Raw genomic sequence first — 288,358 nt, 5'->3', positions numbered from 1 at the left:
CAATATCTTTCCCCTGGAATGGGTAAGGAATTGAGATTTTGCAACATCCTTCCCCCGGAGTGGCAAGGAAATGGAGATTTTGCAGTATCCTTCCCCTGGAGTGGCGAGGGAATGGAGATTTTACAGCATCTCCATTACTGGAGTGGGTAAGGAATTGAGATTTTGCAATATCCTTCCCCTGGAGTGGGGAGGGAATGGAGATTTTGCAGTATCCTTCCCCTGCCATGCCCACAAAACTGGTAGTAAAAAAAAATGAATTTCACCACTGGACATGTTGCTTTCCCTCTGTGCCAGGCTTCACCAGATCACTACTCAGATTTAAAGGTAGATTCCAAGATGCAGCTTTTTAGTGCGCTGCTTTTATTACTGCTGCTAGAAATGCCACCACAGAGCAGCAAATGAGCCATGCTGAACAATAATCCTCAACCCATGCTTAGAGAAGCTAGTTAACTTACATCTATAGGAGGACCAACCTAATTTTCAAGAGCACCTGAGGGTAAGACAAGAAGCAATGGATGGAATCTTATCAAGTTGAGAAGCAACCTAGAACTAAGGAGAAACTTCCTAACAGTCACAACAATTAACCAGTGGAGCAGCTTGCCTTCAGAAGTTGTGAGTGCTCCATCACTGGAGGTTTTAAAGAAGAAATTGGAAACCTGAAATTGTATAGCAATAGCAATAGCAGTTAGACTTATATACCGCTTCATAGGGCTTTCAGCCCTCTCTAAGCGGTTTACAGAGTCAGCATATTGCCCCACAGTCTGGGTCCTCAGTTCACTCACCTCGGAAGGATGGAAGGCTGAGTCAACCTTGAGCCGGTGAGATTTGAACAGCCGAACTGCAGAACTGCAGTCAGCTGAAGTAGACTGCAGTGCTGCATTTAACCACTGCGCCACCTCGGCCGTATAAGGCGGGTGATGGCAAACCTACGGAATGCACGCCAGAGGTGGCACACAGAGCCCTCTATAGGGCACATGTGCTGTTGCCAGCTGCTCTTCTGGTTCCAAGTGTGGCCTTTCCAAGGCCTTATAAAGTGGTATTAACAATTCACGTGATCTTGATTCTCTCCCTCTGTTTATGCAGCCTAGAACTGTGTTGGCTTTTTTGGCAGCTGCTGCCCATGGCTGGCTCAATATTTAAATGATTGTCCACTAGGACTCCAAGATCCAAGATATGGGTTGTTTCACTCTGAAAGCCGGCGCAAGATGCCCTGGGGAACTCGGTTTATCTAAGTTCTCAGGACGACCGTTACAACCACATCTTCACACCTGTCACTTGGCTGAATCCACATCAGACTGGAGGGAAGCCTTTCTAATGCCTTATTTCTAAGTGTATTGCCTGCGGGGATTTAGAGTCTGCTTGCTTTTGTTCTGCTATCACTTCTGCTCAATAAAAAGTTTCTTTGGAAATATTTGGTTTCGAGAGTTTTACTTTTTTGAGCAGGAAAGAGAGGCAGGACCTATAGTTGGGTGAGGTTAAGGATCTTATTTATGCAGAAGGTCAGGGTCCCTGGGAATGAGATAGAAGAGCAGAATCCCCCTTTTTCAGGGGAAATAAATTTCATGACATCGCACTGCAGATTTCAACCCTGCAGGAATTTCTGAATGCCTTCTGGACAGGGAAAAATCAAGGTCCGGGAGAGAGTTACTGGCATTTGCTTTTTCCAATCAATAGTTCCATTCTGCACATGTGTCCTGCATTTTTGATGCCGTTCCGCAGGAAGAAAATGGCTTATGCCACATCTGAAATCAAGTGAAGGCTGATGGGTCTGTGACAATTCGCCACAGCCAACTTGCCAGAGGATAACTCTCTGCGGGGCAAGTGTTACACCAATATCAAAGAAATGGTTGGACTAGGATAATTAAAGAAAGGATGCAAAGGAGGACAGAAGGAAATGTGAATGGCAAAAATTAAAATACTCTTTTTATTTTATTTTAAAGAATTAAATAGAATTGTTAAATTATCCCACAGCAAGTTGTCCCATAGCAAGTTGGCCATGGCGAGTTGGCTGCAACGAATGGCTGTGGCAAGTTGTCCCATTCCGGACAGTGATAGTATAGTTAGAGCTACCCTAAGCAACTCTGTAAAGAAGAAGAAACAAAAATTAAACTCGAACTATAAACGCTAAAAAGGACTGCCATAAACTATAGGTTATATTGCTCTTCAGGCATTCTTCCTTATCAGCTTCACCACAAAATATCATTCCCATATATCTGAGACAGGACAGGTACATCATTAAATTTATTCCGACTGTACAGACATTGAACTGAGCATATTTCAAGTGAAGTTATTCATTTTATTATCTCAAAATTTTTATATGTATCTGCCTGCGTAATTAAATAGATGGGGGCAGATAAAGAAGAAGCTACTCAGCTGATGCAAGGCTGAATTAGCGATCAAGATTCCATCTTATGCATTTCTGGATTCGCCTCTTAATGATACATAACCCCTGCAGAGAGGCCATGAATTTGCTTGGTGCTCTCCTTGACTTACCCAGAGGTCAATGTCAAAGTGAGGTAATCTTGGACACAGATCTAAGATGCCTGATTGGTTGTCTACACGTATCTTATCTGTAGAATTTTCAATAACAGTTTCCTGGTGCTTACAATGATTACATGCCCAAAAACACCAGATGAGAAGGAAACAAGGACTGCATTCAAGATCTGTAATCTCTTTCATTAGTATTTTTTGTTTTGCATGTGCAACTGGCACATTGAATTGTGGGCAGAGCAAGTTGGGATGAGTTGACGCAAAGGATGGAGAGAAAATTGTAACTTGAATACAAAAGCACTTAATTATGCATAGTTACGCGGAGACATAAACTGAAATGTTCCCATTTGAAATTCACTTCCCCCCCAAAAAAATTTTGCAATGCAGATGCTAAATGTTTAAAACAATGTAAAACAAACTTTCCAAGAAGTAATGAATGGAAATGGATCAAGGAGAGATCCAAAATCCAGAACAGTGATGGCGAACCTTTTCGGCACCAATTGCCTAAAGCAGAACATGGTGCGCACCAGAGCCCTAAAAACTCGAAGATTAGCTGGCCGGCACACATGTGCACAGTTTTTGGTTTTCCAGCACATGCATGCATGCCAGCCAGCTGGTATTTGCATGCGCTGAGCCCCGGTACCCAAAGACCAGGGGCTCCGGCACCATGAAGATCAGCTGGGTGACATGCATGCGTGCGCCGGAAACAAGAAGAACTGCTGGCGATGGCGTGCCGGCCCACAGAGAGGGCTCGCCATCAGGAACCTATAACTAAGGATAAATTTTCTAACAGTCAGAATAATTAATCAGTGGAACGACTTGTCTCCAGAAGTTGGGGATGCTCCATCACTGGAGGTTTTTAAGAAGAGATTGGACAATGATCTGTCTGAAATGGTAGAGGATCTCCTGCTTGAGCAGAGGGTTGGACCGGAAGACCTCCAAGGTCCCTTCTAACTCTGTTATTCTGTCAATGTTGTGTAGGCTTCCCTGACCTGGTTATTTCATGTCCTTGAAGGTAAGCTTCATTGTAAGTGGGTGTATCAGGGGTGAAATCCAGCAGGTTCTGACCAGTTCTGGAGAACCGGTAGCGGAAGTTTTGTAGTAGTTCCACCTCTGGCTGGCCCCGTCCCCATCTGTTCTCTGCCTCCCAAGTCCCAGCTGATCAGGAGGGAATGGAGATTTTGCAATATCCTTTCTCCAAGAGTGGGGGGGGGAACTGAGATTTTGTAGTATCCTTCCTCTGCCATGCCCACCAAGCCACGCCCACAGAACCGGTACTAAATAAAATTTGAATTTTACCACTAGGTTGTATGACTGGGCCAATGGAATTTCCTGGTTGAGCAAGAATTAACAGAACTTTCTTCAAACTTGATTTGATATTCTAACCACTCCATACAATGGCATATTAGCAGGCACATTGAATGCCAGTTCAGTCACTTTTCTTCCCTGTCTGACACACTTTGCATGTCTGATGTAAGAGGAACTTTTCCATTAGGATGGGAAAAAAATTGGTCTCTTCTGTATTCTTGAGTATTGTACAGTTGAATAAGAGTTTCAACATAATCAACCTTCGTTCACTTTGTTCTCCACCATTCCCAAGCTGTTTCTCATTGTTTGATTCCTTGTTTTCTGATGCCGCCTGGCTCAAGAGGGTTACTTCATTCTTTGAGAAGTGATTTGCCAAGGTCGGCCCCTGTGGCAGGAAGAGTTTTGCTATTCACGTCCCACATATAGAGACAATAAGTGCACTTAATTAGAAGGAGGAAGAACTGCAATAGAATAGCATATAAACTCTAAAACATGCCTTAGAGATGAGCTTTGGCAAAGCTCATTTCAGAAATGGCTCTATATGGTAGCTACAATATGCTGGAGAACCATTCCTTTCACCTTCAAAAGGATAAGGTAAAGGTAAAGGTTCCTCCTCGCACATATGTGCTAGTCGTTTCCCGACTCTAGTGTCGCTACTCATCTCCATTCAAAGCTGAAGAGTCAGCGCTGTCACACAAGATTTCTCTGTGGTCATGTGGCTGGCATGACTAAACACTGAAAGCACACGAACTGTGTTACCTTCCCACCAAGTGGTCCCCAATTTTTCTACTTGCATTTTTACATGCTTTCGAACTGCTATGTTGGCAGAAGCTGGGACAAGTAACGGGGAGCTCACTCCATTACGAGGCGATAGGGACTTGAACCGCTGAACTGCTGCCCTTCTGATCACAAGCTCAGTATCTTAGCCACTGAGACCACTGTGTCCCCCTTCAAAAGGATAAAACTCCCCAAAGTTGTTCTGCAGTACTCCTTTATTGAAATCTGCTTCTTCTGTGAATGTTTCCACCCGCTATCTTACTAAGTTGTTATTTTCTTGTTTTGCTCTTCTCAATTAATCCTTTGCCTTCAGAAGTTATGCATGTTCCATTACTGGAGGCTTTAAAAAAGAGACTGGACAACTATTTGTCTGAAATGCTATAGAGTCACCTTCTCAAGCAGGGGATTGGACTAGAAGACCTCCAAGGTCCCTTCCAACTCAATTGTTTTATGTTCTATGTGCTTTCTACTTCTACTTCATCTGTCTGTTCATGGTCTTGTTCTTCAGATCCATAAAACATCTGCCCACAATTGAACTGTGGCAAAATAGTAGGCACTGAGGTCTATAGACTAATTTTATTCTGGTAGCTTTGGTGGCACATAACAAGATGCATCACCCTTCACAGAAGCTACCTGCTTTTGTCAAAGTAATGCAACCTGCATCATGATGGGGCACCTACTAAGCTTCACTACTTTTGGGGTTGCTGGATGAGATCAAGACATCAAAGGGTAGGGTTGTGGCAACACAAGGCTGCTCTTGTCATCCTGCCCCTTTGACCTTCTCCTCTACCAATGCTGCAAGCAAGATGACCTGTGGTCTGGTTGTGGCTTGAAGTTCAAATCCTCCCTCCTTTGTCTTGCAGAATTGCATGCATTGGATCCTTCTGTGTCCCTGGGGAAGAATTGGCATGTTCCTAGATTCTGAGCCTTCCAAACACAAATGGGATGTTTGCATTTAAGATGGGATCGATTGACACACTGATATCTGAACATCCTGACAGTTGCCCTGAAGTTGTAGGAGATGATATGGCTGAGCCCAGGAGGGGATCAAATGCATCATTAGTTTGGAGTCTCTACACCACCATAAGAGACCTAAGTCTAGCCCCTATTGAAGTCCATTGACTCTTATCTGTTGCCAATTGTCTTGATCTATTATTATTTATCTTGTACTATATTTTTGGAGTTATAAGATGAACCTTTTTCCCCAAAAAAGAGGGCGAAAATCTGGGTGCATTTTATACACTGAATACAGCATTTTGGCCTCCTGAAATCCCGCCCTGCACATCCGGTTTTTCACAAAAATGGACACACAGAGGGTTTGGGAGGCCTGCAAATGCTCCTGGGGGCTGGGGAGGCAAAAATTGGCCCCGTTTTCATAAAAACGGGGCTATTTTTGCCCTCCCAGCCCTCAGGAGCACTCTACAGGCCTCCCATATCTTCTGCACGCCCCTGTTTTTGTGAAAAACGGGTTCATTTTTCATCTCCCCCCCCCCATATCACATTTTTGCCCTCGCTGGCCCCCAGGAGCACTTTTCAGGCCTCTCAACTCTCTGCATGCCCCATTTTCACAAAAACGGAGTCGTGCAGAGCGTTTGGGGACCTGTAGAGTGCTCCTGGGGGGCAGGGAGGGCAAAACCTTTTTTTAAAATTTACCTCTTCAAATCTTGGTGCGTCTTTACTTCGATGCGTCAGTATACTCCGAAAATATGGTAGATCAAATTCTTGTATATAGGTAGCATGAAATAAGCTAGTAATACTTTTGAACTCAATCCTGACTTCTTTCACCCGAGAGAAGCTATCCTTTGTAAGCCCTTTTTGTGGGATTTATAATACAACGGCCTCATTTTTAAATCAGATTGTCTTATGAATATGGAAAATGTTACATACAGATGTAATGTCAAAATACTGGCTATATACCTTCAAACACCACAAATAATTCAGCACCATTCTTAACAATGTCATTTGTTCCTTTTGGTACTTGAGTCTGATATTTGTACTCTACAGCCTACCAAAACTCAGGGTTGGTAATCAAAAATGTGTGGAATTTCTCTTCAGTGATTCATCAGAGCTATTCCTGAGGACTTTGACAATTGAACAGTAATTTGTCCTTGCCTCTTTCATTCACTTGGGCCTTCAGCTCACTGAATTGGCAAAAAGACAATTCTTTTTCATTTTCTCATCATGCCCTGTTCCATCATCAAAAGCTGACCCAGATATAACCAGATCTACTGAAAGTCCCAAAATCAGTTTTCAATGCTATCCAGATCAATATCCTATCATTCAACATGATTGTCAATGGTTCATTGATCCTCAATGCCTCTTTTGAATTTGAGATGCTTTTTATCCTCCCCAAAAAGTATCTGTAAAGCATTATTGTCAGAACCAAATAACATCCCTGCTGGATAAGACCAAAATCCTTTTAGATGAGGGGGGAAATTCATCCACCAAGCCTTGAGGAATTAACTGGGACTATAAAGATTAATCTGCTTATGTCATTTTCTCCTTCTTGTGTACAGATTTTAAGCTGTTTCATAACATAGTGCCTATGCATACCTATTCAGGAAAAGGGGATAAAGAATGCAATTAGATATGGTTTCTAAGAAAGCCAGAGCTAGTTAGCCAGATAGGTAGATAACTTGATAGATGATCAAGAGAGAGAGACAGAGAGACAGACAGAGGGAGAGAATGAGATAGGTAGGTGGGGTGGGTGGGTTGGTGGGTGGGTGGTTGATGGGTCGTGGGTGGGTGGATGATGGAGGGTGGGTGGATGGATGGAGGGTGGAGGTTGGGATGGAGGGTGGAGGGATGGATGGAGGGTGGAGGATGGATGGATGGAATGGACAGATAGATAGGTAGGTAGGTAGGTTAGGTAGTAGGTGGGTGGTGGTGGTTAGGTAGGTAGGTAGGTAGGTAGGTAGGTAGGTAGATATATAGATAGATAGATAGATAGATAGATAGATAGATAGACAGACAGACAGACAGACATACAGACAGACAGACAGACAGACAGACATACAGACAGACATACAGACAGATAGATAAGGGGTGGGTTGCTGCCAGCATTACTGTCGGTTCAGTGTGCAAACAATTTTGTGTACGGGTGCTCACTTCGTCTCCTGTTGTGGTCCAAGCTCACTGTCAGCAAAACGGCTCCCGATCTCCGTTTTCACTGGCAGACGGTTGTGGGAGGCCATGGCAGCCAAAAATGGAGCTTGGGAGCCCGTTTTGCTCACAGAGCACTCGGCTACACAGGAGCCCCCGACAGGAGTGATGTCATCTGGCCACGCCCACCCAGCTCCCCAGGGTCAAACACAAACCATGATCTGGCCCTCAATGAAATTGAGTTTGACACCCCTGGATTAGACTACTAGATCCTTATAGAAATGACTTGTTCAGATGATTATGGAAAAAAAGCAAAAAAGCTGTGATTTAATGCTAATGCCTTATTCTACTGCAACAGAGAGAGTTAGAAGTCAATGCTTCTTTTTCTTTTCTTTTTCCTATCTTCCTCACCTCTCTTTCCCCTCTCTCCTCACGGCTCTTTATTTACTTTTGTATTTTATATTTTATAATACTTAATAACTTAATTTTAAAAAATGTCTTTTTTAAAAAAAAAAAAAAAGGAATTGGAGTGAGATTAGGGAGGGAGGATGGTTCTACCAAGCATTAGATTTCTTTTTTCTTTCAGAGATATCTGCTCAGCGAGGTACCACCATTTATGAGTTTTACTCAACTCCTAGTGGAAGAATCTCCTTAATTAACCGCGCTTAGTCAGCATATTGGGAAGCGAATGCAAAAGTTGGTGGGAGAGAAAACAATAGAAATGAGCTCAAGTTTTCTTTACCTGTACTTGCATATTTATTAACACAATAAAGATAAGGCAGAAAAAGATACTTTAAAAGAAATCAATGCTTTCTTAGATAAACATCAATGTAATTCAAGCAGCCCGAGTCAATTGCTGCTGTTTAAATTAAGTTTACAGCTTGAACAACGGTCATATAAAGCTGGCAGGGCCTGACAAATTAAATTAGTAGAGTAATACATCACTCACAAAAGTATTATTGATAGTGACGGGGTGATATTGAATTTAAATTATTCATTTATATTGATTAAACAGCACTTCTTTACCGTTATCAAGGGAAAAGCCACTGACAAAGCTTCTTAGGGACCTCTTCAAATTGGTTTGTACAACATTGGAGACATTTCAACCTAGATGGACTTTTACCAACCAATCAAGCAAGGTACTGGAAATGTTTGGGAAGTTGGAATCAGAAGTATATCAGCCACATGTTCAGCAGTAGCTGAAATGCAGGTAAGGTCCCTGGCAGAGGTGTTTAGTTTAGTTTGTCATTACACCTTGTACAATGAAATTAAACACCATCTTCAGGGTACATTATACATAAAAAATAAAACACACATCCTTCAGATACTATGCAATTGAATTGAAAACCCTGGTACAGTGGTGAAATTCAAAATTTTACTACCATTTCCGGGGGCATGGGTTGGTGGCGTAGCAGGGGAAGGATAACTGCAAAATCTCCACCCCACTTCACTCTGGGGCCAGCCAGAGGTGATATTTGCCGGTTCTCTGAACATACTCAAGATTTTCCGCTACCAGTTCGCCAGAACCTGCTGAATTTCACCCCTGACCTGATATTACATTAATATTGCACTGTACCGTAGAATTCAATAGAGTTACTGCTCTGGGATAGAAGCTGTTTTTCAGCCTATTTGTCCTTGTTTTCATTATCCTGTACAATCTGCCAGATGGTAATAGTTCACAAAAAGTACATAGGATGAGATGGATCTTTAAGGATGTTTTGAACTTTCTTAAGGCAGCGGGAGCTATCAAGCTCTTCCAAAGAGGGGAGAGGCAACCAATGACTCTCTAGGCAATGATGTTGACCCTCTGGAGCACTGTCCTATCTGCCACTGTGCAACTGGCAAACCAGACACAGTTTGTGCAGTAAGTTAAAATACTTTCTATGGTGCAGCGGTATAAGGTCACTAGCAGTTTTGTCATTCCGTTATTGTTGTCCTGAGAAGTCTCAGGTAGTATAATCCCTGCTGGGGCCCTTTTGACCAGTGCTGCAATTTGAGCTCCCCAGGTCAGGACCTCTTTTATGATAGGTCTTGCTAAAAAAAAAAAAAAAAGCCAGGATCTCTGCTGGAGCTCAGAACAGAATATCTGTTTTCCAAAGCAAAGGTTGCAGCTTCAGCCTCTCCCATCTCTAGTTGAAGGCATCTAACTTACTCATTCATATATCATAATTACTTCTCAGATGTCTGCTCATTTGTACAGCCATCGGTAAATATAATATGGAAGAACAGGGAGGGGGAGAGGAGGAGGGAGGACAGTGAGGAGGAAGAAAAGGAAGAACAATGAGCGAGGGAGGGAGGATGGGAGAACAGGGAGGGGGGAGGAGGGAGGACAGTGCGGAAGGAAGAACAGGGAGGGAGGGAGAAAGGAAGGAAGGAAGGAAAGAAGGAAGAACAGAAGGAAGGAGAGAGGGTGGGTGGGTGGGAAGGAAGAGAGGAAAAAATTATTTTTAAGAACAACATTTTTTTAAATCTCACCTTTATCCAATCCAGAGTCCCCAGCTGGGTTGGCCTACAATTCCATCCAGCAATTCCTGATGAATAGCATTGGAATTGTAATCAAAACACATCTAAAGCACCTTGGATTGGGAAATCTGTTGTATTGCTGTTGGGTTTCCTCCATAAGCCTTCTCAGATAATAGTAGTTGTGGTTGTCTAAAATTGGCAAATAGATTTTCTAATAAAAAACCCTCCTCACAAAATCTCGCAGCCCCCAAGATTCTGCCCCAGCCAGCTTCCTCCTCCACCAGAGTCCGGGGCTGTTCTCATTTCATTGCAGCATTTCTTCCGGACTGCAAAAAGGGGGGGTGAAATATCTTACTGAAAAGGCAAAAGGTTAGATAAAAGTTGCAGACCAATTAAACTACCCTGCTATCGTGTTAATAGAAGAAATCTGTCTTTTTGTTCCCTGCTGTGCTTTACTGAATAATAAGCTTCCAATAATAAAGCCATCTTGTAATAAATATGTACATTTTTAACAATTCAGATGGTTTTCTAATGTCAGGTTTCCCTCCCTCCTTCCTTCCTTTTATAAAGCAATGTTCTCCCTAGCTTTATGCTTTTTACATATATATAGATTTAGAAAAAGGATGCTTTGCAAGCAAGGAAGCTGGAACAGCTGCCCAAATTATCTCCATTTGAAATAAAAAGGAGTTTGTTTTATATACTTGACCTTTGATGGACTACTAACCATAAATATTTTCCGTTTCCCTCTTCCTGCAATGAAAGTCTATTTAGGCAAGCACAAAGCAGCTCTCCTGATTGCTGGCTCCAGTAAGAATGAGCAACAAAGGAGAAGAGATTGTCGGAAATTAGTTTGTTTCATACCTGCTTCTTGTGCTTGTGTAAAAAATGACCCAATGTCCTTCAAATCTACCTTGAATAAAAGCCATTGGGATAATACACTGCTTCAACATTTGCAGGATGCGAAGATATATTCAAAGCATTCCTCTCATTCGTCTGAAAAGGTTTTTTTAAGAAATGCAGCAAAAGGTATTTTTGGCTGCTGTTTAATTTTGTCGAACTAAAAGTTTGTCTTGTGCAGAATTCCAGGATTTCCTAAAGGAGTTGATTTAAAGCAGGGGTCCCCACCTTTCAAACCTCAGGGACCACTAAATGCATACTTTTAAATCCCGCGGACCACTATATGACCTGCCTTACACACACACACACACCCAAAAAAAGCATAGACTCTTGAAAACCTGGTATTTCAAAAGGAATCTTTTATTCCTTTTGAAACAAGTCAAAATTCAAAGCAGGCTCTGGGACCCTCAGGCGATACATCCATGATAAAGGAATTAGGAACTCCTCCCAACAGTCCAATGGGATTCCCACCACTTCCGCGGGTGTGAAAATGTTTTTTGTACCAGCCTCTCTGAGAAACAGATAGGAAGAGGTTCTCAGGACCATCTTCTGGAGTTGAAACCCACATGGCTCTCTCCCCCCTTGCATCCCCCAAGAGAAGATAATTTTCCAGACATCTGAGGCGCCAGGCAATGGTTTTAAATCAGGAGAAAGGTTATACAAAAGGCAAGGCAAGAATAGGATACCTAGGATACATAGAAAGGAGAAAGAACAAAACGTATCAAATCCAAACCCCCAACTCCTTTGTTTTAGAGAAAATGTTCTTTTACTGAATATGAAGTGAAAGCAACGAAAGTAAAGCAAGATCTGAGACTAAAGACGCAAAATTGTACATATCAAAAGTTTACTCAAATCCTCCCCCCAACAACCGCCAAGCTAAATGTCCAATCTCCAGCCCCCAAGGGTGTCATGTGGGGTGCATATTCAGGTGGCCTCATCCATCTGGTATGCATAGACGGTTGACCTTGACCAAACCTAAACAGGACCATTCAGCATGCGCATAAGATGGTGAGAACAAAACTCTCTTCTCATCCTGAGATATCTCCTCCAGCATGATTCCCCTCCCAAATACTGAAACCCCCTCCCTCCCCGTTACTATAGCCAATAGCAAGCAAGTGTTATAGAGGCTGACACCCCCACTTCTTTCACCGAAGAATGGCAGATACACAGATCTGACAGCTTGGGAGGAACCGCTGACTCCATATCATACCTCCATCCATTGAGTCTTCTAATCCATCCTGCAGTCAGGATTCATCAGAACAATTGTGGTAGGATTGACTCCTGCTCTCAGGATATCTGCAGATGGAATAATGAAAGCTCCTCAGATCATGCTCCAGGTCTTCAAGCCGATTGAAATTCAGATGAACAAAAACTTAGACAAACAAGTCTGTGTAGAAAAGATGCTAAGAATAATGATCCAGCACACTGACATTCAGAACTGAGCGGGGTATGTTAAAAACATGAAGTCTGGGATATAAAAATTGACATTTGTCGATGACCTCTGACTGGAGTTAGAGAAATGAAAGGCTTAGACACAGAAGACTGCAGAGAAAGGATGCCAGAAATGATGCTCTAGTAGATGAGAGAGAGGTGGTGTCATATGCCTCCCTTTCTCCTGCAGAGGGTTGCACAATTTGCACTCTGATTCGGGTGACCCCTGAGGGCACAGATAAACCCCCAAGTGGCCTCAATGACTCTCAGAAAAAGTGCTACGACCAGATGTCTGCAAGGGATATAATCCTTCCCTTCGTCATCATTTAGTCAGAAGCTTCTTGGATCAGAGGCAAAACATCTTCAAGAAAACACAAAGAAAGTGTAAGGCTTGCCTCTCCTCCTAACTTAAGAAAGTGAAGACTCTTGAAACAAAGTATTTCAAAAGGAACCTTTTATTAAGGAGAATTGACAGCAATGGATTCAAAGCAGCGTCTGAATACCCTCAGGAAAGGCAAGTAGAATTAAGGCAGTAGAGACCCCTCCCTTTAGCCAGATGCAGATTCAGACAATCCACAGGTGTGACGAGGTCATTTGTCAGCTACCCTGAGAAACGGATGAGCATACATTCCATGGCTATCTTCCTGTTGGCTGTCAAGTGAAACAACCCACATGGCCATCCCTCCTATATATTCCCCAAGAGGTGAGAAGATCTCAGGGTGCTTCGGCAGCGAGATACAAATTATAAAATTCCAGTGTCACAGGCAATACTAATGAATTGAATCCAAGCCCTCCCCCCTTCTCCCATTGAATGGCAGTATCAGTTTCGGGGATCTGACAGAAAGTTCAGTTGACTCTTGTGAAAGCATCTTTGGGATATTGGAAGGGTAGAAGATCAAGAGGGCCATAGATTGCCACAAGAGTGATAATCAGGCAGGACATTTATCCACACTTCTCATCACCAACATATGCAAGCATCCTTTACACCAGGGATCTCCAACCTTGGCAACTTTAAGACTTGTGGTCTTCAATTCCCAGAATTCTTCAGCCAGCTTTGCAAGTCTTAAAGTTGCCAAGGTTGGAGACCCCTGCTTTACACTCCCTACCCGCATATCATGTTTTCTTCTCTTTGCCGAGAACAAAACCAAAGACATGAGGAACTTTATGTGAATGGTTTTAAAAATGCAGGGGAAAGTTTCCGCAGTATACAAGTTATAGGCGAGCAAGGTTAACCTGACTTTCTTAGTAGTTCAAGAGTTTCATTCTCGCATGAATCCAAAGAGAATCTCTAAGGACATCCAGCATATCGCTTCTTTACAAATTCCAGGTATCTCTGTATTCGTTATTCCCCTTTCGTGGTCATTATTTATTCTGGCATCATTAATCCCTGCAGTTTCTAATCCCAGTGGTTTTGTTAGAAACGTGTGGTTCTTAATTCTCCATTTGACATGTTCTCACTAAAAAGAAAAAAGCCTGGAAATTGATTTTTTTTCTCCTGTTGTCAAAGAAATCTGGTAAATTATTGTAAATATGTAGAAGAAGTCCCAAAGAAAATAAGCAGATTAACACAAAACTGTTACTCTTGTTCTTGCTTAAGTAAACAAGAAAAGTAGCATCACAAGACTGGTACTTCAATCTGGTACTTTCTAAATGTAATGGACTAAAGACAATTCTGAGTGTTGTGGCCCATCAGAGGCCAGCAGAGCTGGCAGCAGATTCGGACAGTGAGAAGGTTGGGGAGGAAGATGGGCCAGTCCTGGAGTCTGGGGAAGGCTCTGATGAGGGCTCTGTGTCAGAAGCAGAGAGAGGGCAAGGGCCATATGCCAGTTATCAGCTGCCTTCAGAGTCAGACATTTGTGAGGCAGACAAACAGCTGGAGACTGTTCCCAGTGTGCACATGCGCAGAGCTGCCAGATGAAGGGAACAGCTAAAGAACTGAGGTTGACTTGGGAGTAAGGCCACAGGTGGACAATGAATGGCCCTCCTAGAGAAAATAAAAGAGGAATGAAAGGGGAGTGAAGTTTGCAGGAGACAATTAGCTCTCTTAATTGGTTTGTGACTCTCTGAGACCCATTGCCAAGTTCTCCAGATATCGGCCTGGCAACTCTCCAAGCCAGATAAGGTCCGTGAATGTAAATCCTCCCTTGAAAGACTTTGCTGGATGTGAATGAGCAGAATTCACAGCAAATTAATAAAAGGGGTTTTTGTTAGGACAAGGAGTTGGCTTCGTGCTCTTGGGAAGCCTCGGTTAGAACACTGATAACCAAAATTCACTACATCTGTAGAAGCCCATTTGGGCAAAAAAAAAAACCCACTCTATGATATGAAATGTTTTTTCATGATCATTCTCAAAGCCTTGAACAGTGTCCATGGATCGTCTGAGAACCCAAAGAGCCAAAGAGTCCCAACAGTGATGAAAGATTCAGGTGTAGAAAAGCTAGGATTTCATGAACTGGCAGAAAGAAGAATGAATTGTGAAAACTGCAAAGAGAAGGACTATAACTGCCCATAGTTACAGCTTTGTCTTCTAAGGAGAACAAAATATTCCCCATGGTTCCAGACACTTGGACTCAAATATCTATGTCATTTCAATATTATTCCCATTGATGTTTTAAGTATCTTTTCTGTTCAACAAATAAATAAATAATTACATTGCATTGGCATCCTTCAGTCTCAAAAGACGATGGTGTCGTGCTCTGGAAAGAGGTCAAAGCTGGAGTGTCCTCTCCAGAGCACAAGGCCTGGGTAGATTAATATGGAGGATAGATTGTTACCCAAGCAGCAGATTCCCCCCTCTCCACATCTCTGAAATAGTCCAATGGAATGGCAGAGCCGATACGATTGTTCCAGCTGCATCACAGGAGTTATCAGAACATGGTTGTACACAGTCACAAACTGCTTCTGGGATTCTGGCTTCAGATTTTGCCTCAACATTGACTCCTGAAGCCTTTTCCAGTAGTGGATAGAGCCACAAGGCAGTGGAGGTTTGTAATCAGTTTCCCTTCTCCTAGAAGATGATTCTGCCGCTAGAGCCTGTTCTCAGTGTCTGCATGCGCAGAGTTGCCAGACAAAGGGAACAACTAAAGAACAAGGGTCAACTTGGGAGTAAGTCCACAGGTGGATGGTGAATGACCCCTCCCATAGAGAATAAAAGAGGAGCAAAAGGGGAGCGGAGTTTGCAGGAGACAATTAGTTCATTCCTGCATTCTTGCTAACTATTGCGGCGTCTGAAAGATATCGGCCTGGCTACTCTCCAAGCCTGATAAGGGTCACTAATTGTGAACTATCTTGAAAGACTGTGGGAGAGGAAAAACTTTGCTGGAGAGGAATTCACTGTAAATTAAATAAAAGAGGTTTATTGGGACAAGGACTCGGCTTCGTGCTGGAAGCCTAGGTCAGAACAGCGCATCGGAAACCCGACAACCAGCTGTCAGAGCTGGGGCAACAGTGCACGTGCCCACGGAGAGGGTTTTGCATGCCACCTCTGGAACACATGCCACATCTGACATATGTGCCATAGGTTCGCCATCCTGGGTCTAGGGAGATTCTCACTCCTGAAGGTGCTTTTTTTCAAAAGGCAAGTGGATTTTCTTGGTGTTTTTTTTTTTTTGAAAACATTTTGCTTCTCATCCAAGAAGCTTGTTCAGTTCTGAGGTGGTGCAGTGTTTAAAGTGCAGTACTACAGCCACTTCAGCTGACTGCAGTTCTGCAGTTCGACGGTTCAAATCTCACCGGCTGAAGGTTGACTCAGCCTTCCATCCTTCCGAGGTGGGTAAAATGAGGAACCAGACTGTGGGGGCGATATGCTGACACTGTAAACCGCTTAGAGAGGGGTAAAAGCCCTATGAAGCGGTATATAAGTCTAACTGCTATTGCTATTGCTATTTCAAAATGCTTTTGGGGAAAAAAGCATCTTTGGGAAAAGACATATGACTGAATATAAGCAAGAAACAACAAAGACTCAAGACTGAATGTCTACTACTTACTCGTGCTTCTTTCGCTGGGTTGTGGCACTAAGATGGTAGCAAGAATGCAATCAGGAGCAGGTTACCATGTTTGGGGAAAATCACAAGAGGCCTTTGGGGGAGAGGGGAAAGGTGGCCAGCCAGGTGCCTCTAAAATAGGAGAAAAGTAGTTTCTGGACATCCTGCTACTTATTCAAATGGCCTTCTTGTTTATAAGGAGTAAGAAGGGATTAGCTCAATATCTATTGGCAATGCAGGCCAGAGGAAGATGGATGGAATCCATAGAGAAGCAATATTGTTAAAAATGCCCTTGGGGACAATAAGTATAGAGCAATTGATGCCTTAATTGATCTTTAAAGTCTCCGAAGCCAGCAGGTGGAACACAGGTTTCATTCAAGGCTTTCCATCACTCGGGGAAGACATCCCGTCACAATGAGGGCTAACCTTTTTTGGATCACGTGGCAAAAGCGGGGGGAGCACAGGGGGGGGTCGTACGTGGGCATGCCCATCCCGTAATGCTATGCGTGTGACCCCCCCCGTGCGCATGCACAGATGACCAGCATGACCCCCCTGCTTTTGGTGTGCTTTTTTCACCCTCCCCAGGCTCCAGAGGCTTTCTAGGAGCCTGGGGAGTATGAAAACAGAGGCCCTCTGGAGGCTTCAGGAGCTTCCCTGAATGCTCCGGAGGGCGAAAAACACCCCTATGAGCAACCCGGAAGTTCAGGAACAATGACTTCCAGTTTGTCCGTAGGGCTTTTTTTCACCCTCTGGTGTCCGGAGGGCAAAAAACGGCCCTACTGCCAAACTGGAAGTCCGTTCCTGAACTTCCAGTTTGCCTGTAGGGCTGGTTTTTCAAGGAAGCCTCCAGAGGGCAAAAAATGGCCTTAAAAGAAGGCCAAAGTCAGCTGTCCAGCACGCACAGGCATGCTGGAGCTGACAGGGCAACGCCTCGCATGCCCTAACAAATGGCTCTGTGTGCCACCTGTGGCACACGGGCCATAGTTTCGCCATCACAGTCGTATCATATTTATTTACTTATTTTGTCATTCACTATAGTTTTATCCCACTCTTCCCTAACAGCCTGAGGAAGCGGGGGATGAGACTGAATTATACAGGTAGCCTTCGATTTACAACCACAAATTTGAGCCCAACATTTATGTTGCTAAGCGAGACATTCGTTAAGTGAGTTTTGTCCCTTTTGACGACCTTGCTTCCCACGGTTGTTAAATGAATCATTGCACTTGTTAAATTAGCAACATGGTTATTAAGTGAATCGGGATTCCCCGTTGACTTTGCTTGTCGGAAGGTCAGAAAAGGGGACCCCAGGACACTGAAGCCGTCATAAATATGAACCAGTTGCCAAACATCCAAGAATTTTGATCATGTGACCAGGGGGATGCTGCAGCAGTCATAAGTCACTTTTTTCAGTGCTGTTGTAACTTTAAATGGTCACTAAATGGACTGTTGTAAGTCGAGGACAACCTATATGGTTTTATCCCACTCTTTACAACAGGAAAGAGAAAGAAGGGGTGAGAGTGAATCATATAGAGCTGAGGTGGCGCAGTGGTTAGAGTGCAGTACTGCAGGCTACTTCAGCTGACTGCTAGCTGCAGTTCGGCAGTTCAAATCTCACCAGGCACAAGGTTGATTCGGCCTTCCATCCTTCTGAGAGGGGTCAAATGAGGACCTAGATTGTTGGGGGGTCATATGCTGACTCTGTAAACCGCTTAGGGCGGGCTCTAAAAAGCACTATGAAGCAGTATATACATCTAAGTGCTATTGCTGTATATTTGCTGAAAATTGTTTCTGGATATGATCCCAGGACATTAATTTTATTTCCTCAAGCTGTGTTTTGTTTCCTTAGTTGCGATTTATTCTATCAGGAAGCCTGATCATTATTTGCATTGTCCTTTCCAAAAATACTGTATTTTTCGAACTATAAGATACGCCGGAGTATAAGACGCACCATGATTTTGAAGAAGTAAATTTTTAAAAAAAGTTTTTGCACTCTGCAGGCCTCCCAAACCCACTGCACACCTCATTTTTTTGCAAAAAAAGAAAAAAGAAAAAGGGCATGCAGAGCTTTGGAAGGCTTGTAGAGTGCTCCTGGGGACAGGGGGGGGGCAAAAACAAGCCAAAAATGGACTTGTTTTTTCGCAAAAACTGGACATTTTTTTAAAAGGGCATGCATAGCCTTTAGGAGGCTTGTATAGTGATCCCGGGGACTGGGGGTGGAAAAACGAGCAAAAATGGCCTGTTTCTTGCTCATTTTTGCCCTCCCCAGCCCCCAGGAGCACTTTGCAAGCCTCCCAAACTCTCTGCATGTCCATTTTTGCAAAGGGGAGGTGGGGTTTCAGTAGGCCAAAAATGCTGTATTCAGTGTATAAGATGCACCTACATTTTCACACTCTTTTTGGGGGGAAGGTGCGTCTTATATTCTGAAAAATATGGTAAACCCCATTATTTTCATGGAATACTTTTAACAAAAATGGCCTCTTTGGGAAGACCAACTAAAGCAGAGAGCAAGGATTACATTATTCCATTCCCTCCCTCAGCTCAGGCGACTCTGTTTATCCGTAAATAATCCTATGAGCTGGAAAAGACTTAAGAGATGCTGACTAGATTTAAATCACCTTCATGGCCAGGTAGAGATTTGAAACTCGGCCTCCCAGGTTTTAAGTGTAAATGTCTATAACATCCTGACATACCCCAGTTTAAGAACATTTGTAAATATAGTTAACTGTGGCTAGAAGTGTCCAGCTGAAATATTCTGTTTTTACTAGCTGCACTTATCTCAATTGCTGATAAAAAAAACTTGGAGTCATTTAATGAGCAAAGCACAAGACATTATGGTAGCTCTGAGATCAAAAGGATGAACTGGCCCTGTAAAATATAGAAATCCTAACTAATCTAATTGCCCAGTGACCCAAATTAGGGAGCATCTATCTAAAGGAGAAATAGAGCTTCAAGCATAGAACACAGACTAATAATCAAATAAACACTTATCTAATTTGTGTAGATTTCAGGAAAACAAATTCAGCAGGTTAACTAACGATAACAGAAGAAATTTAAGTTTTCTTAATGCTGCCTAAGAAAGAAAGCTTAAGTAGAAAGATATTTGAATATTAGCAGAAATATCTTGCAAGCATGACAAAGGACACAGTTACCGCCTAGAAAATTAATATAATTGCTCCCTTACTGATGTCAGGGTTCCAAATAGCATTGAAAATTAAATCAGAGTCCAAGGCAAAATATTGCTCAAAGTTCCAATTTATTAAGAGAGCCATGTTGGCACATCTGAGAAAACCCGAATCTGAAAGCTTCCCGGTTTTCCCACCCATTTGAAAGTTCAAGATCTTGCCCCCACAGCCACAAATCCATCACATGGTCCAATCTCCCACTGCCATGCTGGCAGTTCCACCCATCCAGTTCTGGTCAGGTGCAGAGGTGCAAAGATAAAGGATGACTTTGGCTTTCTAGAGATAATTTTGTTATGGCTACAATGCATCTCATTCTTACAATCCCCCCTCCCATTTTCCCACAATAGAAAATGCATAGTAGAATAATAGAAATTGTTGCCGGCCAAAGATCCAAAAGAAAAGATGGCTGCAGACCTGACAACTGGAGTCCTTGGTTGAGCTGCCATCGGTTGGGTCTACTCTACTGTAGAATTCTAACACAAAGATGGCGGGAATAAAAGGTTACATTTCCCCTCTCCTCCCCAACCATTTGGAATTGTGATCAATGTAGATAGCAACCAGCCAGGTCAAGCTCTTTGCCATACCGGTGAAACTCAAAAGATTAGAATATTGTGCAAAAGTTCATTTATGACACATCACGGGTTGAACTATCTTGCTCTGCATGTAATGAGTCTATCTCATATATTAGTTTCACCTTTGAAGTTGCATTACTGAAATAAATGAACTTTTGCACGATATTCTAATTTTTCAAGTTTCACATGTATATTTGAAAGCTCACCACCCCAGAGGTAATTCTTCTGCCAAAACGTCTTCAAAGTATCCATTGAAATCCATTGAAATACTGTGTTTTACCCCAAATTCAGAAATATGCAACCTGGAGAGATAAAAACTTCCTGTGCCTTAGGGGCATTTTGAAGGTAGAAAAGCTAAAAACACATTCTGATTGTTCCTGGATCAATTCACGAGAAGATATATACACACACACAATGTATATTCAACCAACCTTGATAATGTGTACTTTGAGACAGCACTGAAGGTTGGCATGACCTGGTCAAGAATATAAATTTGCCCAGTGCTTAGATTCGACTGTATTACAAATGTTGAATTCCCCCTGAAGTCCATCTATGGTTTAGAATGGTAAATGAGATTTTGTACGGTTCTGCTCATTGGTATGTTCAACACAGGACATGCTGGCGGCCAGCAAGCTTGAAAGTCTTTGCTCAAGAGTTATTCTAATTCTCTTTTATCATTTTCCATCAATGTTTCTTCAGAATGGCATCATGATGCCTGTAATTATTAGGGCTAAATAGATCCAAAGGGACTAACTAGAATTTAGTTTGGACCATCTGGAACTGTCCCGCTTGCGATATGATCTAAGCATAGTACACAAAATCGTCTGTTACAACGTCCTACCTGTCCACAACTTCTTCAGCTTCAACAGAATGGTCAATGCCTGGAATGCTTTACCTGACTCCATTGTTACAAAAAAAAAAACCTATTTTCCAAAGCATAAGAAGGCAAGACAAGAAACAATGGTTGGAAACTAACCAGGAAGACAAGCAACCTAGCATGAAGGAGAAAATTCCTAATAGTTAGAGCAATCAAACTGATGGAAAAGCTTTCTTTCAGAAGTTGTGGGTACTCCATCACTGGAGGTTTTCAAAATGAGACTGGACAACCATTTATCTGAAATGGTGTAGGGTCTCCTGCTTGAGCAGGGGGTTGGACTAGAAGACCTCCAAGGTCCCTTCCAACTCTGATATTCTATGTTTTGTGTCCTAAATAAGAGGTGGGACTTCCCTCAAGCATTTGTGGTTGCCATCTTGACTATGACGACCCTTCATGCAGATCCTTCTAGTCCAGAGATATTGCAATGAATGTAGACACGACACTTGCACTTTGCTTTTAGCCGTGTCAGCAAGTTCCTCATCATCTTCACTTCATTCTTCCATTGTGGATGATGCTCTTTCCATCTTTGGGCATACAATAATCTTGCTATAGTTCTCATGCAGAAAAAACTAAATTCCATAACTTTTTCCAAACTGTTCGTCCATCACAGTCTCAAGATATATTGTTTAAAATCATCTGAACCAGTGCTTTGAATTTCACACCAGATTTTTTTTACACATCCACCAAAAATGATAAAATGTCCTTTCTCGTAGTTCATATTTCCATGTAAAACTGAAGTGCCTTTAACATTTGAGGTTTCTATCTTCCGACAGCATCCATCAAGCCAAGCGAGAGATGCTTCAGCCCAAATGAAGGACGATATAAATGAACTGTGAAACACCATCACCAGCCTCACCTCATTTGAAGCCAACCTGCGCTCAGAAAGGATGAGTTACGGGGATAATGCAATGAAGATGATTTCAGCCAATAAGTCACCCCAGAATTCCCTATTATGAAATCATTTCCCAACATAGAGCAGTGCATTATCTGAAAGCATGTAAAGGATTTCCTTAATGTTAAGTGACTTTCTCCAGTGCACAGAAGGAAGCTCCAAAAGAGTTTGCATTTATCTCATATTCATTACCCTAAATAAATCATGTTCCTTTGTGGGCTCGTTCCCTGCCTGGATCAGGCTCTAGATCATGCTCTAGAAATAACACAGAACGAAAGTTCTGGCCTCTTGGATTGGCATCAATAATTAGCAATTCAAGATTGTAAATCAGATGCACAAAGGATATTGTGTAGTGGGCTTAATTGGAACTGAAGAACTGCAGGGAAATGGCTGTGATTTATACTCTAGGCCCACAGGGCCTTAACCAATTATCTTCAATTCATTCTTCCATTGTGGATGATGCTCTTTCCATCTTTGGTCTTCCAAAACAGTTGGGGTCATCTAAAGATTAGTTTCACTTTAGCACAATTAACAGTTAGTGTCATCTAAAGATTAGTTTCACTTTAGCACAGTTAACAATTAGGGTCAGCTAAAGGTTAGTTTCACTTTAGCACAGTTAACCGTTAGGGTCATCTAAATGTTCATTTCATTTTAACAAGTTAACACAACTATATACATTCAATACATAACAAAGGAATAGTTGTACTGTAAACACAAAACATTTTTAAAAAAGAAGGATTTCTACCAGAAGCCAAGGTAATTTTATTAGAATCAAAGCAGGGTCAAAGTTTCAGTAGGACTTCAAAGCAAGAGACTAGAAATAAGGTAGAGTTGGCCTACAATGATGTGTTGTTCCAAAGCAATACTGAACTCCAATGTGTTGGAAATAATAGGAGCTTTGTGTGTTTCTCTGAGCATATTCAGGCCTGACAAAGCCAATCACCATTTAGCATCAAAGAACACCAATATTAGTAGTCCTAGGATTCTTCCTCTTACAACTGGCAGTGCTTATGGAAGGGACTCGGGTACAAATTCTGAATCAATAGGTCAAGAGTGCTGGGAACTGTGGCCAATTCTCTATTCCTGCTTAGATCTGGATTTTCAATGTTGAACCTCTTGAGTTTCTTATCTTAGTCTTCCCCATCTCTGATGGTAAATGGTCATCCGAGGATCATAACAAGCAGAGAAATTGCTGAAACACTTCATTCTTAGGGGGAATAGAAGACCATATCATGTTTGGACTAGTGATTAAGTCACTGAGTCTAGAAATCAGGAGACTGTAAGTTCTAGTCCCACCATAGGTATGAAAGGCAACTTTTAGGTAAAAACAATGAGTCCCTGGGTGACTTTGGGTCAATCACCAGGAGACAGCGAGTTCTAGTCCCAATTTAAGCATGAAAGCTGGCTGGTTGACTTTGGGCCAGTCACCAGGAGATGGTGAGTTCTAATCCTGCCTTAGTCATGAAAGTCAGCTGGGTGACCTGGAGCCAGTCATTCTATCACAGAATTACACACTTTACAGGGGAGTTCAGGTTCAGGGAAAAATAGGAGAAGGAAGGAGTTTAGGCATGCACACCAAGTAATAAAGGTGGGACACAAATAAATAAACAAATATCGTATAAGCAAATTGGGGTATTTATTGTCCTATGGTAGCCTGACAATCTTGATAATGACTTAAAATACCATCACAGTTCTCCCATCAACTTTCCCCATGATTTTATATTTTTCATTATTTATCGGATGTAGGTCTCACCTTTCTATTGGTGAATGTACACAAGGCAAATGACAATAAGAATAAAAGAGGGGGAAAGATGACTTAAAATAATTAATTAAAGTAATTAATTAACAATCCATTGATTATAGAAATCATTGATTGGGCTAATTCGTTCATTCAAAATGATGAATTGAATCTGAGTCAGATGACTATGTAATCTAATTAAAGCTAGAAAAATCTGTGTTGTGGCACACCAACAGTTTTACTAAGCTTCATTGTTGGTTTTAACTGGTTTTGTTTTCAGATATTTTTCAATGGGTGTTTTATGGCATTTATTGAAAGCTACCCTGAGACATGTCTATAGGTGCCGTACCAAGGATTGCAAATAACTAAAAATGAACTACAATTAAGCAAGATTGAAAACATAACAATGTATACTAAGATTGCACTTCAGCAGCCCAGATTTGATGGCACAGCAAGGGCTGACTTAATAATATGATTTGGAAGTTAATATTTCCTTGCCAGTTTCCAAATTACTCCCAATTCTTAAAAGCTACTGACTTCACAGCAGCATTTGCAGTGGGAGATATTATTACATACAGCTTTATTAATGTACTTAATATTGGTTCTAGGCATTTTGGTCAGTGACATATATTTTTATATTACTTCAAACATTGTTCCTTGGTTCTCAAAATACACTGTTTAAGCTTATTGCTACTCATGTAAGCAGAGAGAAACACTCAAGACAGAGCTATCATTAAGGAGCAGGAAACATATATCCTTTTCTTTTCAGTTCAAACTTTACTACAGACCTAAACCAGATGCAAAGGAAACATTGAATAAAAGAAGTATTATATCCAGATGTGTGGGGGGGCAGGGGTGGGTTCCTGCCAGTTCTAACCTCTTCTATAGAAAAGGTTCCACAAATCTACAGTGCCGTTTAGAACCGGTTCCAGCTCCCTCCTCCCCCGCATCCGCACATCATCAAGATGAAGAGCAAGAGGAGGAATTCTGGGAGTTGAAGTCCACAAGTCTTAAAGCTGTCAAGTTTGAACACCCTGGGGGGTTTTTTCTAGAGTTAGGGGTGCAAGGGTCTTGTAACTTGACAGCTTTAAGACTTGCGTGCTTCAAATGCCAGAGTTTCTGAGCCAACAGTTTGGTTGCTAAGCAAGAGCATTGTTAAGTGAGTTTCACCACATTTTACAAGTTGGCAACGCCCACCCAGTCACATGACTGGCAAGCCACTCCCACCCAGTCACACTGCCGGCAAGCCACTCCCACCCAGTCACATGGCTGGCAAGCCACTCTCACAAAGCAGGCCACACTTACAGAAGAGGTTCTAAAAAGTTTTGAAACCCACCACTCGTGGGGGGGGGTGATGCAGAGATGGATCTCACCTTACAGTTTGCAAATGTGAGTGTGTGCGCCTCTTCTGCACATACGCACTGCCTTCTATGCATGCGCAGTGCTCATGCTTTACATCGGGGCAGGTGGGAGGAGCCTCCCATAGCCGCTGCTACCGTTTTGCCCGAACCGGAGAGAATCGGCTGAATACCACCTCTGGGGTGATGGCTCAGCAATTAAAGACACTGAATTTGTTGGCTGGGAAGTTGACAGCCCAGGTTTGAGGCCCGAGCTCCATGCCATGGAGTGAGCTTCCATTCCTTGCCCCAGCTCCTACCTACCTAGCAGTTCAAAAGCATGCAAATGTGAGGGTCAGGCCTGGAAGCCATCTTGGGCCTTGGATCTTCAGGCCTGCCACATTTCAGGCTGTGGGGAACTGGGAGGGGGGATTGAATGGAGCTGGGGAGATACTGTATGTAGTCAAAATAGCATTTATTTCTCCGAGAGTCAAGGCCACCCTGCCCTGCACCTGGAGGGGTGTGACTGGGGAGTTAGGATGGTGTATTGATTGGACGAAGTGATGGCCATGTGGGTGCTGGGCAGGGACTTGGACTTTCTTTTAGGTGGGGAGAAACTGGAAGCTTTCAGATTTGGGTTTTCCCAAATGTGCCAATATGACATCTCTAATAAAATGGAACTTTGAGGAACTTCTAGCCTCAGAATTTTCCTTCATTGGGGGTGTTACTTGGAACCCTGACCACAAGCAGATAAATAGGTACCTCTACAGTAGGAAGATAACAGCTTTCCATGCACCTCAGCATATAGTCATGCTGGCCACAGGATCACAGAAGTGATCGCATATTGCTGGCTCCCTTGGCTAGGAAACAGAGATGACCATTGCAGCCTAGAGTCCAAAAGGTTTGGACAGGGGAAGCCTTTACTTTACATTTACCTTTATACATTTGTGTTGAGCGTGTGTAAGTGTGTGTAGGACAAAAACATCAAGTATAACAGCATCTTAAAATAATTAAGAGCATAGTTAGCAAAATAAACATAAATAAAACACTATAATAAGATGTTCCAATCCTAAGAAATAGTGTGCCTATTGTACAACTGGTAGTACAGAATTGGGTGCTTTGAGAGGTTGTTTTCAAGAAAGTGACATTAAGTAGAAATTGCAATCCCTACCTGGAAATTTCTTCGAGACAGTTTATATAATCAGAGTAGCGTACTCAGTTCGGCAAGATTGATGGCAATGTTGTCAATAGCACACAGAGATACATACCACTTCACAGTGTTTTACATCCCTCTCTAAGCGGTTTACAGAGTCAGTATACTGACCCCAACAATCTGGATCCACATTTTATCCACCTCGGAAGGATGGAAGGCTGAGTCAACCTTGAGCCGGTAAGGATGGAATTGCTGGTAGTCAGCAGGATTAGCCTGCAATACAGCATTCCAACCACTGCACCACCACGGCTCTTGTTCCAATACTTGAGAGGCTGCCACAAAGAAAAAGGGATCAACCTATTTTCCAAAGCACCAGAAAACAAGACAAGAAATATTAGATGGAAACTAATCAAGGAGAGAAGCAATCTAGAATAAGAAGTTTCCTTCATTTCGGATTACAGTTAAATGTGTAGAGCCCTCTTTCCTGTTAGTTCCAATTCCTACAAAACTGATTAATTTTCCAGAAAGACCATTAACACTAAATAGAATGTATTCCTTTCCATCAGTCACCTGAGCATCACGTTGGCTATAGCTTTTATTTAAATCACAAGGCGATCTGTCTGGATAAAGATTTGTGCAACCCCCCCCCCCAAAAAAAAATCAACTGACAAAAGAAAAATTACCTTTCAGATTTGTACATTTCGTCCGAGAATTCAATACTAATATCATCCGTCTGTCTGGCTTCTCTTTCGTTTTTCATACCTGCCAGACAGAGATTGACTCCACATAATTACAATTATAAATCTCCATTTTTAGAGAAAACTGCACGTATATGGAAGAATTTGCTGTGGAGTTCCTCTTTCCTATTTTCTTTCCTTTATCTTACATAAAAAATGATCGCAGGAAGCCGGTTTTTGAGAAGAATGAAGGCAAGCTGCTATTTGTCTTTTCTTTGTTTAGACATTGAGTGTGCTTTTTCTTTATCTAGAATCGCAAGACCGATTCTCAATTCACCCTTAACTGCTTCAGGTTAAAAACCAGGCAGGACAGTGGTGGGATTCAAAAAGTTTACTACTGGTTCTGTGGGCATTGCTTGGTAGGCATGGCATAGCTTTATGGGCATAGCAGGGGAAGGATACTGCAAAATCCCCATTCCCTCCTGATCAGCTGGGACTCGGGAGGCAAAGAATAGATGGGGTCGGGGTCAGTCAGAGGTGGTATTTACCGGTTCTCTGAACTACTCAAATTTTCCACTACCGGTTCTCCAGAACTGGTCAGAACCTGCTGAATACCACTTCTGAGACAGGCCCACCATTTTCGGCTTGGTACCTTGCTGGCATCCTGCCATCAAAGTACCAGGGAAGGAAGGGAAACAAATAGGCAATAAATCTCTATGTATCTATGGAGGGAACAGCTGAATAAGAGAAGAGGATTTTTGAAATCCTGTTCGTGCCAGGCATCTTCAAGGCCGTTTTCCCTGAGAGTGGAATTTCACCAGCCTCAACACCTCAGTATTTCTCAAAACATCTCAGCAATGTCAGATTAGCTAAAGGCAGACTGGTCATGGGGGCAGGGATGGTGAACCAAGAGGCATAGTTCTGTATGTTGCATGGGAAACTTACCGTAGATTTCACCTAATGTCAGATCTCCCCAGTCTTAGAAAAGGAAAACTCTTGACTCTCTTTGGTTGAAGCGAAATGTACTTTTACAGTCTACAGGAATAGCAATAGCACTTAGACTTTACATACCTCTTCATGGTGCTTTTACAGCCCTCTCTAATTGGTTTACGGAGTCAGCAAATTGCCCCCAACAATCTGGGTCCTCATTTTACCCACCTCAGAAGGATGGAAGGCTGAGTCAACTGTGAGCCTGGTGAGATTCGATCTGCCAAACTGCTGGCAGCCGGTGATCATCAGTATTGCACTCTAACCACTGCACCACCGAGGCTCTTAAGGGTTAATTAGGCTGTGATCCACATGTCTTTCTGTAAGTCAACAAGATGCCATCAGGGGACAAGGAGCCATCAGTGCTTCCTGTAGACCATCTCTTGCGTTCAACATCAAAAATTCACACTGGGTTTGAGCATGATGGTGAGCCACTGTTTCAAAAACTCAGGCTATTATCTGAATGTATGTATATACTGTGTACATACGTACAATGACAATAAAGTAAAGTAAAGTAAAGATGGATCCCTGCAACTGAAACAAAGAAGGCATTGTCTATCAGACTGGATGTTCCTGGAAGGACCACCCCTTAGCAAATATTACCCAGTCTACATTGCCATGCAATTTCATCTTGAAAATTCGGGTTTTATCTTCTCAAGGTTTAGGTGTGGCTGAAAAAAAGATTAAAAAACATAGTCAGTTACAAAGTGGACATTTAGGAGGAAATGCTTCATTAGAAGTTCTTGATGGCTGATTTTGCTGATGGAGGCATTTCTGCCAGGAAGAAAACGTAGAAACAGAGCAATTATTCTAGGAACATTAAAGAGAACCATTAACTGAGAAAGTGGGAGATGTCACACCTGATTTTCATTTCATTTTATATATATATATTTTTTTTTGCATTCTTCTCCAGGGTTTCTTTTTTTTTTTGCCTAAGCAAAATGAGCCAGATATGTTTTGCCCCAATTAACAATTGTGTTGCTACCCCAAGTGTTCCAAATAAGGTGGCACAAACATTTGGGCTGCTGTATTTCACAGGCCCCTTGGTGAAAAGCTGCAGAACTTTTGGTTCTTCGACTTTTATTACAAGCGGGAGGAAGAGAGAGATGAAAAAAATGGAGAGGAGGACAAGGGGGAACGTTGCCTGCACAGGAAGGCTAGCAGATATTTCACAGCTCATGAATAAACCCCACACTGAAAGAAACATTGCCACTGCGTTGATCCCACTGCATCTCATTAAAGGTAACTGAACAAAGAATGCCAAAGAAGCAGTTTTGAATGTTGCAATATTAATAATGCCAGGCCTGCTTCAGCACTTCATTTTAGAACTTGAGGTGCAGACCAAAAAAGGGGGTGCTGATGTTTGATAAACTTCCCCCAAGATGGATTTGATCTTTTGATGCATCAAGCAGGCATCACTTCTCTTCTCCTCTCTTTCTCTTTCTCTCTCTCCCTCTCTCTTTTTATGTCTCTCTCTCTCTCTCTTCTTTCTCTCTCCCCCCCTCTTTTTATGTCTCTCTCTCTCTTTTCCTTCTCTCTCCCTCTCTTTTTCTGTCTCTTTCTCTTTTCTTTCTCTCTCCTTCTCTTTTTCTGTCTCTTTCTCTTTTCTTTCTCTCTCCTTCTCTTTTTCTGTCTCTCTCTCCCTCTCTTTTTGTGTCTCTCTTTCTTTTCTTTCTCTCTCCCTCTCTTTTTCTGTCTCTTTCTCTTTTCTTTCTCACTCTCCCTCTCTTTTTCTATCCCTCTCTCTCTTTTCTTTCTCTCTCCCCCCTTTTATGTCTCTCTCTCTCTCTTTTCTTTCTCTCTCTCCCCCTCTTTTTATTTCTGTTTTCTCTTCCCTTTCTCTCTTTATCTTTTTTCTCTCTTTTTTCTGTCTGCTTTCTTTTCTCTCTCTCTTTCTCTTTTTATCTCTCTCTCCCCCTATCTCTTTCTCTCTCTTGCTTTCTTAGTAGTATGTAGGCATCTAGTGACAAATTACTGTAGCTGACAGTATTGGCAGGGTTTGAGTGGATGAGATAGAAGAAAACCAAGCATCATGTAATTCAACCACTGATATAGGAGGCATCTATGGGACACAAGTTATAATGGAATAGAAGCAAAGGGCAGGAACCATATTTAAAGTGAAATTGACAAGGCTTTGGAGTGGGAAATAAGTTGCATGGACTAAGGCATAGTCAGTGGAATAAGACAAAAGCAAGGGAGATTCTAGTGCTTTATGTCTATAGTTTTTTAGGTTTATCTCCTGTCTTTTCTACAGATTGGGAATCTCCATTTTACTCCAATAGTAGACATGCTGTGATATCAGTTGGGTTGAGAGAAAGTGAATGACTCTAAGACTGGGGTCTCCAACCTTGGCTACTTTAAGACTTGTGGACTTCAACTCCCAAAATTCCTCAGTCAGTCATGCTGGATCAGGAATTCTGGCAATTGAAGTCCACAAGCCTTCAGTCTGACTGAAGCATAGTAAACAAAATTGTCTGCTACAATGTCCTACCTGTCAATGAGTACTTCAGCTTCAACCTCAATAATACACAGGCAAACAATAAATACAGACTCAAGGTAAACTGCTCCAAACTCGATTGCAGAAAATACGACTTCAGCAACAGAGTGGTCAATGCCTGGAATGCTCTACCTGACTTCCTTGTTACAGCCTCAAACCCTCACAGCTGCAACCTTAAACTATCTACTGTTGACTTCACCCCATTCCTAAGAGGTCCATAAGGGGGCATGCATAAGCGTACCAGCGTGCCTACCGTCCCTGTCCTACTGTCCCCATCTATCATTTCTTTCATTTATATCCATGTTTATATTTATACCTCCTATCCTGTACATGTTTGACAAGCTAAATAAAATAAAAACAAAGTCTTAAAGTTGACAAGGTTGGAGAACCCTGCTCTAAGACATCATGTCCTTTTTAAAAAACTTTGGATGAAAAAGTACATACAGAGAAGAATCCCGAGAGAAACTTTTTCATCAAGTCTCTAATGGCCATATGCAAATGGCTTCAATGCAAGCCATTGAGTATGCTCATCCAAGTGCTCACCTTCCAACTGATGGTTGAGGTTCTACAAGCCATAATGGGCTGAAACCTAAGGACTTCATGCAAGTAGTAGCTCTGCATTTGAAAATCTCCAAACATGATTCTGTTCTAGAGGATTCATTCACTGGACAATTCCTGGATCCATTTAGAGCAGGAGGCTTCAAAGTTGGCAACTTAAGACTTATGAGCTTCAACTCCCAGCATTTCCAGCGGGACTGATGGGGAAATTCTGGGAGTTAAAGTCCACAAGTCTTAAAATTGTCAAATTTGGAAACCCTCAGTTCAGAGCATGCAATATATACCATCAAACCGGTGGTGAGATCCTGCCAGTTTAACAACCGGTTCAGTGATTGCGTGCTTCTTGCGTGTGTGCGCGTCACCAGTTTTAACAAAACTTACCTTCCAAAACTTACCTTCTGGGGAGTAACACAGCTGAGGTGCAGCAATCTGCTCTGCTGGCAAATCAGCTGAGTGTCAGCTCCCCGTGTTGAGCTGGATCTCAGTAGTTGGTTTGAGATGGGTGTATTTATTGGGCAACGTGATTTATGACACAGAGTGAGAGGAGGAAAGTAACAGGGGCAAAGTTCAGAAGCAGATAGACAAAGCAAAATAAATGTCTGTGAATAAAACTTGCCTAATGAAGCTGTTAATAAATCACTAGTTTCTGTATTGAAACTTTAGCTCTTATTATGTGATAGTTACAGCATCGTTGGGAAACTTTACAGACAGACATTTCTTTTGCTTTGGAGAGAGAGAGAGAGAGAGAGAGAGAGAGAGAGAGAGAGCGCAGGGCTGAATCCCACCTCTGCATCAAACTTCCCAAGCTGAAAAAACCCCATAACAAATTATAAAGTTAGCTCAGCCTGACCTCAGTCATTTAGAATCAGATACAACACAGCATTCTCTTTCAGAAACCCTGAGTGAATCCAGCATTAGTTCTCTCTTCATATTCTTCCTAATCTGATATTTATTTAATAGTTCAGGTCTCTTGTTTGACATATATTTATGGGCAGATAACCTAAGATAATGCCTCTTGGCTCCCCGATCATAAAACATTCCTTATCAAAAAAGCTTTTGCCATGAATATATCCGCGAGTCAATTTATGAAGCTAATATCATATGCCCCGAATATCTGCGCCACCTCTCCTGTTACAAGGTTTCTGTCACTTTCAGAGTTCAGCTTTATCTAAGAATCAAAGAAGAAATTTATGAGGCTGATATCCTTTATTTCATAGCCTTTTTAACCCGGATAGTTTTTACTGACAATGGTGTCACCAGTTCCCTGGATAAGAAATGGGAATAACTTCTATCAAAGTTGTTGGCTTCGTCCCAGAATGCTTCTCGATCTTTTGGTGGCTTCTATGACCAGATACCTTTTTTAAAAAAAACATTATGTGTTTGACAGATTCCAGTTCTCAGTTCTGTATTAAAAGGTGCAACCAGTGCTTCCTCAGGAACAAACTTCCACATTTTTATCAATTAAAAATGGAAGGTTTTTCCTGACTTGTTGACATTGCTGTTGTTATTATTATTATTTGAGATTTAATCTCCAGTTTGATTTAGAGTCTGGGACTGCTAAAAACTTAACAGTTCAAGTCCTACCAAAGGACCTAAGAGCATCAGAGTATATAGGTAGCATCGGAGTATGTAGGCCAGTGATGATGAACCTATGGCACGTGTGCCAGAGATGGCACGCAGAGCTCTCTCTGTGGGCATGGGCACCATCACCAACTGGTCTTTGCGGGCACTGAAGTGCCATAAAATGGCCAAAAAAACAGCCAAAAAGCAGGCTGTTTTCCGTGCCATTTTCAGGCTGTTTTGGGGGGGCATTTTGTGGGTGGTTTTTGGGCTGTTTTTGAGCCATTTTTGGTCCTAAAAATGTTCCAAAACTGCCAGAAAATAGCCTGAGAATTCACCCAAAACCACACCGTTTTTCGGACTCTTTTCAAGCTGTTTTTGGACTGTTTTTTGGGCCAACAACAGTCTGAAACATGACCCAAAAATGGCCTGAAAACGGCCTGAAAAGTGGACAAAAAGCAGGCAGATGTGCACTGGCCAGCTGGTCTGTGGCTTTTCAGCACTCCAGCATGCACACCTGCACACGCATGCACATGTGTTCCAGTTTGGGCACTCAGTGATGAAAAGGTTTGTCATCACTGATATAGGCAGTTCAGAGTAAGGTTGATTTTTGCAAGGTCAGAATATTCTGGCCTAATGTTCAAAATTCCGATTCACCTAGACAGCCCTTTAAGTATTGTTCAAGAGCTCCGATTGGTACAGCCATTGATTTCTTCACATCACGATTAAAATAAGGCATAGTAAAGGTGAAGGTTCCCCTCGCACATATGTGCTAGTCGTTCCCGACTCTTGGGGGCAGTGCTCATCTGCGTTTCAAAGCCAAAGAGGCAGTGCTGTCTGACTGTGCAGATTATAATCTCTGCACAAGAACTGGAGGTTGTCCATGACTTTGTGTATCTTGGCTCAACTATCTCCGACACTCTCTCTTTAGATACCGAGGTGAATAAACGGATCGGGAAAGCGGCCGCCACATACACTCACAAAGAGTGTATGGCTTAATAAGAAGCTGACGGAACATACAAAGATCCAGGTCTACAGAGCCTGCATCCTGAGCACATTCTCGTACTGTAGTGAGTCTTCGACCCTTTACGTACGGCAGGAGAGAATGTTGAACACCTTTCATATGCGCTGTCTTTGACGTATCCTTGGCATTACCTGGCATGATAAAGTTCCAAATAGCACAGTTGTCAACTCTCCGTGTTGATATTCCATCCATACTGTCGGCCGAACCGGATCTCAGATTACAGTCACTGGTTTGAGATGGGTGTATCTATTGGGTAACGTGATTTATGACACAGACTGAGGGGAGTAAAGGAACGGGGGCAAAGTTCAGAAGCAGATAAACAAAACAAAGAAATGGCTGCGAATAAATCTTGTCTAATGAAGCTGCTAATAAATCACTGGTTTTTGTATTAAAACATTGGCTTGATTATTATGAATCAGTTACGGCATCGTTAGGAAACTTTACAACAGTCTTGGAACGTGCTGGAATTTCTACCATGTACCCACTGTTGAAACAGCGACATCTACGCTGGCTTGGGCATGTTGTGAGAATGGCCAATGGTCAGATTCTGAAAGATCTCCTGTATGGAGAATTAGTGCAGGGAAAGAGCGCCCCGGAGGGAGACCACAGCTGCGATATAAGGATATCTGAAAGAGGGATCTCAAAGCCTTGGGAATGGACATAAACATCTGGGAAACCTTCACCTCTGATTGTTCAGCTTGGAGGCTAAAGACGCAGCATGGCCTTCTAAATTCGAACCGACACTTGTTCGGCAGACCAAGGCAAAGAGGCAGTCCCGGAACCTGGAAATCTGGGGGCTGGGCAGGGAACAGAATGGATCTGCCCTCAGTCTGGAAGGGACTGCAACTCCCGAATTGGCCTTTTTAGCCACACCAGATGCTGCTTTAGGACCTCTTTCTAGCGCCATTGTCTTTTGAGACTGAAGGATGCCAATTGAATTGAATATATATAAAAAAGAAACATCCTGAAAGATAAGTCAGTGCATGGGTGTTTAAAGAGAAGCTTAAATCAAAATTGATTTCACTGACAGAATTCTGGTCCTCATAATCTAATCTGTAATATTTCCTAATAAATCAAAAACTTACTTGCTCCTGCTTCCTGCTCAAAATCAGCCACAAAGATCTAAATACACACACAGCGGTGTTTATGAGAAAGAGGAGGTAATAAATGAAAAATTATGAGCTAAAATGGAATCTTCCCAACGGTGAATTGAAATATGTGGGTCTGGGTGTGTGCGTATCACGTTCACACACATACACAAACACTCCAACCTGTATTAAATATTGAAATTACAGAGGGGCCCTTGGTGTTTTTCTGTGTATTGGTGGTGTGCATATTTCATAAGTGCAGAGGCAGCATTTCTCTAATAACTCCTAACCCCTGAGTTCCTGCCATTCAAGTTTAAATTTGAAGAAGCACCAAAGGACTCTAAAACAGAAGAAGCAGAATGACCAACATACCCAGAGGCAATACTCTTTCATTCATTTTGTCGATGGAAAGGTGCCTTTGAGGTACATAATTGAAAAGTCTAAAACTGGCACAAAAAATATTATCAGATGTACATTTTGATGACAACCAGCTAAATAGGAGCCAGCAGTGTGCAGTGGCAGCCAAAAAAGCCAATGCAATCCCAAATTGCATTAACAGAGGGATACAATCAAGATCAAGTGAGGTACTAATACCATTCTATAAAGCCCTAGTAAGACCACACCTAGAGTACTGCATCCAGTTTTGGTCACCACACTATAAAAAGATGTTGAGACACTAGAAAGAATGCAGAGAAGAGCAACCAGGATGATGAGGGGACTGGAAGCTAAAACATACGAGGAACACTTGCAGGAACTGGGCATGACTGGTCTAGTGAAGAGAAGGACCAGGGGAGACAAGATAGCAGTCTTCCAATATTTGAGAGGCTGCTACAGAGAGGGGGGGGTCAAGCTATTTTCCAAAGCACCTGAAGGCCAGACAAGGAATAATGGATGGAAACTGACCAAGGAGAGATTCAACCTGGAAACAAGGAGGAACTTTCTGACAGTGAGAACATTCAACCCATGGAACAGAAGTTGCCTTCGGAAGTTGTGGAAGCTTCATCACTTGAGACTTTAAAGAAGAGATTGGATTGCCATTTGTCAGAAATGGTGTAGGGTCTCCTGCTTGAGTGGGGGGGTGGACTAGATGACCTATAAGATCCCTTCCAACTCTGTTAATCTGTTAACAAGACAAGGCCTTGATTTTACCATTCTTAAACATTAAACAAGAGATAATTGCAAATGTTCCTCCTCATCCCAAGAATTTGCTTTCTAGGTAAATCTTTGGCATCAACATTATAGACAAAAAATAGGAGACCATCTCCCAAACGGGCTTTTCCCAAAAACAACTGGACCTCCTTGGGTTTTTTTTTCCCTTGAAAACATTTTGCTTTTCATCCCAGAAGCGTCATCAGTTCTGAAGTTTTGAAGAAGCGTCTTGGATGAGAAGCGAAACATTTTCAAGGGGAAAAAATCAAGAAAGTCCCGTTGGCTTTGGGGAAAGCACCTTTAGGACAACCATGACATGAATGATTGAAGAATCTCTATAGATGGGAGGCTATCTCCTTTCCTACCCCAGATGCATTCAAAACATGTTAACCACCTTTTTGAAAGGGGCAGGGAGTGTGAAAAAGAGATGTTTGTTTAACCAAAAGCAAGAGAAGAGGTTAAATTGAAACTTTTAGACAAAAGGTTATTTCAGCTGCAGTTTTGGAGATCAGATGCTAGCTGTAAAAGCACTAAATTGTTGTTGTTAGTTGTAAAGTCTTGTCTGACCCATCGCAACTCCATGGACAATGTTCCTCCAGGCCTTCCTGTCCTCTACCATCCTCTGGAGTCAATTTAAGCTCATGCCGACTGCTTCTGTGATTTCATCCAGCCACCTCATTCTCTGTCGTCCCCTTCTTCTTTTGCCCTCCATCATTCCCAGCATCAGGCTCTTCTCCAGTGAGTCCTTCCTTCTCATTAGGTGACCAAAGTATTTGAGTTTCCTCTTCAGGAACTGGCTTTCTAAAGAGCAGTCAGGATTGATCTCCTCTAGGACTGACCAGTTGGATCGCCTTGCAGTCCAAGGGACTCGCAGGAGTCTTCTCCTGCGCCGTAGTTCAAAGGCCTGCATTCTTTGGCAATCAGCCTTTCTTATGGTCCAACTTTCACAGCCATCCATTGTAACTGGAAAACCATAGCCTTGACTATATGCACTTTTGTTGGCACGGTGATGCCTCTGCTTTTTAGTATGCTGTCTAGATTTGCCATCGCTTTCCTGCCCAGAAGCAAACGTCTTTTAATTTCTTGGCTGTAGTCTCCTTCTGTGGTGATCTTGGAGCCCAGGAAAATAAAATCTGTCACTACCTCCATTTCTTCCCCATCTACTAAATTGTAGTAATATCTTTGTGTGACAATCATCTTTCTTTTTATAATATCTTGTTTCCTTATTGTTGTAGTCGTGAAGTCCAGAAAGGGTAAAAAAATAACTTTTGCTTCTGCGATGTTAATCTCAAATTTAGTGGTGATATATGTATTAAAATATTAATGAATCCCTCAAATGTGGGCCATAAATGGAAATCACAAATTAACAAGGCCATAAATAATGCAAACACTAAGTTAAAAATAACTTTTCTCCTTTTTTTTTTAGAGCTGGGTGAAAGAAAGAATAGCATAGTTTTAATTCTGTCCCAGACAAGAACTCATTTACGGTTACATTTACCTTGCAGTGAAATGAATTGTAATTAAGGTTATTTTAAAAGTAGAAACCAGAAGTGAACAGACCTAATTATCTTCATAATTTATAATCATGCAACCTCATGCCCATATAGATAGATGTGTTGTGTGGAGATTCAATCCTTCTTCCCATCCCTATGACATAGACCAATACCTCAAGAAAGGAGGGGGAGAATGAAGGAGAGGGAAAGCGTAAGAAAAAGAAAGATGTAATGCACTAGGCCCATGTTGACGAACCTTTACGGCACTGAGTACATGCCGGAAACCGAAAGAGCAGTGCATGTGTGCACTGGGCAGCTGCTCTTCTGGTTTCCTGCGCATGAATGCGCACTGGGCACCTGGTCTTCATGCGCACATCCATGCCAGCAACTGGAAGATCAGGTGGTCGGTGCGCGTGTGAGTGCCAGAAACCAGAAGAGAAGCTGCCCCATGAGTGCATGCACATCAGGCAGCTGCTCTTTCTGTTTCTGGTACTCCCATGTGAATGAAGACCACCTGGCTGGCACACCAGAACTCCAGAAGAGCAACAGGTGATGCCCAGAGAAATGGCTCTGCGTGCTACACTTCTGACAAATTGCGGCGACACATAAAGCTTCTGGAGTTGTGGGTGACCCATTGCTGGTGATTTTAAAGAAAGATTGGACAATCATTTGTCCAGAATGGTTTAAGGACTCCTGCCTTAGGCAGGAGGTTGGCTTAGAAGACCTCCAAATTCCCTTCTAGCTCTATATATTATTATAATTATTCTAATTTGAAGCTGCGGCCTTTTCCCAATAGGGGTCCACATATTGATCAAGATGCTCAAATCAGTCGCCAATATCCTGCTTTACACGTATTTCCCCATAATTCTATTTTGCCTTTTCTACAGTCATCTATAATCTGTATCTCATCTATAACAGTCGGGAAAACCTTTCAGGACCTTGGAGAGCTCCGGGATACTTCAGCTCTTGCATCAGTGAAACATCAGTGAAGCTTAGCTAGAAAGCTCACCCACGATTTTGCCCTTTCTCGTGAACAGCGAGAGTCTAAAATATTTGATCTGACAGTGCAGAGCCTGGCATTCTCTCAGCTCTGTCCAATTCATACTGATGAATAGTCACGGAGGAGCATGAAATCTCAGATTAAAGGAACATTAACTACCAAGACTTGTTTCATGTGCTGTTTGTACAGATACAACAAATCTACATACAGATGGGATGTTGAACAACTAGTCTTGTGGTGCAACAATCTTGAATTAAATACACTCAAAGCCGTAGAACTGGTGGTGGATTTTAGAAGTAAACCTCCTATACTACCACCTCTTACAACACTAGACAACACAGTATCAACAGTAGAGACCTTCAAATTTCTAGGTTCTATCATGTCTCAAGGCTTAAAATGGAAACCAAACATCAAAAAGTCATTAAAAAGCACAATAAAGAATGTTCTTTCTGTGCCAACTCAGGAAGCTCAAACTGCCCAAGGAGCTGCTGATTCAGTTCTACAGAGGAATTATTGAATCTGTCATCTGCACCTCCATAACTGTCTGCTTTGGCTCTGCAACCCAACAAGACAGACCCAAACTTCAATGGATAATTAGATCTGCAGGGAAAAAAAAACATTTGTTACCAAACTGTCTTCCATTGAGGACCTGTATACTGCACGAGTCAAAAAGAGGGCTGTGAAAATATCTACAGACCCCTCGCATTCTGGACATAAATTGTTACCCTCAAAACGATGCTATAGGGCACTGCACACCAAGACTAGACACAAGCACAGTTTTTTTCCCCGAATGCCATCACTCTGCTTAACAACTAATTCCCACGACACTGTCCAATAATTTACTAAGATTGTATTACTATTATTCTTCTCTTCCTTCCTAGTATCTATCTCTTCACACTTATGATTATATCTATGTTGCTTGTATCTTTCAATTTATATTGTTTTATTTATTTACTAGTACAATTTGCTAGCTTATTCATAACCTTGACTATCACTAAGTACTGTATCTTTTTATTCTTGATGAATGTATTTTATTCGCTCTACATGGGGCAGCCTTTGAAGAGTATTCGGAGACTTCAACTCGTCCAGAATGCAGCCGCGCGAGCGATTGTGGGTGCACCTCGGTACACCCACGTTACACCTATCCTCCGCGAGCTGCACTGGCTACCGATCGGTCTCCGGATACGCTTCAGAGTGCTAGTCGTAACTTATAAAGCCCTTCATGGTATTGGACCTGGGTACTTGAGAGACCGCCTGCTGCCAATTACCTCCCAAAGACCCGTCAGATCTCACAGGGTCGGCCTCCTCCGGGTTCCGTCCACCAGCCAATGCCATCTGGCTACTACCCGGGGGAGGGCCTTCTCTGTAGCAGCTCCGGCCCTTTGGAATGAACTCCCCGCGGAGATCCGGACCCTCACCTCTCTCCAGGCCTTCCGGAAAGCCGTCAAAACCTGGCTGTGCCGGCAGGCCTGGGGTTGATGAGTTCCCCTCCCCTCTCGACTGGTATGGCTGTGTGATTTTCGTGTATTTTAATCATGTGTACTGTTGTTTATGTTCCCTTTCCCCTTTGAGTTGTTCACTGCCCTGAGTCCCCCCTGGAGAAGGGCAGCATACAAATAAACCAAATACTAATACTAAATACTATTCTCCTTATGAACACTGAGAGCATATGCACCAAAGACAAATTCCTTGTGTATCCAATCACACTTGGCCGATAAAGAATTATGTTCTGTTCTGTTTTACTCTATTCTATTCTATTTCAGCGAGGGGAACCTCTCTTTTAAAATGTTCCAAGTTCACAGGCCTGTTCTCTGGATTCTGGGTTCCATGCTGTCTTGTAGCTTCCAATATTATAATGGTAGTGTTATTCCTTTTCTTTCTTCCTCGTTTTAACCACTTCAGAGAGTATGTTGCATATTTATTAATATTACTTTTTTTTTTTTGCTGGACATCACACAAGTAAAGGATTTAATAGGATTGCATTTACTTCATGTCATCATTTTTTTTCTTTTGTGCTTCCAGTTCCAGAGTGATTTTATGATTTAATTTGTGCTAAGTAATCACTACTCATGGTTTATTTCCCTATAGAGTAACTGCAGTTATATGAACTATCATTATATTCTTATTGGAAGGCCTGGAAGGCCAGGAGAAAATGTATTTATGTTGTTAAGAGGTGACATCTACTTGATGGCACACTGTCAATGAGGCCAAAGTCATCAGATTCTAGTAGTTTTGGTGTTTATATAAAGTAAAATCTCTAGATGCAGATAAAATGACTGCTTTGTGCTGTGATATGCTCTTCTAAGGCATCCATTTCATAAATTGGGCCCCTTTATCTAGCACTAAAATGTTCTAACATCCATTTTCCTCCACATTTTACAAGTCACTGATTACTTGAAGACTTTCTTTATTTTCTGGGTATCCCAATACAGTGGTGGGATTCAAAAAAATTTTACTACCAGTTCTGTGGGTGTGGCTTGGTGGCATGGCTTGGTGGGTGTGGCAGGGGAAGGATACTGCAAAAATCACCATTTCCACCCCACTCCAGGGCAAGGATACTGTAAAATCTCAATTCCCTCCCCAACCCACTAACCTGCTTTCCAGCTCCGTTCTCCTGTGCAGGGCAACAGAAGAAGACTCAGCCAATCAGTGTTCTCCATTGACAGTTGTCCTCCATATACCTAAAAAGACATTCATGTACCGAATCCTATTTTGGAATAGGTTATCCTTGGTCTTACCAGACTATCTGGAAAATGATCTTCCTTCCAGCCTCAATATTGTTGGAAGATAATTGCTATAAGCCCAGAAACACTGCAATGCAGACATAGATAGTGGCGCTAATTTGCTATTCAGTGAAATCACCAACCTGTCCACTAATTTTCACATATAACGAGGCATGCAATTGAGGAAGTGATGTTGCCCTAGATGGAATAATATTTATATCTAGAAAGTCTGTTTCCAGCACAAACGTATTTGGTCGTTGTAACAGCTGCTCCATCAGTTAACATTTCCCAATAAATTGCTATGAAGAATGACACCTTGGAATTAAGTATTACATATTTCCAAGCAATTATAGTGCAGAGTTAAGATACAGGTGCTTTGGGTATGAAGAATTATCTGTGGCTTCCCTCAGCGTCTCTCACCGAAATCATTCGTATTGGCTTTGACATCAATTATTATTTTTAAATAATAAGGTTATGCTTCTGGACAAATGTGAAGAGTTTACACTTGCAATAAAGTTCCTGTATTTTAATATTTGGATTTAGTTATAAGTTAGCAAGGCAAGATGAAGAAAAGATATCAAGAAATCCAGATACATCTATTTTCAACAGTTTAGGACAGATATAATGGCATACCGGCCACTTATATAAAGTAAGAACTGTATTGTGCACTTTTTTTAAATACTTGGTTAAATTTTCAAACAAAGTGGACTTACAAACAGCCTCTTAGAATATAACCAATTTATAAATAGAGGACTAGCTGTAAAAATTTTAAAAAGTGCTTGAATTACAGAAATGTAAATACATTTGCTCTTTGGGAAATATCAAATTATCATCCCAAATACACACAGACCCTTGTAATTAAAACATATTCTTGCTACTCCTTAGATACTTTTAGGTTTATCACTAATGGATCAAAAGAAAATAGTTTCAAACTTGATTAATCTATAGACCATAAAATAGACAAAAGAAGGATCACAATTAAGAGGAAGATAGGGAAGAATAGGGCATAAAATAGAAATTCTATTGGCGGAATGGCAAACCAGGGGAAATTATTTTATATGGGACTTCCCATATAAATAATATGATGTTTACTCTCCCTGCTTTCCATTTTCTTTATACAATATATACAGCCGGTTCTCTGCCCTAATGACCATCTGGGTAGGTGGGGCTCTGTGGTCATGTGACTGGGTGGGCGTGGCCAACTCAAGGTCACTCAGGTCGATGGGCGCTTCGCCTTAGCTGTTACAATGTAATAAGGGTTTACCGGAGAAGCAGTTTCTGTAACAGGTCAATAAAGATTAGGCTAGAAACAACACTAGAATGTTTCCTTCCTGCCTTCCTTACAGGATTAGCCCTGTAAAGTGGAAAAAAACAAAAGGAGATTTCTTCCAACAAGATCTTAGAAAGTTACCAACCGGCTCTCCCGAATAGGTGCAAACTGGCTGAATCCCACCACTGAATATATAGCTAGAGCCTTTTTGCAGATGTTCCATTCAATAGTCACTGAGTTATACAAAAATTGGTTTGGATATGAAGTTTAAAGACAATTCAGTTGACCCACTGGGAGATCAATTTGTTATTGTTTAATTTAGGAGCTACAAAGGGCAGAGGAATCACCAATGCGATTCAGCAAAGCTGACTTTCCTAATCTATTTTGATTTTAGGATTTAAGGGGCAACATGGATTTTAAGTTATCATAGTAAAAGTTTGGCTCTTATTTTAGAACAAAGGCAATTTGTGGTGGCCCGCCGGTGGCCAGCAGAGCTGGCAGCCGAGACAGACAGTGAGAAAGTTGTGGAAGAACATGGGCCAGTACTGGGGGCTGAGGAAAACTCAGACGAAGGCTCTGTGTTGGAGGCAAAGAGGGCACTAGACAGCAGTGAGGCAGAAGCACACTGTTCCCAGTGTGCACATGCGCAGAGCTGCCAGAAGACAAGAACAACTAACACAGCAGGATCAACTTAAGAGTAATGCCACACGTTGGAGATGATTGGCCCCTCCCATAGGAAACAAAAGAGGAACGAATGGGGAGTGGGCTTTTGCAGGAAACAATTTGTTCATTCGGTTCTGAAAGTTCTGTTGGTGATTATAAGAGACTCTGTGCCAAGTTTTCTTTTGCCCTGTGTTTGGAAACTAGTTATCTGGAGGCGCTCCCATTTGAGATAAGGTGCGTGTGGATAGACATTCCTTTGGAAGACTGTTTGCTAAAGCCTTGCTGACTGAATGAAAGGATTTCACCGTCATGTAAATAAAAGAGGTTTTGTTGGGACCAAGACTTTGCTTCTTGCTTTCTAAGGAAGCCTGAATCAGAACACAATTTTAAAAAATCCACCCACCAACACTGGCTATTTTACGTCCAGATCTGAAAGATGCAATCAGGGATCATAAATTATTTGGGAATTCATACCTAGCCTAAAAGCTGCCCATCTCTAATCAAAAGGATTTTAAAAGCACGTCCTATTTCCATAAACACACAAGCTGACCAAGAAAAGTCCAGCTCTAGAGGAGAATGCAAAGTTTTCTTTAAGCCTCTCTTTCGTGCCAACAGAGATTTCAGGCAGTGATTAACATCATGCTGACACAAGCAGTCTAAGTTCTTTAAGTGGACCTCAAATAAAAAAAAATCACCTTCAAGGCGAAATTCACCATACTTTTCTTGCAAGCTATTTTCACTGGAAAGGAAAATGTCTGTTTTTATTTTCTACTGCAATTATACCAGCCAAAGGAATCTGCCACAATGTTCGCCCTTCTGCTTATAAAGAATTTTCCTCGCATCTAATGTCACTGTTGTGAACACAGCCTTCATATTTTACTCAAAACACCTTCATTTCATGACTTCTTTCTAAAAGGAAAGAACTGCGAAGATCCTATATGATTATAGCAAGGTTTATTTTGCACTGCTGTTGCTCCTATTGGTGTTCGCTGGTAGAACATTTACTATCTTTTTTAATACTGTGCAATCTTAATATATAAGAAGGGAAGGGAAGGAAGATGGGAAGGAGAGAAGAAAGGAAGAAATGAAAGAAGGGAATAAGGCAGAAAATAGGGGAAAGGAAAGGAAAGGAAAGGAAAGGAAAGGGAAAAGGAAAAGGGGAGGGAAGGGAAGGGATGTACAGGAGAAGGAAGGAAGTTAAAAGGAAAGGGATGGAATTAAAGGGAATTAAAGAACAACTCTTGAAATGGCTTCATTAAATTGTATACCCTTTGCAAATCAAATCACAAATATAAATCAGAGTTTGTTGCAGAAAAATCAAATTCAGGAAGCACACACAGATAACTGATTCAGCTGGATTCATAAACTTCTTTATAGACATAATGTTGAATAAACGTACAATATCAATATAGCTTTCCTCCAACGTAGTAGTAGTTACAAGCAAACACAAGCAGGAGAGAACAGTTTCATTCCAGAGTTCAGAGCAGACATAGTTTCAGTTTCAATTCTCAGCACAGACTCAGATCTGTTTAAGCTCCCATTGGCTGACTTAGTTGCTATGCCTATTCATTGGCTGACTTTGTTCCCATGTCTCTCCCAGTCATGAATATTCTAACATAAACTGATTTGAAAATCAGAGTCAAATCAGAGTTGATTTACATAATCAATCCTAAAAATAATCTAAATGACCTCCAAATTAATAACTGCCCTTTGACCTCCAGTCCTGATGTGGTTTAAGTGATAGAGAAAAACAGCCCAAGACCAGATTACAGGCATGACGTAAGTGTTTGAGCCATAATGGAAAAGAATCCAACTGTTTTTCAACCTCTGGTATCAATAACGGTTCCAAAGGATTCAATTACTGAGAGCATCCAAAGATACTCCAGTGTGGTAGAAAGGCCAACTCATGAAAGGGTTTCTCTCCCCCACTTTTAATCATATGCAGCACTGATCATTCTTCATTAAACAGCCTTGTGCCTCTGCTTCATTTGTCCAATTACTTTATGATCCTCAGAATGAACACAGTTTCTGTGTATTTACTTGGATTTGCAGATGCTGTTGCTTGTACCATTTATCAAGTGTGACAACCATGGTCATCTAAAATGCATAAAGCAAAAGGTTTACTCCAGCTAGTGATAGCTACTCTGGGAATTATGATTGCACACGTTTCCTAATTTTGCTTGAAAACAGACTTGTTTGAGCATTGGGTGGGCAGGAATGGTTTAAACCTGTGTTTTTCGACCTTGGCAATTTTTAGATCAGAGGTGGTTCTCTCCAGTTTGGGCGAACCAGTAGCTGCGGCTGCGGGAGGCTCCACCCACCCTCCCCAATGTAATGTGTGAATACTGTGCATGCAGCAGAAGGCAGTGCGTATGTGCAGACACGTGTGCTCACATTTGGGAACCGGTAGAGAAGGGAAGGGAATCCCACAGCTGTTTTAGATGTGGAATTCCAGCTGTGGAATTCTGGGAACTGACATCCATGCATCTTAAAATTGCAAAGTTTGAGAAACATGGTTGAAACTATGGTTGAAACTATTCAGCTGCCTTTTGATCTAGAAGCAACATCTTATGAAATAGAGAAGTCAACACAGTTGAAGAAGAGCAATTTGAGAGCATGGGTGAATATGAGATAGGACAAGGTACATCACCTAGGTATCAATCTATGTATCAATCTATGGGAGGATGGTTACCCTGCTAAGTCTGATGTTCCTTTCTTAAGCAGATGCAACTTCAGTTGGCTCAAAGGTCACTCGCCAAATTCCCAAAGTGTTTTAGGAGGTAAAATGGGTGCCTTAAATGTGAGTGATTGTGGGAATGTAAGTTGAGAATAACTGATGAGGAGACATCTGGTAAGAAGCATTTCAAAGAGATGTCACATTGATTAACCCACCAGAAAGGAAGCTGGGAGATATTTCCTATTTATGGGAGGAAGTTCACTGCTTCCATTCTCTGTCCATCGGCTCTTATGCCCATCGGCTCGGTCTCTTATGACGAGCCGATGGACAGAGAATGGAAGCAGTGAACTTCCTCCCATATTTGGGCATACCAGGGGTTGTGACTTTAAATATATACCTTTCTCCCTGGCTCAGCTGATAAGGAGAGGAACTCTGTGGCTTAATGGTTAACACATCTGCCTAAGATGCAATACAGCACAGGTTCCAATCCCAGTAAGGTTATGGCTAGCTGATGAGAGCTAAATAGCTTGAAATAGATCTATACTAGTCTCCCTTTATTTATTTATCAACACAAATACAACACAAATGTAACAAAGGCAACAGTAAAAATATTGGGTTTCTGTCTGGATGGTCTCTTATGACGAGCTGATGGACAGAGAATGGAAGCAGTGAATTTCCTCCCATATTTGGGCATGCCAGGGGTTGTGACTTTAAATATATATATTTTATATATATATGTCAAGTATCACTCACTCATCATGAAATGTCCAGAACCGTAAAGCCTACAAACTTGAAATGTAGCATGTATGTTCCTCTTGGCTTCTAGGTGCTCGCTAAAATGATTTTTTCAAAATGACCATCATATCATTAGTATTTCTTATACAGTAACTAACACGCTCTGATGCTAAAGAGTTCTACTTCCCCTCCCCACCTGAAAAGAACTCTGTTCCAATTACTGGTTGCCTTATATTAACATGCTCTGATGCTAAGATATTCCACTCCCACTCCCCACCTGAAAAGAACTCTGTTCCAACTGCCGGTTGCCTCACATTCCATTACCTCAGTTCAAACTGGCAGACATTCCACTCCTTCATTCAGCTGTGGCTTGAGGCCCCTTACAGTCCTAAACGTCAGTACCTCACCAAAATGCCTATGCCTTCCACTTGTGAAACTGCTTCAGGACTCAAGGCAGTGGGAGTGATATTCTCTTATGTGTTTCGATCACTGACCACGAATGAGCCAACAACTGAACCGGAGTGAACCGGATTGCTCCTGCATTGCCCGATCACATCGTTTCATTGCGAAGCATGGGTATCCAGCTAGTATTCTATAAATCAAAACAAAAGCAAGGTTATGTCAGCCCTAGGAGGCAGACCAGACCAAGAAGCAAACTTGAATGAAGTTCTATTTATATTTAGACTAGCTATAGTAAACTTGGAGATCTGATTATGCTTTCCTCTCCCCCCTCTTTTATATTCATGTTTGTTTTGACTCAAGCATTGTTTCCCTTTTTATAATGGACCTTTCTTGCTCTGTCAAGACAAACTTTACTCAAATTTGTTTTGTTTATTGTCCCAATTTTATATACTGCTTGAAGGTACAACCACATAACGTGACCTGATAAGCAAGTTTCTCTAGTCAGGTTGAATGTCCAGAAATAAGAGGTGAAAATCCTGAAAACTGAATAAGCCAAACCACCTGCTCTCATTTATGAGTGAATTCGTTAAGAGATGCTCTCTGACTTCTTCAGGCTTCTTTTCCCCAGGATACAAAATAGAAGAGCTAATTTCCTTTTCCCCAGATAAGGTTGGCCTGGGAACATTCATCTGTTCTGCATCGGTGATGTTCCAAAATATTCTCTTTTCTTCCTCAGCCTCACTGAGTTCTTTTTACATGAATGTTTTGGATCTCTCCTCATGATTTCAGCTCCCCATCGTTTGCTTTCTTGGGTGCCAGGCTGACCTGGGTAGATAAAAATATGTATGTCTTATCTGCACTTGCAGTAAGACCACTCAAGATGCAGGATGCCTCGGGATTAGTTTATATTTCCCCCTTTTCAAGCTCAAGAGAAGTTACTCGTGTCAGTGCCCTCTGTGAAAACTTTGATTCAATGGAGGACCATCCTAAAAGCAGGGATATGCAGTCAGGGGAGGCAGGGCCTCACCACTGTCATGATGAAAAGAAAAACAAAATTAAAAGGAAAAAGGCAGAGGTAGTTGCTGCCAGAGTCACAGTGGATGACTCTGGTTAGTGCTTAACTGCAGGGGGAGGCAAGAGAACAATGGGCCTCCTTTACTCTAGCTTTATGATTACTTGAGCAAAGTTAAGCAAGGGTTAAAAGGCAAAAAATTCCTTATGCAAAGGAGGCACGTGGTTCTCTCGCCTCCTCCTGAGAGGGCACTTTGTTTAGAGGCTTTTTTAAAAACAGTTAAGCGGAGTCATCCACATGGTGACTCTAGCAGCAACTATCCTAGCCTGGCTAGAGCAGCTCTTGCCTTTTTCTTTTTACATTTTCATCGTGGCGGACAAGAGGAGAGTTGAAATCCTCTGTTACACAGCTGGAAAAGGTATGTGAGTCGGAGGGAGGGGGCAATGGAGAGGAATTCAAAATTATTTGTAAGTAATTGTAATTTGTTTTATTATAAGTAATTTGTGTGTGTGTGTGTGTTTTACCCACCTCTGGTGGCACGCGGGCTGGCACTTTTTTATTTTTTATTTTTTAAAGCCATGCCGCCACGCCTTGCCATAGAGAGAAACACATCCTGCTTTATGGCCAGGAGGCGCACTGGCACTTTAAAGTGCATGCCACTGCCCCAGCCATTCAGCGGGACCTGCTGTACGGCCGGGTCGGCGGCATGCACTTTAAAGTGCTGCGGCTGGGCTGGGTGAGTCCCGGAAGACGGGCGGAAGATGGCGCAGGTGGCCAGAGCCCCTTCTGTCACCGTCCCTGAGGAGCCACTGAGTGGTGACAGCAGCAGCCACGTCTCACAGAGTCATAGCAGCATCTCCGGCATCTGCCAACCACGCTTCTTATCTGCTCCCTTCTCGCTGCTTCTCGCCACCGCCACGCTCTGCCGCCTCACCCCCCGCCTCCTCCATCCCCGCCGCTGTGTCCGACAGAGGCATCTCGCGTCTATGGTGGACATAAACGCGAGATGCCTGTCGGACACAGTGGTGGGGACGTTGCTTCTCGCCGCTGTCGCACTTTTGCCTCACCAACCGTAATCCTCACCACACGTCACTGCCTAAAAGCCTGAAGCAAAAGAAACAGCCCTCCCCTCCAAATGGCCTCCTTAATACAGTCAAAGCACTTGACAGACATTCAAGGATTCATATGCCCCATTAAATCAAGAACTTATGATAGGTTTCAGCGGGAAGTAAATATAATTACAGTGCAATCCAGTGCTAGAGCCCAATTGGGTTGAGGGGATTCACCACCATAGGTAGGAAAGGACACGGAATCATAAACTACGTCAAATGGACTACATTCTCCCCAAATGCTAAGTTCTTAAAAAATCTGAAAACTCACTTGGCTTTGCTGTTGTTAGTTGCGAAGTCGTGTCCAACCCATCACGACCCCATGGACAACGTTCCTCCTGGCCTTCCTATCCTCTACCATCCTCTGGAGTCCATTCAAGTTCATACTGACTGCTTCAGTGACTCCATCCAGCCACTTCATTTTCTGTCGTCCCCTTCTTCTTTAGCCCTCAATCTTTCCCAGCATGAGGCTCTTCTCAAGTGAGTCCTTCCTTCTCATTAGATGGCCAAAGTATTTGAGTTTCCCCTTCAGGATCTGGCCTTCTAAAGAGCAGTCAGGGTTGATCCCCTCTAGGACTGACCGGTTGGATCTCTTTGCAGTCCAAGGGACTCATAGGAATCTTCTCCAGCACCAGAGTTCAAAGGCCTCCATTCTTAGGCGCTCAGTCTTCCTTATGGTCCAACCTTCACAACCATCCATTGCAACTGGGAAAACCATAGCCTTGACTATACGCACTTTTGTTGGCAGGGTGATGTCTCTGCATTTTAGTATGCTGTCTAGATTTGCTATAGCTTTCCTCCTCAGGGGCAAGCATCTTTTAATTTCTTGGCTGCAGTCCCCATTTGCGGTGATCTTTCAGCTCAGGAAAATAAAGCCACTTGGCTTAGTATGGTTTATAAAGGCACCTGCCAGATCCTGATTTGGTTAAACAAGGGGCATGACCACATCTTGTATGAATAAGACGAGGGAGCAGTAATCAGTGGAAGGTAACAACAACAATACAAGACCAATAAACAAAGGTATTGACAATGTAGCACCTAGGGCAGGGTTGTCACTCACAAGTCCCATGGGCCAGATCCAGTCTGCGGGGTGTTTAGATCTGGCCCTCGGGTCACCCTGGAAATAGCGAAGGACCAGCCAGCAGTGTCTCTGCCAGAAAAAAATGGTAGAGGCACCGAACTCCGAACTCCGTTTTCACTGGCAGAGGGTTACAGGAGGCTGTCGCAGCCAAAAAAGGAGCTCAGAAGCCTGTTTTCACTGTCAGAGCATTCGGGCTGCCACAGGTGCCCCTGGCACAAGTGATGTCGAGCTGTCCATGCCTACCTTGGCCACACCCACCCTGAAGCGGCCCTCAGTGAAATCCAATTTGACACCCTTGACTTGGGCAACAGCGAGGGTGTCTGCAGATTACTTTTAAAAGAGACTGGAAAGGCAGCTTGGATTAAGGTGCTGGCCTTGAACCTAGGAAACTATGAGTTCTAGTTCCTTCTTAGGCATGAAAGCCAGCTTGGTGACTTTGGGCCAATCACCAGGAGATGGTGAGTTCTAGTTCTGCCTTAGATATGAAAGGTGGCTGGGAGACTTTGGACCAGTCATTCTCTCTCAGCCCATCTCATGGCAAAATAAGAAGAGGATAGAATATTATGTATGCTTGCCACCTTATTTATAAAGTAGTAAAGGCAGGGTAAAAATCAAATCAGTCGATGAATAATAAAATAATTTAAAATTGTAAACACGAAATGAAGTCTTTACAGTTTAACAGAGTTGGAAGGGACCTTGTAGGTCATCTAGTCCAACCCCCTGCTCAAGCAGGTGACCCTACACCATTTCTGACAAATGGCAGTCCAATCTCTTCTTGAAAGTCTCCAGTGATGAAGCTCCCACAACTTCTGAGGGCAACTTCTGTTCCATGGGTTGATTGTTCTGTCAGAAAATTTCTCCTTATTTCTAGGTTGAATCTCTCCTTGGTCAGTTTCCATCCATTATCTGACCTTCAGGTGCCTTGGAAAAAGATCTTCAGAATTTACTCATTCCTTTCTTATTCCCAAATTTAGGTCTGCATTCCATCACATCTAGAGATCAGGACATCTCACAAGGTTTTGGTAGGAAACATTTAAGGTCTCCTCGATGGCTGGCTTAATTTTTTGGGGGGAAATGCAATGATCCTGAGATTTTAGCATGTTTAAAATTATTCTTATTGGGGAATTCTCAAGACTTTCCACAAAAGTCCCTGAAGCTTCCTGACTCCAGAACAGATTGAATTTAAGGTTCTTCCAAGGTTGCTAATCTTAGCTCCATATTGTGCCACCTTCGAAAACCTGTTGGCATCTGGCAAAAAGCCTTCTCAGCAGCATTGATCTCCATCCATCCCAAGAAAGAAAAAACTCAGTCCTCAAAACCATTTCCCCACCACGGAGAAAACGTTCACGAGCTCCGTTCCATGCAAGAGCAGAGGGCACCTCTTCCGTTCCCCACTGCACAAGCCATCGGGCCAATCGTACTGATCTGAAGGACATTACTTTAATGAAGCAATTTATGCTGTTAAATATTAATCTGTTAAAGCAGTTAAAGCTACATCTGTAACAAAACCAAGCAATATATAATGGAGAAAGGTAATGAGGAAAGGGGGGGAAGCACTGGCAGAAGTCAAGGTTAAGAAGCTGTCTAAATAAAACTGAGCAAGCAAGAGAAAGAAGTGGATAAGCAAAATCAAATGCCTCCTCTTTGGAGATTGGATAACTGGCGTATAAAAGATGCATCAGCACACAGAAGAAGGGGAGACGTGTGGAGCATTTCAGAAGCCCCCCAGTTTTCCAGAGACTAAAAGAAAAGGAGAACAGAAATATTTTTAGTCTTGCAAAAACTAAGGAGAAACTTCCTAACGGTGAGGACAATTAACCAATGGAATAATTTGCCTACAGAAGTTGTGAATGCTCCATTACTGGAGGCTTTTAAGAATATGATGTCAGCCACTTGTCTGGAATGGTATAAGGCAGCGGTCAGCAAACTGCGGCTCTGCAGCTGCATGTGGCTCTTTTCTCCCTCTGCTGCAGCTCCATCACTGGTCGGCACCACAATTTTGATAGGAGCTTCCCGTGGGGGGGGGGGGAGAAGCACAGTGCACCAGGAGAAGACTCTATGGCAAGGGAAGGATTTTCCAGTTGTTTCCACAATTGATAGGGCTTTCGGTTATGACAGATAGAGGAAAAAGTATGCCGCTCTAGGAGGAGACTCTATGGTGGGGGGAACTGAACTTCCGGTCACCTCCAGAATTGAACAGGGGGCTTCCGGTTAGGACCTTTGTGGCTCCCAAAGATTGCAGAACAATCTTCATTGTGCCAACTCAGCGAAGCGGTTGACGTGATGTGTCAGTGCCTCGAGGCTGTTAGGATCTGGATGGGGGTTAACAAGCTTGCACTCAATCCGGATAAGACCGAGTGGCTGGTGTGTTTCCCTCCCACTAATTGGCCAAGTATTCCATCTCTCAGGCTGGGGGATCAAACAATACGCCCCTCAGACAGGGTTTGCAATTTGGGAGTCCTCCTGGACCCACAGCTGACTTTTGAACATCATTTGTCGGCTGTGACCAGGGGGGCATATGCCCAGGTTCACCTGGTACACCAATTGCGTCCCTACCTGAACCGGGAGGCCCTCACAACAGTCACTCGTGCCCTCGTGACCTCAAGACTGGACTATTGCAACATGCTCTACATGGGGCAGCCCTTGAAGAGCATTTGGAGACTTCAGCTTGTCCAGAATGCAGCCGCGCGAGCGGTACACCCACGTTACACCTATCCTCCGCGAGCTGCACTGGCTGCCTATTGGTCTTCGGATACGCTTCAAGGGCTAGTCGTCACTTATAAAGCCCTTCATGGTATTGGACCTGGGTACTTGAGAGACCGCCTACTGCCAATGACCTCCAATAGACCAATTAGATCCCACAGATTAGGCCTCCTCCGAATTCCATCTACTGGCCAATGCCGACTGGCGACCACCCGGAGGAGGGCCTTCTCTGTGGCTGCTCCGGCCCTTTGGAATGAGCTCCCCGTGGAGATTTGGACCCTCCCCACCCTCCAGGCCTTCCGCAAAGCCCTTAAAACCTGGCTGTTCCGGCAGGCCTGGGGCTAATGAGTTTTTGCCCTCCCTCGAACAGTATGGTTGTTGAGTGTTTTAAATTGTGGTATTGTTATGTTCTTTTTTTCTTATTTGTACCCCCCCCCCCCCTTGACTTGGTTGTGAGCCACCCTGAGTCCCCTCCGGGGAATAGGGCGGCATAGAAATATAATAAACTCAACTCACTTAACTCATTAAAAATGTAATTTTATTCGTTTCTTAATGTTTTGCACATGTGCAGATCGTTTTAAATGAAAATGTCCATACCCACAATTTTGCTTACTACTGAACTGGTAGTAATGGCAGCTGGAACCCAGCCCTGGGGGGGGGCATGCAGTGTGGGATGCATGGGATGACAAAAAGGTTAGCCATCACTGGGGTAAGGTCTCCTGAATGCGTAGGGCAGTGATGGGCAACCTTTTTGGCGTGGTGTGTCAAAAATTGGCAAAAAATCGAGCATAACTCGCGTTGTGTGTCACTTCGACAAAAACATAATTTTGCGCAATTTATAGTTTAAACTACAAAAATGTATAATTGCAATATATAATTGTATTTAATAAACCAAAAACAAATTATTTAACATACCTGCTTAGTAACTTCTTTGTTCATCAGTCGATTTCGTATGTTGCCCTTGATATTATTGAACTTGTTTGGGGTGCCGTGAACCAGGGCTGTGGAGTCTGCTGCTTCCAGCTCCACGTCCTCATCAACATGCCGCTCCAGCCCGCCCCTGCTATGAATATTCCTAGTGATGCGAGGGCGAAGAATATGAATATTCATAGCGGGGGCGGGCCGGAGCGGCATGTTGATGAGGACGTGGAGCTGGAAGCAGCAGACTCCACAGCCCTGCCGTGAACTGAGATAAGTGTGGTGCGGTCGTAACCGACAGTCCCAGGAGTAGACTCTCTGTGCCGGCCTGACTGGAGAGAGGCGCGCACTGTTCCCGCGCTCCTCTCCCGCGGGTCCTCCCTCGCCGCGCTGATGACGTGTGTGCACACGGCACGCACGCCTTACCAGCAGCCCCTGCGCTCAGAAAGGGGCGGCAGCGATACAGTAAGTGAGTGTGGGCGGGGGAGATCACACGTCCCGCCCCCCCCCGTTCCTCCAGCACAGATTCTTTCATCCTTGGCAGCCGTGCAGGAGCCGAGGATGAATCGCATGAAATCCTGTGCGTGTCACCCCAAATGGCTACGCGTGTCAGCACTGACACGCGTGTCATAGGTTCGCCATCACTGGCGTAGGGGATTGGACTAGAAGACCTCCAAGGTCCCTTCCAACTCTGCTATACTATTATTCATGCCTCTAAATGTTTTTGTGATGTGGACAAATCTCACTTCTTTGTGGATTCCCAAATTAACATCCTTATGAATAGAGATCGTGGCTCTCTGCATAATATTATGGAAAGTATTTCAATGCTCCCCAAAACCAAGGTAATCGCAAAACATCCCCACAGGTCAAGCAACTGCAAAACAACGATTAAAAAGCCATGGGTGTGTGGGTGTGATATATATACCCTTTTGGAAACTTTGAGTCTCAAAGATGCAAACCAATATTTCTACTGAAAACAAAGCTCAACGTCTGAGTTTCGTAGCAGGATTTGCCTGCCTATTAAAAAGAACAGCTGCAGTCTGCAAAGCCTTCAGATCAGAGATAATAAAGTTAGCATGCAAGAGGCTAGAGCACATTTAAATCGATGTATTTTTGGAAACATCTTTGTGATGAAAACAGCCAATTTCCTTGGTAAAAGAAAATTAAGCCATCAGCTCTATAGAATCAGCTCCTTTCTGAAACTTTTAATGAGCCTGGAAAAGGGAGCGTCACAGCTGTATTTATATCTTAATTTATACAGCAGGCATGGGCAACTCACAGTTGTGTGATTGAATGGGGCCTCCAAACGGTTTTCTTGGTTCCTCTCATAAGCCTTCCACCCACGGTTGCTAAACTTTTGCAGCCGGCTCGTGATCAAAAAATCAGCAAAACCCACCGAGGAAACCCTAAAATAAGCTGGGAATGGCTTTGAAAGATCCTCAAAAATGGGCAGGAAACAGAACTGTAGGACATTGAAACCTACCCCTCTCCTAGGAAGTGAAATATTTTAGGAAATATTAAAAGAGCGGAATATTTTCCCCTAAAAGGGAGGCAGAAACTCAGCCCACCCTCCCTCTTTGTCAATGGGCCATTAAAACCTGGGCCAGTCCATTCTACATAACAAAGGTAGTATTAGCCCTCTACCCATCTCACCACATGGCAGCCTGGGAAGATTACATCAGCCAGCAAGGCTCAAACAAGCTTAGGTCTCAGGACAACCTACAAAGCAAGCTATGACCTCTGACAGCAACCAATCATTATACAGTTCAAAATCCAGGAGAGAGCATAAAACCTAGGGACTCTGCCCATTTTATGCTCAGGAACTCAAGCCATGTGTTCCTGTCCACCGTTAAACATTCTTTCCAAAGAGCTTCCATGTTTCCAGTGTCTTTTTCCCCACTTGGAACTGAACCCAGGTGGACATTTTTTCCAACAGGACAAAACAACTTTATATCCTTCTAGAAAATGTTTTAGACAAAAGGAGGGCTCAGTTCACTCCTAATGGATAAAAACTTAAGCATTGTCAGATCCTACATTGATGAGTTTGGAATCCCTCATATTTCTCCAATCCTTTCAGCTGGGGCCTTACCTAACCTTTTATATCATTCCGAACGTGGCATTATTTGTCCAAATCGAGCTATAGTGGCTGAAAGTATAACAGCCAGTTCGTTCAACTGGATCAAGGGATCAGGAATCAAGTTGTGGTTGATGTTTTTAAGAGTCAAGGAAAGACAGGTGGGGATGGGATTGGTGGGTGTATTTTGCATTCAAGCTTCGTGAAAATAAAAGATTTAAGTTAGACTCAGAGCACCAGGAAACACACAGAGGAGATGATGATGATCTTTCAGTGTTTTTTCCTGCAACAATTATTTAAGGCACCTTGATATGGTTTATGATAAAAATAAAGGTAAAGATAAAGGTTCCCCTTACACATATGTGCTAGTTGTTCCCAACTCTAGGGGGCAGTGCTCATCTCCGTTTCAAAGCCTAAGAGCCTGCACTGTCCGAAGAAGTTTCCGTGATCATGTGGCCGGCATGACTATATGCCAAAGGTGCACGGAATGCTGTTACCTTCCCACCAAGAGTGGTTCCTATTTTCCTATTTGCATTTTTTACGTCCTTTCAAACTGCTAGATTGGCAGAAGCTGGGACATGTAATGGGAGCTCACTCCATTCTGTGGCACTAGGGGTTCGAACCACTGAACTGCCGACCGTTTTGATCAACAAGCTCAGCATCTTAGCCACTGAGCCACCGCATCCCTTATGGTAAAAATACACATGTATAAATCAAGGTAAACTGCATTAAGACTTTTTTTAGACTCATCTCAAGACTCTTGTATTCACAATGGACTGGTGTGTGTGTGTGTGTGTGTGTGTGTGTGTGTGTGGGGTTATATATTTATTTTCTTTTGAGAGCGGGCATCAGAATTTCGTTTTTTAACATGTACCAGTGCGTTCACAGAAAAAAGTGACAATAAAGGTTTTCTTGCCCTACCTTATCTTATTATTATTATTATTATTATTGGTGCCCATCCCAATCCAATCCCTATCAGCTTGTTAAGATTGCATGTTATTTTGATTTGTATCTGCAACAAGACTTCAACATCCAGAAAGAGTGCAGGGAAGAGCAGCAAAGATAATTGGAGAGTGAAAGCTAAAACATTATGAAGAATAGTTGCTGGAATTCAATAAGTATAGTCTGGTGAAAAGAAGGACCAGGGGAGACGTGACAGCAGTGTTCCAATATTTGAGGAGCTACCATGAAGAAGAGGGGGGACTCAACCTATTTTCCAAAGCACCAGAAGGCAAGATAAGAAGAAATGGATGGAAACGAATCAAGGAGAGAAGCAATCTGGAACTAAGAAGAAACTTTCTAATAAAGTGATAAGAATCAACCAGCGGAAAGCCTTGCCTCCAGAAGCTGTGGGTGCTCCAACATTGAAAGTTTTTAAGAAAAGATTGGACAACCATTTGTCTGAAATGGTATAGGGTTTCCTGCTCGAGCAGGGGGTTGGACTAGAAGACCTTCAAGGTCCCTGCCAGCTCTCTTATTCTGTTATTTTGTTTATTCTGAAGTCCACCAATGCCATGAATTTGTCTAATTCCTTAATGGAATAGCTTGCAAGAAAATTTTTAAAAACCATGAAGGTCACTTCATATTATTACATTTTCTTTTGAGTGAGCACTCTAAATGCTTTTTTTTTCTTGTAGAATCAGTTTCGTTGTTCTTTGATGGAGCTTTCTCTCCTCCCCCCCCCCCCGCTCTTTTTTGAGAAGTTGACATCCAAGAAACAAGACCTTAAGAGTACTGTTCATTGTATTGATTAGAAAGTTCATAGCATTGATTAGGAAGAAGGTTAAAGTTAGAGCACAAGAATTCTAGCAAGTAGCCTTCTTTCAAATGAGATCAATAAAGAGAACAGTGCAAGTGTCCTTCGGTCTCTTCCACACCCATTAAAATGAAACCATTGCATCTCAGCTTTTTTGCCTAAATCAGGCTTTTTATTTAAAAAAATCATTTCCAAACTCTCTCCGTCTCTTCCACAAACAAACACACACACACACACACACACATAAACAAACAAAGACAGACGGACATCCCTACCATCCTCCTCCAAGCTCTATTGCATTTTTGTCCCATTTTTCCTACGATGATCCTGAGCAGGAAACTCATTAAGAAACCAAATTACTACCTATCTCAGGTTGGAACTAATGCATTGACATCCGCAGCGGTTGTTAAATGAACTGTAAATCCAATACACAAAAATAATTTTCAAGTGAATCAAATCAGATTTCAGTCAAAAGCAAAGCACAGGAGACTTAAGGCGTGCAGTTTTCTGAGCGTTCACCAACTAGATGGGGGGGGTTTTTTTTCTTCAGAAAGGAAAAAAAAGCCATCCAAATTTGAGAAATCCAGGGCAAAACCCCTAAAATGGCATTAATCAGACTGTACACAATGACACGCAATCCAAGCAAATGCTTGGAATTTAAGGACATGAAGGTTCAAATAATGTTGGTAAACCTGGAGACCATCCATGGTTTTTATTTCCAGATCTAAATTGAAGAAGAGAAGGAAGTGAGAAACCCCATAGAAACAATGGCTCTCCAGAAACCTATCAAGACGTTAAATACATTCATTTAAACATACACATACATATAAATATACAGATTAGTGGTAGGATTCAAGAATTTTTACTACCAGTTCTGTGGGTGTGGCTTGGTGGGCATGGCATGGCTTGGTGAGCATGGCTTGGTGGGCATGGCAGGGGAAGGATACTGCAAAATCCCCATTTCCTCCTGATCAGCTCTGACTCAGGAGGCAGAGAATAGATGGGGGCAGGGCCAGTCAGAAGTGGTATTTGCCAGTTCTCTGAACTATTCAAAATTTCCGCTACCGGTTCTCCAGAACTGGTCAGAACCTGCTGAATACCATCTCTGATACAGAGACAGAGACAGAATTGTAGCTATGGGGGAAATAGGCAGAAGGTGTATTTGATATGTACGTCACCTTGAGTTATTTATAAAAATAATAATAAAGGCGGGATACAAATAAATAAAAATAAAAATGAGAGAAGGAAGAGTAACAGGGTAGTAAAGTAGCTGCTTGCGCAACCTTGCAACTCTCCAGTTATCCTCATCTAAAATCTGTTGTAAATAGGTGTCTCCTACCCCTTGATTTGTTTTAAGAGAGTTAGTGGTGGGAGATTCCTAGTGTGTAAAAGGAGACTTGTGCAAGCTGCAACATTAGAAGATCAATGCAAATGCTTGCAGTACGAGTCCAAGTGTAGCAAATGTATTTTCTGTGCCGTGTGTGTGTGTGTGTGTGTGTGTGTGTGTGTGTGTGTGTTTGTGCTAGGGAGAGGAAGTTGGGAAGACATAGAGGAGTTTCAAACAATGGACCTGAAGCAATTTATGAGCCTGCATTAAGGGACTGATAGAATGGGGAAAGACAGCCCATTAACCTGTGCACACAAAATATGTCTGTTATTATTGTCCATAAATTCCTCAGTTGCCTGTGGAAAGAGGCGCTGTAAAAATAGTGTGACTGATAGAGAGCGATAGTAAACAGCCTGTTAAACAGAAACAGTAAACTCCGCACAAATAGACTTAGTTTTGGGCTGCTGCCGTAAAACCCAGCACAAGCCACACAAGGAACACACAGTTGAAAACCTCTCCGAAATGCATTTATGATTCTAGAAATGGCAAAGCATTGATGAAGTGGCTGGCAAGTATTCACAAAGGTGTAGTGTTTGTTTGAAAACTCCAAGCTCTTCTGTCCAACTGAGTGCCAGCTCGCTTGGTTCTACAGCATTAAATAATCCACTCTTTGGGTTGAAGGCGCTTTTGAAAGAAAGTTTTTTTTTCAATTGCAGCTGTATAGCACTCTTGCCTTTATGATTTTACAGCAGCGTAATCCCCCTTCATAGAAGTGATCCCTACAGATATTGGGGGTTTTAACCATCAAACTGCCGACCTTTCTGATCAACAAGCTCAACATCTTAGCCACTGAGCCACCGCATCTTTTTAGAATTGGACTACCACTTTAATAAACATACTGTAAAAAAAAAAACACATCCCAGAATATAATACTCACTAAAAATAGAGTTCAGTAAGAATTAAATTCTAAGCCTTTCTTCCTTTTTGAAAAGAATTTGAGAGCCAGTAGCCCTTAATGCAGTGGTGGGATTCAGCCAGTTCACACCTATTTGGGAGAATCGGTGGTTAACTTTCTAAGCAGTTTGGAGAATCAGTTGTTGGAAGAACAGCCGCTCGCACAACCCCCTTCTCCAGCTGTGCAGAGCCCAGCAACAGTGCACCACAGCCGTTCGACCCTGAGGCTGTGCCCGGCTTTTCAGGAGCCCACTCACAAGAGAGCAGCCATCCGGCAACCCCAAAACAATAAGCCCTCCCCTGATAATAAGGCCCAAGCCATATTTTGTAGGTAAAAAAAAAGACCCTGTCTTATTTTCGGGGAAACACGGTACTTCAGTTGAAGTTCATCTTCGAGGTATCTCCTATATGTTGATGACATCTATAAGGTGGGATATGACATGATATTATACATATTCTATGACCTCCTGACAGTTTCTAATCAAGGTATGCCTGTCAGTTATGTTCTCTTTACAAAAGGATTTGAAAGGCTCCTGCCATGCTTTTTTGATTGGGTGGAAAGAGTAACTTTTAATAATATGTGCCAATGCCAGAGAAAAATTGATCTGATCACAGAGCTGGTATAATAGGATTTAATTCTGCTTCAGATGTGCTAGTTTTAATAAAAAAGGATTGAACAAAGCTCAAATAAATTACACAGAAAGGTCAGGCTTATTGCCTGTACAGTTCTGTTAACTCTTCCAAAGAAATTTTTAGACACTGTATTTATAAGACCTTTTGATTTGGGGAAAGCAGGATATAAACTGTATGCATGGCTCCCCCATTGTTCGTGATGGTGATTTATTTACAAATGAGAATCATCCCTGCTTAAAACAAAGCATCTGAAAGGAGGCTTCACCTATGTTGAGGCTTTGTTTACCAAGATTTCTCCATTACATTAGCAAACCATCTTCTGTTCACCTAGGACTGGGGTTGGCAACCTTAAACACTCAAAGAGCCATTTGGATCTGTTTCCCACAGAAGAAAAAAAAACAAACACCGGGAGCCACAAAAACCTTCCCGCGCCTGACTATTTCCTGAACGCCCACAAAACTAGTATACTGTATGTAGTTGAATTAAACATTCCGTATTCTTCTGAAATTTTTCTTTTCTTGGATTTAACCATGGTTGGCCTACTGGGGTTGAAAAGCTGAATAAATCACGTGCCAGTGGGTGTCGCACATTGGCGGTTGTGACACATATTTTGAGCAACAGGGAGCCGCAGCAGAGGGATGAAAGAGCCACATGCGGCTCCAGAGCTGCAGGTTGCTGCTCCCTGACCTAGAAAATGAGGATAAATCTTAAGTGGTTTGTGGTCTATGAACAGCAATCTCATTTATGTGTTCATCTCGTCCCATAGGTACCGTATTTTTCGGAGTATAAGATGCACCAAGGTTTTTAAGAGGCAAATTTTTTAAAAAAAGTTTTTGCACTCTGCAAACCTCTCAAAAATGGCCTGTTCTTCATGAAAACAGGTCTGTTTTTTTCCCCATAAAAAGGCATGAATAACCTTTAGGGGGCTTGCAGAGTGCTCCTGGGAGCTGGGAGGGCAAAATTGAGCAAAAAACAGCCCATTTTTCACTTATTTCTGCCTTCCCCAGCCCCCAGGAGCTCCCTGAAAGCCTTCTACAGGCTATGCATGGCCATTTTGGTGAAAGGGGCGAGGTTTTGGGAGGCAAAAAATGTTGTGTTCAGTGTATGAGTCCCACCCAGATTTTCAGCTTCTTTTTTGAGGGAAATAGGTGCATCTTATACTCTGAAAAATATGGTATATGATGATTTTAGTCAATCATATTTAACTATTAAGTAGATCAGTTTATGGGAGAGATTTCCATCTTGAAAAAGTTATAAAGAGGCAGATAAAATATAATTGCACAGTTGAGAGTGAAGCAAAGACACTTAATAGATCAAAGAATATTTCTAGAAAATTAATAACTTCTTTAAAAAATTGTTTAAAGCTCTTGGTTAATCAAAAGCTCCTCTAAACAGATTTCTAAAAAGAAGATCAACCACTAAACATCTGATCTTGCCTGGGAATTGTACCAACTGTTGTAGATCATAGAACTGAAGTCTGACTACACACCGATTACCTGAGGGGAAATTCCATGAAACCTTGTAGGAGCCTAAATCGACCTTACAATTGTGCAGAAAAATATCATGAAAAAGCCAGGGAAGTTTTTTTTTTTAAATCATAAGAACACTGATAATGTAATCATTATCTTTTAACAACCCCATAAACCCTTGCAGGGTGGAGTCTGGGCAACTGAATGGAGCTAGCAGAGTGTTTTAATGGCTGGATGCCCTACCTGTCGCCAATGTGGAGTTTTGTTCAGCAGATATATTCTTTTTGTGCCCAGGGAGAGAAATATCTGCCTCTACCTAGAATCAAACTCATAGCCTCCTGATAATGAGACGAGAGCTTCACCTCTAAGCCACCGCACCACTCCAACGCTAATAATACAATGTTCTAAACAATTTAGTGCCAGTAAATATGGTGATGGACAATCTACAGTATGTAGCATTATTGATTCAATTTCTAGGGGCACCTATAAAACATTTGGCTTGGGCAGTTGAACAACAATTTCTTCTCCTTCTCTTCCTCTTCCATGTTCATCTTTTTTGTCTTCTTCATCTTCATCCTACTCCTCTTCCTGCTCCTCTTTTCCCCATGCCAGGGAAAAAAACATTGTTCTAAATCAGACCATCATAATTCATACTGATTTCCAGAAAAGACCTTTCCTTTATAGCTAGGACATGTGAATTATTAATATCAGAATTAAATATCAAAGAAAATGCATCAAAATTGCTAAACTTTATAAAACTAGTTTCTCTGGCCATTGTCCAAACTTCAAAACCATGAGGATTTCAGGTAAGATAATGTCCCGTCCCCTCGGCTTTTCTATGCCTCAGTGGGAAAATAAAACATGAATCGGCACATGCATGACATACTGTGAAAGTCAGGGAAGTCACATTACCGCATATGCTCAGCCACCTGCCTCTCTGAACGCTAATGATTTATCCTGTCCCCTTGGACTCTACCGCATTAGCTTTTTTGAAGAGTCTTTTTCACTTACTTAAACAAAAGATCGCTGAACCTTTGTTCCGCAAAGGACTGGATTGAATTTGAAGGAGTGATCTATGGGATCAGAACTAGGAATACGTTTCTTGGCTTCTTTTTTATTCTCAGAAACACTTAAAATTTCTGCAACTATGGTAGCCAGAATCTTGAGGACAAAAGAGTTGCTGGGTCAGGCCAAGCTGCAATCTAAGCATGCTGAAATGGTGAGGACTACGGACCAAAGCATCTGGAGAACATCAGATTGTGGGGAAACAGCTGTATAAACCCAGTGTCTCTCAATCCCAGAAAGTTTAACACCGATGGATTTCAACTCTCAGAATTTCCCGTGCTTAAAGTCATTGGCACTGAGAAACATCGATATGATCATTCTTGTCAAGTGGAACCAATGGGTAATCTCACTTCTTTATCTCTGGCTTCAGAAATATGTCCTCCCTCACTTGTGCCTATAAAGGTTGGCCTTCCCTCTCTTTCCTTGTTCGTTTAGCCTAATCTCATCTACTTTAAATGACAGGACTTGATTTTTGTCATCATCCGCCTGGTAATCTTTGGTCACAATAGCTTGGCCCTGACCTTCCAACACTGGTGGGTCAGAGTTCTTCATATTCAACCCATTTTTTCTTATTACCAATCAGAGATGCCAGGGAGATGAATCTGTGGTAGAAGGACATCTTCTACCACCAATACATAGTAGAGAATGAATGCAATAAATATCTTGCTGTCAACTGTCCCACTGTGTTAGACAGCAAAGGAAACTCCTGGGACATTTTTTTATCCCAGAGTAGAACTTTTCTGAAGATTCCATATGGGCACAGAAGCAGAAAAGCCACCTCTAACTATTATGAAAACAGCATAGGAAAACTTTCCCTTTCCCCCTACACCTCCCATTATCCATTGCCCACCAATCATTTGCACTCTCTTCATTTTGAGAACCGTCTGTCTGCTTCGGATTTCCCCAGCTGGCAACCTTGAGGTGTTGGGTCTGTGTCGGCAGGCTTGCATTCCAAATTTCCCTCCCAAATCTCCATTACATTCCAAGGCCTTCCCTCTCCCCTCCTGTTAGAGTTATGTGATTGTTGTGTAGCAAGTGACACTCGCCTTGCTAACCATGTGGTGCCTTCACTTTGGGTTGACTTCATAGTATCCAAAATAATCAAAAGCAAAACTCCAACTGCTCCCTCTCACAAATGATCAAATGGAGATCACTCCACTCAGTTCCCCCTATTCAATACTAGTTCAAACAATCAATTTCCCCCACATGGTCACTTCTATCGGTGTTGAACTACAGATACTATCACTCTATCTGGTAGCTAACCAAGTTCTGATTTGAAATCAATGCATCAGCATCTCAAGGGTGGAAGACCAATTTACTAAGCTGCTCAGTGAACAAGGCGAATCCATTATACAAATCCAATCTGAAATATTTTCCTCCTTTCTCTGATGTGGTGCTTATAATAAGCAAAATAACTACAGTAATTTTTCAAATGAGAAGAAAGCAAACAAATTCACCCTGCCAGAAAAACTTTACTGGTTCTATTTTTCACGCCATATCTCCGGAATCAATAACTGCACCTATTGATTGCGGGCATAAATTCAAAACATTAATTTACATTGAGTATCTTAACCTAATAAAGAAGCAGCAGCAGCAGAATTTGGCCGAATTGATTTGCCTTTTGTTTTCAAGATTAAAATCAAACCTGTGGGAGAAACAGAGACATTGTAAGGTACAAATGCTGTTAATTATCAGTAACTATCACAACAACAACAAGAATCAAGTAGTCTCAAGAGGAAAAAAATCCATGATTTTTCAGTCTGGAAAAATTACACAGGTTATCTATGAGACAGAGAAAGAGATCTTTCTCACCCCTAAAAGTATTTAAAGTTTGCATTTACACTGCTGGACGTTTTTCCTTGCAGATATTGAGAATAGAATAGAATAGAATAGAATAGAATAGAATAGAATAGAATAGAATAGAATAGAATAGAATAGAATAGAATAGAAGTCTTTATTGGCCAAGTGTGATTGGACACACAAGGAATTTGTCTTTGGTGCAGATGCTCTCAGTGGACATAAAAAGACAAGATACATTCGTCAAGAATCACAAGGTACAACACTTAATGATAGTCACGGGGTACAAATAAGCAATCAGGAAACAATCAATATCAATGTAAATTGTAAGGATACAAGCAACAAAGTTACAGTCCTGCAGTCATAAGTGGGAGGAGATGGGTGATAGGAACGATGAGAAGGCTAATAGTAATGCAGCCTTAGTGAATAGTTTGACTATGGTGAGGGGATTATTTGTTTAGCAGAGTGATGATGTTCGGGGGAAAACTGTTCTTGTGTCTAATTGTCTTGTGTGCAGTGCTCTATAACGTTGTTTTGAGGGTAGGAATTGAAACAATTTATGTCCAGGATGCGAAGGGTCTGTAGATATTTTCATAGCCCTCTTTTTTGACTCATGCAGTGTACAGGTCCTCAATGGAAGGCAGGTTGGCAGTAATTGTTTTTCACTGTAGTTCTAATTATCCTCTGAAGTCTGTGTCTGTCTTGATGTGTTGCAGAACCAAGATAATATAACAGGTAGTGTTGGGGAAAAGATAAACCTTGGCAGTCCCAAAGGTTCTTTTTCAAAAGACAGCTGGTCTTTTGTTTTCCCTTGAAGACATTTCACTTCTCATCTCATGAACTGAAGAAGCTTCTTGGATGAGAAGCAAAATGTCTTCAACGAAAAACAAAGTCCGGTTGCCTTTTGAAAAAGCACCTATGGGACAACCATGACCTGGATGACTGAGGATCTCCATGGACAGAAAACTTGGCAATTCTTAAACCTGTAGAGATTAACTGTCTGGCTGGAGAACTCTGGGAGCTGAATTGACAAATTTTAAAATTGCCAAGGTTGGTTGGACCCAACCCCGACTCAGGGGATCAAAAGTCAATTTTCAATCTTGTCCATTCTTTCTCTTTGGATAAAAGCAAGACTGCAACATTTCGTTGTTGCTCCTATTTCTGAATAAATAATTCACAAGCTGGGTGCCCAACAATTATTCCTCTTTGCTTCTTTATGTCAAGAAACAGCTTTCAAATAAGGGGGCAGATGATGAAAGCAATTTTAACTGACAGATGCCGTGGAACTCAAAAAGCAGTGTCAAATGCTTGCAAATGTGCAAATGAAGAAAAAAAATCTATTGACAGAAAGATAATAAAAATATATTTTAAAAAAAGCTTACAGCTTACCAATATTGTAATTTACTAAGTTGCTGATTTTACTATAAGGGGCTAGTCCTTTCATTTGATTGACAGCTAATTAAAATTTGACTAGATTAAAACTTCTGAAGGACTCTCACTTGCATTCAAGGCATTGTTCAGCAAACACGAGGGCCAAATGTTAAAACTATCTAAAACGTAAGCACTGATAATTTATTTAAGTCCTGGAAATTGTCTGGAATATTAAAAATCCAAGAGCAAATATATTTTGCATGCAAAACTCGAGCCTCTTCAAAAATTTGCCATAAAAATTTGAAAACCTTGGCATTAAACCATATTCCTTCCCTATATTATTTTTTGCTTTGAAAAGTATAGTTCAAATGCCAGATTTCAAAAGCACATTGTCATTATTTTATGTAAATGTTTTAATACAATATCTTCCACAACAATGATCATTTTCAGTGTCCATTGAAAGTCGAAATACTGCTATCGTGCAAGGATTTTTGGAATAAATAGGATTTGAGTGCAGCTGTAGTTAATTTCCCTTTCTTTGTCCTGGGTAGATATTCTCCCCCATCCCTCTCGCTCATATAAAAAGAAAGTTATAATTTTCTATGAAACCTAAAAAAGAATTTTGCGTCGAGCTGAATTCTTGGGTCCCAGAAGCTCCAATCTGACCAATTCCAGGTTTCCACACTTAAGTAGTGGCAGCACAATGTTGTTGTGGCCCGCCAGCAGCCAGTGGGGGTGGCAGCAGTTTCGGACAGTGAGGAGGTTGGGGAGGAACCTGGGCCAGTCCTGGAGTTTGGGGAAGGCTCTGATGAGGACTCTGTGTTGGAGGCAGGGCCATATGCCAGTTATCAGCTGTCTTCAGTCAGACATCAGTGAAGCAGACAAACAGCTGGAGCCTATTCCCAGTGTGTGCATGCGCAGAGTTACCAGACAAAGGGAATAGCTAAAGAACAGGGGTAGACTTGGGAATAAGGCCACAGGTGGATGGTGAACGGCCCCTCCCAGAGGAAATAAAAGCGGAACAAAAGGGAGTGGAGTTTGCAGGAGACAATTAGTTCAATTAATTGGTTTGTGACTCTCCGAGACTCGTTGTCACGTTTTGCAGATATCGGCCTGTCAGTTCTCCAAACCAGAGAAGGTCTGTGACTGTAAATCCTCCTTTGAAAGACTGCTGGATGTGGATGAGTAGAATTCACAGTAAATTAATAAAGGGTTTTTTTCTCGGGACGAGTTTGCTTCAGGCTCTTGGGAAGAAGCCTCGGTCAGAACAAATGTTTTCGTGAATATGTATCCAGTTGTGGATACGTATTACACTATAGCTAGTCCTCAACTTACAACAGTTCATTGAGTGACCAAATTTGCAATGATACTGAAAATGTGACTTATGACTGTTTTTCACACGTATGACTGTTGCGGCATCCTGATGGTCACATGATCAAAATTCAGAAGCTTTGCAACTGGTTCATATTTACGACGGTTGCAGTATCCTTGGGCCATGTGATTTTGCAGCCTATGGGAAAGCCAGAGCCATTTAACAACCATGTCACTAACGTAACAACTGCAGTGATTTATTGAACACCTGTGGCAAGAAAGGTTGTAAAATGAGGCAAAACTCACCATCTGCCTTGCTTAGTATCAGAAATTTTGGGACTCAATTGTAAGTAAGACTATCTATATAGAACTTTGACAATTAAACTCTGGTGCAACCTCAGAGAGACCCAAATTCAATTTAATCTTTGATTTTTTTTAAAAAAAAGTTTTTTAAGGTTTTTATTAGGTAAACATTAAAAACGTTGGACCTAGTACATTTTTGGCATAGTCAGTTCCTTAGAGTTTTTAATATCTGTTAGATAGGCATGTGTAGTCAGTAAATTACCTACCCATTAATCCCTTTCATTATATAGTTACTACCTGTACATACACATATCCAATTCCTACCTATCGTACAATATGAATATAATTTTTTCCAGTTCTAAACTTATCCGTGTTCTTCTGTCCCGACCTTCTCCCCTCGTTTCTAACTCTCAGTACCATTTGTCCCGGATTTCTTCATATTCTTGTCCTTGAGCTCGAGAGTCAGCCTGTCCATTTCTGCGCACGTCAGTATTTTCATTATTATTTCTTGTTCCGGGGGAATCCCCCCCCCGCCCCGTTTTCTGCAAAACCAGTCTCGCTGCTGTTAAAATATGCAATGTTAAATACAATCCACCTTTGCTATGTTTTTCTCGTGTGATCTCTAATAGAAATAGTTCTGGCCTCAACTCTGTCCTTTGATTCAATTTAATCTTTGGTTGATGTTTTACTATGACTTCAGATCGGTCCTACCTCTATCGTGAACTCGTAATCAATATAGTATTAAAACTCTGAAAATGCCCCTGATCCTTCCAAATGCCAGCGTGGTTGACTGCGTTATTTAATCCTTTCTTTGCACTGGGACAAAGAGCTATCTCCCATTGTTAAGAGCCTTGATCTAACAGAGCAATTAAAAAAAAAACTCTCATAGGAAGTCAAAATCTTGCATTTGTGTGACAACTGTATCATTTCCCTCCAGGTTGGATGGCTCCTTATTAATTTGTTGGTACTGTTGAGTTCACCTTTCAGAAGAACAAAAGGCGAGGGGCTTTTTTGCAAGCTTGCATGTGGCATTTAAACCAAAGCAAGGAAGAATGGCAAACCACAGTCTGAGAGCCCTCCTCAGCTGGCCTCCGTATTTCACCAATGATCAGAAAGATAAAGGAATCCGGGGCTTCAAAAGTGACACAAAGAGTTACCTTGGGCGCCTTCATCTCATTTTGTCTTGCAACGACGACAATGTCGCTTGTGTTTAGGCATTGTGAAGTTCCAAGTACGATAAACGCTGGGCTGGCTTTTGTGTTGCGATTATCGAAATGTTAAATCAAAAGGCTGGGCTTGCAAGCTGAAGGGCTTTTGAATGGCTCTTCTGTCTTCGTTTAAACACTTCAAACTTTGTTCTCTGCAACAGCCTGCGGCTATGGACAATTTTACTCACTTCCCTAAACTCATGAACTTTCCACTTGGTACATGTCCATGGAGATTCGCAGTTTCATCCAGATCACAGGTGCCCCAAAGCTGCTTTTTCAAAAGGCAACTGGACTTTTTGTTTTTCCTTGAAAACGTTTTGCTTCTCATTCAAGAAACCTTTTCAGTTCTGAAAGCATGAAAAGTACAGTTGTGTATTGAAAAAGCACTTTTGTTAAAACTTGGCAGAGGTTAAAGAAGTGAGGCCCAACCCTTTGGGCTCAGCAGGTCAGAAAGCTGGAAAATGTCTAATATCAGGAATCACACACACGGGGGGGGGGGGGAGAGGGAGAGATGGATGGACAGATGGACATATGAAGACAGAGACACAAGAAACATTCTCTACATATTGATTTATTAAGAAAAATTATAAGCCCAATCATGTGTGGTGGTATGTAGTATGTCAAGAAATGTCAAATATTTACAAAAATGAAATATAAGTAAAACACACTCATTTTCAGAGGGTCCAGCAGTTGCACAAAAATACAACCCTTTCTTCAACGGCTTCCAAACATCACACAAGAACTGGACATGCTTCCAAGGATAGTTGTTGCTGTATATTGGAATGTCATCCTAAATGTTGTGTGTGATCTTTGATACATGTATCATATGTTCACCATCACTGAGTTAAAGACACTATTATCTCTAATGGCTCTAGGTTTAATTGTTTATTGCCCAGAGTTGCTGAGATGGACAGTCTCTAAATTTGATTAATAAAAAAAATACCTTCCACACTTCCATGCACACAGATCAGAGTCATGCATTCCTGGGAAATCATATCCCAGAAATGCGCAGAAGATTTTTAACTGGCAAAAGCAACTTTCAGAGCAGACATAGATGCCTGGTAAAATTTGGTTGTTCAACATCCAAAGTAGCTGTTGTTTTTGTGTATTTTGTGGAGGAATTGGTAGGAGCTATCCGAATCAACGAAGAATATTTTGCTTCCTTTGGAAGGCAAATCTTATCATGTAAAGAATAACATAACCTGGCATGATGTCTACCCGAAACATCTATGCATCATGTGGAATTTTATTTTTAATTTATTGTATCCCATCTTTATAAGTCAAGGCAGTGAATATATCCAACATGCCTTCCTCCCTGTTTTCCCTGTCAAGGTCCCGACTAGCGAATCCAAGGAAATCAGAACTTCCTCAAAGAAATTATTTATTGGGTACATCATATCGACACTCTTAGTGTAAAACCAATTCTGAATAGTTCCCAGGGTTTCAGCATAATTAAAATAGAAAGTAAACCCTTCCCCAAGTATCACTGGTCACGTTGGCCAATTAGGTTAATTGGCAGGCATCTCAGGCACTCTTCCCCATCACCATCTGTCCCCTAGGGAGATGACCTTGGTTCCGAGAAAGCTGTGTGTTGTGTCTTTTTCCAACTCCAGGCATTCCAACCTTCTCCCCCTCCCTTCGCACTGTGTGACAATGATGAACAAGAAGATGGCTTCTGCCAGGTTCAGTTCGACGTTGACATTCCCCACAATAACCACCCTGTGAAGCGGGTTAGGCTGAGAAAGAATGACTGGCCCAAGAACACGCAACTGGCTTTCCTGGGACTAGAATTCATACCACTCACTCATCACGAAATTTCCAGAACCATAAAGCCTACAAACTTGAAATTTGGCACGTATGTTCCTCTTGGCTTCTAGGTGCTTGCTAAGAAAGGATTTTTCGAAATGATTATCAGATCATTAGTATTTCTTATACAGTAATTAACATGCTCTGATACTAAGGAGTTCTACTCCCCCTCCCCACTTGGAACAGCAGTCTGTTCCAACTGCTAGTTGCCCCACATTCCATTACCTCAGTTCAAACTGGCAGACATTGCACTGCTTCACTAAGGAGTGGACTGGGGCTCCTTACAGTATTAAAAGTCCGTACCTCACAAAAATGTCTATGCCTTCCACCTATGGAATTGCTTTAGGACTCAAGTGATATTCCCTTATGTGTTTCAATCCCCGACCACCACTGAGCCAACGGATTGAACCAGATTTCTCCTGCACTGCCCAATCACATAGATTTGTCGCGAAGCACGGGTATCCAGCTAGTATTCTATAACCAAAACTCTCTTCATTCTCCAATTTCTCAATTTTGTAACCAAATTAGAATGCTCTACATAACTGATGATCTATGTCTGAGCAGCATAAATGTAGACACTCTACATGACTTACAGTCATGACGATTGACATGTACTGTATAGCTTGAAAACCTTTACATTGGGAAGCTCCACGCCCACAACAAACATCAAGATCCCAATGTTTCAACCGGAGCTATGATTATTCTCCGCTACTGCTACACCATATACGGACATCCGAGACTTCAAATAGCATGCAAATGGAGAAATCTGAGTGTAGGCGAAGAATATTTCTTCTTAAGTGAATACCTAACAGAGCATTGCCTTTCAAAATAAGACATCAAGGAAATAGCAGGAAGGAAAATAACAGCATAGCAAGAAATGTGTAAGCCTTCAAATAAATCTTCTTTTCCAAAAACTGTAGACAAATGTCAATGAAAATTCTCAGACATCCAGGTCACAGTTGTATCAAAAATGGTTTTTATTTTTGAAAAGGCAACTGAACTCAACGTCAGTGTTCCAAGTAACACCCCTAACGAAAGAAAACTCCAAGGCTTGAGTTTCCCCAAAGTTCCATTTTATTAGAGATGTCTTATTGGCACATCTGGGAAAACCCGAATCTGAAAGTTTCCAGGTTTTCCCCAACCAACTGAAAGTTCAAGTCCCTGCCCAGCACCCAATGTCACCATGGTCCAATCAGGCACTGTCCAAAACTGGAGATGCCTCCCAGTCACACCATCACAACTGTAGGGCAAGGTGTCCTTGACGCTCTGAAAAAGGAATTTTATTTAGACTATATATCGCCCCTACTCCAGATAATCCCCCCTCCTGTTTTCCCACAGCATTAAATATAGCAGACCTATAGGTCCAATGCAAAAGATGGCTTCCAGGCCTCTTCTTTTTTTATGAAGAAGACGACGTTTCCATGTGGTTGTTCCAACAGGATTCCATGCCTCTGATTCCAGTGTCCCCCAAGTAATCACAACAGCTCTCTGAGAGTGTTGCCTTCAAAGAAGACACAATCTTTCCATTCCCACAACCATCATTTGTTTGTTTGTTTGTTTGTTTATTTGACTTATATACCGCTTCATAGGGCTTTCAGCCCCCTCTAAGCGGTTTACAGATTTTTTAGCAAATTGAGTCAGCAACTTGCCCCTACAGTCTGGGTCATTTCACCCACCTCGGAAGGATGGAAGGCTGAGTCGACCTTGAGCCGGTGAGATTTGAACCGCTGAACTGTAGATCACAGTCAGCTGAAGTGGCCTGCAGTACTGCACCCTAACCACTGCGCCAGCTCGGCTCTCATCTTGTCAGAATCATTCCCTCCTGCCCAACTAATCTCAACTGTCAATAATTGTCCTTCCATCTCCCACACCATCTAATACAACTGATGATGCTTCCAGGATAGGAAGCAAAGGGTCTTTTTTCTTCTTCTTCCTCCTCCTCAAAAGAATCAGTCCAGTTGCCTTTTCCAAAAAAAAAAAAAACGTTTTTGACAATTCTGTAAGTGCTCCTTCAAAATATCAAAAGCTGTACATGAAAAAGAATTGAAAATGAGCAGACAACGTTAAATGTGTCTTTCACCTCAGGCTATTTTAATTCCATTTAGGTCTCCACAATTATATAAAGTAGCAAACAATAGTACAACTACGGAATCAATGGAAGGGTGGGGGGGGCTTCATTTGTGTGAAAGCAGCACCATATAAAACATGAAAGCTAAAAAAAAATCAGCACAATCTTTAGAAGAACAAGGACCGAGTAAATTTTGCTGAAGACATAAGAAATATCACAAAGTACAAGTGCATAAAAATATTGGAATGCATAAAATATTAAGCTACTCAATAGGTAAAGGAAGGCAACGTAAAAAATACAGATTTGCAAAAATTTAAACCACGAAGAATTGAGGGGAAACGGTACTAGGAATACACAGACAGCCTCAAAAACTTGGGTTAGAGAGGAAAATATTTTTTTTTTCAGTTGGATACAGTTTCTTGGTTCTACGTCTTTGCTTTCTTGGCATCTTTTTTTCCAGAGTTTTCTGTAGCAGATTCGGCTTTTCTTTTTTGAGACTAAAAGAAGGGAGAAAGAAGAAAATGTCATTTTCATTACTCACATGGTATTTTAGAAAGGTAATGAAATCGAATAGGCCATTATGTCATCAGCTGAAGGTAACAAAGAACCTTCACTACCTTTCACCCATCCACAGACACACATTTCAACCCAAAAGATGAACATACAGGGCCTCTGAAAAGACACACAGTGCTGGGAGAAAATCTGCAAACCTTTTAAAACTACGTATAATCTTGTAAAACTGTCCACCACCTCCGATGTGGTCAGAACTTCAAATAAATTCGACTAATACACAGCAAATTCAGTTAAACAGACACCACCTGAAACAGACTGGTATGCCATGTTTTTATTAAACTCATTAATCAAATTCAGTGACTTTGCTGAGAAAACTGAGAACATCCTACCAAAAAAAAAAAAAAATGAGCTCTTCTAAAAGGGGAAGCTGAGTCAGATGTTCCAATCAATTAAACAATAACCCTGGCTAACTTTGAAGGGCTATAAAACATACCATGTTTTCCCAAAAATAAGACAGGGTCTTATTTTCTTTTGACCCACGAAATAAGCACTTGGCCTTATTTTTGGGGAGGTCTTATTATTTTTGAGGTGCAGGAGGCGGTGAGCGTGGTCACCTCATGGCTGCTGCTGTGTTGCAATATTTTTGGGGAGGGCTTATTTTAGCGCATGTGCTCAAAAGCCCGATTGGGTTTATTACCTATGGAGATCTTACTTTCAGGGAAACAGGTTGGTTGCCACAACTGGAGGCTGCCTTTCATAACAGAGGCACAGTAGGTGGATCACGTTATCAGGCCCAGTAGGTATACTACAGTGGTGGGTTGCTTTTACCGTCGCTACCTGTACGCTGCTCATGGTCCGTTTGTGCACACGCCGGACGTGTACTGCGCATGTATGCACTTTCCACCACATCTGCGACACCCAGCTGCTCATTGGAGGTTGCACAGGCACCGCATGCTGTGCACATGTGTGCAATTGGCCTGGTTGCTTCAAAAATAGGTATGGAACGGGGCAAGCAGGTGGGCCAAATGAGCCACCATACCTGTACGGTGGCCGCTGCTCCCGACTACTACCGGTACCGGGCCGTACCGGTCAGAACCCACCACTCGTATACTAACCAGGAGATCAACTCCACAGGAAGGCTGAAATGTCTTTTATTGAAATTGGCTCTAAGAAAAACACATTAGAGCCAATGGTGGTGCAGTGGTTAGAATGCAGAATAGCAGGCTAATTCTGCCAACAGTTTGATCCTGACTGGCTCAAGGTTGACTCAGCCTTTCATCCTTCCAAGGTCAGTAAAATGACCCACATTGTTGGAGAGAGTATGCTGACTCTGTAAACTGCTTAAAGAGGGCTGTAAAAGCATTATGAAGCGATATATCAGTCTAAGTGCTATTGCTATCATGTTGTCTTGCAAATCTGGTTGGGTTGAACCTCACCCCTTCTGATCCTGGGTGGAAACTAATCAAGAAGAGAAGCACCTGGAATTAAGGAGAAACTTCCTAACAGTGAAAATAATTAACCAGTGGAATAGCTTGTCTTCAGAAGTTGTGGGTGCTTCATCACTGGAGGTTTTTTAAGAAAAGAGTGGACTTGTCTGAAATGTTATAGTCTCCTGCTTGAGCAGGGAGTTGGACTATTAGAAGACCTCTAAGGTCCTTTCCAACTCTATTCTTTTAAGTAACTAATTAACAAGCTTTTTCCCAACAAAAATGGTAAACAACGCGTTTGGGCTGCTGTTTGTTTAACCGGAATCATTTTATCTACCCAATGAAGCTCTAAAGACTTTGCAGTAAGATTATGGATAGTCTCAAAAGGTTCACCAACTTTCCCTTACCCCTGCAGTTCCAGGAGTCAGTTTTAACTTTATAAAGACTGCAATTTGTGAATTCTGTTGCAACTGTGTATTTAAAAATTTCAAATTCATTCACCACTACAACTCATCACATTTTTAACCAGTATATTCTATGCAAACTATCCAAGAAGCTTAACTCATAAAACTCTTCAGGAGCCTATGATCCCTATCCCCTAGAGATTTCTCCTTTATAAAAATATAAATGGGCATTTATAAAAATGTGTGTGTGTGTGTGTGTGTGTGTGCGTGTGTGTGTGATTTCCAGCATAACATAACTCTGGAACGCCTCGAGCAATTTCAACCAAATTTGATACACAGATGATTTACTCTCTGGAGAAATATACTGTGAGGGTAAGACATCCATAGCACGCCTTGGTGTGTGTGTGTTCTGTTAAGATACAGCCTGTTGTGCCTTAAAATGGCTTCTAATGCACAGCGCAGTGGAGTTGCAATGGCTTCACAGTACTCCAGAAGGGGGCTCCCTTTGGTAAGGGGGAAAATCCAACATTAGAAATTATGTTTGATCAGGACATTTCCCCTTAATAAATAAATACCCAGGCAACGCCAGGTTATTGGCTAGTCTTTAATGTAAATCTCTGCCGCAAGTAGGAATCAAAATGCAATGTCCCTGCACATTCTCTCAGGAGTCCCTGAAGACCAACCACTGGAAAAGACATAACTTGCAATCTAATATTTGGAAAGCCAACAATTCCCTACTTAAAAAGAAAAAGATCTTGGCAGCTGTTTTGTTTATTTTTCCCCCCTTCTTTCATTCTAGAAGGATGGATACTTTTTTTTTTTATCCAGCTGCATGATTTTCCCCTATTGGCCAATATGTTTTTTTTTTAGTTGTTATTAATTGAGTTACACCAGTTCATGTTTTTTTTTAACTTGAATTTGAACAACTCTGTTTATTTTCCTTCCTGTCTCAAAGCTTCTTCTGAATTCATCGAAGGAAACGTGATGTGTTTTAAACGTAAAAACAAAAACAAAACAAAAATGCGACGAGTGGACATTCATTAATTACCGCTGGTGTCTTGGTTCCCCGCTTCTTCTTTTCAGCTTTCTCTTTTTCCTCAATTTCCATATTTTCCTTTTCAATGAGCGATATAAGCGTGTTACACCGTCTCTGGAGTTCCTGTGTAAGATCAAAAGGAAATATCAAGTTCTGCAGCACTTTAACCAAAGGAAGCCCGAGTGGAAGCATTAAAAGGCAAGATGTCCAGGCTGCAAGGTGTGGATAATTCATGCATGCTGAAAGGCTGAAACGAAGCCAGGAAATCTTATTAAAATGTGCTTCATGCTGGCAACGTAGCTTTTATGTTTGTTGACTTTAGCAGCAGGACGCACTCTAAAGTAGTTATAATCCAAAGGATTGAAGAGGAGGTGGGCCACAGCCCTCATTCTGCCCTGTGAGATTGTGGAATAACTACTTTAAGTGTCGAGCTGAACGGCACTTTGAATCCAATGCCAGAAAAGCCCTCTGGAGCACGGAAAAGAGTGTGAACAGGACACCAAACTGCATCTCTGTGTATAGAGCCACACCATTCCCTGGGAGCCTGCAGCAGTTCCAAAAGGCAGCCATTCAGACCCCAGGAAAAGATACAGCTGCAAACAGAATCCAAATCACTCCGCAATCCTTTAGGGTAGACACTGCCAGATTGATTTTTCTGGAAACAGGTGGCTGCTTTAAGATAAACACAATTCTGCACTTTTCTACTTTGGCTCTATCAAGAGACTTAGGAGAACAACTTCATCTAAAGTTATGCTTGGTGAGATTTGCTTCGTCATATACAGGTTATAGGCAAGGCAAGGCTATGGTTTTTCCCAGTTGCAATGGATGGCTGTGAAAGTTGGACCATAAGAAAGGCTGAGCGCCAAAGAATGGAGGCCTGTCACTCTGGTGCTAGAGAAGACTCCTGTGAGTCTCTTGGACTGCAAGGTGGTTAAACCGGTCAGTCTTAGAGGAGATCAACCCTGGCTGCTCTTTAGAAGGTCAGATCCTGAAGATGAAACTCAAATAGTTTGGCCATCTAATGAGAAGGAAGGACTCCTTGGAGAAGAGCCTGATGCTGGGAAAGATGGGGGGCAAAAGAAGAAGGGGAATGACAGAGAATGAGGTGACTGGATGGAGTCACAGAAGCAGGCAGCGTGAGCTTAAATGAACTCCAGCGGATGGTAGAGGACAGCAAGGCCTGGAGGAACGTTGTCCATGAGGTCGCGATGAGTCAGACACGACTTCACAACTAACAACTAATAACAACAATGCAAGGGTGCATAAGAGAATCTTTCCCCAGAAAATTCTTTGCCTTTCTTACATTGTCCTGTTTTGCTTTTCAGTTTGGTTTACCATTGAACCGCACATTCTTTAAAACCAGAAATAGCAAAGAATCAAGAGCCTTCTTTAGCTGTTTATTTTATTCTCCATAGCACATGAAGGCAGGACAGGTTGCAGCTCATCAGAGGGAGATCCAACCTGGAAATAAGGAGGAATTTCTTGACAGTGAGAAAAATTAACCAAGGGAATGGCTGGCCTCCCGAAGTTGTGGGGGCTCCATCGCCAGAAGTTTTCAAGAAAAGATTGGACAGACATTTGTCCAGGACAGCATAAGATTCCTTCTTTGGGCAGGGGGTTGAAGTAGAAGACTCCCAGGGTCCCTTCCAGCCCTGTGATTCTACAATAGCAATAGCAAATTATATACCGCTTCACAGGGCTTTACAACCCCCTCTAAGCAGTTTAAAGAGTCAGTCTATTGTCCCCAACAATTTGGGTCCTCATTTTACCCACCTCAGAAGGATGGAAGGCTGAGTCAACCTTGAGCCAGTGAGAATCAAACTGCTAAACACTTTCTATTATTCTACTATGCATTTTCAATTGTGGGAAAATGGGAGGGGGATTATACGGAGTTAGATGATATGTAACCATAACAAAATTCTTTCTAGAAAGCCAAGGTCATCCTTTGTCTTTGCTCCTCTGCACCTGACCGGAACTGGATAGGTGGAAGCTACCAGCATGGCAGTGGATGATTGGACCATGATGGACTTGTGGGTGTGGGGCAAGGTCTTGAGCTTTCAACTGGGTGGGAAAACCAGGACACCTCCAATTCAGGTTTTCCCAGATGAGCCAACATAAATTGGAACTTTGAGCAATACATTGCCTTGGATTCTGATTTCATTTTGGATGCTATTTGGAACCCTGACAATTCTAACCACTGCATCACCAGAGCTCTTGATTTTGAAAGAGTTCTCTAAATTGGGCAGCATAGCCATACTTCTTAAAACTATGCACTGGACATAGAAATTCCTTGACCCAGGCCTTGGTAAGAGATAAAGAGCTCCTCATTTCTCCTGTGATATGGGTACCATAAAAACTACAGCTCATGTATTGCCAGTTCTGCAGGAGTATTTGCCCCCCGTTGATTGCTCTTTATTTATATTTATGTGGCACTCTGATAATTTTTATCTGCACGACTATTAAATGATCAAGATAAATTCATTTCTTATTATGTGTAAGCTTCGGCTACAAATGGTTGCCAATAGTTCTTGTTAGAGGATAGTTTTGTGCTGCTTGTTTTATTCAATGCATTTTTATTGGCCAATGACCAAAATAAATAAAGTTTCTGTCTGTCTGACCCCTCACTTCATCCCTTTTGCCATCTTTTATCCTTCTGTTTTATTGATTTTACTGTAATTTGATTGTTATGAGCCGCCCAGCCTTATTGAATCGGGCAGGCTGCAAGTGAAAGGAATGATTATTTATTACTATATGTAGAAAAATATGAAGGCCCGCCTGTCAGTTCTTTAGCTGGTGTGAGCCTTCGTATACATGAAATTCTTTTCAAGTACTGTACCTATGTAGTGTATGTGAGGATCCAACCAGGATCCATTTGTAATTGACAGATGGAAAGGTTGTCAAAAAAAATATTTTGAAAAGTATTTTTAGTTGACCATTTCATACACCTCACAACCAGGAAGGGAGAAGATTAGTTGGTCCAATTAACAGAAGCAGTGTTTTCTCCACTGAGACATCCCTTCCTAAGCCTTACAACCACACAATAAAATTTGCTGTACTCTCTGCTAATCAACCCTTTTATATAGAGAAACAGCTTGTGTTATTTAAAATACGTCTAAAATTTGGGTACGTGAGCGCTATAAACACCGCTTGTGATTTTAACACCGAACACATCAATCTCATCATAAATCTTTTTTTGGCTTGGAATACGGTCTCAATATGCTTAATTATGGTAGCAAATAATATTTCACTGAAGTGATGCTCTCATTTGAGGGCAACAAAAGCCGTTCAAAAAGTGAAATAATTACTCCTCCGTAAGACACAGAGACTAGATAATGAAGAGAAGGGGGTAAAAGACCTGCAATCTCTACCTTTTTCTGCCAAAACTATACTGTCTAGCATTTAAGCTCTCTGTGAACAAACCTCTACTAAGAGCTGTCAAATTTGGGACTTGTTTTCACTATAGAGGTCTTCAAACTTGGGAACTTTAAGACTTATGGAGTTGAAGTCCACAAGTCTTAAAGTTGCCAAATTTGGGGTCCCCTGCACTATAATATGAAGAAATGCAAATACAGAAAGAACCAATATGAATTATTGTCCCAAAATCAGAATGAACCAAGACCAAGGGTGTTTAAAAAAAAAAAACAGCTATTCTTCTTCTCATGGGGTGCCATTATGACAAAAAAAGGCCAAAGAGGAAAAAAACAATTTGATCCCTCTGAAAACTATGACTGGGATGAAAACAGGTTTTCGGTCCCCAGATTCCCAAAGAATTTCTGGTGTCTGAGTTTCTTCCAGTTTTTATGTGCAACACAAGTAACAATTCAAGATATTTTAGGCTATTTAAAAATGTTCCCTAGTTATGGATGAATGCACAATACCAGGTGTTTACCTTCCCACTCATTTAACACACTACACTGGGAATTGTTTCCTTGTTCGAATGTGGCAATAGAAGACCGGAGAGATTTTGACTTCCTTATGTTGAAGCCAACCTCAAAACTGAATCGTGAAAACAAAAGTACCTTGAGTATTTTGGAAGTATTCCAAGTCTATATAAGTATGAAACATCTTTACTCTGAACTTTTTTTCATAATTTGAAGTTTTTCCAAGAGCTCCTTCCTTCCCATATAAACTGTGTGAAATCAGGCTTAATAGCAGTAATTGTGAGAGGGATCTTGGAGTCTTAGTGGACAACCAGCTACACATGAGGCAGCAGTGTGCAACAGCAGCCAAAAAAGCCAATACAATCCTAATTTGCATTAACAGAGAGATACAATCAAGATCAAGGGAGGTACTAATACCACCCTATAAAGCCCTAGTAAGGCCACACCTAGAGTACTGCATCCAGTTTTGGTCACCACACTATAAAAAAGATGTTGAGACTCTAGAAAGAATGCAGAGAAGAGCAACCAAGAGGATTAGGGGATTGGAAGCTAAAACATACAAAGAACAGTTGCAGGAATTGGGCAGGGCTAGTCTAGTGAAGAGATGGACCGGGGAGGCATAAAAGCAGACTTTCAATATTTGAGGAGCTGTCACAAAAAGGAGGGAGTGAAGCTATTTTCCAAAGCACCTGAAGGTCTGACAAGGAATAATGGATGAAAACTGAGATTCAACCTAGAAATAAGGAGGAATTTTCTGACAGTGAGAACAATCAACCAATGGAACAACCATGCCCTTGGAAGTTGTGGAAGCTTCATCATTTGAGACTTTCAAGAAGAGATTGGACTGCCATTTGTCAGAAATGGTGTAGGGTCTCCTGCTTGAGCGGGGAGTTGGACTAGATGACCTATAATGTCCCTTCCAACTCTGTTAATCTGTCTTCTCATATTTCTACACCAATGAGAGCATTGTTTGGCCATGGATACATAAGGGCAATGGAGACATTAGGATTTACTGGAAGTTATCAGTGCCATTCAGACCATCACTGTAATAGGAGTATTAGATCAATAAATATTGGCTGGTACTTCTGCCAAGCTACAGCCCCTGCCTTGGAAAATGCATTTATGGGAGACACTGAACATAATACCAACTCTGCAAATTAACGGAGAAACATTAGCAGTATTTTGCTGTAGTATTGACTTTAGACTACCTGAATTTAGATATTATCTGTGACTGTGCTACCTCTTCACACGTATAAGGCACATCAAGAGTTTTGTTTCCTTATTTGTATTCCTTGCTGCCCCAAATTATAAAGATTATACTTGCATCTCCAATACGAAGCTGTACTTGTTCACAAGGGCTCTTTATAATCACCGCTATGAGCTTTTAATTATTCCATGAAACTTCCTGTAAAATGTTTGCCATATATTTTGACATTCAAATCACGTAGCATTACTAGATGCCTCTTTGTTGCCACTATTCCATTTCTATAAGTAGTAACCTTAGAGTTTGAACGTTTCCAGGTTGTTTTCTAATTAAGAGTAGTTACTGCAACACAGTCATCATTTAGAACAGTAGGAAGTAGAGTAACGAAGTGCCGGTGTTACCCTTATTATCAGTATCTCTATCCATTATACGAACTCTAGAATGAAGTCTGTGACTATTTTTCGATCATAAAGAAATTGTCAAAATATGGAATCTCCACTATGAGGGGCAGGGAAAACTTGTCTGTGTCCTAAAAGGAAGAAATATTGTTTTTCACTGATATAAACCATAAGGCATATGTTAATGAAGAAAAATGATACAGTATATTGACTAGCTCAGTACAGAATACACACACCAACAAACCTGGACTAATAGAAAAAAATGTACATTGGGAACAGGCCTACATCATGCCTTCAAAAGAACAGATCCGCGAATCAGTGGTGTTTAACGATCCCATCTTTATCACTGTCACTAAGAAGAAGGGCCGCTACTAAAGCAGAGCATCTAAAGATAAAGATTGGGGAAGAAGAAGGAACGGGAGCCTTACAGAAATGATCGTGCCACTTACAGATTCATACTGTGTAAGATAGATGCTGGCAAGAAAATAAGAACTTGCCGTAGAATCATACAGGTTTTCTGAAAAATAATTTTTCAAATGAAAGCAGAGCCGATGAGCTGCACTGAGAAGTAAATTCAGCTAATTTATTTAGAACCAGAGAGACACCTTGTGGCCATCGGAACGTAATGAAGATCTTCTGAACAAATTGCAGAAACGTATCGTATTTGCTTTTTCCCTTTGGCATATTTAAGCGCAGATGTAGATGCAAAATGTTTACTCTTATCCTTTTATGTAACTAAGAATTTTACAAAAAAAAGTTTTAGGTTTGTTCAAAATGTTGGCATTTTAGGCATATATACCTGATAGAAGCAGAGACTAAGAATATTTTGAGAAGATTCAAGAATGAACCCAATAAGGGAATAAAATTGATGACTGGATATAAAGAGAGACTCACTGGCTCACTGTCCCGTTTGGGCCGGCAGGGCGCTGGAAGCCATCCAGGCTGAAAATGAAGCAGGGGGGGAGGAACGTGCGCAGACCCCCCCTGGCCAGATTTAAGCATCCTGCAAGCTGGATCCAGCCCATGAGCCTTGAGTTTGACACCTTTGTTCTACTACATGCTATCCTCCAGATGTCATGGGTCCAACATGGTTGGGAAGTCAAGGAGTTGCCGCACCTACACATCTGGAGGGGACATATGGAGAAGGCTTATCTAAACTAGTGTCTTATCATTATACCTTGTGTCAACAAATTCCTGCCTGTCCTGAATTCTCCATCAGTGCATTTTACTAGAAGAAGTCAGGTCCTATGTGAAGAAATTGGAAATGAGTCCCTTTACCCATTTTCTTCGAGTCCTCTCTCTTAGCCATTTATCCTTGCTAATTTTATAGACTTTTTACTATGTTGTTCCAACTTCTTGGGCATCTTAGCTTCATGTGTTTAGGGATTCTAAATCAACCTTCCCAAATAACTTGATGTGTTTATAACAACAATAAAAAGGGGGTGGGATTTGTTAAAATATTCATGACTGGGAGAGACATGGGAACAAAGTCAGCCAATGACTAGGATAGCAACTAAGTCAGCCAATAGGAGCTTAAACAGACAAGATTTGAGTCTGTGCAGAGAATTGTAACAGAAACTTAAGCAGTCTGCTGCTCTGAGAAGTAAACTAGCTGTCTGTCTAGGCTTGTCTGCTGAAATGAAACTAACTGCTTATGTTTGCCCGTAAATTTCCTGCCTTGTTTTTACTTGGAAGAACCATTTGTTGGTATTGTACATTTATTCATCTATTCTTATGTATATAAAGTTAATGAATCCACCTGAATCAGTCATCTGTGTGTGCTTTTGGATTTGAATGTATGCAACAAATTCTGACAGAATTGTAGCTGTATGTAGAAGACACCAAGTTATGGAAAACTGAAGCAGCTAATTATGGAAAATGAAATATTCTTTTACATAAACTAGAGAGTATCATATATTTGCTTAGTATTGGTCTCTTATGGAAGCATTGGGATTTGCCATTAAGTCGGAATATTCCCAGAAGGAACTCACATTTATTGTGTCTGGTTCATCTTTTCATGTTCTCTTATGCTAAAGAAAACAGTTCTAGAAACTCATGCTGAGGTTTAGAAATGATACACCGCAGAGACAATTTAACAATGATATTCACAGCAGTTAAAATTTAATATGTCGTTTCATTTTATCTGCCCAAAGTCAAAACAATTGTACATTTGTTTTTGCAGAGAAAATTCTTCTTCACTTCAGGCAGAATTTAAAAAGACAATCAATGTAAAGCACAGATAGATGGTTTAAATGGATCCCGATATCTCCAATGGAGCTTTAAAACTATTCCAGTCTGGATGTTATCCAGAGTATAACAGTAACCCTAAAGAGTGCGATTCACCTAAACAAATCACAGGTACCTTGGCATTACGACAGGCAAATTCCTTTTAATTTTCAGTGTCATCAAACAGACCCCAATTCTAGTTCGTTACATGCCAGTATTATCAAAGATTCTTTTATTACATTTTCATTTTCCTTTATACAATCACTTAAATACTGTGCAGTTAAAAAAAAGAAGCAATAAACAACTCATAACACTTCTATCCTACATACACCCTTCCTTCTACCCCTCCAACTTTCATTTCTCCCTTCCAACAATCCCCTCTTCTACTTCCCCTCCCCCTCAGCCATTCCTTTCTCCCCTTCCCACCATCTCACCCTCCTTACATTCCCTTCTCACTCCCTCTTAATTCCCCCCTCTTCTTTCCCTCTACACCTCGCTTCGGTGTATTTCTAGTATTCATTGGTCTATTTGTTTTGTACTAAAACAAAAGAAAAATAAAAGGAAAAGAAAGAAGAAAAGAAAAAAAAAAGAAAAAAAAGCAACAGTATCCAAGTGCATTCATTGTTCTGAAAATTGAGTCTATATTTCCACCCTCCCACCCAGCCACCCCCTGAACCCCCCTCCCTGACCCCCTTCCGACTTCCCAGGTCCCATTCCCGGCATCGTTCTTTATCAAGCAAAGTCTGGAGTATATTGAAACCAAATAGATTAGAAGTTACAATATAAAAATAAATAAATAAATAAAGAACAAAACAGAAAAGAATAATAAAAAGAAAAGAAAAGGGGGGAACCCCCCCACAAGAAAGAGAAGTCAATATACTCTCTAACATTAAACTCAGCTTCTCATTATTTTTAAAATCTTAAACAATGTCTTTACCTGCTTCCGCATATAAATTCTAAACCTCCCATCCTGCCTTTACCCGTGTCCGCATATATATTTTATCCTCATCCATTGCTCCTCTCATATTTACTCCACCCTCATGTAGACTCTCCAGATAATCTTTCTTAACCTTGTATTCAAATAACAATTTATACAAAAATCAGCTTACATTCTGGATCAAGGTAATCTAATTGAACTTTCACTACCCTTCCATCTACCCCACGCCACCCAACTCCATTCATCCCAAACCACAATCCAAGAAAACTATGATCTCCGCTCTCCTCGCCCCAAAGAATAGATCATGCGCAGTTTAAATTAAGATTCAAACAAGTCTTATATAAGTTCCATACAATATATGTCCAAATTCAGCACCGCTTCTTTCAGTCTCATCATCGGTATACAGCTTTGTCATTTTATACCAGACAGGAGTCCTGAAATTTTATTCAAATTAAAGATTTAAGAAGTATTTTAAAGGCATAGCTGGATCTTTATTCTTTACTCTTCTGCCCTTCCGGAAGGGGAAAGCAACACCCTCCGCCTTGTAGCCACGTGTCCCGCTGCTTATCTTTTCCTTCTCCTTGTCTTTCTCCAAGTCCGGGTGAATCAGGAAGTCCCGCCTTCAGAGTTTTGTAGTAAAAATCTCGGGCTTCGCAAACAGAATTGAGACGATATTTTTGGTTCTCAAATGTGACTGTGATACCAGATGGCGCTTCCCATTTATATTGTATCTGAGAATCTCTGAGTTTTTCAGTTAAGAAAGTGTAGTCTCTCCTTGCTCTTAATATTTGAGATGGTATTTCTTTAAAAACAATCAAGTCCTGTCCATCGATTCGCAGCCTGTTATTGTAGAACTTCTGTATTATCGCATTTCTGGATTCTCTTGTGGTGAAATATATAATTATGTCCCTCGGAAGCTGTCGTTGTTTTGCTACACACGAGTTCTGGCGATAAATTTTTTGAATCTGCCAATCAAAGTTAAATCCCGGACTTCCCACCGAACGTCTGAAAGCCTCAAAAAAGGTCTGTTTCAAATTCTCCTGTTCCTTTTCACGCAATCCTCTGACTCTTATTGCAAACGCAGTCTTATTGTAATTTATCATAACGAGTTGTTTTTGAGCATTTTCAACTTCCTGTTGTAACATTTGAATTTTAGATGTCAAATTAGAATTAGTTTTTTCCAAAAGTTCCAATTTGTCCTCCATTTCAGAAACATAGTCTGTCAAAACAGTCATAACTCTGATCGTATCTTCCCTTGTTTGAGCAATCTTGGCGTCCAGTTTATCATATAAGTCCGATAAAAGTTGTTTAATTTCCTGTCTGAACTCTTTAAGGGTTTCAAAAAGAAATTCTTGCGTTAAGAGATCTCCAGTAGAGGGCGTGGGAGGCAAGGGCAGCGATTTTGTAACAATTTCTTGAGATGTATTATTAAGGAAACGCTTAGACTGCTTCGTTTTGGGAGCCATTATAAAAAACGCACAAACAAACAAAGTCTCTGCTCCCCTCGGTTTTAAATGGGATACTATTTATAGACTTTTAACAGTTAATAAGGAGAAGTCTTCAGGAGAATAGAGCTGATTGAGTGTGTCATATATCAAACGCAGAAGCTATAAAATCGCCATCTTGTAACGCAGCTGGATAAGAAAGCCTTTTACAAAATTGAAGCTGGTATTTTGAATAGTAATAAGAAAAAAATTTACAACTTCAAGTTAATATTTGGTTTTGAAGCCATTTCAAAATTTATCTGCCTGCAGTTAATAAAACTCTATTGCCTGAATATGCAGCTTTAAGTAAAGAGGCTGAGTTCCCCTTTTATTTTGAAGTTTAAGGCTTGGCAAAACTTTCAGTGAGTAAACATTGTAACAAGACCGTTCAGCAGATTCATCACCATTTAACTTCCAGATAAGCAAAGTTAATGAAGGAGTAAAATTTTTGTAGAAATGAAACTAATTAAAAAGCTTCTGCTGGCCTATTGTGAAACCAAAACATATGATAAGCAATCTCTTTTGTTTTGAATTCTTCTAACAAAAAGTGTTCATTATTACCGGAGAAACCAGCCTGCTCGGCGCCATTTTAAAAGCCTCTTAAGTAAATAATTTTTCGGAGGAGAAAAAGAAAAGAAGCTAAAATGTTGATAAACAATTATTGTCCACGGAAACGGATTCAGCTCGTGATAAGATTAAATAAAAAAAACCTTTGAACTGAGTGGGGGAGACCTACTTTGTCCTGCACAAGGCAGTTTGAAATTCCCAGCACGGACAGCCGTTCTGCCTTGGGCTAGCCCCCCTTTCCCTGCAAGCACAAAAGCTGCAAAAATCGAAGAGCATTTGCCAGCAAAACAATTTCTTCTTTCCTTCTTGCCTGAAGGATAAGAAAACCTGATAAGACGTCAGATGGAAGATCCTCTAAACAGGTACGTAGCCAGGAATTCGGAGGCAGCTGATTTTTTTGCTGCCACCACCAGCAGGCTCCTCCCAGTATTTATGTCTACGGAGATCCTCAGCTATCCAGGTTATGATTGTCCCAAAGGTGCTTTTTCAAAATGCAACTGGACTTTCTTTATATCTAACAAAGAGACAAAGTACTTTGAAAAAGTACCTTTGGGATGCCAGTATTGCGTTATGTCAGTTCTTGATGTAGTTTCTGCACAGATTAGCACCTGAGGGCAATACAAGAAGCAATGGGTGGAAACTAATCAAGGAGAGAAGCAACTTAGAACTAAAGAGAAGTTTCCTGACAATTAGAACAATTAACCAATGGAAGAACTTGCCTCCAGACGTTGCTCCAACACTGGAAGTTTTTAAGATGTTGGATATCTATTTATCTGAAGTGTTGTAGGGATTCCTGTCTAAGTAGGGGGTTGGACTAGAAGACCTCCAAGTTCCCGTCCAACTCTGTTATTCTATTCTATTACAAAAAAGATGTTGAGATTTGGAAAAAGTGCAGAGAAGAATAAAGGCCTAGAGACTAAAACATATGAAGAACAGTTGCAGGATTTGGATTTAGCTAGTTAGAGAAAAGAAGGACTAGGGGTGAAATGATAGCAGTGTTCCAGTATTTGAGGGGCTTCCACAAAGAAGAGGGGGTCAACCTATTTTCCAAAGCCATGAAGGCAAGACAAGAAACAATGGATGGAAACTAATCAAGAAACAATCTGGAATTAAGGAGAAATTTCCTAACAGTGAGAACAATCTACCCAATGGAATGCCTTGCCTCCAAAAGTTGTGGGTGCTTCATCAGTGGAGGTTTTTAAAAAGAGAGTGGATAGCCACTTGTTTGAAATGGTATAGGGTCTCCTGCTTGAATAGGGGTTGGGCCAGAAGACCTCCAAGGTCCCTTCCATCTCTATTCTGAAACTTCTAAAATCAGGACATCACATATTCTTAGATGGAAAATGGATAGACATGCAGTCGTAGCACTGGAGCAAAACAGCTCAAGACAAGCATATTTTTAATATTTTTTTTTCTCATTGTATAAAATAAATAGTAATCAGCTATTTCAAAATAAAAAAATAACATGACACAATCAGATCTATAAAACCAAAAGGAGTTTAAGAAAACAAAAGACACGCAGAAATAAACCAAGCCCGCGTCAGCGGACTCTTTGCTTACCATGGCGGTTCTGGATTTAATGAACCAATCAAATCTGAACTGGGGTGCGTTGCGCACACACTGTCGTAGCTCTTCATACACGTTTTCTTTATCAAATCCCATTTTATGCAACATGCATATCAAGAACCGATCTTCTTCTTCTGTGTAATTTTTGCCTTTGTTGGTTCCGTACTGAATTCGCAGCTGATGGAAAGGGGCTTTATACCTTGCAATCTAAAAGTGTTAAAAAATGTTATATAAACATATATATATATATATATAAACAAATATGCATGTATCAGATTTCTTCTGCTAGGCATTTCTGTCAGCATCTCATTCAATAGCTATGCACTCTTATTTCAAGGGCAGGAAATTCACTGTAATTACACCAAGGTTAAAACAAACAAATCATTTCCGCTCAAAATGTATTTGGTAGTTCTAAGGTCTTAATACTGGCGATGTAACACCAGAAAAGTGTTATGCTTATATTGGGACAAATTATCCTGTTTGGGAGACATTGTATGAAATAGGCTGTCTGGAAATGGCTCTAATGATGGGAAAGTGGAAGAAAAAAGAAGAGTGACTTGTATCAAAGAAAGGAAAAGCTGAAGGTTCGTTCTCCGAGCTTGTGGGTTGGTTTCCGAACTTTTCATCGCCAGGATAGGTAGCATCTTCAGCGGAAATTTAGGGGATGTTAGTGTTCTTCTGTTTATAAAGACTTCAGGTGTGAGTGTGTCGAGTGGTGGGTCTAGTGATGGGGAGGTTACACGGGTGGGGATCTCTGGGAGGTGAATTGATGGGGGGGGGCTTGCATGAGTTGGTTGTGGGTTGGTACTGTCTCTGGTTAGCTGTGTGGTTGGCTTCTGAAGGGTTTGTAGGCTGCTACAACTAGCATACAAACTATTCAGAATCCAAATCAACCACACAGCTAACCAGAGACAGCACCGAACCTCAACCAACTCCCGCAAGCTCCCTCCCACCAGCAGTTCAATGACCCTAACCTGATGTAACCTCCCCCCAAGACTCCCACTTGACACACCCATACCTGGCCCATCACAAGACTCTCAGTTGACACACTCATACCTGAAGCCCTTATAAGCAGAAGAACACTAATTGTCAGGGTTCCGGTGCCCTAATTAATCTGAGCCTCAAGCCAAGTTTCAAAGGAAATCCAGTGATTTATAGGAGCAACATGTCAGCCGTTCCTGAGTGGAGTTAGCTCTGCTCCCACATGATTTACGGCCCAATTATAACCCTGTTTTCCCCCTCCTCTCAGGGTACATCATAAATCACATTCTCCAACAGCCTCTCCAGCTGGCTCTGGTGTCCTGGGATACAATATGGAGAAAGGTATGCGTGGAATGTGTTTCTGGTCGTGGCAGCTCCCCTCTCCTGCCTATGGCAACTCGAGAGCAGGCCAGGAGGGCTTTGCGAGTTGACACCAACACCCCCTAAACTCCACTGAAGATGTTATCTAGCCTGGTCACAAAACATTCAGAAACCAACCCACAAGCTAAGGAGAATGAACCTTCACTCTCTTCCTACACCTGAGATACAGATATTCACCATTATTGCAAAGAAACGAAAGGCTCACTGGGAATTGTGTACTGTACAATTTAAACAATAAGAAGGACGGATTCAGTTACAGTGGCTGCACTACTGAAGATTTGAAACACCAGATTAAGGACCGATAGCTGGAAGAAAAAATATTTATGTGGTTGCTAAATGTCTAACACAAACTTGATGTAAATTAATATATTGGGGGCATTTCAATTCTTACAACTTTATAAACATATATCAAGACAAAGAATAAGTTTGCCTACTTCTGAATTGGTTATGGAAGTTTTGAAATGAAAAATTAGGAAAGGACAGGGAATAATTTTTTTCAGCGGGGAGGAGGGAGAATCACCACCTGCTGGTTTTTGAAGGACAAGATTAATTAGGAGAATATCAATGGACAGATTTACTTTGACATCCAGTGCTTTTTTGATGCTAATCCTCCTCTGTATTCTGGCTTCTCCTCTTTCAATCTGAGCCATGATCCTCTCAATGTCCTGGAGTTCATTGCAACGTTCCCAAAATACAGCTGAAATTACAATAATAATAATAGTAATCACCATCATCATCTTACATGTTCCATAATAAAAGGAATATTACTTCAAAGCAATTAAAGCAGAGTCCCATAAGCTGAGCTAAACACAATTACAGCATCTCTATAGTGAGAACGTTTTAAATATTCTGAAAACTTACCAAGTTACATTTTATGCCATAAACCTTTTTTTATGACAATGTCTTCAGATCTTTCAGTAATTCAAAACAAGGAAAAAAATACGCATCTGACTGAATTTGTATAAGTAGATGAAGCCATCCAAATTTCCTATATATATTTTTCCAGACATTTCTTTCAAAGAGGGCATTGGAAGTTGGAGGGAAAATGCAACTTTAAAATAAGCAATTAAGCTTAAAGCCAATTAGGCATTATTCAAGGGAGGGTGGAAGAGGGACTGAAAAAAAAGGTACAGGCTAAAGCCAAGAGGCCTTTCTGTCTGCTACAAGATGCAGTTTCTTGCATTTCAAGTTGACTCTATGCAGCAAAAACATAAACCATGCCCATCTGGTCTAGCTGTCTATTCTCACAGTGGCCAACCAACTGCACAAGGAGCCCATTAGTCTCCCCGCAGACAATCTTCAGAGGCAGATCCAGTGCCATCAAGGCAAACAGCCAGTGAGCTCCATGAATCCCCCTGAATCAATGGAATCCTTTTTTTTTTAAGCCGGCCAAGCTGACAGCCAGCCTTATATTTTAATGAATAGTGAAATCCAAAGGTAAATCAGGCATTGCGTAATATGTCCCAATTTTTCCAGTATTCAGTTTTATGGGGTGAATCTGCTACTTTGCTTCCCCAAAAATAAGACTCAACTGGAAAATAAGCCCTAGCATGATTTTTCAGGATGCTGGTAATAAAAACTCTACCCCCAAAATAAGCCTGTGTTAAGATTGTCAGCCAGATTGACGCATTTAGTACTGTATTTACCCCCAAAATAAGACCTAACAAGAAAATAAGCCCTAATATCATGATGGTGAACCTATGGCACGCGTACCCGAAGTAGCACACAGAGCTATGTCTCTTGGCATGCGCAGTGTTGCCCATTTCTCTTCTGGGTTTCTGCCCCACATGCACACACGACAACGATCAACTGGCCTTCATACATGCGGCAGCGCCAGAAACTGGAAGAGCTGGTATTCCGTTTTTTGGCATTAGCATGCGCACCAGTAACTGGAAGTCTAGCTGGCTGCCGCAGATGCGTGCACTGGAAACCAGACGTTCATTTTCTGGTGCATGCATGCCCTCTGGGCAGCTCCTCTTCTGGCTTTGCATCCCTATGAGCACACATGCATACTCTCTTTTCGGCACTCGGTGCCGAAAAGGTTTCATCATCACTGCCCCAATGCATCTTTTGGAGCAAAAATTAATATACCGTATTTTTGGGAGTATAAGACACACCCATTTGCTTCAAAAAAGAGGCTGAAAATCTGGGTGCGTCTTATACACCGAATACAGCATTTTTTGCCTCCCAAAACCCCATCCTCTTCATCAAAATGGCATAGCCATGAAAGCTTCAGAGAGCTCCTGGGGGCTGCAGAAGGCAGAAATGAGTGAAAAACAGGCTGTTTTTTGCTCAATTTTGCCCCGCCCCAGCCCCCAGGAGTACTCTATAAGCCTCCTAACGGCTATGAGTGCTATTTTTTTGACAAAAAACAGACCTGTTTTCATTAAAAATGGGCCATTTTTTGCTCATTCGGGGGGGGGGCACCTCCCAGGAGCACTCTGCAAGCCCCCTAAAAGCTATCTATGCCTTTTGGGGGGGGAAATGGTCCCATTTTCATTAAAAACGGGCCATTTGGGGGAGGTTTGCAGAGTGCAAAAAATGTTTTAAAATTTGCCTCCTCAAACCCTTGGTGCGTCTTATACGCCAGTGCATCTTATAGTCTGAAAAATATGGTAAGATCCAGTCTTATTTTCGGAGAAACACAGTAGTTCCTCCAAATGTCTCATGGAGCACTGTAACATCTTTTTGAGTTTTCGCTGTGGCTGTCGAACAACTGCAAATGGAACATTTCAAAAGGTGCCATCAAAGCAACTTGTACAAAAGCCAGAATTTTATCCATTTTCATATTAATACCACTTTATAATGCCTTGGTTAAGGCCACACTTGGAATACTGCATTGAGTTTTGGTTGACACGATGTAAAAAAGATGTGGAGACTGTAGAAAGAGTGCAGAGAAGAGCAACAAAGAGAATTAGGGGGCTGGAGGCTAAAACATATGAAGAACAGTTACAGGAACTGGGTATGTCTAATTTAATGAAAAGAAGGACTCGGGGGAGACATGATAGCAGTGTTCCAATATCTCAGGGGCTGCCATGAAATGAAATGAACTGTTTGCAATCATTCTTAATTAATCAAGGAACAATTAACGCACCTGAATACTCAATAACTTCCTCCGGTGACTTTCCTTCCACCTCACGGGCAATATCATCAATGTCGTCACGGCCATATTTTTCATTAGCTTTAATAAACTGATTGAAGTCTCTTTTGTTCCAGTTTGTAAAACCCTGTTAAAAGAAGTTGTTTTTGTCAGAGCTCGCATCTTAGGAGGATGCAGTTGGATTTGCTCATTAATGCCTTGGTACAATGTCACATAATAATTACAGGGGTTAATGATCTTCAGTATTTCCATAAACTTCTATTATCCGGGGTTTATTACTCAAGTCATAAAAAGCAGAGTTATTTTTAAACACAGCTCCTCGCATGTAAGGGAGAGAAGTTGTTCTATTCATGCTTGTAAATGGCAAGTCTCCAAAGAAACAAAGTTCAGTCCAAATCTTAGCGGGCTTTCACTTGTATCACACCTGAACAATTACAAGTAACTAACCCAAAAAATAAAAAAACCACCTTTAAGAATGTGAGGGCCCTTGTCCAGATGTCACAGGCAATCTTCTGGAACTAAATGCAGGAACATTCTGTTTCAAACACTTACAAAGCAAATGGTGAATGAAATTAACACCTGGAAGGGAAGAAAATCCCCAGTTCCCATGCATACTTCTGATAAAATATGGAGGGGGGGGCATGAAAAAAAATCTATTGACTATGGAAGGAATATAAACAAAGAATTGGCACTCAAAACAGTTCCTTAAACATCATTAAACATTTTAAATAATTAAATCAGGACCCTTTAAAGGTTGGCAGTAACCAAAGTTAATTACTGGAGAGACAAATGTCAAATATTTTATACAGTGTGCCACTAATAATCAGTGTTTGACCAATTGCAGAATTACTGTAAAATGCTAGATATGACACTTATTTCTGAGATCAGATCTACTGAAAATTGGCCAGCGTACACAATAAAACATTTCCTTCACCCAGAAAGAACCACTCTATGATGGAAGAACTTCTGCTCTTAAGACAGAAAAAATATCCGTCCAACCCTTTGTATAAAACAACAAACCAGCAACAAGAAATGAGGTACTTTTTGAAGCATGGATCAACTTCAGCATGACTCCTATTAGCTACAGGCAGTTCTCGACTTAACAACAGTTCATTTAGTGGTTATTTCAAAGTTAAAGGTAAAGGTTCCCCTCGCACGTCTGTGCTAGCACCGTTCTACAGGGCGGTGCTCGTCTCCCGTTTCAAAGCCGAAGAGCCAGCACTGTCCAAAGACGTCTCCATGGTCATGTGGTCGGCATGACTAAACGCTATAGACGCCCGGAACGCTGTGACCTTCCCACCAAAGGTGGTTCCTATTTTTCTACTTGCATTTTTACAAGCTTTCGAACTGCTAGGTTGGCAAAAGCTGGGACAAGTAACGGGGACTCACCCAGTTACACGGCACTAGGGATTTGAACCGCGGAACTGCTGGCCTTTCTGATCAACAAGCTCAGTGTCTTAGCCACTGAGCCACAGCGTCCCAATCCAGCCTACAAACCTGGAATTTCCTGTAGGAATCTCTACCATGTACTAATCAGACTGAATTCTATTTAACTTCAGAACCCAGACAATATCAACCAGCTGCTACCAGCTGCTGAAACAGCTGTATATTTTTAGATAATAGCTGAAATGCACACTTTTAATATCAAGCTGTTTTTCTTTGCTTTAACTGATGTTCTACCATGTTGGGGTTACACGTTGTAAATACATACATGCATACGTACGTACATACATACATACATACATACATATTCTCAAACAAAGAGCAAGATAGTCATATTGATTGGACTCAACCAAAAATATGTGGATAGAAAAATGTAAACAGAAATTTAAACAGACAAGGGAGAAAAGATTTAGATGTTTCTTGTACCTATTTTCAAACATTAAACGGTGTTGTAAAAAATGTTTACTCTCTCTGTAGAGAGCTTAGGAACCACCATCTGTATTTTCATTGTAACATTCACTTCATCTGACACTGGCAATTTAAATGATCAAAACACAGTTGTTAAGTCAACTTTTCAAGTTGAGGATTCAAGTATCTGTATCTTTACTATATAAGTCTGTGCTAATATAGAAGGATATATTAAGAATATTTTGTTGGAGAAGAAGGCAACAAAAACTCTATGCTTCCTATCTCATAACATGCAAAGAGTGTTAAAAAATATGTTTGAATAGCCCAGCAATTCAAGCGTAAAACTAATTACACTGATTCAACAACACTCATTAAAAACGTAGCAAAATCTAAACTTGCAAACTTTGTACCAGAAAGTTACTGATGAAATGTTAAACATAAAGTGCCTGGAACCATCCACTACTGGTAGTCCTCAACTTAGGAACTCAGTCAATAGTAATTCATTGCAAGAGAGAGGTTTATTTTGGTAAAAGCCAAACCTTTCGATTCAGTCTGAACTGTGTCAGTTTCGACTGTTCTCTTTGTTGAGTTCCCACTTTCTATCCCTACCTAGCTGCTGAGAAGTTGGCAATTGCATTTTGAAAACTAATCCCTCCTCTTTCAATATTTGCAAACGGGAATTCACAGAATAACCACTAAAGATCGATAGCTTTTTTTCAGGATGGTCCTTGGTGCTCTCTGAGCTTGGCTGTTTTCTTGCAGACCTATCATTAAACTAGGCAACATCATCAGTGCTAGTAAAAGTAGTCCTCTACTTAAAGGTAAAAAAGTAAAGGTTCCCCTTGCACGTATGTGCTAGTCGTTCCCGACTCTAAGGGGCGGTGCTCATCTCAGTTTCAAAGCCGAAGAGCCAGCGCTGTCCGAAAACATCTCCATGGTCATATTGCTGGCATGACTCAACGCCGAAAGTGCGCGGAACGCTGTTACCTTCCCACCAAAGGTGGTCCCAATTTTTCTACCTGCATTTTTACATGCTTTCGAACTGCTAGGTTGGCAGAAGCTGGGACAAGTAACGGGAGCTCACTCCATTATGCAGCACTATGGATTCAAACCGCTGAACTACAACTTTTCTGATCTACAAGCTCAGCATCTTAGTCACTGAGCCACCTCTTACAACTGTTCATTTAGTAACCATTTGAAGTTACAATAGCACTGAAAAAAGTGATTTAAGACCATTTTTCACACTTATGACCATTCCAGCATCTCCATGGTCACGTGATCAAAATTCAGACACTTGGCAAATGACTCATATTTATGACAGCTGCAGTGTCCTGGGACCATGTGATCTCCTTTTGTGCCCTTCTGCCAAGCAAAGACAATGGGGAAGCAAGATTCACTTATTATCCATTTTACTAACTTAACTGCAGTTGGATTTATTTAACATCTGTGGGTTGCAAAGATTGCAAAATGGGCCGGAATTCACTTAACAAAGACTTGCTCAACAACAGAAATTTTGGGCTCAATTGTGGTCATACATCAAGGACTACCTGTACTGATTAAGTTACCTCGTTTGGGTAATGAAACATCTGCAAGGAAGCAACCAAGCTCAGAGAGCACCAAGCAGCCCTGAGCTACAAATATCTTCCTTTATTGGTAGCGTGTTTCCCCCCCACTCAGCTGGGGCTTACACAATTATTTATTTTCCCCTGCCTCTAACAGCTGTAGGGGATGGCTATCACGTTATGGTCAACAACATTATCTTATTTAGAGGAGAATGTATGAGTTTCAATGTAAAATATATGCAATAAATATCTCATTTGCTCCCCCTTTGGGGATGGAGTTGGAGGGGGGGGGCTCTGGCTTCGAGTCAACACAATTACAAATTAATCCATATGATCAGACAGCATTTGCAGTTTTCCAGGGGATAATTACGGTAATGTCTTGCACAGCAAGTAGACGGGTTGATAATCACAGCTTCTTCTTCTTTCTTTTTTCTTTTTAATAAGAAATAAACATGAAGCCCAGAAGCCATTTACCTGGGTGAGCAGCCTTTCTTTCTCTTCGGCCTCTTCGGCAGAAAGAGGAGCCGATTCATCAATCTTCCGCTGTTCCTCCTTCTGCACCTGGGCTGCATTCGGAAGGTCAGGATTCCTGGGGACCTGAAAACCAGCAATGAAATGAATGAATAGTTTAGCCAGCCACGCTATTAAGCGTTCTGGGTAGAGGCCTATCCGGCTCCCTTTATGGCCTTTCTCTGAAACGCCAAAAGGCAAGATGGATGCATTTTTCATCGACTGGGGATTTCTTAGGAGAGGAAATATTTCTCTGGCATCGAGGCAATGGCAGAGAAACATTCTTTTTACTTGTGTTTACAGGCCTCAGAAAGTTCTCCAGGCGAGATGAACGTAACCTCTCATAACTCATCTCTTCCTCCTCAATGACTCGCAGGCACTTCTTCCACACAAGTGTGCCAGTAACGGCAATACATAAGTAGCCAATACGTGTCCAGAGCTCTTTTTAAAGTTTCCAAAAGCTTCTGGGTGTCATGAAGATATGAGAGAGCACACATGTGTGTGTATGTGTGGAGAAGACACAGCAGAAATACAGTGCTTAGGCAGTGAAGAAGTGAATTGTGTCATAACCTATACAAGTGCTAACAATCCTTTTCGTCACCAAGTGCCAAAACAGGAGCGTGTATGTGCACCAGAAACTGGAAAAGCAGGCTTCCAGGGCACATGCGCATGCACACCAGAAACCGGAAGGCCAGGTGGCCAGTGCGCATGTACACGCCGGAAACCAGAAGAGCAGCCGCCCGGTGTGTGCATGCGCACCGGGCAGCTGCTCTTCCAGTTTCTGGCGCTCTCTCCTGCGTGAAGACCAGCTGGCCAGTGTGCCGGAGCCAGGAAGAGAACAGCCAACGGCTCACGTCACCGGAGAGCTGGCTCTGTGGGCTACTTCCGGCACACATGCCAGAGGTTCGCCATCATGGACCTAAATCCTTTTTTGGAATGAGCCAGTGCTACACAGTTGATTTTTTAAAAAGATGCCTTTTTTTAAAAAAAAATTGGGCGAGGTATTTAATATTAAAATTTTATTTATTTAATATTAAAGTTGTATTTTCTTACCTTATAGCCTATCGTCTTCCGATAATAGAGGATTTCTTTTTCAAGAAGTTCAAATAACCGCGGTGGAAAGAATTGGAAATCTTGAATATTTGGCTGCTTGGGAGGTCGCGGAGCCTTTGAAATTAAACACACAAGAGTATTGATGCGATGTTCTCATTTGTATTTGCGCACTCATGAAAATGGAATATATTAGCTCTGTGTAACGTAGAAGGTTACACTGCTGACCTTTGGGATTTTAGGCTCACTGACACGGAGAGCTTCCCTAAAATAGGCATCCACAGCGTAGTTGGCTTTGCGTTCTCGTTTGGGGGGCTCGATCCATTCCATCATGCTCAGCTAGAAGAAATAAATAAACTAGTTAAAAGGGCAGGGAAGATTGACAGGTTCTTGCTGACACAGGTGCTTCTTTCACAAAAACTTGAATAAATTGTTGTGTGCTGGGTTAATGCTTTCTGTATTATTTTCATGTCCTTCTCCTGAACAGAAGGAAGCCTTTTTTAAAATATTGAAACGTGAATAGTAAACAGAAGTAATGAACTTCCTTGCCATATGTTAAACCATACCAGCATTGAATTTGAGAAAATTAAGAAATAAAAGAGCACGTACATTGTTTCACGTGTATGAGCCTGGGTGACAGTTAGAGAAACAAACATTAATTGCATTTATGGGACTCTTTTGAGAATTCCATTATGAGCTTGACTAGGATACATTTTCCCACACATTATTAATTATAATTAATTTTTGGACCACTTTCATTCATCCTATATTCTACACTGGTTGGACTATGCTTATTGCATGCATTAACAGCAAAACTAATGGGGGAAAGACATTTGGTAATAAAAGAAAAAAAATAGTGGTTTGATTTAATGCTGGCTGGGGGACTCTGAGAATTGAAGTGCATACATCTTCAAGTTAACAATGGTCTAGATACTACTAGATTAAATCTTCCTCTATTTCTGTCCACTGGGAATGCTGGCTGATCTGAAGATTTAACAGAATAATAGAGCTGGAAAGGATCTTGGATCCTTTCCCATGTTTTTTTTTCTTTTTTCTTTTGCTTTTGTTTTTCTTTCTTTTTTATTCAGTTGTATATGTACTGTTTGTATTATTTGTGTCTGTGTGTGTATGTATATACATACATACATACATACATACATACATACATACATACATACATATATATATATATATATATATATATATATATATATATATATATATCAGCGCAAATACCACACACACACACACACACACACACACAAAATAAATAAATAAATAAATAATAAATAAATAAATAAATAATCTTGGAAGTCTTCTAGTCCAAACCCTGCTCAACCCAGAGACTCTATACCCATTCCAGACAAGTGGTTGTCCAATTTCTTAAAAACCTCCAGTGATGGGAGCACCTATAACTTTTGAAGGCAAGGAAAATTTCTCCTTAGTTCTAAGACAACTCAATTAGTTTCTATCCATCGTTTCTTGTCTTCCCTTCTGGTGCTTTGGAAAATAGGTTGACTCCCACTTCTTTGTGGCACCCCTAAAATATTGGTACAATGCTCTCATGTCACCCCTAGTCCTTCTTTTTACTAGACTAGACATACCCAATTCCTGCAACTGTTCTTCATATGTTTTAGCCTCCAACTCACTAATCTTCTGTTGCTCTTGTCTGCAGTTTCTCAACATGTTTTTATAATATTGTGACCAAAACTGGATGCAGTATTCTAGGTGTGGTCTTACTAAGGCTTTATTAAGCAGCACTAACACTTCATGTGATCTTGATTCTATCCCTCTGTTAATGCAACCAAAGATTGCCTTGGCTTCCATCTTTGCATCTCAGGCAACATCCAGAGGATAATAGACTTTCCAGTCACAAGGAAACTCCAACCTAAATTCAGGAGGGGGGGGACCAATAATGAGAGCCTAAAATTTCACCCCAGCAACATGCAGCGCTTATTTTAAGATGTTTATGATCCTACTAAAATCAAAACTTATTCTCTGTAATGCAATTCATGCAACTGCAATGCCCCATGTATATGAAAAATATACCTTTTGTTTCCCTCTATAATCTTCCCCTTCAAAATTGTACAAACTCATTTCAGTGTCCATTGTGAAGTTCCGAAGAGAGCTTTCACCCATTTTTTGCAAACGTTCATTCATTTCAGCTGTCTAAAGAAAGTCACAAGTACCAAAAAAGAAAGAAAGAAAGAAAGCACATTTTAGAAATGTCTTTTTCATGCATATAAATACTATGGTTGATTTTAATCAGTCTGTATGAAAAGTTAGCTAAGCTAACATTTTTTTCGGTTAGTTCAGGGCTGATATTTATTACAGATAATGGAAAAAATGAACAAGGCACAGTGATTAATGTTCCACATTATCTCACCTTTTTTTCACCTCTTTCTAAAATAGTGGTAATGTCTTCATCAGTCAGTTCACTGTCTTTGGAAGCGAAGACGTGTGTTGCTCCGTGACGGATCATTTGCAACATTTCATCTTTTGCTAGTTTGTTGGACTGCTGATCGATAAGCCTTCCTAATACATAAAACACAGAGAATTTTAATTCCAAACCCACTGTGAGTTTTATACTAAGATTATAAAATCATATCCCTATCTAAGCAGGCTATTTAATAAAATTACAATTAAAGAGTGAAAGTGCAACAGCAAATTTAAATGTTTCATATCTTAGTGTCAAATTTAAAGCAAAGATTTATAGAATGGATTGACTTTGACATGTGCAATTTGAAGTGAGCACCATACGATATTATCCAACTTTTACAGAACCATTAAATTTTAATTCACCAGCAGCACAATGTGCTTGCTAAGTATATATCAAGCAAAGCATTTATTTGGTAGTGAAGTCACATCAAAAATAGAAAACAAAGTCAGATACTGAACCACAAACATATTAAAACGGCATTTGTGTAATTTAGCTACAACTTTAAACAAATAAAATAGGAATTCCTTTTCCTGGTGCAGCATTTTTGTTCAGATGTGAAAAATATTTACAGGTAGTCCTCAACTTACCACCATTCGTTTAGTGACTGTTTGAAGATACAACACTGAAAAAATGACTTATGACCATTTTTCACACTTATAACCATTGCAGCATCCCCATGATCATATGATCAAAATTCAGATGCTTGGCAACTAACTCATATTTATGATAATTGCAGTATCCTGCAATTCCCTTTTGTGACCTTCTGAAAAGCAAGGTAAATAGGGAAGCCAGATTCACTCAACATCCCTGTTACTAACTTAATAACTGCAGTGATTCACTTGACAACTGTGGCAATCAAGATCATAAAATGGGCAAAGCTCACTTAACATCTTAGCAACAGACATTTTGGGCTCAGTTACGAACGAACTCTTGTAAATCAAGGACTACCTGTAACTGCTTATATCAGGGGTGTTTTTCCAACTTGGCAACTTTAAGACTAGTGGACTTCAACTCCCAGAATTCCTCAGCCAGCTATGCTGGGAGTTGAAGTCCTGAAGTTTTAAAAGTTGTCAAGGTTGGGCACCCCTTGGGTTATATCCTCCATGTTTTGTCCACTCCAGTTGCTATTCTCTTTTAAAGTTAAAGGAGGGAAAAATCTCAAAGGAAGTCAGATTTTTCTAGTTTCATTACCGAATGTTGCGGGTCAGATCCTGGCTTCTTTTAATTTTATCTCCGAATACCACAAATATATTAAACCGTACCTTGCTGAATAACAATTGAATCCAGCCTCAGTTTTATCTCGGCTCTTTCTACTATTCTCTCTTCAACAGTGTTGTCAGTGATAAGCCGAAATACCCGCACGGCCTTTTTTTGACCAATCCGATGTGCACGATCCTAATCAGGGTAAATTAACAAATGTGTAAGTGAAAAGGTGCCGAATACCAATATAAAGGCAAAGGTGAATGTACCGTTATTTAGTCTATTTTAATCAACCTTTCAAATGTAATGTTTACATAGGGGTTTTTTTTTTTGGTAGCTTATATGAAAAGAGTGAAGCAACAAACATTTAAGATCTCCACTTACCATCGCTTGTAGATCGACTTGTGGGTTCCAATCTGAATCATAGAGGATCACAACATCAGCTGTTGCTAGATTAATCCCCAGGCCTCCAGCTCTTGTACTCAACATAAAAACGAACTTCCTACTGTTTGGAGCATTAAAGGTGTCTATTGCTTCCTTTAAAAAAAGATATTTTTTTAAAAGAGACTGTGTTAAAAATACTGTTTCCTGCAAGGGATCAAGAACCTGTTTTCCATTGTTGTTGTTGTTGTTGTTTTTACCTGGTTTCTAAACAGGGGTGGGCTTCAAACATTTCAGCAATAGATTCTCTACCCAGTTGCTGAGTGGGCATGGCCATGATGGGCGTGGCTTAGTCGGCCTCCTGCACCACAGCAGAGGGGCCCTTTTCACCTTCCCCAGGCTCCAGAGGCTTTCTTCGAGCCTCTGGGTGGGCGAAAACATCTTCCCCCGGGCTCCGGAGGCCAGAAACGGGCCTGAACTTCCAGGAGGCTCGTTTTTCCCCCTCCCTGAGCCTCCACACGAGCCCTGCACTTACTGTATTTTTTGGACTATAAGACGCATAGGTGTATAAGACACACCAAGATTTTGAAGAGGTAAGTAAGGGAAAAAAAGGGTTTGTCCTCCCCAGCCCCCAGGAGCACTCTGCAGGCTTCAGCAGGGCTGGGGGAAGGCAAAAACACCAGTTTTTGCAAAAAATGGCCTGTTTTTTGCCAAAACGGGGGCATTTTTGCCTTCCCCCAGCCCTGCTGAAGCCTGCAGAGTGCTCCTGGGGGTTGGGGGAAGGCAAATATACCTCTGTTTTTGTGAAAAATGGCTCAGGATGTGGGGCGGGGCTTCGGGAAGCCAAAATGGCTGTATTCGGTGTAAATTTCCACGCTCTTTTAGGGGGGGAAGGTGTGTTTTATACTCTGAAAAATACAGTACCACACATCCAAAACGGGCCGCATGAAGACTCCTGGGAGGGGCGAGGTGGGAGTGACGGGCTGGGGTGGGCAGGGCCAGCCAGGGGTGGCATTTGGAGGTTCTTCTGAACAAGCCATAACGTTAGCTACAGGTTCAGGAGAACAGTCCACTCCTGTTTCTAAAATAGTTAATACAGGGAGAACTCTGGCCATGATAGAAACACAGGGAATCAAAACTCTTTCTTCCCATTCTCCAAGGAGTTCTACAAGCAACTGGATGCCCAGCCTGTGAATTATGGAGGATCTTCAAACAGCACTGGCATTCTTTGTAAATGCGCCTTTCACTTATTTTCCCTTAAAGTGATATAGGTAGCCTTCGACTTGCGACCATTCATTTAAGCAACCGTTCAGTTACGACGGGGCTGGAAAAAATGATTTACGACCCATCCCTGCACTTATACACTTGCAATTCAAGCCCTCAACAACTGTATTTACAATGATTGCAACGTGCCAGGATTGTGTGATCGTCATTTTCAACTTTCCCAGTGGATTTCCAACAAGCAAAGTCAATAGGAGAAGCTGGAGTCACTTAACAACTTTGTGGGATTCAGTTAATGACCACAGCAAAAAAGGTCATAAAAACCAGGTAGAACGCCCTTAACGACTGCATCACTTAATGATGGAAGTTCCAGTTCCAATGAAGGTCATAAGTCAAGGGCTTTCTGTAGTTGAAACTCAAATCAGAAAGTTGAATGACACAGCGTGCAATAATGAAAAATTAATTTGTTTATAAGGCCTGACTGAAAATAAGACCACCTGTCATAGAAAATTGGCACTCAGGAAAATAGTGAAGAAATGTTAGTTGGTACACAGCCTGTGTCCAGGATAGAACAAAATAAATGTTCAAGGGACTAGAAAAATTATTCCCACCTCTCTCTCCTCGTGTGGTGTTTGCCCATCTAGGCGGCAATATTCATAACCTCGCCACATGCAGTAGTCTTCCAAGATATCCAATAAGCGAGTCATTTGGCTAAAAACAAGAACTCTGGAACCTGAGGGACAAAGGAGTGGTTGAAGCACCTTTAATTATACTTTAGGTTAATGGTAATGAGAAGCATCTACATTAAATTGTCAAGTATTATCCAATTCCACTGTATACATGATGTACAATGACAATAAAGGCTATACTATACTATGTCCGGGTATATATATATATATATATATATGTATATGTATATGTATATGTATATGTATATGTATATGTATATGTATATGTATATGTATATGTATATGTATATGTATATGATGTATATGTATATGTATATGTATATGTACATCTATATCTATATGTATATCTATATGTATATCTATATGTATATCTATATGTATACGTATACGTATACACACAGACACAGACACAAACACACATACATACATACATACATACATACATACATATATCTATCTGTAAACCGCTTAGAGGGCTAAAAGCCCTATGAAGCGGTATATAAATCTAACTGCTATTGCTATTGCGATATATATATATATATATATATATATATATATATATATATATATATATATATATATATATATATATATACTGTGTATATATACTGTGTGTATATATATATATAGTCACAAATAGAACATATATATATGCACAAATACAACAAAAAATAAAAATCTTATATATATACACATACATATACATATACATACATTACATACATACATTACATACATACATACATACATACATACATATATATATATATTAGTGTCACAAATAGAACATATATATATATATCCTCCCATATTTGGGCATATCAGGGGTTAGCTAATAAAGGAGGAGAGACTGTGGCCTAGTGGCTAATACAACTGCCTAATATGTAATACAGCCCAGGTTCGAATCCCAGTAAGGGTATGGCTAGCTGATGAGAACTAAATAGCTTGAAATAGATCTATACTAGTCTCCCTTTATTTATTTATCAGCACAAATGCAACATGTGTGTGTGTGTGTGTGTGTACCAAAAAATACATATGCATATACATATACATATACATACATACGTACATACATAATTTTCAGTCACTCAGCTGCATCATAACTGGGCAATGTTTTTTTTATTCCTCTCACTCACTCATTCACTCATTCATTTCTATCCCGCCTTTATTATTTTTACAAATAAGGTGGAAAGTGTGCCTGGAACAAAGTCACCCAGCTGGCTTTCATGGCTAAGGTGGGTACTTGAACTCAGAGTCTCTTTCTTTCTAGCCTGGTGCCTTAACCAATGGACCAAAATACTATAATGGCAATGTGTGATATAACATGATTAAAAATAAGATAATACACCACATAATTACAGCAACGAGAATAGCACTCGCCAATGTTGGAAAAGTGATACCATGCTGACAGACTGTTTGATAATCCAAAAGATTCTTGATGGCGCAGAGATGGATAAACTCACATTGGAGTTAAAGGACAAGGAAGATTCAAGAATATTATACGGTTTGAGAAAACTGGTATCAATGGATAAATAATAGGAACATGAAATGTACAGCCTACAAACATAGATGTATAGATAAATAATTAGGAATGTATAAAAGTGTATTTGAATAATAAATGGTTATGTTAGTACTGTCAAAAAGGATCGTAATTTATACAATACTATTTTTAAAGGTATTTGTATTGTAATGTTTTACATTTTCAAAAAAGGTTTTTTTTTCTAAAAAAAAAAAAAGTAAGGTAATACAGAGATCGTGCAGACTAGAGGTCCCGGGGGAGGGGGGGGAACGGGGACAGAATCCCACAACAACTTGTCAGGGCTCCAAATAATAGATCCATTACAAGCAAGAACTCTGAGGCAGGTAGATTCCTCAAATAATAATTATTGGAAAAATCATATTAGCACATATCTGGTGAAAACCAACTTTGAGTGGCCTCTTGGTTTTCACCTAATGAAAAGTAAAAGTTTTTCCCTCAACCCCAAACAATCAGTCACATGGCCCAAACACTGCAGTATCTGCTGATCTGATGAAATCACTCCTCCTTCCTCCGGCCAGGATTGAGAACGCCCTGGGTTCCCAGGAGAAAGTATTTTATTTTGACTACACAAACCCCGCTATCTCTAACACCCCCCCCTACTTATCCCTCCCTCCAGTGTGGCAACATTGAAGTTCGAAAATAGCTTCACCCAGGTCAGCTTCAGCGTTGACACAAAGTCCCACAAGGGGTCCCACTAGCCCAAAACTGGGAGGAAGGGGAGATTGTCTTGTCTTACCCTGTTCTTTGAGTTTCGATAGTAATTTGTCCAGGGCAACCATTTTGCCACTATTGGTCACTAAATGGGTATCAGTGGTGTAAGGAGGGCCTGGTTCAGCACCATCAAACAGGTACGGGTGATTGCAACACTTCCTCAGCTGCATCAGGATGTTCAACAACCTCATCTTGTCCATTTTGCCCGCTGAATTTAAGATATCGATATCTTTCATCAGGATCTTGGTATACCTGCAAGGTCAATTGGATAATTTAATAATAAAGGAACAACACATGAATGTTTGAATGTATAGAAGAGGAAAGAGTCTTGGTCATCTATATCCTCGTTTGCCCATTTGTACGTGACTTACTGTGCAGCATTAAGCTTCTTTGCTTTATTTTCACACTCTAAAAGAGTTTTTCATACCTGAGAACACTACACTGTTTTTTTGCAAGCTCATCAAATTTGATATTTGCTGCAGGGTAACAGCTATGGATATTGGGAAAGAAAAGATATATAAAACTGAGCTCAAGGGAAAATTGGGGTAGGAAACAGTATAACTCAGTGTATAACCCACAGTGTAACTGGTGGGGATTAAGAATCAATCAACCTCGGGATTGATTGAGGCTAAACTAACTGTACAAGCAAGAGAGCGAGTGGAAGATTTAAATTCGTTTCTTCCTGCTAAAGGTAAAGATTTCCCTGTTCAGTCATGTCCGACGGGCGCAATGTTCATCTCAGTCTCTTGGCCAAGGGAGCCAGAATTGTCCAAAGACATTTTCCATGGTCTTGTGGCCAGCATGGCTACATGCCAGAGGTGGACAGAACGCTGTTAAGTTCCCAATAAGGTAGTACCTATTCATTCACTCGCGTTTAGGTGTTTTCAAACTGCTAGGTGGGCAGGAGCTGGGGCAGGAATCTTGTCGAGCAGTGCTTGGGTCTCAAACCTGGGCTATCAGCTTTCCAGCTGACAAGGTCAGTGTCTTTAACCAATGAGTAATCGCACCCCATTTCTTCTTGCTACTAACATAAAAATGGTCACCAAGGATCTAGGAACTGTTGGCTACCAAGAGGAGAACCCTGGAATTAAAGAGGGTGGGTGAGGCTCTCACAATTCCCCATTTTATCAACCCCAAAATGGCCACGCAAATTTTCATCCCCATAAACAGTTTAAAAACAGAAGAAAGGGAAGTTCTCCTAGTTTGGCAGCTATGGAGAACGCCTCAAAACCAGCTGCTTCCCAGCTGACCAGATCATTTGTCTGCTGCTTATGAACCGAAGGAAATGGCGGCTTCTTGATTCTGAAGCTGCTACATTATGCAGGTTTGTCATCGGCCTTAAGAAATAAGCACATTGGGAAAAAGGCACTGACATTGCGACGATACGACGTGCAATCTCAGAGCTCCGGGGATTGCAGTTGATACTTTTGCTGCTGGATGGTCCATCTGGACCTAAACTGTCCCGAAGAGACGGTGACAGGGAAGAGTACATCTTGCTGATCTCAGGGACGTTGCAAGGTCCCTGACTGATCTAAGAGAATCTCTTCTATCCGGTGACAAAAAGCACAGCCTCAAGCTGCTGAAATCGGGACAGCTCTGCAATGGGAGGAAAAGCAGAAAGAGAAAGTGTGTCCATTTGGTGAGGAAATCTTATTTTTATAAAAGACTGCCCAAAAAAGATTGAATTTAATTAAACTGGTAAAGAAAAGGAAATAAGTGGCGAAATTAAGCATTATTGGACAGTGTGTTTTTTTATTTTATTTTTTTCAATCGATGGAAGCTTTGTGAACATCTTTTACTTTTTAAAGTGAAAGTTTTGGATTTCCTTCTTCTATTTCTTTTTTTATGTATGAATTAAATATTTTCCTTTACTTCTACAATACTGGCTGGGATGGATTTTTTCTTTTTATTTGGTTTCATTTCAGAACTTTGTTTCTTCTAAGCCTGAAACATAAAGAAGATTCAAAAGGTATATAGAGGGTAGTAATCTTAAAGGGAAAAGAAGTTACACTGCCACTTGGAGGTTGGAGGTTGAGACCTGGAAACATTGCTTTTTCTTTTTTCCCTTTGATCATTTTGACCTTGCACTTCAAAGGCTTCAGCTTGTTTATAGAGAAGAGCATGGGTTGTTTACGCAGGTGCTCTCTGGATGCTTGTTGCTAGCTGGAAAGAAGTGAAAACAAAGATTTGTTTTTAAACTAGAGTGGCAATGTTTATTAATTGGAAGGATTGCATGACTTCAAAAAGAAACCATAACATTACAACAGATTATGTCTGGAATTCAAAACTTATTAGAAACAACAGAGATAATTGAGAAGAGATTGGAAAATATTGAAAATATAAACTTTAAAGTTGCAAAACCTGATGGAAAAATGGAAGATACTCAGCAAATAGAAGATATTCAGCAAATGGAAAAAGTGGAGACTGGAGTCCTAAAAACCCAGGGGGAAAAATGAACAAGGAGGCAAGATAACCGTGGATATTGACAGTGAACTGAGTGTGGTTGGAGATGGAAAGAGTGGAACAAGGAAAGGGACGATAGATGGAAAGGTGCTTTACTACAGATTTCAAGGTATAGAAGAAGAAAAAAGAGAAGAATGGATGGACTTAAGGAGAGAAATTTTGACAAAAGCACTACTGATAACTAAATATAAACTGATTAAGGAAGCTGATGGAGGGTTCGAGATTTTTACAAGATATGTAATAAGCAACAAGTTGCGAAGAGAAGTCCAAACAAATTTGATTAAGGAAATAACCAGAAGACTAATTCCACAAATGGCAAAAGAAATAGGACTAAACTATTACTGGAAAGGCACAGGTTGAGATATGAAAATTATTATTATTAATAAAACACTAGTTAAATTTAGTTAAAATTAGAGCATTATGTTAAAAATGTAGTGATAATGATTAAGTTAGGTAAATAATTGATAATGATAACAATGTATACATATGTATTGGTTTGATAAGAGGAAATTTGGTATAAATTTTAAATGGTGAAAAAGGGGGGAAATTAAGTTAAACATAGTCAAACTACTGTTAAATAAATGACTGATAATGATAACAATGTAATAATTTGTATTGACATGATAAAAGGGAAAATTGGATATAAATTGTAAACAATGATTAAGAAAAGAGGCCTAAACATTTTGTTAAAATTAGAGCATTATGTTAAAAATGTAGTGTTAATGGATAAAGTTAGAAAATAATTGATAATGATAACAATGTATGTATAGGTATTGGTTTGATAAGAGGAAATTTGGTAAAAAATTTAAATGGTGAAAAAAAGGGGGGGAAAGTAAGTTAAACTTAGTCAAACTATCGTTAAATAAATGACTGATAATGATAATAAAGTAATAATTTGTATTGACAGGATAAAAGGGAAATTGGATATAAATTGTAAACAATGATTAAGAAGAGGTCTAGAAATTGTGTTATTAAACATAATTAATTTTTATTTTGAATGTGTTATAAAGGTATAATGTGGTTGGAGATATTGTAAATAGATAAAGGAATGCCACTATGTGGTTTTCTTTTAAATTTTGGAATGTTTGTAATAAAGGGACGTTAAACAACTATAGTCATATGAAGGATGAGGTATGATGATAGCAATATATATAAATATATATAATGTAAAATATATAATTTGATATGAATCAGAGGTGATGACTGTGGAAGGGATGCACAAAAGTTCTTCGTAACCAATTGACACACTTTCTACAATCTATAATGGAAGATGATTTTGTTTGTCTTTATTAAAAAATATATATAAAAAAAGAAATAAGCACATTAAAGGCAGGGCAGTCAGGTGTATTAAGATCAAAACTTTGGTTCTCCCCCTTCTCAAGTCAAATTCTTGCCTTCGGTTTCCTTGAATACTGAGCAACAACAGTAAAACTTCTTTTTTTAAAAATAAAATCTATTCTCCTCCATTCCCAACTTATTGGCATTATAAGTCTCAGAATTCCAGAAGAAAAAAGAGCCAACACATCTTGTTGGGGAATACTAATCTAGTGATAATAATAACTTGGATTTTCAGCATTTATTTAGCCACGTGCAAATAGGCGACAGTATAAATTTCCTAAAATAAATAAATGAATGTCAAATGTTTGGTGTAGGAGAGAAATGTAATATAGATTAATACTGTATTATCATCCCAGACTAAAGTGAAAAGTGGAGCAGTGGTGGGATTCAAAATGTTTTACTACCAGTTCTGTGTGCGTGGCTTGGTGGGCGTGGCTTGGTGGGCGTGACAGGGGAAGGTTACTGCAAAATCCCCATTCCCTCCCAATCAGCTGGGACTGATTGGGAGGGAATGAGAATAGATGGGGGCGGGGGCCAGTCAGAGGTGGTACTTACCGGTTCTCTGAACTATTCAAAATTTCCGCCATCAATTCTCCAGAACTGGTCAGAACCTGCTGAATACCACCTCTGAAGTGGAGAAAAGAACTATAGCTTAAGCTAAAATAGTTTACTTAAAAAATTTCCAATCCACATAGAAAAATATAAAAGAAGTATTAAGGACAGCTTAAAAGAGCTTCTGGGACATTCTCCTGGTATAAGATTTTTAAAAATTACCATTCCCTCTGCATTTTGCTGAGGCCCAGATAAATTTTTACTTCTTTTTTAGGAGGCAAGCTTTTTTCCACTTCAGCTTTTATGCGCCGTAGCAGAAATGGCTTCAAAACCTGAAAAAAAAAACAAAAGAAGCACATGGAACATTTTAGTGACATCCCAGATTTTTCAAACATTTCTCCCTATATAGGTAGTCCTCAGTGTATGACAACTGGGGCTGGAATTGTTGTGCTGTGGTCATAGATCAAGGCACTATGTGACTCAATTTTATGACTGTTTTTACACTGCTTGTAAAGAAAAGCACTACGGTCATTAAGCAATCCAATGAACATTATGTGAATCCATTCTCTGGAATGGGCGTATTTGCTGGAAACTGGGAAGAATGCCACAAATTGTCATCAAATAACTGCGGGATGTTGCAACTGGTCGTAAATGTGAGCCAGTTGCCAAAACACAATCATGTGACCATGGGGGGGGGGGTGCAGAGCAGCAGTCATAACTTCGAGAACAACTTTGTAAGTAGATTTAAGTCTGTTTTTAACTCTGAACAGTTGTTAAACAATTGGTTGTTAGCCAAGGACTACTACAAAACTTCTGCCATCTACCTTAAGTACCAGACTACATTGCCCATAATCCCCAGGTTTACTGATATGGGAATTGTGTAAACTCCTTTCATTTTTAATTGAGAAAATGGAATGCTTTGCTTTTAAAAAAAGGAAATATATTCCTCCAAAAGCCATGCTGGGAAGACACAAACCAATACATTCTATAGATGCTGCAATGCTACATTATGAGCAGTGGTGGCGCAGTGGTTAGAATGCAGTACTGCAGGCTACTTCTGCTGACTGCCAGCAGTTCGACAGTTCGATTCTCACTGGCTCAAGATTGACTCAGCCTTACATCCTTCGAAAGTCGGTAAAATGAGAACCCAGATTGTGGGTGGCAATAGGCTGACTCTGTAAACAGTTTAGAGAGGGCTGTAAAGTACTGTGAAGCGGTATATAAATCTAAGTGCTATTGGTATTACTCTAGATCAATGCTTTTCAACCCGTGGTATGTGTACCTGGCAGGTACTATGCGTACCCCAAGTTGAAAAGCACTGTAAAGCACTATAGACAGATTTGAAAGTTATTTGTTTTAAAATGTGCATTTCTGAAAAACTATAAGCAGGTCAGATGGCCCCTGCCCTTTGTAATAAATATTTACCAATTTAAAGAATCCTCCCAAACATATACAAAACAGGAGGAGAGTGGGACATCAGATATCAATAAAAAAGCAATAAATTAGAAATGTATGCACATTTGTCAACTGAAGTCCTTTATAAAAAAAATCTTCACCAAAAGTGATGTGAGATGAGTTTATATTTGAACACCCTAATGGTTGCAATGAAAGTCACACCAGGTCTCAACCATGCACTGCTGAGTCTGTGATGATGCATGGAAGCTGGGCCAGTAAACTTCTATCAAGAAATACCACCATACTTACCGCATGGAGTCTTTCCACAAGTTTTTGATCACCAAGACAATTTTTAGTATCAAACCACGAGTCAAAATCCTGCAGATGTAAAAAAAATGCATTTTACTATTATGTTTGTAATTTCATGTTTTCTCAGTGCTTAAGTTAGCTCAAGTAGAAATTTCTGATAAATCAATCAATAAATCTATCTCAACACCTACTTCGGTCCTACTATCGCAGCACTATTAAGAGTGTCCTGACATACAGCATATTCTTGCATGATATGGGAGCAGCTCTGCAGCAGACAAAAAAGCTCTACAGAGAATCATTAAAACTGCCCAGAATATCATTGGGCTCCAGCTACCAGCCCTGGACGCCATCTTCGCATCTCGCTGTTTGAGGAAGTTGCATAGCATTTTCAGAGACTCCTCCCATCCTGCTTACCATCTTTTTAGACTGTTGCCTTCTGGCAGAAGATACAGAACAATTAAAACTAGGACCAAACATCTGAATGCCTTTTGTCCCAGAGCTATAATTGCACTCAACAATGAACTAAAGGGCCACCATCAGTGAACTATTGGACAGCACTACTTCGTCTGTTGTGTGGATGCTTGGGTGGTTTAGGGGCGGGGAATTTTTTGGTGGGTGGGTGGGTGTTTGGGGTTTGTTATGTGTGTTGGGCCTGGTCTCTGGGTGTTACGTGCATTTTGTTGTATGTGTATACTGTGTATTTACATACGACAATAAAGTAAAGTAAATTATAGGACATAAAAAAAGAAAAATCCACTTGGCTTGGAAATCAATATGTCCAAGTTGAATTCTTCCATCCTATACTATGTAAAACATACTTTTGCTCTGAAATCATGGTTGTGCCACAAATATACATCGCCAACAGTAGTTAGAAAAAGGGAGGAACCTAAACAATTGTAAGGTTAGGGTACAAGTATACTTTGCTATATGTAAATGCAAGCCATTGTAGTAAAATTTAAAACCAATGGTGGTGATATAAAGTTAAAAACTAGTTCGGTATAAAACATATAATTTATGTAATTGAAAGACTTCAATGTCAAACCCAGTCTCACCTCTGCAGAATTAAAGACATCTGGTAAAAGGAAATTAAGCAATGCCCACAGTTCATGAAGATTATTTTGTAAAGGAGTTCCTGTTAAGAGCAAGCGATTTGTTGTCTTGAATTCACGGACAATCTCTGATAGCTAACCAAAAAAAAAAAAAAAATGAAAAGGTTTTGTTGCCAATATAGTCCAAAGATACATTTTTATAAATACTAACTCTGAGATTTGGAAAACAAAACTCTGGTCTATTATGATTTCTTAAAATGCTCTTGCAGACAAATTGAATACATTGGGTGAAATCTTACTCTAAAATATATGTGCCAGAGAGAATTTTATAAAACAATATCACATACCCCACATCAAAAAGCCATAAAGACTTTCAAAAGTGTTCATCCAACTAGGATGAACTCCAGATCATTCTAACTCAGAAGAAATCTTGAGCCTATACAAATAGGTACCCTGTTTCCCTGAAAATACCCCCTTCCCTCAAGATAATAAGCCCAATCGGGCTTTTGAGTGCATGCTCTAAAATAAGCCCTCCCTCGAAAATAAGCCCTCCCCTAAAATATTGCAACACAGCAGCAGCCATGAGGTGACCACGCTCGCCGCCTCCTGCACTTCAAAAATGCAGAAAAAGGCTTCCCCAAAAATAAGGCCAAACGCTTATTTTGGAGGTCAAAAGAAAATAAGACTTTGTCTTATTTTCTGGGAAACATGGTAAGTTTTCCATTATCAAGGATGACTCTTCCAGAGTTTTTGCTACTTTATGCACAAGGTTGCAGTCTCTGGAAGGTTTATGGCATCCTTGAATTCACAGTCAACAGAAAGCAGGGTTAGATCAAAAGGACCACCCAATTGTTCAAAACCTCTGAAAGTCGCAACTGAACACAGACTGGTGGTGGGCAAAAATTCTTAACTAAGAGGTAACCCAACTTGTGAAGTTTCTTCTATGAACTCTCCAGGGTCCTGAAATCATAAAGACTCAGCTCTGTTCATCTGATTCTATTCCTCCTTAGCTACCATTTCACTGATTGGATTCCTCAACCAATTCAAGCAAGTTGAAAGTTTTATATACCAAAACGGTTTCTCTTTCTCCCCCAAAAAAGTTACCTTCCCTCCAAGTATTGTTCTTCAGTGATTACCAAAGAAAATTAAAACTTACCTTGGATTTTTCATTTTTTATCCGATGAGCTTCATCAATCACCAGATACCTCCAGTTAAATTTTTTGAAAACCGACTTTTCTTTAATGACCATTTCATAGGACGTCACACACACATCCCACTCTCCGGGCATCATAACATCACGGATGAAAGCAGCCTGTATGAAGAACACAAAACAAACTCTCCAATAGAATAGCTTACAGTGTTACAACAGCAGCCATCTAGCAATGCCATTTCAGAGAAAACAGGCAGCAAGAAGAAACAGAAATATGAACTTTTAGAATTATTAACACATTTAGATCAATTACATTGATAAAGAGTTATTAAATAATATAAAAAGTGCATTCCTGCCTGCGTGGGGGAAAGGGGGATGTCTGTTCTTCAAAGGATACTGGTAGTGATGTTAAAGCAAAACTTTTCCCTCTTAAAACAGAAGAAACAGTTTCTTCCTAGCAAACAGTAGACTTAACCTTTGAATAGCATGCTTGTACTTGGAACAGTGGATGAATCCAAAGCAAAATATGTAATTTACACCTGAATAAAGCTGAGGATAGCGAGTATTACTATCAAGCCATACATATTAAAAATTACATGCTGGTCTTAATATCTGCAACGCCCAAGAGTTGCACCAAAGATTTCAGAGAGAGACAACACTGGGACTTCACTTTGCATGTCTACTTTAATGCTATTCATAAAGTCTTTCTTTTTAAAAAGTTTAATCTGCAATATTTTTACAATAATCAATGAATCATTTTATACTCCGAAACAGTGTTTCTCCACCTTGGCAACTTTAAGACATATGGATTTCAACTCCCAGAATTCCCCAGCCAGCATGCTGGCTAGAGAATTCTGGGAATCAAAGTCCACATAAACTTCTAGCTACTGAGGTTCAGAAACTGTGGAAGTTGCAAATAAAGAATTGTGGGAACATTACATTCTGACTCGCAGAGCAAATCACCAGCAGACTGAGTAAAAGTGACACTTACTCTGGCATCCTTGTCTCCAATAAGGCAAACTGCTCGTAATGATGGAACCCAACGTTTAAATTCATTCATCCAGTTATGCAAAGTTGATTTGGGCACCAGAACCATATGTGGACCAGGAATGTTTCGATAATGCTTCAGATAGCCCAGCAATGCAATTGTCTGTAAAGTCTTTCCTAGACCCTACGAGAGTTTTAAAAAACAGTATTTAAATGTTACACATCTCTTTTTAACAGCTCTGAAATAATCCCCATCCATAATCATGCATAAAGGAAGCCTACGATCACGGTATGATCTATGGAGTCAAAATCGGCCATAATTTCAATATATTGCGATATACAAATTACTATTCTGATTAGCATTTGTTTCCAGACAATAAAATAACTTCTGGAGAACGATCCTCTGTAATTCATAAGAAATATTAGGCAGAATGAAATGTTTAATTACAATTCACTCTGAGCCACACTGCCACTGAATATTTTAGTTGTGGCTCGTATTATTGTTATGCATTATGTATTCCTTCCTTCGCTTTATATTCATGACTCCTTGGGATGTCTGCTGTTTGGTTAAATTTTTGCATGCAAAAAATGATACTCTGCATTAAAATATAATGCTACAGTCACGATCACCCAACACTCCCACTATCTTTTTTTTTAAAGAGAGGGGGGGATGGGACCTACAAAATATAATAGCAAAGGGCACAAAAGACATAAAAAGGCTGCTAGAACCACAAAAATGTACATCTTGCCTGCTTTGCTATATAGTTTGTTGGAAATCATAAAAAGAATGCGGAAAACAACCCATGAGCTAATAAATGCCAGACCTATTACAATGGGGTATGAAATTAGAAGGAGTTTGGTGGTAACTTTTCTGCCTAAACATGTTTTGTTAGGCAATATGTAGATTGGGTAGGTCGATGTAGGATTTAAATTTAGGGTCTAATCACTCTATGCCTCTGATAAAGTGAGTTGCAGCGCGCAAATACCTTTTAATAAAGTGTGTTATTCATAAAAGTTGGTCCTAGATAACTCCTGATTTTTTGGCATCATAAAGAAATGTGTCTCCTCCCATACCGGGGTATGAAAAAGTGCTCACTGTTTTATTAAATCTTTTTAAGAGCTTGGAGTCTTGACAAGAAAACTAACAAACTTACAGCTCTTGGGGTTTTTCCCCCCTGATCTAAAACCACATCCACAAAGGTGAGTTTCTTTACCATTTCATCTGCCAAGATGCCATTTACGCCATTTTCATACAAGGAGATCATCCAGTTTAATCCCCTAACTTGATAGTCCCGCAATGTTCCTCCTTTAACATCTGCAGAAACATAAAGTGTCCCTTTGTTATTCTGTAATTAAGCTGAGGTATCTATGCAAGCAGATGCAATGACCAATTGGTACACTCACAAGAAGGAGATTCCTCAAATCGGATACACACGTTGGAGGTTTTCCGGCTCTCCGAAAGAAGTTCCTCGTCTTCCTCTTGTTCTGTCCTCCTGTGGCGATAGCTAAAAAAAGAAAACCCAACACATGTACAGAATTCTGCTTTGGGGACAAATTCCTTGTGTGTCTAACCATACTTGGCCAAATAAGTTGTTGTGTTATGTTCTGTTGTTCTGCTCGATGTCAGAGCTGGTTCATTATATATTGTTAACCCCCTGCATTACTCTTGTTACAGAACACGCTTCTCTTATGAGGGGAGGCTGCCTGTCAGACCTGGAAGCGGTCTTTTACCTTTTGGACTTCAGGCCTGCCACATTTTCTACTGTGGGAAAATGGGAGGGGGGATTATAGTGTGTATGAGTGATGTGAAGCCATAACAACATTCTTTCTCAGAAAGTCAAGGTCGCTTTGTCCCTGCATCTGGACAGATGTGGTGGCAATGAGTGATTGGACCATGTGATGGACATGTGGGTGCTGGGCAGGGGCTTGAACTTTCACTTGGGTGGGGAAAACCTGGAAGCTTTCAGATTCGGCTTTTCCCAGATGTGCCAATATGACATCTCTAATAAAATGGAACTTTGAGGAAACTCAAGCCTCAGAATTTTCTTTTGTTGGGGGTGTTACTTGGAACCCTGACATTCTAATGTTTTGTTCTGTTCTGTTCTGTTCCATTCCGTTCTTATGCCTGTGCCTAGTCTGTTCTGTCCCGTTCCATTCTATTCTGTTCCATTCCCTCTTCATGTCACCCATGTCCCATACCAACTTAATTGTTATTACATTTCCAACTGTTTGTCACCTGAAATACAAGGACTGGGCTGGATGTAAACATCTCTTGAGACTGAGGTCAGTCCTTCTCATTCACACAGTTAGTCCTAGACTTACAGCACTTCGTTTAGGGATCAGTTGCGCTGAAAAATGTGACATGACCAGTTTTCACACTTATGACCATGGCAGCCTCATGGCCACGTGATCAGACACTTGGCAACTGGCTCATATTTATGACGGCTGCAGTGTTCCACCTTTTGCGACCTTCTGATCAGCCAGGTCAATGGGGAAGCCAGATTCACTTAACAACCTTATTGCTAACTTAACGACTTCGGAGATTCACTTAACCACGGTGGCAAGAAAGGTAGTCAAATGGGGCAAAATTCACTTAACAACTATCTCACTTAGCAACAGAGATGTTGGACTCAATTGTGTTTGTAAGTCGAGGGCTTCCTGTATGAAACAAACAAAATGTTAAAAAGTTCTGATATTTATGTAGTTGCTTAACAAGCACATCTCAATTACATTAAAATGACCAAATATCTTTACAATCTCCATAATCTTTTGAGCACCCCTACTAATGTTTGGAAATTGAAAGCTGAAAAATTTGACACACTCTATGCATATAACAATATGTTTTAAGATACAAATATCACTTCAAAGCAACTTCAAAAATAGTTTTAAAACAATGCATACTCTCCTGCCGAAAGCAAGCTCTGCTTTTCGTCCTTCTTTACCCGTGGTCGTCCCAGTTTCACTTTGAGGGGAGAGGTTGGTGATTTCTGGGCTGCAGGTTGGATAAAGTGGGCAAAAAGTTCGGTCTGCTTTAGCAGGAATTCAAATCGTTTGGCTCGGTCGGTTTTCTACAGCCCACACAAGAAAAGCAAAATAAGATAAGGTGTGAATTAAGATAGCAATCTTGAGCTCATACATTGGGGAAAGAGGATGTTTGACTCTTCCCAATTAAAATTACAATCTCTTCCAAACTTCTTCAGTGCAAACTATGAAGAATGAAGAATGAGTTTGGTAAAAGACTTAGGAGTCCAATTCAACATAGAGATTAGGAAAAATATGCAGGCAGAGAGTAAGTGCCTTGATTGCTCCTTCTAGCCCAACTGTTATTTCTCACGAAGGAAGAGTCTAAAATATAGACGATGATCCCAAAAAGATAACCAAGATTGGAATCTCCACCCAGCTCACAAGCACTCTGTAAGCATTTTTATTTATAACTCTCTTTCTAACCTGGAATCAACCCGGATATATTTAACTTCGATATCTACAAAGGAAGAATAGCTAGTAGCCATACATAGTGAAGGTGATGTGATTTTAATCCAAGATCCCTGGAAGGTACAGAGGCTCTAATGCACCTTTCGTTCATGACAAAGACTGCTAAAACAGGCACGGATTAAATTTTGACTGAATGATTAGGACAACCTGGGCATCACATTAAATGGAATAACTATGGTAATATTGATTCCTGACAATCTAAACGAGGAACCTGTTCAGTAATTCCAAGGGCTGTGGAAAGGGGGCAGCTCTGGAGCTCTGCAAATATCCTGAACTGATCAAATTGCAAGGATATTCTGATTTAAGGACAATCATGCTGATTACTAATGTCTCCTCCTTGCCTCACTAGAACATTTTTATGCAAGAATTGTGGAGCATTGTCTAACAAAACACTTGCAATATGGTGAAGTTTCAGAACAATAAATCAGAACCATAACTTTGTAAAAGAACTTAAAGCAGCGCAGAATAAAAATAGCTATATTATTCAATATGAGTGTTGCACATACTGTATCCTATATCATCCAGATTTAATGAATATGAGATTTCCAAGTTTAAAACACAGCTCTGATATTTACAGCAAAATATTAAGCCTGGATCCAGACTAAATCAATAATCATACATACACATACTTACTCTTACCTGGGGAAAATTCAACAACTCAGGATCCATTTTCAGTAAAATGTATATTACACTTGATCCAAATTCTAAACAACAGAATTTATTTAATTATCATTTAATCATGATAATTTATTATTTTAATTTCAAACATTAGTCTGGATCAAAACCAATATTTCAGAAACACTGCTTATGTGGTTGGACTATAGAACTATGAAATTAAATAAATATTGCAGACAATATACAATTTTACCACATGAGGGCAACATAATCCACCACTTTTTCATGAATCCCCTAGGAAAAAAACACAATTTTACATATACATAATTTGTGTATTCTTCTAAACTTTATATGCAGCCTGTTCGGTTCAAAATGTTCAAAAATATCTGATTATTCACTATTTGGATAGAATAGAGCTGGAAGGGACCTTGGAGGTCTTCTAGTCCAGCCCCCTGCTCAAGCAGGAGAACCTATACCATCTCAGACAAGTGACTGTCCAGTCTCTTCTTTAAAATATCTATTTACTTGTTACAAGTATTTAAGAATGAGGTTCAAAGCTAATTGCAGTAACTTCCAAACATAAAATTAACTGTAAGGTGCAGCAAACATAACCCAATCTTAGTATTTATAATACTAGTTGAATTCAATGGGAGTTTAGTCCCCAAAAATTACATATGGCCTTTTTAGGGAATCAGAAATTCTTCCTAAACTCCACCTAACATTTGATAATGAAGAATAATTTATATATTGGCTCCTTGTTCATATTTTAATTCTTTTTAAAAATTGATTTGGTTTCGATGTCTAGGGTAAAAAATGCAAGCTTACTGTACTTGTTACATGCCCCACTTGAAATCTGGCTTTTAGTGAGGTTTTTGTCAAAAGAGCCTGAATGAGTAGCTAAAGTTGTTTTCTTGTAATAGCTATTTTCCATAATATCTATAACCTTCAGTTTTTATTGCTACTTAGCACGGTTCATTTCAAGTTGGCCTGGACAGGCAGATGGGCAACATATAAGAAATAAACAAGGCTTTTTCCCCTGCAACAAATCTATGCAATGAAAATGGAATTGTTTCAATTTATAATTCATTCTACATGAACGGTTTCCATGGGGGTTGCCTATCTCTGTTTTAAGGACTTCCATTTTGGCAGGATCCAATCTGGGTCGGTCAGCAGGACCAGAAGTTTAGTCTTCCAAGCTTTGGGACTCGTACTGGAGCCCATCTTCTCTAGCAGAATGTGCGCTTCCATGTTCCCTGAGGATGGGCTCCAGCACGAGTCCCAAAGCTCAGAAGACTAAACCTCTGGTCCTGGTGACCAAAGCAGATTGGATCTTGCAACGTTATCTTGGCACATGTATATTTGCCTTCACTTCCATTTTTATTTGAAAATCTTTTTGATTTTCTTCTGTCCTTTACCAAGTAACATTCCAGCAATTAGGAACAGCCATTAATCTCAAATATAAAACCACTGAGGTTCAAGAAACAATGCCCAGAAATATAGCTTGAACCCGTTCGACAATAAAGCCACTGGACTAGCAGGTTCAGCTATTTTATCCACCCCACACACTTTTCATAGAAGTTTAAGAATTTTGTCCTAAACAAAATATGGCAGCTGAAGTTTTCATGTTCTCCAAACTCATAGGAATTAACACACCCCGGTAATACAATACAGGGAATAAAAGTTCAGATTATGATCTTAAGTCTGAATGCAGAATTCTGAGATCTGGTTACTTTTGTGCTCTTACCTTTCAACTAACAGAAAGAATAACAAAAAACAACCCAGGGATTGGAAGTATTCACACACTGTAGTAATCACCATGCTATTACTATATTGTGTGATTGTTTTATTACCTTTGAATATTGTATCTTATTCAAAAATATGCTTCATATAAATTTATAAACTCAGTGCTATATAAAGAAAGATAATAGGAAAGCAATGGAAGATACTCTACCTCTAATAGATATTTAGAAGAAGCATTTCAGAGGTGCAGCTTTTCTAACATGTCATGCCAAATTTATTTATAAATCACTAATGTATCAATGAAGGATGTGCCCTTGCGAACCTGGGTTTTTTTAACTTATTAAAGCGATGCTGTTATTATATCTTATGTGTCTTTTAGCCTAGAGGCTCCGTGTTTCATATATAGATTTTATGGCTGGCTGCACTACATTACTATTGCTTTTATTCTATGGTTGTACTGCAGCAAGAAAAAAAGGGCCATAATACTTACTGCTACCTCAAGACACAAAACACTAAAACTGATTTTCCCAAGCTACTCATCGAGAAAAAGATTTTATTCTTAAGCTGTAGAGAAAAAACCTTCCAGAACCAAATGACATAAACTCGGTCAGGAAATGCCGCCCCAACTCTAAAATATTAGCCTTTGGCACCAAAAGTTTAAAATCAAACCTTAATTATGTGTTGCAAGACTAACAGTAACTGGCTGTTGGAGGCCAGGAGGGACATCAAGTTGTAAATCAACCTACAGTTAACTTTTTCAAGCAGGGAAACAAATGGACACTTTAAAAAAAAGAACCAAGAGTCCTAACCTCGTGATGACAAACATATGGCACGCGTGTGAGAAGTGACACACACAGGCATCTCTCCAGGCACATGAGCCATCGCCTGCTGCTCTTCAGGGTTCTGGTGTGCCAGCCAGCTGGTCTTCACATGCACGGGAGCCCCAGAAATCAGAAGAGCAGCGACTCAGTACACATGTGCGTGCCAGGAAAATAATCTTCTGGTTTCCAGCACATGCATGTGCATGGCCAGCTAGTCTTTGTGTATGCATGCGCACCAGAAACCAGAAGACCAGGTGGCCAGTGCACATGCATGCACCGGAAGCCAGAAGATCATCTTCCCGGAGTGCGTATGCGCACCAGGCGGCTGCTATTCTGGTTTCCTGCACGCAGGCATGTGCTCTCATTTTGGCACTCGGTGCCGAAAAGGTTCACCACAACACTGCCCTAACCCATCAAAAACAACAACCTGATTTCCACCAAGGCAGTTTAATGCCCTGTGTCCTCCTCAGTTTGTATAAATGGCCACCGTGGGAGCTCTCCCTGACAAGCATGGTTAAGCCTGAGGCTATAAAAGGTCTTGTGTACACAGCAAGCAGGTGCTTCCAGAGTAGGAGTAGACAACATCTGAGTAACAAAGGGTGCAATTCAGCCTCCCAGCCTTCTGGAGGGAGGGAAGGAGGAAGTCACCTGTTAACACAGGAAGAGGCATGGCCATTTTTTTTTCAGTTCAATTGGAACAATTGGTTAGATCGTTTTAAAGGTAGATGTCTAAATACAGGGACTTCTTATCAACACAATTAAATTTAACAAAAGACACTACAGGGGAAAAAGCCCAAGTAACAAATTTACCATCTTCTCTTCATATTCCGGATCAATGTCTTTGTCTGACTTAGTTGCCTTTGGAGGAAGTTTGAGTTGAAATGGAGGATCATTTTTCTGTAAATAAAATGAAAATTGTCCAATCACAACATATTTAATAAAGAAAAAGCATAATACAGATTGAAACATGTTGAAATGGAACAGAGCTGTGATTCTCAACCTTTTCTTCATCATGCCCTTTAAATGCCTTTTGTGGCCAAGGCCCATGACCACGGATTCCCAAGACTTAACTCGAGATTTAAATCATAACATTTCTTCCAGGCTTCACAGAATAGACTTTGTTTAGTGTGTCTACCATAAAAGTACCGTATTACCAATTTACTGTGTATTAAACAAAGCCATCATAAATACTCAGTATTTACTTAGCTAATTAGTAAAATAAAAACGATTTGTTAATAGATTTCAGTTCACAATATGTTCGAGCTGTTTTGACATATCAGAAAAATAATCTGTCACCTGAGAATACTTCATGCTTAGAGTATACAAATACACTACAATAAAACTAGATAATCTTATTTCACCAATGCCACTTAACGTAGAGGGACTTATTTATGAGTAAATAGGCATTAGATGGACTAAAAAAAGTTTGACCCTTGGTCCACGTATCACTGATTTTGTTACAAATGACAAACATGGTTACTTTCCTAGAATATTAATGTATAAACTGACTGGTTTGTTTATAATACTAGTAAATACATGAGATTAATTAATGTATACCAAATACATAGATTAAAGCCAAGGAGATACAGGGAAAAATAGATAACCACATACTTTTGATCCACCTATTCCAGTTCAGTATAATAAACAACAAAGGCTGGAAATTCCTACAAATGGAATAAATTTGCTGCCAAATTACAGCAAATTTATTCCATTTGTAGGAATTTCCAGCCTTTGTTGTTTACTGGGTTTGTTCAAACAATATCTGAACTGGTGGTGGGATTCAAAAAATTTTTACTACCGGTTCTGTGACTGTGACTTGGTGGGCATGGCATGGCTTGGTGGGTGTGGCAGGGGAAGGATACTGTAAAATCTCCATTCCCACCCAACTCCAGGAGAAGGATACTGCAAAATCCCCATTTCCTCCCGATCAGCTAGGACTCGGGAGGCAGAGAATAGATGGGGGCGGGGCCAGTAAGAGGTGGTATTTGCCGGTTCTCCAAACTACTCAAAATTTCCACCACAGGTTCTCCAGAACTGGTCAGAACCTGCTGAATACCACCTCTGACCTGAACCCATGCTTAACTGAAATAGATTTTACTGAATTAGCCCACTTGGTACACTCAACCAAAACAAAAAACAAACCACAGGCTGGATTTGAATTACAAACAGACAGGCAGGCATTTATTGCAAAACCCCTTTGAAAAACCTATGTAGCTTAGCAATTGGTTTCCAAGTTTATGTCAAAAGTCAGTGAAACTGACTAGCTCTCTCTCCTTCCTCCTCTCTTTCCCATCAGGAAAGCCATGCTGGATCACATAAAAACTTTGTTCAACATTTGGCACTTATAGTAGCCAATGAAGTACAGACTATAGCCCATAGCTGAATTTGTTGGTGTGAGCCTAGGGAATCAGCCCTGTGGAAGAACAAGCATTTTACACTAAGAGCAAAGAAATTCAGATCTGATCTTTCACTGGACTTACAACTCACTGGATGAACTGAATCTCAGATGCTACCGCGACATTCTTTTCTTCTTCTTCTTGAAATGAAACATTTAAATGACAGAGAATATTATATGTTCTCAAATGGCTCATAAACAGCCATCCTTCATCATAAAACCAAGGAGAACCTGGCAGAATGTGCCTGAAGCATCCCATTTTCAACAGTGGCCAAAAAAGATGAGGCTAGGATGCTACCTCAGCAACTGTTCCCACTTACTGTTCTCCCAGCAACTGGTAGTTCAGAGAAAGCTCCAGTTCTCGGAATGTTATTATGAGACAGGCTTCCTTTCTTTCACCACCCACCCTCTTCAAAAAAGATGATTATTTTTCAGAGGAGTGATGCTTCAAAGATTGAATATTGTTGCCTTGGAAACCACGGACCCAAACTGACTCTTGCCTTGCTCTTACCTTACCCATTTGGTCTATGTCCATAGTTCTCAAGCAGAGGCCATATGACAGGACATTGTGGGGCAGAAATTAAAAACATATACTGGGGGGCCATGGCAGATGCCAAGGGAACTACAGAAAAGCAGAGGCTATTTATACTGCAAATACAATCTTGCTGATGCCAAAAAATGCATCAGTTATCATCCCATGTTCCTATCCAATTATTTACATTTAAATTTATTGGCTGCCCAACTCCAACGGATTCTGGGACCAGGATAGAGAAGCAACAGGAAAACAAAACAAAACAAGGAAAGCATGAGCAGAAAGCGATTTGGAAAATTCTGCTCTACATTATAGAATGCTTCCCAGCCCCAGATACACATCCCAAATCCATGCTAGCAAGGAAGATGGGGATTGGAGTCCAACACATTCCAACCTCATCAGACTAATCACTGAGTGGAAATAATGGAAAGGCTGGTCCATGATAATCAGAAAATAGGGCGTTATTCAGCAGGTTCTGACCAGTTCTGGAGAACCGGTAGCGGAAATTTTGAGTAGTTTGGAGAACCTGTAAATACCACCTCTGACTGGCCCCGCCCCCATCTATTCTCTGCATCCCCAGTCCCAGATAATCAGGAGGAAATGGGGATTTTGCAGTATCCTTCCCCTGGAATTGGGTGGGAATGGAGATTTTACAGTAACCTTCCCCTGCCACACTCAGCAAGCCATGCCACGCCTACCAAGCCACGCCCACAGAACCAATAGTAAAATAAATTGAATCCCACTACTGACAGGGATGAACCACAAGCAGGGGCTGATGGGAGAGGAAGAGTTAAAAGCAAAGATTTCCTTGATTTGAGCCTCTCTTCTGAGGACCATATAGACAAGACCTTGTGCATGACCTGGTAACAATTGTCACCCTTTCTGCCATCCCATCCAAGTACCAATTATTTATATAGCAATATACCAAGTACAGGTAGTCTTCGACTTACATTTCATTTAGTGACCTTTCAAAGGTACAATGGCACTGAAAGAAGTGACTTTAGGCCATTTTTCACACTTAAAACCTTTGGAGCATCCCTATGGGTCACATGGTTTACATTCGGATGCTTGGCAATTGGTTCATATTTATGACGGTTGCAGTGCCCCACTTGCGACCTTCTGACAAGCAGAGTCAATGGGGAATCCAGATTCACTGAACAACTGTGTTACTCATCTTACAGACTCAGTGATTCACTTAACAACTGTGGCAAGAAAAGTCGTAAAATGGGGCAAAGCTCACTCAACACATTTTTCACTTAGCAACATAAATTCTGGGCTCAACTGCGGTCGTAGGTTGAGGACTACCCTGTATCAGATCAACCTAGAAAGCTCCATGAGATCCACCTAATTCATCCAGGTGTCAGGAAAAGAAATTCTCCCTGTCTCTCGCCCACAGTTCGGCGGAGACTCTGGTTGCTGCCTGGCGCAGCATCGGAGTCCCTTGACCGGATTGCGCCACTACGGCCCCTCCGGGTCGGCGGATCCCGGAGGCCTCCTTGGTTCACCGAGGAGCTCCGGGAGAAGAAGCACCAGAGGAGACGCCTAGAGCACCTGTGGAGGTCCGATAAGTCCGAATCGAACCGAGCACTTTTAACAACTTGCACCAAGGAATATATCAGGGCATTGAGGACAGCAAAAAGAACGTATATTGCCACCTTGGTTGCGTCCGCTGAGTCCCACCCAGCCGCCCTGTTTAGGATAACCCGCTCCCTCCTAAATAGGAGGGATACGGGGGACCCCCTGCAGGGTAGGGCTGAGGATTATGTCCAGTTCTTAGCGAACAAAGTTGCTCGGTTTCGGTCGGATTTGGACTCCACCTTTGCAGATCCAGCTGAGGCACAGGGAGATAACTTGACAGACCATCTCTGGGTTGAGTTTCAGGATGTTGCCCCTGGGGATGTGGACAAGGCCATACGAGCTGTGAGTGCCTCCATCTGTGTACTGGACCCGTGTCCCTCCTGGCTGGTTGCCAACAGCAGTGAGGTGACACAAGGCTGGATCCAGGCGGTCGTTACCGCCTCCCTTCGGGAGGGGCACTTCCCCGCCGCACTTAAAGCGGCGGTGGTGAGACCCCTCCTGAAGAAACCATCCTTGGATCCAGCCGTTCTCAACAATTACCGTCCAGTCTCCAACCTCCCCTTCGTCGGGAAGGTTGTTAAGAAGGTGGTGGCCTTCCAGCTTCAACGGTCCTTGGAGGAAGCTAGTTACCTTGACCCCTTCCAGTCCGGCTTCAGACCTGGTTACAGCACAGAAACCGCTTTGGTCGCATTGACCGATGATCTCTGGAGAGCCAGGGATGGAGGCCATGCGTCCATCCTGGTTTTCCTTGACCTCTCGGCGGCTTTCGATACCATCGACCATGGTATCCTTCTGCGACGACTGCGGGAGGTGGGGGTGGGAGGCACTGTTTTGCAGTGGTTCTCCTCCTACCTCTCGGACAGGTCGCAGTCGGTGTTGGTTGGGGGGCAGAGATCGTCCCCTAGGCCCGTAACATATGGGGTGCCGCAGGGTTCGGTCTTATCCCCCCTACTATTTAACATCTACATGAAACCGCTGGGTGAGATCATTCGGAGGCATGGGATAAAATACCACTAATACGCGGACGACACTCAGCTGTATCTGTCCGCCCCGTGCCAACTCAATGAAGCGGTGGACGTGATGAACCGGGGTCTTGAAGCCGTTAAGAACTGGATGAGAGCTAACAAACTGGTACTCAACCCAGACAAGACCGAGTGGCTGTTGTGTTTCCCTCCCAATAATTTGGCCAGTGTTCCATCGCTCAGGCTGGGGGGTCAAATTTTATACCCCTCAGATAGGGTTCGCAACTTGGGAGTCCTCCTGGACCCACAGCTGACTTTTGACCATCAGTTGTCGGCTGTGACCAGGGGGGCATTTGCCCAGGTTCGCCTGGTACGCCAGTTGCGACCCTACCTGAACCGGGAGGCTCTCACAACAGTCACTCGAGAGACCGCCTTCTGCCAATTACCTCCCTTCGACCTATTAGATCGCACAGATTAGGCCTCCTCCGAGTTCCATCCGCCAGTCAGTGCCGACTGGCGACTACACGGAGGAGAGCCTTCTCAGTAGCAGCTCCGACCCTTTGGAACGATCTCCCCGTGGAGATTCGCACCCTCACCACCGTCCAGACCTTCCGCACAGCCCTTAAGATCTGGCTATCCCGTCAGGCCTGGGGATAAAAATTCTAATCCGCCCCACCCGAATGTTGAATGAAAGTTGCGTTTATTGTTTTAATTTTTTTTTACTCACGTATTGTCTTATGTTTTGTCTTGCACTCCCCCTCCCGTGAATTGTAAGCCGCCCTGAGTCCCCTAAGGGAAAAGGGCGGCCTATAAATAATAAATAAAATCTAAAATCTAAATCTAAAATCTGTACTCAAATCTAAACATGATTTTAACGGTGCCTCAATGGGGACGTGGTGGCTCAGTGACTAAGACGCTGAGCTTGTTGATCAGAAGGTCGCAGTTCAGCGGTTCGAATCCTAGCACCGCATAACGGAGTGAGCTCCCATTACCTGTCCCAGCTTCTGCCAACCTAGCTGCTCGAAACCATGTAAAAATGCAAGTAGAAAAATAGGAATCACATTTGGTGGGAAGGTAACTCTGTGCTCCTTTGGCATTGAGTCATGCCGGCCACATGACCACGGAGACGTCTTCGGACAGCGCTGGCTCTTCGGCTTTGAAACCGAGATCAGCATCGCCCCCTAGAGTCAGGAACGACTAGCACATATGTGAGAGGGGAACCTTTACCTTTACTAATCACTAGGTGTTGAAAATACTCCATGCACACCTGGAAACATATGACTAGTTTTGTCTTTTTATTTCTTTTTCTCCCCCTAAACACTTCCATTGGGATTATTCTTTATACTATTCATGTTGTTTGTATTTGTTGTCATGGATTGCACCAGTGAGGCTAAAACCAATTCCCTTGTACACATGATGTATAATGACAATAAAGGCTATACTATTCTATTCTATTCTATGCACTATTATACTATACACTATACTAATACTATACTATATCTATACTATTACTATTTAATCGCTAGGTGTAGAAAATGACCTGATGGCACATAATCAACCCATCCATCCATCCAATATTCCCAGAGGTCTTTTCCTCTCCCCGGTCTGGCCTCCTGGCGGGATCTCCTCGTGGTCTCCCATCCATTCAAGTCCGAACCTGCCACCTTGCTTCTCTTCCCTGAAGCCCGGGCGCTCGCCTGTCAGCCGAGCCGAAAGGCCCAGGGAAGGAAAGGAAGGGAAGGGGCCCAATGGCGAAGGTACTGAGTCCAACGCCGGCGGGAAGTCCCCGGTTGCCACGGGCGACGAGGCGCCGACGTTCCCAGCCGCTCCTCCCGCCACCGGGACCCACCTCGTCCTCTACGGGCTCCTGCGAGAAGGCGGCCGAGGTCGAGGGCTCCTCTTCGCCGCCCGACAGGCGCGGGCTGGCAGAAGCCGCCGTGGGAGCAGCCTCTGCAGCGGCGGCAGCATCCATTTTGGGCCGGTTAGCGGGACTAACGGGACTCCCGCTCGCTCCAAGCATCGCGAGAGCCTCCGCGAGAACTCCGCGCGCAGGCGCGTCTCGGAAACCGGGGGGGGTGGGTGGGCGGCGCAGGGCAGGCAGGCAGTCTGACCACGCCTCCTGGGCGTGGCTCCGGTCGAGAGCGCGAAGTCTTAAGAGACCCGTAAAGCGTTGGTTCGCTTTACCTTTATAGGATTAAGCCGGTTCTGACGTTAAAGCGCTTTTTATACTCGTGAAAATGAGTTTCGACCCGAGAAGGTTTCCCTGGATCAGCGTCCTTCCTTGCTTCAACTAAGGGAGCTGCTAGAGCTAAGCAAGGTTGGATAGGATACCACTCGGAGAGCCAGGGAAGCAAGTTGCTGCAGGTGGGGCGCCCCGTTTTTTATTCCAAAACTGGAGAAGAGCGAGAGCGGACAAGATGCACCAGTTACCTCTTTCCTTTTAAGCTGTCTGGGGGGAATCTGGGTATTGTAGTCCCCGTGTCTTCAAGCAACCAACTTTGAGGAACAACTTTGCCTTAAACCGAAATGAAAGAACCCACCTTAAGATCTAAAATAATCCTCTGTCCAGCAGCGCCATTAGCTTGTAAACCATGGATGAAATGAAGTGTGAATTGATCTACCAAGACCTGCTCAGCTAGTTAAGGTTAAAAGAAAGCATACTTTAATTCAAACTCTCTCCATTATTCATATCTTCATAAATGACAGATGAGGAAGGGGAACTTTGCAAATTTGCAGATGATACTAAGCTGGCAGGACTAGCTAACACCCTAGAACAGTGATGGTGAACCTTTTTGGTGCCAAGTGCCGAAGGTGTGCACTTAATGCAATGCACGCACCCCCCTGCATGCGCCCTGTTCCCCCACATGCGTGCACGAACCCACCGTGCATGACCTGCCCCTGTGTGTGCGCCCCACCCCCGTGTGTCTCCTGCATGTGCCCCGCCTCCACGCAGCAGAAACCCCAAACTCAGCTGGCCGGCGGGAAGCATGCATAGCAGAACTGAGCTGGCGTGACAGCTCACATGCCCGCAGAGGGCTCTGTGTGCCACCTGTGGCATGCATGCCATAGGTTCAGCATCACGGGCCTAGAAGATAGATTCAAGATCCAGATGCATCTTGACAGACTTGAACACTGGGCCTTATCTAACAAAATGAAATCCAATGTAGAGAAAAGTAAAGTCCTACACTTAGGTAAGAAAAACCAAAAGTACATATATAACGTGTGTGAAACCAGGCTTAATAGCATTGACAGTGAGCGGGATCTTGGAGTCTTGGTGAACTACCAGCTAAACATGAGCCAGTAGTGTGCAAGGGCAGCCAAAGAAGCCAATGCAATCCTAAATTGCATTAACAGAGGGATACAATCAAGATCAAGTGAGGTACTAATACCACTCTATAAAGTCCTAGTAAGGCCACACCTAGAGTATGCATCCAATTTTGGTCACCACACTATAAAAAAGATGTTGAGACTCTAAAAACAGTGCAGAGAAGAGCAACCAAGGTGATTAGGGGACTGGAAAGTAAAACACCTGAAGAACGGTTACAGGAACTGGACATGGCTGGTCTAATGAAGAGAAGGACCAAGGGAGGCATGATAGTAGTCTTCCAATATTTGAGGGGCTGCCACAGAGAGGAAGAAGTCAAGCTATTTTCCAAAGCACCCGAAGGCCAGACAAGGAATAATGGATGGAAACTGACCAAGGAGAGATTCAACCTGGAAATAAGGAGGAACTTTCTGACAGTGAGAACAATCAACCAATGGAACAGAAGTTGCCTTCGGAAATTGTGGGAGCTTCATCAATTGAGACTTTCAAGAAGAGATTGGACTGCCATTTGTCAGAAATGGTGTAGGGTCTCCTGCTTGAGCGGGGGGGGGGGGGGTTAGACTAGATGACCTATAAGGTCCCTTCCAATTCTGTTAATCTGTATACCTGAAAAGCGGAGTGGTCTCCAGAACGCTTATAATAAATGAGCCCGACTAAAGATGCGGAGTTTGGAATCTGGACTCTGCTTAATTTAGGTTCACCGTCAAATGCGCGCTGGACAAAAGCGCACCAACGAAACCACGGGGAAAAAAACGTGAGTTCGAAATTGCGCTGATGAATGAGCGCAGAAGCGCGCCGACAACAGCGTGCCGACAGAAGCGCGCTCTAAACCTAACTGTAAAGGTAACCCTAAACCTAACCCTAAACCTAACCTTGAACCTAACCCTTACCCTAACCTTTACCTTAACCGTAATCGTGCTTCTGTCAGCGCTCTTTTGTTGGTGCGCCTTTGTGGGCGCGCTGTCGACGTTGCGGTTTTATCACCGCGGTTTTGTCAGCGTGCTGTTGTCGGGCACGCATTTGTCGGGTCACGCTTAATTTAGACATTGCTGTGCGGTTGATTTACATTTATTTTCTAAGCGAATGGCATATTCAAAAGAAGTTCTTCATGAGCCCCTTCTGAAATACATTTGTTCTCCAAATCACACAAACATGGCTGGATACAGGGGTGCATAGTTGACATACCAAAAAGAATTCAGTCTAGACAAATGGGATTTATAACAAAATTATGTAGGCTGGGAAGGGCACTCTTTCCTCCCTCTTAAGGATACATCACTCCGTTCTTCCTCCGTCAATTTCCCCAACTCCCCCCATTCCTAATAATCCCTCAGATTTCTCTGGATCATGAATCATTTGCGGTTTCGTTCTGGATTTCACCTGTTCTTCAGTTTTTACAAACCTCTCCAAGCCCTTTAATGTGTATTTCAGAGGGTGGCACTTTCTTGTAGTTAAGGCACCAGGCTGGAAACCAAGAGGCAGCGAGTTCTTGTCTGCCTTAACCTTGAAAGCTAGCTCTATAGCTTTGGGCCAATCACTCTCTCAGCCCAACCACAGAATTGTTGTTATGGGGAAAATAGGAGGAGGAAGGAGTATTAGGCACATCCTGAAAAGAACTTCTTGCATAAAAGCATTTTGCTAGCTGTAGGAACCTGTTTTTGCAACATCAGATTTTATACTTAGATGTAATGATCCTTCAAAATCTATGCAATAATACATTAGTTCGGTATTAAAGCCGCCTGGATTCTCTGAAAAACGCAGGGCAATTTATTCAAAATTAGAGAGTCATAGAATAAATGTTGCTTTAAAAAAATTATGGCTGTAAAATCACATGCCATAAATGTTTATGTCACCTCACATAGAATAGAATAGAATTCTTTATTGGTCAAGTGTGATTGGACACACAAGGAATTTGTCTTTGGTGCAGATGCTCTCAGTGTACATAAGGAGAATAAAAATGCATTCATCAAGAATAAAAAGATACAACACTTAGTGATGGTCAAGGTTATTAATAAGCTATCAAATTGTACTAGTCAACAAATAAAACAATATAGATTGAAAGATACAAGCAACATGGTTATAGTCATAAGTGGGAAGAGATAGATACTAGGAAGGAAGAGAAGAATAATAGTAATACAGTCTTGGTAGAATTTGACAATGTGGGAATTAGTTTTTAAGCAGAGTGAGATCAAAGTACTCCCTCAACTAAATTCACTTAAATATTGGCCAGTACTTTTGCCTACCCTAACCTCCCTGGCAAGTTTAGCTACAGACTAGCATCCAATGGTGGATGCATCCTTATTCCATAGGGGTCTGTCTCTGAAACTCTTGGGTCTACCTGGCTGAGGAGGATGGGGATTGGAGTCCAGAGCTGTTGAATATTCCTGGTTTAGAATAGGCACTGCTTGGTGGTAAAAAGCTTGGCTAAAAGCTTGTTTATCACCTGAAATATTGTTTTAAAGGGAATTACAGAATATCAGAATCAGTCCTATCGACAATAGTTATTTTAAGTTTTCAAGAGTTATAATAATATTAGGAGAAAGAAACATTTTATCACTTGTATGAACACTCAGTATGAACACTGAGAGCTTATGCGCCAGAGACAAATTACTTGTGTATCCAATCACACTTAGCCAATAAAGAATCCTATTCTATTCTATTTCCTATTCTATTCTATTCAATTCTATTCCATTATATTCTATTCTCTGACCTGTCCTACCCTATTCTGTATTCTATCCTATCCTATTCTGTTCTATTTTCTCTCCTGTCCTATCCTATCCTCTATTCTATTCCATATTCTATTCTATTTCCTATCCTATCTACTGAACTCCTGTTCGGCTGTTGGCTCCAATGAAGTCCTAAAGCTATGGACGTTATTGGCACTTCGCTTCCTACCAGCTCCCGGGTGTGGGGGCGCTGGCGCCCCCGAGCGGCCGTGCCCCTTCTGCTTATCCAGGCCGGGTTTTCCCTCTCCTCGGGGCGGCGCTCGGCCGCGGAGCAGCGCCTCGCTCGGGGGAATCCAGGCCGGGTTTTCGCACCTCTGCCAGGTCAGCTGTGGGCGAACGCCCGGGCAGGCAGGCTGGCTGGCAGGCAGGGCGCGCCGCAGGGGAACCGCTGGTGGCAGCAGCTGGTGACTGCCCTCCTTCCAGGGCTGGAAGGGGACGAGGGACTCTTGCTGCGGAACCCCACCTAGCCCCGCCGGCTCTCCGGACAGCACCTCAGGTAAGTCACGGGCAAGGGCACGGTGGGGTTTTGCAGGAGGAGCTGGACAGGGCACGCTTCGCCCCTGGTGGAACTCGACCCGCGACTTTTAGGCTCAGCTGCGTTTCGCCTTTTCTGTCGACTCCGGAGCCTGCAACCCTGATTGCCTTGACTGCAACCCTGGGGTTGCCTTCGCACGACCGGCCACTTTAGCCAACTCAACCCGAGTCCGTGACTTGCGGGACAAAGGGTTGTGCGAACGGAGTCCGGGACCGGGAATTCCGACTTCTGGATCGAGGGCGACTCTGGTGGAGCACCTACCTACATTTGGGAACTCCGGAGGGTGTCCGCCTGTTCTGGCTTTGCCCGAATTAACAAAGATACGAGTCAGTGTGTTTTGAGAATGCAACCTGTTGATTCAGGCCGTGCGCGATAGAAAGCCGTGGTTCGCCGATTTGCATTTCTAGATTTAATTCTACAGCACCCGCTGTTCAAATCTCCGGAGCTCTTCTTTTGAATTCTATCCCAATGACTTAGGATAGACATGCAGGGAAAGAATGAGGAAAATCATTGATTTTATTGTGTGATCGCAAAAAAAAAAAAAAAAGAGTTTTGCAAACCTTGGAAGGGAGAACTATTTTCCATCTGACACAAAACGGTCCAAAAGCCTTTTCTTTTCACTTATATTTAAGCAAGCGTTTTATGGCCTCGAATCTTGACTTGAGGAGCATTTAGAAGTGTGACTGTGACATATGTCGGTGTCTAATTGTTTGATTTCTGTCTTTCTTCTTTCCTCTTTCTCTTTCTTTCTTTCTTTTGTCTAAAAGGAAAGTCATATAAAAATGTTTACACATTCACTTGTATCCTTGCAATTTATATTGATATTGATTGTTTCCTGATTGCTTATTTGTACACTATGACTATCATTAAGTGTTGTACCTTAGGATTCTTGACGAATGTATCTTGTCTTTTTATGTCCAATGAGAGCATCTGCACCAAAGACAAATTCCTTGTGTGTCCAATCACACTTGGCCGATAAAGAATTCTATTCTATTCTATTCTATTCTATTCTATCTTCCAATATCTCATATACGTACACACGTTCTTCATTTGATTGGTAGAAAAGAAGTGTACATTTCTGTAAAGTGAGTTTCCTTTTGTTTTTGTTTCAAAGTCTGGTTTGTTATAATGAGCCGTTATTGCTTGGGAGTCGCACACCCTGCTAAGCCAAAACCACCAAGCAAATTATACTGTGGTTTAACATCAGATGGGAATCAGGCTACTTTCTGACCCTATGTCCCAATTCCCTGTAATTAACCCATCAGAGAAACACAATCATTTGTGGTGACTTGCTTGGGACGGTGACCTGATTCCTTTGATCTCTGACTTCCCAGGGATTTTGAACACATTTTACCCAGTTCTGTGCGACAGTCACCCAGGGAATGTGGAAAGACGTTCAGGATTAATGGGTGGTTTGATTGAGCTTTCTCCCCCCCCCCCCCCAAAAAAAAGGAACCCAGGCCCTGACGTGGCATTTTCTCACTTTATTCAGGAATCAAAGGCATTCCTGAATAAAATAGATCCTGGAATACACCGACATTGCCCTGTCAGTTTCTTTTGTTGGGGGGGGGGAATAAAATAAAACAGTTTGGGGTTAACAGATAAAGAATGAAGACGTAGTTGTTAGTTATTTCCTGAGTTTTCTGCAAGAGCCCAGGTCAGCTTCTACCAAGATCTCCCAAGTTCATTTTTATTGTAAGAGGTCTAGACCACGAGATCACTCTGGTGCGAGAGAATTACAGACCCAAAGTTGTCTGCTAAATGTCCATAGCTGAGAGTACATTGATCCTGGGCCTCTGTAGCCCTCACCCACAAATTAACCCATGGTGTCTTAACCTTGGAGATAGAATAGAATAGAATATTATTATAGATTACATTAGAGTAGAATAGAATAGAATATTATTATAGATTACATTAGAATAGAGTAGAATAGAATAGAATATTATTATAGATTACATTAGAGTAGAGTAGAATAGAATAGAATAGAATATTATTATAGATTACATTAGAGTAGAGTAGAGTAGAATAGAATAGAATAGAATATTATTATAGATTACATTAGAGTAGAATAGAATAGAATATTTTTTATAGATTACATTAGAGTAGAATAGAATAGAATATTATTATAGATTACATTAGAGTAGAGTAGAATAGAATAGAATATTATTAAAGATTACATTAGAATAGAATAGAATATAATATTATTATAGATTACATTAGAGTAGAATAGAATAGAATTGAATATTATTATAGATTACATTAGAGTAGAATAGAATATTATTATAGATTACATTAGAGTAGAGTAGAATAGAATAGAATAGAATATTATTATAGATTACATTACATTAGAATAGAATAGAATAGAATAGAATAGAATTCTTTATTGGCCAAGTGTGATTGGACACACAAGGAATTTGTCTTTGGTGCAGATGCTCTCAGTGGACATAAAAAGACAAGATACACTCATCAAGAATCATACTATACAACACTAAATGAGAGTCATAGGCAGGGGTGGGTTTCTGCCAGTGTTACTGCCAGATTGGTGTGCATGCGATTTGCGCGCCTGACATAATTGCCTGTAAATAGGTCTGTGCATGCACAGAACATTAAAAATGTCCAAAAAAACCATGCTGCAGCAACCAGGGTACCAGTTCTGGGGTGTGGTGAGCCTGCCGTCCCTACCAGTTCAGCAACCCACTCGCAATTTCCACTACCGGTTCGCCCAAACCAATGCGAACTGGTAGCAACCCACCTCTGGTCGTAGGGTACAAATAAGTAATCCCAGAACTCTGGGAGCTGACGTCCAGGCATCTTAAAGCTGCCAACCGTGAGACCTGCTGCTTTGACCGTAACCCCTCTGCGGCTGATGCTAGGATCTTACTGAAGCTTGTTGGTTTCACGTATGGTTTGAAACCATGATGTCATGTTTGTATGTGACCACCTACAGTCTGTATTGAGCCAAGTTTTTGTTTTGTATATTATGCACGCATATACCAGATGACATACGAGGCATATGAGTCGTCGCCCATTGCTCTTCTGGGTTCCAGCACACTGCCCAGCTGGTCTTCATGTGTGCCTGAAACCAAAAGAACAGCCACCCTGTGCGCATGTGCACACCAGGAAAATGGTCTTCTGGTTTCTGGCCCACACATGCACACCAGCTACCTGGGCTTCGCATGGGCACATGCAACGGAAACCGGAAGCCCAGGTGGCCAGTGCGCGTGCATGCACCAGAAACCGGAAGATTATCTTCCCGGTGCGTGCATGCCCACTGGGCGGCTCTCTTCCTATTTCTGGCATGCGCGCATACTTTTATGTTTTGGCACTCAGTGCCGAAAAGGTTCGGCAACACTGCGAAAGTTTGTCACAATACATTTTATTGATCCCTATTATTTTCAGAGAAAAAGTGACTTAGGCATGTTCAGGGACCATGCGTCAAATTAAGTAAGGAAGAAGAAAACAGCAACTCATTCAACCATTGAGGGTAACTTGCAGGATAAGTTATCTACAGGGCCTGACTTTTAGTGTAGCACTTGAAACAACTTATATAGCTTGTTGTATAAGCCTCAACACGTTGGCTTGGCTGTCAGGCTTAGCTATTACCAGAGAAATCCACCTTTGTCCTCTTCCTTGATGAGTTTCCTGCTCTACGCTATGTATTTATTTATGTCACGCCTTTATTGTCTTTACTAATAACTCAAGATGGCAACATATCCAGCACACTTTCTTCCTCCTGTTTTCTGCTCAACCACAACCCTATGAGGTGGGTTGGGCCCAGAAGGAATGACTGGCTCAAAGTCACCCAGTCGACTTTCACGCCTCAGGTGGGAACTAGAACTCATCGTCTCCTGGTGATTGCCACAAAGTCACCCTGTTGGCTTTCATAGCTAAGGCGGGACTTGAACTCCCAGTCTCCCAGTCTGGTACCTTAACCAGTAGACCAAACTGGCTTTCACTAGCTATTTAGATGATAGGCTACTTTGCAAAACCAATTGCATTCCTGATTGTTGGCTTTGCAGATGTCCAGATAGACTGGCCCACAAGTCCTAGAGCAGGGGTGTCAAACTCAAGGCCCATGGGCCAGATCCAGTCCACAAGGTGCGTAGATCTGGCCAGTGGGGACGTGCTACAAACAGTGAAGGAGTGCCCGCGAAGCTTCTGCCAGAGAAAACGGAGCTCAGGATGGCCGTAGCCCTCCCGAGCTCTGTTTTTGCTGGCAGATGGTTGCAGGAGGCCGTCGCAGCCGAACTCAGGAGCCCATTTTCACTGGCAGAGTGCTCGGGTCACCATCACCCCCTGACCACAAGCGGCCCCATCCACTGCAGCCACACCCACCGCAGCCACCAAAGGTCAAACACAGCCCTCAATGAAATTGAGTTTGACATACTCAAATAATCTATCAAAAAGTGAGAAGGAAAATACAGAAGAAAAGATATAAGACACATAAAAAGAAGAAAAAGAGAAAAGAAAATTTAGAAATAGGAGAATAGTAGATTGATATGATCTAGTAGAACAAAATATTGTAAACAAGGTAATAGTAAGTTTTAACTAGAATGTGAGAACTATATTAAGACCTTTAAAGGTGTAAAATATTTATGTGAAACGTTGATCATATAAAATCTGAAATCTGAAGACTTATATTGCTAATGGAAAATAGATGGAAAATGATAAATTGTTTATTCTTAAAGAGAAGGGGAAATTATATTTTTTGTATATGTTAAAAATTAGAAACTGGAAAATATGAGAAGAAAAGTAGTACGGCTAAAATTGGAAATAATGGAAATATAATGTAAAATGAATTATATTTTTTGTGGGAATGTTAAAGGGGGAATCTGGACAACACTCAATGTAACAAAAATAAAATAAAAAACTTCATTTAAAGAATGAAATTGAGTTTGACACCCCTGTACTGGAGTGTCTGGAAATGAAGCCAGGGCTCAATAAAAGACTCATGTGGCAAGGTGGTTAAGGTATGGGATTATGACCAAGAAGCTCCAGGTTTACGGAAGCTTCCTCGTGAGAGAAGAAAGAGAAGAAAGGGGGGTAGGAAGGAGGGTGGGAAGGAGGGAGGGAAGCAAGGAGGGAAGGAAGGAGGGAAGGAAGGAGAAAAGGAGAGAAGAAAGGAGGGAAGGAAGGAGGGAAGGAAGGAGAGAAGAAAGGAGAGAAGGAAGGAGGGAAGGAAGGAGGGAATGTAGGAGAGAAGGAAGGGGGGAAGGAAGGAGAGAAGGAGAAAAGAAAGGAGGGAAGGAAGGAGGGAAGGAAGGAGGGAAGGAGAGAAGGAGGGAGGGAAGGAAGGGGAGTAGGAGAGAAGAAACGAGGGAAGGAAAGAGGGAGGGAGGGAAGAAGAAGTAGGACCGTTGTAAGATAAGATGGATCTATGGGATGATAAAAAAGCAATCTTCAAGTATATTGTCAACAGTAGGGAAAAATTGTTATAAATACATATTATTAATAACAGTTATGAGATCATATAATTGTGAATGTATATATGAAATTGATAAAATAAAATAAAATAAAATAAAAAAAAAGAAGCTTCCTCGTGGCTTTGAGCCAGAGACTCACTCTCAGCCAACCTAATACGCTTGTAGAGTAAAACTAAAAGCAGAACTATTATCATGTCACCTTAACCTCCTGTACTAAAAGAAGGATACAGGTAGTCCTGGACTAACAATCACCATTGATCCCAAAATTTATGCTGCTAAGTGAGAAATTTGTTAAGTGACATTTTGTGACATTTTCTTACTGCATTTGTTAAGTGAATCGTTGCAATTGTTAAGTTAGTAACCTGGTTGTTAAATGAATCTGGCTTCCCCATTGGCTTTGCTGGTCTGAAGGTTGCAAAAGGGCATCACGTAACCCCCGGGACACTGCAATGGTCGTAAATAGAAATTGTCAATCACACAACTTACATAAGGATGCTGCTTTGGTCCTAAGTGTGAAAAATGGTCAAAAGTCACTTATTTCAGTGCTGTTGTAACTTCAGTCACTAAATGAACTGTTGTAAGTCCAGGACTACCTGAATAATTTGAATTAATTGAAGGCAGACGAAACTAAGAAATACTTCCCCAATATTTGCATTTTAATTCTCTTCCCTCTTCCACGAGGAACTCAAGGCTAACTTGTCTATGAACCCTAACAAAGCCATAGCAGTCCGATTTCCCAAGAAAATGCATGCATGGAAACAGAAAGCATTCTTTTTTTAAAAACTAAATCTCATAATTAAATTTGTGGGCCGTGGCTGAATCCAGGCCATAATTTCAATGCTTGGAAGGAAGCTCCCTGAACCCAGTAATACCTTGGTTTCTGCTTCTTGTAAACATATAAAATATATTGAGCTGTCACGGGGGATTCTTGGCTGGCTGAAATGCAAGCTTTGAAGTTTGACTTTAGCCATCAAGAGCAAGTCAACATTATATATTATAAAAACAATCGCTAGAAATGCATCTGAGCTTGCAAAGGAACCCAAACATATGGAAAGTTGGAAGCTTATCAAAGCAGGGGGAGGGAAGTGCTTTGTTCTCTATCCTCCTGCCGATCCCAAGAAAGTTTTCAATATGTACTTTTAATCACCTCCTCAACTTTCTAGAAAGCCACCCCTGTAGGTCAGTGTTTCTGCAACTTGGCAACTTTAAGACACGTGGGACTTCAACTCCCAAAGTTCTCCAGCCAGCTTAAAGTTGCCAAGTTGGACAAACATTGCTGTGTAGATCATGGTTTTGAATAAACTACTTGTTTACCTGTGGTTTGACAGAGAGGGAGGCAGTATCTGCCACCACCACCCCCCTTGCTACACGGCACTGCTAAATATTTTGGCTTCGTGATGCTGGCCAAAGGGTCAACTTTGGAAGGACTCCCTGGAGAAGAGTCTAATGCTGGGAACGATTGAAGGCAAAAGGAGAAGGGACAACAGAGAAGGAGGTGGCTGGATGGAGTCACCGAAGCAGTCAGCATGAGCTTAAATGGACCCCAGAGGATGGTAGAGGACAGAAAGGCCTGGAGGAACGTTGTCCATGGGGTCGTGATGGGTCGGACACGACTTCGCAACTAACAACATAGGAAATATATTCTAATATATCCATAAAGGTTGGATCTTTCTTTGTTAAGCTTCCATCCATCAGGGGTCGCTAACTCCCAGCTATGGACCAGTACCAGTCCGTGGCCTGTTAGGAACTGGGCCACACAGCTGGAGGTCAGTGGTAGGTGGGTGGGTGATTAAAACTGAACCTATGCCCACCCCAATCCGTGGAAAAATTGTCTTCCACAAAATCAGTCCCTGTTGCCAAAGAGGTTGGGGAACCCTGCATTACTTCATATCCTTTGGCTTTGGAGAATACATTGGCCCCTTCTTCTCTGTAGAAATCCCTCAAGTACTGGAGGACTGCTATATCATATCATATATCATAATCTCACTATAAAAAAGATGTCGAGATTCTAGAAAAAGTGCAGAGAAGAGCAATGAGGATGATTAGGGGACTGGAGGCTAAAACATAGGAAGAACGGTTGCAGGAACTGGGCATGGCTAGTCTAATGAAGAGAAGGACCAGGGGAGACAGGATAGCAGTCTTCCAATAGTTGAGGGGCTGCCACAGAGAGAAGGGGGTCAAGATATTTTCCAAAGCACCTGAAGGGCAGACAAGGAATAATGGATGGAAACTGACCAAGGAGAGATTCAACCTGGAAATAAGGAAAGTTTTTCTGACAGTGAGAGCAATCAACCAATGGAACAGAAGTTGCTTCAGAAGTTGTGGGTGCTTCATCACTTGAAACTTTCAAGAAGAGATTGGACTGCTGTCTGTGAGAAAAGGGTGTGGGGTCTCCTGCTTGGTGGGGAGGTTTGGACTCAATGACCTATTCTGACCTCCAGCTCTGTTAATCTGTTAAATCTGTTAAATATCATAGCTCATATATCTCATATCATATATCATTGCATGCCATGCCATGCCATGCCATACCATAACATACCACACCATCATTCAATGATTTCCTTTTTCTGGATTCTTCTTCTTTTCTTCCCCTTGCACCACAGGCTGGTGAGAAAACGGCAACTTTCTCCAGCAGCCTGAAGCAAATAGGACTTCTGAAATTGAAGACCACAAATTGCCATGTCTCCCCCCCCCCGTCCCGTCCCCCATCCCGTCCCCCCATCCTAACCTTGAGTAAACTGTAAAACTGTGTCCAGGGCTGTTTTGCTGAACCTTTTTTTTCCCTGGAATAAGTTGAATTATGTGGGTTGAAGTAAACCTTAATGTTTGCAAACCACCCAGAATCACTTTGGTGAGCTGGAAGGTGTAGAAATTGGATAAATCAATAAAAATGAATAAAATAAATAGTTCCTTTGTGTTATAGCATGAGGTGGTCATGAAGTTCTTTCTTGCCTGGAAATATTTCTCCAGGTGCATTGAGCATTTCTCTCTCCCTCACACCTTCAGTTATAGACCCAGCAAGCACAATGCAGTCCTTGTAAAGCTCTTAGCTCTGGCTTTGATTGCCTCTTAAAGCAGCTGTGTTATCTCCAGCCCCCAAGATTACAGCTCAACAGAATTAATAGCTAATTATCTAGAGTCAATTTCTGATCAGGCCAGCTTTTGGTAAGAATTGTAGGCTTTTTGCCCTCAAGCTGCCACATTATCTTCAGTGTAAGGGCCGGGCTCTCAGACTGCTAAGAAGGATTTGGAAGTGATGCCAAATAGAGCAATCGGTCTTTATCAAAAGCAGACTGACTTCAGGGAATTAACCAAAATCAATTAAACAGACGGATTACCTCCCTCCAAGGTGCTTCATTTTAAAGTGAGTTATTTTGGAGCAACTAAAGTGGAAATCGGCTTGGGGAATTTTGGAGGCATGATCAATTGGACCCTGGAGATAAGAGCCACCGATTTATTTGGCAAATGTCAATCAGTCTATTTGGCGGGGAGGTTGTGGCTCAGGGGAAAAAATACAATATATTGAGTGCAAAAGTTCAACCTTCAGCTTCTCTGGGTGCAGCTCAGAAAGGTAATCTAGATCAGGAGTGGGCAACTGTGGCAACTTCGTGAACTGTGGACTTAGTTCTGCATAATTAAACTCTTCTTCCACGGTAAAACTTTTTACCGCCAAAAACGGGTGACTTGCTTCCAAAATGTGGCCGCACAATAGCAATAGCACTTAGACGTATATACCGCTTTCCAGTGCTTTACCCTCTCTAAGTGGTTTACAGAGTCAGTATTTTGCCCCTCGACAATCTGAGTCCCCATTTTACTGACCTCGGAAGGATGGAAGGCTGAGTCAACTCTGAGCCAGTGGGGATTGAACTAGAATTAGCCTGCAATACTGCCTTCTAACCACTGCACCCCCACAGCTCTTTTTAACCCTGGTTAGGCTTCGGGGGCTGAAAAAAATGAGTTTAGAAATTCAAATGCCATTTGCCAATGTTTCTGCTTGCGTTGGCATCCTTCAGTCTCAAAAGACGATGGTGTCGTGCTCTGGAAAGAGATCAAAGCTGGAGTGTCCTCTCCAAAGCACGAGGCCTGGGTAGAATAATATGGAGGATAGATAGATTGTTACCCAAGCAGCAGATGCCCCCTCTCCACATCGCTGAAATAGTCCAATGGAACGGCAGAGCCGTTACGATTGTTCCAGTTGCGTTGCAGGAGTTACCAGAATGTGATTGTACACAGTCACAAACTGCTTCCGGGATTTTGCCTGGAGGTTGACTCCTGAAGCCTTTTCCAGTAGTGGATAGAGCCACAAAGCAGTGGAGGTTTGTAATCAGAGTTTCCCTTCTCCTAGAAGATGGTTATGTTGCTTTATCTGCCGTTGGGGCATAAAACCCTCTTCTGCCTTCAAAACCGTTGACCGTCTTCTCCTGTAACTCTGGAAAGGGGCCCTTACGAGGTGCTCCCAGCCGGGCCAGCTGGACCAAGGTTTTTTAAGGAGGTGTTACTCCTCCATCACTCACCCTTTGTCCTGGCTTGTGACAGGCAGAGCCTGGCTTCCCAAACGTTGGGCCCAGGATGGTGGGTTTCTGCTAAGCCCCAAAGATTCATCTCATCCAGTGTTTCCCCTATTTGGTGACTTTATTTCTTTATATATTTATATATTTATTCATTTTTATTTTCATTAATAAAGTTTTTATTATTTTTACAAATAGTTCTAGACAGTGAACATATCCAACCCACATTCCTTCTATTTTCCCCACAACAGCCCTAGGAGATGGATTGGGGTAATAAAGATGGCCCAAGCTCACCCAGCTTGCTTTCGTGACTTAAGGTGGGACCAGAACGCAGAGTCTCCCGGGTTTTGGTCCTGAGTTTTAACCACTATATCAAATTTTATGGAGGCTGGGGGATTCTGGGAGTTGAATTCCAGTGTCTTAAAGTTACCAAGTTTGAGAAACATGAAAAGTCCACCAACTGAGTGTGGATTTGAACCCAGGTTTGAAGACCTGATAAATCAATTCCTCGATTTATTACTCTGCCTTCATTCTGAAATTCACAAGGCTTGACCCTGATCCTTTATCCACTTCAATTGTTGATCCCTAACATTGTCACAGAGAGGGATGCGGTGGCTCAGTGGCTAAGACGCTGAGCTGGTCGATCAGAAAGATCGGCAGTTCGGCGGTTTGAATCCCTAGCGCTGCCTAACGGAGTGAGCTCCTGTTACTTACTTGTCCCAGCTTCTGCCAACCTAGGAGTTCAAAAGCTCGTAAAAAATGCAAGTAGAAAAATAGGAACCACCTTTGGTGGGAAGGTAGCAGCGTTCCGTGCGCCTTCAAACATTTAGTCATGCCGGCCATATGACCATGGAGACGTCTTCAGACAGCGCTGGCTCTTCAGCTTTGAAACAGAGATGAGCACCACCCCCTAGAGTTGGGAACGACTAGCACATATGTGCAAGGGGAACCTTTACCTTTACCTTTTACCACTGTCAGGTTACTGAAAATGACAATTTATCTTTTCCAGCCAAGACGGGCTTTAAATGTTCATCTTAGAGCGTGCAATTTTACATCTTTGTCCCGTATTTACCAGGTCAACAGGCTGCAGATTTGTGTGGTCTTCCATTGATCCAAGTTGCTTTGTTTGTGATCAAACAGAAGAGAAATTACATGAAGGCTACACATCCTGTGGTCTGAACTAGTCAAACAGACTCCACCTATAGAGCTCAAACAGTATCCAAATATTTGAACTGCCGTTCTGAGATGCAGCCTTGTTATAGAATCCAACATTTATTACAGAAAGTTAAATAAGCAGTTCCTTTTCCTAAATAAATTAGATCTGTAGTGCTTGGAGAAGGAATAGTGTTGCTATTCCTTATATCTTGAGTGGCAGGGCCCAGCTAATCTTACCTGTGCCCACACGGAGGTAAACAAAGTCAGATTTTGAATACCATTTTACATATACATACTTTGCTTATTCTTCTAAACTTTATATTCAGCCTATTCCATTTAAAATGTTCAAAAAATCTGATTATTCATTATTTGGATAGAATAGAGCTGGAAAGGACATTGGAGATCTCTAGTCCAGCCCCCTGCTCAAGCAGGAGAACCTATACCATCTCAGAAAAGTGACTGTCCACTCTCTTCTTTAAAAAAATCTATTTACTAGATTTTTATATTAAAATTTATTTACTTGTTATATTTTTCTGCCTTTCTAAAACTATGGAAGAATCAAGCCTTTAAGAATGATGTTCAAAGCTAATTGCAGTAAGTTCCAAATTTAAAATAATCTGCCAGGTGCAGCAAACATAACCCAATCTTGTAAAACACGTTGAACTCAATGAGAGTTTAGTCCCCAGCCTTTTTAGGGAGCCTGCCAATCAGAAAGGCCGGCAGTTTCGTGGTTCGAATCTCTAGCGCCGCGTGACTGAGTGAGCTCCCGTTACTTGTCCCAGCTTCTGCCAACCTAGCAGTTCGAAAGCACGTAAAAAATGCAAATAGAAAAATAGGAACCACCTTTGGTGGGAAGGTAACAGTGTTCCATGCGCCTTCAGCTTTTAGTCATGCCAGCGACATGACCACAGAGACATCTTCAGACAGTGCTGGCTCTTCGGCTTTGAAACAGAGATGAGCACCGTCCCCTAGAGTTGGGAATGAATAGCACATATGTGCGAGGAGAACCTTTACCTTATGATTATTGTCTAATAAATCATAATGACCCGCAGGTCACATAGAAGGGAGGTTTCTTGCAAGCTTTCCAGTTGGGAGACTTGTGAAATCAGACAATCAAAGCATTCATAAAAATGAGGTTGTTTCTGGATATTGGCCAAGTTTTGGCCTTGCAAGGGGGGGCAGGAAGTGGGTGGAAAATTGCAGGTGGGACGGAAAAGCTGTTTGTTGCAATAACCACACAGGCTTCTTTGTTAATTTATGCCAGCTCAGCAGTCCTGCCTTTCCATATGTCCTCACCTGGTCTCATTCTGGTATTGCATGTTTTTGGAGGGGGGGGGATTAATCTGCAGTTGCAGCTTGAAAAGAAAATGCTGCACAGATGAGACCTCTGTTGGGGCTATAGGGATTTTGTCACAATTATTGATTATCAGATCTTTTTAAAATCTATCTATACCATTTTATGTAGAGCAGGGGTGTCTCACCTTGGTGATTTTAAGACCTGTGGATTTCAACTCCCAGAAGTGTTCTAATACTTGAAGGGCTGCCACAAAGAAGAAGGGGTCAAACCTATTCTCCAAAGCACCTGAAGGCAGAAGAAGAATTGACTAACCACCTCCCCACGGTCTGCTGGACATACATTGTCTACGCGGGATTTCTGAAAGAAATGAAAAAAAGGTTAAAAGAAGGACTAGGGGAGTTATGATAGCCATGTTCCGATATCTCAGGGGCTGCCCCAAAGAAGGGGGAGTCAAGTTATTCTCCAAAGCACCTGAGGGTAGGACAAGAAGCAATGGGTAGAACCTAACCAAGGAGAGAAGCAACCTAGAACTAAGGAGAAATTTGCTGACAGTTAGAACAATTAACCGATGGAGCGGCTTGCCTCCAGAAGTTGTGGGTGCTCCATCACTGGAGGTTTTTAGGAAGAGATTGGACAACCATTTATTTGCAGTGGTACATGGTCTCCTCTCTCCTGCTTGTGCAGATGGGTGGACTAGAACAGTGGTCTCCAACCTTGGCAACTTTAAGACCTGTGGACTTCAACTCCCAGAGTTGAAGTCCACAAGTCTTAAAGTTGCCAAGGTTGGAGACTGCTGGACTAGAAGATCTCCAAGCTCCATTCCAACTCTGATATTCAGAATTCTCCAGCCAGTATGCTGGCTGCGGAATTCTGGGAGCTGAAGTCCACAGCTCTTAAAGTGCCGAGGTTGGACATCCCTGATATAGAATATAGAAATAATTTGTAAAATACTTCTCTATTTTTATGTGCTAATTGGCCTGAGATGTTAGATTTCAACATAATTTGCTTTTCAATGTATACTAGGAAATCAGAGGTAGTCCTCAATGTATGACCACAATTGAACCCAAAATCTCTAATACTAAGCAGGACAGTTGTTAAGTGAATTTTGCCCCATTTTCAGATGCACAACTGGCTCATATTTATGATGGTTGCAGTGTCCTTGGGTTATGTGATCCCCTTTTGCGACCTTCTGATATGCAAAGTCAATGGGGAAGCCAGATTCATTTCACAGTTGTGTTACCAGTTTAACAACTTCAGGGATTCACTTAATAACTGTGGCAAGAAAGGTCATAAAATGGGGCAAAATTCACTTAAGAACTGTCTTGTTTAGCAACAGAAAATTTTGGTTCCATTGTGGTCCTACATAGCAGACTACCTGTACACTTTTTTGACATTCATAGTGGAAGTGGGGAATATGAGCTGTCCAGGGTCCTTTTGAACAGGTGGGGGGAAAGGGGGATCTTGGAGTCTTAGTGGACAATCAGCTAAATATGAGCCAGCAAGCCAAGGGAATCCTAAATTGCATTAACAGAGGGATACAATCAAGATCAAGGGAGGTACTAATACAACTCTATAAAGCCCTAGTAAGACCACACTTAGAGTACTGCATCCAGTTTTGGTCACCACATTATAAAAAAGATCCCGAGACTCTAAAAACAGTGCAGAGAAGAGCAACCAAGATGATTAGGGGACTGGAGACCAAAACATACGAAGAACAGTTACATGAACTGAAGAGAAGGACCAGGGGAGACATGATAGCAGCCTTCCAATATTTGAGGGGCTGCCACAGAGAGGAGGGGGTCAAGCTATTTTCCAAAGCACCAGAAGGCCAGGCAAGGAACAATGGGTGGAAACTAATCAAGGATAGATTCAACCTGGAATTAAGGAGAAAAAATTTAACTGTGAGAGCAATTAATCAGTGGTATGTAAGATGCCTTCAGAAGTTGTGGGAGCTTCATCACTGGAGGCTTTCAAGAAGAGACTGGACTGCCATCTGTCAGAAATGGTGTAGGCTCTCCTGCTTGTATAGTATAATATAGTCTTTATTGTCATTGTACAAAATAAATACAACGAAATTGGGGGGGGGGGTGGACTAGATTATTTACAAGGTCCCTTCCAACTCTGTTAATCTGTATCTGAAATAGATTCTGGCAACCAATTTTTTAAAAAGATATTGCCACCAAAATTTTATTTCTTTCCACTTGTCTCCTAGGAGCCTCTGTTAGAGAATATGCTTTCTTTCTTTCATGCTTGCTTGCTTACTTGCACTGCCTGGCAAGCAAATATTTTCTTTGAACTCTTCATGGCTCCTTTCAAGAGAATAATAGCTTTTAAATATCCCTTTCTTTTCTTCTTCTTCTTCTTCTTCTTCTTCTTCTTCTTCCAAAGACTGATATAAAACATGCAGCCAGCTGGGTCTTTCTCATGGAGTTGATTTGTGTGATCAACAGAGAGGGTGAAACAAGAACAAAGAGGAGACCTTGATTTATTTTATTAAGGATATTTTATTTTATTTTAGATTTTTGTTAGACCTTAGCACTTGTTTTACTCCTCCTGGAGTGGTTGCATAAACAGCCCTAGAGAGCTACTTTTGAGGCATCTGGCAGGCAGAGGTTGATAAGGGCCTGGTCCATTGGAGAACCCCTTCAAGAAAACAAAAATCTTCCTGTATTAACATATTAAAAACTTTTCCTGCAAGATTTCCAGCTAATCTTACAGAGTCAAGCAAAGAAGAAACTGCTTCCAATGGTTTTTTTTCCTGTCTCCCATCAATAAAGGAGGCTTTTTGGGACAGATGTAGAAAAGGATATACGATGCGCATGGGGGTGACCAAGATCTTGTGGTTTTGTTTTTTTGTCACTTCTGATCTGTAGACAAGCACCTGAAAATTCGAAAATTTTTGGGACGTTCCAAGGTCAGAACTTGTTCAGCTCTCCAATGGTGCCTGTTCTGACTGAGGATTCCCAAGAGCATGAAGCAAACACCTCATCCCAACAAAAAACCCTTTTATTAATTTGCTGTGCATTCTGCTCATTCAAGTCCAGCAAAGTCTTTCAAGGGAGGATTTACAGTCACAGACCTTATCTGCCTTGGAGAGCTGCCAGACCGATATCTGCAAAACTTGGCAGGGAGTCTCAAAGAATCACAAAGCAATTGTCTCCTGCAAACTCCACTCCCCTTTTGCTCCTCTTTTATTTCCTCTGGGAGGGACCATTCATTATCCACTTGTGGCCTTATTCCCAAGTCAACCCCTGTTCTTTAGCTGTTCCCTTCAACTGGCAACTCTGCACATGCGCACACTGGGAACAGTCTCCAGCTGTTCGTCTGCCTCACATATGTCTGACTCTGAAGACAGCTGATAACTGTTGGACGCCCCTGGCTCCCTCTCTGCCTCCGACACAGAGCCCTCATCAGAGCCTTCCCCAGACTCCAGGACTGGCCCAGGTTCCTCCCCAACCTCCTCACTGTCCGAATCTGCTGTCAGTTCTGCTGGCCACTGGCGGGCCACAACAGTGCTTTTGCAGGTAGTCCTTGACGTACAAACAAAATTCAGACCCAGATTTTCACTGCTAAGCAAGACAGTAGTTTAGTGTGTTTTGCCCCATTTTATGCCCTTTCTTATCACGGTTGTTAAGTAAAGTACTGCCCTTGTTAAGTTAGTAACACAGTTGTTAAGTGAATCTGGCTTCCCCATTGACTTTGCTTGTCAGACGGTCGCAAAAGGGGGTTGTATGACCCCCCCCCCAGGATATGCAACTGTCATAAATATGAGTCAGTTATTAAGCATCTAAATCACATGACCATGGAGATGCTGCAATAGTCATAAGTTGCTTTTTTGAGTGCCGTTGTATCTTCTAATGGTCACTAAATGGACTGTTGTAAGTCAAGGATTTACGAGTATTGTCTCAGTCCAAAGAGTCTTCAATCTTGACAGATAAATGTGTTTTTTCCCTTAGCACTGCATCTATTTGCAGTACTATGTTCCCCTGAAAATAAGACAGGGTCTTATTTTCTTTTGACTCCTGAAATTAGTGCTTGGCCTTATTTTCGGGGAGGCCTTGTTATTTTTGAGGTGCAGGAGGCGGCGAGCATAGTCACCTCATGGCTGCTGTCGTGTTGCAATATTTTTTTGAGGGGGAGCTTATTTTCGGGGAAGGGCTTATTTTAGCGCATGCGCTCAAAAGCCCATTTGGGCTTATTATCCAAGGAGGACTTATTTTCAGGGAAACAGGGTAAGTCAGACTGCCCATTCTCCCAAAGACTTGAGGGTGGAAATAAAGAATATCTTAACAGGAAAGATCAAAATGTATGCAAATGTGGCCTGCAAAATTTAAAATGCCTTCTCTTTGCCCAGTGGTTATTTATTAACTATAAGAACAAAGCTGGCGTGCTTGGCAGCCAGCTTCATGTCAAGTTCAACAAAGCCAGAGGATTGGCACAGATGGGTGCTGAAAAAGGATGAAAACCATTTCGGCTTTAACAGCTGGACTTAATATTTCCCAAAACATGGAAGCCCAAACTTTTCTGGTTTTCTTCTTCCTGACATATCATGGCAGGTTCCCAGGGCAGCCTGCATCCAACCTGGCAAAGGAGGAAAAAAATCTTAATGGGACCTTTTTCTACTAAGAATTTATTTTTCTCCCTTTCGATCGTGTCTGATTCTCAGAGACTGCCTAGCCAAGTCCCTGCCATTCGCTTGGCAAGGCTTTTCAGAAGCGGTTTGCCATTACCCCCTTCCTAGGATGGAGAGAGAGGGGCTGGCCCAAGGTTACCCATCTGGCTTCATGCCCACCCAGGACTAGAAGGCACAGTCTCCCGGTTTCTAGTCTGATGCATTAACCACTACGCTAAACTGGTATAATACCATAGTTCGACCATAGTTTAAACATCAGCACACAAATTGCACAAAGGGGAAATACATGCATGATGTGCAAGATATACAAATAGTTTTAAAGGTGTTGCTTTGTTCTTCTGCTTCATGGCTAAGCAAGGCAACGAGGGAGATAGGGAGATAGATAGATAGGTAAGTAGGTAGGTAGGTAGGTAGGTAGGTAGGTAGGTAGGTAGGTAGGTAAGTAGGTAGGTAGACAGACAGACGATAGATGATAATAGACAGACAGGCAGGCAGGCAGGCAGTAGATAAATGATAGATAGATAGATAGATAGATAGATAGATAGATAGATAGATAGATAGATAGATAGATTGATAGATAGATAGATAGATAGATAGATAGATAGATAGATAGATAGATAGATAGATAGATAGATAGATAGATAAGGTAGGTAGGTAGGTAGGTAGGTAGGTAGGTAGGCAGGCAGGCAGGCAGGCAGGCAGGCAGACAGACAATAGGTAGGTAGGTAGGTAGGTAGGTAGGTAGGTAGGTAGGTAGGTAGGCAGGCAGGCAGGCAGGCAGGCAGGCAGGCAGGCAGGCAGGCAGACAGACAGACAGACAGACAATAAATAGGTAGGTAAGTAGGTAGGTAGGTAGGTAGGAAGGAAGGAAGGAAGGAAGGAAGGAAGGATGATAGATAGATCATTTTTGGTGCGCAGAGTGCTGCTGAAGGCCATGAAGGGCAAAATTGAGGCATTGGGGAGAACCGTGTGTCCCCCACCCCCCGTGCTCCATTTTGACTGGCAAAGTGCTACAGGAGGCCGTTCGGGCCAAAAATGGGACAGAGCCCCCCCCCCCCCCACTGCACCCTGATTTGGTCGGCAGGATGCCGCAGGAGGCATCTGTCTCATTTCCTCCCCACACACGCCCCCTCACCAGCCCATGGAGGGAGAACTACAATGCTGATCCGCTTGAAGAAATCCAGTTTGACACCCCTGACATATATATATCCTCTCCACGATGATCTCTTCCTAGACCACTCCTTTAACACATCCAACGCTGCCCCCATCACCATCGTAACTGAATCCGTCCATCTTGTTGCTAGTCATCCTTGTATCTTTCCTTCCACCCTTTCCTGCATTAGGTCCTTCTACTGTGTCAACCCAGAGTTCTCCCTCAAGAAGCCAACAGCCAGTCTAAAATTATCCTACTTCCAGACTGGCCATTGGTGTCTTGAGGGAGAACTCTTGAGGGAGATCTCAAGAGTTGATCTCTTTGATGACCCATTCGTTTCTTTTCTTGGCTGTTCGCAATCTTCTCAGGAGTCTTCTCCAACCCCAAAGTTCAAAGCTCTGAATATGTCTATGGAGATTCTCAGTCATCCAGGTCATGGTTGTCCCAAATTGAAGAAGCTTCTTGGATGAGAAGTGAAACATCTTCCAGGAAAAACAAAGAAAGTCCAGTTGCCTTTTGAAAAAGCACCTTTGGGACCAAGCTGCCAATACTCTTCCTGTCCTAACTTTTGCTTCTATAGAATGGCTTGCATGAGTCTGATGTTTTTGTAAGTATAGACCAGTGTTTCTCAACCTTGGCAACTTGAAGATGTCCGGAATTCAACTCCCAGAATTCCCCAGCCAGCGAATGCTGGCTGGGGAATTCTGGGAGTTGAAGTCCGAACATCTTCAAGTTGCCAAGGTTGAGAAACACTGGTATAGACACATACGTAAAGGTAAAGGAGCCCCTCGCATATATGAGCTGGTCATTCCCAACACTAGTGGGCAGTGCTCATCTCCATTTCAATGCCGAAGAGCCATCACTGTCTGAAAACGTCCCCGTGGTCATGTGGCCAGCATGACTAAACGCCGAAGACACACAGAACGCTGTTACTTTCCCCTACCAAAGGTGGTTCCTATTTTTCTACTTGCATTTTTACGTGCTTTCAAAATGCTAGGTGGGCAGAAGCTGGGACAAGTAATGGGAGCTCACTCTGTTACACGGCGCTTGGGATTCGAACCGCCGAACTCCCAACCTTTCTGATCGACAAGCTCAGTGTCTTAGCCACTGAACCACTGTCATCTATAGAAATATAGACAACCGTATATATCCTTGCCTGTATCTTTATCTCTCTCTTTGTGTGTGCACAGGCGCAGGGAGGGAGGGGGAGGGAGGGGAAAGGAGGGGAGAGAGAGAGGTGGGGGGAGAGAGAGAGTGCAGTCTGGAAATTCCAGACTTTATTAGAGTCAGGAATGCTGTAGAATTCAATGGAATGTGAAAGCATTAAATTCTTAAGACTTGGGCTTCCTCAGTAACTGTTATATTTATAATCCATTGTTGGAAATCAGTGTTAACAGGGTTGCAAGACAGGATAAACATAATATGAAGCGTAATGTTCCAGTTAGAGAGAAGTGAATCTGTTACAGGTTTATTATTCCAAGGCTGAGTGGAGTTCAGTTCTCAGAAAGTAGTTTTACTGATTTACTTATCCTGACTTCCTAACATAAAATCATTGAAGTGGCCTTATGTTCAGTCAGTCTGGCATATCAGGAAGTCAGAGGTGGGTTCCTACCAGTTCGCACCTATTCGGTAGAACCGGTTTGTCAAATCTACTGAACCGGTTAGAAGAGGTTCCACCAGTGGACCCGGAAAGCAGGCCACATCTACAGAAGAGGTTCCAAAATTTTTTGAAACCACCACTGGTGGGTGTGTAATGTCCCGCAGTTATCTACGCATTAATAATGATCTAGTAATATTTCCTTATACATTTTAGGGACCTTTCCTTACATAATTGGTGTTTTCTTTCATACTTTTGGATTTCTAATTTCTGTTTCCGTTAGTTGACAATTGCTAAAACCAATCCCACGTGAAAAAGTTTTCAAAGCCTTCTTGAGTTTAACTGTCAATTTATTTATTCCTGCACATTGTAATATTTATTCATTTACATATCTCTGTTTTTCCACTGTTGTGGAAACACAATTCCAGCAGCTGCTAACATGTGTAAAATTAAATATATATTATACTTCCTTTCAAATAGCCAACAAAATATTTCTGGTTTTAATTCCATATCTTGCTTTACGATTGCTTCTAACCACTAACTTCTGAATAGCTACTTGGACCGACCTAAGTACTAATTCATAATTTCATATCCGGTCACATGGGCGGCAAGCCACTCACATCCGGTCACATGGGCAGCAAGCCACTCCCATCCGGTCACATGGGTGGCAAGCCACTCCCACAAAGGAGGCCACACTCACAGAGTAGGTTCCAACAATTTTTGAAACCCACCACTGCAGGAAGTGCTCCTGTTTATAAGATGATTCTATTCTACAATTCTGAATATTGTCATTTGAGGCTCTCTCAATGGGATTTGATATCTAAGTACTGTAGGTTAGTAAAAATTCAGAGAATTAATGTGAATTCGACAGTCATGATCTTTCCACATAATCTATCACCCCCAGGATAAAATCAGAAGAACTATACAAAGCCTCTATTTAGATCTCTGAAGGAGTTTGGGATCTAAATCAAGTAGTGTATTTTTGGAGTATAAGACACACCTTAGTTTTTGGGGAGGAAAATAGGGGGGGGGATTCTGCCTACCAGAATTTGCCTTTTGAAAAAGCACCTTTGGGACCAAGCTGCCAATACTCTTCCTGTCCTGTACCCTCAAAGTCTAACTTTTGCTTCCGTAGAATAGCTTGCATGATTCTAATGTTTGTAAGTATAGATACATATGTGCTAGTCGTTCCTGACACTAGGAGGTGGTGCTCATCTCTGTTTCAAAGCCGAAGAGCCAGCATTGTCTGAAGATGTCTCCGTGGTCATGTGGCTGGCATGACTAAACACCAAAGGCGCATGGAACACTATTACCTTCCCACCAAAGGTGGTCCTTATTTTTCTACTTGCATTTTTACATTCTTTCGAACTGCTAGGTTGGCAGAAGCTGGAACTAGTAATGGGAGCTCACTCCATTATGCTGTGCTAGGGATTTGAACCGCTGAACTGCTGACCTTTTGATTGACAAGCTCAGCATCTTAGCCACTGAGCCACCGCCATCCCTCCTTAATTATATTAAGACAGTGTAAATGTCAGGGTTGCAGTCATCTTTTCTTTTGGATCTTTGGCCTGCCATACTTTCTATTATTCTACTAGGCATTTTCTATTGTGGGAAAATGAGAACGGGGATTGTACGGAGTTAGATGCTATGTAGCCATTACACAATTCTTTCTAGAAAGCCAAGGTCGTCCTTTGTCTTTGCACCTCTGCACCTGATCGGATCTGGATGGGTGGCCCTGCCAGCATGGCAGTGGAAGATTGAACCATGTGATGGACTTATGGGTGTGGGGGCAGGATTTTGAACTTTCAACTGGATTGGGAAAACCGGGAAGCTTTCTGATTCAGGTTTCCCCAGATGTGCCAACATGGCTCTCTCAATAAATTGGAACTTTGAGGAATCCTCTGCCTTGGACTCTGATTTACTTTTGGATGCTGACCCTGACATTTACCTGAATCTCCATTAAAAAACTTCACCAGCTACCCCAACCTTCGGGGTGCTGTCCGGGATCCTGAGCCCCAGCGCTGAGCTGAACCTAGGTGGTGTAAAGACTTGGGGAAGATGACATTAAACCCTGTGCTAAAAACATCTTCTGCCCCCTCCCCTTTTTTTCTTAACCATTCTCGTTCAGTTTGGTGGGGGAATGAACAGAAACGGCAACTTTCTCTTCTTTAACCCAGAGAAGAAAACTTCAGAGAGTTTTCACAACTGTCAGGCAAGGAGACCAAGGCTGTAGGTGGTCAGCATCCTGTTTTCTAGCATGCAGAAGCCTCTTTCTCTGCAGGAAGTCCACATCTGGGGAATTCAATGACAGGTCTCCACTCCCTAGGAAGGGATATCTCTGCTCTTCCATGAAGAGATCTTTCATTTATGATTAGTGAGCACACAGAATATTGCTTGCTTGAGTTCAGGCACAGGTAAATATTCCCAGTTTACACAGGTGATTGCCATATGTTGTCTTTATATAAAAGATTATCTCAAGTACATTCATTTTTCTCCCTCTCTCTTTATCTTCTTTCCTTCCTTCCTTCCTTCCTTTTCTCTATTCTTCTTCCTTCCTCCCCTTCTTTTAATTTTTCCTTCCTTCCTTCTTTTCTTCCTCCCCCCCCTCCTTCCTTCCTTCTTCTTTCTTCCCCCCTTCCCATCTTCTGCAGGCATGAGAAAACTGGACCGGCAGACTTCTTTGACCAAAGGCAACTGATACCAGAATGTTCTCCAATGTGCTACTGCAAAGCATTAAAGCTCACCATTGAGCGAGCCATTTGGACCACTCATGCAAATGGCTCATACTTTCCCCCTTCCCCCTTCCACCCAGACCGAAAGGAGTAGGAAGACTTTTGTGGAGAAGCATCTTCATCGTTCCATCAACCAGCTCTAAGAGTGTCCAGTTGGGTCTGGTCAGATTCATGCTTCGCAGCACCAACCGGACCCACCAAAAGGTCCTTCTGCCAGGCAGCTTGGCCAGGATCCTTGTCCCTCCTTGTCCCATCAGACAGCTTCAGTGTTGATGACCAGCTCACTGTTCTAGTTGTACACCTGAAGTGCCGGCCTTTGGACTTGAGTTGTGGGACATTGAGGAGAAGAAGATGCTGGACCTCAGTTTTCTGACCGAGGAAGAGTACGGCAAGCTGCTGAAAGTGCTGCAGAGGGATGCAGAGCTCAAGAAAAAGGACAGTGATCGGATCAGGTAGGAGGAACTTCCTGGCAGTGATCAAACTATTCATCTGTGCAGAGATAGTACAAGATTCTGTGTCCCGGATGGTAGCAGAAGAGTGATGTCTGCTTTTGAGAAACCAGAGAATTTCTTCTTCCCCCTAGACCAGCAGTCACCAACTGGTGGTCCATGAGAAAATTTTGGAGAAAATTATTTGCATTTTTTTATATTGCACGAAATCAGGGGTCCTCAAACTATGGCCTCTGGGCTTGATATGTGCAATAAACATTTGTGTTGCTGCAGAGAGTCTTCCCCTTCAGGGTCTTTTTGTGTAGGTCGGAGGGAGGCAGAAATTCTGAATTGTGGTCTCTGCTTCAGCCGCCTGGTGTGGGGTTTTGGTCAAAGGCTGGAGGGAAGTGCTGCTCGTGGCATTCATTCATTCATTTTATTCATTTATTTGGTTTGTATGCCGCCCTATTCCCGAGAGACTCAGGGCGGCTAACAATAAAAAGGGAAGGGGATACAAAAAAATAAAAATAAAAAACAGCAATTTAAAATTCAACAACAGTCGTACCTCGAGTGGGGCTGGATAATTCAACAGCCCCAGGCTTGCCGGAACAGCCAGGTCTTAGTTGCTTTGCGAAAGGCCGGAAGGGTAGTGAGGATCCGGATCTCCATGGGGAGATTGTTCCATAGGGCCGGAGCAGCCACAGAGAAGGCCCTCCCCCGAGTCAGAGGGCCTTGTTCCACTGGGATCATGGCCTGGAACTGGCTGACCATCTCAGCCCACTGAGCCTCCAGGCGCTGGTACCTGGCCTTGCACTCCCACAGGTCTTCTCTCTGCTTGGAAAGCCTATGCTCACAATCCTCATGAGATGCTTCTGCTGAGCCTCCTTCTTGGCTAGATCCAATTTGAGCTGAGCAAACTATTTTGCCAAATCTTTCTCATGGTGGCTGCTTAGCTCCAACAACTGCTTCCTGTTGGGGCCCTAAGGAGCCCAGGCGGGCAGGTGAGGAGTGGCTGGGAGGGGAGATGCAAGTAGAGGTTCGGCAAGTCTGCTCTTGATGTGAGTGACATGGAGTTGGCCATGCCCATCCAGTCACATGACCAGCTAGCCACGCCCACCCAGCCTGTCATTAGGCAGATCATATTAGTGGTCCGTGGGATTTAAAATTATGAATTTAGTGGTCTCTGAGATCCGAAAGGTTTGGGGACTCCGGCCCTAGATTAGTATTTGTCAACTTTCAGATGGATGGAGTCCAACTCCCAGAATTCCCCAGCCAGCCATGATTTCGGGCTTACAGTTCTTTCTATAAGGTAAAGTTTTGCAATTTGTGTCTTTGGCACATTTTCAATGAAAGACGCTTAAGAGATCCAATGTTCATCTATATGTTCATTCAATGCCAAGCCGGGGTACATGCTTTTCCTTTCCCTGGTTTTTTTTTTTTGCTCTCCCCTTCTGCTTAGGCGGTTGCAGGGTTCGCTGAAGGATGAAAAAAAGAAGAAGTTTGTGACAGGCGAATGGTTCCACGAAGCGAAGGCCCAGCGTTTCCGAGAAGATTTGGAAGGCTCCGATCTCCTGCGAGCTTCAATTAGGAAAAAAAACAGCAATTCTGACGGTGAGCACAGAAGCCTTATGATGGCTAGGTTAACATTCAAATCACACTCTACCATCCTCTGGAGTCCATTCAAGCTCAAGCTGATTGCTTCAGTGACTCCATCCGTTCCCAGCATGAGGTTCTTCTTCAGGGAGTCCTTCCTTCTCATTAGGTGGCCAAAGTCTTTGAGTTTCATCTTTAGGATCTGGCCTTCTAAAGAGCAGTCAGGGTTGATCTCCTCTAGGACTGACCGGTTTGATCGCCTTGCAGTCCAAGGGACTCTCAAGAGTCTTCTCCAGCATTACAAATTTATTATGAGATTATAAAACCTAAGACACTTGTTTTAATTTGTGATCTGTGGACCCTGGGAGAGGGGGGTCATGATGTCATCACAAGAGACCCACAAAGGCTTGAAGACATCTTATGATTTAAATCTTAAGTCTTGGGAGTCCATGGCTGTGGTCCGTGGCCACAAAAGGAATTTAAAGGAAGTCCATTGGGGGCTGGGAAAGGTTGAGAACCACTAATCTAAGATGTTAATGGCTGTATAGGTTCATAAGCTTTAACAATGCTTGGGGCAGTTTAATTTCAGAGGAAAAAAGCACAAAGCAAGGAGGTGCCTATGAAAGAAGGAATTCCATTAGGCGTGACTCAGAGCAAAGGACTGGAGACATCCATATTGTTTTTGAGATGCAGTGCAAAAACATTACCTACCGTGTTTGAAATCACAACACTCCCTGCAGTTGTACCAAAAGAAAACAACTCAGGGAAAGTCCTTTCCTTTTTTCCTTCCTTTCTTTCTTTCCTTTCTTTCTTTTTTTCTTTCTTTCTTTCTTCTCTTCCTAAGGTGTATGCTTTCTGCTGAAACTGTACAGATTGTACGCCTTGTAAGAGGAAATAACGCCAGTGAAGGTTTGCCCTCCTTCCAAAAAAAACATTTACATTCAAGCATGGCAGAATAAATCCAGCTGGGCAGTTTTACAAAGCCCTTGGTTATATCTCTTGCCAGCAAGAATTTGGCTCTGGGTTACTAGGGGAGTTGCTTGCTGTGATCAGGTTAAGGAACCTGATTAAGTCTTGCCCCAAATGCAATGTTGAGCAGCCTGTTTTTAGGGAAAGGCAGCAGACGTGATTTGAAGATGGAAAGTGGCCATCATTGAAGGGGTCTAAAGATTAGCAAGAAGAAATTTCTTCTCTTTTTGTGAAACTTTCTATATGCTTTCCAGAAAAACAGAAACTGTTTTTCAGTTTCTTTGACCTTATTCCACCAAGGCACTCATAATTTTTCTCCCTTTGTCTGGAATATCTTTCCAACAACCCTAACCAAGTGCTGAAAGATACAGATTGAATTGATCATAAATTGGCCTTGACTAAAAAAACAACCAGCTAAATTCACACAGCACTTAAGCCTAAGCCAGTGGTTCCCAAACTTGCAACTTTAAGACTTGTGGACTTCAACTCCCAGAATTCTCCAGCCAGTTCTGCTCTGCTGGCTGGAGAATTCTGGGAGTTGAAGTCCACAAGTCTTAAAGTTGCCAAGTTTGGGAACCACTGGCCTAAGCCATAAACACCATTGTTGTTAGTTGCAAAGTCATGTCTGACCCATCGCGACCCCATGGACAACATTCCTCCACGCCTTCCTGTCCTCTACCATCCTCTGAAGTCCATTTAACCTCATGCCAGCTGCTTCGGTGACTCCATCCAGCCACCTCATTCTCTGTTGTCCCCTTCTTCTTTTGCCCTCCATCTTTCCCAGCATGAGGCTCTTCTCCAGTGAGTCTTTCTTCTCATTAGATGGCCAAAGTATTTGAGTTTCATCTTCAGGATCTGGCCTTCTAAAGAGCAGCCAGGGTTGATCTCCTCTAGGACTGACCTGTTGGATCACCTTGCAGTCCAAGGGACTCACGGGAGTCTTCTCCAGCACCAGAGTTCAAAGGCCTCCATTCTTTGGCACTCAGCCTTCCTTATGGTCCAACTTTATATGTTCTGAAAATCTAGGGGCAAAATTCATTTAACAAATGTTTCTCCTAGCAACAAAAATGTTGGACTCCATTGTGGTTGTAAGTCGAGGATGGTGTGTATTCAATTTTGATGCCACTTGACTCTGATAATTTTACTAATATCAATCTTGGTGTCCCTCTTAAATTTGTGGACGGTTGAGGTCTGGCTCACCTCTGAAAATAGCATGAAGCCTTCTCTGGTTCTAGAATTCCCTGAAGCAAAGACTTGATAAAAGGTTTTAAGTGAAATATAAAATTAAGTTGGCAACACAGTGGTTTGATAGATAAACAAAAATCAGTTAATATGAAATTAAAACAGCAGATAGAGCTATTGTAACTGCTGGACCAATTTTAACTCTGTCCTGGGTAGCTGATCTTCAGTTTACAACCATATGTAGATCTGGTGCACATTTGAGCTTTATTGAGAAATTTATACATTTTGTCTAAGTTCATTTCATGTATTAAATAATATATTGCAAATAACCATCGCTTTTTGCTGGTTGGTTGGTTGGTTGGCTGGCTCCGTTTTATTGGTGATATCTGGGTTAGAACTCAGTTGACACATTCAACTTTTGCATTTGAGACTGAAGCCCTAATTTTGACCTGGCATTTGAATAGAAAATAAAATGCCATATCAAACTGAATTCGTTTGAGCTCACATAACCTCTTATGTTTATCAGGCTTCTGTTTTCAACCAGATAGTAAGTTGGTGAAGAGATTATACCTTTTAAAAAAGTGGACCTTTAACCAAAGAAAGAACCCAGCCAGAGAAACAGGTTGGACAACTGTTGAGTTCAGAATGTTATTTCTATGAACACCAAAGTTTCGCCTTCCCAGTCATTGTTTTCTTAGGCTTTCGTTGAAAACCACCTTTTAGATTTTGTTAAGACTCAAGAACAGCTTTTCATATAATTCAGACAAGACAACTTCCAGTAAAGAGAAACCCTTAAAATGAATTGCTTGAATGTTTTAAGATGATTAGATGAGATGCAGGAATTTTTGCTTTGAAATACTGTATTCCTTTAGGAGAACAATTGCAGTTAAAGATGGATTGTTATGAATTGCTAGGAAGTGAATGGCAAGAACAGGTTTAGATAAGTTACTCTTGTTCTTGGTCTTTTCTCTTAAATTTACAAAGGAAAGATGCCTGCAGGGGTCTCTTCCTAGTTAAGATGGGTGGGTGGTCTTTCCAGACTGCCCAGGAATGGGGAGGATCTTGATCAGAGATCAGTGTTTCTCAACATCGGCATCTTTTAAGCTGAACTAAGGAGAAATTTCCTAATGTTGAGAACTATCAGTAGAACAGTTTGCCTTTGGAGGTTGTAGATGCTCCATCACTGTAGGTTTTCAAGAAAACTGACTGAGATGGTATAGTGCAGTAACAGCTAATCTTTTTGGCCCCGAGTGCCAAAACTGGCATGCACTCACATCAGAGCACCAAAATCCAGAAGAGAGCAATTGGCTGCTGCGCATGTGCACAACGAAACCTGGAAGAGAGCAGCTGGCCGGTGTGCATGCATGTGCCGGAATCTGGAAGAGCAGCTGGTGATGACACATTTGCCCACTGACAGGGCTCTGTGTGCCACCTCTGGCACATGTGCCATAGCCTCGCCATCACGGGTATAGTGTCTTCTGCTCAAATAGGGGTTTGGACTAGAACCATGATGGCGAACCTATGGCATGCATGCCAGAGGTGTCATGCAGAGCCCTCTCTGTGGGCACGCATGCCATTGCCAGCTGCTCTTCCAGATTCTGTTGCATGCATGCGCGCTGGTCAGCTGCTCTCTTGGTTCCAGCGCACACATGCATGTCAGCCAGCAGGTCTTCACATGAAGATCAGCTGGCCGGAGCGTATGCGCTCCCCGGAACTTGGAAGAAAGCAGGTCTTTGCATGAAGACGAGCTGGCCGGCACCATAAGTGTGATGGAACCTGAAAGAGCACCTGGCCACCACATGCATGCGCACCAACCAGCTGCTCTCTTCCGGGTTCTGGCACTCCAGCGAGAGTGCATGTGAACATGCGCTCCAGTTTCAGCACTTGGTGCTGAAAAGGTTAACCATCACCGGACTAGAAGATCTTCCAGGTCCCTCCAACCATGTTGCTCCATCTTCCATTGCACCCTATCTTGCCACCTAGATTGGCATCCTTCAGTCTCAAAAGATGATGGTATCATGCTCTGGAAAGAGGTCCTAAAGCAGCATCTGATGTGGCTAAAAAGGCCAATTGGGGAGTCGCAGTCCCTTCCATACTGAGGGCAGATCCATTCTGTTCCCTGCCCAGCCCCCAGATTTTCAGGTTCTGGGACTGCCTCTTTGCCTTGGTCTGCCGAACAAGTGTCTGTTCGAATTTAGAAGGCCATGCTGCGTCTTTAGCCTCCAAGCCGAAAGATCAGAGGTGAAGGTTTCCCAGATGCTTATGTCCACTCCCAAGGCCTTGAGATCCCTCTTTCAGTTATCCTTATATTGCAGCTGTGGTCTCCCTCTGGGGTGCTTTCCCTGCACTAATTCTCCATACAGGAGATCTTTCTGAGTCCGACCATCGGCCATTCTCACAACATGCCCATTGGCGCTTCCACGCAAGTGCATGGCACATACGGCGCCTGCACGACGTTGCTGCTTCAATGGAGTGTACATGCTAGAAATTCCAGCACATTCCAAGACTGTGTTATTTGGAACTTTATCATGCCAGGTGATGCCAAGGATACGTCGGAGACGGCGCATATGAAAGGTGTTCCGTTTTCTCTCCTGCCGTACGTAAAGGGTCCAAGACTCACTGCAGTACAAAAATGTGCTCAGGACGCAGGCTCTGTAGACCTGGATCTTTGTATGTTCCGTCAGCTTCTTGTTAAGCCATACTCTCTTTGTAAGTCCACCAGTTGTGGGTTGCAAGTGGTACGCCCCGGTATGGATGTACCGGAGCCTGCCCGGAGCACCGGGTACAGTTCCGGTATGCACGCTGCACGCATCCATGTGGGTGACACTGGGGGGGTTCCAAGCATAGCGGTTGGAACGGAATCCAGAACCTACCACTGAAGTCCACCTACCCATGTGATAATTGAAATGAAGCTTCCCTTGGCAGTTCAGTCCTAACAGAAGAGTTTGAAACTCTTAAGGTTTTGTTTACCCCCATCCAAGCAGTTTCATTCTTTGCATGCTCACTGCACAATTTACCCGGCCTGCATTATTTTCCTTTCGACTAGCAGAGCAAATAAAATAAAATAAAAATGATTGTGTTTTTCTTTGCCAGGGCAAACAAGCACAGGCCATCTCCTTTTATGAGCCTTTACTCAGCCACCTCCTCTGTTTGCCAAGTTCAAATGACTTGGGTTGCAAACAGGAAGTTCCTGGCTTCATATCCTGCTCTCCTGTTGACACATTTCTGCCTTGTTTAGCTTTGATCTGGGGTTGGTCAGTTGGCCTTGAGGAAGAAAAAGCCAAACTGGATCCCCAGGTAGGGCTTACCGTAAAGAGGTGTTGAGTTTTGATAAGAGTTTGTTTGTTGTCAGCCTCCTACCCATTGCCCATTTTCTCTTGCGCTGCATGTGCTAAAGTTCTCACATGTTGCTATGGCCCTGTCTTAACTCTGGCTAGCTTTAAATAGCCAAACATAACCAGCATTTGTGGGGACCAGGGAGAATTTCCAAGTATGGGAAGTTAATAAATATATTTAAAGTTTTCTTCATTCAGTGCAGAGCAACCAAACAAACACAGAGTGTTAGATTTTAACCCCCGTGTTTTTTTCTTCTTGTTGAATTTCTGCAACCTGAATTCTGGGGATTTTTTAAATAAAAAGAGTCAGAATAGAACAGAAAAACTTGCAAAATTGGCAAAAAACATTTCAAGGAAAAGAAACTTTGGGACTATGCCTACATCTATGCATATAAACATCCTACAAAAATAAACATTTAAACATCCATTTAATCTTCATTCAATCTTTTTTGTCAAAGATTGCTTTCATATAGCTGTTACGTTTTAGGAAAACCATTCAAAAATAACTATTATGATGATGGATTAAGAAAAAGGGGTCCAACTTGGGCATAGTTGGCTGTGGAATACTGAGACTTGAGGTCCAGAACTTAAAATAGCCAAAGTTGGACACCCCTGATTTAAGGAATTATTGTTGAAGTTTACAGAGTTTCTCCTTTTGTCAGGTCAGCATTTCATCCAAAACAGCTTCATCAAAGCAAGAATGCTTTACTGTTCTAGTGTTTTGTGGTACAAGGCCTGTCTACTAACAGCTTAGCCTGGCTACAAATTCTTCTTTGCATCACTTTATGCATAGGTAGATGGATGGATGCAAATATAATTTGCATTTGCTATTAGGCAGTGTGGACAATAAACCAACAGAGTGATTCATTCTGAAAGAGTACTTTGCTCAGTTCTTGGAAAACTTTCAGTGAGGCGTCACCCACAAAGCTGTTGATAGGTACCCAATGACCTGCAACATTGGCAGTTCCGTTTTGGAAGATTTTAATTCATTTGGGTGCAATTTCAACTGGAACGTAATCCAGCCCTGAGGTCAAAGCCTGGTGGCTTGTTGAAATAACTTGAAGGGGAATTTTTCCAGCAATGATGATGATGATATTATGACAATGAAGAGATGATGATGATATGATGATGGTGCGATGGTGATAATATGATGATGATGATGATAAAATGGTGATGGAGTTATGATGGTGATAATATCATGATGATGAGCAAGAGGAGGAGGAAGAAGGAGAAGGAGACAGAGAAGGAGAAGAGAAGGAGAAAGAGAAGGAGGAGGATGATATGATGTCAAAAGAATATGAATGATGAAAGGAGAGTGAGTTTTCTAGTATTCCTCCACTACAGTAGCTGCTTGGGGGACTTTGGGCCAATCTCTCCCTCTCATCTCAAGGTCCAGCATGGTGTAGTGCTGAAGGTGGCAGAGTAGGAACAGAGGCCGAAGGCTGATCATTCTCCCCATCCCCTCATCATCATCATCATCATCGGCCTATCTCATAGGATTGACCTTGCAAGGCAAAAAGGAACCACAGTGTATATTATCTGAAGCTTTGGGACGAAAAAGCAAAATAAAAAGCAAAAATAAACTGGAAATGGTATGCTAGCATTGTGTAATTGCATCCTGGTGATACGCACCCCTGTTGTCATTTGCACACCCATCTCTCACCCATGAGTTCAGCCCAAGGTGAAATTCGGCAGGTTGTGACCAGTTCTAGAGAACCAGTAGCGGAAATTTTGAGTAGTTCGGAGAACCGGCAAATACCACATCTGGCTGGCCCCAGGAGTGGGGAGGTAATGGGGATTTTGCGTATCCTTCCCCTGCCATGTTCATCAAGCCACGCCACAGAATCGGTAGTAAAGAAATTTGAATTTCACCACTGGTTCAGCCCCTTTCTGCTTTCTGGCACAATGAGACTCATTTCCTGCAAGATAAAGAAAAAAACCACTATTCCAATCACTGTCAATTCAAGAATCTTTTTCAATCCTGGTGAATTACCTTGTCATGACTGATTGATTGCCATTAATAATTGCACCTTGTCCTATTCTAGGAAGGGATCTTCAAATTTAGCATTTTTAGAAAACAGATGAAATATGATTGGTCTTTCTTAACAGGTACAGATAATGAACTCATCCCCCAAAACGCCGAAAGTGGACAGGCGGTGTTGCCAACAGATGTAGCTGTTTTGTCTTCATCTTTCTCAGAAGAAGGAAGGTAATTCTTAAATGCAAGTAGAAAGCACAAACCCATTAATAGATGACATTTACCCTTATTTTTTGGAGTATAAGACACTCCAAAGTATAAGACGCACCTAACTTTTGGGGAGGAAAACAAGTGGGGGAAAGTCTGCCCCTGTCTCCCAGCTATTTGCCTCGTTGCAGCAAACAGCAAACAGTACAGACAATATACACTGTTTGTGGTGTTACATTTCAGACTATACTTGCACAGATGCTGTTAAAATTGATGTGGCTTTCTGGAAGTATATGTTGTTCTCTGCTATTTAAAAGAAGGTACAATAGCACTGGGTCTCTTCAGATCAATCATTTATTTTAAAAAGCTTCTTCATTTTGTTAAGCTGTCTAGAACAACAATAAAGCAGTCTTTAAAAAATAAGCCTCATAATTTGAACATTCTATAGGCATTTATAGTTATTGACTTGCCTCCTTGCAGCAAACAGCCAACACCCTGTTTCAGTTTACCCTGATTAGAAGAAGAAGAAAAAATCTGCCTTTGCCGCCCAGCAATTTGCCTCCTTGCAGCAAACAGTAAGTTTCACTTTCAGTTTTAGCATGGACCTCCCGTTTCCCTTTTGCTGCAAGGAGGTAAATTGCTAGGAGGGCAGAGGCCAAAGGATGGGGGCCGATGTGTGTGTGGGGCTACATTCAGTGTATAAGATGCACCCCAAATTTTCACCCTCGTTTAAGGGAGAAAAAGGTGTGTCTTACACTCCAAAAAATACGGTATATCCTGCCTTTTCTCTTTGTTTTCAGGATGAGCATAGGCAAAATAGAGGAGATTCAGGTAGAATTTGAGGGGAAAAACTTGATGAATCCAAGGAAAACTCATTGGAGTTAGGATGAGTCAGTGGGCTTAGGAAGCAAAAGAAGTGTGACAGCATAATGGTATTTGTTGTGGCACCTGCCTTGTGGAACAACCTTTCCTATCGAAACTTGGACAACTCAGACTCTGCTGGTGTTCTAGAAGGCCTTATTTTTTCCCCAAGCTTTGGGACAGAGATGTTAATGGAACCTGGCCTGTGAGTATATTTTCTTTCTGCTGTTGAAGACTTCTTGGTTTGAAGGTGTTGGGAAATGTTTAGGGCTGTCTTGACTGATTTTTCATCCATTGTTGCTTTCACTGCGCTTTTATTTTTTTCTGTTTCCCACTGTCATTCAAGTGCAACATGCATCCTATAAAGGAAAATATTTGTAGCTCAGGGTAGACATGAGGGGTCCTTGGTGCTCTCTGAACTTGCTTGTTTTCTTGCAGATGTTTCGTTAGGGAACAGCTTCCTTTTTTGATTTCCCAACACCAAGAACTATCTTGGCTAAGATGGGTGGTTATATTGATGTCCTTCATCCATCCGTCCATCCATCCATCCATCCATCCATCCATCCATCTTGGGAGCATTCTTCAGATATGAGGCAGCATGGGGAAAACTGCAGAATTGTGTTAGGCACAAAGAGACCTTCAAACCAGGGGTGAAATTCAGCAGGTTCTGACAAATTCTGGAGAACCGGTAGCAGAAATTTTGAGTAGTTCGGAGAACTGGTAAATAGCACCTCTGGCTGACCACAGAGTGGTGAGGGAATGGAGATTTTGCAGCATCCTTCTCCTGCCATGCCCACAAAGCCACGCCCACAGAATTGGTAGTGAAAAAAAATGAGCTTCACCACTGCTTCAGACTAAGTCAGGAAAATAGTTTGAGGGCAAGAGAAGAATAGGAAACGAAGGGAAGATCATCATGAACTGTCAGTAGTGCGAGCAAAGCTTTTGCAGTGAGGAATGCAGACTCAGCATGGGGAGTGAAGGAGGAACATGCTCAGTTTATGCGATTCAGGGGCTCTAAGCAGCTCAGTTGCAAACTTAGAGACCGCATTACACAGTGATTGACTTTAACCTTGGTCTGGTTAATGTTCGGTTCCCCATATCGAGCAAATCCAGAAAATCCAGTCCTTCCCCATCCCAGCTCATTGTGCTGCAGGAATGCAGTTGTTTGTCTATTTATACTAAAGCAGAGTTATTTTAAAAACCTTTTGCGGGAATTGCCTAGATATGTTTATCCTGTTAAAGCTTGGCAATGTATCAAGCCGTATCAAGCCGTGTTTGTTTTTGTTTTGTTCCTTCCCCAAATGTGATTCAGCAAAAGGCTTTTGTTTTCTTTGCTGCTTTCAAAGTGGAAGGCGGGAGAGGCTGTTTTGGCATTGTTAGTCTTAGGCTATCAAGAAAGGAGGTGTTTTTTTTGCATTTTAACCACCAGTGGAAAATGGGTTCCTTTTGTATTTTAATTTTTAATTGTGCCTCTCTTCCGGACTTTTCCCAGTGAGATCGTTGAACTCCTGTTGCACAACTAAATTTGAAATCTAGAGACTGGGCAAGAAGTAAAACCTGCCCTGTTAAAGGCTCATTGCGAGAACAGGCACTATTTGTTCTTTAAACTGGCAGGTTAAACCCCAGCTGTCAATTCCAGGAGTGGTTTTGTTGACTGTAAAAGACAGCTTGCAAAGCCAAAAGCAAAGAGAAAGGTTAATCGTGACCCTTTCCAGTTAAAATGCTGGAGCGCTTTAATGCAGTTTGCTGGATTATTTATCTAGGACCAGAAGAGCTTTCTGCTTCAAAGCAGTTCATTTGCCAAGAAACTAGATGGGGGGAAAAACTGAGCATTTTGCAATTCAATACATTAAACATATAGATTTATTTTTGGACCAGACTCTGGTTTTGAAGTCTGGAGCACTTGGATTCTCCAATATCTTCAATATTAAATTAGATTTCCCACTTATTATACAGGAAACCTTCTTAAGATGTTTGCATCTTGCAGCTGGGTTTACAATTCCAACCTTACTTTGCTTCACTAGAACTGTTTTAATAAACCAGCATTAAGTCCTCCGCCAGCTATGCATCATGGTCTTCTTCTTGTTGTTGTTGTTAGTTGCAAAGTTGTGTCTGCCCCATCAAGACCCCATGGACCATGTTCCTCCAGGCCTTCCTGTCCTCTACCATCCTCTAGAGTCCATTTAAGCTCACGCCGACTGCTTCAGTGACTCCATCCAGCCACCTCATTCTCTGTCGTCCCCTTCTTCTTTTGCCCTCAATCTTTCCCAGCATCAGGCTCTTCTCCAGGGAGTCCTTCCTTCTCATTAGGTGGCCAAAGTACTTGAGTTTCCACTTCAGGATCTCACCTTCTAAAGAGCAGTCAGGGTCGATCTCCTCTAGGACTGACCGGTTGGATCACCTTGCAGTCCAAGGGACTCACAGGAGTCTTCTCCAGCACCAGAGTTCAAAGGCCTCCATTCTTTGGCGCTCAGCCTTTCTTATGGTCCAACTTTCACAGCCATCGATTGCAACTGGGAAAACCATAGCCTTGGCTATACACACTTTTGTTGGCAGGGTGATATCTCTGCTTTTTAGTAGGCTGTCTAGATTTCCCATCGCTTTCCTCCCCAGGAGCAAGCGTCTTTAATTTCTTGTCTAGCAGCCCCATCTGTGGTGATCTTGGAGCCCAGGAAAATAAAATATCTCACTACGTGCATTTCTTCATGGTCAATACACCACTTTTTTTTAAAGCATATATCCCATGTAGCCAGGGATCACCAAAGCGGCTGACTGCCTCTGTGAAAGGAATGTTTTCAGGCGGTGTTATCTTGCCCATGGGACGCCTGAAAGCCAGGAGGCAATCGTGGGAGGCTCCTTTCCTGGCCCTAGATGGTTTATTCACTCACAGGAATTGAACCACCGATCTGCCGACCTTAGCGGAACACAGGCTCAGTATCTTACCACGTGAGCCACCCCGGCCCCCATACATACATCACTAAAGCAAGTCTGTACAGCAGACGTAAGTTAAATCTAACAGCCATCATTGTATGAGCAAGCAGATGTGGGAGAAAAATGTGGGGCTGCAATGATATAAAATAGCCTTTTTCCACTTTAGAAATTACAGAGCTCTTGCTTATCTGAAAGAACAGTGGGAGAAACCATGAGATGTAGCAACATGAGTCCAGAAGCAACACCCTTTCTCTTGTTTCAGGTTTTCAGCCTTCTGATAAAGTGCCATTTTGTCTCTGCAGGTTGTGTGAACCTGGCTCAGCAGAAGGGCGGCTACTCAAGTCAAAGCCAAGAGTGAAATTGTCGACCAGGCCCTCGTCTTTAGAAAAGGTAGTAGAACTCAAGGAAGTAGTGTTGGAAGAAGTGTCCATCTGGGTTCACTTCCAAGTGAGGAAAAGGACACTGGAAACATGGAGGCTGTTTGGAAAGATGGTTTTAATGGTGGACAGGATCACATGCCTTGAAGATGTTGGGTGAAGAAAAAAAGGGGGAGAGATGCTGAGATTTCCCGAGTTTTATACCCTCTCTGGGCTTTTGAATTTGAGCTTGTATTCTGATTGGTTGTCAGACTCCCATAGGGCCATGCGAGGGTAACTCTGTAGGCTGTCCTGAATCCCAGACTTGGTTGAGCCTTGCTGGATGATGCAATCTTCCAAGGTGCCATGTGGTGAGATGGGTAGAGTGCTAATCCTATCGTGTCCTGAGGGCCATGTCTTAATCCCATCGCACAGGAGCTGAAAGGAGCTGCTTTGTCTTTAAAACACGTTTCTCCTTTTCTCATCCAGGGAAACATAATATTCTGCCTTTTTAATATTTCCTAGAGTATTTCATTCTCCTAGGAGAGGGTTGGGTGCTAACTTCCAGCAGTAGCATGGAACTTGGTCTCAACAAATGAAGGTCTTTTTAGACATGTCCTCCATCTAATCTTTCCTTCTTTTTTTTTCATTTCCTTCAGAAATCCAGTGTAGAAGATGTATCTCCAGCAGACAGTGGGGTTGTGGTCAGTCCATTTGTGGCTACAAGGGAAAACTCAGAAGTTGGTAAGGAAACCAAGCATGGCCTACAAATCATGTTTGAAAAGCAAGGAACGAGGCTTTTCATAAAGTATGATGCAACACATTCTCACAGGGAGACAATTTCAGGGCAAGCCTCCCCCCCTTGCCCCTTTTAAAGCTTATTTTTAATGGTTGGAAACCTCAGAAGAATAGGGCACAAATATTATTGCTCAAATAAACAAGGACACTGTTATAGTTTCTTGCAAGTCTGAGTTTAGAGTTTTCTGGTATGTATGTATGTATGTATGTATGTATGTATGTATGTATGTATGGTTTCAAAAAAATTTAGAACCTCTTCTGTAAGTGTGGCCTGCTTTGTGGGAATGGCTTGCTGGCCATGTGACTGGGTAGGAGTGGCTTGGTAGCCATATGACTGAGTGGGAATGGCTTGGCAGTCATGTGACTGGGTGGGCGTGGCCAACTTGTAAAATGTGGTGAAACTCACTTAACAACGCTCTTGCTTAGCAACCAAAATGTTGGCTCAGAAACTGGCATTTGAAGCACGCAAGTCTTAAAGCTGTCAAGTTACAAAACCCTTGCACCTTTAACCCTTTAGGGAAAAAAAACCAGGGATGTTCAAACTTGACAGCTTTAAGACTTTAAGGTTTAGAGACTTCCTGGGGGCGTGGCCTGTTGCCGAGGAGGGCTCCACCGAGCTCCTCAGAGATCTGGTTTGTATATCTAAATAAGATCATAGATAGCACCCCTTTTTGGCTAAGAAAGGGGCAGGGAGGATAGCTCCGTAGGCTAGGGTCTATTCGTAAGCCACAGCCTTTTTCTTTTTTTGGCTGTGGAAAGAGATTAGATCCAGCCGAAGCGGAGCTTTTATCTCCAGCCATTTCTTCTCAGCTGCCTTTTTTTTTTTTGGCAGCCCCAGACAGGCTAGCCCCCCCCAGGACAAAACAAAGTTTTTTCAAGCTAGAATTGATACGGGAGGGTACCACCCCTGTGAGATTTATGCTTTTATTACTATCTTAAATACCAGCACCATTCGTCTTAGAGACTTCTTTGTCTAAATAGACCTCAAAATGGCGATTTCTCTCCGTGGATGATTACTGGATGTACTTAGCCGGGTTTATCTTCCTGCAGACCGCTCCTTAACAAAATAAACTCTTCTTCTTTGGAAATAGAGGGGAGCGAAGCGCTGCTTACTTGTTTATTTATTATGGCACCCAGATCAAAGAAGCGTCTTGCTACAAATGTGTCTAAAGAATTTAAAGAATTTTTTCTGGAAACACAGCCTTTGTCTCCTACGCCCTCTACTGGAGAATTTTTAACACAGGAATATCTCTTTAAAATGTTTAATGCCTTTAAGCAAGAAATTAAGGAATTTGTATTGGAACTTTATGATGATCTAAAATCTAAAGTTAATCAAATGAAGACGAATACGTTTGCAGCCGTGTCTGCCCTGTCAGATTACTCTGCTGAAATAGAGAACAAATTGGAAAGTCTGGAGAAGGCTAATTTTAATTTGACTACCAATATTCAAATTTTACAACAAAAAATTAGAGATAACGAAGAACAGCTTATGACGATAAATTTTAATAGGAAGGCATTTGCAATAAGAGTCAGAGGATTCCGTGAAAAGGAGCAAGAGAATTTGAAACAGACCTTTGCTGAAGCCTTCAGCCATGCGCTGGGAAGCCCGGGACTTAACTTTGATTGGCAGATTCGGAAAATCTATCGCCAGAACTCATTGATAGCGGAACAGCGACAGCTCCCGAGGGACATAATTATACATTTCTCTACAAAAGAATCTAGAAATGCGATTGTGCAAAAGTTTCATAATAACAGTTTCCGAGTTGACGGCCAGGACCTGATTGTTTTCAAAGATATTCCTTTTCAGATGCTGAAGGCAAGAAGGGACTACACCTTTTTAACTAAGGAGCTTAGGAGTCAACAGATTCGATACAGATGGGAGGCCCCTGCCGGTATCACGGTTACATTTGAGAATCAAAGATTTTGTCTTAACTCTGTTTCGGAGGCTCAAGATTTCTATTGTAGGATTCTGAAGGCGGGACTTCCTGACGCGCTTGGAAGAGAGGAGAGACAAGCGGAAGGAGAAGGCAAGCGGCTGGCCATGTGGCTGCAAGATGGAGGGGGTAGCCCCTCCTCCCTCGGAGAAGCAGAAAAAACGGAGATCGAGAATTTAGACACTTCAAAATGCTTGCTAAAGTTGAGGACTGAATGGGGGTTTGAGACCTCTCTCCGGTAGAAAAAGCGGACTAATTTTTATCAGAAGGGAAAGCTGGGTGAAACTACTTTGAGCTAGATTTTAAATTAACGTTAGCATAAATTTGATAGTGGTAAACATCAGGCAAGTAAGGGATGAGGGTAAAATTTACGTTGTTTAAAGCTTATTAGAACAGAAAGCCGGTTGGGATTATCTTAAGATAAATGTAAAAAGAATGCGGAATGATTTATGTTGTTTAAACTTTGTTAGATGGGACTATTTTAAAATAGAAGGTTAACTGACTCTTGCTGAAAGTATTATTTGAATATGATCCATGTTATTTAACCTTTATTTGAAGGGAAAGTTGGTTGAAATCGCTCTGAGTTACATTTTAAACAAATGCTAGTATAAATTTGATAGTGGTAAATATCAGACAAGTAAGGGATGAGGGTAAAATGCATGTGGAATGAACTACGTTATTTGTGGTAAACATCAGACAAGCAAGGGATGAGGGTAAAATTTACGTTGTTTAAAGCTTATTAGAACAGAAAGCCGCTTGGGATTATCTTAAGATAAGTGTAAAAAGAATGCGGAATGATTTATGTTGTTTAAACTTTGTTAGAAGGGACTACCTTAAAATAGAAGGTTAACTGACTCTTGCTGAAAGTATTATTTGAATATGTGGAATGATCCATGCTACTTAAATCGCTCTGAGTTATATTTTAAACAAATGCTAGTATAAATTTGATAGTGGTAAATATCAGACAAGTGAGGGATGAGGGTAAAATGCATGTGGAATGAACTAAGTTATTTAAATCCTATTAGAAGAGGAAGTCGGTTGGAATTATCTTAAGATAGAAATTGATCCCTGTGTAAAGTAATATCTGATCTACGCTGCTTAACTTTACTAAGAAGGGGAAGTTTGGTTAGATTATTTTGAATTACTGTTTGAAAAGGGGGTAAAGAAAGATCATTTACGCTGTTTAAATTTTACTAGAAGGGAAAGTTTGATTACTTGTCTGTAAAGTTATATTTGAATATATGGCATGAACCACGTTGCTTAAATTTTATTGGAAGGGATCATGAGGTTTAGGAAGAGGAACGGGAGAATCTACAGAAGGTTGGGGTAAATAGCAAAGAAGTAAGAGACGAGAATAAAATATAGATAGAATGATTTATACTATTTAAGCATAGATAAAGATGGGGGGCTGAGATCAACACAAAGAGTGGTTTCTTTTTTTTCTTTTTTTTCTTTTTTTCTCTTTTCTCTTTTCTTTTCTCCTTTTTTTTTTTCTCTGTTTTTTTTTTCTTTTGATATATTACTTTTATTTTTTAATCCATATGTATACAAGATATTTTAGACAGAAGGTAGTGCCAGGTGTGGGCCCTGGGAAGTCGGGAGGATTAGGGATGGGGATTTGTGGGGGGTGGGGTGGGGGGGTGTTAACATAGTCTTAATAAGAACAAGAATGTATTTATATACGGTGGTTCTTTTTTTTTTCTTTTTTTTTTTTTCCCCTTGGTTCATTTTACTTTTATTAGATCAAACAACACTCGAATAAAGGCATACACCAAGGAGGGAGGTAGAGGGAAAGAAGAGGGAGGAGTAAGGAAGGAGTAAGGGGAATGTAAGGAGGGTGTCTGGGGAGTAAGGGGAGAAGGAAGGTTTGTGGGGAAAGGGAAGTAGGAGGGGAGTGTTAGAGGGAGAAAGGAAAGTTGGAGGGGGTAGATGGGGTGTATGGAGGATGGAAGGGTTAGGTGGGGTTGTGAATGATGAGTTGTGTTTCCTTTTTACTTGTTCGTTTTATTCCCTTTTTCCTTTTTTTCTTTTCTTATAGTAAATACCCTGTATATAAATGATTGCAAATGGAATGTGAAAATTGAATAAAATATATTTAAAAAAAAAAAAAAAAAAAAAAGACTTTAAGGTTTAGATAGGATTCTTAGAGGCGGGCATGGCGATTGGTGAGCCAGCCAATCAGTGAGTGGCGGGCAGGGTAAGCGTGGTGCGGATGGGTGGGGGAGAGAGCTGGAATGTATGTATGTATGTGTGTGCATGCGTGAATATAGATAGATAGATAGATAGATAGATAGATAGATAGATAGATAGATAGATAGATAGATAGATAGATAAATATAGATAGATATAGATATATATCTGTGTGTGTATGTGTGTGTGAGTGTGTGTGAGTGTGTGTGTATATGTATGTATGTATGTATGTATGTATGTATGTATGTATATGTATATATGTATATATGCTGATAAATAAATGAAGGGAGACTAGTATAGATGCATTTCAAGCTATTTAGTTAGCCATACCCTTGCTCGGATTCAAACTTGGGCTGTTTTTACATATTAGGCAGTTGTATTAATCTCTAACCTCTAAAACACTTATTCATTCCCCTGGCTCAGCTGGTAAGGGAGGAGAGTTTATGGCTTAGAGGTTAATACAACTGCCTAATATGTAAAAACAGCCTGAGTTTGAATCCCAGCAAGGGTATGGCAAGCTATTTGGCTCTATTTGAGAGCCAAATAGCTTGAAATAGATCTATACTAGTCTCCCTTCATCTCAGAGGAAGGATGGGAGGCTGACACCCAAATCGGATCTAAGAGACAATATGCAGTCAACATATGTGTTGCCTACTGCTATTAGTGAAGAATGAACAGGATAAACTTCCTGTTTCTGATCAGCTGAATATTTTAAGAACGATGATGGTGGTTTGAAATTGAGACCTACCCTATATTGTTCCCTTCTGTCTTCTTTCCGTTCTATTGCAGATTAAGCAGACCTGCATTTTTCAGCAAGTTTCAAAATGAGCAAGATTTTAGCCAATAAGTGAAACCATAACCTAGATCAGAGATTAGTCCACTAACAAATCTTGTATTTTTCAAGGTTTTTCTTCCCTTTTGTTTGAACAGAATGCATTTTTGGCTTTGTTAAACCATGGTTTCCTCTCCCACTTCAACTGTGAAACTATGATTTGCTATCTAACTGCAGACTACAGTGGTTATCCAGTCAGATCTTTGAGATGTATCCATTCCATTGTGACAACCTGGCGGAGTTATCTGGATGTGATAAGTCCTTGCCAAAATGAATATTTGGTATATGAAAATACCAAATGTGGTTCCATCCTTAGTACTATGTATCCTTTGGTGATATAAGCAATAATTCATTTTAGGTCAATGGGTACCATGTTTTCTGAACACTTATAACTGGAGAACATCTAGGACTTGTTGTGGTCTGCCGGCGGCCTGCAAAGCTAGCAGCAGAGTTGGACAGTGAGGAGGTTGGGGGGGAAACACAGGCCAGTCCTGGAGTCTGGGGAAAGCTTGGACAAGGGCTGTGTGTCAGAGGCAGCGATGGGGCCAAGGTCGTTTGGTAATTACGTGCTGCCTCTGGAACCTGATATCAGCGAGGCAGGAGAACAGCAGGAGCCTGTTCCCAGTGTGTGCCTGTGCAGAGCTGCCAGAAGGCAAGAACAGTTGAGAAAACAGGGTTGACTCGGGAGCAAGGCTTGGAGATGATTGGCCCCTCCCATAAGACACAAAAGAGGAGCAAACGGGATGTGGGCTTTTGCAGGAAGCGATTAGTTCATCTAGTCGGTTCAAGCTTTGAAAAATTCTGTTTGACTCTGTGCTGAGTTTGGCCTTGCTCTGCATTTGGCAATTAGGTCCCTGGCAACATTCCCAGGGAGATAAGGTGGCTGTTTATCAGCATTCCCCTGAAAGACTGTGGCAACTTGAGCAGACATCTGTCGGAAACTTCACAGACTGTTTGTGAAGCCCTGCGGACTATGAATGACCATAATTCACAGCCGTATAAATAAAATAGGGTTTTTGGGACTAAGATTGTGATCTATGCTTTCTCAGGAAGCCTAGGTCAGAACAGAAGTGATGAATAGTCCAATGCATGTGGAGGTCCCATATCTGAACTAAAGGATGTGTGAACTCAGATCTTTCACTACAGTTCTGGAGATTCGTTCATTTTCTTTCTTTTGCCTCCCCCTCCCCCCCCCCCCGTAGGGTTTGAACTCTCACCAGGTGGCTCCACCAAGCTTCCTGATGAGTTCTTTTACTCAGTGGGAGATTATGTTCCTAAAGTTGTGGAAGATATCCCTGATGGTGTTAAGGAACTCGGAGGATTTCAACCAGCTCTGCAAAGAGAAGTCAACCCACCTAGCAGAATACCAGTTAACAGGAAATCAAGCAAACCATTATTCTCTCCCAACTTCACCAACGGTGACGGAGCTAAAAAATCTGGCTTGGGTTTAGAGAAGACACACGTCGTGAAGAGTTTCAAATTTCCACCTGTCGGAGAGGAAAACAGTCCTCCACTGAAACTGGATGCCAATCGCATTATCATTTCATCAGTCAATACCAAGGACGATGAAATTGGGGTTGACCATGCACACTTCAAGAACTTGAAAAACTTTTGGGAGAAAGGAGGTGAGCCTCTCTTGGCTAACGACGCAGTGGAAAAAGCCAACCCCATAGAGGTCAATGGGAGGCCATCCAGACTCAACCGATCTGTCTTATCCCAGTCCAATCAAGGCCAGACCAGTGATGACAAGCTTAGTTCCAACATGCACACTAAAATCAGAACCGTCTACAACAGATCCATGACCTTGTCTTCCAGTGAAGATGAGCCCGTTTATACCAGCCCACCAAGGAAAGGATCAGGCTCCTGCATTCCCAGATCGTCCTATGGCAGACGCAAAGGCTCAATGGGAAGTCGGAGCCATCTAAGTGAAGGTAATGGGAAGCAGTCTTCAGCAGAAGAAGAAAGGAAAGTCCAGCGTTCCACCAAGAGGTCAAAAATACCTGTTTGCGTACCTTCGGTCAAAATAGACACGCCCATCAAAGGACAGACGGGAATCATTTATGAGCCAGAGATTCCCGCTGATGAGTTTGTCATGATCGAAGAAAGCAAACGCAAGGTGGATTCCTTGGCAGGAAGGGTTCAGATCTTGATCGAGTCCGTACCATCAGAGGAGATGGATCCAGGGGTTGATGTTGTAGGAAGACGTCCTGATTTGGACCATCTAGAAATGAAGGAGATCCTGCCTGAAGCTGAATTCGGCAGTTTTATGGAGGACCTTCCAGAAAATGAAGTGGAGGATGAAAATCAAGATAGTCAAGAAGTAGAATATTACGTCCCTTCAGGTACTGATATTTCCTCGTTAAATAAAATAGTTGCATTGGCTAGTAGATTTATAGACACACACAAAGATATAGAAGTACACAAAGCCATCCACACACCCACACATACATAGAGCGATTCATACATTATGCAATTATTTATCTACTCAATAACATGTTTTTCCTTGTTTAAACCATTTGAAAAAGAGGGCTTTATGCATTCCCTCTTTATTTGGAGTCAACCCCTTAAAATTACAAAAAAATGTTTACCAAATTGCAATGCTTTTAATATGGCAGAAAGGAAAATTGTTAACTATATGACTGGAAAAGAATGGTAACATTGTATATTGAATATATTGAATTCCTTGTGTGTTCAATCACACTTGGCCAATAAGGAATTCTGTTCTGTTCTGCTCTGTTCTGTTCAATTCAATTCAATTCTATTCCAAAGAAATATAAATCAAATCAAAATTATTTTTCACCCTGGTTTATCCCCTCCCTGCCAATTTCCAATTCCATTTGAGAATATCAATCTGGTACACCAATTAAAATTCAAGCATAATCGTGCACACAAATAAGAATTCAGGATGGTTTATAAGACGCTCAAAAACAAACTATTAAAAATATTCAGTGTTCCCTCCTCCTCGTCCTCCTCCTTCTGCTTCTTCTGCTTTCTTTTCTCCTTCTCTTTCATTTCCTTTTCCTCCTCCTCCTCTTGCCTCTCTTCTCTTCTTCTTCATCTCCTCCTCCTCTCGCTGTTAATTTTAATAAGTAATGTGAAATAACAGACATTGTTTTTAATATAAACTTTTATTTAATATTTGTAGGTATTAGCAAAATATCTAGGCTATTAATAACTACTACCCTGTTTCCCTGCAAATAAGACCTCCATGGATAATAAGCCCAATTGGGCTTTTGAGCGCATGTGCTAAAATAAGCCCTCCCCTGAAAATAAGACCTCCCCAAAAATATTGCAATACAGCAGCAGCCATAAGGTGACCATGCTCGCTGCCTCCTGCACCTTAAAAATAGTAAGACCTCCACGAAAATAAGTCCAAGCGCCTTATTTTGGGGATCAAAAGAAAATAAGACCCTGTCTTATTTTCAGGGAAACACGGTACACATCTTTAGCCATCCAGGAAATGCTTATATCATTTGGTTGCAACAGGCAAAAGCTCACGTCATTTTGTCTGAAAATTTGGAGGTGAATTCAACTAAAGAAAATGCGTGCTGCTCCAGTTGCCTCTCCAAAGCAGCCTAATCATTTTCCTAGCAGCCACAGTGGATAAAGTCATTAACTTTGATTGCATTCCACCAGAATAGAGAAATTCTTCTCATTTTTCCCCTGCCAGCCCTAATTAAATATGAGGAAGGAAAGCCTTGTTTTTAGAAATGCTTCCAAGGGACAATCACATGTCGGGGGGGTGGGGGGGAGAGGATATGTGGGAATGTCGTAGAAAGTATTATAGGATGGCCAAGAATTGTCTCAATATCTTAACAATCCTCTCGCCACGTCTCTAATGCATCAGCAGTGGACCTTTCCCCATAACTATCCCCACCAAGAAAGACTCCTGTTAGTGAGAAATGAGTGGTGAATTTTTAGAAAGCAACCTCCCAAGCTCTCTGTCCAGAAGTTAAGATGTCTTTCAAAAACCACTTTGTGCTCAGTTACAGTTTGCAGTCAAATGTGTATCTGAATACAGAACTCCCTGGAGTAGCTTTGAAGTCTCGTTAATGGTTGAAATTGCATTAGTAGCCATCATAAAGCAATTAGGGTTTGTATATATAATTTTCATGGATCGCTGTTGTTCTCCGGGTGATATCCACCAGCAATATCCACCAGACTTTGGCTCTGGAAACACATCAATACACAACCACTTTTCTGTTTTGCTTTTGGTTGTTGTTATGTATTGAAGTGCATTAGAGTAAGGACACGTAGACTGATCTGGACTGTGATAACTGAGAAACTTAATTCCTTCCAGCTCGCTACCATATTTTCCCCAAAATAAGACAGGGTCTTAGGGTCTTATTTTCTTTTGATCCCTGAAATAACTGTTTGGCCTTATTTGGGGGGAGGTCTTATTATTTTTGAGGGGCAGGAGGTGGTGAGCATGGTCACCTCATGGCTGCTGCTGTGTTGTGCGTTGCGGGGGCTGCCTCTCTTTTTGCGGTGGCCATTAGCGTGACAGAAGGAGCATGATGGCTAAGGTTTCAGGAGCGGCTGTTAGGTAAGGGTGTGTGGGGTACATGGGGTATGTTCCCGGCTCCCTTTCCCCCCCCCCTCCGGCCTTGCCTCCTCATCTCATGTTGTTTATGCGGCAAGCAACCAGAGGAAATGATGGGGACCGGCAGCACATGCGCTTAGATATTTTCGGGGTGGGCTTATTTTAGCACATGCGCTCAAAGGCCCGATTGGGCTTATTATCTGGGGAGGTCTTATTTTCAAGGAAACAGGGTGTACTTTAAAATCCATAAAGGTAATTCTCAACATACGACCAGAGTCGAACCCCAAATTTCCATTGCTAAGCTGTCAAATGAGTTTTGCCCCATTTTATCACCTTTCTTGCCACGGTTGTTAATTGGAACGCTGCAGTTGTTAAGTGAGTAGCGCAATTTTAAGTGAATCTGGCTTCCCAGCTGACTTTGCTTGTCAGAAGCTCGCAAAAGGTTATCACATGACCCTGGGATCCTGAAACCGTCATAAATACACACTGTTGCCAAATTCTGATCACGTGACCCTCCAGGATGCTGCAGTGGTCAAATGTAGTCACAAGTTACTTTTTACAGTGCTGTTGTAACCATAAATGGTCATCAAATGAACAGTTGCAAGGCTAGGACTACCTGTACTCTTATCTGTGTGAATAATACTGTCCTAATGTTATTTACAACAGCAATCCAAGCCCAAATTGTCTAGTCTAGTGAAAAGAAGAACTAGGAGTGCCATGATAGCAGTCTTCCAATATTTAAGGGGTTGCCACAAAGAAGTGGGGGTTAACCTATTCTCCAAAGCACCCGAAAGCCAGACAAGGAATAATAGATGGAAACTGATCAAGGAGAGGTTCAACCTAGAACTGAGGAGGAATTTCCTGACAGTCAGAACAATTAATCAGTGGAACAACTTGCCTCCAGAAGTTGTGAATGCTCCAACACTGGAAGTCTTTAAGAAAAGATTGGATGAACATTTATCTGAAATGGTATAGGGTTTCCTGCCTAGGCAGGGGGTTGGACTAGGATCTCCAAGGTCCCTTCCAACTACAGTATTCTATTCTATTCTATTACATTACATTCTATTCTATTACATTCTATTCCTTCATTCCTCTATTCCATTCTATTCCATTCTATTCCATTCTATTCCGTTCCATTCTGTTCCATTCTGTTCCATTCTGTTCCATTCTATTCCTTCATTCCTCTATTCTATTCTGCTCTGCTCTGCTCTGCTCTGCTCTGCTCTGCTCTGCTCTGCTCTGCTCTACTCTACTCTACTCTACTCTACTCTACTCTATTCTATTCTATTCTAGGGCTGGATGCTATTTCCACCATATGAGAAGTGGCATATCAGGTAAGGCCAACACCCCTTCTCCATCTGGGTGGAGATAGCATCCAGGAATGGGACATACCAAAGCTGGCTTGCCCTTACAGGCACGCTACAGTCTGGTCCTAAGAGGCTCCCTCCCTATGGACACTCTGCAGCACCCAACGGCCAAAAGCAGCTTCGGCCGAGGCAAAGCCGTCCAGTCTGTAATGCTTGATGAAAAGGAAAGGAGACGACCACGCAGCAGCTCGACACACTTCTTCCAAGGACAGCTGCGTTGCCCATGCTGCCGTTGCCGTTGCGGTTCTGGTTGAGTTGCGCTTTGGTAATGCAACCTGGTCGTGAAATACCCTGCAGGTCGTAAGCTTTGGCAATGCAGGATTCAGCCATCACCCGATCGTGGAACTGGTCACTTTCTTTTTTTTCCAGGATAATTTTTTTATTTTAAACACATAAACACATCAACAAAAACAAGCACACAACATTAAAAACAACATAGGAACAATAAGTTCCATTGTATATCATACAGCAGTTTCGAATCGGTTTCTTTGCAGTTAGTGTTTTCCCTATTATACATTTCTATCTTTCATTCATAATCTCCTTATTCGTATGTACATTTCTTTATTTATTTAAACTTAGCTGCTTATGAGCAGATATTATTTACCTATATTATGCTAAATATTTTTACTATCATTTGTTCTCTTATATACAGATTATAGATATACATTCACATAATTATTCTTTTTCTTTGCCATTCTTATATTATTATTATCCCATTTGGAAGGTTATAAGGTATAGTTTAGAATGCTTTGTTTACCATCCTTCGCACCTGCCAAGACACCGCCTTGTTTTCTCTTTCTTTTCCTTTCTCCCTTCCTTCTCTACTTCCTTCCTTCCTAGTCTCCATCCTCTTCTTCTTGGAACGTGGTCACTTTCTTACGTAAGGAAGAAGGCTGAAAAGATAGGAAAGGGGCCTCTGACTTCCTGAAGGAAGAAGTCCTTTTGATGTATATTTTGAGAGTCCCGCTAACGTCCAAGATGTGCCACTTCTTTTTTCATGTGTTCCAGAAGGAAAGGTTCCTCCTGCCCCCGTTTTCAAGAAAATAAGACGCACCAATGGCTGCAACCTTGCAAAAAGCATGGTCAACCTTTACACAACCACTGAAAGTAAGTAACAGTGCCCCAATCTAGGAGAGGGGGGAAAAGTGTGGACTTGACCACTGGAGGGAGACAAATCTAAAGAGAAAGATGCAATAAATAGCTATTTATTCTTTGCTCGTCCCTCGTCGCCCCCTTATGCTTTTAAGACGTGCCCTAAACTCTCTCACGGTTGAGGGGGGTGGGAAACAATGCACAAAATTAAACAGCTGCCGTCTGTTCAAAAGGCTGTGTCATTGGTTGCAGTGCCTTGGTACTGGGCCTGAATGGGATTTTTGCAAACTTGAAAAGTGCCTGCCCCGGGGAGGGGTGAAAGACTACAACTCCCAGCATTCTCAGCCAAGATATTTCTCCCCCAACCATCCAGTGATTTTGGCCTTTGGGGAATTATGATATTTTTGTCATTTCTGGAGCGAGGCTTCTCGCAAGCAATGTCTTATTAACCTTGCAACTTCGCGAAGGAGAACATTAAAAGCATGTCTATTTTTGTTCCTAGCTTACACCAAGCCTCAGGTGCTGAGCCATCAGTATCTTGAGCCTGAAAGAGCCAAAGAGCTGAGCAGATCCTCGCCTTTCCTCCTCTCTGAGGTAGGTTGATATTTGATTACTTTCACTGTTGTTCTAGTAGATGTTTTTATCATCATCATCATCATCATCATCATCATCACCAATAATGTATCTTTCCTTCTGAATCTCAATTTTAATCCCCAGACGGCAACTTGTGAGGTAGGTGAATTGAGGGATTAGACTGAAGATATGGCTGAAGGTGGATTTAAACCTCAGGCTCAGTGGTGAAATTCAAATTGTTTTACTACCAGTTCTGTGGGCGTGGCATGGTGGGCGTGACATGGTGGGCGTGGCAGGGGAAGGATACTTCAAAATCTCCATTCCCTCCCCACTCTGGGGCCAGCCACAGGTGGCATTTGCCAGTTCTCTGAACTACTCAAAATTTCCGCTACCGGTTCTCCAGAACCTGTCAGAACCTGCTGAATTTCACCCCTGCTCAGACTCCCTTTTCCCAGTCAGTTTCATAAACAGTTGCCTCATGTTGATTTTCTGGATTGAGGTGAGAGCTTTGGGTGCTTCTTAAAAGCAGCAACCAGGATGATTAGGGGACTGGAGGCTAACGCATACGATGAACGGTTGCAGGAATTGGGCATGGCTAGTCTAATGAAGAGAAGGACCAGGGGAGACATGATAGCAGTCTTCCAATATTTGAGGGGTTGCCAGAGAGAGGAGTGGGTCAAGCTATTTTCCAAACCACCTGAAGGCCAGACAAGGAATAATGGATGGAAACTGACCAAGGAGAGATTCAACCTGGAAATAAAGAGGAACTTTCTAACAATGAGAACAATCAACCCATGGAACAGAAGTTGCCTTTGGACATTATGGGAGCTTCATCACTGGAGGCTTTCAAGAAGAGAGTGGATTGCCATTTGTCAGAAATGGTGTAAGGTCTCCTGCTTGAGCAGAGGGTTGGACAAGATGACCTACAAGGTCCCTTCCAACTTTTAATCTGCCCACCCATCAGGGCTCAGATGATCCAGAACATCTGAAATAATATGATAACGAAATCCTTGTGAGGAGAAACAGTGACCGGTTCATTAATCAGGAAGTTCTGCTAATGGGACAGTTCGGTTTTTGAAATGCTGATGTGGCCCAAGACTAACATCACCTTGCAGTTCTGTTGGGGATCCACCCTTATATGGTTGTAAGTTTCATATGGTGCCAGATTTAAAGTCTTTTTCGATATGCTTTGCAGACAGAATCAGACACAGCTTCGGAAATCAGCTTCCAGTTCAACAGGCACAAAAAGACATCAAGCTTGGGCAGCCATTCCTCTGACATGGCGTCTATTTCTTCGGTAGGTTCTTGAAATGTTGCTTCTGCAAGACAGTTGGGGGGGGGGGGAGAACCTATCTTAACTCCTCCAAAATTATTCGAATTCTTTTCCATCCTCTTCTCACCACCCTGATTATTTAAAAGCTTCCTGATATCCTCTCTGAGACATTGGTGAAAGGTCATAGTCTTAAATGTTAAAACTCACTTAACAAATTTCTCACTTCACAACATAAAATTTTGGGCTCGATTGGGATTGTCAGTTGAGGAGTACCAGTTAGTTGCATTAGGAATTACTGATTTACTAGTTTCTGATTTTCAGATTAGAATTGTATGTAATGTTCTTTCTTTGTGCCTGAAGTCTTAACTACAAGAGATGGAACATCTTCTGATTATTATTGGGCTAGACCAGAGGATCTGTGAGAATACTACTACTAACCTTTAAATTCCATGATTCTACTTGTAGATCTCTGGAGCACAATCTGCGCCATAGTTCATGAGCCCTAGGTTCAGTTGACCTGACTGGGTTGATCTGCAGTGGTGCAATGGTTAGAATGCAGTACTGCAGGCTACTTCTGCTGACTGCCGGCTGACTGCAATTTGGCAGTTCAATTCCCACTAGGCTCAAGGTTGACTCAGCCTTCCATCCTTCCGAGGTGAGTAAAATGAGGACCCAAATTGTTGGGGGCAAGAGGCTCTATGAAGCGGTATATAAGTGCTATTGCTATCCAAGCCAAGTTCAGTTTACCTTAAATTCTGTCTAAGTAAGAGAAAGCAAGTTCATTAAAATGTATGCCCTGTGTGTATCCTTCTCTGGCAAATTATTGTGAGTATAACTGATGCTGATTCAAACTGAAGAATCTTTCTGCATAATTAGCAATAGCAATAGACTTATATACTGCTTCACGGTATTTTAGAGCCCTCTCTAAGCGGTTTACAGAGTCAGTCTATTGCCCCCCAATAATTTGGGTCCTCATTTGACCCACCTTGGAAGAATGGAAGGTTCAGTCAAACTTGAACCTGGTGAGATTCGATCTGCCAAATTGCAGGCAGCCAGCAGTCAGCAGAAGTAGCCTGCAGTATTGCACTCTAACCACCGCGCCGCGGCGGCTGTATTAGTTCCCTCTTCACTTCACAAATGGCAGTGGCTCATAGTTTTCAGAGGTTAGAGTTGAATTTGAATTTGAGAAAATTTAGAAGATTTTTACCTAATTCTGTCCAAGATGTATTCAAGATCTAAGTCTCCGATATAACATTTCTCTTCTGCTTGAAGCAAGATGGTATGCTTAAATGATGGAAGCTTGCTAAACATCTGGTGAACTTTCTCTGTTGTGCTCAAAGACATCCTTATGGTCTTCTCCTCCGTCCAGGTGAGTGGCAGTGTCCTGAGTGTGTACAGTGGTGATTTTGGGAGTGTCGATGCTCAGGGGCTGGTCCAGTTTGCCTTGGATTATGATGAGAAGAACCAAGAATTCCAAATTTTTGTTTCCCAGTGCAAAGATTTGGCAATTGTGGAGGAAAAGAAAGGAAGGACAGACCCGTAAGTAAAGTTGGTTTTTTTTAAAAAAGTCTTAGCAATATCTACTGTCCTAATTTTTTTGTTACGCGTTGCTTGCTTGTGTGGAATTTGATGTGAAATATCCTGAAGCTGGAGAATCCTCCAAGAATTTTACTTCCATCTCAGTTCTGCTGGACCGAAGGGGGCAACTCGCCACAGCCAACTTGCTCTGACCCACTTGCCCCAGTCGTCTCATCCCTGCCAACTCATCCTGGCCAACTTGCACCTTGAACCTAACACAAGACAAGGCCCTCTGCAAGCCACTTTTCCCTCTCTGGAATTGTCCCATATTGAAATGTCCCACACTGAATTATCCTAGACCCATGAGGGCAAACCTATGGCAATAGCAATAGCAATAGCAGTTAGACTTATATACCGCTTCATAGGGCTTTCAGCCCTCTCTAAGCGCTTTACAGAGTCAGCATATTGCCCCCAACAACAATCCGGGTCCTCATTTTACCCACCTCGGAAGGATGGAAGGCTGAGTCAACCCTGAGCCGGTGAGATTTGAACAGCCGAATTGCAGAACTGCAGTCAGCTGAAGTAGCCTGCAGTGCTGCATTTAACCACTGTGCCACCTCGGCTCCTTGGCATACATGCCACAGGTGGCATGCAAGGGCCCTCTCTGCGGGCACGAGAGCTGTCATCCCGGCTCAGCTACACCATGCATGTGCGTGTGCCTCCCACTGGCCAGCTGATTTTGGGGTCTCTGCCACACATGCATGGGGGGGAGGCAGGGTGCATGCGAGAGATGCACGCACATGCATGGGGGAGGGTTATGTGTGCATGTGGGGGAGTCATGCGTGCATACACAAGGGGAGGGGAGCATGGGGGAGCAGCGCACCCCTCCCCCCGCAGCCCATTTTTTGGCCCAGAAGGGTGCAGGGAGGCTTACTAAGCCCAAAACAGGGTATGGGGGGTGGGAAGTCCAGGCATGCATGCATGGGGGTGGGGGAGGGCAGGGGAGTCAGGTGCGCATGCACAGGGGGTGGGGCATGCAGGGAGTGTCGCACACACATTGGATTATGGATGTGGGTGGGTGCGCATTTTTGGCACATGACAACAAAAGATTAGCCATCACTGTACAATACAATAGCAGAGTTGGAAGGAACCTTGGAGGTCTTCTAGTCCAGCCCCCTGCCTAGGCAGGAAACCCTACACCACTTCAGACAAATGGCTATCCAACAGCTTCTTAAAGACTTCCAGTGTTGGGGCATTCACAACTTCTGGAGGCAAGTTGTTCCACTGATTGTTCTCACTGTCTGGAAATTTCTCCTCAGTTCTAAGTTGCTTCTCTCCTTGATTAGTTTCCACCCATTGCTTCTTGTCCTGCCTTCGGGTGCTTTGGAGAATAGTTTAACTCCCTTGGAACACTGCTATCATGTCTCACCTAGTCCTTCTTTTCATTAAACTAGACATACCCAGTTCCTGCAACCGTTCTTCATATGTTTTAGCCTCCAGTCCCCTAATCATCCTTGTTGCTCTTCTCTGCACTCTTTCTAGAGTCTCTACATCTTTTTTACATCGTGATGACCAAAACTGAATGCAGTATTCCAAGTGTGGCCTTACCAAGGCATTAAAAAGTGGTATTAACTGTCCTAGACTCTGTTGGGACTCCTTGTGAAATTAATAGATTTGGTGAGCAAACTCATGCAAGGATGATCTGGCAGGAAACATCTTCCAGAGGACACAATAGCATCAACAAGTTAGAGACAAGCACTGTGTTTTCACCAACATACCTGGCCCTCTTACACTTTGGATGACCCTAGCAGAAATGTTCAGATTAGAAAAATAGGCGAGCATAGCTTTTGTCCTGGGTTGTCCCCAAGTCCATCAAATCATCAAAACCAGCAGAAGCTGGATCATCTCTGGTTGATATCCAAGAACTGGTCAGTTGAATTTTTCACTTAGTGAACATCTCTTTCCAGGTACGTGAAAACATACCTGCTTCCAGATAAGGCAAGGATGGGCAAGAGAAAGACATCGGTGAAGAAAAGAACGACCAGCCCCATTTACAACGAGGTGTTGCGGGTAAGGAAAACCAGGCTTGTCTTAAGAAGATTAAAAATAACAGAATAACAGAGTTGGAAGGGATCTTGGGGGTCTTCTGGTCCCCTTCCCCCCACCCTATACCACTCTGGACAAATGGTTGTTTAATATCTTCTTTGAAACTTCCAGTTATTGGGGCATCCACAATTTCTGGAGGCAAGCTGTTCCACTGTTAATTGTCCTCACTGTTAGGAAGTTTCTCCTTAATTCCAAGTTGCTTCTCTCCTTGATTAGTTTCCATCCTTTGCTTCTCGTCTTACCTTCAGGTGCTTTGGAGAATAGGTTGACTCCTATTTTCCTACTGGAATACAGTTATCGTGTCACTCCAGTCCTTCTTTTCATTGAACTAGCCATACCCAATTCATGGGTGTTAGGGCTTAATTCTAAGGTGTTTCCCCAAATAAAGCTACAGGTGACTTTAAGTGTATCCATTTCTCTTTCAACATCTCCCCAGTATAAAATACAGAAAATGGTTTTGCTGATTCAAAAGTTGAACCTGTCTGTGTGGCACAACGATCCCTTGGGAAGGAACAGTTTCTTGGGCGAGATGGAAATTGACTTGGCCAGCTGGGACTGGAGAAACAATAAATTAAACTGGTACATGCTCAAACCACGGGTAAGCACAGCTCGGCTGATATTCTGCTTTAGAGGTTGATGTGTCTGGTGACTGAGCAATCTCTGGCCATTCCTGATTTTTTGTCTATTGTGGCCTTTTCTTTTCCAGAGCCTCTCCGCCATTAACGGTGTTGACCATCGAGGGGTGATGAATCTTTCCATCAAATATGTGCCACCAGGAAGTCTAGGTAAAAACAACCACCTTCAGCTCAGTTGTTTTCAGAAATTCAGTGGATAGTATCAGAACAGAAATAGACAATATAGAGTTGGTGCAGAAGTGGAGAACCGGTAGCAGAAAGTTTGAGTAGTTCAGAGAACCAGTAAATACCACCTCTGGCTGGCCCCGCCCCCATCTATTCTCTACCTCCCAAGTCCCAGGTGATCAGGAGGAAATGGGGATTTTGCAGTATCTTTCCCCTTGAATGGGAAGGGAATGGGGATTTTACAGTATCCTTCCCCTGGAGTGGGAAGGGAATGGGAATTTTGCAGTATCCTTCCCCTGGAGTGGGGAGGGAATGGGGATTTTACAGTATCCTTCCCCTGGAGTGGGAAGGGAATGGGAATTTTGCAGTATCCTTCCCCTGGACTGGGGAGGGAATGGGGATTTTGCAGTATCCTTCCCCTGGACTGGGGAGGGAATGGGGATTTTGCAGTATCCTTCCCCTGGAGTGTGGAGGAAATGGGAATTTTGCAGTATCCTTCCCCTGGACTGGGGAGAGAATAGGGATTTTGCAGTATCCTTTCCCTGGACTGGGGAGGGAATGGGGATTTTGCAGTATCCTTTCCCTGGAGTGGGAAGGGAATGGGGATTTTGCCGTAACTTTCCCCTGCCATGCCCACCAAGCCACGCCTACAGAACCAGTAGTAAAAAAATTTGAATCCCACCACTGAGCTTGTGATACTGCATAGCAAATGGAGGTCCTTCTTCAATCATTATTTTATTCAAAGAGGAGAATAAATAAATGGAAAATGATATGCTGTGTGGGAAGTTCCATTTTTGTTTCCAGAAATGCTTCTGTGACCTATCAAGAACCCACAGACATTCTTTACAAATTATTTTTTAAAAATGTACGAACAATTTGGAGGTATCCACAACTGCCTTGGAGAAGTTACCTCAGGTGGTTGTGGTGGACAGAAAGTAGCAGGAAATTGTTTGTGCCACTTTGCCTTCTAATCAATGGGGGTTCTGTAGACATTTGGTGATGATTTAAGCCCCTCACTCCATTGAGTAAGATTGGGAGAGTGTCCACAATTTTACTAGGTGAACCCAAAACAAGAAGAGTCAAAAAGCTGGAGCTTCTGGAGTCTATCTGAGAACAAGTAATCAGAGTAGATACTCTCCAGATATGTTCAGTGTCAAAATTTATAGAGAACACAGGGGGATCCATTATACCCAAGATGATATACCCGTCATCTTCTTTCTTTTAATGGCACCATAATCCCTTGCGGGGTGGAGTCTGGGCAACGGAATGGAGCTGAGTGTTTACTGACCAGATGCCTTTTCTGTCACCAATGTGGAGTTTTGTTCGGCAGATACATTCCCATTCTGCCCAGAGAGAGAAATAGCTGCCTCTATCTAGCATCGAACTCTCAGCCTTCTGATTGGGAGGCGAAAGTTTCACCTCTAGGCCACTGCACCACTCCACCCAAACAATAGCCATATGGACTGGAAATTCAAGGGACTGAAATGCCTCAAAGTCTGGAGGGAAGTCGACTGGGGGCAGGGGAATGGGCTAGATTCAATTATCTGTATTGTAATATTCTTAAAATTATGGATGTTCTTGTATTTCTTCTTTGCTTTCCAATGTTCATGATACGTCACAGCAGGCCGCAAAAATCCCCCATCTGGAGAGGTTCATATCTGGGTGAAAGATACCAAAGATCTCCCACAGTTACGCCCTTCGGGAGTGGATTCCTTTGTGAAATGGTAGGTGTGCCATTGGTGGGGTTCTGAACTTTCCTCTGATTGGTGCCTGATTGAAGTTCCTGTTTTGAGCAACCGTGTTTGAAAAAAAAAATCCAAGGTTTGCTGGATGAGACAATGCAAATCCTGAGGTGGTCAGAGATCCTAGAGGTTGTAGACTCAGAGGGCATCAAGGTAAGGAAATACGTCCAATTCTGACATGAGAAATATTGCAAAAATAATCTAATGGCTTTGGTTGAAGGATTGTGTCAGTTTGATGCATAAATTCAAATCCAGAAAGCACACACACATAACTGATGCAGCTGGATTCATTAACTTCTTTATATACATAAGAATAGATGAATAAATGTACAATACCAACAGGTGGTTCTTCAACGTAAACACAAGGCAGGAGAGTTACAGGCAAACACAAGCAGTTCGTTTCATTTCAGCAGAGAAGTCAAGAAAGACTGCTTGTTTACTTCTCAGAGCAGTAGACTGCTTAAGTTTCTGTTTCAATTCTCTGCACAAACTCAGATCTGTTTAAGCTCCCATTGGCTGACTTAGTTACTATGCCTATTCATTGGCTGACCTTTTTCCCATGTCTCTTCCGGTCATGAATATTTTAACAGATTGCTATACAGGTAGTCCTCAACTTACAACCACAATTGAGCCCAAAATTTCTGGTGCTAAGTGAGACATCAGTTAAGTCAGTTTTCCCCCATTTTATGACCTTTCTTGCCACAGTTATTAAGTTAAGCAGTGCAGTTGTTAAGTTAGTAACATGGCTGTTAAGTGAAGCTGGCTTCCGCGTTGACTTTGTCAGAACATCGCAAAAGGTGATCACAAACCCACAAGGACATCACAACCATCATAAATATGAGTCAGTTTGCAAAGCATCTCAATTTGGATTGAATGAGTAGGCAACAGTCGTAAGTGCGAAAAATGGTCATATGTCACTTTTTCAGTACTGTTGTAATGTCAAACGGTCACTAAATGAAAGGTCGTAAATCAAGGAAGGCCCTTACCTACCAAACCAGGAAATCTCTATATGGCTAACCTTTTTTGTTTTCGTGTGCCCAAAGCACGGACGTGCACCCACACCAATAATGCAATGCACGTGCGACACCCTACCAGCGTGAATGCACATGTACCCCCTTCCCCTCCACATGCCCATGCATCCTATGCACCTTCCCTTGCACATGTGCGCATGACACACACCCCGCACATCCTTTTGCAGCTAGCAGGTCTCCCTGAAGCCTCCTGGGACCAAAAACGGACTGTGGGGGACCCCACATCCCCCTGCACCCAGTTTTGAGCATAGCAGGCCTCCCTGAAGCCTCCTGGGAGCAAAATCAGGGCATGGGGGGCATGCCACAACCCCTGGGCATGTGCGTGTGTCTCCCACATACACGGCAGAGACCCAAAAATCCACGCATACACGATGGAACTTAGCTGGGGCGCCGGCTCATGTGCCCACACAGAGGGCTCTGTGTGCCACCTGTGGCACACGTGCCATAGCTTCCCAATCACTGCTCTATAGTATTGGATTTTGTTTTGGCTATGAACCCAGCCTTAGCCAAGTACCTCTCCATTAGAGTAGTCTCCCTATTTATCCCATATGGAGCTAATGATTATTTTGCTGGACTCTTAAAGCAAAAGAGGCACTCTAGCACTTTGAAAACAGGAAAGGAAATGTTGATGATCAGGAAGCCCTTGAAAAGGGTGGACATTCCACCAGAGCCAAAATGCTGGTCTTCTTCTTTTTAAGTTACGTGCTTCCGGACACCAGCAAGAAAAGTTATCAAAAAACCCGAATTGTCAAGAGAGACTCCAACCCCGTCTTCAACCACACCATTGTGTACGATGGGTTTCACACGGAAGATCTGAAGGATGCCTGCGTTGAGCTGACAGTCTGGGATCATGAAAAACTGACCAATCACTTTCTCGGAGGGATCCGACTAGGACTTGGCACAGGTAGGTGATGCTGTCTGAGTCTATTTTGTTTCCTTTCATTCTCCTGTGATAGTTGCCTTAGCAGGCTTGGGATCAAGATCCCGTGAAGGATTAGCACCGCTTTATAAAATCTTAAGGGAACAGGTGGCTCAGGGACTAAGATGCTGAGTTTGTCGGCAGTTCAAATCCCTAGCGCTGCGTAACGGAGCATTACTTGTCCCAGCTTCTGCCAACCTAGCAGTTTGAAAGCACGTAAAAATGCAAGTAGAAAAATAGGATCCATCTTTGGTGGGAAGGTAACAGCGTTCCATGAGCCTTTGCCGTTTACTCATGCTGGCCACATGACCACGGAGACCTCTTCGGACAGCGCCGGCTCTTCAGCTTTGAAATGGAGATGAGCACCACCCCCTAGAATCGGGAAGGACTAGCACAGATGTGCCAGGGAAATCTTTACCTTTACCTTATAAAATCTTAGTAAGACCACACTTAGAATACTGCATCAGTTTTGGTCACCCTACTTTAAAAAAGATGTAGATACTCTGGAAAAGAATGCAGAAAAGAGGAACGAAGGTGATTAGGGGGCTGGAGGCTAAAACATATGAACAAGGGTTGCAGGAACTGGGTTTGTCTAGTCTAGTGAAAAGAAGGACATGGGTTGACATGGGCTGCCACAAAGAAGAGGGGGTCAATCTATTTTCCAAAGCATTAGAAGGCAAGACCAAACCCCCCCCCCCCAATGGATGGAAATTAATCAAGGACAGAAGAAGGTCACCTCTCCAGAAATACAATTTTGCAATAGCAACAGGCTAAACTACTGCAGTGAGAAGCTATGTAGGGATGTGGAGTTACACAGGCAGTGGTGATAGAAAACACTAAGAAGCACAAACACTTAGCAAAAGAGCATAGAATTCCTTTCAGATGGAAGGCAGAAGTTAGTTCTATTTGATTACTGTTGGGTTTATAGTCTACTTTTTCTCCAGAACCTGAAAGCAGTTACACAGGAATCTCTGTCCATTTTAGCCTCACAATGGAATAAGTGGTCCAGAGTCATCCAGTGAGCTCCTGTGGCTAAGGATGGGTCAGAACCTGGGATTTCCCTTTCCTTGTCCAATGCATTAACCACTGCACCACACTTACACTCTGTATCATGCTGGAGAACGGAGTTCCCAAAACACAAGAGACAAAAGCTGGAGGAAGCACTAGTGGAAAATCTAAACCAAACCAATCCAATCCAAACCAAACCAAACCAAACCAAACCAATCCAACCTAAACCAAACCAATCCAATCCAAACCAAACCAAACCAAACCAAACCAAACCAAACCAAACCAAACCAATCCAATCCAATCCAATCCAATCCAATCCAATCCAATCCAATCCAATCCAATCCAATCCAAACCAATACATTTCAACTAAATTTGTTTCTATGAGTTACACAAATTTTGAAATGACTTAGATTTAGGGCAGGTCTGGAGATGGGGAGGCAAGTCTCTTTTAAGGGTGGGGAGGAAGAGAAGCTGGTTAAGAGATGGGGAGGCAAGTCAGGGTAGGTTAGTTGAGTAGTGATTTGGCACGTCTGGAGTGCTGGAGGTTTTTCCAATGCAAATAGAACACTAAGGCAGCTTAGCGAAAGTGGAGTCAAGGATTTAAGACAGCCACCCTCTGCCCCTTTTGCAACGCCCATGGCAATTTGTTTATTTTACAAAATCCATCCATGACTCAGAACACAAGTGGGGCCTTGCCTAATTTGGACCCACAAAGGAGAATGCTTGGGAGTTGGATTCGTGTGCTGCTAGACCACCATTTCTAAAGTGTTTTATTGCTTCTTGTTTTGGGCCAGGTTTCAGCTATGGAATTGCTGTTGATTGGATGGATTCTACACAAGAGGAAGTAGCATTCTGGCAGGAAATGATGTCAACGCCCAATGAATGGATCGAAGGCTCACTCCTCTTGCGCTCCTTGGTTGGGAGAAGCAACTTGAAGTGACACTTCTTCGGCGGTTCAGCTACGTGGCAGGGAGAACACACTGATGCCAGCTTTGGTTTGTTGTCAGGTACATAAGAATGCAAAAGCGACTTCAAGGGAGCCAAAGTTATGGATGCCACTGAGCCAAAGAAAGATCTCAACAGGAAAGGTGCTAGCATCACACCTCGCTTTAACTCCTAAGGCATGGAAGAGCTACACCATACTTCCGTGGTACGGATGTTCTGTGACTTAAGAGCCAGTAGGCAGGGCTGAAGAGGTGGAAACAGGGGATGGGGGAGTTAAATTACTCATGCAAACACTTTTTGCTTTTCTGCACATGAGAAAATGAACTGAAATCGTGGGTAGCAGAAGCCTCCACCAACAAACTCACTGTGCACCACTTGAAAACTCTCTACTGGATAAAACTGTTGGAGAAGAATGACTTTATTCCAAGCTAAAGAAGAAGACCATGTCTAGGTGATGCTCTCAAACACCTGGATGGAATCATGGACTTTCACAAACTCTTTAAGGTCTTCTCGGTCAACCTGTTCATTGGAGGAACAAAGATTAAAGTGTTCCTGACAGATGTCCGTCCAGCCTCACCTTGGACAACTCCAACGATGGTGAGGCCTCTTGGTCATTCTTTCCGCGGCTCTTTATTGTTATGAAACATGTTCTGAAATTCAGTCCAGAGTCTGCCTCCTATGATTTCACATCTAACTCTTTGGAACCCGCGAGGACAAGCCAGTCATCTGTCAGACCTTCTGGCAATGGGTGGGCATTTGCTTTTTGATAAGTGAGTGAAGGGATAACATGATGTATGTGACCGAGGACCTTGGAGAGGAAAAGAGAACTTGTAGACTCTTCAGTTTTATTTAAGAGGATCTTAACTTTCCACTTGCAATTTAAATCAAAACATTCCTTTTCAGGATGATTTCAAAGCTAAAGGTAGCACTTTATCAGGCTGTTTTTTTTTAAATGCATTGGCTGTGATAACTCTGCTCATTGTGAGCTGGGAACTCTTTTTAATGAATGGCTGGTCAACCTCTGCTGGCCATTATTTTAAAGCACACTTTAAAAAAAACACTTCATGCTCTCTGTTTACTATTCCTCTCTCTCCTACAACCCAGCCTTATGAACTGTGGTTAACTAAAAAGACTGTTCTTGGGATAATACTTTATGTATCTTGATGAAATGGACTGAAGTCCATACAATGTCATGCCATAATAAATGTCTTAGTGTTTAAGATGATAAAAGTGTCTTGAGGTATGTCAATGAAGATTCAATCATCCAGGCCAAAAGTGTTAAATGGTTGATTCAGGGCAACTAGACCAATCATTCTTAATCTTTGTTATTATTGTTAGTAGTGAAGTCGAGTCCAACCCATAGAGACCCCATGGACAACGTTCCTCCAGGCCTTCCTGTCCTCTACCATCCTTTGGAGTCCATTTAAGCTCATGTTGACTGCTTCGGTGACTCCATCCAGCCACCTCATTCTCTGTCGTCCCCTTCTTCTTTTGCCCTCCATCTTTCCCAACATGAGGCTCTTCTCCAGTGAGTCCTTCCTTCTCATTAGGTGGCCAAGTATTTGAATTTCATATTCAGGATCTGGCCTTCTAAAGAGCAGTCAGGGTTGATCTCCTCTAAGACTGACCAGTTTAATTGCTTTGCAGTCCAAGGGACTCGCAGGAGTCTTCTCCAGTACCATAGTTCAAAGGCCTCCATTCTTTGACGATCTTTTGACATAAGGGTCTTGGTGAATTTTGCTGCAACTTAGTAGGTTGGCCATCTTTCTGAGAACATATATCCTTATATCCCTAAAAGTTGGATTGTGGGTTTTTCTCCTGACCATCTGTATATTCTTAGTTGATGTTTTGCTTATTTAAATTGACTTAATTGAAATTAAATTTTGCAGACTGCAATAGATCAATGGGTAATGCTATAATTTAGTATTAATGTGCAATCTGAATGGCATCAATATTTAATAGCGATATTTGCATTTTTTGCATTTTTGCATTTTATTTAAATTTATTAAAATTTCATTGTTACAAGTTAAAAAGAATATTAACCTTAAATAATGCAATATATGCCTTCCAGGTACCTTGGGTTTTCGTCCCCATAATTTCTCCATCCACATTGCCAATAGGAAATACATCTTGAGAATACAGGCAGAATAGTTGAACATGGTGCCACTAGTAGCACTTTACAAAGCCTTAGTAAGACCACACTTGCAATACTGCATCCAGTTCTGGTCACCACGATGTAAAAAAGATGTTGAGACTCTAGAAAGAGTGTAGAGAAGAGCAACAAAGAGGATTAGGGGTCTGAAGACTAAAACATATGAAGAACAGATACAGGAATTGGATATAGTGAAGAGGACAGAAGTGACATGATAGCGGTGTTCCAATATTTTAGAGGTTGTCACACAAAAAAAGGGTGCAACCTATTCTCCAAAAAAATCTGAAAACAGGATAACAAGCAATTGATTGAAACTAACCAAGGACAGAAGCCATCTAGAACTAAGGAGAAATCTCAACTAACTGTGTGACCAATAGACCAATGGAATAGCTTGCCTCCATAAGTTGTGAGTTCTCCATCACTGGAGGTTTTTAAAAGGAGACTGGACAGGTAGTTGTCTGAAATGGTAAGGGTCTCCTGGTTGAGCATGGGGTTGGACTAGAAGACCTCCAAAGTCCCTTTCAACTCTGTTATTCTGTTATTTCTAATCTTCCTATGCTAACGCTGGTTTTCCTTACCCAGAATGCCTTGTTGTAAATGGGACAGATAAGCTAACTGTGCCTTTCATGGTGGACCCTGGAGAAATGTTTCTCGATCTTAGCAGCTTGAAGATGCGTGGACTTCAATTTAGACATTTCAACTTCCGATGTACTGTATATACTCCAGTATAAGCCTAGTTTTTCAGCCCACTTTTTGGGCTGAAAAAAGCCGCCTCGGCTTATACTCGAGTCAGTGAAAAATTTGCCCGAAATGGAGGAGAAAAAGGGGCGGGGCCATGCCGCTGGGTGACACTCGTGAATGGCCCAGTGCCCCTGTGAGTTTCCCCTCCCTCTGTGTCAGTTTGCCGCGCAGCGCGCACCGCACCATCCCCCTCCTCACGTTCTAATGTAATGCAGGGCTGTCTTACGATTCCCCTTCCTCCCCCTCCTGCCGCTCTGCAACGATGTCCCACCTCCTCCTTGTTATGGCAAGCAGCCACATAGCGATGTCCCACCTCCTCTGGTACAGTGATCCAATGATAGGAATCACTGTGCCGTGTGTCATAGGAGGCGGGACATCGCTCCCGCGGCTGCACGGGACATCATCATCACAGCGGGACATCAGCATCATGAGGTGAGTGAAGTATTTCATTGAATACACCGCTAGTTTACTGTTTTTCTTTGAAATAAATATTCAAAAACATTATTGGTATCTATTTTTATTTTTGAAATTTACCGGTAGCTGCTGCATTTCCCACCCTAGGCTTATACTCGAGTCAATAACTTTTCCAGTTTTTTGTGGTAAAATTAGGTGCCCCGGCTTATATTCGGGTCGGCCTATACTCGAGTATATACGGTAACAAAGAGTCTTGTAATGCATTGACTGTTCTATTGGAAGAAATGTCCATCTGGGTTCAGTTCCAAGTGGGGGGAAAGACACTGGATTCATGGAAGTTACTTGGAAAGAAGTTTATTGATGATGGACAGGACCACATGATTTGAGGTCCTGGAAGAAAAGGGAAGAGATGCTGAGATTTCCTGAGTTTTATACCCTCTCTGGGCTTTTGAATTTGAGCTTTTATTCTGATTGGTTGTCAGAGTCCCATGCGGGGCAACTCTGTAGGCTGTCCTGAATCCCAGGCTTGGTTGAGCCTTGCTGGGTGATGCAATCTTCCCAGGTCCCATGTGGTCAGATGTGTAGAGGGCTAATCTTATCGTGTCCTGAGGGCCATGTCTTAATCCCATCTTGCTAGAGCTGAAGAGGGGAGCAGGGAGCTGCTTTGTCTTTAAAACATGTTTCTCCTTTTCTCATCCAGGGAAACATAATATTCTCCCTTTTTAATATTTCCTAGAGTATTTCATTCTTCCAGGAGAGGGATGGGTCCTAACTTCCTACATGACCCTGCAGTGTGAAAATAATTCCTTCCTTTTATTATTGTTGCAATTTTGATCGCCTGCCAGGTCGTGGCGCACATCCTCCATTATTCATCAGAGAGCTACGCATAAAATCTTCACTGTGTGGACGTTAAGAATGAAATTCTGTGCATTCCTGTTTGAAAGCAAAGCCCATTCAGTTTAATAAGACTTATGCCCGCTTAAAATAGCAAGCGACACAAGGCATAAAGAATGCAAACAGGATCCTGGATGAACAAAGGGAGATGAGACCAAATGAAACATATCATGTCCTGTAAACCCAAACAGGGACCAACCTAAAGATCATCAGCTACCAACCAAGGTCAAAAGGGAATATCTCTGAGCGGGGGGGGGGGGGGGATGTCTGGAGAGAGAGGGGGGTCAAAAAAAGGAAAGATAGTGACTGAGACTGAAATCAAAGCCCTCCATTCCTTTTATGTGTATCACACAGGTGTAATTTATTTGTTTGTATCTCACCTTTATTATTTTTAGAAGTAACTCAAGGTGGCAAACGTATCAACACACCTTCCTCCACACCTTTCATATCAACACAATTTCCCCACAATAGCCCTGAGTTGAGTTGAGTTGAGAGAGAGAGAGAGTAACTGGCCCAAGGTCACCCAGCTGGCTTTCATGGCTAAGGCAGGATTAGAACTCCCAGTCTCCTAGTGTATTGGCCCAAAGTTATCCAGCTGACTTTTTTTATTGAAAATTTTATATTTTACAAATATATACCTCCCCTCCCCCCCACAAACCCAACTCCCCACCCCCAGCCTCCCAGAGCAAATACAGGGTATAAACACTAACATCCATATTCTAAAGTAAGCTAACAGACTTTAGCATCATCCCTCACTTGTACTTTAACTCCCCCTTTGTAAAGCTAACTTTAAGCAAATTGTATCCTTGCTTGCTCATTCATTCATAAGCTATCTGGAGTTTCTTAGTCCCATATTTATTCTGAATATAATCAATCCATCTTCTCCATTCCAGCTTGTATTTCTCATCTGAATGTTCCTTAAGATATGCTGATATTTTAGCCATCTTTGCTAAATTTGTTATTTTTAGTGTCCATTCTTGAAAAGTAGGTAATTCTTCCTTCTTCCAGTACTGCGCCATCAATAATCTTGCTGCCATTGTAAGGTTCAGAATCATATTTGTCTCTATAACTGTACAGTCTGTAGTTATACCTAACAGGAATAACTGAGGAGTAAACTTTATCCTCTTTTTAAGAATATTTTGCATAATCCACCATATTTTTATCCAGAATGCTTTAACCTTTTTACAAGTCCACCATATATGGTAATACATAGCATCAACACAATCTGACTTTTGTGCCTAAGGCAGGGCTAGAACTCAAAGTCACCTGGTGATTAACCTGAAGTTAGCCAGTTGGCTTTCATGGCTAAGGCAGGACTAGAACTCCCAGTCTCCTAGTGTATTGGCCCAAAGTCATCCAGCTGACTTTTGTGCCTAAGGCAGGACTAGAACTTAAAATCTCTTGGCAATTAACCTGAAGTTACCCAGCTGGCTTCCATGCCTAAGACAAAACTAGAACTCCCAATTTCTAGCCCGGTGCCTTAACCACTAGACCAAAGTAGCAGAGGATGGGGGCTGTGGCTGGAAAGGCCAGCTGGCTTGATACAAATCCCATATACCCATGATGGCGAACCGATGGCATGTGTGCCACAAGTGGCATGCAGCCCTCCCTCTGTGGGCACACAAGCTGTTGCCCTAGTTCAGCTCCGCTATGCATTGGTGTGGACCTCCCGCCAGTCAGCTGGTCTTTGGGTCTCTGCCACGCATGCATAGGTGTTGTGCGTGGGTAGCATGTGCGTGCATGGGGGCACACATGCATGGGGTGTATGCACCTGTGCAGGAGTGTGTGCGGGCAGGGACATGCATGCAAGGGGAGAGGGACACATGCATGGGAGGCAGGGTGCATGGGGGCACCCATATATGTGTGGGGCGGGGCATGTGGATCGCATGTGCAGAGGTGGGTGCATGTGGGAGTGTGCATGCACAGGGACAGGACACATGCATGGGGGCCGCATGCACATTTCATTTTGGGGATTCAGGCATGCGCGCTTCGGGCACTGTCTTGTAAAAGTTTAGCCATCACTGCCATGAACTGTACCTCTCAAGAGTATGAAATTCTGAGACGACCATTCCTGGGTTTCAGGCCAGCCAGGCAATGTTGAATGCAGATCACTAAAGAAGCCATTTATGCTTGGAGCTGCATCTATGCCCAGTAAGTAAATAAACAAATTAATTCTGCTTTGTCTTACAGCGTGGCATCATATAAAAACAGAGCACTGAATTCACTTTGCATCAGCCTGAGCTCCCAGCCATGAGTAGACTTAGTCCCACACAAGTTGGGAGAAGAGTTATTGTTTCCCTCCACCTTAGAACCAAAGCGCAGAGCCAGTTTGGTGTGATGGTTAAAGCACCAGCTTAGAAACCAGGGGATCCTGAGTTCCACAAAGCCAGTGGGATGACTTTTGCTCTGTAGAAGGTTCTATGTTCAATTGCAACAGTAGGAAGTTAGCACCCCCCACCCTAGAAGAATGAAATATTTTGAGAAATATTAGAAAGGCAGAATATTATATTTCCCTGGATGAGAAATGGAGAAACATGTTTTTTTAAAGAGGGAGAAAGCAGCCCACACCTTTTCTTAATGGCCTACAGCAATTATCAGCACTTAAGAGATAAAGAGATAGGTAGCTCTATTCATAGGCAAATCAAACACCTCAGGCAGAATCCCCCCTCAAGACAGGGTATTTTGAAATTCCCTGCAGCAAAGTCTGAACAAAGGGAGGATTAACCCTCAGCCACAATAGGAATTGCCCAACACCCTTTCAGGACACAAGGGCCTTCATTGCATCCCCCTCAGAAATGGCAATCAAACCTGGGGAGCTCAAACAAACCCTTAGGTGATGGCTAACCTTTCCCAGACTGAGTGCCCAAAAGTGTGCGTGTGTGCATGAGTGCATGTGCGCCCCCTGAAGCCCCATAATGCAATGTGCGTACAGCCCCTGCACATACTCTTCTCCCTAACTCTAATCCTAAACCCCCGTCCATGAGCCCTGCCCCCCCATGGGTGGGTTCCCAAATGCACCCCTGCACATGCCCCACACCTGCACATGTGTGCATGCATCCCGTTTCCCATGCACAGTCGGTGGGAGGCGCATGTGCAGAGCTGAACTGGGGTGACATCTCGTATGCCCACAAAGAGGACACTGTGTGCCATAAGTTTGCCATCATGGACCTACGATTTCTACTTTGCCTATAGAGCCAGCTATGACCCTTACATAACCCCCACAAGGCCCGATGGGAGTCTGACAACAGCCAATAGAATATATGTTCTTGCACAGGAATAGGAAGCTCAAGTACAAAGCCCAAAATAAGGACTAGGGGAGACATGATAGCAGTCTTCCAATATCTCAGGGGTTGCCACAAAGAACAGGGAGTCAAACTATTCTCCAAGGCACCTGAGGGTAGAATAAGAAGCAATGGGTGGAAACTAATCAAGGAGAGAAGCAACTTAGAACTGAGGAGAAATTTCCTGACAGTTAGAACAATTAATCAGTGGAACAACTTGTCTCCAGAAGTTATGAATGCCCCAACACTGTAAGTGTTTAAGAAGATGTTGGATAGCCATTTGTCTGAAATGGTATAAGGTTTCCTGCCTAGGCAGGGGGTTGGACTAGAAGACCTTCAAGGTCCCTTCCAAGTCTGCTATTCTATTGTATTAAAAAAAAATACACCTCACTCTCAACTCCATGTGGTTCTGCTTCATGATTAAACCATCTTTCCAATCAGCCTCTATTTTGCCTCCAGTGCCTTTTTCCCGGTTTGGAGCTGAACCAGATGGATATTTCTTCCCACACAGCATGGCCACCCCGGGAAAACTGCTTACTCAGGATCAGTCCAGAGTATGTCAGTTGCTGTCCATAATCCTGTAGGAAATGGATCCATCAGCCGGTTTGGGAGAAGGTAGCTTCTGCTATTCAGGTAACCTTAACCCAAGATTAACAAGCCACCCTTCTGAGCTGACACAGCTGAGACCAGGTTAGAATTTCACATGATGGCCTGTGACCAGAAAGGGGGGTTTGCAAGACAGGAAACTTTGAGCTAGAGTAAAGTAACATTAGGGTGGGAATAGAACTCATTCCATTGTAAAGTTTTCAAGCTGCTCAACTGGTTTTCTTGGAGTTTTAGTCAAGGCTTTGAAATTATTGGCTATCCCAGAATCATCACAACAATGGAAGCCACACTGTTTATCAGACATGAATACAATCAAGCAAGTCCAGAGGTATTTCACGAGAAGAGTCCTCCACTCCTCTACTCATAACAGAATCCCTTATGCCACCAGGCTCGAAATGTTGGGTTTGGACAACCTAGAACTACGTCGACTAAGGTCTGACTTAAGCGTAGTACACAAAATTGTCTGCTACAACGTCCTACCTGTCAACGACTACTCCAGCTTCAACCACAATAATACACAGGCAAACAATTGATACAAACTCAAGGTAAACTGCTCCAAACTCAATTGCAGAAAATACGCCTTCAGCAACAGAGTGGTCAACACCTGGAATGCTCTACCCGACTCCACTGTTACAGCCTCAAACCTCCACAGCTTCAATCTCAAACTGTCTACCGTGGACCTCACCCCATTCCTAAGAGATCCATAAAGAGGGCCTGCATACTGTAAATGCACCAGCGTGCCTACCATCCCTGTCCTTCTGTCCCCATCTATTTGTACTCATTTCCTTTGTTCATGTCCATGTTTATACTTATTCCTGCTATGTCGTACATGTTTGACAAACTAAATAAATACAAATCAAAGGGAAGGCTGACACCAAAGCCTACAAACAATACAGATTTTTCCCCTCCCATCCTTCCCAGGAGGAGGCCTGGGTATCAAACTCATTTGGTGGGGCATTTGCGTGGGAAGAGACAGGCGTCTATCTCGGTTTGGGCCATAATTGAAAATGAGGACGGGGATGGGGACTGGGCCGGTAGGGCAGAGCGCCTGATTTCTGCTGCCAGATCTTTTCCAAAGCAGACGGTAGCGATGGTGGTCAGAGGCGGAGGCGCTTCTCTTCGGGGCTCTACGGTACGGCGGCGGCTGCCGCGGCTGCCAGCAGTGATGAGTCAGACGGTTCGCTGCTGCCATCATCCCCTCGCCTGCATCTCCATCTTTAGAGCATCTTTAGAGCATCTTCGGGAGGCCGGTGGCGGCAAAGGTGCCCGTTGACTCGCTTGACGCGGGGAAGGGGGTCGTGGGAAGCAGCCCCGAGAGCCGCCTGGCCCGCCGCTCCCCAACCTGCCCGCCCCGCTCGCGGGCCCGAAGACCTTGACGCGCAAAAAAAGGCAGCGGTCCTCGCTCAGCGCCTCCGGCGGAGCATGCTTCCCGCCCCCCGGACCGCCTTCCGACGCGCGTCGCGGCCCGGGACTCGGCGACAGCGGCTCAGCGGCGTCTCGCCGAGGCTCCGGCCGGCCGGGCAGCCTTGCTGAGAGCGCCTTGGCTCCCCCCACCTCCCGCGCGGGTTGCGAGTGGGCAGCAGCTTCGCGGGAAGGGCTGCGGGGCTGAACGTGGGAACCCCCACTCCCCCTCCAGGCAGAGGGGAGGACAGCATCCCTGGGGCAGCCAGACCCCCCCTCTCTCGGCCGGGCTTCCCCTCGAAGCTCGCCCGCTTGGAGCGCCCAAGACCCCGTCCTTCCCCCGCGAGAATCTGGGAGAAGCAGGCGCCCCCCCTCCCAGGCGAAGGAAGGCCGCCCAGAGCACTAGCAGCCTCCCGGGTTGGGCCCGGGTCTGACCGCCCCCGCTTGGCTCCTCCGCGCCGGCCGCCCCCCGAGCCGCCCCTGCAGGAGCGGCAGCCGCGAAGGCTCTCCCCCCGCCCGTCCCCGAGGGACGATGGAGGCCATTTGGCTCTACCAGTTCCGCCTGATCGTCATTGGGGACTCGACGGTGGGCAAGTCCTGCCTCATCCGCCGCTTCACCGAAGGCCGCTTCGCCCAGGTCTCCGACCCCACCGTGGGCGTGGATTTCTTCTCGCGCCTGGTGGAGATCGAGCCCGGCAAACGGATCAAGCTGCAGATCTGGGACACCGCCGGCCAGGAGAGGTTCAGGTGAGCAGGGATGGGAGGCATGGCGGCCTTGGTCCAGGGTCGGCCCTTGGGGGGGGGGGAGGTGCTGCGTGTGTGGGGTTCCCTTGGCTTAAAGGGAGAGGCCGAAGGAAGGAGGGAAGACCCCACTGGGCCGGGTCTTGCCCTGGGGGAGGGGCATCTTTATTGAGTCGGTAGGGAGTTGGATGCTCTTTGATCAGATTTAATCCCCCCCACCTCCAAGACAAAATCTGTGGCAGGAAGCAGCAATATATGGCTTCACAGTGCTTTTATAGCCCTCTCTAAGCGGTTTATAGAGTCAGCCTGTTTTCCCCAACAATAGGGGTCCTCATTTTACCCACCTCAGAAGAATGGAAGGCTGAGTCAACCTTGAGCCGGTGAGATTTGAACTGCCAAAATCAGCAGAAGCAGCTTGCAGTACTGCATTCTAACCACTGCACCACCTCCGCAATCTTACCTGTTTTCCAAGAAAGGAGTCTCTCCCACCATGTAGAGAAGGGTCTCCAGACTGGAGAGGGGGGAGAGTCCAAACTGTGTCCCTCTTTTCTTAAGGTTTTGATGCAGCTAGTTCTCAAGACAAGCTTGTTCCTGTCCCTTGTCTTCTCCTTCTTGTTTGGGGGGCCTCATCAACAGTTTGGGAATCCAAGTTCTAGCCACCATGGACTTCACTTACAGAGGCCATGGTTAAAGGGTTGCATTAGAACTGGGCAGACCCAGGTTCAGATCCAGCCTCAGTCCTGGAAACTCTTTGGGTGACCTTAGGTCAGTCGTTTTCTCAGCCTAACCTACCTTCCAGGAAAGTTGTGTGAATGAAAAAGAAAAACCTGCCCTGAATTCTAGGTAAAGAAAGATCCCCTCGCACATCTGTGCTAGTCCTTCCCGACTCTAGGGGGAAGTGCTCATCTCCGTTTCAAAGCCGAAGAGCCAATGCTGTCTGAAGGTGTCTCTGTGGTCATGTGGCCAGCATGACTAAATGCCGAAAGCACACAGAACGCTGTGACCTTCCCACCAAAGGTGTTTCCTATTTTTCTACTTGCATTTTTACGTGCTTTCGAACTGCTAAGTTGGCAGAAGCTGAGACAAGTAACAGGAGCTCACTCCATAACGCGGTGCTAGGGATTTGAACCGCCGAACTGCTGGCCTTTCTGATCGACAAGCTCAGCGTCCTATCCACTGTGTCCCAATCCAGCCTAAAACCTGGAATTTCCTGTGGGAATCTCTACCATGTACTAATCAGACTGAATTCTATCTAATTTCAGAACCCAGACAATATCAACCAGCTGCTACCAGCTACTGAAACAGCTGTGTATTTTTAGATAATAGCTGAAATGCACATTTTTAACATCAAGCTGTATTTTTTGCTTTTACTGATGTTCTACCATGTTGGGGTTACCAGTTGTAAATATATATGTATATATATTTTCAAACAAAGAGCAAGACGGTCATATTGATTGGACTCGACCAAAAATATGTGGATAGAAAAATGTAAACAGAAATGTAAACAGATAAGGGAGAAAAGATTCAGATGTCAGCATTAGGGATTTGAATCGCCAAACTGCTGACCTTCTGATTGACAAGTCTTAGCCACTGAGCCACCACATCCCTCTGCCCTGAATTCTAAAAATAGGGGGGGAAAGTGGAAAGTAAATGCACAAATTCAAACTAAATCTTCCCAAGGTGAAGGTGCCATGATTCCTCCATCAAGAGCTCCATGCCCAAAGCCTTGTCGTTGTTTTTGTGCCAGACAGGTAATGCTTAATATTCTTGGGTCACAAAGCTAGAGATACCAGAAGGGAAATGATGGATGCCGCCTCTTCTAGCGATATTTTCTCCCATGGAGAAAACTCTTCTGTTTTTAGCCCTATCTTCTAGGGAGGACATGCTGCCTTCTCTTGGCTCCATCTTGAAAACCAAAAAGCAGAGAAGAAAGGTGGAGGAAAGTGCCAGCCTTCATTCAAGATATGACTTCAAATTTGGCTCTCTAGGCATTTGACGTGCAATTGAGAAATTTACTTGTCTGGCAGAAGGCTCATGTTGTTGTTGATAGTTGCAAAGTTGTGTCCGACACATCGCAACCCCGTGGACAACATTCCTTCAGGCCTTCCTGTCCTCTACCATCCTCTGGAGTCCATTTTAGCTCACGCTGACTGCTTCCGTGGCCTGCGGAACTGGCAGCAGAGTCGGACAGCGAGGAGGTTGAGGAGGAACATGGAGTCTGGGGAAGACTTGGACAAGGGCTCTGCAAGCTAATTGGCAATTAAGTCTTTGGCAATGTTTCAAGGAAGATAAAGGTGGGTGCTTATCAGCCTTATCTCGAAGGACTTTGGCAGACTACTGTAGGACTCTTTACAGCTCTGCTGGCTGGAGAATTCTGGTAGTTGAAGTCCACAAGTCTTAAAAGTTGCTAAGTTTGAAGACCTCTGCCTTAAATTCTGAAGAACTGGTACAGACGACTCCTGTCTCTTTCAGAAGCCAGCAAGATAGAGATAGCCCCATGGATCTATGTCATGGTGGCCCATTTATCAGAAAAACTGACCTGTGCTTTCTCTTCAGTTTCAATGCTATCGAAAAGAGGTCACAAGATGAAGATGCTTGAGGCATGGGTGATATTCATTGCTTTATTCTGGCCCTGGAGAACACTCGAATGGATGAGCAAGGAGGCTGAAATTCAGACTTCCTGTCCCGCAGCAGCTGACATCTTACACAAGGGAGGGATATTTACCTGAGCTACATGACGCGATCCAGTTATCCACTGTTTCTGTTCTGATCCAGGCTTCCTTACAAAACAAGAAGCAAAGTCTTGGTCCCGGCAAAACCTCTTTTACTTACACGACTGTGAATTCCTTTCATTCACAGTCAGCAAGGCTTAGCAAACAGTCTTTCAGAGGAATGTTTATCCACATGAACCTTATCTCGCTTGGAGAGCTGCCAGATAACCAGTTTCCAAACGCAAGGCAAGGCAACACTTGGCACAGAGTCTCTTATAGTAATAAACAGAACTTTCCACTCTTGAAACCACTGAAGGAATGAATTGCTTGGTGCAAAAGCCCACTCCCTGTTTGCTCCTCTTTTGTTTCCTATGGGAGGGGCCAATCACCTCCAAGGTGTGGCTTTACTCCCAAGTCAACCCTGCTTTCTTAGTTGTTCTTGTCTTCTGGCAGCTCTGCGCATGCGCACACTGGGAACAGGCTCCAGCTGTTCTTCTGCCTTGCTGCTGTCCAGCTCCCTCTCTGCCTCTGATGCAGAGCCTTGTATGAGCTTTCCTCAACCCCAGGACTGGCCCATGTTCCTCACCAACCTCCCCACTGTCCAAACTCTGCTGCCAGGTGTGCTGGCCACTGGCAGGCTGCAACAGTTTCTCCTCCTGGGACTTGTCATTGGTTCTTAGGGTTTTCATGACTGCTCCCTTTTGACTTAACAGCCCCACTCCCAATAACATGCTAACCTACAAAACAGTAGGGCACTCCTGAATCTGTCTAGGAGGATTGAGGAGAGGCAACAAAGGGTTTGTGTGTATTCCATGAAGACAGAATGGTGCTAAGAATGGACCTTCTATCCCTGGTCAGTTCAAGATGCCACCAAATAGAGGAGATGGTATCTTCGCATATCAGCCAGAGTGAATCAGAAGCATGTTAGTGTCTGCAAGATCCAAAGAAAATCCTTCAACTGAAGAAGACAGAGGGTTGGTAGCCTGTCTACAGAACAGGAAACCTAAAGAGATGAGTTATTATAGGCTCCATCCTCAGCAGGAAGCCCAGGGAACACTCTCGTCCAGATGTTCAGCAAGAAATCCATTGGCAAAAGGATGCTTGGTTGGTGGTTGGCTGGACTACAGCAATAGGCATGACATTTGAAGTCCCATTAATGGTCTTTTGTAGAGCAATCACCTGGACAGAGCTATTCATGTTCAGAGACATATTTGCCTCCACAAACACAATCTGAACATCTGGTGCCATTGTCTATGGAGGTTCTCAGCCATTCAGGTCATGGTTATCCCAAAGGTACCTTTTCAATAAAGTCCTGAACTTTGTTAGGAAAAACAAAATCCTTAGGAAAGGACTAAGTCCTAAAAACAAAGTTCTAAGGAACAAAGTTCTTAGGAAATACAATGTCCAGTTGCCTTTTTGAAAAAGCGCCTTTGGGATATGGTGCCATTTACTGACCCTACCTAGGAAATCTAACCTACTTTATACCTTTCTTATCAGCTAAACTTTTCAGTTCAACCAAGAATGGTGGTAGAACTGCGGCACAGCAATAGGACCTTCCATGAACCTTTCATGAGAACAATTTGATGTATAGAGTTGGAAAGTAATATCGAAAGCAAAGAAAATGTGCAAACTTGAGAAGAAAGGAAGGAAATATGGATTTAACTTTTACAATCTTGGAAGGAAAGAATTCAAGGTTTCCTTGTTTGACATCCACAACATGAATGTTATGAAAGAGCTATGTTGCAGAATGGAGGATACAAATTTGTGCCTGACTAATCCTAGTCTATCTTGATAACTGGATTCACATCAACCTAGGTCAAAATGTGGGCATTCTTTTTTTGTTTCTGATTTAAGTTGTTTTGAGTCCAACTGTTTTGATTTATAGCTAAAAGATTAGCTATAAATATAGCCTGCTAAAAGATTCAGCCATGTCATGGATTTATTACAATTATGATTCACTGTGATGCATGAACCCAGTTACAGAGGGGTTCAACATTCTAAGCCACAATGTGCTCATCGTGTTCTGGGACCCCAGCCATTGTGGCTACACAATGGCTTAAGTAAAACTTTAAACCATTCTGGCTGTATTAAGATCAGACTGAACAGCAGGCAAATCAACTACATGTTGCCTAGCATGTGTGAATTCTGCTGGGTGGTTAATTCAAAATGTTCCATGCTCTCAGGCAAAGTATTACATATAGCAGCCAATACCTACTAATATTGTGTTCTCTTAACTTATTCTGACTGGGTCGCAGTGGCTCAGTGGCTAAGCCGCTGAGCTTGTCGATGAGAAGTTTGGCAGTTTGAATCCCTAGCACCGCATAATGGTGTGAGCTCCCAATACTTGTCCCAGCTTCTGCCAACCTAGCAGTTCGAAAGCACATAAAAAAGCAAGTAGAAAAAGAGAAACCACCTTTGGTAGGGGAAAGTAACAGCGTTCTATGCGTCTTCGGCGTTTAGTCATGCTGGCCACATGACCACGGAGACGTTTTTCAGACAGTGCTGGCTCTTCGGCATTGAAACGGAGATGAGCACTGCCCACTAGTGTCGGGAATGACCAGCACATATGTGCGAGGGGCTCCTTTACCTGTGTGTCTATACTTACAAACATCAGAATCATGCAAGCCATTCTATGGAAGCAAATGTAAGACTTTGAGGGTACAGGACAGGAAGAGTATTGGCAGCTTGGTCCCAAGGGTGCTTTTTCAAGTAGAAAAAGAGGAACCACCTTTGGTAGGGGAAAGTAACAGCGTTCTGTACACCTTCGGCATTTAGTCATGCCAGTCACATGACCACAGAGATGTCTGCGGACAGCGCTGGCTCTTGGGCTTTCAAACAGAAATGAGCACCACCCCCTAGAGTCGGGAATGACTAGCACGCATGTGCTAGGGGAACCTTTACCTGTACCTTATTCTGGTAGGATCATGTCCAATCAGGAACCTTGTTTTGCTGACCACAATAACTTGATTTAGACACTGTGCTCTGAAAACAGATTGTGTTTATCACAGTGTGTGAAACTTGTCATGAATGGGTGGCAAGGTAGTCCTCGACTTATGACCACAATGGAGACCAGAATTTCTTGATTTCTGTTGTTAAGCAAGGTGGTTGTTGAGTCATGCCCAATTTTACAGCCTCTTTGCCATTCAGTCATTGCAGTTATCAAGCACATCCAGCTTTTCCCTTTGACTTTGCTTGGAAGCCAGCTGAGGAGGTCATAAGTGGTGATCATATGATCCCAGGATGTTGCAACCCAGAGGTTCGCATTCAGCAGGTTCTGACCAGTTCTGGAGAACCGATAGCGGAACTTTTGAGTAGTTCAGAGAACCGGTAAATCCCACTTCTGGCTGGCCCTGCCCCATCTATTCTCTGCCTCCCGAGTCCCAGCTGATCAGCAGGAAATAGGGATTTTGCAGTAACCTTCCCCTGGAGTGGGGAGGGAATGGAGATTTTACAGTATCCTTCCCCTGGAGTGGGAAGGGAATGGGAATTTTGCAGTATCCTTCCCCTGGAGTGGGGAGGGAATGGGGATTTTGCAGTATCCTTCCCCTACCATGCCAACCAAGCCACGCCCATCAAGCTAAGCCACACCCACAGAACCGGTAGTAAACATTTTTGAATCCCACCATTGTTGCAACCATTGTAAATACATGCCCGATGCCAAGCAACCAAATTGGGGTCGTGACTGTGGAGCTATGTTGGTTGCAAGTATAGGATTGCTGCTAAGTCACATTTTTTCAGTGTCATGATAACTTTGAAAGCTTGATAAAGGTTGTAAGTCGAGGACTATCCTATAATGCCCTTGTAGAAACTGTTCTTCAAAACAGTGCATTCTCTCTGCGATAGTCTTTGAAATGCAGCATTAATCAGTTAAATGAGCACCAACTGGTTGGATTTGTGCAACATGCTAAACCCATGATGGTGAACCTATGGCACGTGTGGCCAATGTGGCACGTGAAGCTACGTTGCCCGTCACGCACAGCCTTGCCTGTCTTTCAGATTTCTGGGGCGCAGGCATGTGCAATGATCAGCTATGCTTTGCCCACCTGGCAGTGCAGAAAACCGGTCTGTGCATGCACCCTGGCCAGCTGATTGTCAGGTGCACATGCACCCCAGAACTCAGAGGTTTGGCTTTCCTGGAGTGTGGCCCTGATGAGCACGAGTGACGTTTCCACACAACACCATCACAGTGCTAAACCATGCATGCAATTTATATAAACTGGAATGGCTGAGTTTACTCAGCATAGTAAGCCAGGGCTTGTATAACCAGCTTGTTGAACAAGCCACGGTTGATCTCTATACACAATATAAACCACAAATCATTTTATTGCCATAGTGGCTGGGCCCGAACCTCACGTTAAGCCCAGAGGAATCTGGCTTGGATTCTATTCATACAGGAAGCCATCTTTTGGATCGATTTGTATCTATACCCACGAGGTGAGAAATAGCTATGATTTGGTGCTTGCATTTTAATTCCCTTGGATGACCTTTCCTCCTCTCTTGGGTCTTTGCTCTCTTCCAGATCCATTACGCGAGCCTACTATAGAAATTCTGTCGGTGGCCTGCTCCTCTTTGACATTACCAACCGGAGGTCCTTCCAGAATGTCCATGAGTGGCTGGAGGAGACCAAGGCCCATGTCCAGCCTTATCAGATTGTCTTTGTTTTAGTGGGCCACAAGTGCGACCTGGACACGCAGCGGCAAGTCACCCGACATGAGGCCGAGAAACTGGCCCTCGCCTACGACATGAAGTACATTGAGACCTCGGCACGGGATGCCATTAACGTGGAGAAGGCCTTCACTGACCTGACTCGAGACATCTATGAACTCGTGAAAAGGGGGGAGATAAGCATCCAGGAGGGCTGGGAAGGGGTCAAGAGCGGCTTTGTGCCCAACGTGGTGCATTCTTCGGAAGAAGTGGTGAAGTCAGATAGGAGGTGCCTGTGCTAACCGGGAAGTCCCCCCCCCCAAATGCGAGGAGGAAGGAGGCTGACTCTTGAGTAGCCCCAACCGGTTCCATTCTACTCCACAAACTTGGTGGGAAGGCAGAGAAGGTGCAGTTCCCGAGGCAAAGCACCGGCGCTTGGACTGCTGGAGGACAAAAGCCACGAGGAGACTATAAACCCCCCACCATGTACGAATCAATCCAGATGCATGTTAATGTGGTAGAGATAAGGCCAGAGGAGTCTGGAAAAACGGGGTAGGGATAGTCACCATCAATGGGTTTTATGTACCCTGGTTTAAATAGATTCATCTCTCATTGCTTTTTGCTTTTCTTCTTTTTTCTTCTTTTCTTTTTCTTTTGAAGCCATAGTCCAAGTCGCCTACAATTAGGAAGCGTGTTTAGAACAGGAACAAGGGAAAGAGAGAAAAATCATGGCTTCTCCAGAAATCATCTGCTTGCTACCTTTTAATGATCACCATGGCTGAAAGAATAATGATAATAAAAGGCTTGCTGCAATAGAAATTAAACAAGTTAAAACATTGCGGAGCCACTAAAATTGAAGCCAGAAGATGACCCTTACTTTATTACTTCCAATGTTGATGTTTCAAAAGCTTCCGGGAATTTGATAGTTCAGGTTCCACCATTAATCTGGAAAGAACTCACCAGTTGAATGGGTAAGCTTAATATTTATTGGTTCTTTCTTCAAAAGCCTAAGGGTACACCGTGCTTCCCTTCCCCCTATTTTTCTCCAGAAAAGCAGCCCCAGAAAGGAAGTTGATGAGTGGTCAAAGTCATCCATGGTTGAGGGGCACCTGAAAGACCCTGGGTGTCCCCAGTCCTAGCCCAGCACTTCAACCATTACAGTACCCATCCTGATTCTCAATCCTGAAAGGATTCCCAAGAGACTTTCTAACTGAGTTCTACGAGTCAGGTGTGCAATGCTTTCCATTTAAATTAATGTTAGAATTACACAGTGATGAGTATAACCTATGTATTTAATGATTCCCTCTCCCTGTCACTTAAACCATGTCCAGTTTGAAGAAATCTTTCAGTTCTTGCTGGGTCTTTCATCCAAGATCTGAAGGAATTGGCATCTCAGTTGTTAGATTTCTGCAAGAAGAGGTAACCCTATTGATTTATTACTAATAATGGTTATTAAAATACATGATTGCATTTATATTCTATCTTTTCTCGGGGAGTCCCAGTACACTTATGTGGGTTCTCTTTCCCAATACCACAAATAGCAATAGCACTTAGCAATAGCACTTAGACTTATACACTGCACTGTGTGTACCCTTCTCTGGCAAATTATTGTGAGTGCAACTGATGCTGATTCAAACTGAAGAATCTTTTTGCATAATTAGCAATAGCAATACACTTATATACCGCTTCAGTGTTTTACAGCCCTTTCTAAGCGGTTTACAGAGTCAGCCTCTTGCCCTCAACAATCTGGGTCCTTATTTTACCCACCTTGGAAGGCTGAGTCAACCTTGAGCCTGGTGAGATTCGAACTGCCAAATTGCAGGCAGCTGGCAGTCAGCAGAAGTAGCCTGCAGTACTGCACTCTAACCACTGCACCACCATGGCTCAAACCTTTGAAGTAGATTGGTGCTGGGAAGTTAACTGGCCCAAAGTCTCACAGCGAGACGCTGATCACCCCATGATCACCTCATTAGATCACCCTGATCTAAGTCCAGTTCATTATCCACCACATTGCTTAATGAAATGTTGAAGGTTGCTTGGACCACTTGGAAAGTTGCATTCCTATAATAAGCGATAGGAAGAGGGGGGGGGGTGATGTGTGTGTGTGAGAGGGGAGAGGGTACAATTTAATCCAGGATGTTCTAATTTTCCTCTGGAAAAAGCCAAGATTGATTAAAGTTTGAAGTAGTATTGAAACCATGCTTCCTGCTCTTTGCACGCGGCATTTCCTGCGAGTCCCAGCTGAGAAGGAAGAGGATGCATGGTAAGATACGCGAGGCAGAAGGGATGCAAAGCAACCATTGTTTTTGCAAGTCAGTTAACTTGCAAGCGTTGTAGTTTTAAAGGCCTTTCTTTCCCTTCTGAACATATCAATCATTTAAGCCAGGGATCCTTAAACTTGGCAACTTTAAGACTCGTGGAATTCAACTCTCAGAATTCTCCAGCCAGCTCTGAATTCTGGGAGTTGAAGTCCACAAGTCTTAAAGTTGCCAAGTTTGAAGATCTCTGATTTAAGCGTTGCTTTAAGAAAGCAAGCTAGATTAGTTAAGCAAGGGCACTTATGACACAACCTGGAATTCTTAGAGGAAAATCAGTGTTTTCAAAATAAAAAGGAACTCTTGGTTGTCAAAAGATGGATGTGCGCAGAGGGTTTTGATGTGAGCAGAGGGAAGAAACCAACGACTTGCAAGTGACACGTGTCATTTGGGAGATGCTGAAGGATGGGAAACAGCTTTTAAAACCAAGATCTGCATTTTCAGCACTAGTTCCACTTTTTTTTTTTTTCCTTGTTGATCATTTTGCATCTGGAGCTGGGCTTTTTTGAGAATCTAAAGGCAGAAAGGAAGAAAAGGAGGGTTGGATGCCTTGAGAGCCTTGTAAACATTCCTGAAGAATGTTTAGGACGAAGCCAATGTTAAAAGAAACAATATTAATTGGAGCGTTGCTTTCTTTTAACAAAATAAGTTTGCATTGAGGCAGAAAAGGGCTATACTGTTTTTAATGACCTACATACATCCAGGGTGTTTACTTTTCCTTTTGGGAGGTGACGATAATCACATAATAATCAGAAGAAGACACAAGCAAATATACACATCCCATTTGTTAAGGAAACATTTTTTATAGTAATGCAATAGAATAAGGGAGGAAGCCCACATATACTCAAGACCATTTCTTTTTATCAGTGTCAGATTTAGACTGATTTCAAGAATGTTGCTAGCATTGAACCCAGAAGTAAAATAGATTTGTAGGATTGGTTATATTTTGCATGCTCTGGCTCAAATTGTAGCTTTATATAAGGAAATAAAGATAGAAAGGCAAACGCTTCTGCCTAAATAACTAACTAAAGACGTTTTAGTCAATAATCTGAATTTCTGCTGAATAATTACTTAAACCTACATATGGGGGAGGGAAAACATTTCTATGAAACAAAGAGGTTGGGTTCTTTTTAGATAGTATCTGTGTGGGTGTGACAAACAGAACATTACTATTGTAGAAAAATTCCAGCTTCTCACACATAAAGGATTGCTGCTTATGATCTGGTATGTGCTTGCATTGAATATGCTTTTAAAAAAAAAACAAATAGGTCTATTTCTCCAGGAAGGGAGGGGGTGTTAGCAGTTTTAAGTCAATTAATCAAATTGATTAATTAGAATCAATCTATCCAGCTGATGAAATGTTGGAGCATCTTTAAAAGCTAGCTTTTTCAGATAGATAGCAGAATAAACGGTGGGAGGGAGTGATGATAAATCCACACAATACTTTTGACAACTGTCAGTACATTCATGTTGGAACTTTTGTTTCATTCTGAGTTTTTTTCTATAGTTTTCTGTTTCTGCATGATTCACCGGTGACTTCAGATAATTTCTGTGATCAAATTAAGGCAATATGTAAACTACTTTTTAAATGCCTGTTTACCAAGTGTTGAAAGATATGCTTAAGTACCTTAGGTTACAGTTATATATATTTCATCTGGACTTGGAATAGTTGAGCCATTAAAGCAAAATAATTAATTCAGAAGTGATTTTATAAATATGAACCTTATACAGTGTACTCTTCTATGTGTTGTTCAATTCTCTAGAGAATATTTCATATACATGTACTTTGTGCATACAGGCACACAGCTGTTGTAGAGATGTTAATGGGAGATAGAGAAGAGGAACAAAGATGATTTGGGGATTGGAGGCTAAAACACAAAGAATGATTGCAGGAATTGAGTATATCTAGTTTAATGGGGGGGAAAAGGACTAGGGGATGACATGATAGCAGTGTTTAAAATAGCTGTGGGATTGCCACAAAAAGGAGGGGAATCAACCTATTCTCCAAAGGCAATGAAGGGAAGCAACCTAGAACTAAGTTTAACTAACTAATTAAGTCGGTTCTCCAGAACTAAATTTCCCGACAGTGAGAACAATTAATGAGTGCAATGGCTTGCCTCCAAAATTTGTGGGTACTCCAACCCTGGAAATTTTTAAGAAGAGATTGGACAACCATGTGTCTGAAATTGTATAGGATTTCCTGCAGGAGGATGGACTAGAAGATCTCCAAGGTCCCTTCCAATTCTGTTATTGTTATATACTTTTCAGTGACACAACACACTTCCTCTGGATTTGAGACTGCATTCAGGCCCAGTTTGGTGGTATTCTTACAGCACCATAGTAGTTTTAAAAACTTGGTTAGTGCTTTTTGTGGCTCAGCATGTTATAAGAATCCAGCCAACGGCACTACCTGATGTTAAGACAAAATTTAACATGTGCAAATCCAAGTAGGTCTAATATGAAGTCCCAAATCAAGAATACCTACTCAATCAGCCTTTACTGAATGGGTTATGGAGTGAATGAAGGGCTTTCTACATGTAAAGGTCAATTGTGAACTCTCACCACCCCCACTACACCCAGGGAGTTTTTGATTCTGTCAAATTTATGGGACAAAAGCTTTTTTTTAATACACCTTCAGTAAATTTTCCAAGTAATTGCAAAATAAAATAAAAAATCATTCTATCATTTAAAAAAAGGAGTCTGGATCCAGCACCAATGAAAATCAAAATCGATGAACTAGCATAGTAGCAAATGCTTTTGAAAAAGTTTTTTTCTGGGTTAATATTTAAATTAAGAATTTGTATTATCATGAATTAGGATGACAAAGACACACAGAAAATATATTTAAATGAAATGGAAGGCCTAATAATCTTGATAAAAACCTGTCGGTCTTTTTCTAATGATTTAAATTTGTAAGCCCTCTATACAAGTAGCAGTGTACCAAAGGTGGGACAGAAAAAAAAGTATTCCTGTCTTTTTTTAAAAAAAAAAATGGAAGGGGCTTGATTTTGTAAACCTGATTTTTTGAACCGATTTGAATCAATTTCTGACTAGTACAAGAGAAAGGGCTAACGAGGCAATAGGAAGCTGTTTTCTTTCTGATACTATCTGGCAAAATCCAGCAAAAATAGAAACAAACCCAGTTTATTAGTTTCAAATTCACCTTAGTCTGCATGCTGGATTTAAAGAAAAATCCAGACCCTCCAGATATATAATTATACTGTACATTTTCGCTAGCTTTCTGTTATATGACTATAATGAAATGTGACGCAATATGTTGTATTTAGCTGTGTGTGGATGAAAATTATGCTCGCGCTTAGCAAAGCCGTTAATGTGAATATGTGACATGCAATACATGTAAAGATTCCTTTTTTTATTTTCCGCCATTTTTCATGAAACCTCGAGTAACTCTGTGTACATGAACTGTGGTGGGAAATTCCCCCCTTCCCCCACAGATTAGGTTAAAAATAAAAACACCACCCACTGTTTGCCATGGAATCGTTTTTTAAAAAAACTTGTAGGCAAGTGCCATAATTTGAAGTATTTTAGAAGTGTCTGTCATTAAGCACAACCAAGATGAAAAGATTCTAAGCAATGTAAACGGGATAATATTCCAATTGGATTACCCCCAAGGTAACCCATTGCGCTATTGGCTTATTGGTATCATGTGTAGCTACGACATCACTGAAATGCATCCAAAGAGGTTTGCATTGCAGATAAACATTCTGAGATGTTACAACTCCAGGCGTCAAGTGAAGATGTTTCCAATTCCAATGACAGCAGCCTCTGCTGACCTCTGCCCCTGGATCTTTCATGGACATTTTGGCAGTTCAAGGAAGAAGACATTGAAGCAGGAGTCAGCAACCCATGGCTCTGGAGCTGCATGTGGCTTTTTCATCCCTCTGCTGCAGCTTCCTGTTGCTGGACAGCACCAGTCTTGAGAGGAGCTTCTGGTTGGGTGGGTGGGTGGGGGGCACCAATACGAGACTCTATGGCAAGGGGGCGGATTTTCCAGTCAGCTGCACAATTGATAGGGCTTTCAGTTAGCACAAGTGGAGGAAAAAGGATGCCATGCTGGGAGGAGACTTTACGGTGGGGAAACCGGACTTCAGCTTCAGAATTGAACGGGGGGCTTCTGGTTAGGAACCTTTGTAGCTCTTTGGTATTTAAGGTTGCCGACCCCTGGAGTAACTCTCTACTGGGGTCCTGAGAGAAATGTAACCAGTTGTTAGACTCATAGCACAGCCAGGTATGGTTATCCAAGCTCATTGTTGCAAAAGGAGAGACAGACTGGATGGCATTTTTGCCAGAATCTGTTAGTTCTTCAAGGACTAGACTTTTTGGTTGACCTTATAAAAGAATTCCTCAATCACTCTAGCTCTGCTAAAGTTATCAAGTTACCAAGAGCTAGGTTGAAAGTTAAATTATATGGCTTTCAATGAAATAGGAAGATGATCAGAGTCCAACAGATACTTCGATTACTGAGTTAGTTCTTTACATTTTGCCCTTTTTTCACCTTGGTGTCTTGATAGGAAGCACTGATCTTTAGTTAAGTTTCCTAGGACAGTGTTTTTCAACCTTTTTTGTGCAAAGGCACACTTTTTTCATGAAAAAAATCACGAGGCACACCACCATTAGAAAATGTTAAAAAAATTTAACTCTGTGCCTATATTGACTATATATAAAGTAATTTTCCCACGGCACACCTTACACTATGTCACGGCACACTAGTGTGCCGCGGCACAGTGGTTGAAAAACACTGTCCTAGGAGATTGACTGAACACATTTGGAGGTCAACTGGAATATGGAAGTCTGGATTAGCTTTCTTTAGTTTGTTATCCTGCAAATTTTCTGATCATCAATATCATTGGGAGAAAAACATTTTTCCTATCAATCTTGGAAGATAAGAAAAAGATAGGATTGAAGAAATGGAAAAGAATAGGACAGGAAAGATGGAAAAAATTGCAACACTGCTCCAGTGGAATAATAGATTGAGACTTAATTTCCAGAATTTTGCTTTAATAGCTGCCTATATCCAGGTCATTTCAGTCTTGAGTCCATTTTTATTGGGAAAAAAGGACCAAAAGTCTTCACAGTTCACAGGCACTATCGATTTCATCGTGGTGCAGAAGCCAATATTGATTTTAAATGTTTTTGAAGTATTATACAGTTATATTTAACAGTAATAATAAACAATGGTTTTAAGGAACTGTTGATAATTTTAATCAAATTATATATTCACTTTGGGAGTACTGCAAAGAAATATTTGGATTTTTTAAAATAACAAAGCAACTGCGAAGTTGCAGGTTTATTCAACAAAATAGATTTTTGGCAATATAAGCATGTTAACAGCTGACTTTTTCATAATGAATTGCAGCTTCTTTTGTTCCTGCTGCAACTGAGCTAAACAAAGTATCCTTCCTTTTTGGTAAAACACAAATATACAATTTGGAATCTTAAGGATGTAACATCTTGAGGCTCCATTCCTTAATGTATCTGTATGTTCTTTATTTACTTATCCTGTCTTTATTTTTTCTCAACTCAAGGCATTGTACATGCCTAATGCTGCTGTTTTGTTCTATTTCTCTCTTCACTCTTTTAACAAGAAACATTTTGGAAATGTTAAAAACATTTTAAGTTTCACTGTTTTAATATAAATGAAATAATAGTACAAAACTTTACATATATTGTTTATTAAATGAAACTAGAAGCCAGTTAACATTTGCACTGAATGGTGAGGTGAAACCTGAGCAGTTACTATAGTTACACTGCTAATTTGGCCATCAGGTGTGCTTCAAAGAAAAGGTGTCAAGGCAACATTTTTGCAAGGCTTCCTTAATAAGCAACATGGGAATAACATTCAACCTGACAATACAGCTGAGCTGCAATACACCATTTATGTCCCAGAAGTTGCAGCAAGCATCTTTGCAAGTGTTGAGACATCTGGACCAAACCAAGAATGACCAGTATGCCAGTATAATGGAGCAAAGTATTGAAAATTTTGGCTGCCCATTTGAAACATTGGGAGGAATTGATATTTACGTATACAAGAACCAACTAAGACCACAAACAGGATTCAGTGTTTTATTATTTAACCCTTCAAAGGCCAAATGTGATCTTTTGAAGTACCAAGATGAGCCATTCTCCAGAACAGAATTAAACAGAGAACGTCTGGAGGGTGAGATTAAAGGGGTCATTTGCCAAAAACACAAAGATGTATTCACTCTGTCACATCAGCGGTACATTTGTTCCCATGATATATTCTGTGGACCTCTTTAATAAATCTTCAGCATCAAAGAGTATCTGTGACTTAAAAAATGACCCTCTCTAATTCCCTTGACTCAAATCCCAGATTGATGAGGGGCTTCTTCACTACAAACTGTTGTGGCTCCTTTTCCAACAGGCCAATCGCATGAAGCATGCATGGAACCAAATAAGAGTTGCCCCTTTTAAAAAATATAAAAACAAAAGGTGCTCGCCATTATGTCAACAACCAAAAAGATTAAATTAAAACACAGTCCATCAAAGGCTGAACCGAACGGTAGTTTAAAAATAAGAAAAAAACAAAACCGTATTTAAAACTAGTAGAACTAAGCCATGTTCTTAGGAGGGTCATCCTTGTTTCTTCGCTTTACATCCCAATTATAAACTCTGGCCATATCTGCAGACAGAGGTTAAGGAAGGTATGGTTCAAAAGCAGACACAATTCCTTGCATTTTCCTGCTTCGCTGACACTAAGGCAGGTTTATTTATGACTATAAAGGGCTCCTCAATGGTGCTTAGGGAATAGAAAAAATGATTTTCCCAAGACAATGCCTTCCATATGGATTTGAAACTTCCATAGCCAACACAGACATACCAAGGAATGCTGGGAACAAATTTCAAGGCAGCTTTTTCACTACCCCCTTTAAAGTTCCCCTTTTAGTACATCCTGGATCCCCTGCTTGTTTTATTTTAATTAATTAATTAAATATTTTAATGAAGTACCTGGAGGATCTATTTGCTTTTTCTGCAGAGCAAGGTCCCCAAACTCTAGGCTGCGGCCAATTTGCAACAGGGCCGCATAGCATCGGCCCAGTGTGCCCACTCACGCATGCAGCTCAACTTGTGCAAGTGACGGACCAGCACAGCTCAACTTGTGCTGTGCTTGCATGCTGGCCTGATGCTTACATGGCCCCATTCCCCCCCCCCCGCCCTCCCCCCGCCAAGCTGCAAAGGTTGGGAACTGCTGCTTACAGAGGAAAGAGCTTAAAGTCCAGACTGAATCTGCACATTATCCAAAAAAAAAAAAAGGAAAAAGAAAAAGTAATAACCTAAAGGCTTAAGTTTATGCAAGACAGAGGAGCTATGTTATCAAGGATCGAGATAATAGGGATCTTTTTTTCTCACAGACCCTTCATTGCTTATGCATCCACTGTCTTTAAGTGGATTTGATGGTACCTGGCTCTGAGAGTTCACTCTGGCTGAAAAACACAATAGAAATACAAGTCTTGGAACTGCAATTCTTTGACATTGTCTTGAAGTCACTTCGTGCAAATGCAATTCACAAGTAGAGGTATGCCCAACAAGACCATTCCAACCTAACATTTGAACCGCAAAAAGGATACTGACTTCCGTAGTTGTAAATTGATCTCTAAGGAAATCCAAATCTTCTTCTAGGGACTCGAGGTTTTTTGTAGCTGTGTTAAGATTTTTTTCTAGCAGTGCCTGGGCTTCGTCAATATCATATTCCAGCATAACATTGGCCTAAGGGCAGCATTTAAATGAAAACTTATTTTTATGATTCCTTGAAATCAAGGTAGAGTTGACGCTCAGCTTTTGCCATCTGGAAGATGCTGACCTTCCATTCATACCAGCTCTGGGCATCAGTAGAGGCATGTAATTGGGACCAAGGACAGCGAACTTGCCCATTCCTCGCAATTGGTTGTCCTGAACTTAATGCCAGTTATCAGCAAATGCCCGTGGAACCAGAAACTTGACCTAACAGATTACTGAATCTTGAAAACTGCACAAAATAATGGATGAAGCTAATCTCCAAACTGTGCCACGAAGATGAGAATCCCATTACTGACCAGCAACTTTAATCCTTAGTTCACACATTGTTTCAGGATATAACTCTTCCTTTAGCAAAGTTTTCCAAGCTGGCAAACTATGTTTTACAAGTAAGCCATGGAAGAGAATTACACATTATAGTTTGCCATGTCAGATATAATAAACAGAAAATAATAAAAAAGGAAGAGTTTCATAGTTTAGTCTCAAATATCAAAGCAAACTTTGGTGTCAGCATATAAAATAAGTTTGCTAAAATAACATCACTGGGCTCCCTTTGAAAGTGGCTTAGATATTCTTGTGATTAAAAAAAAAACTAGTCCTGCCTTAAAAGACAGAGATTCCTACCACGTAAGCAAATACGTTACAGTACAATTTTACTAGAAAATTCCCAATATGTTACAACCATATTTAGAACTACAATACATTCAGCACTGGAAGAGGTGCTTCACTTTCTACTTACTTACCCCTAACCAGAGACAAACTTTATCTGTAGGAGGAACTGATGCTTTACAGTAGACATTATCTGCCAATAAGAATCTGGTTTCCATGAGATCTGTAGATTCCTTTGGAAAGGACAAATCAACATAATCAAAGCAATGGTCTATAGAGTACTTTTAATTTTCTATCATGATGAAAATACTTAAGATCTAAAGCTAACCTGTTTGTTATAACCAATGGCATAGCGATGTGCACAAGATAGGATATTTCACTGAATTTGTCTAGGAATACGTATACTGCTTAGAGAGAATGCATTATTTCATTTTTCAATTAGACATGGAAAATAGATGCTGTATTTCCAAAGGAATTCATTCAGATAAATGTTATGACTCAACAATGGTTAGGGTTAGCCATAAAATTGGGCATGACTCACCTAAGAACCTTGCTTACCTACGAAAATTATGGGCCCAATTGTGGTTTATAAGTCAAGGATTAGCTGTACTTACCTTTTTCTTTTGCATGTGTTTTAGGATCTCTAATGTCTGTTTAATTTCAGGAATTTGACTTTTTAATCTGTAAAATAAAACATTTAAATTATTATTTTTATCATTCTTCATCTGGAAAAAAAACACCCAACGTTTTGATTCATACTAAAACTGTAGAAAGTAAGGAAGATGACCTTAACAGAAATATACAGGAACTGATGTAATTACTACTTAATACAATAGGATACTGGCTATGTCAGTGTTCTCCAACCTTGGCAACTTTAAGACTTGTGGACTTCAACTCCCAGAGTTCCTCAGCCAGCTTTGCTTTGAACTCTGGGAGTTGAAGTCCACAAGTCTTAAAGTTGCCAAGGTTGGAGAACACTGGGCTATGTAATAGTATACATGTGATTGTATGTTATGAAAATGGAAAATAAAAAAGTATTTGAAAAAAAAAAGAAATATACAGGAACTGTACCTAAGCAAAAAGAGGTGAAGCATTTTTTAAGTCCTGAAAGATGAGATAACATTCAGAACATTCAGGCAGACACTTTCCTGATTCACTGGAGTAAAAGGGGATAGAAGTACAGCACAATCTGACTTGCAGGACTGTGATATTATAGCCAATCTTAATAAAAAGTAGTTTTGTTTTAAGCCTTCTATAGAATTGGTTTCCTGGATGGTCCAATCAGCTGGGCTGGCAATAAGTGAGACAGTGGATATTAAACTTTTTCTTAGGAAGGAAAAAACTGAGTCACAAAGAAGTTACTTGCACATACCATTGTGACCATGCATGATGACCCCTCACACAATACATAAAAAGAAAAGCATTTTCTTCAGATATAAATGTAAGAACCAGGACCTACCGCCTCTGATACAGCATTAAAAAAAAACCTTTCAGTGTTCCCCATTACTGAATGGGGAATGAGCATCAAAAGCTCTACTTATGGCAGAATAATTATTTTACTCTATTTCAGTGCATTTTATGAAATGTCTTCCAACAGCCTCAAATGTATTTCAGGATATACAACATATAGATGTGCCCTTATGAACATTTGAAAATTAGTAAGCACGAAGTTAGCTATAAATACCATCATCAAGATGAATATGATGATTGGAAACTTCCTGTAGAGGGAACAGGTTATGTATTAAAACTTACACATTTCAGTTGCTTATAACGATATGTACATAGGAAAGAAATGTCTGAAAAGTTTAATGAAATAATTTACACCATATTATGCTTGGCAGAGAAGTGTCCAAATTTTAGAACAGCCCTTGTACCAGTAAAAGTATCATAAACATACCCACCTTCTTTTCTTCTGGGCAAGGTTAAGTTCCATAAATTTATATTTTTGATACTGTTCATCCAGCTTCTTGAGCACTACATCTGCTGTTTCATTTCCTGGCTGTTTCATGAAAGAATCTACATCTTCCTTAAAGTAAGAATACACATATATGGTTAATTCCAAAAACACAACATCAGGCTGATGAGCCAATAGCTTGTTCCTTTGCTTTTTTTTGACATCCTGGAAAGAAGGATTGGCAGAACTGGGTAATTGGCCCATCAATGAAATGCTTTTAGGTCTGCTCCTCAAAATCATTTCCACTACTGGTTCACTTGTCTCTCTGGTTAGCTGCGAAGCAAACACTGGTGGAGGAGAAACAAAAACAAAGGACTGAACTAAACTAGAAAATGTATAGACGTGTTCATGCTCTTTCCTAGGCAACTACACAATATGCTTTTTCCAGAAAGTTTTCTGTCTCCCAGATTGGTCCAAACCAAAATATTACATCATAACAATAGAGTAACAGCCTAGATGTAACTCTCTCTCTCTCTTTTTTGGTTTCAAAATTGGTTGGGAAATCTTGGGATTTAAGATTTAAGAATTATCCCTCTGCTTAACATAGTTCATGAAGGATTTTTTTTTAAAAAAAAGAACTAGGTAAATGAAAAATCAGCAGTCAATGGAAAAGATCCTGCATGCTACATTCTAGGAAAGATGGCAGATGAGTATGATAAAACCAAGTATTTTCTGTATTAAAAGAGAAAGATCCAAAACTTGCTCTGCCAATTAGGTTTGTGATACAGGAGCTTAAAACCAGGAACGCAATAGCTCCATTCAGCTTGGCTCCTTCAGCATCTGACAAGACAAATATTGACAAGAAACCTGCTTTTGCGGGTTTTGTTGTTTTGTTTTTTGTGCCTTTGAATCTGTCTTGACCTCTGATAGCTTCCTGGATGAGTCCTGCAGTGTGTTTTGCACTGCCTTCTTCCTGGGTTGAGAATGACTGGTACCACAGATAACCGGTTAGCTTTGTGTCTACTGTTGGATAGGGCTCTTGATGTCTAGTCTGGTGCCTTAGTCATGACGCCCAAATGGCTCTCTATTGAAAGTGGTTTGTGTTTGCTTGTCACACTACTTTCTTCATAAGGCTATGAGAGAGGGATTGCCCCAAGCTCCTCCAATTATCTTCATTACTTAGGCAGCATTGGAACTCAAGTCTCTCAGTTCCTAGTCTAGTGCCTTCAATCTCAATGCCAAACTGACTGTCTTTGCCTTTAAGTCAGTCTTGACTCTGGGTGACTGCCTAGATGAATCCTTGCAGGGGCTCTTTTGGGCAACCTTTTTGGAAGTGTTTTGCCAATGCCGCCTTCTTGGAGATGAGGCAGAATGAGTGACCCAAAATCACCATCTCCTTTTAATTGGCCCAAAATCACCCATCTGGCTTTTATGCCTAAGGCAAGACTAGAACTCAAAGTCCTTGATGATCAGCCAAGAGGTACCCAACTGGCTTTTATGCCTAAGGTAGGACTAGAACTCAGACTCTCCTGATTGGCCAAGCAGTGCCAGTTAGCTTTTATGCCTAAGGCAAGAATAGAACTCAAAGTCCATGATGATTGGCCAAGAGGTACCCAACTGGTCTCCAGCCTGCTTTCTTGACTCTTGAGCTAAACTAGCTCTTGACTGCCTCACCTTCCATAAACTTCCCCAATCTCCTTTTAAAACCACTTACACAGAGTACCAAAATCATGCAGGAAAACTACGCTAACCTGCTGTGGATGCTTCAAAGATAACAAAGAGACCAGCCAGACGCCTGCTGCAGTGGAACTATAGAAGTGAACCTGGACTAGCTCATTTATAGGAAACTGCTTATTTATTTCATTTATATCAGTGGTTCCCAACGTGGGGCCCATGCCCCACAAGGGGGGCAATTTGATTTTTAATGGGGGGCAATTTGAACTTTGTTTAAACCAAGTTAATGGCCTCTTAGGCTTCCTCCGCTTGAGTAGAGTTCACTTTTTGAGTAAAGTAAGAATTAGAATTGGGGGGGGAGCCTCAGGATTTTAAAGATACTTAGGTGGGGCAAGGCCAAAAAAAGGGTGGGAACCACTGATTTATTGATTATTATTTTACTACTACAAATAATTCAAGCTGCCTAGAGTAGCCCCAGAGCAAGATAGCTGGCAAATAAATGTAACAAACCAATATAGTGTCAAGCATACCTAAGACTCCTTCTCCTATTTATCTAACAACCCTGTGAGGTGGGTTGGGCTGAGGGGGCGGGATTGGCTCAAGGCGGTCTTTGAACGTAAGAGACCCCCCTACCTTCAAGGGCAGTATACCGGTTAAATTAGGCAGCAGAACACACACACCCAAATCTCTTCTTTTCCAAGAAACAGGATCTTTCCCCATTAGGTGCCCTTGAGCAGTTCCTACGGACTACAAAGCCCAGAATCCCCAGCCAAAGCTGCGGGAGCCAAAGCACCCGTACCGCGCTCGGGAAAGATCGCCGCTTCGGCCCTTCCCATCCAGGGACAAGCACCGAGTAGCCTGGCCGACCCAGCCCCATGGAGAGGAGCCTCCATGGAGACAGGCAGAGTATCTTCCAACGCCCGGCCGCGCGGGCCCTAACCGCCCCTGACAGAAACGGAGCGCGCATGCGCAAGAGAAAGCGGGCGGTTGGAACGTTGCCGTCGCGTTTCCCCCCAACCCCCCGCGTCCCGGCCCGCTTCGCCAAGCCTTTCGCCTCGCTCCCCCGCTTACGACGAAAATGGCCTCGGGGATGCCCAGGTGACCCCTCTTGCCGATGTCGCCGGTGCCGCTTGCCGGGCCGTCGCCACAAATCGCCTCGCCGCCGGTGGCCGCCGCCATCTTGGGGAGGGAAGGCGACCGCGGCTGGCGCGCGCCGTCACGCCCGCGCCCGCATGCGCTGTGGAGGCGAAAGGCGTGCAGAAGAGGGGGCGTTACTAGGTGTCACAATCGAGGCGGGTCCTAGCGCTCCTATTGGCTGAGGAGGCGCGCGCTTGCCCGCCCTCTCCCTCCGGGAAGACGTAGCTGGAGGCGGGAGGGAGGGAGGCATTCCCCGACTAAGGATGCCCAGGCTGGTTTGCTTTCAAGAATGGTGGCTTCTTGAACGAAGCCGTAATGGTCTGGTTGATGGGAGACGTTGCAGAGCTGGTTAAGGCTGAAATGCATCGGAAGGACAAGAGCAGGTTGCAATTCATCCCTTCGTTTTGCAATCTCAGTTCAGTGCAAATACTGAGACTTTATGCACCGCAGACAAATTCCTTGTCTGTATCAACAGTAGAGATCTTCAAATGTCTAGGTTCTATCATACAGGTGAAACTCGAAAAATTAGAATATCGTGCAAAAGTTCATTTATTTCAGTAATATATGAGATACTCATTACATGCAAAGCAAGATAGTTCAAGCTGTGATTTGTCATAATTGTGATGATTATGGCTTACAGCTCATGAAAACCCCAAATCCACAATCTCAGAAAATTAGAATATTGTGAAAAGATGCAATATTCTAGGCTCAAAGTGTCCCACTCTAATTAGCTAATTAAGCCATAACACCTGCAAAAGGTTCCTGAGCATTTAAATGGTCTCTCAGTCTGGTTCAGTAGGAATCACAATCATGGGAAAGACTGCTGACCTGATAGATGTGCAGAAAACCATCATTGACACCCTCCATAAGGAGGGAAAGCCTCAAAAGGTAATTGCAAAAGAAGCTGGATGTTCCCAAAGTGCTGTATCAAAGCACATTAATAGAAAGTTATGTGGAAGGGAAAAGTGTGGAAGAAAAAGGTGCACAAGCAGCAGGGATGACCGCAGCCTGGAGAGAATTGTCAGGAAAAGGCCATTCAAATGTGTTGGGGTCTTTCACAAGGAGTGGACTGAGGCTGGAGTCAGTGCATCAAGAGCCACCACACACAGACGGATCCTGGACATGGACTTCAAATGTCGTATTCCTCGTCAAGCTGCTCCTGAACAACAAACGTCAGAAACATCTTACCTGGGCTAAAGAAAAACAGACCTGGTCTGTTGCTCAGTGGTCCAAAGTCCTCTTTTCTAATGAAAGCAACTTTTGCATCTCATTTGGAAACCAAGGACCCAGAATATGGAGGAAGAATGGAGAGACACACACTGCAAGATGCTTGAAGTCCAGTGTGAAGTTTCCACAGTCTGTGTTGGTTTGGGGAGCCATGTCATCTGCTGGTGTTGGTCCACTGTGCTTCATCAAGTCCAAGGTCAACGTAGCCATCGACCAGGAGATTTTAGAGCACTTCATGCTTCCTTCCGCAGACGAACTTTATGGGGATGCTGACTTCATTTTCTAGCAGGACTTGGCACCTGCCCACACTGCCAAAAGCACCAAAACCTGGTTCAATGACTGTGGGATTACTGTGCTTGATTGGCCAGCAAACTTGCCTGACCTGAACACCATAGAAAATCTATGGGACATTGCCAAGAGAAAGATGAGAGACATGAGCCCAAACAATGCAGAAGAGCTGAAGGCCGTTATTGAAGCATCCTGGTCTTCCATAACACCTCAGCAGTGCCACAGGCTGATAGCTTCCATGCCACGCTGCATTGAGGCAGTAATTGCTGCAAAAGGGGCCCAAACCAAGTACTGAGTGCATATACATGCTTATACTTTTCAGAGGTCCGATATTGTTCTATGTACAATACTTGTTTTATTGATTGCATGTAATATTCTAATTTTCTTAGATGGTGGATTTGGGGTTTTCATGAGCTGTAAGCCATAATCATCACAATTATGACACATCACGGCTTGAACTATCTTGCTTTGCATGTAATGAGTCTATCTCATATATTAGTTTTACCTTTTAAGTTGCATTACTGAAATTAATGAACTTTTGCACAATATTCTAATTTTTCGAGTTTCACCTGTATCTCAAGACCTAAAATGTACACCTAACATCAAAAATGTCATCATAAAAACACAATGTTCTTTCTGCACCAACTCAAAGTGCCCAAGGAGCTGCCGATTCAGTTCTACAGAGGAATTATTGAGTCTGTCGTCTGCACCTCCATAACTGTCTAGTTTGTCTCTGCAATCCATAAAGACAGACGCAGACTTCAGAGAAGAATCAGAACTGCAGAAAAAACTATTACTGCCAACCTGCCCTCCATTCAGGACCTGTACACTGCATGAGTCAAAAAGAGGACATTGAAAATATTTACAGACCCCTAGCATCCAGGACATTGTTTCAACTTCTATCCTCAAAACAACGCTATAGAGCACTGTACACCAAGACAACTAAATGCAATGAGTTTTTCCCCACCATCACCCTGCTAAACAAATAATTCCCTCACCGTCAAAACTAATCACTAAGGCTGCATTACTATTACTCTTAGTCTTCTCATCCTTCCTATCACCCATCTCCTCCCACTTATGACTACAGGACTGTAACTTTGTTGCTTGTATCCTTACTATTGATATTATTTCCTGATTGCTTATTTGTACCCTATGACTATCATTAAGTGTTGTACCTTATGATTCTTGATGAATGTATCTTGTCTTTTATGTACAGAAAGCATCTGCACCAAAGACAAATTCCTTGTGTGTCCAAACACATTTGGCCAATAGAGAATTCTACTCTATTCTATCTATACTTAGAGTTTATGCACTGCAGACAAGTTCGTTGTATGTCCACTCACACTTGGCCAATATTCTCTCCTCTTCCTATTTCAGATTCGTAGCTGCAAAAAATGGACCTTTAGCATTTTCCACCTTCTTTCTTGTGTTGGGGCAATGCAGGGTGATCCGACATCCTCTTTGCATTCTCCACCCATGTATGCCCTGTCCTTCAGATAGGCGTTCGCTCAGTGTGGGGTGCTTGTTTTCCGGACACAAAGGATATCTTTATCCGTAAGAATTTTGGGAAGTTTTAAAAACGCCAATCACGGTTAGAATGGTGCGGACAATCTATGGACTCCACTTGCCTGCATCACTGTGATTTCATTTTTATTAAGCCCCAGATTGTAGGGAGCCTTTCATTCATTTATGCCTGCTGCAATCCAGGGATTTTTGTAGTCCAAAGTACAGGGGCCAAAATTTTCCCAAAACAAATTTGCAAATACTTTGTAGTGGGAGACAGAAAAACACAGGGAGTCTCAAAAGTATTAACCATTGCACACACACCCCAAAAAATCTTCAAGGAAAAAATTATTCTGCTGCTTAAAGGCATATGATTTCAGTTTGCACCATCCTTTGTCAACCCAGTGTTGATTACCAAAGCACGCCTTTTTTACACACACACACACACAATTAAAAAAACTTGGTTCTATTTGAACCCTTGCTTCCTCTATTCTCCTTGTATATTTATTTCTTTATTAGACTGTTTCCCATTTTCTAATTTTGAAGACCCAGCTCTCTGGAAAAGCCTTCTAAAGCTGGGAAAGGTGGAAGGAAAGATAACGCCAGCAGCAAGGTGGAAGGACTCAGTTGCAGCGTTGCAGCGGCATTGAGGGAACAGTGGTTGGTGGACTTGAAAGGGTTCCAAAGCTCCTGAAGGCAGGACAAGAAGTCATGGATGGAAACTGAACAGAGAAGCAACCTAGAACCCAGGAGAAATTTCCTGATAGTGAAAACAATCAACCAGTGGAACGGCTTGCCTCCAGAATTTATGAGTCCTCCACACTGCAAGCTTTTAAGGGAACAGACAATCATTTGAGAGACCGCCTGCTGCCAATTACCTCCCAAAGACCCATTAGATCACACAGGGCTGGCCTCCTCCGGGTTCCGTCTACCAGCCAATGCCACCTGGCTACTACCCGGGGGAGGGCCTTCTCTGTGGCAGCTCCGGCCCTCTGGAACGAACTCCCCGCAGGGATTTGGACCCTCACCTCTCTCCAGGCCTTCCGAAAAGCCGTCAAAACCTGGCTTTGCCGGCAGGCCTGGGGTTGATGAGTTCCCTTCCCCTCTCGACTTGTGTGGTTGTGTGATTCTTGGCTATTTTAATTACTTGTACTGTATATACTCGAGTATAAGCCTAGTTTTTCAGCCCACTTTTTGGGCTGAAAAAAGCCGCCTCGGCTTATACTCGAGTCAGTGAAAAATTTGCCCGAAATGGAGGAGAAAAAGGGGCGGGGCCATGCCGCTGGGTGACACTCGTGAATGGCCCAGTGCCCCTGTGAGTTTCCCCTCCCTCTGTGTCAGTTTGCCGCGCAGCGCGCACCGCACCATCCCCCCTCCTCACGTTCTAATGTAATGCAGGGCTGTCTTACGATTCCCCTTCCTCCCCCTCCTGCCGCTCTGCAACGATGTCCCACCTCCTCCTTGTTATGGCAAGCAGCCACATAGCGATGTCCCACCTCCTCTGGTACAGTGATCCAATGATAGGAATCACTGTGCCGTGTGTCATAGGAGGCGGGACATCGCTCCCGCGGCTGCACGGGACATCATCATCACAGCGGGACATCAGCATCATGAGGTGAGTGAAGTATTTCATTGAATACACCGCTAGTTTACTGTTTTTCTTTGAAATAAATATTCAAAAACATTATTGGTATCTATTTTTATTTTTGAAATTTACCGGTAGCTGCTGCATTTCCCACCCTAGGCTTATACTCGAGTCAATAACTTTTCCAGTTTTTTGTGGTAAAATTAGGTGCCTCGGCTTATATTCGGGTCGGCCTATACTCGAGTATATACGGGTATTCTGTTCTATGTTCCCCTTTTCCCCTTTTGAATTGTTCGCCGCCCTGAGTCCCTCCCAGAGAAGGGCGGCATACAAATAATAAAATTCAATTCAATTCAATTTTTCTAAAATGGTATAGGGTCTCCTGCTTGAGCAAAGGGGTGGATTAGAAGTCCTCCAAGGTCCCTTCCAACTCTGTATTCTGTATTCAAAATAGGGATAGATCATTGTGGAGAAAATTGCTAGGAGTTGAAAATGACTTGATGGCATAGAATGGATCAATTTTAGAATTGTGATCCAGAAAGTCCTTAAAGCACCTGGATGCAATGCAGCAATAATGGAAAGCAGAATCTGCTTTGCTTTCCAGGCCCTTTGAAGTAAACTTAATAAGGCATTATCTAGAAGGGTTGGACTACAACTCACATCGCATAAGATGAAATATGAGACAAACTGCAGGCCATCTAATTTAGCAAAGACTGATGCTAGAATTGCTCAAAGATTACTTTTTGAAAACTACTTCAAGCCCCAAATTGGTTGCTCTTTGCTGACACCTTTGAAGGATTATTAGGCACAATGTCTTCTGCTAAAGATTTACAGTATATTAGATTAACATGACTGAATCTTCTAAAGAAAGGCAGGTTTTGTTTTGTTTTTCAAAAAGGTTTCCTGTTCTATAGCACCATAGGAACTCAGCAGCTGACTAGCTATTGTTTCAATTGTGCAAAATTAAAAATTATCAAATTGAATACAAAACAGAGCCAAAACACTTTGTGCCAAAGTTTATTTTCCAAAACCTGTTTCATTAACAAAAATGGAGTCTATACAATAGTCTCAACCACTTCCTTGTTTTATATGCTGTCAAGCCCATTAGCGCCAGAATCTTTGAAGTGTTAACATGGCAAACAAAATATTTCAGAAAAATAATGGGGGAGGTGTTTGCTTAAACTGAAAAAGGTTTTGATGGCTAGATGTGTTTTCCAACACTTTTGTAATCTAACATGAGCTGGGCAAAATAAATACTTTGAGAAGTTCAAACAGAAAATTACAATATACTTAATTATATTTCAATGTTGAACAAAAATGTCAACTTAGAAAAACATTTCAAATATGAAAAAATACAAACACTTTTGCAGAAATTCATTAAGCATTTTCAAAACAAAGGTTACATTCCTTCAATAGTGCCTTACAGACACAAAAAACATCTTGGAATTTTAATTGTACTTGGATTTTAGGCTTACAATTACTTCAAATAAGATCTACATACAAGTATCAATCCTGGTAAATTGCAATTTACAACTAAATGATTCAAGTGGTTTTCACTAGAACTACTGTATGAAGTTCACAATAATTTCAGTTACTGAATGAGAGAAATCGGTGTGAATAACCGCACATTTCTATTTTATTCTAATTGAACATTTTGTTATTTGGCTACAGATACTCAGACAACATTCAATAACTTTATCATCTGTCACCCAAGTAATATGGCAACTACTGCTGGTCTTTGTGTTCTAAAAATATGCATTTTGGAGAACCAAAGCAAAAATCTTATAAGGTTTTCCACTTACTGCCTTTGTATTCAACAGTTGGGCATTTTTTTCTGATTATCATTGGCTTGCTATAGGCAAGAGCTGTAGGATAGCAAGGAGACCTCAAACTGCAGGATTTACTTATAAAGTATCTTTATTTCCAGAACAGGTTTGTAACAACCAAAGTAATTGTACTGGTAGTGCAGATACGCATGTTGTAAAAAGAACAACAATGGCTCACAGGTTAGCTAGAATTACAAGACGGACATTCCGCCACAATTTATCCTGCTTCCACTAATATTGGATGTGGGTCATTGGCTCACCAAGTTCACCGACAGAACGGACAGGCAACATTCTCTCTCCTTGGCTGTGCCAATCTGCTTTTGCAAGGAGGCTGTCTGGCACCGAGACAAGCACAGGAGGGGTTCTCCACCAGCTGTAGTTGTGGGATTGGCTTAGCTCATTTTTCCTGGCTCTTCAACAAAAAAAGGCCCTACAAACTAGACACCATGAGAAATGTGAGTTGCATTTTATGTGCTTCTAAAGGGGGGAAGGGGGGGAGTTTAAGGGGCAGAGCTGCTTTCCTAAATACTGCTATTTGTACAGGGAACTTTGAAGCTTTTGGCAAACTTGGGGGTTTCACAACAGAATCAGTACCTAGCCAAGCTTAGCTGAACTAAAAAAAATCCTTAGGGTCAGTCCTTGGATATACTAATTAGAAATTAGAATTAAAAGTCATCAGGTTGTACATTAGATAGGAAGCTACACATACAACACATCCAAATTAGGCTGCCACTTCCACAAAGCTATCCCAAAACGTCTATTTAATCTTCAGGAGTTAAGAGTGACTCAAGGGATCTTTACCTTTTGGCATATTTTTCTTCTTTTGAGCAGTGCCTGTGGGGCAGGTCTTTCCCTCCTCACAGCCTATCAGTATTTTGATCCACACCCTCTTCTACCTGACAACTGTTTAAAAATGAAAGTAAGAAACCTGACCTTTATTATTTCATTTGCCCTTCCAACTCTGCCAATTAAACATCTACATAAGTGTTTCTCAACCATGGCAATCTTTAAGATGTCTGGACTGCAACTCCCAGAACTCCCCAGGTAGTTCTCTGGCTAGAAAAGTCTGGGAGCTGAAGTCCTCCCAGAATTTGCTACGGTTGAGAAACATTGACCTAGATAGAGAAGCTCAAACAGAGGTCAACTGCCAGATACACGACAAATGCCGAACTTGCCCCTGCCATCCCAAGTGAACAGAGCACCTGAGATGGGGGATCTCCAGATCTTGCTCAACAGGAGCCCCCATCAATCTGAGTAATAGTAAAGGATGCTGTAGCATCATCTTGGAAGACTATTCAAAAGCTCCTCACTGCAAGCTTGCTGATGGGTGTGTGTGCTCCACTAATTCAGCCTGGAGAGTTAGATCAAGGCTGAGCTACTTTCACTTCACTCTTGCCTGTTTAAATGGGATCACAATCTTTTTCAGCAGGATTCAAATGCCATTACTACAGTCTGAGTCCAATTCTACCCATGACCTAAAGTCTGCTTTAAAGCTTAGCTAAACCACAAGCTTCCTACGGCTTTTATAGCAAAACACTTGGGGGGGAGGATAAATCAGAGTAACAAAACTGCTGCATGACTGGCTCAGGAATTCTGGGAGTTGAAGTCCACAGGTCATCAAGGGGCCATAGATCCCCACCTCCTGCTCTAAATCCTACAACCATTGGATACACGAATACAAATACATCCAAAGATTTACCAGTTTTGGAGAATACTACAGAAACATCTGTGAAAGACTGGGACAAAAGGAGAAGAGAGACTGCACCAGTTATTACAATATTTAAAATGAGTGTCAGACAGCCATAGAGAAAATTGAGTGACACAATACGTTTTTCAATTGGTACCTGACAATCAAGAAGTCAGAGTACACCAGAATCAGAAGCAACCTTTCTATTTCTAAACATTTTCTAGAAACTGCAGTGAAAACATGTAGTTTCTCTAACTCAAAAATATAATCTTTAGAATGGAAATAAGTGAGCAGTACACAAAGCATTTCAGCATTATCCTCAAAATGTAGACTACTTGAGGAGAAAAGGATTCTCTTTCATTACAAATAAAAAGCACTGATCCACAGTGCATTCTACTCAAAAGCTGATATCCCAACAAATTCTCAAACCACACCTGAAAAAAGAGCAAAACAAACCAAAAAAGCAAAATAAAACCAGATTCTGTACACCCTGTATTCAATTTTAAAGATAACATTTCAACACCCCCCCCCCCAGTCTTGCCTTAAAAAATGGTACTTATCCTTACTATATACAGAGGACTAAAAATATGTATTGTTCTTTGTAAAATGTGTTATTTAAAAAGAGGAACCTTCAATTCAGAACAGACTTTTTCAAGTATGACAAAATCTAGCTTTTCCCCCAGTTTAGGGCTAGCAATGGGATGAGAAGGACAGTCTGACTGGAATGCCAACATGCCAAAGGGAACAACTGTTGGGGAGGGGGCGAAGGTATTTAGAAGATGGCCCAGGGAGACGAGAGGGAAGGCAAAAGAGAGCGGCTTCGGTCACTTCATTTCTGGATGTCATTTTAAGATAGACTATGACCACATACATGCCCACCAGCCTATGAGAGATGTTGTCACCGAGCATGGTGCTGAAATAACACACTAGGGTGCCCAACAGCATTTTCTAGAATCACACTCAACTTCCTAAAAGCCAGAGAGCAGCACAACAATCCCCAGCTCTGCCTAACAGCTTAACATGGAGCTGTGGCTGTGCAAAGGTCCCACCCAAGCATCTGGCCATCTTCAGATCAATCCTGCTTCTTTTGGGAAAAAACTCAAAACCCAATGTTCTGTTAGTATTGTAAGGGGGGAAACAGGAAATGACATTGACATACAAAGCCTTATTAATGTATGTATGTGCAACAGATACCTCCTTTTCTTTTGATAAACATCATCTTTGAATATCTGCAGGAGTTCATTTTGTTCTACTGTCTTCATTTTGGCAAATCATAAAAGCAGTATTGACAACTAAACCCAGGATGTCCCAATTTCAGACTGAGATTACTTGCAAATACGTCCTGCTGGACTTAACTGATTTCCCAGTAAATAATAATGGGCGGCATAAAACAGGCACATTTGTCTTAATTTGGGTTGGTTTTTCCTTTTTCTTTAAATAAAAACCTTAAATTCACCACTGGTCTAAAAAGAACATTGTAACAGGAAGCATCCCCTCTCTTATAGCAAACATTTGAGAACTAGAAACATTTGCAATAAAAATGTTAATGAGTGAAACATTACATTCATTACATTAATCTTCTTTAGCATCACCAGTATGTTTACAAGTATGTGTTCAATACTGGATAGGCAAATGCCAATTTTGAACATGATTTTTCTCCTTAAATTTTATTATTTTTATATACTTCATTGCTGTGGAGCACACAGGATCACAAAGATGGAACTTCCTGGTCCCTCTTTAAAGCAGCAGTGTGTTTTCCTGAGGCCATGAGCAAGAGCCACCACACAATCCTGCAAACTCAAGTGTTGCAGCCAGGTGTTGCATTTGTGCACCAAAGCACCTATTGGGATTTATTCCTGAAAATCTGTACAGCCCTAATGATAACCTAAGGCATTTGAAATCAGGTGTGTTGCGGTCTTAGTTCATGTGCTTAAATCTCAGATTGGAGTGTTCCTGGATTTAGCTGGGATACAGTTGATGGATAACATTCTAGGAAGTTCACCTTGATCTATAAATAAATATATAAAATCAGGGAGAGGGGGCTGTTTTTAAGTATGCACAACATATACACTTACTGTCCAACGTGTCAAGACCATTCAAATATAACAACACTAAAATCACTGTAAACAACCTTTAGCCAACTGGAAGTTGAAAATGGTACAGTTGCCTGTACAATGGTAATTTCTGGCATGAAGACAGAAAATTCCAACTGCGGCAGGTGCAAAAACACTTGCAATAAAATTAACACTGACCACTTACCCAGGTCTACTGTTTTGTTTTGTTTTTTAAAGATCTTGCAATCTTGCAGCAAGGAATTGTAACGCTGCACCTACCATGAGGAAGACAGGAAGATTCCAATTTTTCAATGCAGGGGTACTTCTGCCAAACTGTTTTTTGAGCGCAATTCCTGTCCTGGAGAGTCAGCTCTTCAGTGCAGTCATAAGCACTACCACCCAGGCCGTGGTGCTCTAATGCCAATTTTCCCACTCCCCTCTCTTGTGTCAGTTTAATGGGAGGAGGCAGTTCCAGGACACAGTGGCTGGTCAGGAGATAACAGACAACTCCCACCTTGTCTAATTAAAGGTCTGGTAGCTAAGCAATATTATTTAAACATCACCCAGAGAACTACATACTAAAGATTACTTCCCATTTCAAAGCTAATATTTACAGCTGATACACAACGAGGGACAGATGTGGTTCGAAAACCACTGCTTGACAGAAGAAAAGCAAAATTGCTTATACTGTCTAAAATCAGCTAAAATATAATCTTATCCAGGACTTGGATACGATAAAAATAGAAGCCTCAAATTAAACCTGTTAAAGATGGGATGAAATCCTGATAGAAATCGCACAGTTCAAAGGCGTAAAAAAAACCACATCACCATGTTATCAACTGCAGCTCACGGACGGTGCTATTCACAGGGCCAACTGGACACCATGTTTATTTAGAAGATCACTGTGGAGAGGTGTAAGGAGAATACAATCTTTTGCGTACCTTCTGAGAAAGAGGTTGTTACTGGTTGTGTGTGAACTGGTTAAAGGTTTTGCAGGCACAGGAGGTTGTGCATATTCAGCGTGGCTGAGCTGCAAGTACCTTAAGCTACAGAGAAATTAAAGTCCATTTTTATGAACTGTGCTGGACATGAAATAGAAGGAAGAATTTGTAAATATCAGAAATTTTATACATCAATATGTTGCAATGGGAACATTGTGGTTATTATTTTGAATTATTATAATTACAATAAAATCAGTAAGTACACATAATATTATATCAAGCAATAAGATAACATACTTTCATCTGGAGAGTTGCTCTCTTTCTCTCACTGATGAGATGGATATTGCAAGATGTTCCTTGCTGTAAAATTGCAGCCAGTAAATTTAATAAATTAAACATCATTAAAATTCCATGATTAGACAATCATCTCAGGGAGTTAAAAAGCTTGCTGCTTATATTATGGTTCACATGATCACAATGTCTGTGATAAAATATTTCTAATTATAAAACCCATGTTATTTAAAACACATGTACTGGTCTAAACTGGATTGAAAGAGTGAAAATTGATGGGAAGGCGAGTTTATACAATCTTATATGAGGATTAGTTAAATTAATGCTTGAAAATATCAATTCAAACAAATCCCACAAATAAATTGCTCCAGCTTATACAGGGTCAAAATAAATACTGGTTTGGGGCAAATCTGGAGAATACATTAAAGTCAAAAGCCCTTGAAAATTCACTTTCCACATTTAATTACATGCATCCAGTTTACGTCTTTGTCAGTACATGTTGAAGATTTGGTCTAAAACATTTTTTTCCACTTGCACATTTAATCCATACAAAGTTAGTGGTTACAAATTGCAAACACATATGTAAAAAATGATTCTTTCCTTTAAAAAATCATGTTTAGCTTGACAAAACAAGTATATCCTTTTTGAAGCAGGCTTTTTTTTTTTACATTCTTGGCACAATATTAACAAACACAAAAGACACGTATAGAGAAAAAAAATGGTTTTCTGAGTTTGAACATTCTGATCTGCAAAAAATGTTTTTTTTTTCTTTGTAGTTGCTGTCAATCCCTTTTGCCTAGGAACAAAACCCACAATTTGGCAAATGCTTGAAAGAGCAAGTTCGATTGCCGTATCTTAAGAATATGTGGCCAAAATCTAGGGGAAAATTCTATGAAAGAAGAACCACACTAGTATCATTTGATATCTTTTGTCCTGTTATTGCTGTGGTAACGGGCCTAACACCAGAAGTGATATAAAGGAATCAACTCTTCCATTAATTAGAACTCTTCTTTGATTTTAAAAAGGGATTTTAAATCCAAATTTCTTGTAATTCCCCCTGGTAATACATGCTGAACAAGCTGGGTCAATTCCCATGGTAGTTAATCTATCATTATTGTTATCGTCACCATCATCATCATCACCACCAGTTTTGGAGGAGAGTTGAAAATTATGGACCATCAAGTTGTATCATCACATTATATACGCTCTCCTAAACCGCAGTAACATCTCACATATTTTCAGGAACAATAGTTTGAGATTCTCAATACCAAAGAAATTTTGAGCTGTATATCTTTAAGCGGTAAATATTCATATTTTGAATGTTACAAAGATAAACAACGACAAAAAAAATCCTGCAATTCTGGAGAAATTCTGTCCTTAAAGGTTTACACATTATTTACAATTCTTTCCTCTTAAAAAACGTTATCTTACGGGCATCTTTTCCTTGTCTCCCTTGTTGACAAAAACTAGGCTATGCCATGGATGGACCATTCAGAAATCCACCTTTACAGTTCTTAAAGTGCACCACGGAACGTGATGAAGCACAATGAAAAATGTGTGATGCCCCTTTTCGGGACAAGCAACCTCTCAGATTTACAACTTCTGGCTGACCATTTACTGGGTGTTTTTTTTTTTTTAAGCCAGGATAGAAATCAACTCTCACCAGAGCCAGAAACAATGCTACTCGTATAAAGTATTGCAGCTGTTGCCATTCACACCAGAACCTCACACATTGCTCAGTAATATGCTACCCCGGCACCCCTGGCCCAAGTGTAGCCCTACAGCTGGGCTAAACAATCCCTCCGCTTGGATGCCAATTAATTTGTTTTCCATTCATGGCCAATTCAATTAATGCTAATGGCCCGTTTAATTAAAATTGATTCACAGCATCGGAAAACTCACAGTATAAAACCTATGAATCAGAAGAAGCCAGCCTAGTATGAAGAAAAACAGCTTGGTTTCCTAAGATAACCAGCTTTTTTCACAATGCAGGATTTACTCCTGTCCGAGTAGTTACTGTTTTGGGTAGTCCTTCAGAGTATCTAAAAAGCTTATTGCTCAACTTTGCTCTACAGTGCCCATGATTACATCAGCCACCGAGTTTCAGGGAGAAAATAAATAGAAGTTTGAGGCTGTCCACTTGCTTACTACAGGCTCAAAATTAAAAAAACAAATCCTTCCAAGGATTCCTAAGTAAGCTTGTCTCTAAAAGCAACAAAAAAGTAGGATATTCTTTTTGAACCTGGATGACCTTTAGCTTCAAAACACTTAAATGTCTCGTGGAAAACAGTCTTAACCCCATCCAAACCCACACATGATTTCAGACCATAGGGACTGTTATAAAAAGAATCTCTAAAGCACAGCAATTAAAAGTAATTTTATAGTATACGCGGAGCAAGTATGAGCTCTGGCAAAGGCTGCAGTCTGAAAGTTTCATCTTCTCTGTACCAATTTGCTTGTCAAAAGAGTCTTGTTGTTTTGGCAGGTCTACATAAACTGAATCTGTAACAGAAGAAACAAAGCCAAATTAAAACTATTAACAAATGGACTCAAGTTATTCAGGAGTTTCCAAAAAATCAGAAAAATTGAGTTAAATGAGAGTTGCAAAACATTAACGTGTTTTGCCCTTGCAATGGTTTTTAGCACCACCAGATAATGATAAGAGTCACTGCTGAGAAAGGCCATAGCATTTTTAATTTTTTTTAAATATATCACTTTCATAAGACTGTTTGGTTCAAAGGGAGGTAGAGATGAAGGAAGCATTCACCTGCCAAAGGTGCTTTTCAAAAAGCAACTAGACTTATTTGCCAAACTAGACATTCACTTGCCAAATCCTGAAAAACAATCCTGAAGGCCAACTTCACGTTCTAATGGCACTTTCTGTTTTTCACATCTAGCCTCCGTTGCAATGCTACTCTTATTACTGATTATGTGTTTCCCTTTCAATTTTTGTCTCAAAGCCATTGCAAGTGTTTTGTTAATTTCCACCATTTCTATTTGTTTTCCTTCAGCTCCTCACCCAACTCTCCACAATCTGCAAACCAGTCAGAATCTAATTTCTTGCTATCCTTTGTTTGATGTCTCAACTTGTGAAAGGCAGGTTTTTAATTTGTTATTGTTTTCCCTCTCTTTCTCTGCCTGGGTTCTCCTGGGATTTTAGGATTCTATTGTTTCTTTTTCCTCTTCTATGTACTGCTTTTAATCCACTCATAATCTCACTGTGAACTGCTAACCAACTCTTATTTAAAATCTTTCCAAAAAATTTGAATGAGCTAAGGACCCATCAACAAACCACTAAAGGGGTTGTGGCAAAATGCCAATAGCAAAACATTTTAACATTCACATTCTCCTTTAGGGGGGGGGGGGGGGGAACCACTACTAACCTGTGTTCCAGAGATAGGTGCAAAAGGATTGTTTGGCCTTAGACCAGTCTGGGTATAAATCATGGGCTGAGGAGTCATAATAGGGGCAGTTCCAATCTGAGTAGGTACCTGAAGATAGAAGAATGAATGAAGTCATTTGTTGCCCTCTCAGCTTGAAAAATCACAATGTAATTCAATGTAAAGTCACAAATGTGAGCCAAACAATGGTATACAGCAGGGATCTCCAGATCTTTCCCAGCCAGGGGTCATGCTGTCTGGGGAATTCTGGGAGTTGAAGTCCACAGGTCTTAAAGTTGCCAAGTTTGGACATCTCTGCTCTACAGCATAATCTTCCATTCAGGAGACACCATGAGGATTTTCCAAAGGACCATCTTTGCACAACTCCTGGAACAGCTGCTGCATGTGCATTCACTAAAGGTGACACCCTTTAGCAGGCCACCACTGCACAAGAAAAAGATAGCAGCTCTTCTTACTAGTTGTTCAAGGATAGTGAGGCCAAACTCTAGCAACCGTCACCTTCATTGTCTTTTCTAGTCTAAGTAGAACCAAATTGTATTTTAGTAACTTTGTTTGAAAAATTAAAAGGGGGGGGAAGGTATACTCATATTCCCAACATATAGTCATGATGACCACCTATCAGTCCTGAACCTTTGTACTGTACCCAGAATTATTTAGCTGTGTTAGTTGTATTCATAATGCCCTTGAATGGCATTCAGAAGCTTCAATTAGCACAGGATGGAGCTGCACAGATAATAAATGGTGCTGGTTACTCAACACGTGAACCATCATTAAGCCGAGAGCTGCACAGGTTGCCAGTATGCTTCTGGGTGAAATTCAAGATGCTGACTGTCATAGCTTGGGTTACTTGAGGGATAATCTTTTTCCAGTTGTTTCCACCATCAGTCTAGTAGAACAAGGATGCTCCGAGTTGGTTAATAAGGAATGCTGGTTGGCAAGGTGTGCCTTTTGTGTCTTAGCACTTGCCCTATGGACCATTTCTCCTCCAGGTATTAGGATGGCTCCAACCCATCTGACAAGGCCCCCCAAATGTGTGAAGGATCTGATCTTCTGTTTGTCCTAGCATCTTTGTATTTGCAATGGTTTTTTTTAAATGTTTTAAAACGTTGTTTTAAAAATCACTTCTTGAGATGGCTTTCTGCACCAATAAACAAATAATTATATATATCTGGGGTTCAGTCAAGATTGAATGATCAACATGGCTCAACAATATTCAATCTCATCCAAATATTTATACACCGAAACGTCTGCGGCATATTTACTCATTAGTTTTGTTTTGATCATTATGGGATAGTCAGGCAATATTTAATCTTTGTTTCTTATTTAGGATTTATAAAAAATCCTAGCACAGTTTTCCATTCTGCAGTTTTACTGTTCAAATATGTCTGGTGCTTAATATAAAGATCATGAATCTTGCATAAACTTCCTGAGTAAGCAGATGCTACCCAATGCAGAACATGTTAAGCCGTCAGGTGCAAAAGGACCACATGTGAAGTTGCAATTAAACATTTATTACTCTTGCCTGTGCACAGGAATCTACTCAACTAATGTTTAGCACTGTTTTGGCACTTAAAAAAGTTAAAGGAATTTAAAGTGGGTTGGACTTAGTCCGTTTGAGGCTACATAGAGATTCTAGGATTCCTTTTTTAACTCTGCCTCCGCATTCTGTCACTCCTTCACTACATAACTTTAGAAAATCAGACATTAAATCTGGGGGTGGATGGAGGGGGTATCTCTATCATATAAGATAAACCTATCAACCCTGAATAACTTACCATTCCATACACAGGCACTTGAGGTGTATTTACTGGGTAGGTTACTGGAGCAGGTACCTTTGATGGAAGAAGAAGAAGAATCTGCATGTAACATTTAACTATTGCCTTTTTTGAAATGCCAAACAAGCTACTTGAAAGACATATTTTAATAAGTCTGGTTGAAGAAAAAAAAACCTGGATCATAGCACAGAAATGGGGAAGGAAAAGAGATACGGCCAAGGCTCACTCATTTAATAGCAAGTTACCATTTACAGTTCTGCAAGTTGAAAATAGGAAAAAGTGTCAAAAGAATTTTCAGGGTAGTTTTGCTAAAATCAATCAGCTTCTTTGCATTCTGGCCAACATTAAGCGTACTGCAAGAGACTTTTCTTCTATACGCTATACGTAAAGTTCACATTTTAAAAGCCAAAAAATTAAAATAAATAAATACATAAATACTGCCTTGAATTGAATTTTTTAAAAAAATATATAAAAAAAATGTAAGCACATACCATCTGTGGAGCAGGAGGTACAGGAACAGTATTCCACGTAGTTGAGGTGCTTGTTTTTGCTTGCCAGTTGTTACCCCCAGTCAGTTTCTTCTCTGTAGGCTGATTCCACTGCATATCAGATCTAAAGGGAATTTGTACAAGAAAAGCAGTTTTATTCAGCAACCCAGCAAGGCTTCTGCCACATTCTCATCATTACAATTAGGAGCAAGTCAGAAAAACCTCTGAACAAATGCTTGCATTCCTCAGATTCGTTGATTTGATTCTCATTCCACCTTTATAACTCAAGGTGCCAAATACTTCTGCTTCCTCCACAAAGCCCTGCAAGTTGGGTTGGATTGAAAGAACAGGACTGGTCCAAAGTCATCCAGCAAGCTTTCATACTTAAAGCTGGACTAGAACTCAATCAATCAAATCTTTACTACAGACACAGACTAGCATAAGAAGAGTTGAAATAATTTTTTTTTTATAATAATGTTTCAGCTATTTAAAATGTTTGCGTATTTCTTTCTTTTTTTAGCTTTTAAAATTATTGTTTGTATTCTATCCTTCTTAAGTTGGTCTGTGTCCATAAAAAAGATTTAATTACTTGATTGGACTGGAATTCATTCTCCTGGTTTCTAAGCTAGCACCTTAACCACCATGTCAAACTTTATTTTTTGGTAAAAATAGGTATGAAAAAGTGGTGTCGTTTTAATACACATTTTTGCTTGGAAAGGAACTGGATGGAGGGCATTTTGGTTATCATTTAATTTACCTCAGAGCCTCTCCTACCACTATGCATCAAATTGTGGGCTGGACCAAGAGAAAATAAATAAATAAATAAATAAATAAATAAATAAATAAATAAATAAATAAGTAAGTAAATAAATAAATAAATGGCATTCAAAATTTGTCCAACCCCATATTAATGCCTAGGCTTCTTTCCACGGCCATTTTGATCACATCTCATGCCCCAAATTTCTGCAAGCCAGGCAAAATAGGAAGCCAAAAATTTATTATGAATTTCAGAGATCCAGTTGTGGCTCATAATCAGCTCAACCACTTGAACATTTTGGAGATGGGTATAGTTACAGTTTTCACTAAAGTTGGAACTCCTCACCGTGTTTCCCCGAAAATAAGACAGGGTCTTATTTTCTTTTTATCCACAAAATATGGCTTGAGCCTTATTATTAAGGGAGGGTTTATTGTTTTGGGGTAGCTGGGCGGCTGCTCTCTTGCGAGCGGGCTCCCAAAGAGCCGGGCACAGCCTCAGGAGCGAATGGCTGTGTTGCGCTGTTGCAGCAGCGCAACACAGCAACCATGACACGACCACACTCATGAGCAGCCACCCAGCAAACCCCCTTTCCAGCCGGGCACAGCGCCATTAACTGACTTAGGGGTATTGCCAAGCCGCGAGTGCCTGTTTGCCACCACCCGGCTCCCACGGCTTGGCGCCTTTGAAATGGCAGTGAGTGGCGCTCCGCACAGCTAGAGAGGAGGGGGTTGCACGAGTGGCTGTTCCGCTCTCGCTTGCGTGACTCCCAGCCTCAAGATGTCCTGGCCGAGCTCTCTCCGCAGAGCCTGGGCACCTCCATTGATGTTTCTGCCGCCGCCGCAAGGCTTTTACTGCGGCTTCCAAACCGAGTTTTCCAGCAGTGGCCACTCTGGGCGTATGCTCTATGGTTGTGGGCCAGCTGCCGATAGAGCAGCCCATGAGGCTGTGCCCGGTTCTTTGGGAGCCCGCTCGCAAGAGAGCAGCCACCCAGCAACCCCCCTCTTCAGCTGGGCACAGAGCCGCTCACCAACCTAGCGGTATCCCGAAGACGCTAAGTAACGCGATCACCTTTGCCTCCCTCCCGGTTCCCACGGCTCGGCACCTTCGGAATACCTCTAGGATGGTGAGGTGGGGGATTGTGCAGGGGGCTTATTTGCGGGGGAGGGCTTATATTTTTGTCCACCAGAAAAATGTGGCATGGCCTTATTTGTAGTTTGCTATTTACATACAAACTGTTGGTCCTAGAAAAACACTACCACATTCTGAATACCTGTATATACAGCATAATGTATAATATATATACAGAAAACCCGTTTGTTTAACTGACTACAGGGGGGTGGGGGAGATTGTTAGAAGAAAACATCCGTTAAGCATACATATTTAACATACTTTGTATATCCTATGCATGCATAAAATGGAAGTTTGCACATGAGCAGAAATATGTAGTGCATGGACAGGTATTTTTCTGCTGCATTTGAAGTTTGCTAAATGGAAAAGCATTACACATTGAGGCCTTTGGTGTGTTAATGCTTGCATGTATTTTTCCCCCTCAAGGTTAAAAGGAATTGGTTGAATACCCCCCAAATTCACAAACTTTTCATTTTCACTGTTCAAATGATGCTATTCAAGTGGGTAATTTTCTGATTATGAGATCTCTGTTTGATCAACTAGAACAGAAACCTACTAGCAAGCAGTTGACTATGTGCTTTTAACTGGCTGTAAATGTTCAAGTATGTTCACTTAGGCATTACTTTGGCTAAACATGAAACGTTACAATATTTGTTTCAACATAATGTAGCAATCTTTTTCAACTGCTGGCTTCCTATAATTATTCTGCTGCAGTGATCAGATTGTGGAAAGCCGGATTAAAAATATCAACTTAAATTTAAAAACTGTTTATCAATATATAAGCAATTATTTTGAGATAAAAATATGTATGTGTTCTCACTTTTTGGGTGGTGTCCCTCCAAATCCAAGATCTGCAAGAAAACCCATCAAAATAATTTAATTTTTAAAAAAGGAGGATTGCTTTAAATAACAAATGTGGAAATACATTTTTTTAAAAAGTTTTGTACTTACTTCCTACTAGATTAGCAAGTGATGAGTCAAGGTCATTGGCCAAAATCCTTCCACTTTGTTGCCCAATTACATTTCCTCTCTGATTTTGTGCAGCTACTGTTGGTTGTAATACATCATCTGAAAATTAAGGGTAATTCATTAAGAATTAAATCACGCACAGGCAATTTTATCTTGGCCTCCTAAAAATATAAGATACATAGAACAGAATTGGAATGGACCCTAGAGGTCTTCCAGTCCAACCCCTTGCTCGAGCAGGAGACCTATTTCAGACAAATGGCTGTCTAGTCTCTGCTTAAAACCCTCCAGTAATACGACACCCACAACTTCTGAAGGCAACTTCTGTTCCACTGCCTGATTGTTCTCACCTTTAGGAAATTTCTCCTTAGTTCTAGGTTGCTTCTCTCCTTGGTTAGATTCCATCCACTGTTCCTTGTCTTGCCTTTTGGTGCTTTGGAATATGTTGACTCCCTCCTCTTTTTGGCAGCCCCTCAAATATTAGAACACTGCTATCGTATCTCCCTAGTCCTTCTTTTCACTAGAGTAGACAAACCAAATTTCTGCAATCATTCTTCCTAGGTTTTAGCCTCCAGTCCCTCATCATCCTTGCTGCTCTTCTCTGCACTCTTTCCAGTGTTTCAATGTGATCGATCTCATTCTTTCATAGTAGAATTTTCAATCTTTTCTTTTTACAAGTAAGGCAGGGACGTGCAGTCACTAGAGGCAGGGGAGGCGGGGCCTCACCAGTCTCCTCAGGAAAAGGAAAGAATTTTAAAGATTTTTTAAAAAATATTTAAAGCCAAGGTAGTTGCTACCAGACTCCAAGTCACAGTGGCTTGGAGTCTGCTTAGTGTTAACTATAGGAGGAGGTGAGAGAACTAGGGGCCTCCTTTGCATAAGGAATTTTTCGCCTTTTAAAAGTTAAGCAAGGGTTAAAAAGCGAAAAATTTCGTATGCAAAGGAGGCACTGATTCTCCCACCTCCAGATCTGGGAGCAGCGAAACATGCCTTGCACTTGAGCGACTGCGCAATCTAGCAGCAGGAGCCTTGCTTGTTAAATGTGCCTGTGTGAGCAAGTTCAACTCTCCACTTTGCATCGCGGGAGCCGCCAAGAGCAGAACCATCAGAAGACTTAGAGTTCTCTTATTTCCCCATTAACCTGCAATATCTTTAACTAGCTAACATTTAATATACATTTAAATTTGTACTGAAATATTTGTTTTACAAGTTTTTTTATATATCAATATCTATTTTAGTTTAAATTAATATTTGCAGAGAATGATTCTCAAAGTATTCATACAGCTATGGCTATGGAAAATGATGTTAGAATGTATTCCAAATAATTGTCCAGCGGGGCACTTTGCATCGCGGGAGCTGCCAAGTGCCTTTGCTGCAGACCCGGGTCTTGGCGGCTCCCGTGATGCAAAGTGCCCCACCGGGCACTTTGCATCGCGGGAACTTCATCAGCAGCCGCTGCCGCTTCCTCCGCTGCTGCCGCTTTCCCCTCTGCCCTGGCTGTGGCTTATGCCGCGTTCGGAGTGCTGCCCTTTCCAAAAGCCCCGCCAAAGCCCCAGCACTGTGTCCGCTATAGAGCGGGACGCATCCTGCCTGTATGGTGGACACAGCAGCGGGGCTTCAGTGGGGCTTTTGGAAAGCCGCGCCAGGGCTTTGCCTCACCAGCCATAAAGCTCACCACACGTCACTGAAGTAAGGGCACTAGCCACAAAAATAAAGTTAAACACCATTTGTGTTAAATCTGAAGCTAGTTTATGGCTTACAAAGGCAGGAGATGACACCATGATTTAAACGGCTAATAGTAACTTGAACTGACATGAAATGGCCATGTGAAAGCAGACGAGATTCAGTCACAACTCAGCTTAACAAGCCACGACAGGAGTATACTAGCACTGCTTTTAAATTCCAAAACAGTCCTGTAAGCTATTAAGTGGTGTTTATATTTTCATACAAAAGGGAATCATGGTCAAAGTACAAGTTTTAGATAGTATTAATCAAGGGAGAAATTGTTTAGATATTATAAACCTCTCGTCTTAAGCAATAAATGGTGGGTGGATGCCAAGTTTATCTCTTGTTGATGAGTAGGTGACTTTTCCAGCAAGGCTTTTTAATAAATTACCTTACTTAAAGGTAAAGGTTCCCCTCGCACATATGTGCTAGTCGTTCCCGACTCTAGGGGGCAGTGCACATCTCTGTTTCAAAGCCGAAGAGCCAGCACTGTTCAAAGATGTCTCTGTGGCCATGTAGCTGGCATGACTAAATGCCGAAGGCGCATGGAATTCTGTTATCTTCCCACCAAAGTGGTCCCTGTTTTTCTACTTGCACTTTTGCATGCTTTTTAACTGCTAGGTTGGCAGAAACTGGGACAACTAATGGGAGCTCACTCCGTTACGCGGTGCTAGTGATCCGAACTGCCGACCTTTCTGATCAACAAGCTCAGCATCTTAGTTGCTGAGCCACTGCCTCCCCGTAAATTTTAAATTACCTTAGAGAAACATAAAGCTAAAAGCTAAACACAAGAAAAAAAAGAGCTTTACCTGCTGTAGTTCCAAAATCATTTATGGTCGATTTTCCACCAAATACAGCATCGAAGTCCACATTGATTGTTGAAGAGGTTGTTTTCTGCGATGCGGAATGAAGAGGGTAGCCTAGCAAAACAATGGTCAGATTGAGAGAATAAAACAGTCTTGCAGCCTAAAAGAACAACAAAAACTATTGCATTCACCCCAAAACCAGAGGAGAAAATGAAGGAGCTTAACTATTACATACATCTCAGCAGATAGGCAGATTGCAAAGGATGAACTGAAGCAAGGGCAGGCAGAATGTAGAAGAAAATTTAAGGCAAACACAATGCATTTTACTATGATTCTAAAACTACATCAAATATAAAACATGCACTTTTCATAGAATTATGCCACTTGCGGTCCAAATGAAAATCACCATAATTATTCATTGAATTAAATAGAAATGGCAATATATTGAGTGGAAACATAAGCAGAGACTGAATTTCAACTGATATACATATATAAGAACCAGAATTACAATTTCTATTGGTAGGAAAGAATTAGAGAATATTTTTTTTACCACTAAATAGTTCCACTGTTTGTTTGGAGCCAAAGGTGGAGCTCACAAAAGGAGTTGAACTTTTTACAGCTTCTTCAACCGGTTTCATATCAAAGACATCCAGATGGGGTGGAGACCCAACACAACCATTTGTGGATGAGAAATGTCCTTTCAGGTGACAGCGTTAGATAACAAGAAAGGGAAAGAAGAAAAACCAGAAGACAAGTGGTATTCAGGAGAGAAAGCATAGTCACAGTGTGCAGAGTTCACAGGTGTCAGACATTTCCCCTCAAATGGATGCCCTCCAGATGTGTTCCAACACATTAGTTGATTTTCTTGGAGTTGCAAACTAATACATCTAGAAGTTACCAGATTAGGAAAGGATAATACATAAAAATAAAGTTGTAATTTGTTTGGTTTTTTTTTAAAGAAATACCTGATCTCAGCTGACTTAAATTGATTTGCAACTCATACCAGTTTCTTGTCTTTTTATGTATACTGAGAGCATATGCACCAAGAACACATTACTTGTGTGTCCAATCACACTTGGTCAATAAAGAATTCTAATCTATTCTATTCTATTCTATTCTATTCTATTCTATTCTATTTTATTCCATTCCTTTCTGTTTTCTTGCTGTTGTTCTCCAGAGATTGACAACAGAATCCTTAGATTATTTATCGTTTAGGCTTTTAACATAGTTAGCTGATTTGGGAGCCACCAACTTCATCCTACAATATTTTATTTTTATTTATTTATTTTTTATGCTGCTCATCTCTCTTACAAGGCGACTCTAGGCTGCCACTTTCCTCAAAGGGTTAGATCATTTTATATTATGGTGCCAATGTTGAAAATGATGGTTGTTATTCTCTTGCTCTTTGCTTTAAGTGATGGAAGATTGGGAAGATCCTATCTTATCCATATATAAAAGCGAATGCACAAGCTGGAAAATTATGCAGTAGAAAAACAACGGGATCTTTATCGGGACTATTACTTTTATGTATCTGGAGAATCAGGGTGAAGCATCCGAGTTAAATGCGCTGCTGCTGCTGCCTCAGCAAATTTAAATTATGGACTGAATTAAAGAAAAAGAGGGAGCGTGGCAGGAAGAAAGGAAACCCTGTGTGGTACTTAATTATAAGTACATCTTAACCACCAGCCTCTTGAAAATCTTGGGACACCAGGGGTTCATGCTAAACTGCAAAACGTGGTTTACGTATCACAATGGCTAGGTTCATACAAGGCACTAAGTCAAGCAATTACATTATGATTTAATCTGATGTGTAAAAAGAGTCCAAATTTGCCACAGAATGTGTGATACCAAGAGAGAAGGGGGGGGGAGTTGAAAATTTTATCTGCACTTTGCATTTGAAGCAATTCAGACTGGCAATCAGAAATTCAACTTTTCTGGCAGAATACCACTTGAATTTGTTTCTGCGTAGGCAACTGAGAAATGGCAATGTACATAGAAATAGGTGCACGAACCCTTTTTAGCACTATCAGATTGCTAGTAACACGAAACATTCAAATCATAATGTACTGACTTATTCAATGTACATCCTATCTTTTTTCTGGGAGCTCAAGATAGCCTACATAGCAGTTTCATTTAATTTTGTCCAACAGCAATCCAGTGGGGTGAGTTAGGTTGAGAGGAAGTGACTGGTCCAAAATCACCAGTTAGCTCTGTGCTCAAACAGGGACCTAAACCAGAATCTCCCAGTTCAAATCTATAATTTTAAACTACTATTCCATACTAGCCCGATTTAATTAAAATGAAATATCAATAGAAATCTTTCTTAGACTAAAACACCTTGTCTCAATTAGATCCAATTACACTTCAAATTCTGAAGAACATACTTCTTAGGTCTCCTCAGTTCACTCAAGTTTATGTTCAAATCAAGCCACCCAGAAGGAAATAACAGTATAACAAAATACCACTGTGTGTAAAAAGTCCAAGAAAGAAACACAGCAAAGTTAATTTTATATATTCTATGCAGAAGCAGCTCTCTTGGAGATCATTAGCTAGTACTTCTCTGCTGCAGCTGCTAGTGGAAGCAAGAGATACCTGACTTGCATAGCAACAGAGGCTTAGTTGTGTGCTCAGGTGTTCAAGGTAAATTGACAGAGGAAAGAATTCCAAGTAACATCACTGTTCTCTTTAGCCACAAAAGCTGCTTACCTCCCCAGGCACTGCTTGCTGACGTTGCTATGGCTGGAGTACTTTGTACCGTAGGAACAAATGCAGGTTGAAGATCAAAGAGATCGGTAGAAAGGTTGGGCATGCTGGAAGTTTCAAGAAGAATACCAGTTACACAAAAAATCAAACTTATTATCTGTGCTTCTGAGGGAGCTGAAAGCTGAAACTTCAATCCTCCAGAACAGTGGAAACTGAATAAGAAACCTAACAAGCATCTTAAGCTCCACAACAGAATATTTGTTTACTGAATAGTTCAAGAGACTTTATTTACTGCAATAAAAGATTTAAATCTTAGGAAGAATCAATTCCATTTCAACCCCATTGTTGATTCATTTTGAGTATCAAGAATAACTGAGTCTTTCTTGCCCATCAGATCCTTGGGAAACTCCCCAAGCACCTTCTGAAAATCTTCAAGATGCTTTAGGCACTTCGGATAGATAGATTTAATAGGTATTTTCTCACTGTAGAAAGGGGTTTACTCATAAAACCTCCACAGTAATCTGTCCATGACCAGGAGTGAAGATCAGTCCTCCCCACCCCACACACATTTTCAGGTCATGTTGTATCCTGTCCAAGACACCCAAAAGAGAAAGAAGGAGAAATATAATATGCAACTGTAAGATGAATCAGGTCCATGACTGTCATGGCGTCATCTTGCATAGCTTCAGACCTCCTTGCAGAAAGAAGGCAGATTGGAATCTCCGACACAAGCACTATGGAAGCCTCAATTCCACCCCTGAGAGGGGATGAAAAGGAGTGTTGCTGAGCAACAGAGGGAGTAGAGTGATCCTTCATGTCCAGCCACATGAACAAGGTCTCACATCTCTTTATCTGTGGAGCAGCCCTTCTAGATGCCAGCAGAATCTCAAGGATGGAAACAGATGCCCCCACCCTACTATTGCAGCTGATACCAAACCCAAAACCCATAAGGGAGAACATCCCCATTCTCCCTCACACGGGTTTGAGCGATGCAAGCCAAGCCTCCCCATCACTCACAACTAATCACGAATGAAGTCAATTTCACTCATTAAAAGAGAGCTAACATTTCACAACCACATTGAAAACCCCAAGGTTCTAGAGATTTGACATTTTGGTGTTCTGGGGATGAAGACTAAGAGCTGGAAGGAGGGACCCTGGCTCTTGACCTCTCATCTTATCCTTCATCGCCTGTCCTGACTGCAACCACATGTACTGCAACCGACTGACTCCTCCCCTTCTCAGCCCCCAGAAACCCCCCACCCCAGGTTGGGTAAATTTCCCAATGCAAAACAAAATAAAGAAACAGAACCTGAACATTCACTCTCTTGTTAATTTTTTGAGGAGCTTTTCCGTGGCTAAAATATAAGCCCACGCCTACCTATTGGTAGTTGGGGCGGGGGCTGCAAAGAGGTCAACGGCAGGATTGGTGTTCACACTCTTTCCTGATAAAGTGCTTGGAGAAGCAGAAGTCGAAGTCGAATTGGAAACCACAGAAATCTCTCTCAATCGCTGTTCCTACAAAAAAGAAAAAAGAGATGACAGTGGATGCTCAATTAGCCTTCTCGCACAAAAAAGGTTGAAGGCACCAGAAGTGAAACTTCATTATCTTGCGGAAATTAACCCACATCCCTGTCTTGTGACAGGACTCTCTAGCAAAATACAAAAACAGATTGCTCAACTTTTTCCACAGGAAGCAATGGAATTTTTTTACATGATTTATATGATTTTTAACAAGCTGATGATCTGGCTGGACCGCTTTTCAATGGAAAAAGGGCCAAGCCTTTATGTGACTCTTCCCGCATTGAGCTCAATGGAAACCAAATGTGTTTAGCCTTTGCTTGACTTGTGAATAGAAGCCGTGTTAAGGCATATTGTATGACAAACTGGGATTTGATAAACTGCGATGTGATAAATGACTGCAGCAACTCTCCCAAATGTTCAGTAACTTGGGGAGGGGTGTTTCTGTTCAGACAAAATGGCAAAAGCAAGAAAGTGGTCATTTTCTCGGCGAAGCTTGATCTAAAGGGCTAAAATTAAGGACACTTTTCTTAGGGACATAGGAGAGATTGCTACTGCAAGAGCTCAGAGATAAATGGCAGATAAATTTAATAAGTGGCAGCAGCAGCAACAAAAGCAGCCTTTACATATCAGAGGTGCTTAGCCCTGGTGGCACAGCGGTTAAAGTGCAATATTGGAGGCTAACTCTGCTCAAAACCTGGAGTTTGATCCAGATGGGGCTCACGGTTGACTCAACCTTCCATCCTTCTGAGGTCAGTAAAATGAGGATCCAGATTGTTGGGGGCAACATGCTGACATTTTAAACCACCCAGAGAGTGCTGTAAAGCGCCATGGGGCGGTGCAATATAAGTCTAAATGCTATTGGCTGTCATGTCTACCAACTCAGGAGTGAATACCTTCAGAGCCTGCAGTCTAGCTTGCTCCTCCTCCAGAGCCTGCTGTTTCTCTCTTTCATCCATTTTACTGAAGGACATTCCTGTATTGGCCAGGGTGGAAACGGCACTGGAGAGAGTACTTGCTCTGAATTTTAGAGAAAACACACAGACACAAAAGATTTAGCGGCTCTGAGCCTGAACAATCAGCCTAGAGAAAAACCAGTCTATTTTCTTGGGGGCTACCCAGGGAGAGAAGGAACCTCTTGTTATACAATTAAACTTTCTCAAATCAATGAGAGAGACAAAGAGGTGGAAAGGTATTCAGACTGCAATCTTCACATTCTTAACCAAACAAATAAAGATGTTTAAGAGTATCTGCAAACATGGGCAGAGATCTCCAAGGTGGGATGACTACCTGAGTTACATGGATAAGTAATCTGAAATGGAAATATTAAGATACCGGTAATCTTACAATGATTCATCTGTTTGAAATTACAATGGCACTGAAAAAGTGACTTATGACCAATCCTCACACATTGTATCATACTCATAGTGACATGATCAAAATTTGGTTCCTTGACAACTGGATATATTTACAACAGTTGCAGCTTCCCAGAGTCACCATACTTTCCATTTGCAACTTCCCCAGCCAGCTTCTGACAAGCGCAGTCAATGTAGGAAGTTGGATTGGCTTAATGAGAATGTGATTCACTTAATAACAGCAATGGTTTGCTTAACAGTCATGGCAAAAAAGGTTGTCAAAGCCAGCCTGATTCAATTAATTACTGCCTTGCTTAGCAATAGGCCCAACTGTACTCATAAATTGAGGATTGTATCAATTTTGTCAGGAATAAACAGCCTTGCGTTCCTTTCCCTCCTTTAATATATCATGTGATAGCATCCCAATTTTTTTGACTGTGGTAAGAACCATTCAATAGGTTTCCATGCATTTTAATTGCCACCACCTGGTATCATAACTTTTATTTTAACCAATTGTATTAGTGTAATCTATCCCCTGAAGAACAGGCAGGACTAGAATTAATCTGCCAGCTGTCCTCACAATGAAGGAAACTTGGAAGGTCCTAGTAGACATTGGCCAATGATCCAAAATGACAAGTAGCAAACAATTACAAGCCTTGGGCAATTACCTGCTGGCAGCTGAAACTTCCTTGGTCTTCTTTCCTTCCAAAGAAGCCAGATGTTGCTCCAGGGCTTCGAGCAGACTGCTGGGAGCCTAAAGTTAAAAATCTATATATTGGATTCTAAAATTCATTGTATTTAACTTGCATTTTCTGTTCTGAATACTACAGAGTTAAATTCTACTCTTAAGACATCATGGCAAAATGCTTATAAAGAATAGACTAATGGGACGAGCACCTCCATTTCTAGTATATACTCCAATTTAGCCACTTCTCTTGCTTACACCTGACAGAGAAAATAATCCAAACATGGTCTTCTATATAACAGGATGCAAATAATTACTAAGAACTCAGAAGCTTTAATAGACCATAGGTCAGGCTATAGGTCATCTAGCCAAAAATCATTTATTCTGAATGACAGCAGCTTTCCAAGATGCCAGGGGATTTCCCGCACTACTTTTAGCCAGATCAGCAAGGTGTTAAAACTTAGAATCTTCTATAAGATTCTTGAAGACTATTCTTCTCAGTCTAAGGAAGCCTTGATCATTTATGTTGTCTTCTAGATCAATGTTTCTCAACCTTGGCAATATGAAAATGAGTGGACTTCACCTGCCAGAATTCCCTAGCCAATTTCTTAAAAGTTGCCACAGTTGAGAACCACTGGTCCAGGCAAGAGTTTGGGCTTTTGTGGAGAAAGCTGGAGTTCCCAAATGAAATACAGGTAGTCCTTGACATATAACAGTTCCTTTAGTGATCTTCCAATGTTACAACGATGCTGAAAAAAGTGACTTATGACTGTTTTTCACAGTTACAAGCTTTGCAGCATCCCCATCGTCATGTGATCGAAATTCAGATGCTTGGCAGCTGATTCATATTTATAACTGTTGCTGGGTCCCAAGATCATGTGGTCACCTTTTATGATCTTCTGACAAGCGAAGTCATTGGGAAAACAACTGGATTACTAAATTAACAAATGCAGTGATTCACTTAACAACTGTGGCAAGAAAGGTTGTAAAATGAGGCAAAGCCCACTTAACAAATGTCACACCAGAAGTTTTGGGCTCCACTGGGATCATAAGTCGAGCACGACCTGTATTGTTAATACAATATTTTCTGTTGCTGAACTTCCCTTGCTGTATAGTTATAGAAAGTTTTAACTGGTTTTAACTGGACCCCCTCGCCAAAGTATTACGGTTATGTCTCTCTTTTCAGGGTATGCTAGTCTGGATTGCGTGTTCACACTATTCGATCCTACAGTCTATTTCCTTTATTACAGGCACTTGCTATTTTTCAGCAATTTAGTGTCACTTCCTGCAAGTGTATTTTCTGTTTGAAAAATGGTCTGGTCTGAAAGAAATCTCAGTTACACTTATCTATCAGGAAACAATTTAGTAAGAATTAAGGGATAAGAGAAAAAGATCATTTACAGATCATTTACAAATAGTAAACTCAGAGAAGGATGCTATGGGAGAATGAAATTCTTATTAATGGGCGTTCTGATCAATCAAACTAACTAAAAACTTCAGGCTGTGTGAGTTTCAGACACAAAGCATTGGATAAACCAGAACTGTCAAACTCGCGGCCCACAGGCCAGATGCATCACGTGCTGGCCACGCCCACAGTTGAGCAAAGTGGGGAAACGTCACGATACGTCATTTGACACTGCCATGACGACACAAGTTTGATACCACTGGGATAAATAATCTATTCTATTTTGTATTTACTGACCTTATTTCTATATATTTTAAAGTAATCTAAAGGCAATTTATCCAATGAAGTGTCCCCAAAGCTAGAAATTTTATTTTCCTTACCCCCATAATTCAAAAAGGGCTCTATTAAGGCATTAACTACACCCGTTTCCCTTTTTTATCATATAAAACTACACACATCACAAACAGATGAGAACTGTAATTTTTAAAAAGTCTCAGCTTTCACTGAATATTGTGCTAGCAAACATTTTCAGAAAGGAGCCATCTAGAGCCACAACTTCCCTCTCCCAGTGTTTAACACAGATAAAAAGCACCAAATTGCTGACACAGCAATCTGCAGATAATGCAGGCCAAATGATTCTTGGATAAACTGGACAGCAAAGTAATAAAAAAGAGCTAAATAGCAACTGTGCAAATAGGAAGGAAGAGGGGTAAGATGGGGTGCGTGGCACAGGCAAAGAGTCAGAAAAAACTAAAGCACTGTGTCAGCACAGTGACAGATGGGCTCACATGATAGGAATCAACAGAAGCATTTGATGGAACTGTATAACTACTTACTGCATCTGAATGATCAAAGTTACAAGTTGGCTAGTAGGAATTTCTCACACTGTCCATATAGCAGGGGTCTCCAAACTTGGCAACTTTAAAACCTGTGGACTTCAACTCCCAGAGTTCCCTAGCTAGCATGGGAGTTGGAGTCCACAAGTCTTAAAGTTGGCAAGTTTGAAGATCCCTGGTCACTCTGTTCTGCTAATTCTGTACAACCTTTCACACAAGCATCTCATGCAATCTTAGACACAATTAGACTGTTGGCTCATCTGTCTAGCGCTGTATTATCACAATGAAAGAAAATGCCCTCCAAAATGTAAAATCAAGATCCTGCCTTGTCCACTTAATACCATCAGGATATTTGGGGCACTGAATCTTAACCTTTTCTTCAAGTAAAGATAAAGTTGTTATTATGCTTTTAGTCACTTTGATTTATAAGACTACCCAACCCAACACTGACTCTGGGCATTGTACAGATTTGTAAAAACAGATATGACATCTAAAACCAAAACCAAAACCAAAACTAAACGTAAGTATAATGGAGAGAACACAGACACGCCCAAATGAAACGAACATGATGGGTACATCTTACCTATGCTAAAATTGGAGGGAGGGTGTGTATATTTTTCAGGTATTGTTTAAAGCAGGGTTTCCTAACCATGGCAACTTGAAAATGTGTGATCAGCTCCCAGAATTCCCTAGTCAGCTATACTGGGAGTTGAAGTTCATACACATCTTCCATTTCCAATGCTGGGGAAACTCTTGTTAAAGGCTTGCAGGGTGAGGACAGTGCCACTGTCTGGTGGGTGTTATTCCAGAGGTTGACACTGTGGCAGAGAAGTTGGGGCTTCAATACATCAGATAAGGTTACTTAACAGATGAGACATGAAATAAACTCACTTTCTCAAACTCTATGCAGGACATAGAACTGATGGGAGAGAGGTTGCCTGAGATAGACAGATCCCCTAAGCCACAAAATAGGTGATCATCAGCACTTTGAACTACACTCAGAAGCTGGATGATAACTAGTGCAGCTTTCATAGCAGAGGTATTGCACAGGCATACCAAGGTGCTTCCAGAATGGCTGGTGCTGCTCCATTCTGGACCATCTGTAGTTTCTGAGTAGTCTACGAGGGTAGCCACATGAGGTCACAGCGGAAGACAAGCAACTGCAACAAGGGACATGTCCAAGAAAGGGCGCGATTGCTACACCAGATGAATCGGTGCAATAGCTCTTCTGGCTACAGCTACCATGTGCTCATTGAGCAGGAATTTTGAGTCCACGAGGACTCCCAAATTGTGCACCTGTCTTGGATGGAAAGTGACACCCTATTCATAACCAAAGATGGAGAATCTCTGACATCTGAGCAACCACTCTCCCACAGCCACTATGTCTTGTCAGGGAGTTCATTTTAAGCCTGTTCTCTCTCAGCCAAACTAAAACAGGTCCCAGTACTGGAACCTTCAGAGTAGAATCATCCCTAAGGTGCTTTTCAAAAGGCAATGGGACTGTTTCGCCTCTCATCCAAGAAGTTTCTTCAGCCCAATGTATTAATACCAATAGCATCACAGAAGGAACACTAAGAAATCTTAGAGCTATCATATACCTGGAAGACACAGCAACATACAGACTACATTATACAGTCCATTCAGCATCAGTTATCAAGGATAGAAATGTTTCCCATGAGCACTTCTTAAAAGAGATAACTGAAGCTATGAACCTCTGCACCTCCATTGTATGGGCTAACCAATGAACTACCACATCTTCCTCATTGTTAAGCAGGGGACCGTTAAGGCACTGTCCTCAAGCTGATGAAATTGGAGAACAAGATTAATAAAGAAGATGGTTAATCCACAGTATGGATTTCAGCAAAACAGTCTGGTTGTAATGTACAGTATATGGCAATATGTATGTATATATATCCCTCAATCTTTAGTAACAAGATCTACAGAGAGCTCATGAAAATACTTAAAAAACTTGTTACTGATCAAACACACATAGGTTACAGGTAAAAAAATGACACTTATTTCCATATATAATATATATGGAAGAAAATGAATTCTCAGAATGTACAGAATGGAACACTCACTGTTAAAGCACAAATGCACAAAGGATTGGGATTAAATTAATATGAAATGTACACTGACCTGAGTAAGATCTGGAATGTCACCCTGATCAATTCCAACTTGCTGGGTTCACAAAAAAGGGAAAAAATGTACATTACTACATGCAGTGGCAATGAAAAGAAAGAACTGTGGACCTGAATGTCTACATAAAGCTAAGGGACCAGGGAGGACACGGACTGCTTTCTGAACTGGTACAATTCTAAATGCCACTAAATTCCACCATAAATTTTAATATTAAGTGTTGATCCATTTCAAATACCGGAAACAGCAAAAATAGTTTGTGAGAATTTTTGACACCACTTGGAAAAACAACTTCAGTAAATACCTCAGCACAGACATCTCTTAATTACAATTAATAGAAATCAGACGATCAAAATACCCTTTTAAAATGGAAATGGTTTCACTGACATTTACATTCAACAACCACATAAAACCTACGTTTGCAGGAAATTATGAGGCAAGAACTACAATCATGCACTTATTACTGTACCAGTACAGAAAAGCTAAATGAAATACTGCTGATGTGACTGGATTTATTTACCTCTGCCACTTTGAGGAATTCTGATAGTTTGGTCATTCTGGCTAAAAACTTTTTGTAAATATCCAGACCTTCTTTGCACTGGTTCTTCTTCATATCAAAATATTTTTCTGAAGCATAAAATTCAAAGAAAAGTTATTGTAAATAAAAAGGCTCCAAACATATGTATTTTATTAGGGTTTTAATAATCTGAGAAAATAAAATACATCCTAACCAAGAGCTTGATTAACATATAAGAATCTGGTTTTTTTTTTTTTTACTATGAGGTTATAAGCTCTCGCATTTTATTATTAAGGACAAATAAAAACCGCCTGTAAATGAAAAGCTTTAGAAAGGCTTTTATCTATCAGACAACAAATTAATAATTGCAATATTAGAAAAAGCTTTTGCATTGCAACTCCAGGAGATTACAGTCAGGCTACTACAACAGTAATTATGCAAGCTGAGAAACTTCGAGATACATATTCAAATTCTTAAAAACATTTTTAACATTGGAATTCAATGGTTATTAAAAAAAACAGCAGATGGATCCTAAATTCAATTGTGGGTGAGAATTTAGATTAATAGAATTCTCATCCATAATTGAATACTATTATTCTACTTTCCATTTTTTAACTTTATTGTAAATTTTAAACAACAAAAAGAAATGTCAATCAATTTATTCCCCAGGAGCCTTTAGTGATGTTTAATGAGAATTTTTACTAATTCTTCAGCATCTTCTGAGCCACACAAGCCCTTTTTCATAGTTATGGATTAATGCAAATTTCCACAATTTTATCATTACTATGAAGATTAGGATGGTCCCAAGAAATTGTATCTATATTCAGAATACTTTAAGAATTTGGTCTGCATGGATATACCAAGAATCAAGTTTTTATCTCCTCCAAACCATGTGTGGTATGCATAATTTCAGTCTTAATTTCATTAAACGTAATTAGTTGGTTCACACGTGGTTTGCTTTACCATGTTGCTTACACTTTTGTCAATTTATCCCCTCTCCCACTTCCAAAATTCAGATTAATTTAATACCAGGAAATAACAAACAGTACAAATTGCAACTCTAGAAACTTCTGTAGCTGTTTATTTTGGTAAGTGAAGTGTACGTTCCTTGAGAACTAGTTAAGCAGTTGAAGTGTTATGGAACATTTTAACATTCCAGCTGGACAAAGCTGTATAATTAGTAGTGGGTTTTTTTTAAAAAAAAATAAGCAATTTCTAACATATTACAAATATAAGGCAGAGGAAGCTGTATGCGGATATTTGAAAAGAATGCAGCAGAGAAGCTCATCAGCAAAGGTATTATATGTTGGCCAAGACACATATGTGTGAGAGAGAAACAAATTGAGAAATAAGACAAACTAAACCAACAAAATAGAATATAAAGGAGTGATGGAAAATATTTAGAAAACCACATACGTATATTTACATGTCTCCATTTTAAAATTATTTTTATTTCACATACCTAGTAGGTTAATGATCCCCTCATTATAGGCTGCAAAAAGCCTAATGGAATCTTTAAAGAGGAGCATGAAGGCAGCATTGATTACTCCATTGGTTAGTTCATTTGGGTTTGCCTGCACAGAAAACGGGGAAAATGAAGAGTTAAAATGTGGAATAAAAAACATTCCCTCATTCCCTTGAATAAGATTTATAGCAGTAAAGAGCAATTCCTAGACTTACATCAAAATCAAGAAGTGCATCCAGCTGATTCTGAATAATTGGCAGGGTTTTCAAAAGTTTTTCAGTATTCATTGTCCTCATCACACCATCAATCCTTCAAAGACATAATGGGAAATATATTTGTGAGGTTTATCAGAATAATGCGTGCAGCACCACAAAATTGCACCCTATGCAATCTACTAAAACTGCTCCTTTCAGCATATGTACATGAGTATGACTTCCGAAATAAGTAGAAAAATAGGCAAAGAAAGGGATTTTTTTCATTTTTCAAATCACATTATCAAATCTCTTTAAGGAATATTTTCTATTAATGTTATACCTGTGTTCAAAATTCAGAAAAGGTTAACTGAAAACAGTAAATACTTTAAATTGATGTAGGAATTTGAATATTTTTTTATATTCTAGGTAAAGTATTTCCTTTAAGCTGGTTCCACTAAACATCTGACTGCCAAATACAACAGCAGGACAATCAAAGTGACCCTTACCCTCTTTTCATTTTGGTGAAATCAACGGCTACAAGTCTATAAGAAAGTGCTTTTTCATTCAAGTATCTGCTATATCGTCTGATGAAGGTAGACATATCATAGCCTGAAAATAAAGAAATTTTTAGTTAGACATTTTTCTTTTATTTTTACATTCTTATTAGTTTTTTCTGTATTAAAAATAATTCAGAGTGTTTTTTTTACTATAATAGCCAGATATAATACAAACTAAAAGAAAGAAGAGAAATTGGGAGTAAAAAAGGAAAATAGATAAGTCAGAATAAAGAAAAAGAAACATATAAAAAAGTTGCTTTACAACTTCATCACGAGTATTAAAAAAAAATAACTCTTCATCCTTTCTAAAGTTACATTTATTTCTTCATCCTATATCTTAACTATAAACAAATATATAAAGCATAATCTTTTCAATCCTGGTGGAAGCATAAAATTCATAAAAGATGGCCACAAGTTACAAAGTATTGTATTTTAACCTTAATCAAATCAATGAACTTTATATTAATTTTTTCACTTCTAATCTTTAGTTCATTCAAATATTGTCATTACTCTTCATTTCTTCTTCGTCACACTACATGGGGTACTTCAAATCTTTAAGAAGCCTCTTCTGTAAATCCAACAGGAGAATTCTATTCAGGTCACTCTCTTGTCATTTGTCCTTCCCTTTTAAATTTAAAGCCTGAGCCAATTTCTTTTGTAGATCCAGTGAAACATTCTTTCCTAAATTGTTCTCTTCACCTGTCGGTCTAAATTAATTTTTGAAACCATTTCTGTCTTACCAAATAAAAATTATTCTATATCTGACATTGCTTCAGTAACATCTTTTACTATGCTATAGTCTACCCATAGAAGCAAACATAATTCAATGTTGATATTATGGCTACTATTTTCCGATTCCATTCTTCAAGAGTCTCCTTCAATATTTCAATTTTATTATGTTTTCCACCATCTTGAAAACCTACATATCTTTCCTATAGCCCAAATCTTTAATTCATTCTAACGTCCAGTTTTTGAAATCATGAAATATATTATAGGATTTGTTTTCCAGGTTTGTGTTCTTTATTATTAATTCCGAAATCTTCTTATAAAAACTTCCAATATTCCAAATTTATCTGTTCTCTTAGTCTGTTGATAACTTTTTAAGATTGAAATCTTATTTAGCTTTTTGCTATTTCTTTCAGATTCTTTAAGTTCTTAAGATTATGATTAAAATGTTATTTTATTCAAAATTAAAGGTATTGTCATTTAGAATGATATTGTCATTTTAAAAATCTTTAATAGTTCAGAAGTAGTTAATAAGCAATTTCTGAAATTGATTAGAAAGTGAGATTTGATAACTAAGGATCCTTTAAAATCTCCACTTGCAGTTGCAAGCAAGATGGCCAACACCATTGTCTCCTGATGCTCAAACTCACAAGAAGCTACTGTCCTACAGTTTCCTGACATGAAGTAGCCACCCAGAGGACATGTGGGAGATATTCTGTCCTCTCTTTATCTTTAAAGGTTCCAAGGAACATATGTACTCATCTGTTTCTTGGTCTCTGGCATGTACATTCACTTCCCTTTCACAGTCTTTTCAAATCCCTTCAAAAGCCTTCTGATAACAATTCTTCTGGATGTTGGCATAAGTGCCAGGTAATAGCAATGATGGAAGGATGCTGTGCCTGGCCCTAAAAAATTCCTTTCCTCAAGTTAGAACATTTGACTGCTGCAAATTCGATGCTCACCTTTAAAGCATCAATCATCTGAGGAATCACTGTTTTCATTATCAATAACAAAAATCTCACCAAGATAAAGAAACATAACAGGCTAATCAAATATGATTCAATTTAAATACAGAATATAAATACAAACTTATTTTTTTAAAGAAAAAGAATCCTTACCCTGCATGGCACTTTTATCCAGATAATTGTTGAGATTAAATAATGTATTTCGAGATGCCAAGTATTGAATAAAGCGCTGTGAACAAATGAACCAGAATTCAGATTATCTTTATTATCCTTCTGCAGATTATCTTTCTATAGAAATATTTTATATTGCTAATTTCTAAGCAAGTCTGTAGGTGATACACTTACGATCACTATTGAGCCCAAAATTTATGTTATCAATTGAGAATTTGTTAAGTGAATTTTGCCCCATTTTACATTTCTTGCCACAGTTGTTCAGTGAATCACTGCAATTGATATATAAGTAACTTGGTTAAGTGAATCTGGCTTCCCCATTGACTTTGCTTGTCAGAAGGTTGCAAAAAAGTGATCAGATAATCCTGGGACACTGCTACAGTCGTAAGTATGAAAGAGTTGCCAAGTATCTGAATTTTGATCACATGATCATGGGGATGCTGCAAAGATTGTAACCCGCATAAGTCACTTTTTTCAGTGCTGTTGTAACTTTGAACAATCACTGTGAACTGCTGTAAATTGAGAACTACACGTAGTTCCTCAATCATCTAAACAAGTTATTGCTTTTACTAAAGCAAACCAATTATATCTATTAATAGTTACAATTTTGCAATCACTAACCAGAGAGGCAAAAGTGGAGCAGAATGATGTAAGATAAACTGATATCCAATGCATTTCATAGCAACTCTAGTTTACAAATAATTCCATGGAAAAGGGAAAAGGGAAGCAAAATTCAACTGCACATAGCTCATTCTGTACGCATCTCACATATCATGCTTATAAAGAAGACATACATACTATTCTGAAATTATTCTCTTGACAACTAAGCAAGATTTACATCTACAAGTAATAGACAAACAGAGCTAGTAGAAGGCAAAGACTTTCTACTCTTAATGCTTTAATTGCTGCAAGGTGACAAAACTAACAAGTTATTATCTCATTGTCCTTTGGGATTCTTCCAATTGTAAGATATGGGATTTTTCTTTTAGCTTTAGTTTCCATTCTATTACCCCGTTTCCCTGAAAATAAGACCTCCCTGAATAATAAGCCCAATGGGGCTTTTGAACACATGCGCTAAAATAAGTCCTCCCTGAAAATATTGCAACACAGCAGCAGCCATGAAGTGACCACGCTCGCTGTTTCCTGCACCTCAAAAATAATAAGACCTCCCCGAAAATAAGACCAAGCGTTTATTTCGGGGGTCAAAGGAAAATAAGACCCTGTTTTATTTTCAGGGAAACATGATCACTTCCTTCATCTGAAAACTATAAACCCCTTCAGGAAAATATGCCATATTTATCTGAGGCAGGATTGTCTTGATCCTGTAAAAACTAGTAAAGCAAATACCACTCTGTTTTTCAAATCAAGGGAAGACATTTTTGCATGGTAAGAGTTGAACTGCTAGATATTATGACAAACATGCCTTCTAAAAATAGCATAAACACCCTTTGGGGCTAAAGGACTTGTAACCAAACAACAATGGAGAGTGCATTGTTCAGTTTCACCACAAAGTGAGCTTGGGGTGTATATTCCAACTCATTCTCGTTCAGACTCCCCAAGAAGTCTGAAACAGTCAAATGCTAACAGGCACAATGGTGTTAAATCAATAGAACTCTTGAACTTTTAAGGGCAAAACTAAAACCTGCCAGGCCAGAATCTCATGAGAACATAGGATTTAGAAACTATACCAGCACTTGTGTAAGTATTTCATTTAACACATTAGTCACTCAATAATTGGGGGGGGGAGGGGGAGAAGAAACTAATAATGTAACTTTATATGCCAGTATTTGCTTTCTAATAAGAACCTAGTTATGCAATTCCTCCTGAGGTTCTTGATGTCCCTACTACACTTGTCTTTTGGAAATTCACCAGGCATTTATTCTGAAAACCCCTCCTATTTTGAAATAAAACTGTATTGCAAAATGCTGCTTTCTTACCTCATTTCCATACATCATGAGGTGGTGCGTTGTAATTAGAGCTTTGAACACTACTACCCAGCTACTGTTTGCCGTCCTCTCAAAAAGCGTATCTGCTAATTGTGGAATATTCACATTCATCTCATTTGTGCACTGAATTAAATCTGAAATTCAAAAACAAGATGTTTTAATGAATATTTTTATACATTTATAAACTTTGCCGCCAGTTTCACAAGGTGATTTTTTTTATACCAACAAACACTCAAAAAGGGGATAGCAATAGCAATAGCAGTTAGACTTATATACCGCTTCATAGGGCTTTTAGCCTTCTCGAAGCGGTTTACAGAGTCAGCATATTGCCCCCAACAACAATCCAGTCAGTCAGCTAAAGTAGCCTGCAGTGCTGCATTTAACCACTGCGCCACCTCGGCTCTATGTTCAAGAGTATTCTGGAATCCTAAACTTTACTCTCATAGTCAACCGACTAGTAGTCCTCATTTAGCAGTTACAACAGTGATGAAAAACATAACTTTAAGATTATTCCTCGTAGTTATGACCTTTCCAGGTCTGTAAAGCAAAGGAAAGCTGAAGCAACATCAGAGGTAGTTGTAGTTTCACTTAGTGACTGCTTTGCTTAACGATCAAATTGCCTACACCGATTGTGATGGCTAAACAAGGACTACTTGTGTTCTTCACTTTTCACAAATTAACTGGGGAAAGTTTCTTGTATATGAAATTACATTAAACACTTTCTAAATGTTTCATTATGACTCTACATCTTTAGAATCAAGCAACTTTCTTTTGCAGCATCATTTTGGTTCTCTGGTAAAAATGAAGCTTGCTGAATCAAGCAGACACATCTATCCATCCTTTACAAACAGGAGCTGATGTATACATCTAAAATAAAAGTTTTACCAAATCAGAAGTGGCAAATTGTGTTTAGAGCATGACAGGATTAGAAATAGAGAATATCCTTGCTGACACATAGAAGAAAGCTTAAAATAATGTATGTAGCCAAAACTGGAGGGCGGGACAGAGCCTGGAGTCCCTTCCAGTACTTCAAGACTCTTGGATTCTTATTCACCAACATTTTTGAACGTGGCAAAAAATAGATTAATATGTTATGGGAAGCAATTGGGCAGGTTTGAAAAATATGTGCAGAGAAATAGCACACTGATTATACAAGCAGTGAGAAAATACAAATAGTGCTGGATTGCCTACAATCATTTCACATATAAATAGCAGCCTAATCAGATTCCTTAAATTCAAACTAATTATAGCATTATATTTCTAATGTGCTTAAAAAACCAATTCCTTAATAAATATTTATTAGTTTATATAGAGATCTTACCTTGGAATAATATAAAATTGGCCTAGAAGACTATTTTATAGCAAAAATAAGGAGAACTATATTACTTCTTAAATGAAAGACATCTTCTCCAGGATAGTAACAATCACTACAATAAACAGCTGTCTGTATACAGTATTGCGTATCAACACCAACTCTCCTTTAGCTACGTCTGGTACACTCTGGGCCCATAACCAGTGTTAGGTAAGCTCCCCATTGGGAGAGCAAGTGCGTTCAGGGAAGCGTTGTGAGAGTTGTGTTGGAGAATACACAAACCAGCATACAGAGACACTGCAGTTTAAATAGGCTTTTACTTTCATGGAAATAGAGGTATCAGAGTCCATCAAACAGTCCAAGTCATGCACTGATAAGACATTTAGTCATCAACGTCTTTCAGTTAAGGGATAATCCAAATAACATAGTCCATAATCATACAAACAGTCCGGTACTCAAAGTTTGCTAGCAGTTGCAAAACTTACAATAGCTCACGGCACTTTCTAACAGCCAGCTTCTAAAACACTCAGATCAGATCAGCCCAGCATCTAACAAACAGAGAGCTAACAGTCATTCTGGCTCCCTCTTATGGCCGATTGAGGAAAACAGCAACCAATCACATTTTACAGTATGATTTAAAGAAATAGGTATAGCATTGTTACATGATTTATATATTGCCAACCCAACTGTTAGATTATATTCCTAACAAAGGATGAATAGAGAAAGCATATAGCCATGATGGTGAACCTGTGGTATGCGGAGCCACCTCTGAGGCCACATGAGGCATTGCATGCATGTATGTGTGCGCTGGCCAGCTGATTTTCAGCCTTCAAAGGGCCTCCGGAGGGCTGGGGAAAGCCATTTCTGACACATGGGGAGGGCAAAAAACGGGCCTACCAGAAGTTCAGAAATGGTCCATTTCCAGAGGGTCTCCAGGGGAAGCAGGTTTCACCCTCCCCAGGCTTCAGGAGGAGGTGGGTCGAGCGTGCATGCGCCGAGGGGGGCAGCAGGGGTGTCGTATGCACATGCACAGGGGGTAGAGGGGGGGACTGAATTATGGGTGTGGGCACAAACACACACACAACCACATGCATGTGCACTTTCGGCACCCCAGCCAAAAAAGGTTTGGCATACAGTAACCTGATAAACCAGCTGAGAAATATGAACAGAAAATGAACATAGGATGAGGTTGCCCAAAGATTCACAGCTAAGATTTTTTTCCTGGTAGCATAGACAGGAAACTTAAAAAGCTCAAAAGGTAACAAACAGACAGGCAATTGGACAGCAGAGCAAATCTTTAATAGCACTGGCGTTCCGTTCAATGATCTAACAGTCCTGCAGTCAAGCTAAGATTCAGTTAGCATTTTTACTGGAACCTGAGAAGGCATGAATAACATTATAAAATCTCTCATCTTCCCTTGCTATCCTATATTCTCCATTTTCTTCAAAAATGGAGTTGTAATGGGGTTGTAATACAATATATTGTTTCACTTTTCCTCACCTGGAATTTTTGTCACTATGAACAAGCAGGATATGCAAGCATTCAAATTTTGCGTTCCTCTGAAACAATAAACATCACCCTGATTTTATTTCTTTTCATATAATTCAACTTTCATCTTCTGCTTATATGACCAAGCTCAAATATTCCCAGTTTGCTCAGGCAATTTTCCTAAAAATTTCCTACTCTTTATTTTCCTGTATAAAATAAAGAGTAGGAAATCATTTCCTACTTCCATTTTCTTGATATTGCTGTTCCTGGGAAATTACAAAGGAATGGCTTGCCAACATAGGAATTGGTTGATACAATAATTAAATACTTCATTTCTGCAAATGGTCCTGCCCAAAATGTAGATGCAAATGAACTTAATCTTTGTCCATGTTCTACAGCTAGTTTATCAACCTGACTCATATCATGTACAGTAATTCTTCACTATATACAGGCAAGTCTGCATCACAGAGATGAACAATAATATTCCTCTCCTTCAGAGAAAGTACAGGCCCACTGATGCCCTCCAAATGTTCTTCAATCACACTATGAGAGTCCATGACAGCCACAGAGCAATAAAGAATTTCTGCAGACTATCAAAGTATCAGCCATTCCTTCTCTTAACCCCTGTTCTTAAGGGATCAATATATAAGCCCTTGCAAATCAAGTATGGAAGAGTAGTATACTTCCATCTCTTTCCAACTCACGGTCTAGTACAAACGTAGTTTATCCTTCTGAAGTGTTCAGTCCAATTCATTCACATACATATATCTGGAAGAAGAAACTATATTTTGTAGTTGATACTGGATGAAATGCCCAAAGATATGGAAACTAGACTTTAGGAGGGGGCGGGGGAATAGAGTATTCCTACTGCAATAACAAGCAATATAATTCATTACATTCATTTCAGATCATAATTGTTTGCATTACAATGATAATTTTGTACTGCTTTGTGAATTATAAGAAGCTGCATTAAAATAGCATTTTTATTAATTGTTGCCTCTTAAGTCTCAACCTAAAATCTCAAAAAGGCTTCATAATTTTTTCTAAAAAACAGATTTATGCAACCAACAAGGAATCTCTTTTCCTTCCAGGATTTTGATTCACTGGGTGTTTTCAGTCTTTTTCACAAAGACTGTCCATTATTATACATTTTATATCTGTTGCTTCAATGGACTTTTAATAATAGTTATCTACACAATAGAATAGACTGAAGCTAAACCTAGGGGAGGGGGGAAATCAATGAAGCAATTAAGTAAGAATTGAGGCTTATATTAAAGGTTAATAGGCATAGAACCATAAAATGATGGTAGAAAATATGGAGTCTGAATCCCAATTCATCAATTATGATGTGTTTTCAAGAAGGAACAAGATTCAAGCACTCTGAAATGCAAAATTGGGCAATCTAACTCGGCCACTCCCTCTACGTCACAAAGGAGTAGTGACTCCTTTGAGTATCACATTAGAGATACTCTTATTCTTCAAAAAGAATCCAGTTGTTTCCCTGTCCAGCCTGCCTATGAGTAACTAAAGATATGATCCAATTCTGATTTCCTCTATTATCAAATGCAAGCTATAAATCTGCAGACTTTTCTGTGTTACTGATAATCCCGAGGTATAACTAATGTTTAGGTATTACCACTTGGCTTGCAAAACCTAAAACATGTAGAATAGAAGCAAAACATCACAAGAAGTGACAAGTCTACCACCCCCACTGCGTGGGAAAAGTGGTAACTATATCCCCAGATACAGCATTGCTGGTGTATGACATTGTTGTCCAGCAGCTGGCTCATAATATTAAGCTATTCTGTAGTCTTGTTCCACTTAGAATATGCTGGTTTGCACTGCCTGCCTTAGAATGAAGCAGGCTAGATTGATATTGAATCAATTTGAAGCTTTATTCTTGAGCGTAAAGCAATCTGCAAAATGAGAACTATCAATTACTATTATTTAAAAACGGTTTAAAAACTTGTGTTGTGTAGCAAAAGCCAATATTGGCAAGTGAAGATTGCCAGCCAGCAAGAATGCTGTTATAATAAATCAACATAACTGCCCAATATTCACAATCACAATAGTAAAACAACAAAACCTTCTGTACTGAAAATCCATTATTGATTAGTGAACATCACATCTAGCAGAAAGGAAACTGTGAAAAATGCCTATCTAGAACATGATAACTAGCCTGAACTACATTCCTGGGTGACATGATTTCTGAACAGTTTTATCCAGCAATAAATCTGAGTTATTTTTTAAAAAAAAAGCAGAATCCCATCTCTGCTGCCGTATGATTTGGAACCTTCAACTGGACACGTTCACTGCGCCATTATGGGCCACTCATTGGCTGTGTTTTCATTACTACCTGAATTACTGACTGGTCAGCCAGGCTTTTAGCCTAGTATATTAGCAATAGCAATAGCAGTTAGACTTATATACCGCTTCATAGGGCTTTCAGCCCTCTCTAAGCGGTTTACAGAGTCAGCATATTGCCCCCAACAACAATCCGGGTCCTCATTTTACCCACCTCGGAAGGATGGAAGGCTGAGTCAACCCTGAGCCAGTGAGATTTGAACAGCCGAACTGCAGTCAGCTGAAGTAGCCTGCAGTGCTGCATTTAACCACTGCGCCACCTCGGCTCTTTTGTGTGAATATTGTGTGAATCCTGACTGGTATTTAATTTCTGGGTCATTGTGCATGAAAATCCAGAAATGTTAATTAGCAAACCATACCTCAGATCAAACATAGCCACTATCTCTTGGTCAAATCTATCTCACAAGGTTGTGTCGAAGGAAAAAAAATATGTAGGTCACTCTATGCATCTGCAGAAAAGGCAAGTTTAATAATTATGTGTCCTCCTTCTTCACACACACATCCCATGCATTATTGGAAACAGACCAGAGTAGATTCAAGGTGCATCATTTTTTCTGAAACATGCAAAAAAAATAATTCTATTTAATATCCAAGTAGAAATGTCATTGCCACCCACAGCAAAGTAAGGGGATTTGGGGATTTGATGATTTGACTCTAGTAAGCATTTTAACTGCCATGCCATATTGAAATATCGTGGAAAGGCAGGTGAATACAAACCATATATAGTTTAATGAGCAATAATTAATATCCATAAAATAGGTATTGATTACAAATGAAAAGAACAGTTCTGTGAGATTCCAAGACTTCTCTAAACATTTACATCATATTTAAAGAGAGGTCACAATAGATCACTTTAATTTTAATATCTAGATAAATTTTAGAGATCCTAATAAATACTCCTTTCTGATCTTGTCAGGAATTAAATCGAGAACTTCTGACAATATGGAGAAATACAGAAACTCAGGAAGCTATGACGGGGTACTAAAATGCCCTTATTCTAAGAATAACACAACTTTGTAACAAACCTAGATAGTCATGCACGTTCATTTTTAACCTTTAAAAATGTGCAGTCATTGTTATCCACTGAAAGGATGGAGCTGTGGCTGGGGATGGGATTATGGTTTACAATAGTTTTCTATGTTGCAATAAAAGTTTTACAAGTGGCAGTTATAAGAGTAGCTATAAGAGTAGCTGAATTTTTTTTTAAGTTCTAAAGAGTGGCTAGGAAGGAAAAATTGGCATGCCTGAGCAATGATCCTAAAAGCAAGCACTCAACACTAGTTTGAGCATGTGTTTGTATATGTATCATATATAAACATAAATTCTCTAAATCACTCAAATTAAGAGGTAGCAGACACTTTGCCATATAAAGCACACTGTGGTATTGTTATTTTGTTCTTTGGGCCACCATCAGTTGAACCACAGTGATTAAACTCCTATATTGTGCCAAATGATAATGTCAGGGTTTGCACAATTGAAATGCTAAGAAACCACATTATGCATTAGTAAGACACGTAAACCCACCTAATGGATGGATTTATATATATCATGAAAGACATAACATAATTAATTTGGTTTGGCCTAATACAATATGCGAATGGAGCCACTGTGATTTATCACATACTGAATCATAACACAATTTGTTTAATAAATACTTGCTTGCACTACTGACTTCTATATTTTCCTAATTAATGCTAGGATACTAATCCTAGGGAAAAGTGATAGCTTGAAATGTAAACAATGCAACAAAGATGCAAGAATGAAACAAAATATAATTTAAAGCAACTAGTATGAACACCGACTAGGAAATGCAACAGTAAATATTGGGACATTATACTCAGTTTAATCAGACTTTTGCCCCTGCTATAAATAATAAATCCCTAGCTTTAAATCAATGCACATGTAATATGCAGAAGCAATACTTAATGTGCACGACAGCTAGTATATGATCTGAAAATCTATGACCTGAAGTAAATTGAATGGGAGCATTCTGAATTTTGTTTGTCTTCTGACCAAAACCTACTTTCTGCTCTTAAATTATATTACTTTTCACTTATCCTCCAGGATGCTATTTTAATCATTTTTATAGCTGTAAAAAATGAAGAATGTTCATAAATAGTAGCTACTGTTATGTAGAGAAACACAGAGAAGGGGGGAATGGCAGCATTTGTTAACCTTTTTGTATTATGTACATCCAATGATGTCATTCAACATCACATTAGCTTACCTTACATTTTCACCATTAAATAAGACATTTTCCAAACAAAAGAAACAGGGTAGATTTAGCAGCATTGTATAGATTTTTCCTACCATGCTGAACAAAAATCAAATAAGCATTTCACATGCCTTCTTGAATTTAATTCTTTCTTTGCACTATGGCATAGACATAATGCTTAAATGAATGTAGTGGAACTCATTGGAACAACTCTGTGTGCTGCAATAGATTAAATCTATTATCTTTTTAAAAATATCACTATTTTCAATGTTATTGAACAACTCTATCATGTTGTTCACTTCCTAACTTCCTTATACAATTGAGTTTACTGATTTTAAGCTGACATCTGAACAGGAAGTAAAAACCAGAAGACATACAAAATCTCGACAAACTATAAATTAAAAATATATTCGGATTGTGGTTAGTAGTGATGAAATGTTCAAGCAAGTTTAAGAATTTGAAGAAACAATAAGTTTTTAGGTGCCATAAGATTTTTGCTGCTCCTACAACAATTATCCTTCTAGAATTAAACAACTGATATCTGTTACCTTTCTGAAAGTAAATAAACATTAGCATGTACGGCTTAAATAGATATACAGAGTAAATAATGCACCTATATGTCAAGTAGTTTTTTCCAGGCTAGCATCTTCTATTACAACAATCACAACTGGATAGTCAGCAACAGTTAGGCAAGCTGAAAGGTTAGGAAATGACAATCTCATATTAGCACTGCTAATTGTGACTGCAGATGATGCATGCATGCTTTAGTATCAAAGTAAACTTGTTGCTAGGAGAGTATAGAACAGGTAGTATTGTCTCAAAAGAAATGTAAGCTTTAAATAAATACAAATAAAAGTGTACATATTTCTATGTGCAACATCAGAGAAAAAGCAGATGTTTCTTACCAATGTGTCTTTTTGCAGAACAAAACATATAAGCACTTATTTAGAAAGTCAAAGTGACGCAAATTTAATGCTGCATTATAACTTTTGCTCCATTATAACAGGAAAATACAGAAAGAAAATACAAAAAGTGAAAGCTTCAATAAAAGTACATGCCATGGAACTGCATTTAATATCAGCAAAATTCCAAAGAGCAACTAGAAGATTCCTGATTAATCAATAATTTATTATCTATGTTGCTTACTAAATTGTAAAGTAATATTATTGGGCTCAGATCTTTGGCTTATTAGTTGTCCCTGCTTAATCACAGAAGCTAAGCAGAGTTGGCCCCAGTTAGCATTTGAATGGGGCTAACCAGGGAATCCCAGGCTGTTGGCTACATTTGGAAATAAACAAAAACATTCTGGATTAAAGCAAGGTTAAGCCACTTTCTTAATGCTGTCAAAATAACTGCATAGAGGCAGCTAGAATGAAGCTTTTAAAAAATAATAATAATAGTGATAGCTGGATAAAAATGCCAAATTCAGTATAAATATGTGGCTGATTGCAACCAACCATAATAAAATAATGCAAGATCATTGCTAAGATTTGTTACAAAGAATGGAATAAGAAAGGTAACAACAATGGTGCATTGGAATATCTGCCAAAAATACTACTGGCCTGCAAGAACTGGTAAGAACACAAAGTAGAAGAAGCCGTAGAAAATGAAAAAGCCAAAGAGCCCTGGGACAGATAAGCATATGCCACATGACAGACTTAACAATTGCTAAGACAAAAATAGTCTGGATACTGAATGTGGCAGTACCTGAAAAACGCAGAAGAAAAAAACTGGAGAAAAATCCCAAAATACCCACCCCTGCAGATCAAAATAGAGGACTATGGCAAAGCAAAGAAAGTACCAACTGGAACACCACTTGAATGCCATCAGCATTCACAAAATCACCATCGAAATTGCCAATGGCAGATTTATTTGGAATAATCTACATCTTGTGATATAAGCTTTATTATTATTAAGCAACAATAGCTGTCTACCACACTGGGTCCTGGAGAAAAACATAATATCCAGCCAAAACAGTTGACTGACTGTCCATCTTATAAATAATGCCATTAGGTTTAGTAGTTCCATATTGATTCCAAGAAACTTCATTTTCTCCTGCAACCTTCTAGCATAAAATAAAAACCACCTTCCAAGAAGACCATTTTAACCACTATATGTAAAGCAAGGCTGAACAACTGAATTTATACTGATGAACCCTGAAAGCCCAGAACCAGCCTTCCTTATCTTATCTGGTTGACATGTTAATAGAAGGCTTTAGACCTCAGATCATTAGGTCAAGAATTTCCTTTATTTGGAGGCAGTTGTATTATGAAGAGTTACTTGACCTGCTTCTCTAAGATCTCTTACAGAAGACATATTTTAAATTTGAGTTACTTGGAAGAGGCATGTTTATTTGTATCTTTGTGGTACAAATAAACATGCCTCTTCCAAGTAACTCAAACTTAAAGAAGACATATTTTAAATCTGAATTACTTGGAAGAGGCATACTTATTTGTAGCACAGAGACGGGAGGAAACGAAGAAACTCAGGAAATAAAACTGTTGCTGTGTTTTATATATTTTGGTGTTTGCTTTTTTAAACAAAGTTAAAACAGCAATTCCCCACCCCATTAACCTAATACACATAATCTTTCTTCTATATGGCAGAACATTACTGATTCCGTAAGACAGAAACATTTAACTTGATTCACACCTCCTCTTTAACCTTCTCTAATGACTGGTCAGGACTCATCAAAGTGGTGACAACTCATTTGTTTAATCATGCTTCCTCAGAGTTTTATACCAAAAGTGGCTTCAGCAAATTTAATCGACCTTGCCTGGCAAACTGTACTTTTGTTGTCCCCAACTATGAAGCAGCGTTGCTGATCACCTTTGCACCTGCTCATCCAAAAAGATAAGGACTGGAAGCCACCTGATTAACCCAAACATATTGATTTTTCCATTTAACCCAGAGCTCTATCTGATCCTCAATAACTGGTATCAGCTCTTCAGGACTCCAGGCAGTCTTTATCACCTGATGCTTCCTCTCTTCCACCCTTTTCTTTAGCTGACAATTAAAACAAAACCTTCTGCCAAACACATACACTACTTCCCAAGTTGGTAAGTAGAGGTAGCGCCAAAAGAAGTTAATGTGACATATTGTGATTTGGATCTGAAAAAATGGTCTAGTAGTGTGCACAGCTCTATAAAGGTAAAGGTTCCCCTAGCACATATGCGCTAGTTGTTCCCAACTCTAGGGGATGGTGCTCATCTGTTTCAAAGCCAAGGCCTCCTCCGAGTTCCATCCGCCAGTCAGTGCCGACTGGCGACTATGCGGAGGAGAGCCTTTTCAGTAGTAGCTCCGACCCTTTGGAACGATCTCCCCGTGGAGATTCGCACCCTCACCACCGTCCAGACCTTCCGCACAGCCCTTAAGATCTGGCTATCCCGTCAGGCCTGGGGATAAAGATTCTAATCCGCCCCACCCGAATGTTGAATGAAAGTTGTGTTTTATTGTTTATTTTTTTATTCACGTACTGTCTTATGCTTTGTCTTGCACACCCCCTCCCATGAACTGTAAGCCGCCCTGAGTCCCCTCAGGGAAAAGGGCGGCCTATAAATAATAAATAAAATAAAATCAAATCAAAGAGCCAGCGCTGTCTGAAGACATTTCCATAGTCATGTGGCCAGCATGACTAAATGCCAAAGATGCACCAAACGCTGTTACCTTCCCACCAAAGGTGGTTCCTATTTTTCTACTTGCATTTTTACATGCTTTCGAACTGCTACGTTGGCAGAAGCTGGGACAATTAACAGGAGCTCACTCCATTACATGGCACTAGGGATTTGAACCGCCAATTTTTCTGACCAACAAGCTCAGTGTCTTAGCCACTGAGCCACTGCGTCCACGGTGCATAGCTCCATACCCAGATACTATTTTGACAACTGCTAGAATAGAGATCATATCCCTCAATCGACAATGGAGCCCAAGGAAGGGATGCCAACAAAGCACCATAACCCAAGATGCCAACAAGCCAGGTTACAGATGCCGGCAGGTCATTACATCAGGGGGAACCCTCACCATCTGACCAAAAGAGAAGAGATTAACTCTTCCAGGGCTGAGGAAAAAGAGGAAAATAAAATCTCTGTCACACACTCAATCTGAACCCTTCCTGCAAAATTGGGTTCAATCCCTCATCCAAGCTGTTCTGACAGTCCATGCAGCCCAGCCACGGTTTGCTTCTGCAACCCAACAAGACAGACCCAGACTTCAGAGGATAATCAGAACTGAAGAAAAAACAATTACTACCAACCTGCCTTCCACTGAGGACCTGTACACTGCATGACTCAAAAAGAGGGCCGTGAAAATATTTACAGATCCCTCACATCCTGGACATAAATTGTTTCGACTCCTACCCTCACAGCAACACTATAGAGCATTGCACACCAAAACAACTAGGCACAAGGACAGTTTTTCCCCCCGCCATCACTCTGCTAAACAAATAATTCCCCCACCACAGTCAAACTATTCACTAAGGCTGCATTACTATTACTATTAGTCTTCTCATCGTTCCTATAACCCATCTCCTCCCACTTATGACTCAGGACTGTAACTTTATTGTTGATATCCTTACTATTGATATTGATTGTTTCCTGATTGCTTATTTGTACCCTGTGACTATCATTGTGTTGTACCTTATGATTCTTGACGAATGTATCTTGTCTTTTTATGTAGAGAGAGCAAAGACAAATTCCTTGTGTGTCCAATCACACTTGGCCAATGAAAAACTCTATTCAATTCAATTCATCCATTTTATCCACTTGGCCCATGGAGGGCTAGGGGTGGGGGGCTGCCCAACCACAGCTTTTCCAGAAACAGCCCCCTGTCCAAGCCCCCACCCCTTGTTCTGGTCAGGGGCCCAAAATGCAGAACTCCGGCCGCTGGGCCTGACTCAAGCCCTGGTTAAGTCCGGTCAGGACGAGCCGACACCCAACCTTGGGGACAATCGGAGAGTGCGGCTATTGGAACCCCACACTGGGCCCCTGACACGGGGTAGAGGAACGTGGGGAATGCACACGCGTGTTCGGCAGCCACTATCCCTCTCACGCCCGCCGCTCCCCCACACTCACAGTCGAGGTGCTTCTTCTTGGGGCCCATGACTTCGTGGGTGGTGGCCTTGCAGACGGCCTTGGCGATGGCCGAGCCGGTGACGCTGTGCTGCGCCGCCGTGATCCGGTCGGTGATCGATTGGCCCGACATGACGGCGGCAGCGTTCCCTTCCCAGCTCGGCTCCGGCGGCCCCTCAGCGGCGGCGGACTTTCCCCGACGGCGCAGGGCAGCGGCGGCAGCAGCAGGAGGAGGAGCGGCGGCGGCAGGCAGGCCGCGGGGCGGAGCGCCGCCAAGCCCGGCCCAGCTGCCGTGCAGCCCAGGCTGAGCCCAGGAGCGGCCCTGTCCGCTTCCCTCCGGCCTCCTCTCGCCTTCTCTCTCGCTTTTCTCTCGCGGGCAACGACGTCGACGCGGCTCCCGGCCGGCCAGACCTCCGCCCCGTCCGGCCTGTCGGCGGCGCCGCCGGTGCCTCCTCACCTCAGAGGCCCGCGCCCGCGCCAGACAAAATGGCGGCGCGTCACGTGACCGGCGGCCCGCGACGCCGGCCACGCCCCCCCAGCTCGCCAGGCCGGCCACGCCCCGCGCGCGGAGGCGCGCGCTCCAGGAGGGGCGGGCCAAAGCGCTGGCTTGCAGCCTGCGGGGCTCGAGCCGGGCGATGGTGGCAGCCGCACCGGGGCCGTCGGGACGGGTTTTGTGAGGGGTCTCCGCAGCCTCGGGGGAGGTGGGACGGGGCTGGGCTGCTGCAAAGCTCCCGAGCCGGGAGGATCTTCGGCTCTTGAGTCTGGCCAGCCAACTCCGTGATGCAGGATGGGCGCCTGTCTGGCTTCGTCCCTGCCACGGGAAAGGAAGGAGCGGGTGGGTGGGTTGCTGGCGGGGATGGGCTGCCTCTTCTGGGCGGCTGCTTTGGCACCCCCGATTGGAGGGGAGGAAGGCGGTCGTCCTTTGTTGAGGGATCTGTCTGTGTGCCTGGATTGAGAAGAGCTCCCTTTGGGAAAAGTGCAAGAGATTTCATAGATAGAATAGGGTTAGGATTAGGAATAGAGAAGAGTAAAAGAATAGAATAGAAATGAAATAAATGAAATTAGAATAGAATAGAATATAGAATAGAATTTCTAATTGGCCAAGTGTGATGGAACATATAAGGAATTTATCTTTGGTTCATGAGCTCTCAGTGTACATAAAAAGCGTGACCCGTCAAAACCGCGGAGGACAAACTCGCGCTCGACGAAGGCGCGCATTTGACGTCATCACAGCGCAACGAAAAAAATTAAAAATTGAAATAAAATTAAAATTAAAGCAAGCCGATTCACATAAAGGAAGGGTTAGGGTTAGGGTTAGGTTTAGAGCGTTAGGGTTACGTTTAGCGTTAGGTTAAGGGTTAGCGTTAGGTTTAGTGTTAGGTTAAGGGTTACGTTTAGGGTTAGATTTAGGGTTAGGTTAAGGATTAGGTTTAGGGTTAGGTTTGGGGGGGTTAGGGTAAGGTTTTCGCTTTATTTTTACATTTTTCGATCACAGCGCGATGTTTTCGTCGCGCTGTGATGACGTCAAATGCGCGCTTTCGTCGAGCGTGATTTTGTCCTCTGCGGTTTTGTGGTGGAACCCATAAAAAGACAAGATACATTCATCATGAATCATAAGGCACAACACTTAATGATAGTCACAGGGTACAAATAAGCAATCAGGAAATAATATCAATATAAATCATAAGGATACAAGCAAAAAAGTTACAGTCCTGCCGTCATAAGTGGGAGAAGATGGGTGATAGAAATGATGAGAAGACTAATAGTACCCTGTTTCCCCAAAAATAAGATCTTCAGATAATAAGCCCAATCGGGCTTTTGAGCGCATGTGCTAAAATAAGCCCTCCCCCGAAAATAAGGTCTCTCTGAAAATATTGCAACAGCAGCAGCCATGAGGTGACCACGCTCGCTGCCTCCTGCACCTCAAAAATAATAAGACCTCCCCAAAAATAAAGCCAAGTGCTTATTTCAGGGGTCAAAAGAAAATAAAACCCTGTCTTATTTTCGGGGAAACACGATAATAGAAATGCAGCCTTAGTAAATAGCTTGACAGTGGTGAAGGAATTATTTGTTTAGCAGAGTAAGTTGTCTTCGTGTGCAGTGCTCTATAGCGTCTTTTTGAGGATAGGAGTTGAAACAATTTATGTCCAGGATACGAAGGGTCTGTAAATCTTTTCACGGCCCTCTTTTTGACTCGTGCAGTGTACAGGTCCTCAATGGATGGCAGGCTGGCCTTGGAAATGGAAAGACCGCAGCAATGTCGAGGGAAGAGAAAAGACGCCTCCTGCTTGAATGCAATCAGGGCTTTCGCCCAGCAGCAGAAGGGCTTTGGAGGGGGGGGGGGGTCCTTAAGATGGCCTGGGTTCCAGCTACACGCCCCTTCGGGTTGCAAAAGCTCCCCTGCTCAAATAACCTCTGTGCATTCAAGCAGGGTCTGTGGTGTGTGAATGCAGTTAGCTATGCTAATGAAGGTGAAACGATCTGGTATTTCACCTTGTAGCTGCTGGGAAAAGGGATTAACGATCATTAGTGGCATTAACAATGCTGACCGTCTCCCATAGGATCTGCCTGGCTGATCCAATCTGGCAGTCAGTCGCCTGGCCTTCCGGCAAAGGAGTTAAAATGTGGCTCTGCAACTTCATGGGGAGCTCAGAAGAAACACCCTGTGGGGCTGGTTATTAGCGTCCTGAAGGCAGCTCCCCGTCTTTCAGTTAACTTGTAAGGATGAATTCTTAACTGTCCTTGCCTCTTAGGTGCAAGGACAATTAAGATTTTATGTGAGCAAGATGGGCGGATTCTAAATTAGACATAGAATAGAATAGAATAGAACAGAACACTTTATTGCCATTTTGAATGTACATTAATTGGCATACATTAAATTGAAATTTCATTGCATACAGCTCTCAAAAGGTCACCACCTCCAATATACACTACATAAACATGACAAAATAAATTCAAAATAATGCATATACCCACATATATGACACAGAGAAACAGCACAATCTAGTTCGGATGCATATGTGTACTTGGCGAGAAAAACTAATCTTGTGAGCTTTACAAATGAATGGCATAAGGAACAAAGATGATAGATGATAGATGGATGGATGGATGGATGGATAGATGATTAGAGAGAGAGAGAGAGAGAGAGAGAGATGATAGATAGATAGATAGATAGATAGATAGATAGATAGATGATAGATGATAGATAGATAGATAGATAGATAGATAGATAGATAGATAGATAGATAGATAGATAGATAGATAGATAGATAGATAGATTTGGGTAATAGAGTAATAAATTAGATAGATGATAGATTTGGAAGATAGATAGATAGATAGATAGATAGATAGATAGATAGATAGATAGATAGATAGATTTGGGTAATAGAGTAATAAATTAGATAGATGATAGAGAGATTTGGAAGATAGATAGATAGATAGATAGATAGATAGATAGATAGATAGACAGATAGATTTGGATAATAGAGAAATAGATTAGATGATAGAGATAGATAGATAGATAGATAGATAGATAGATAGATAGATAGATAGATAGATAGATATAAATAGATAGATAGATAGATAGATAGATAGATAGAGATAGATAGATAGATGGATAGAAAGAAAGAAAGAAAGAAAAAAGAAAGAAAGAAAGATTGATGATACAGATGGGGGTGTGATCGCTCAGTTGTTAAAGATGCTGGGCCATATTTGTCAGCTGATAGCTAGGTTCAGCATCCAAGCACCATGCAACAGGGTGAGCTGCCATTACTTGCCCCAGCTCCTGCCCACCTAGATGTTTGGTAGCATGCAAATGCGAGTAGATAAATAGTACCACTTTGGTGGGAAAGTAACAGCATTCTAAGCACCTCAGCATAAAGTCATTCTGGCTGCATAACCATGGAAGTGTTCTCGGACAATGCTGGCTCCCTTCAGCTAAGATACGGAAATGATCACCGCCCCCTTGACTCAGACACAACTGGACATTACCCTTAATTTTAGACTAGGATGGATGGATGGATGGATGGATGGATGGATGGATGGATGGATGGATGGAAGGAAGGATGGATGGATGAGGGGTCATCCTTGGTGCTCTCTGAGCTTGGTTTTTTTCTTGCAAACGTTTCACTACCCTAACTAGGTAACATCGTCAGTGCTAGTAAGGATTAAGATATATAGATAAATGGTTGACTCAAAGACAGCAAATTGGAGAGACCTGTTGCTGGCCATCCGTGTAAGTCTCAGTACAGTACAGTGAATTCAGCTTCACCCCATTTGGTTTTGGCTCCTGTGCAAGGACGGGTTATTGGTGACCGTGCTAGTGCCAATCGTCCACAAATGCTTGTATTGAGAATACAATGGGAGCTTTGACCAGGCTTCCAGACGCCAAGTGCATCTGGAAAAAGCTGACTTCAGTACACCCTGAGCAAGAATAGGATCTTTTTGTTTGGCTGTGAAACTGTTCATCAGAGTCCTCAGCTATGAAGCAAAACAAAAGATACACACACACACACAGAACCCTTTTCAATCTAAAGTTGGAGAGAGGCTGACCATTGCTCCTTTGGAAAATGATTTAAAATATAATGTGTTTTTTTATATAATTTGGGCTAGAAATTTTGATAGATTTGGACAGGAGGCAGAAATTATGGAATAGAAATTATGATCATAATGTCAACATGTATAAAGAAAATCTCTATAAAATGTTTTATAGATGGCACTATTCACCTGTAAGATTAGCGAATATGTATAAAAATAAATCTGTTAAATGCAGGAAATGCAACCAAATACCAGGTTCATATTCTCATTCATGGTGGACGTGTTCCAAAGCAAAAAAATACTGGGAAAAAATCCACACATGGCTGGAAACTATGACAAAACAACATATGGACTTGAAACCTGAGACATTCCTGTTGGGCATGCTTCCACATAACTATAATAAAGGTAACACATATTTAATTTTACATATTCTAACAGCAGCAAGGATTGTATGCGCACAATACTGGAAAAAGGTAGAAACCCCTACAGATGATAATATAATCAAAAAAAATTCAGGAATGCGCAGAAATGGATAGGTTAACTCTAAAAATCAGAGAAAAAGAAGACTTGGAATATTTTGTGACATGGGAACTTTTCTACAAATGTTTAGCTGACAGATACGGAGGTTAGATGAGTGGATTTACATGAAATAGGGACTATATGAGAAAGAAAAATGATCAGTAAACATTTTGATGGTTATATAATTGATATAATGGAAGATAGTATACTTTTCAATAATGATTGATATTATCTCATATATGTTTATGAAGATTATATTTTAACACTTTGGACACCTAGAAAACACACTGTTCAATATAGAAATGGAATTTGTGATGTAAAACAATAATTTTTTTTTTTAATGTAATGTTTTTAGGGCCAATGTTAGACAACATCAGAGCAGTGGTGGGTTCCGGCCAGTATAGTCTGGTATGGGAGTACCGGTAGTAGCTGGGAGCAGCTGACAGCATACCGGTATAGTGGCTTGTTTGGCCCACCCACGTTCTATACCGGTTTTTAAAGCAACTGGCCAATTGCGCACGCGTGCACAGCACACGGCCCCTGCACAAGCTCCGACAAGAAGCTGGGTGTTGCAGGGGCAATTGGGTGCACATGTGTGCGCAGCACGTGTACACAAAAGGAGTTGCGACCCCATGAGAAGCGAACCAGTAGCAATAGGGAGAAGAACTCACCACTGCATCGGGGGATAGAAAAAGCAGTTTCGTTTGATTTTTTTTTTAAAAAAAGAACACATTCCTGGATATATTTCCACCTAATTTGGTTGCAGTTTAAAGATAACAGTAACAATTTTGGTGTAAAACTGGATGAAAAAATAACCTGCAATCGAATACCACTTTTCACAAGATTTTTGTTAGGTAGGTAGGTAGATAGGTAGGTAATAAGTAGGTAGGTGGGTGGGTAGGTAGATAGATACGTAGGTAGGTAGATATACATAGGTAGGTAGGTAGGTAGGTAGGCAGGCAGGCAGGCAGGCAGACAGACAGACAAATTTTTGGCTGAGGTCAGCTCAGCTTTGAAATTGGTTGTCAACTGAACCATGAATGGTTAACCATTGAAAGCACTAAATCTGGAGAAGGAGAGAAAGAAGGAAATTAATTGTAGACTGGTACAAGAAATTATAGTCACAATGCAGCTTACTGAAGAAAAAAGAACCCAGAACACCTTGCTGATTTCCTCAACAAGTACCAAACTATAAACTATTAACTGGACCAGAGGAAAAACCTTGGAAATCAGGGTGTTTCCTCAGAATTAGATATTGTCACCACCGATGATGAGAGCTGCCAAAGTGAGGATGGTACTGAAACCACAATCTGGTTAAGCTGTGACTTCCTAGTGCGCTTTAGAGCTCTGGCTTTCATCTGCCCAAATTTTGATCGGATCTAATGCTGTTTAGCGTTCTTCAAATCACCAGGGTTAGCTAGATACTGCCACCTGCTGTGACTCTCTGTGCTGAGTAATTGCTGCCCAAAAACATATAGTTTCATATTTCTCTGCATATATCGTGTGTTTTACTGTATGGTCTGCGATGGTTTACGATTCCTAAAATGTCTTAGGCCCAGTACTCTTCAATATCTTCATAAATGGCTTAAATGAGGGACCAGAAGGGGAACTTATCAAATTTGCAGATGATACTAAGCTGGCAGGAATATTAACACTCTAGAAGGTTGGCTCAAGATCCAGATGCATCTTGGCAGACTTGAACACTGGGCTCTATCTAACAAAATGAAATTAAATGTAGAGAAAAGTCCTACACTTACGTGAGAAAAACCAAACGTACACATATAAACTGGGTGAAACCAGGCTTAATAGCAGTGACTATGAGAGGGATCTTGGAGTCTTAGTGGACAACCGATTAAACATGAGCCAGCCATGTACAGCGGCAGCCAAAAAAGCCAATGAAATCTAAATTGCATTAACAGAGTGATACAATCAAGATCAAGGGAGGTACTAATACCACTCTATAAAGCCCTAGGAAGGCCACACCTAGAGTGCTGCATCCAGTTTTGGTCACCACACTATAAAAAAGATGTTGAGACTCTAGAAAAAGTACAGAGAAGAGCAACCAGAATGATTAGGGGAATGGAGACTAAAACATACGAAGAACAGTTACAGGAACTGGGCATGGCTAGTCTAGTGAAGAGAAGGAGCAGGGAAGACATAATAGCAGTCTTCCAATATTTGAGGGGCTTCCATAGAGAGGAGGGGGGGCAAGCTGTTTTTTAAAGTACCTGAAGTCCAAACAAGGAATAATGGATGGAAACTGACCAAGGAGAGATTCAACCTGGAAATAAGGAGGAACTTTCTGACAGTGAGAACAATCAACCAATGGAACAGAAGTTGCCTTCGGAAGCTTTGGGGGCTTCATCACTTGAGACTTTTAAGAAGAGATTGGACTGCCATTTTGTCTGAAATGGTGTACAGTCTCCTGCTTGAGAGGGGGGTTGGACTTGTGGACCTATAAGGTCCCTTCCAACTCTCTTAATTGGTTATCTGTTATGGTTGGCCACTAACTTACAAGTAAATCAACTTCAGGTATACATCTTGGTGAAACTTGCAATTTCAAAACAAGTTGTGTTCTTCAGCTGATATTCTCAACAGTATCTTCACAAGCACATGTAACGCTTAGCTCTGCAGCTGTTTATAGGGAGGTAATAGGAAGACGCTTCTCTGTCCAGATCAAGTAATTCCAGAACTAAGTGCAAAAACCTATAAAAAATGTAATTTGTTTCCACTCCTAAAAAGAGAACATTTATCTGTTGCATAATCAATGACTGATTTCATGGCTACTGCACTCAATTGCCTTGTATCATGGGTCAACCTACAAAAACTCAAATATTATGTCTGAGCAAGGATGTTATGCAACAATTGCTTTTGTCATTTGCAGAACTTTTAAGTCTCACCCAGAAATCATTTGTTCATAGTCCTCACTTTTTCACTGTTTCCTTTGTTTGTTTCTTACCACAAAAGAGAAAACAATGAGAGAACTTTTTAAAAATCTAGTATTAAATTTTTCAAAGTCATCATATCATGAGTATGTTGGAATATTCAAATTTGTATTTGTGTTGCATCTCTTCTTTCTTTTCCTCCTCCAAGTAATTAGACATGGCTGCAGTTTCTTATCCAACACACTGTTCTTTTAGTAACTACATAATAATGTGTATCTTTTTTTTATTTCAAAGGATGTGTGAACTAGCAGCATTCTCTAAATTTTGCATTAAAGTGCTACCTCTAACATCTCTGGACACAGCAATAAAACAGGGTCTTGCAAAACAAATTGGGTGTTTTTTATGGAGGACAGCACTGCTTTAATTTATAGCGTTTTCTTATAGCTGCACCTGCA

The 288,358-nt window shown here is 41.6% G+C and overlaps 5 protein-coding genes across 9 annotated transcripts; 2 read left to right on the top strand and 3 right to left on the bottom strand.

Annotated features, from left to right (window-relative positions):
• Positions 1-72,670: 72,670 nt before the first annotated feature.
• Positions 72,671-129,328, bottom strand: SMARCA1 (SWI/SNF related, matrix associated, actin dependent regulator of chromatin, subfamily a, member 1). Of its 2 annotated transcripts, none has more exons than XM_032228129.1 (24): positions 129,158-129,328; positions 122,652-122,738; positions 118,075-118,241; positions 116,578-116,678; positions 116,388-116,488; positions 115,178-115,357; positions 114,193-114,348; positions 113,040-113,171; positions 111,988-112,056; positions 110,506-110,615; positions 105,956-106,182; positions 103,602-103,723; positions 101,773-101,925; positions 101,451-101,583; positions 100,135-100,283; positions 99,798-99,917; positions 97,977-98,087; positions 97,752-97,865; positions 96,663-96,785; positions 92,770-92,902; positions 90,254-90,372; positions 88,308-88,520; positions 76,063-76,173; positions 72,671-73,167 (listed from the first exon to the last, which is right to left on the bottom strand). In XM_032228129.1, the coding sequence occupies exons 1-24, from the start codon at positions 129,326-129,328 to the stop codon at positions 73,096-73,098; spliced, it is 3,174 nt and encodes a 1,057-aa protein (XP_032084020.1). In that variant the 3' UTR covers positions 72,671-73,095. The 2 variants fall into 2 exon arrangements, with proteins under 2 accessions (XP_032084020.1, XP_032084021.1); XM_032228130.1 differs by lacking the exon at positions 129,158-129,328 and adding an exon at positions 119,305-119,369 and having other exon boundaries at positions 122,652-122,724.
• A 4,357-nt stretch (positions 129,329-133,685) lies between these two features.
• LOC116515690 (synaptotagmin-like protein 2) lies at positions 133,686-196,125 on the top strand. 2 transcript variants are annotated; one of them, XM_032227855.1, is made up of 17 exons: positions 133,686-133,852; positions 156,309-156,841; positions 158,277-158,428; positions 166,006-166,105; positions 170,176-170,263; positions 170,889-170,973; positions 177,186-178,325; positions 182,902-183,000; positions 183,488-183,579; positions 184,754-184,855; positions 186,201-186,370; positions 188,317-188,419; positions 188,892-189,053; positions 189,162-189,240; positions 190,880-190,979; positions 192,727-192,932; positions 194,750-196,125. In XM_032227855.1, the coding sequence occupies exons 2-17, from the start codon at positions 156,741-156,743 to the stop codon at positions 194,893-194,895; spliced, it is 2,925 nt and encodes a 974-aa protein (XP_032083746.1). In that variant the 5' UTR covers positions 133,686-133,852; positions 156,309-156,740; the 3' UTR covers positions 194,896-196,125. The 2 variants fall into 2 exon arrangements, with proteins under 2 accessions (XP_032083746.1, XP_032083745.1); XM_032227854.1 differs by having other exon boundaries at positions 190,877-190,979.
• An 8,075-nt stretch (positions 196,126-204,200) lies between these two features.
• RAB39B (RAB39B, member RAS oncogene family) lies at positions 204,201-214,193 on the top strand. The gene is made up of 2 exons (XM_032227144.1): positions 204,201-205,136; positions 212,361-214,193. The coding sequence occupies exons 1-2, from the start codon at positions 204,922-204,924 to the stop codon at positions 212,785-212,787; spliced, it is 642 nt and encodes a 213-aa protein (XP_032083035.1). The 5' UTR covers positions 204,201-204,921; the 3' UTR covers positions 212,788-214,193.
• A 6,137-nt stretch (positions 214,194-220,330) lies between these two features.
• Positions 220,331-227,990, bottom strand: VBP1 (VHL binding protein 1). Of its 2 annotated transcripts, none has more exons than XM_032227912.1 (6): positions 227,822-227,990; positions 225,084-225,208; positions 223,797-223,863; positions 223,317-223,415; positions 222,408-222,546; positions 220,331-221,461 (listed from the first exon to the last, which is right to left on the bottom strand). In XM_032227912.1, the coding sequence occupies exons 1-6, from the start codon at positions 227,927-227,929 to the stop codon at positions 221,391-221,393; spliced, it is 609 nt and encodes a 202-aa protein (XP_032083803.1). In that variant the 5' UTR covers positions 227,930-227,990; the 3' UTR covers positions 220,331-221,390. The 2 variants fall into 2 exon arrangements, with proteins under 2 accessions (XP_032083803.1, XP_032083802.1); XM_032227911.1 differs by lacking the exon at positions 227,822-227,990 and adding an exon at positions 227,550-227,763.
• Positions 227,991-233,493: 5,503 nt separating this feature from the next.
• On the bottom strand, positions 233,494-280,463 carry LOC116515865 (phosphatidylinositol-binding clathrin assembly protein-like). Of its 2 annotated transcripts, XM_032228150.1 has the most exons (20): positions 279,967-280,463; positions 267,509-267,651; positions 265,554-265,629; positions 263,659-263,761; positions 263,174-263,267; positions 262,956-263,067; positions 261,497-261,603; positions 260,977-261,018; positions 256,580-256,665; positions 255,453-255,576; positions 254,417-254,553; positions 253,042-253,145; positions 250,886-251,032; positions 250,339-250,449; positions 247,790-247,906; positions 247,659-247,689; positions 244,957-245,077; positions 244,466-244,522; positions 242,673-242,780; positions 233,494-241,791 (listed from the first exon to the last, which is right to left on the bottom strand). In XM_032228150.1, exons 1-20 carry the CDS (start codon positions 280,094-280,096, stop codon positions 241,777-241,779), a joined length of 1,965 nt encoding a protein of 654 aa, XP_032084041.1. In that variant the 5' UTR covers positions 280,097-280,463; the 3' UTR covers positions 233,494-241,776. The 2 variants fall into 2 exon arrangements, with proteins under 2 accessions (XP_032084041.1, XP_032084040.1); XM_032228149.1 differs by lacking the exon at positions 250,886-251,032 and having other exon boundaries at positions 279,967-280,195.
• Positions 280,464-288,358: the final 7,895 nt, after the last annotated feature.

The sequence above is a fragment of the Thamnophis elegans genome, chromosome 12 (assembly GCF_009769535.1).
Source record: "Thamnophis elegans isolate rThaEle1 chromosome 12, rThaEle1.pri, whole genome shotgun sequence".
NCBI classification, from domain to species: Eukaryota; Metazoa; Chordata; class Lepidosauria; order Squamata; family Colubridae; genus Thamnophis; species Thamnophis elegans.
This window is presented reverse-complemented; position numbering and strand designations above follow the sequence as displayed.

What these genes read in the sequence shown, in the direction of transcription:
- SMARCA1 (XM_032228129.1), bottom strand. Translation starts at nt 129,328, where the DNA reads ATGCTTGGAGCGAGCGGGAGTCCCGTTAGTCCCGCTAACCGGCCCAAA. An exon ending in TAAAAAATGAAAAATCCAAG is followed by an intron (nt 113,172 to 114,192) that starts GTAAGTTTTAAT and finishes TTTTTTGGTTAG; the next exon opens with CTATCAGAGATTGTCCGTGA. An exon ending in GTGAGCCTAAAATCCCAAAG is followed by an intron (nt 97,866 to 97,976) that starts GTCAGCAGTGTA and finishes TTAATTTCAAAG; the next exon opens with GCTCCGCGACCTCCCAAGCA.
- LOC116515690 (XM_032227854.1), top strand. Translation starts at nt 156,741, where the DNA reads ATGCTGGACCTCAGTTTTCTGACCGAGGAAGAGTACGGCAAGCTGCTG. An exon ending in AGAATATTACGTCCCTTCAG is followed by an intron (nt 178,326 to 182,901) that starts GTACTGATATTT and finishes CATGTGTTCCAG; the next exon opens with AAGGAAAGGTTCCTCCTGCC. An exon ending in TGTGCCACCAGGAAGTCTAG is followed by an intron (nt 189,241 to 190,876) that starts GTAAAAACAACC and finishes GATACGTCACAG; the next exon opens with CAGGCCGCAAAAATCCCCCA.
- RAB39B (XM_032227144.1), top strand. Translation starts at nt 204,922, where the DNA reads ATGGAGGCCATTTGGCTCTACCAGTTCCGCCTGATCGTCATTGGGGAC. An exon ending in GCCGGCCAGGAGAGGTTCAG is followed by an intron (nt 205,137 to 212,360) that starts GTGAGCAGGGAT and finishes GCTCTCTTCCAG; the next exon opens with ATCCATTACGCGAGCCTACT.
- VBP1 (XM_032227911.1), bottom strand. Translation starts at nt 227,717, where the DNA reads ATGCGCGCTCCGTTTCTGTCAGGGGCGGTTAGGGCCCGCGCGGCCGGG. An exon ending in GGCGATCTTTCCCGAGCGCG is followed by an intron (nt 225,209 to 227,549) that starts GTACGGGTGCTT and finishes TCTTACTTTAAG; the next exon opens with GAAGATGTAGATTCTTTCAT. An exon ending in AACACATGCAAAAGAAAAAG is followed by an intron (nt 223,416 to 223,796) that starts GTAAGTACAGCT and finishes TCCTTTCCAAAG; the next exon opens with GAATCTACAGATCTCATGGA.
- LOC116515865 (XM_032228150.1), bottom strand. Translation starts at nt 280,096, where the DNA reads ATGTCGGGCCAATCGATCACCGACCGGATCACGGCGGCGCAGCACAGC. An exon ending in GGATAAAAGTGCCATGCAGG is followed by an intron (nt 263,762 to 265,553) that starts GTAAGGATTCTT and finishes CTTTATTTTCAG; the next exon opens with GCTATGATATGTCTACCTTC. An exon ending in TGATTTTGGAACTACAGCAG is followed by an intron (nt 247,907 to 250,338) that starts GTAAAGCTCTTT and finishes CTTAATTTTCAG; the next exon opens with ATGATGTATTACAACCAACA.